This window comes from Miniopterus schreibersii (assembly GCF_964146895.1).
Source record: "Miniopterus schreibersii genome assembly, chromosome: 3".
In the NCBI taxonomy this organism is placed as follows: domain Eukaryota; kingdom Metazoa; phylum Chordata; class Mammalia; order Chiroptera; family Miniopteridae; genus Miniopterus; species Miniopterus schreibersii.
In genome coordinates this window covers 12,213,468-12,501,825 of record NC_138103.1, presented here as the reverse complement: position 1 = coordinate 12,501,825, position 288,358 = coordinate 12,213,468, and the positions used below count along the sequence as shown (strand labels likewise).

Here is a 288,358-nt window from a genome sequence, read left to right as displayed (position 1 = left end):
GGACTCAATATTCTCCCATCACCATCTTGCAATTCTTAATCTTTTTGTTGTTGTTAATCTTCACCCTGAAGATATTTTTTCCATTGATTTTGAGAGAAAGTGGAAGTGGGGGGAGGAGGGGTGTAGAGAGACTAAAACATCCACGTGAGAGACACATCGATTGGCTGCCTCCCACATACACCCCAACCAGGCTGGGATTGAACCTGCAACCCAGGGACGTACCCTTGAGCGGGAATCCTACCTAGGACCCTTTAGTGCTTGGGCAGATGTTCTAACCACTGAGCCACACCAGCCAGGGCTCTTGATCATTTTTCAACACAGGGCCCCTCTGTTTTCCTTTTGCACTGGGTCCAGCCAAAGGTCCAGCCTGTCCAGCCTTCATGCTTTCGTTTCCCCTAGTATGTAACTCGTGCCTCCAGTGGGGCATTCAGACGCACCCCTCAGCCACACCCAGCCACCCAGCAGTGCCCAGATAAGCCCATTTTGGGGGGCAAGCACCTCCGGAAAAGCCCAAGACCTGCTGTGTAAATAAATGGTGGGTACCTCACTCAACTTTTCTGAGCTTCTGGATGACAATATTGTACTTACCTCAAGTGGACTGTTGGGAGGATTAAGAGAAAAGTTCATATAAAGGGCACGGTGCCTAATACAAAATAGGAGCTTAATAAATTAGGACTATTACATTTTAAAAATGAGTATTATTACAGGCGCTATCTTGGAAGGAGGGAAAGAGGGAGCGGCTAGCCCCGGATCCCCACGGACCTGCCCCAGGAAGGAGGAGCCGCCCCTCCTGCCTTCCCAGGGAAGAGACCCCCCCCCAACCGAGGGCAGGGACGAGGGGGCGGAGGAGCGGGAGCGACACATTTTTGAGTCGTGACCAAGTGGAAACTCCCTCCCCGAGGCGGAAGCCGGGGGCGCCCCACTGGGGCCGGAGCCTCCAAGGGGGCGGGACACGCGGCCAGGGGGCGGGGCGCCGCTGGGGACCGGGTCCCGCCCTTCACCCTCCTCATGAATATGAATGAGCCGGCCGGGGTGAGCGGAAATGTGAGGCGGGCCGGGCCCCGCAGGCCCCGCCTCCGCATTGGGCCCGCGGCCGGAGGGGCGTGGCGTGGCAGCGAACGTCCCGCCCCTCCTGCCCCTCGCCGGGCCTTTTTCCGGCTGGCACGCCCCGGACGTGACCTCGCGGGTGCGCGCCGAAGCCGCCCGCGGGGAGGTGCCTGCGCCCCCAGCACAGGTAGGGCAGTCCTTTGTCCCCGGCGCCGCCCCCCGAAACCGCGGTCCTGCCGCTAGCCCGGGCCCGCGGTCCCCGCGCGCGCCGTCGTGCTCTGGCCCAGGGCGGGGTCCGGCCCCTGTGCCAGGCTCCGAGGCGTGCCCGCAGCCCCGGAGACGTGATAGGAATACTTCACTCACCCCGGCGGGCGCGGGCGCCGGATGGAGACTGGCACAGAAGCCCTGCCCTCAGAGGGCTTACGGGCCGGGCGCATCAGTAGCATGTCCAGTGTGTCAGATGAGTGTCAGGGTGAGGACAAAAGCGGGGAAGGGCATCACCCGGGCGGCTAGGGAAGGCTCTCGGAATGGTGACGTTTGAGTCAAGACCTGGAGGAAGCCAGGGAACCAGCCGGCGCCTGGGGGATTTGAGGAGCAGCCCGGCAATGCCCGTGGGGCAGGCTGGAGCGAGGAGAAAGAAAGGATGGAATAATAATAATGGCTCACGTGTTGAGCAGGTGCCTGGCCAAGTGCTAGGTGCCTTATGCATATTATTTCCTTTAATCATCAGGACAATCGACCTGGGCGCTACTGTTAGCTGAGAGGAAATTGGGTTCAGGGAGCCCAAGGAGGTTGACGTCATTGCCTGAAACACACCCAAGAGACCCAGGGTGGGGTGACCTTGACCAAGATAGGTTCTCCACTCTACCCCTCATTTTCCTCCCAACGTGCTAGAGGGAGGGGGTGGTGAGTGACTTGAAGGGAAGGATGGGCTGTCAGGGTCCTTTTTGCTGACAGTATTCCCAAAAAAACAGTTTGCTGTAATGCACACCCAGCAGTTGGGGCCCTGAAACCCAGCCTAAAATTAGTGTACAGAACAAGAGTGTAGCAGGAGTTTTCCTGGAGGGAAGTCTCTTCTCTCTGTTCTGGGAGAGGCTTTTGTTGTCTGGGAAGATCTTGTCACCCCTCTCAGGCTTTGCAGCAGGTACAAGTGGCTTTGGGGAGGGAAGGCAGAAGACCTAGAACTGGAAAGAGGCTGCTGCTGGGAGTGGGTTGAGGGGGAAGCCTGCTATGGCTGAGTGCTCTGGAACAGTAACAAAGAAGGTGTCAGCCAGGCAGGCTACGTGTACCCACCAGCAACTGCAGGACAAGAAGCGTCACCCAAACATCCCTGCAAGCCTGGAGAGATTAAAGCACATCCACTAGCTCTGGCTGGTGTGGCTCAGTGATTAGAGCACTGGCTGGTGCACCAAAAGGTCACGGGTTCGATTCCCAGTCAAGGGCACATACCCTGGTTGGTTTGCGGGTTCGCTCCCCGCCATTCGGGGTGTGTGGGAGGCAACCAGTCGATGTGTCTCTCCCACATTGATGTTTCTCTCTCTCCCCCTCCTTTCCTCCCTTCCACTCTGAAAAAAGCAATGGGAAAAATACCCTCAGGTGAGGATTAACCAAAAATTCACACACACAAAAAACCAAAAAAAGCACACCCATGAAACCCACCCAAGTCTGTGCCTGCAAGCAGGCTCTCTGATCGCCGACCAGATGTGGTAGAAAGGGCCTCAGAGTTGCCGATTTGGTCTCTGCTGGCTGTGCCCATCGTTTCTCTGCTGTGGAAAGTGGGGGGAGATAATTTTATGCTCCTGTGAAGACTGCCTGTGATCAGGTCCCAACGCACTGAAGGCCTGTGGGTTTCTCATGGAGACCTCTTTCCCAGCCTGTCACAGTTTTACTCTTGGCCTTTGGGTTATGGTATGAAATGTGACCCCAAGAGGATTAGGAGTGGAACTCAGCCTTTTGTGTTTGAACCTTAAGATACCAGTGAGTCTGAGGTCCTAGTGGTATAGGACCACAGGGTAACTTACAGTTAGGTCATTTAATAGACAGGAGGGAGGCTCAGAGATGTTAAGTGGTTCACCTGAGAGCCCACAGCTATGGGATCCAAGTGCAAAAAACCCCAAACCATTGGAGTCCAAAGCCCAAGCCCTGCCCCTCAGAGAGTGGATTCACCCCAACAGAAGGGATGTATTTTATATGTGGCCATGTGTTTGCTATAGTGGGTACCTTGGAGACCCACCCACCACACACACACACACACACACACACATACACACACACACACACACACTGTGGGGGCACAGGGATGGGGAGGTGATGATGACCAAAGGGGACAGAGACACTTCCTATTCTTCTGAGCTATGCAATCCCCTGGCCTAATCCCCAGGCTTTTACAACTGAGCTGAATCAATCAGTCAGTCTATTTTCAGGGTGAGACTGGTATAGGAGGGGCCAGTGGCACCATATGGGACACCTGCCAGTGTCTTCAGCCAGGGGCTTCCTCATGAAATCTCAGGCTTTAGTCTTGGGCCCTGGCCCAAGGACTGAATGATTCTGCCTGGGCACTTGGAACCTACTTGCACTCCCTGGCCTTGAACTAAGGGCACAGCTGAAGCTATGGCCACTGACTGAGTGTGAGGGTACAGGATGGAGGGGGAGAGGTCTGAGGTGGCACATGTGAGTCATGAGACTTGAGTGAATAGAAGGCCAGAAGGAGATGGGAGCTGGTCCCCTCAAATGACCCCTGTGGGCCAGGGCTTGTTAACAGTCACTCTGCACATTGCTTCCTGTTGATCTGGTCCCTCCTACCCTCTTTGGCTCCCTGGAGATATTCTGAGTCTTAGAGCCCCAATGGGTTCTCAAACTCAGCATGCTCACCAGTAAGTCTGGGACAAGGTCTAGGGATCTGTATTTTTAACAAGCTCAAGTGATTTGTGATGCATGTGGTCTTCTGACTAGACCCGGCAAACCACTGTCCCAGGCCTCCCAGCCAGGCAGCTGTGAGAAACCCCTTCCAAGCCTTCTGGCAGATAAGAGACTGGTGTGCCTAATGGTTTTCCACAACTGAATTTAAACACATTCTCAGTTGGAATGCTGTCATCAGTTGAGCTTCTCCCCTGTTTAAAATAAATGATGGAGCCCAGCTGGAGTGGCTCAGTTGGTTGAGCATTGTTTTGTGCACCAAAGGGCACATACGTGGGTTTTGTGTTCCATCCCTGATCCAGGTACATATGGGAGGCAAATTATCTGTGTTTCTATCATTGATGTTTCTCTCTCTTCCTCCCTCTCTCAGTATCTCCTCGGGTAAGGATTAAAAATAATAAATAAATAAATAAATAAATAAATAAATAAATAAATAAATAAATAAAAAGAATGATGGAGTCTCAAGCAATATCCCCGTCTCCAACCCTCCCCTGCCAAGTATCCCCAAAGATCTGGCTGCCCTAGATCACCCACTCACTCCTGAGCTTCTTACTCTGTCCTGAGCTCTCCCCTCACAGCACTTTGCACCAGGTTCTGCTTATGTCCTAAAGCTCTCAGGGTCTGCCTATGGTCCCAGAAGTAGGTGTTCCCTAAGGTTTCATCTTTGCACCTCTTGTACTTGATGGGTTTCCTCAATTCAAGAGCAAAAGTGAGGGGAAAGAAACCCCACCTCTACTCAAGAAAGCTCCCAATATTTATACCCAGCCTCTAGGGGGCACCAACCCCACTTTTTTAGGGGCTAGTTTGATGTCTCCCCTAGGCCAAGATAGGCTCTTTGATTTGAGAACAATCTAGCCACACCTGTCACTTAGGGTGGTCCAACTGGGTGAATGCTGTGTGGCTCCTTCCTGAGGCTGCACACCCTGAGAGGAGGCCTGCCATCTTTATGGGAGCCCTTCTTAGTAGCCAGGCTTCCCTGTTGGACACTTCTGAGTTCTTTTTGCTTTCCCTGATAAAACTATTAGTACCATCTTATCTTCCTGACCTCTGACCCCTGAGCCTCCCACCCCCATTGGTGTCTGTTCTAGTGCCCCAGACTTGCAGTCCCAGGATCTCTTTGTACCCTCCCAGCCCCCGCCAAAGCACTACAGTCCCTTGTTTGGGGTCTTTGAAACTTACCAGTGTCCTGCTCACTTTGCTCAGAGCCAGACACTGAGCCCACGGGTATATGATGAGCACTTTGGACTAATTTGTCATCTATCCAGAGATTGCCCAGCTCTCCTCCATTTGTGTTAGGCCACAGGGCATTCGTCCACACTGCCCTTGCCTAGAGGTAGGGGTCTTGGTTTAGATCCTGGTTTTGTCTTAACCAGCCTCATGACCCGACAGATTCCTTGAGCCCTCAGAGTTCCTATTTCCTCTATAATGTGGAAGCTGGTAATAATAGTCCCATCTCACAAGACTCTTGTGAGGATTGACATTATGTGATCTCATCTCTAAGGGTCCTTGGCACGTAATATTGCCTGATCTGTATTACGTTATTTAATTCTCAAAACTACCGTGTCAGGTAGATTGTTGTTATCAGGCCCATTTTGTAGATGAGAGGGACTCAGAGAAGCCAAGTGTTTCGCCCAAGGGCACACAGCTATCAAGTAGCAGAGGTGGGATTATTCTAGTACAAATCATTTCACTCCAGAGCCTAAGCTTCTAACCACTAACAACCCCCTTGTATTTTTGGCATATCTACTATCTAGGGATATAGCAAAGAATGAATAAAGAAGCTCTGCACTCATGGAGCTTACATTTTGGTCGGGACACAGGAAGAGATGTATAGGAACTCCTGTAGATACTTGCACGAGGCCCCTGTTCCTCACTGTCTGTCCTGGGGGCACAGACCTGGACCCCCTATCTCGCCTCCTTAGTATTTCTTGTACCTGAAGGCCTCAGGCAGTAGGCATTGGCTGAATTGGACTGGATGTGTGTTTGACCCTTGTGAGGGAGGAAATGGATCACAGCAAGACCTGGTATAGGGTTTAAATGCATTGGAATCCTCAAGGGATGGGGGCAGTGGAGTGCTGGCATGGAAGGAATGTGAGAACAGTTGGGTACCACCATCCAAAGCCAGACTGAGGATAGACTTTATTAGGGAACTACAAATCAAAACCACATTGAGATATTGCTTTACACCCACCAGGACAACTATAACAAAAAAAGAGAGACAATAGTAAGTGTCAGGAGGATAGGGAGGAATTGGAACCCTCACACACTGCTGGTGGCAATGTCAAATGGTACAGCCGTTTTGAAATGGTCTGGCAGTTCCTCAACATACAGTCACCATTAGACCCAGCACTTCCACTCCCAGGTATATACCCAAGAGAAATGAAAACATATGTCTAGGCAAAAACTTGTACAGGGTTGTTCACAGCAGCGTTATTCACAACAGGCAAAAGGAGGAAACCACCCAAATGTTCATCAACTGGTGAGTGGTTGAATAGAATGTGGTTTAGCCATACGATGGAATATTATTTAGCCACGAAGAGGATGAGGTTCTGATATATACTACAACATGGGTAAACCTTGATAGCATGCTGAGCAAAGAAGCCAGACACAAAAGACCACCCACATGCGGTATGGTTCCATTTATATGAAATGTCCAGAATAAGCATCCATAGAGATGGAAAATAGACTACTGGTTGCCAGGGGCAGTGGGCACAGGGGTTGGAGACTAACTGTTCATGGATGCAGGGTTTCTTTTGGGAGTGATGAAAATGTTCTAAAATTGATTGTGGTGATGGTTGCACAACATGGCGAATATACTGAAAACATTGAAGTGTATACTTGAAAATGGTAAATGGTATGGTATCTGAATTATATCTCACTAAAGGTCTTATTAAAAAAAATATTAGCCAGACTTTCCTGCATTAATGCTGACAGAAGGCACCAGGAAGTGGACTCAAGAACTTGAGTGATTGAGGGAGATTCTCTGTGGTTATGTTGCTGTAGTTCTCATGAAGTGTTTACGGAGAAGTGACTCTCTAGAGGAGGCTTTGATTCATCCTTCAGGCCTCGCTTATGTGTTCCCCCTGAGCAGGCCCCCCTGCCCCCACCTCATAACCTTCCCTCTGTCATTTGCCATCAGCCTCAGCCCCTTCTTCCTTCTTTCCTCTAGCTCTTCCCATACTTGGAATTATTTTCTGATTTTGTCTGAGTCTTGATGGGTCAGGGGCTTTTCTGTATCTGGTTTGCCGCACAGTAGGTGCTCAATAAATACCTGTTGAGTGGATGAACCCATACAGGGTAGGGAAAAAGTAGTTTATAGTTGTGAGTATTCGAAACACAGAGCTTATTCTTGTTTTATTATTTATTAATTATTGTATTATTTTCCATACAAACTACTGTAAACCCACTTTTTTTTTCTTTAATCTGAGGATTTTTTCCCACTGCTTTTCAGAGAGAGTAGAAGGGAGAGAGAGAAACATCGATGTGAGAAAGACAACACATTGATTGGCTGCATTGACTGGGGGTGAGGATTGAACCTGCAACCTAGGTACATGACCCTCAGGTGCACAGGCCTACCCTTTAACCCCTGAGCCATGCAGGCTTGAGCTATAAATTCACTTTTGCCCCACCTTGTATATTACTGATAACTGGGGGAGATCTGGGCTAGGGTCTGTGCTTGCTGCAGGGGAGGGAGTGAACAATGGATCAGGGTGTCTCCTGGTCCCAGTGGCTTTCTTTTTCTCTCTGTTTCAGTTCCAGGAGAATGTCTCTGGAAAGGAAGCCCAAAGCCTGGTCTGGCTGGGAAGAGGGGAGAGGGGTGGGGAGCAGGAATGGGGGCTGGGCGGGCCCGGGGAGGAAGTCTGCAGCCCCAGGCTGCTGAGGGCGTGGTGTCTGTGTTTGCACCTTTGGAATGTGGCTGATTCACTCTGGGGAGAGCCATGTGCAGCCACCGCTGCTGCCTTGGATCTGACATCTGGAGGCTGAATTCCCCGAGGAGACAGATTCTTGCAAGCAGATGCCAACTTTGAAGGTCAAACTGAGTGATGGAGCTGCTTTATGAGGAGGTCCAGAGGCCCCCCCCAGGATTCTGGGAGAGAGGTGAGGCCCCATCCCCAGCCATGTTCTAGCCCCTAAGCTACCAGAGCTCTGCAGTCAGGCCTGTGTTCAAAGATCAGTTAACAACTCATATAACTGCAAAGGCCCAGGGCCTGGCTGGTCAAGTGCTCAGCAATGGTGCTGGGACATGGCTTGCATCTCTCCATCCAGTAGGCTCTGTGTTGCCCAGCTTGGCTCTCCCAGATCTCCAGCAAGACCCCACCCAGGCTTGCCTCTTGTTGGGTCCCAGCTCATCCCTGTTGCTGATTGTACAGGTCTGTGTCAGGAGTTTGCCCCAGTCCAGGGCAGACACCCCTAGAGCCACATGGAGAAAGTGGGAGTGAGGGGTCCCCCAAAGGAGCAGTGCCACTGGGTGGGCAGAAATAGCACACAACCCCACTCTGTTCAGCTGCCCCCATAGGACTGGCTTCTGGGGCGCGTGCCAGGCACTGTGCTTGGCTTTATGGCTCTTACTTACTGTGTGTCCCGCTGGCTAAATTCCTTAAGCTCTTGGAATCTCATTTTCTTCATCTATGAAATCTCATAGGATTCTTTTAAGTACGGAATTAGACAATGCTTGCAAATCCCTTGGTACCTGCCTGGCCCAGAGGAGGCAAGATGCTAACATGTCTAGTTCCCTTTCTCTTCCTTTTATCTAGGTGTTATGTGATCTGCTCTGTGACAGTATGGGCATGTGTGTGCACATGAGTGTATGTGTGTGCATGTGTGCACACACACGCAGCAGGCCCCTTTCTCTTCTCCAAGAGAGGATTCTCCCCAGAGGGTTAGGGACTACACAGGACAGAGGGTAGAGGCAGGAGGGAAAGGGAAGGGGTTGAAGGAGAAGTGTATGGGCCTCCCTTGTTGGTCTACAGGCTCAGGCCTGCCCCTGGGAGTGGCCTTCCTGTTCCCTCAGTTCCACCTTGGACTGGAGGATGGGCCCAGGCTGTGAGGAGTGGTTGCATCTGTCCCTCTCACGCCACATTAAAAGCCTATCTGGTCATCTGACATTGGGGAACAGGCCTGAACCAGGCTTGCTGACCTTGTGTATTTTCTTCTCTGGAACCCTGGAACCTGGGGGTGAGTCAGAGAGGAACCCAGGCCTGGAGCTTCTCAGAAGAAGAAACTGGTACCCCAAGTAGTCTGAGCCTCTGGGATGCCTCAGATAAACCAGGGGCTTCTGGGAGGGCAGAGGGCAGAGGACAGGCTTGCTGTAAACTTTTTCCAGCCAATTGTCATTCTGCTTGGGGCCATGGAGCACTATAATAAGAGTGTTCCACCCCCTGGGTTCAGTGTTTTCCCCTCCTGCCAGCCCTGCTTGGTGCCACATCTCTGAGTTGCCACAGGTCTGTGGGTGCCAGCTCATCCCCACCCAACCACCCAAGTCCTCCAACTCTTATCCCAAATGCCACCACATGCACCTGTGGTTATTCTCATTCCATGGCAGTGGGTTCAGTACCTGTGTGCAGAGCTTAATCTGGATGCTCCATCAGTCACGGTGACAGGTCATGGCTCCTGCTTGCCGGCCACTTGTTCACGTCTGTGTGTACCAGGTATGACTCTGTGACAGTTGTCCCAGGATGCCAGGACCATGCTGCTTGTCTCTTGTCTGGATGTTGAGCATTTTTAAATGTGTTCATATGGCCTCTTCCATTTTATAACAGACTCTCTGAAGTTGAAGGATATAGTAATGAGAGCTGTATTTTCTGAATTCTTACTAAGTGCTTTTTAAAAATTGAGATATAATTCACACACCATAAAATTCACCCTTCTAAAGTACACATTCACTGGGTTTCAGTAGTCACAGAGTTGCACATCCATCACCACCATCTAATTCAGAACATTTTCATCACCCCAGAAAGAAACCCCAGTAGGCCCTTCAATTGTAAAAAAATGTACCACTCACACGTGGGGTATTGATAATGGGGGAGGTTGTGATGTGTGTGTTGAGGTCCGGGGCTATATAGGAAATCTCTTTACCTTCTGCTCAATATTGCTGTGAACTTAAAACAGCTCCAAAAAATAAATTGATTAAGAACAAAAACAAAACAGAAAAGAAACCCTGAACCCATTAGCACTCAGTCTCCATTCCTCCATCCCCCCAGGCCCTGGCTATCACCAGTCTGTTTTCCATCTCTATGGATTTGTCCGTTCTGGACATTTCACATAATGGAATCATGCAATATGTGACCTTTTGTGTCTGGCTTCTTTCACTGGGTATATTTTCAAAGTCCATCCATGTTGTAATATCTGTCAGTATTTCATTCTTTTTGATGGTCAAGTAATATTCCATTTTGTGGATAGATCAGAATTTGTATATCCATTCATCTATCAGTGGATGTTTGTGTTGTTTCTACCTTTTCTGAATAATGCTGCTATTCATGTACAATTTTGTGTGTGAAGATGAAGGTTTTCAATATGTGCTTTTTTTTTTTTTAATCCTCATCTGAGGACATGCTTAGAGAGAGGGAAGGAGGGGAGAGAGAGAGAAACATTGATCAGTTGCCTTCTGTATGTGCCCTGACCTGACCGGGGATCAAACCTGCAAGCCAAGTATATGCCCTGACCAAAAATCGAACCTGCAACCTTTCAGTGCATGGGACCATGCTCCAACCAACCGAGCCACTCCAGCTGGGCTCAATATAAGTGTTTTTTGACAAACACTTTATTTAATTCTCACAGCAACTCTATGTGTCATTCCTGGCAAACACCACTCCTGCATATGAGGAAATTGAGGTTCAGAGAGGTGAATCAAGGTCACACAGCTGAAAGCACTGGGATTCTCTAGCTCCTCGCCCCCAGGCCCTCTGATGCCTACTGAGGTGTTTCTGTTCATTTTTAGCAGAGCTTTGCCGAGTGCTGTCCCACAGTAAATGTTGATTCTTCCATCAAGGGCCATGCAGACCTCAAGCCCCAGATGTGCTCCATGGTCTATCAAGGTGAGTACCAGTCATTTGCTCAGTGGTAATCCTGTGGCCTCAGGGAAGTATACCTCTTCCAGCAGATTCGTTCACAGATCTGGGACCAGGCATTTAGCTGTTGCGTCTGAATACATTCTCAGCCTGTACCACCTTGCTTTCCTGGGGGACCCAAAGCTGCCTTTCATCTCTTGCCTTGGATTTGACACACAGACCTGTGTTTACCTGCTGGTGAACTTTGCTTCTTCCACCTTCCTTCCCCCGTGGCATGGTGGGTAGGTTTGCAAGTCCTGCTGTCATATAGCCTTGGTTCAAGCCAGATCTGCCACTGGCTGTGTGGCTTCAGGCAAGTTTGTGAATCTCTCCGGGCCTCTATTTGCTCATCTGTAGTGGAGGCGGGGAGGTCATAATAATACTACCTATTAATACACTGATTAGGTGGTTGTGGAACTAAGAAAAGGGAGATGTGCCCATTCAGTACCCAGCACCTCACACACACTTGGGAAGCCACCCGTCTCTGGTCATTCCTCACTGCAAAGGTAGGCTGGCAGGCTGGCACCTGGCCCAGGGAGGGGGTAGGAGCTTTGTGTGTCTCCCTGACTCTGGAGTAGTAGGAGGTTCCCATGACTTAGTTCTGCCCAAGGGGGGGGAAGTCAAGGCCAGGCCTCTGAGGTAGGGGACCCCAGGGACCTCTCTGTACCCCTACTCACTGTATCCTCTGCCCATCTCCCCATTTCCCCATCCAGTGCTTCTGGCAAAGCTGGGCAGGGTCCAATGCATTCTCTGCTGGTTGCCTTGGCCCGGGGCTCCATCCCTTCCCCAGATCTGCAGCACAGACCTGCTGCCCTATGGACCACCCTGAGTGGGTGCCACAGCCCACAGCCTGAGGCTGGAGGGGCAGTCATTTGGAGGGGATGTGGGTCAAGGATGGGAAGACCTTTGGCCGCCACAGTGGAGCCTCCAGCTCCTTCCAGGAAAACCCTCCCGGCTGCTGCTGCTGCTGCTGCAGCAGCAGCCTCTTCCCAGCCCTGCCCCTCTCATGCTTCTCACATTTCAGCTTCTGAGTTACTGGCACCACCTTGTGCTGCTGCTGCTGTGCTGCTGAGGCTACTACACCAGACAGATGTTAACCCCCCATGTGCTGGCAACGGCTCACTGCTGGAAATAGCAGCAGGGGGTCAGAGTCCACAGGGGCTGAGAGAGGAGAAAGCCATCCTGAAAGCAGTCCCTTCGCTCTAGCCTGGCTCCCCTCCTGGACTTTATCTTGCCTCCTTCCTCCCTGTCTGCCCAAACTTGAAGCCAAAGCCTCCCTGACCCCTAGGAGTTGTTCATTCCTTCGGCTGCCTGGACACTGACAATTGATAGAACGTTGTTTCTCTATCACTGAGTACTTGACCTTGTCCTTTCACGTAGACTGTGTTTTCTCTCTCCATATTCCTCACCACACCCAAATGGGCTCCCCTCTTGCCCTTGGCTTTATTTGGTCAGGGCTGGCCCCTAGTCCCAGGTGAGTCTTGAGGCCACAAAAAATTGTGAGGAGCCTGCAAGGAGCCAGGTGCTGGCACTGACTAGCTGGGATAATCTTGGGCAAGTCCTTGGGGTATGATAACTGAATGGTTAAAGTCGGTGGTCCGAGGGGAGGCTAAATAGCCATCTCAGATAGTGAATACAGAAAAATTAAATTTATTTAAAGAAAAGGGGATGGAGGATGGGGATATCCAAAGGGAATGGCTACTTAGTGCTGAGCCAAAGGGTATTGGGTCCATGATGGCAGCAAAAATATTCTTGGGACAGTGAAACAAGGAAGGTGCACAGAAGAAGCAACAGGAGAGCTGAGGCTGGGCTGCTCTGGCTCACTGGGAAGTCAGAGAGAAAAGGGGGCCTTGGAGACAGGTTCAGGGGTAAGCCCAGGAGGAGCTGCTGCTGCCCTTTGCTCCCCTGGTTGCAAGTCTCATGGGATCCCTTTGGAGGGAAGAAGGGGGAAGGAATGGAGCTGGCCTGGTCCTCTGGTGGGGAGCACACACTGGGTCTTGTCCTGAGCTTACTTATCTTTCTCTTGCAGGTGGAAATCTTGGGGGAGGTCTCAGAGGAGTGTCTCAATAGAATATTCATCAGCTTTCCAGGTGTACTCTTTCACTCTTTCAGGGTCGTGGTCTCCACTGAATGGTCAGTGCCAGGGCAGGGGGTCATTAGCCAATGTAGCTGGTCCTGAGGCAGCCAAGGCATCACTTGTCTGGTTTTGCTGCTTTTCTGGGCCTGGAGCTGAAGTACAACTGAGGTCTAGATGTTATCTTTAGGGAGGAACTGCTCAGGGGGTCTAAAGGCATGACCAGGAATATGCTAGGGGAGGACAGGTTACCCTGGGGACAAGGTTCTTGTTTTCCCAGTTTTGTCCCTTGCTAGGCATCTGGGGTTTCCTGCCCTGGTGCGTTTCTGTACCTGGCCCACCATCCTTGCTCTGCTCATATCTGTCTAACAATAACAGACTTGGGTGCTATAATGAGGACAGAATAGAGAATCTGAGTAAAGCCACCAGAGCATCAGTTGGCACTTAGTGGCTGGCTGGCACTCGACCACTGGTTCCCACATACACATGTTCTTCCCGCCATCACACACACATGCTGGAGTTTTGAGTCCCCTCCCCCTGTCCCCCAGGGAGAGAGACTCCTGTTTCCTAGCTGCCAACGTCCCCACAGCCAATCAGGTCTGCTTTCTCATCAGGGCAGACCTCTGGCCCTCCCCTGGCCTGGCCATTCCCAGCCCCAAGCCCATCCTTTTCCATTCTTAGGTGGGACTGGACCTCCGGCCTTCTCTCGCTCACCTCTCTCCATTCCTCTGAGGAGCTTCAGCTGTCCAGAGAGACACTGGACACCTCTGGGCTCAGCAGCAACCTTAGTATTCCTCTTTCCCTATATCTGATTTGGACCTTTCTCCTGAACCCCAGATGCTCCCTCCTGGTTTTTTGTGGCACCTCTGCTGACCTCCCCCCTCCCTGCTACACCTCCTTGGCCCCTGGGCTGATTTTCTCTCCTTTTATATTGACCGCAGGCCCCAGCTCTGTCCTCCCCTTCCCCTGCACTCTCCCGTGGGAAGGGCCCAGTCTGGGTGCCTGTTCCCAGCTCTCAGCTGTGCCATCCACAGGCTCCTGGTCTGCTGTGTGGTATTGTCACAGCCGAATTGTGTGCCTACTGAGATCAGCTGAGGAACTGGTCACCCATTCTGTTTAAAACTGAAATAGTCCCGCCCAGCTGGGTGTGGCTCAGCGGTTGAGCATCGACCTAGGATCTAGGAGATCGCAGTTCAATTCCTGGTCAGGGCACATGCCTGGGTTTTGGGCTCAGTCCCCAGTCGGGGACGTGCAGGAGGCAGCCAATCAACGACTCTCTCATCATTGATGTTTCTATCTCACTCCCTTCCTCTCTCTGAAATCAATAAAGATATATTAAAAAAACAAAAACAACTAGATACAAAAGAATGCATTATTTAAAAACAAAACAAAACTGAAATAGTCCAGCCAGGTGGCCATATGTTGAGTTTTTACAAGGAATGCACCTGAGGCAGGACATACCTGGTTCCTCCTTGCTGACATGGTGAAAAGGAGAGGTATTTCCCTGGGGGAAATACCCACACAGAGGGAGGTAAAACTTTACCAGGGAGTGTGAGGGGAGGAGGGGAGTGCTGACCGTGGAGGGGAGAAGAGGGATGAGGGCCGGAGCCCACCCCAGTGGCCTGTAGTATCAGACCTGGAAGCAGGGAGTAGAACCAGAGGAGGAACAGAGGACATGCCACAGGTGGACTCCAGCCCCCTCCCTTTTTAAAAATCCTCACCTGAGGACATGTTCATTGATTTTAGAGAGAGAGGAAGGGGGAAAGAGAGAAAAAAAACCCACATTGATGTGAGAGAGAAACATTGATCCTTTTTTTGCCTCCCGTTCGCACCTGAACCTGGGATTGGACCCGCAACCTAGGTATGTGCCTTGACCTGGAACCCAACCTGCAGCCTTTTGGTGTATGTGTGGGACAGTGCTCCATCCAATTAAGCCACCTGGCCAGGGCTATAACCCTCTTTTTAAGAGCTTGCTTATGAGCAGAGTGAATCATATGGGGCTGGACAAAGGAAGCCAGCATTTGGAGGTCAGGACCTTTTGGGGCTTCTGGACAAGCCCAGTGTCTCCAAGATCTGTAAGGCCTTGGGGGTGCTGGAGGCCAGAGCTCAGCCACTCCACCCCAATCCCTGCCTTGGGTTCTCCAAGGATGTTCACTCTGCTTGCCCTCAGAGCATCGTTTGTGCCAGGCGCCCTCTAGTGGTTGGGGAACCCCAGCCTTGTTGGCCCAGAAATCTGTGTCAGGGAATTGGGGGATATTGGGATTTGCTCCAAACCCCTGCGTGGGCATCTGCCCCCCATTCTGTCTTCCTGGAAGTATTTTCTCTCCGAAGCAGGGGCTTTTTGCTTCTATGGGGCCTCCATTCCTGATCCAAGAACTTGTATTCTCCCCCATCGCCTAAACAGGCTGATGTTCCTCACATGTACCAGAACATGCTGGGGCCCAAAAGGCCATCTGTCCACTCCCCCATCCCTCCCGCAACTCATGGCGTATTTGCTTAGAGGAAAAGCCTCAAATTAGGATTGGGGCCCTAGATTCCTGTGCAGGTTCCATCTCCAGTTTTCTGTCCTTAGTGTGGTCCTTTAACTTTCTCTGTACCTCCTTTATGTTCCCCTCATCTGTGGTAGCCGAATTCTTCTAAGGTCCCCAATGACTTTTGCCCTCATATACTGCCCTCTCATTGAGTGTGGGCAGAACCCGTGTATAGGGTATCATTCTCATGGTTAAGTTAGGCTATATATGCACAGTTGACCTTGAGATAGAGATATTATCCTGATCATGTCAGGCTAACAATATCCATTAGTCTGACCTAATCACATGAGTTCCTTAAAAGTAGGGAGTTTTCTCCCACTGCTTCTGGAAGAGGAAATTGGAGAGATTTGAATTAAGAGAGGGACCCATGTGTGGGACATTCTCTTGCTCAGATGGAGGGGCCCAAGGCACAAGGACCTGAAAATGGCTTCTAGGAGCTGAGAGCGGACCCCAGCCAGTAGCCAGCAAGTCAATGGGACTCAGTACTACAGCCGAAAGGAACTGAATTTTGCCAACATCCACTGAGCTTGGAAGAGGATCAGATACACAGATGAAATCGCAGCCACAGCTTACACCTTGATTTCAGCTGGTGAGACCCTGAACAGAGAACCCAGCCATGCCATGCCTGGCCTTCTGACCCCCTGAATTGTGGGATGATAAACAGGTACTGTTTTAGCCAATACATTTGTGGAAATTTATTACACGGCAACTGGAAACGAATACATCATTTGTCCAAAGAGAAGAATAGTATTCTAGACACATGTAAGATAAAAATGAGAAAAATCTATATCCCTCACCTCCCAACGGGTGTTGTGTAGAGTCAAAACCTGCAGCAGCTGCTGTGTTTACAGTCCCCTCTCCTGGCTGCAGTTAAAGCCACATTCTTAGGGTTCATATCTTTCACTTGAGCTTCCATCTCTTCTGGGTGAGGGCAGGTTTGTTCTGAGAAGGGCTGTGCTAATGGCACCATCAGAGCAGCCAGATCCCACTGTGGCTGAAGATAGGAGCTCTGGAACCCTCTGCTTTGGGGATCCCTGGACTTTGGTCATCTTTAGGGTCAATAAAACCGTTTTTAAAATAACAGCGTTATTAGATATAATTCACCCATCTAAAGGGTAAAATTGAGTGGTTTTAGTGTATTCAGAATTGTGTAACCATCACCACAATCAATTTTAGAACAAATTCATTGCCTTACAAGAACCGCTCCCCACAATAGTTGTTGCCCCTCATTTCCTCCTAATTCTCTCTCATTCCCTGGCAACCACTAATCTTTCTGTCTCTATAGACTCACTTATTCTTGACATCCATGTAAATGGAGTCATGCAGTATGTGACCTGTGTCTGGCTTCTTTCACTGAGTATCATGTTTCCAGGGTCATCCATGTTGTGGCATGTGTCAGTACTTCATTTCTTTTTATGACTGAACAATATTCCATTGTATAGGTGGACCACATTTTGTGTATTCATTCATCATTAAAACCTATTGATGGCTCTTATTCACTCCTCCTACATGGAATTTGGGGGTGGGGCTGTGAGAAGGGGAGCAGAAGGGAGGGAAGGGTGCTGGGCACCAGCTCAGTAGATGATCTGCATTTCTAACTGGGATCATCCATGGGCAGTTATTTGATTACACTCTTTATAGAGATCTAGTTTTTAAAGGGCAAGCAGTCTGCAGGCTGATTTTCACACCACTTGTTCTATGTGCAGTTGTCTCTACTGTAAAGCAGGTGAGCCCCATATTCAATGTCAACCTTACAATATGTCTGTTCCATTTCACCTGCAAGTTGTAACAGGGAAGTGGGGGCAGGGGGTTAGCTTCTCCTCTGTCCCTCCCTGCACATCACCAAACTGTCATTCTCCCTGGGCAAGCTCAGACACCTCTGGCCACCACCACCCATGGCAACCTGGTAATAGTGATATATCAACTACCGATTATTTTTTTAAAATATATCTTTATTGATTTCAGAGAGAGGAAAGGAGAGGGAGAGAGGTAGAAACATCAATGATGAGAGAGTCATGGATCGGCTACCTCCTGCACGCCCCTGACTGGGGATCAAGCCTGCAACCTGGGCATGTGCCCTGACCGGGAATCGAACCCTGACCACCTGGATCCTAGGTCGATGCTCAACCGCTGAGCCACGCCTGGCCTGGCTCAACTACTGCTTATTGATGCCAGGCATGCCACTAACTTCTCGTTACGGCCTGCAAGCTAGGTGCGGTAGGGCCTCTGTCTTACAGATGAGGAAACTGAGTAGCCTTGAGGAACTCGCCTGGGGTCACTCTGGAGCTGGGGTTCAGGCAAAGTCTGGATTCTGAACCACACCACACTGCACGGCTTCTAGTCCTTTCTAGAACTGTTGTCCAAAAAGCAGGGAGTGTATGTGGACAAATGAGGTCCCAGGACTGTGGCCCCAGGGGATGGTGTCCCAGATGCCAAGAAAATAAGAATTTCACGAAAGTCAGATATGGTGACGACAGAAAACAGAGCCCTTCGGAGGTCACCAGTGACTTCAGAAAGTTTTAGCAGTTTTTATGGAGTCCTGGGAGACAGGTGGAGTGAGCAGGAGAGAAGGGGACAGTGAGCACAAGCACCCACTTCAGGGTTTTTTTGTGGGAAGGGAAACGGACGAGAGTGGTAACTGGAAGGGAATGTAGGGCCATTGGGTTTGTTTGTTCGTTTGTTTTTAAAAATGGCAATGAGACCAGCTTGTCCTTGGCGTGGAGTCATCTAATGGAGGCTCACACGGAGGATGCATGAGAGTGGACAGCTACTGGAGAGACACATTGGAATAATACACAGGAGAGCTGTCTATGCCCGGACATTCATCCAGACGCATTACAGGTACAGGTGGGGAAGCAGAGGTGTTGATGGATTGTGTGGAGCTTCTTTCTTTTTTAAAAATTTCAAATATTTATTTTTATTGGGTACTACATTTACGTGGTCTAAAATTTAACACACTATAAAAGTGATACGCCCAGAGGAATCTTGTACTCACTCCTGCATTCCTACCCCAACCCCCTAATGTTCCCTTCTAGGGTTTTTAAGCAAGCGTATACAAATATATCTCCCACCTTATTACACACAAGGTAGCCTACCGTGTACACTGTTGTTTTTTTTAAATTAAATGTACTGGGGTGAGATTGGTTAATAGGATCATAAAGGTTTCAGGTGTAGATTTCTATGATACCAGACCTGTATATTGCACTGTGTGCCCACCACCCAAAGTCAAATCACCCTCGATCATAATATATTAGGCTCCCTTCACCCCCACTCCTCCATCCCCTTCCCTCTGGCAACCACCATACTGCTGTTTGTGTCCACGAGTTTCAGTTTTATATCCCATATGTGAGTGAAATCATATGGTTCTTAGCTTTTTCTGACAGACATTTCACTTAGCATAATATTCTCAAGGTCCATTCATATTGTCGCAAATGGCAGTATTTCTTCTTTTCTTATGGCTGAGTAGTGTTCCATAGTACATATGTACCACATCTTTATCCAGGACATGTTGGTTTTCTCCATGTCTTGGCCACTGTGAACAATGCTGCAATGAACATAGGAGTGCATATAGCTTTGTGAATATGTTTTCAAGTTTTTTGGGTGTATATCCAGGAGAGGGATTGCTGGGTCATATGGTAACTCTATTCTTAATTTTTTTAAAATATGTTTTTATTGATTTCAGAGTGAGGAAGGGAGAGGGAGAGAGAGATAGAAACATCAATGATGAGAGAGAATCATCGATCGGTGGCCTCCTGCACGACCCCCCCACCCCCGCCACTGGGGACGGAGCCCGAAACCCCAGCATATTCCCTGACTGGGAATCAAACTGTGACCTCCTGGTTCATGGGTCAACGCTCAACCACTGAGCCACACCAGCTGGGCTATTCTTAACTTTTTGAGGAATCACCAGACTGTTCCATAGTGGCTGTACCAGTCTACATTCCAACCAGTGGTGAACGAGGGTTCCCCTTTCTCCACAACCTCTCCAGCACTTGCTATTACTTGTCTTGTTGATAATAGCCACTCCAACAGGTGTGAGGTGGTATCTCATTATAGTTTTGATTTGTATTTCCCTAATTGCTAGTGAAATTGAACATCTTTTCATAGTGACTGTTGAGAGTTTGTATGTCTTCTTGGGAGAGGTGTCTGTTCAGGTCCTCTGCCCACTTTTTAATTGGGTTGTTTGTTTTTTTGGTGTTGAGTTTTATGAGTTTTTTATATATTTTGGATATTAAACCTACATTGGAGCTGTTGTTTGCAAATATCTCCCATTTGTTCGGCTGGCTCTTTGTTTTGTTGTCAGTTTCTTTTCCTGTGCAGAAGCTTTTTAGTGTGATATAGTCCCCTTCATTTATTTTTGCCTTTACTTCTCTTGCCTTTGGGGTCAAGTTCCTAAAATGTTCTCTACAACCAAGGCCCATAAGTTTAGTACTTAGTTTTCTTTTATGTAATTTGTTGTTTCAGATCTTATATTTAGGTCTTTGATCCATTTTGAATTAATTTTTGTACATGAGGACAAACTGCAATCTAGTTTCATTCTTTTGCATATGGCTTTCCAATTTTCCCAACACTATTTATTGAAGAGGCTTCCTTTACTTTGTTGTGTGTTTCTGGCTCCTTTGTAGAAATTTATCTGCCCATATCCATGTGGTTTTATATCTGGGCTCTCTATTCTGTTCCACTGATCTGTGTGTGTTTCTGTGCCAATACCATACTGTTTTGATTATCATAGCTCTGTAGTATAATTTGAAGTCAGCTAGCGTGATACCTCCAGCTTTGTTCTTTTTTCTCAGGATTGCTTTGGCTATTCCGGGCCTTTGGTGGTTCCATACAAATCTGTTCAATTTCTTTGAAAAATGACATTGGTATTTTGATGTGAATTGCATTAAATCTGTATATTGCCTTCAGTAATATGGTCATTTTAACTATATTGATTCTTTAATCCATGAACACAGGATATTTTTCCATTTTGTTGTGTCTTTTCCAATCTCTTTTAATAATGCTTTGTAGTTTTCAGTATATAGGTCTTTCACGTCCTTTGTTAATTATTTTTCCTAAGTATTTTATTATTTTGGTTGCAATTGCAGAAGGAATTTTTTTTCCATTTCTTGTTCTGACGTCTTGTTGTTAGTATACAGGGAGGCAGTAGATTTTTAATCCTGATTTTGTATCCTGCAACTTTGTTTATTGTTTCTAATAGCTTTTTGGTGGAGTCTTTAGGGTTTTCTATGTACAGAATCATGTCATCTGCAAAAAGTGACAGTTTTACTTCCTCCTTCCCTATTTGGATGCCTTTTATTTCTTTCTCTTGCCTGATTGCTCTGGCTAGGACTTCCAGAACTATGTTGAATAAGAGTGGTGAGAGTGGACATCCTTGTCTTGTTTCCGATCTTAGAGGAAATACTTTCAGTTTTTCAGCATTGAGTATGATATTAGCTGAGGTTTTTTCATATATGGCCTTTATTATGTTGAGGCACTTTCCTTCTATTCCTATTTTGAGTGTTTTAATCATAAATGGAGGTCGTATCTTATCAAATGTCTTCTGTGCATCTAGTGATAAGATCATACGATTTTTATACTTTCCTTTGTTAATGTGGTGTATTACATTGATTGATTTGCATATGTCGAACTATCCTTGTGAGGTAGGGTTCATCCCTGGAATGAACCCCATTTGAGCGTGATTTATTTATTTTTTATGTATTGTTGTATTTGGTTTGCTAGTATTTTGTTTAGGTTTTTTGCAACTGTATTCATCAGATATACTGGTCTGTAATTTTCTTTTTTTGTGGTGTCCTTGCCAGGTTTGGTATGAGGGTTATGCTGGCCTCATAAAATGTGTTAGGAAGTATTGCCTCTTCTTCAGTTTTTTGGAAGAGTTTGAGAAGGATAGGTTTTTAAATCTTTGAATGTTCAGTAGAATTCACTGGTGAAGCCATCTGGTCCTGGACTTTTATTTTTGGAGAGGTTTTTAATGGTTGTTTCAATTTCCTCACTGCTGATCGGTCTATTTAGATTTTCCATTTCTTCATGATTTGGTCTAGGAAGGTTATATATTTCTAGGGATAAGTTCTCTTCTAATTGCTCCCATTTTCTCAGAGAAACAGGATGTGAGGTCAAGAGCTGAGAGTAAGGAGCAGGAGGAGGTGATGGAGATCTTGTGGAGAGAAGGTGGGAGAGAGAATGGACTGGATAATATGAAGCAACTGCCAGCCACCCAAGGATCCACTCCAGGATCTTGGTCTGGCATTAAAAATATCAGTAAGCCCTGTTCAGCTTGGGGCTGGGGTAGGGGCAGGGCAGTTGGGGTTAGATTGAAAGGGAGAGTGTATGCAAGATGATTATATATATATATTTAAATATATCTTTATTGATTTCAGAGAAAGGAAAGGAGAAAGAGAGAGATAGAAACATCAATGAGAAAGTCATTGATCGAGCCTGCAACCCAGGCATGTGCCCTGACCAGGAATCGAACCCTGATGGCCTGGATCCTAGGTCGACGCTCCACCGCTGAGCCACTCGCGGCCGGGCAAGATGATTATATTGATGGGCTGTGAATTCTAAGCCAGATGAGGAGGGAAGTGAGAGGTTAAGGGGGGAAAATTGATAAAGCCAGCCTACTGACCTTTTTTTGTTTAACTTTTTTTTTTTAATACTCACCCAAGGATATGCTGGGTTTTTTTTTATTGTTTTTTTTAAAAATATATCTTTATTGATTTAATAGAGAGGAAAGGAGAGGGATAGAGAGATAGAAACATCAATGATGAGAGAGTCATTGATCGGCTGCCACCTGCACGCCCCCGACTGGGGATCGAGCCCACCACCCGGGCATGTGCCCTGACCGGGAATCAAACCTCGATCTTCTGGATTCTAGGATGATGCTCAACCGCTGAGCCACGCCTGGCCAGGCCATTTTAACCATTTTAAAGTGTACAATTCAGTGCCATTAATTACATTCACAACGTTGTGCAATCATCACCACTATTTCCAAAACTTTTCATCACCCCAAACAGAAACTCCATACTCATTAAGCAATAACTTCCCATTCACCCATCCCCCCCAACCCTCGGTAACTTTCAGTCTATTTTCTGTTGCAATGAATTTGCCTATTCTAGATATTTCACATGAGTGAAATATCTCATACAATATGTGATCTTCTGTATCTGGCTTTTTTCACTTAGCATTATGTTTTCAAGGTTCATCCATATTGTAGTATGTATCAGAACTTCATTCCTTTTTAAGACTGAATAATATTTCATTGTATGGCTAGGCCACATTTTGTTTATCTGCTCACCAGTTGATGAATGGTGGGTGGTTGGCACCTTTTGGCTATTGTGAATAACGCTGCTGTGAACACCGCTATACAATGATATGTTTGAGTCACTGTTTTCATTCTTTGGATATATATTTAGGACTGAAATTACTTTGGCATATTGTAAACTCTGCGTTGTTTTGTAGGGCTCACAAACTAAGAGTGGTGTTGTAGACAGAATAATGCTCCCCCCAAGATATTTATATCCTAATCCCAGTACCTATGAATGTTACCTTACAAAGAGAACTTTGAATATGACTAAATTAAGGATCTTGAGATTTGGAAATTATTCTGGATTATCCGGGTAGGTCCAAGGTATCATAGAAGGGAGGCAGAAGAGTCAGAGAAGATGTGATGACAGAAGCAGGAGTTGGAATGACACTTTGAAGATGGAGGAAGGGGCCACGAGCCAAGAAATCCAGGCCGCTTCCCAGAATGTGGAAAAGGCAAGGAAATATTGTTCCCTATAGAGCTTTCAGAAGGAACACAGGCCCTTCTGACACCTTGATTTTAGCCAAATATGACCCATTTGGGCTTCTGACCTGGAGAATAAATTTGAGTTGTTTTAAGCTAAATTTATAGTAATTTGTTACAGTAGCAATAGGAAACTAGTACATATAACTTTTACATGCAGTTTGCTGACTCCTAATTTAGAGCAAGAATGTGACCGGTAGAGTCAGGTGTCAAGGATCTAAGGGATTTTGCTGAACACCTGAGGGCTCCAGAAGGCACAGTTAACTTGAGTTTAGGAGCTGGGGAGGGGAGGGGAATGGGGTCAGATTAAGGGATGTACAGAACCTCCTGGGAATGGGGGACGGCCTGGATTTTGGAGGATTTACTGTGCTACTGCTATAGTGATGGGAGAGAGTTGGAGTGTAGGACTGGGGGCAGTGATGGTATTTTAGGTCTTAGGGCAGAAATTGTTGATCCAGCTCAAAGGACTTTGGGTTTGTGCATCTGAGAGAGCTGAGGGCTCTCTGTGAGAAGGTGCCTTTGGCAGAAATGGAGAGGCCAGTCTTAGTGACAGGGCTCATGGGGACCAGGCTGGGTCAAGGCAGTTCCCTAGCAAAAGAAAGAGCAAGGGTGTAGATAAATTTTCCCAGCTGTCATTCATTCATTCATTCATTCATTCATTCATTCATTCATTCATTCATTCATCTAGGCACTGTACATGTTGTTAGGTGTATAGTTATGGGGCTCTGTATCCTGTTGTCCCCCAGGTGTCATCGTTTCCTGAGCACATTCCCTGTCCCCACAATTGAGGCCTTCCAGGGACTGTGATGTTAAGTGGCTTGGTCTCTGCCCTTAGAGAAACTGCCCAAAAGGTTGCTTTAGGGACTGGAAAATATGCATGCAAAACTGCTCAAGATCTACAAGGTGCTCTCACAATCTAATAACAATATTTCCTAATAACTAATCCTTGTTATTAGTAGGAGTATTTCAATTAGGATGTGCAATGTGGGCAGAACCTTGAAGGTGAATGGGATTGAGAAAGGTGGTAGGCAGGAGGCAGGATATTCCAAGGCAGGCGTGGTCTTCCTGAGCCAGGGGCCAACCCTCCAGGAGCTGGGGAGGGCCTGGGGAAGGAAGGTGGGGACCTGGTGGGGGACGGAAGTTGGTTGTTAGCCAGTGTCCCTCCCTCCCTCCCTCCTCCGCCCCAGGCATCACCCCTCCTTGAAAGCGCACCCTGGTGGAGGAGCAAGTCTTGCACTGGCTTCGCCATGAATAAGAAGCTGCAGCTTAGTGCCAGCCCGGGCCAAGACTCCCGCCGTCCTGCCTCCTCGCAGAGGGGGAAAGTGTGTATGTCGAAGGTTAGGACGGGACCGGGCAGCAGCCACCAGACCTCCCAGCCGCGCTGGCAGCCTGCCCCCGGGCCGCTGCCGTCTTGGCCTCCCTCCACGTTTCCCTCCCCGCCAGGGCCCCTGCTTCCTAGGGCAGCCCCAGGATCCGAGGCGCCCGGCGCGCCCCCTTTGCATTCCTCTCCCCGGCTCCGGATTCCCAGGCTTTCGAGCCGGGGTTGGGCGATCAGTGGCGGGCAGCTGGGCATGGAGGGAGGGTGGGAGGCAGTAGGCTGGCGGGCCTCCGAAGTCGGCCCCAAGTTCCATGTGGGAAGCGGTGGCTGTGACGCAAGTTTCCAGGGGGCCCTGAGCTCGGAGGGAGCGCGCCAGAGCGGCTCCACTCTGTGCAGTTACAATCGTTAAAAAGGAAAAGCCCCGAGCAGCACCCCAGGCTGGCTTCACCGGGCCCAGCTGCGCGGCCCCGGCCCCCGCGGGCCTCAGCGCGCAGACCCTGCACTGGGCAGCCCCGCCGGACCCCGGCCGCATGGGCTGGGCTCCCCCGCGGTGGCTGGCTTTTTTTTTTCTCTTCTTCCTAACGCTTGCCAACCTGTCAGCTGATGGACCTCATCACCCATAGTGGCGCATGTAGCTCAGCCGCAGCTCGCTCCATTCACGCCGCGCCCTCCAAGTCAGCCCACGGCCCCCAGCTCGCTGAGCCCCGGGGTAGGCCCGCAAACCCCGGCCGCCCTTCGCCCACTGGGGCCCAAGCCCCTCTCGTCACGGCCTCGCGTCACCCGGGGGGGCGCTGCAAATAGTCCTTTGTTTACATGCAATTCCTTACTCCGCGGAAGGAGGCCGGGGGAGTGCTGAGTTTTCACCAGCTGTTTCCCGCCTTGAAACAGACATCTGATCAGCTGCAAACACACACACACATACACGCGCCCGGGGAGGCAGGCCGGAGAGACCTCCCTCCCGCCCCTCCCGCCCGCCTCCCTCCCCTTGCCGCCGCCGCCGCCGCCGCCAGCATCTGGGACCGGCCGATTCTGCACCTCCGTCCAGCGCTGCCCTTTGATTCGGATTTCCATCTTGCATTCTCCGGCGGACCGCGGGACCGGCTCGTGCAGAGGAGGGGGGCCGATCGCTATGGAGTATTTCATGGTGCCCACTCAGAAGGTGCCCTCTTTGCAACATTTCAGGAAAACAGAGAAAGAAGTGATAGGAGGGCTCTGTAGGTGTGTACTCCTCCCCCCCCCCCCAACCCCTTCCTACAATTGCAGCCCCGGGCCAGCCAGCCCGGGCGGGCGCGCGTGTGCGCACGCATGGCCCGCGCCGCCGAACCCGCTCGCTTTTCTTAGCCGCTGGGACGGTTGCAGCCCCGCACGCTTGTCTCGTGCCGTCCGGGGACCCTCCTTCCTCGGAACGTGGGGGCCCTGAGCGGCCCCGGTCACTTTTGTCCGCTGCAGGCGGGCGAGTCGCGACGTTTGTAATTGCAAACAGACCCACGTGGTTCTGCAGCAATCCCGGCCATGCTTGGTGCTGGTGGCTTCCCTCCCCACCCCGCGCGTCCTCCTCCCCCCTCCCGCGTTGGCTTCCTTCCTTTCCCTCCTTCCTCGCTGTCTCTGGGCGCCCGCTCCAAGGGAGTCTGGGGGTCCCGGGGCGCGCGGGAGGCTGCGGGAGGGCGGCTACAATGCAGCCACGCCGCAGCTCCGGGCGTGGGGGGGGGGCGGGCAGTCGGGTGTGTGTTTGCTGGACGCGGGGCTGCGGCGGGGGCGTGCTCGCGTGGGGGTGTAAGGGTGGGCGGGACCCTAGGGGCCCGCGCGGCTAGCCGGGAGCGCTGCGGACCCGGGCACGTTGCGGCCGTCGCTGCTTGCTAGCCGCCCGCGCCCGGGCGCTGTTTACTAGCGAGGCCTGGACGTGACTCTGCAGCCCTCTTGGAGTAGGCGGACCTCGGCGCGCCGCCTCGCGGGAGCTGTAGTTCTCCGCGACCCTCTGGTGCGGCATTATGGGAGTTGTAGGCGCGCCAGGGCCACGCTTTCCCAGCACAAAGCTCAGCCTCCGCTGGCGGGATAGGCGAGGCGGGCCAGGTGGGGTAGCTTTTGGGGCAGTGGGTACCAGAAGCCGCGCCTAGTCTCACCAGACGCCGCACGTGGGTCTCTACCTCAAACTTTCCCACCCCACGCCCCTCCCCCCAGGCACCAACCGAAAGCGTCAGATCTTACAGCGGGGTGGGAGTGGGGGTGGGGGTGGTCCGAGGTCCGAGGCTCCCCCGCTACTTTACAAATTTGACCCGGGTTGTTCCAGGAGCCACTTTACAAGTGTGACCCGGGTTGCTCCGGATTCACCCTTTTCCAAAGGGTGATGAGTTCGCGCACCACTTCCACCAGAGTCACCCTGGACACTTGCTAAAATGCCGATCCCTGCAACTCCGCTAGAAGGAAGGGCCTGGCCATCTGTGTACTGAACACTACCCGCGAGACTGCAGGGCTTCCCGGGGGGTTCTCCCTAGTGGCCAAGTTTGGGACCTGTGGTCTCTTTGCTGAGGCACTACTCTAGGACCGAAATGGCTCCCCAGGGTTGAGGCCACGTGCTCTGCCGCCAGGGAAGGCCAGGCGTGGATATTGAGGGAGGTGGAGCCCCAGGTGGTGTGGCCCAGGCTGGTGAATACCAGGGGCTACGGAAGCCAGGTTGGGGGATGGTTGCTGCACAAGTATCACCCCCCCCTTTCTCTCCCACCTCAACTCTCAAATACAGGGAGGATGGGCCAGTTGGTGGGTTGCAGCTAGCAGGACCCCCTGAGTGTTGGTCTCCTCTTTAGGGCCACCTGGGGCCCCTAGCCATAAAACATTAAAGAAATTTCTGGAGCTCAGTATATTTTAGGGACTTGTTTTGCTAGATTTTCTCTTGAGTTTTCAGTCTCCTGAGTTAAGTGGCCTGATGGTTCCTGTGTGGGATGAGGACACAGGCTGGGAAAGGGAACAGTTCCAGCAAGTGGTGGGGCTGGGACTTTAACCCTGATCCCAGGGCCCTGCTCTTAGCCACCGCCCCCCAGGGAAAAACCCACAGAACACTGCTAGTTGCTCAGAGGAGGGCTGGGCAGTGGAGGGGAGGGGTTGGGCTGCCCCAGATGCTAGAGAGGACATTGCCAGGCCTCATCCTGGGCAGGCTTGGAGCAGTGGATCCTGGCTACACACTGTCCCTAGCCTCCCTTTAGAGGAGTCCATCTGTTCCCCCAGGGGCCAAGTGCTCAAGGTGGCAGGACCCCCCCCCCCCCCCCCCAGGACTGGGCATGGGGGCATCCTCAGCCTGCCTTGCTGGGAGACACTTGTGAGCCTGTGCACTGGGTGTGGAGTTGGGGCCTCTGGGTTTGTTCATTTTTAGGAGGGGTTGTGAGGCAAGGTCAGAAGCCTGTGGAAGATTGAGGTTTGGGTTGGACAGGACCTTCTGGCCAGATGGACTCACTCTTCAGGCTGGTGGACTTTGTTCCACCCTACAGGCCAGTAGGGTTCCCTGCCTCCCCCCACCCCCACCCCCAACAGCAGGGTCCCCACAAGCTTGTGGTTTTGGACTTGCCACCTAACTGCTCTTAGCCTCCGTAAAATGGAGCACCTGTGAAGTGTGGCTACAGGTATGGGAAGTGCCTGGTAGTTGTTAAAATGGCTCTTAGTCCTGGCTGGGTAGCTCAGTTGGTTAGAGCATTGTCCTGATAAGCTAAGGTTTTGGGTTCAATCCCCTGTCAGGGCACATACAAGAGCCAACCAATGAATGCATAAATAAGTGGGACAACATATCAGTGTTTCGCTCTCTAAAAAAAGCACCCTGGCCAATGTTGCTCAGTGGTTAGAGCCCCCGCCCCCCCCCCCCCAAAGGGTTGCAGGTTCATTTCCTGGTCAAGGACACGTACCTGGGTTGCAGGTTCAATCCCTGACCCCAGTTGGCACACTTGTGGGAGGCAACCAATTGATGTGTCTCTCACATTGATGTCTCTCTTTCTCCCCCCCCATTCCACTCTCTCTAAAAATCAACAGAAATCCTTGGGTGAGGATTAACAACAACAACAAAAAAGGCTCTCAAACTCTGAGAAGCTGGAGTTTAGGGACTGTCTTCAGTGGGGAAAGAGACAAGCTGCTTTAAGAAGGAATTAGAAAACATTTAGGGGCTTTTGAATGTGTGTTGGGTCCCTGATCCAGTATTTACAAGGCAGTTACTTTGTGCCAGGAGTGAGGTCATCACAACAAACCAGAACTGACACCTGCCTTAAGAGTTCCCAGTCTCTTAGAGTTGTCAGCCCTCTAAGACAGATACATGAGTTCTCCTGGAGTCCTGGGTATGAACCCTGGAAAAATAAGGCATCCTGTTTTCCCCAACGTCTCTCTTTTCTCCTTCTCTTTTAAACTTCACCATGGCCCTGTGAAATGAGGCAGTATTTCCCCATATTACAGATCGGGAGACTGAGGCTTTGAGAGAGGGAGTGGCTAAGCTTGGGGTTCTATCGCTAGCAAGTGGCAGGGCTGGAGTTTGCACTTGAACCCATTGAGTGTAGGGCTCCCTCTGAAGGACTGGAGAAGCTATGGGGAGGAGGTGTTTCTGATGGTAACAGCCTGGATGTGGTGTGTTCTGGGACTGAAGGCAGGGGTGGCAGGCTGGTTGGAGTGGGGTCTGTGGATAGAAGCAGCTGGGATGGGTGAAGGCCCCCGGCTGCTTCAGCACCTGCTGCACAGAGAAGAATGAGCACCTCAGGCATTCTTGGTGAGGGTTGTCTTCCACCCTCCTATCCTTTGGATTGTGGAAGAAATCCTGTGTGGCTCTCCCACCTCTGACTGTATAGCTGTTGAGTGGCAGTTGTGTGAGTGATTTTGGGGCAGTGTGAAATGAGAGTTGTTAGTGGCTAATTTGAGGCCAGAGTCCGACAGGGGTGTCTGTGGGGGATGGGAGATACTGTCCTTGGGCTGAGCTCGAGGGACAGGTACAGGTCAGGATCTAGACTTGAAGAGTGTGTTCCCTGCTGAGTCTCTGGTTGGGCTGTTGGTGTGTCCAGGAGGCTTTCTGAAGGTACTCTCGTAGTGGGTTGGCAGCTCTGGTCTTGGCACCTGAGGCAAGGCAGTCCCTGCCAGCCCCAAGAGACTGTTGGAGGGCAATCAGGGAGAGAGAAGCAAGAGATATCTGGTGGTAGTAGACCCAGGCCACCTTTGTTGCTCATCTGGGGGGTCTGAAGTTGATGTGGAAGGGGGACGTGCATAGGACTTTTACAATTACTGTAAACCATGTTTACTTCTGCAAAACTCAGAAAGAAATGCAAAAATACTTTAAGGCATTTGCAGCATCAGCTGGTAATTCCAATTAGTCATCCTTTATAGGAACCTCTGGTTGGCCAGCACTCCACCAGTCAGAATCCCTGGTTAGGCAGCATTCTACCAGTCAGAAATCCTGGTTGGGCAGCAGTCCACCAGTCAGAACCCCTGGTTAGCTGCACCTATTAAAGAAACTGTCAGCTGGTACTTCCAGGGCTATTTAAGTGAGTGAGAGTGGAAAGTTTTGGTGGCAGCCCAGGTCCCCACGAGGAACTAGCTTTGGGGAGAAGTCTCTTCTGGGACTTGCCTGCACTAGGTTAACCAGCAGCTGGTTCCTGCACCAGGAGGCTGGGCTGATGGATATGGTGTTGAAGAGGGAAGGATGGGACATTTGGAAGAGCCACGCTGGCGGCTTCCAATGAGCAGGAGACAGCATAGGCCTGTGCATACTGCCCTGCCCCCCGGCCTGTGGGAACTTCCGTCTGAGACTGTCAGGCCTGGGTCCTGCAGTCGTCTTTGGTCTCCTCAGTTCGTGGGCATCCTGGGGAGAGAGGAGGGCGAGAGGCAGAGGGTTGGCTCCCTAGAGCTGTTTCATGGGCAGATGAGCTGGCTGGGGGGTAGGATTCGGAGCGATTCGGGTTGCTGCCTCTTGCTGCCATACACGGGGCTCTGATAAACGGTGGGCTATGTGTGAGCCATCAGTAGAGGGCGCCATCAGCTGGTGGGGAAGGAGAGTGAGCTTTGGTGCCTGCAGGTGCCTGCTGCTCCCTGGTCTGGCTGCCTGACCTTGGGCATGCCACTTCCCCTCACAGGACCCTGGATTCCTCATTACAAGAGGATGGTGCAGCCACCTTGTTGGGTTTCTGTGAGAGTCAAACAGGGAAACATGTAAAAGGGCTCTGTGAATGGTAATAGGAGTTAACACGAGGGCAGGGCATTCCTGTGCTTGGTCCTTTCTACGGGGGAAACTGTCACCTGTCTGTTGGGATGTGCTGCTCTGGGACATGTAGAGCCCACTCTGCTCTGTGGCAAGACCTCTCGGGGCTAATAGCAGGGCCCTGGGATCCAGGTTCACGTCCTATCCCAACCCTTGCAGAGCTATTCCTTTTCCAATCCTTTGTGTCCTCACCCCACACAGGAATCATAAGGCCGCATAACTCAGGGGAATATTATGACAATTCAATGCGAAAATCCCAGCAACGTGAGTCCTTAGCACATTACAGTAAAAACTTTAAAATGACTTAAAAACAACAACCTATTACTCTGTCGCTAGGCCCTCCAGGTTGGCCTTCTGTAAGGACTAGCACTCAGGGTGGCCCAAGGCTGGATGTGGGGCTCCTTTTTGACCCCTTACTACTTTGGTCTGCTCTGACCTTTGGGCATCACCAGGAGGGACCCAGGGACGGTGAGTGGGGTTCTCTCCCTGTATCTCCTGAGGGGGAGGGTGATGCTGTCAGACAGAGTCACCCGATGGCTTGACTTCCTATGGATGTCTCCGTCTTTTCTTGCCCCAAATATTCCCAACTTTAATCCATCCACCATTGAGCTTCTCGAGGGCACTGCTCAACCCAGGAAGCTGGACTCCGTTCTCCACCCTCCCCTAAAGGGCAGGCACACCTCTGTGTATCAGGTCTCTGACTTGCATCCTCTCCAGCCACCCTGTCACCTCCACTGTAGGGGCAGGGAAACTGGGAGAAGTGAGATGCCCCTGGCCCAGAAGTAGGGGAGCTAGATACTCGGCTGTCTGACTTTAAAACTGTGTTCCTTCCCTCTATGAGCTCTAAACCCCATCTGTAAAGTGGGGGTCATGGACACCCTTTACAGCACTGACATTTTGAGGCCCTGCAATGGACCTGTACCCTGTGGGAGGGGGCCCAGGGAGGCCCTGGGGGAACTGGTGGAGGAGAGGTCTTGTCTTTGGACCCTTAGCAGCAGCCAATGTGGAGCCTGCTCCTGGCTCATCCCCAGCTGCCTACCCTCTGTTGGGAGAGGGAGCTGAGATACAGGAAGGCGCAAGGACAAATCCAGGGTCCTGCAGGGAGCTGAGGTGGCACAGATAGGGTGGGCTGCGGGGCCAGGAAGGGCCTCAGCTGTCTCCAGCTGTTGCAGATGTATTCCTCTCCTGCTTTCATGCAGATTCCTTTCTGCCTGGGCATGGGGGCCTGGCATAGTAGAGGAGCTGAACCAGGTACCTCTTTGAGCCCAGGCTCCCCCATCTATGGAAACAGGGCTGCCCAGAGTCCTTTCCCTATTACCTCAGACCCAAGGGTGTGAGCCCAGGCCTGAACCAGTCACCCTGGGGGGGGGGGGGCCCTTCAGGAAGAAGCCAGGGCTGTGGCTTTGGGTGGGGCCAGTGGCCTCTTCTGGGAGCCCAGCATCTGGAAGCCATCAGGCCAGGGGCGGGGGGTGTTGCAGGAGAGGGCTGGGAAGGGGGACATGCCTTTTTGAGGCCACACACATGCCCACCCCTTGGGAGCAGTGGCTTTGGGCCCACAGGCCCTGTTGCCATCTCTGCCTCCCACTACTGCCTCTTAGCCCGCAGCCTCACCCCCTTCCACTGGCTGCCTTCTCTCTCACCCCACAGGCTGCTGCTCCTGCAAGATGCAATCGCATAATATGCAATAACATTGCCCACTACATGCTGGGAGCCTTGTTTCTCTGGCACAGGGTAGTCTGCCTCTTGGAGTAGTGTGCATGGGGGAGAACTGTCCCTAGGGGTGCTTGGCTTGGCATCCCCCCTCTGGAGTGAGTGCTACCTGTCTTGTCTTTGAAGTCTTAGCATAGGGTGGCTGGGGCTGGGCTGGGGGCTTACGTAGGAGCTTGTGGCTGGAGATGTGTCTGTGGGGATTCGAAGGGAGTAAGGATATCATCTTCAGGCCCCAAGCCTGCGACTCTGAAGGAGGTGGTCCAGGTACATATCAAGATGCTCAGGAGTCCCAGGAGCAGGTGTGTCCATTTGTCACCTGGACCCACCTGCATCAGAATCATAGGGATTCTTGCTAGCCATGTAGGTTTGGGGCTCCACTCAGGCCTGTTGGCCAGACATTGGGGTGGGGACTTGGGGTATGCATGGTGACTTTGATACCCAGGCATCACAGAGCATGCTACTCCATCACCCTCCTGATCCGATAGGGTGTAGGCATCAGGTCTGGTATCCTTTGCAGGGGGAGAATTAGAATTGCAAGATACACCCAGGTCCTTTGGAGATGAACTGTAAAGACAGGGGTGCCTTAGGGGCAGGGCATGGAGGACACTTAGGCTGAACATGTCCCTGCCTTCTCTGGCAGTCTTGCCAACATTCCACTGACCCCTGAGACTCAGAGGGACCAGGAGCGGCGGATTCGGAGGGAGATTGCCAATAGCAACGAGCGGAGGCGCATGCAGAGCATCAATGCGGGCTTCCAGTCCCTCAAGACCCTCATCCCCCACACAGATGGAGAGAAGCTCAGCAAGGTGGGTGAGGGCTGGGAGGGCTTCCTGGAGGAGGTGGTGGGCTCAAGCAGGGAGAAGGAAGTGAGCTTCAGTAGATGTTGTCAGCTAGGGCCCCTGACTTGTCCCTCCTTCCCTTAGGCAGCCATTCTCCAGCAGACGGCGGAGTACATCTTCTCCTTGGAACAGGAGAAGACCAGGCTCCTGCAGCAGAACACACAGCTCAAGCGCTTCATCCAGGTAGCACCTGCAGAGGCCTCCTGTCACCTCAACACCTGTCCTCCTCCTGGCTCCCTCTCCCTGGCATGGGCATGTCTGGGCTCAACCACTGGCCTGGGACTCCGATGAGGCTACAGGTCCCACCTTCCCCACCGACACGCCTACTTCAGGCACTTGCCTACCTGCCTGGGCCTCAGTTTACCCATCCACGCAGTACAGTTGAGCAGCTCTGGGAGGAACTGGGTGACTTGGCCAGCAGGTCCGTTCTGTCCCTCTTCCTGACCTGTGGCTATTGTTGGATTTGTAGAATGGGGCTCCCAGTGCCAGAGCACCTGGGCTGACAGGTTTGGGGGGCTGCGATGGAGCCCTCCAACTTTCCCATTGGTGGTGGTGATACAAGGGTGTCAGGGCACACTCACCAACCCCGTGGGGTCCCCAGGAGCTGAGCGGCTCGTCCCCCAAACGGCGGCGGGCAGAGGACAAGGACGAGGGCATCGGCTCACCGGACATCTGGGAGGACGAGAAGGCGGAAGACCTGCGGCGGGAGATGATTGAGCTGCGGCAGCAGCTGGACAAGGAGCGCTCGGTGCGCATGATGCTGGAGGAGCAGGTGAGGCGGGCGGGTGCGGTGGGGAGCTCTAGTCCCTCCCCCTTCCTTTCCTCCCGCCCCTGCTTCTTGTGCCAGGTCTAGGAATGGGGGAGTCCAGTGGGGAGTAAACCAGACGGGTACATACCCTCGGTCACCGCTGTGTTGGGTGGGAGGGTTAGTCAGAGGATCTTACACTGTAAAAATGCGGTTGTGATAAAGGTCCCGCAGGAAGCATGGGCATTAGGAGGGACATTTGGGCTGGTTCTGGAGGGGCTTCTCTGTCAAAGTCACTTGAGCTGAGGTTGGGAGGTTGGCCGGGGAGTCAAGTCTCACAGTTAACCAGGCAGAGAGGGGAGAAGGGTACTTCAGGCAGAGGGAACAGCATGGGCAAAGGCCCTAAGGCTGGAGGGAGGGAAGGAGTGGGAGCATGGCATGAGGGAGGTGATGGCAGGAGAGGAGATGAGTCAGGGAGGGCCTGGCGGGCTATTGTAGGACTTTGGTCTCTACCCCAGGTCTCTTCCCCTGGATGGCAGGCTCCTGTTAGGGTTTGCAGCAGGAGTGAATGGCTTGCTTTGCAAAGGGTAGAGCATAGGGAGACTGACCTCAACAGCCCTGAGGGCCCCAAACTGGAGGAGGTGCCAGGGTGTGGTCTGGACCCTGCCCCTGAGCCTGCCTCTCTACCCCCAGGTGCGCTCGCTGGAGGCCCACATGTACCCGGAAAAGCTCAAGGTTATTGCACAGCAGGTGCAGCTGCAGCAGCAGCAGGAGCAGGTGCGACTGCTGCACCAGGAGAAGCTGGAGCGGGAACAGCAGCACCTTCGGACCCAGGTGAGCAGGAGGCACCTGGGAGGGGCTGTGTGGACTGTGGTTGGGGCCCTCAGAATCAGCATTGGTACCTCAGGGGTCCTATAGGGCAGACCCAGAGCCTAAATCGTAATAGTGTAGACATTCCTGATTCCAAGTGTCTTACATACATTATTATTATTATTATTATTATTATTATTATTATTAATCCTTACCCGAGGATATTTTTTCCATCAATTTTTAGAGAGAGTGGAAGGGAGAGAGGGAGGGAGGAGAGAGAGAGAAAGAAACATCGATATGAGAGAGACACATAGATTGGTTGCCTTCTACCCATACCCCAACAGGAGCTAGGGATCAAATCTGCAACCCAGGTATGTGCCCTTGACTGGGAATCAAACCTGGGACCCTTCAGTCTGCTGTCTGATGTTCTAACCACTGAGAAAACCGGCCAGGGCTTACATACATTATTACATGAATCCTGTAGCCACACTTTGAGGCTATTCTACTGATCAGGAAAAGAAGCACAGAAAGGCTAAATAACTTGCCCCAAATCCTCAGTGATGGGTCAGGGATTTGAACCCTGGCTGTCAATCTAAAATCTAAATTCCTGACCACCACTGCATTAGATGTTGGAGTGCTTGCTTGGTGCTACACAGTGAAGGGGCCACAGGTTCTTGGATGTCTGAAAGCCCCTTTCCGGGCTGCCTTTTCTTTGCTGCTTATAATAAAAGGGGGTGGGAGGCCCTAAATTGGCTGGCCTCTCATGAATGGTTGGTGGAGACTGTCTCGAGGCAGTGGGCAGAGGGAGATGGTTTTGGAGGGCATCCCATATCCTCTGTGACCCCCAGAAGGGAAGGGGAAGCTCCCTGAAACTTTGGAGAAAGACTGAGGGCCTCTATCTCACAGCTCCTGCCCCCTCCGGCCCCCACCCACCACCCCACGGTGATCGTGCCAGCACCACCACCCCCTCCTTCCCACCACATCAATGTCGTCACCATGGGCCCCTCCTCGGTCATCAACTCTGTTTCCACGTCCCGGCAAAATTTGGACACCATCGTGCAGGTACCTGGGCTTGGGAAGGGGACAGCACTTCAGGGAATGGTCCCTCTGGGAGACATTAGAAAGCTGGGACTGAAGGGGAGCGAGACAGGACTTGAGTGTGGAGAAAGATCAGGAAGCTGGGTGTATGTGTCTCTGTCTCCATCCCTGAATCTCCCTCTCTGTTTGCAGGGGTTGCGGGGAGGGAGCTTTGTGGAGAAGGTGAGAGGTAGAGATGGGGGACAGGATGCCCTGGAAAACCTTGTTTCTTCCCTCCACGTGGGGTTTGTTGAGAGGGTCTTTTGCTCTCAGAGCCCCCGGCTTCCAGAGTTCCTACATCCAGCTCTTGGTTTGGTCCAGAACTTCCTCTCACCTCCATCTCCTAGGACCTGAGATGGGGATGGAGGTGTCAGTGGCTGGGAGGGTGACAGTTAAGTCTCGTACAGAGGAGGAAGAAATGAGATTATAGCTCTGTGGGTCAGGCCCAAAGTCATTGCTGTACTCAGCCTGGAGCAGAGACCTCAGGGGAGTTCAGCAACATCACAAAAGAAAGAAACAACTAAACCAAAAAAACCTCATCAAGCCCTGGGCCTTTAATTACACATAATTCCATCAAATTGAATAGTAAAATTAATAACAAAGACCTTTTATCAGTGAACAGACCAACTTTGAAATATATAAATAAATGAAAGATGCTGAATAAATGAAATATATAAGTAAATGACATGAAAGGTGACCTCCTAGCAGCGCTGCACTGTCATCTCCAAGGGGTTTTTCGGCTCAGCAGAGGGGTTTGCTACCCCTGACTCTGGCAGGCCGCCTGCTGCTCTGCCAGGCTTACGTCTGGACCTTTCTTGTGTGTGTGTGTGTGTGTGTGTGTAGAAATGTTGGCTGTGTGTGTCACTCCAACCATCCTCACTGCAGCCTGTCCCCCCAGGCGATCCAGCACATTGAGGGCACCCAGGAAAGGCAGGAGCAGGAAGAGGAACAGCGGCGAGCTGTAATCGTGAAGCCCGTCCGAAGCTGCCTGGAGGCCCAGGCCTCTGACACTGCCTCCGATTCGGAGGCCTCAGACAGCGACACCATGGACCAGAGCCGGGAGGAGCCGGCTGGGACTGGGGGGCTTCCCTGACCACCCCCCAGCCCTCCTCTCCCTTCTGGGGGCTGGAGGGGGCCGGAGCAGCAACAGGGAATACATTCGGGCCAGCGAGTGAGGAATTTTTACAAAATTACGACGTCATTTGGGTCTCTTTTATGACCTCTTTTTCAATACTGTAAATCAACCTTTGAGCGAAGGCCACCCAACCTGAGGTCCTGGGGGCTGGGGTGGTGGGAGTGTGGGAGCACCGGGACAACTGGGGCTGGGCCTCACCCGCGGGGCTGGGGAAGCTGACACTTGAGGTGCCTGGCCTCTCTCTGCCAAAAAGCATTTTTTTTTTTTTCATTTAAACATGTTTTTAAGAACAGGGAAAATCAAACAAAACCCCAACATATTTCTGCCCTCCCCAGAGCCAGCCCTACGACCATCAGTTTTTAACTCCCCCTTCCCTCCTCTTTTTGGTTTTCTTCTTTCTCTAAGCACTTAATGGGTTGGGGGTCTGGCTGGGTCAGGACTCTCTGGGGGGTCCGGGGTGGAAGTTGCTTTTGGGGTTTGCTGCTGCCCTTTTGCCCTGCCTTCCCTTCCCCACCTCAGCACTAGGATTTGCCACTCTCTACCACCAGCTGGCCTCCACCTCTCCCTCCAGGTTTCCCATCTTTGACCCCCCAAAATGTCTTTGTCTCTCTTTTTGTTTTGTTTGTGGGGTTTTCTTTTGTTTTGTTTTTGTTTTCTTCTTTGTTTGTTTGGTTTTTTGTTTTTGTTTATTTTTTGGGTTGTTTTTTTACAATTTCGAGGTCTTTGTGTTCAAGGAGAGCTATTATATTTTGTTAAGAAAAGGGGGGGGGGAACCAAGAGGCCACCATGCCTTTATAAAGAAACGAAATAAAGTTTGTACTTTGTTTTTTAGATTGTGCTTCCTGGGTGCCCATTGTCCTGAGTTGCTGAGGAAGGTTTCCTGGACTATAGATTATGGGATGCTATTTGGGCCCACCAGAGGGGATTATATGTGGGTGAGCTCATGATGGCTCCCCCAACTTGTGTGTGGTATTGCAATGAGAAATCGGGGTCCTCACATTCGCTGGAATTACTCTTGAGTATTCTGCAAAGATGGGAGATGGTATTAGGGGGTGGGAGGAGTGGCTCCCAACTCTTTGGTGGAGGAGCAAGAAGAGAATGGACAACCAAGCCATAGGTTCCTGTCTCCTAGAGAAAGGACACAGGCTGTTCGGGGTTCCTGGTTGATCTCTAGGCTTTGCTACTTTTTCAACTTGTGTAACCTCCCTGAACATCAGCCTCTTCATCTACAGAAGGGAAGGGAACACTCCCTCATAGTGTGATGTTTTATTTTTTATTTTTATTTATTTTTTAAATATATCTTTATTGATTTCAGAGAGAGGAAAGGCGAGGGAGAGAGAGAGAGATAGAAACATCAATGATGAGAGAGTCATTGATCGAGCCCGCAACCCGGGCATGTGCCCTGACTGGGAATCGAACCCCGATCGCCTGGATCCCAGGTCGACGCTCAACCGCTGAGCCACGCCTGGCCGGCCTGGTGTGATGTTTTAAAAACTCAGGCCCTACCCAGCCGGGCGTGGCTCAGCAGTTGAGCATCGACCTATGATCCAGGAGATTGAGGTTTGATTCCTGGTCAGGGCACATGCCTGAGTTGCAGGCTCGATCCCCAGTGGGAGGTGTGCAGGAGGCAGCCGATCAATGACTCTTCATTGATGTTTCTCTCTCTCTCTCTCTTTCTCTCCCTCTCCCTCTCCCTTTCTCTCTCTGAAATCAATAAAGATATATTTAAATAAAAAAAAAATAAAGATACATTAGAAAAAAAAAAGAACTCAGGTCCTCAAGTTGGTCTGCAGTGGTCAGTTCCACTTTGGGCAAGCTATATGTATATATATATATATATATATATATATATGATTTTTTATGGATTTTTAATTTTTAGAGAGGAAGGGAGAGGGGGAGAGAGAGAGATGGAGAAACAACAATGTGAGAGTGAAACATCAATCTGTCTCCTGCATGGTCCCCTACTGGGGATTGAGCCCACAACTGGGCATATGCCCTGACTGGGAATCGAACCAGCAAACTTTTGGTGCACAGGGCAATGCCCAACCAACTGAGCCACACTGGCCAGGATGCCACTTATATTTGAGCCTGTTTCTTTTTTGAAAGTTGGGAATAATAAAAATAAATAAGGGAGCCTGCCCGGGCATAGCTCAGTGGTTAAACATCGACCTAGGATCCAGGAGATTGGGGTTCGATTCCCGGTCAGGGCACATGTCCGGGTTGCGGGCTTGATCCTCAGTTGGGGGCATGTACAAGGCAGCCAATCAATGACAACTCTCATCATTGATGTTTCTCCCTTCCTCTCTCTGAAACAAAGATATATTTAAAATAAAATAAATACATAAAGGAATAATAATAATTGCACAAGGGCAATGCATGTTATGGGGGGTAGGAGTGGTCCTGTTAAGTCCTTAATCCTCTATGACCAGAGAGCACTTCACAATGTATTCTTGGCCTGCTTTTCCCCATGCTCACACTGTGCCAGGTACAAGGGGACTGGGGCCAGAGTGGGATAACAAGTTCACTTCTCAGCCCACAATGAATGCCTCCAGGCATGAACTTGAATAGAAAGGCAGATGGGAGCCTGCATTTTTAAAAACTTTTATACATTTTTTAAGGTGAAATTCACAAAATCGACCATTTTAAAGGGAATGATTCAGTGGCATTTAGTACATTCACAGTGTTGTTCAACCATCATCTAGTTCCAAAATATTTCCATCACTCCAAAACGGACTAAATCAGTCTCCCCATTCCTTTTTTCCCAGCCTCCTGCAAACCACCAACCTGCTGGGGATTTTTTAGTATTTGTAAAAATTAAAATTAATTTGCATTCGGTAAAATTCACCGAATTTTTGGTTGAGTTTTGACAAATGTGTACACTTGTGTAACCACCACCGCAATCACGATACACATTCCCTCATCCCGCATTCCCCCCAGGTCCCTTTGTGCTCCACCCAGCTCTAGGTAACCATTGATCTAGCCCTACAGGTTTGCCTTTTCCAAAATATAAGTGGAATCATACAATATTTAGCATTTGGAATCTGGATTCTTAGCATTGTATCTAATTTTTGGGGTATATCTGGCTAAATTTACATAAGTTGAATACATGTCTGAGGGGAGGGACTTATCAAGAATCTGTACTTCCCAAGGCCAGTCCAGCGACCCCTTTTGGCCAGGTGCAGGGCGAGCCGCACGGGCTCCGTGCAGTTCCTGAGAGGGTCAACAGAGAGTGCCGGCGACCCAGCACACCTGGTCCTGCCACGGCGGAGGCTCCTCCTTCTTCCGGTGCCGCCCCGGACTCTGCAGTTTCTATAGGCCAAAGGCGGGGCTTAGGGTGGGGCCAAGGAAAGTCCCCTTCCCCGGATCGGCAGCGGCGCGCCAGGAGGCCGTAGGCTGTCACACCAGCAGGCAGCGGAAGTCGGGGGTGCGGCCCCTGGCCCCGCCCTTTTCCGGAGTCCCACCCTCCCGTCCGCCGCTTCGGCGCGCATGCTCTTTGTCACCCCAGGCCGTCTGGCGCGCCGTCCTCTGGCCCCGCCTCCGCTCCCGCGCCGGGAGGCGCGCTCACGTACGCCCCGCGCGCAAGCGCTGCAAACGTGCGGCTCCAGCGTGTCTTCCGCGCGGAGGCGCTCGCCGACTTCCTGCCGCAGCGGCCAGCCCAGCCAGAGGACGCGCAGTGTGGCGCCAGGCGGTGGAGCCCGCGCTGTCGGGAGGAAGTCCGGAGCGGCGCACACGTGACTTACGACGATCTGGAGGCCGCGGTATAAAATGTGGCATTAATTTTAATAACGTTATTAATTTTAACACAGAGTATCCGAAACATTGTTGTGTCAGCACAAATGAGGAATGTAAGAAACCACACGCTAGACGCTGGGTGTGCTCGCCTCCGCCATGGGTCCAGGGCCCGGTCAGTGGCCACTCGTGGAGTAGCGCAGGTCCAGCCCTGGGAGCACATGGTGGTTAGAAAGTGCACAGTGTCCTGCACCAGGGCAGGACTAAGAAGTGGAGAAGATGTGGGAATGTTACGGAACTCATGGGGTTTGCTGCTTGGGTTGCTCTACTCAAAAAGGACGGGGGGTTATCCTGAGGTAGTTTTATTTACTTGCAGCAAGTAAAGGAGATGGGGTTCATATCCAAAGATGTGCCACCTTCAGGGGAGGCTTGGCCATTGCTTGTATACACTATTTGGTCAATTGTATGTTGACTTCTTTGAAGTTGGCTACTTTCATTCCTTGATTTCCTGTTTGCTCATCCAGTTTACAGCTGCAGCTACAAAAGACTGTGCTACATTTTAACATTTAGCAAGAAGTAACATTTAGAACTGGCCAGACCTTGAGACCCTTGTCCTATCTAACAGGAAGGGGTTCATAGAGGATTTCCTATACTAAGAAGCTTGGACTTTATTTTTTGTGAAAGGGAGAGGGGTCTAGGAGAGACATGATGAACCCAACACTTAACAAAACCATTTTTAAAAACCTTTCTTTGCTTAGTTGATGTGGCTCAGTGGTTGAGCATCAACCTATGATCCAGGAGATGGAGGTTCCATTCCCTGTCAGGGCACATGCCGGTGTTGTGGGCTCGATCCCCCAGTAGGGGGCGTGCAGGAGGCACCCGATCAATGATTCTCTCATCATTGATGTTTCTTTTTCTCCCTCTCCCGCTCTCTCTGAAATCCATAAAGACATATTTAAAAAACAAAACAAAAAAACCAACCACCCTTTCTTTGAAGTATTTACTGTATAATGTACATTCAGAAGAGGGAGCATAGTTTGTGTTTAGTTCTGTGAATTTTCACAAACTGAATATACAACCATGTAGCCAACATCCCACCAAACCCTCAAGTAGTTTTGTCACCAGAAAGGGGACCTGGCCCTTGAATTCATGCAGGAAAAATTTCACAGCATGAGTCCAGATGACTATGAGGGAAAGTTTATTAAAGCTGGGGACAGTAAAACAAGAAAGGGCTTAGCATAGAAGAAGCATCAGGAGAGCCTAGGCTGGGCTGCCTTAGCTCTCTGGGAATTCAGAGAAAAGGGGACCTTGGGAACTGTTTCAGGGTTTAGCAGGGGACGAGCTGCCGCTGCCTATTGCTCCCCTGGTTGCAAGCCTCGTGGGATATTTTAGAGTCTGGGAGATGCATGCCTGTGGGGGAAGAAGTGGGGAGAAGAGGGGAAAGGGAATGGTGGGGGCTACTCCCCAGAGGGAGAGCACACACTATGTCCTTTGTCTTGACCATTTTATCTCTTTCAGGCAGGAATCTTAGGGGAGGTCTCTGGGGAAGGTTTTAGCAGAATATTCATAACTTTTCTAGGTATACTTCTTCAGGGTCGTGGTCTTCACTGATTGATCAGTGCCAGGGCAGGGGGTTGTTAGTCACTGCAGCTCATCCTGGTATCTCCTGCCTGGTTTTACTGCTTTTCTGCATCTGGAGCTGAAATATGACTGAGGCCTAGATGTTATCTCTAGGGAGGTAGCCTTCTGTATCTGCTGCAAATTGCTTGGCCAGTTTGTTCAACTATCTGTCTATTTCCCTATTCCATTTGTCCTGCCTTACTGGCCTGTCACAGTTTGTCTTTTAAAACTTTTTTTTAAAATTTGGGAATAAATAGCCTTAGCCACTTTGGCTCAGTGGTTAGAGCATTGGTCTGCGGACTGAAGGTCCCTGGGTTTGATTCTGGCCAAGGGCACATTTGGTTGCAGATTTGATACCCGGCCCTGGTTGGGGTGTGTGCGGGAGGCAATCAATCAATGTGTATCTCTCTCACATCGATGTTTCTTTTTTTTCTCTCTCTCTCCCTTCCACTCTCTCTGAAAAGCAATGGAAAAAATATCCTAAAGTGAGGATTAAAAAAAAAAACACACCTTAAAAAAAAATTGGGAATAAATATAGAAATGTGCCCAGCCAGGCATGGCTCAGGGGTTGAGTGTCGACCTAGGATCCAGGAAATAGGGGTTAGATTCCCAGTCAGGGCACATGCCCGGGTTGCAGGCTCCATCCCCAGCAGGGGGCATGCAGGAGGCAGCTGATCAATGACGACTCTCTCATCTTTGATGTTTCTATCTCTCCCTCTTCCTTCTTCTCTGAAATCAATAAAGATGTATTTATATATATATAGAGAGAAATGTTCTAGGAGGTCCTGTGTACCCTTCACCTAGCCTCTCCCAGTCCTAACATTTTGCATACTTAAAGTACAACTTAAAACCAGGTAATTGCTATTGGTACAGTCCACGAGAGTTATTCAAATTTATACTACTTTTCCATGCTCTCATTTATGTATGTGTGTACATAGTTCTGTACCATACAGTGCACCAGCAATGTATCAGAATTAGAGTTGCTCTGCATCCTCACCAACACTTGATATTGTCAGATTATATTCTTTTTAAAATAGCCATTCTGGTAGATATACAGTGGTTTTAATTTTTATCATCATAGATTAGCTTTGCCTCTTTTAGATGTTTATACAAATCATATAGTATGTAGTTGACCCTTTAACAACATAGGTGGTTAGTAGCGCTGAGCCTCCATGCAGTCAGAATCTGCATACAACTTTGACTCCCAAAAACTTAACTATAGTCATCCCTCAGTATCCATGGGGGATTGATTTTAGGAACTCCCCCAACCCCCTCCATGGATACCAAAATCTGAGGATACTGAAGGCCCTTATATAAAATGGCGTAGAACAATGCATGCAATCAGCCTGCTGCATCTATGGACTCCCAGCCTCAGATCAAATAATGTTTTTGATCCAGTGTTGGTTGAATCAGAGGGTGTGAAGCCCAGGGATATGGAGGGTCAATGGTATATCCATTGAAAAACATCCTCCTATAAGTAGGCCTGCATTGTTCAAACCCATGTTGTTGAAGGGTCAACTCTATATACTCTTTTCGTCTGGCTTCTTTTGCTCAACATAATGTCTCTGAAATTCATTTACATTTTTGTGTATATCAGAAGTTTGTTCTTTTTTTATTGTTAAGTGTATTCCACCGTATGACTGTGCCACTATTTGTTTAGCCATTCACCTGGTGATGGAATTAGATTGTTTCCAACTTATGGCTACTGTGGATGTATTTTAGTGGACACTACCCCCCAAATCAATTGTGGCAATTTGCCCTGTGCCACCAGTGTGTGAGGTGCTAACGTGGACGTAGAGAATAAGATACATCCTAAGCACGTCCCATTGACCGTCTTTGGTGGTGGTTTCTTTGGGAGGGGGTTGGACATTCTTGGTACCCGGTGGCCTCCTTGTGCCATTTTAAGGGTCTCTGTTAGGGATAAGACTCCCGGGAAATGTCTGCCTTCTCCCATGTTCTCGAGGATGGTTACATTATGCTGTGTCGTTTTTCAGAAGAGCCTCAGAAGAAAGTCCTGTAGAGTCTCCATAGCAGAAATCATTTTACTTCTCCCGAGCAGTTGGTTTGTTCTTATTTTAAGGACGCTGTGAATTGGCAAGTGATCAAGTTACACACATGTGAGGGAACTTATGTATGTAGTGCTGTTTGCTTTTGAATCAGCTTTGTGAATGGCTCCATTTTGTGTGCCTGCTCTTGTGTGGTTTTCTTCTGTTACTTCTAATTCTTGCTTTCTTGCTGTACTTTATGAGTACTGGGAAGCCACCTTTATGCTTTTGTGGCACGGGGCTAGGTTATAATAAAAAAATTTTCCGTGGCCTGGCCGGGCGTGGCTCAGCGGGGCCTTCCGGTGACCTTGGCCTCCTTATTGGTTGATTAACTGGCCTCATACAAGTATGTAAAGTACATGCAAATCCTCCAGCTGCCTCTTGGAGCTGGCTGGCCGCATGGTCCTTAGCCTTATATTTTTGTTGGCTCTGGCTCTACCCTGTTCCACTAGAGTCCATCCCACTGTCCCTTCTTTATCCAGCTGCCCCTCTGTGTTTTCCTGGATGCTGCTGTCCCTGTGGCATTTGTCTTTTTCACTCCTCTTTTTTTTTGTGTGTGTTAATCCTCACCTGAGGATATATATATATATATATTTTAATATATCTTTATTGATTTCAGAGAGAGGAAGGGAGATAGAAACATCAATGGTGAGAGAGTCATTGATGGCTGCAGCCCGCAACCTGGGCATGTGCCCTGACTGGGAATCTCCTGGATCCTAGGTCGGCACTCAACCGCTGAGCCACGCCGGGCTGGGCCCGAGGATATTTTTTTCCATTGATTTTTAGAGAGAGTGGAAGGGAGGGAGAAAGAGAGAGACAGAGAAGCATTAGTGTGAGAGAGACACAACAATTGGTTCCCTCCCCCACGCTCCCCAGATGAGGCTGGCCAGGGATGGAACCTGCAAGTGAGGTATGTTCCCTTGACCGGGAATCAAACCTGTGACCCTTAGGTGCAGAGGTTGATGCTCTAACCACTCAGCCATACTGGCCAGGGTGTGTCTTTTTCACTCTTGAGTTCTGCATGCCCTCCTGTGCCCTAAAATCCTGGGCTAGGATAGGGTTAGCACCATCCCCTGCCTTGGTTCCCTCTCTTCTCCTGCCCTGCTGAGCTGCAGGTTTCTTCTGTTGATTGACAAGAGCACATGCTGACCTAGAGAAGGACATAGGACTGGGGGCTGCAGGGCATGACCAGCCCTAAATCTCATAGCTGTATAAAGGAATGAGCTCCCAAGCCTGCTGTCCCCTCCCACACCCCTGGTGTTGAAAAGGACCTAAGAGTTACAGCTGCAGAGTTTCTTTCTTTCTTTTTAAATAAAGTTTTTTTTCATTGATTTCAGAGAGAGGAAGGGAGAGGGAGAGAGAGATAGAAACATCAATGATGAGAGAATCATTGATCAGCTGCCTCCTGCATGTCCCCTGCTGGGGATCAAGCACGAAACCTGGCCATGTGCCCTGACCGGGAATTGAACCGTGATCTCCTGGATCCTAGGGCGATGCTCAACCACTGAGCCACGCCAGCTGCAGAGTTTCTTGACTTAGGGTCCCCAAGTCACATGTCTCCCTGGGTGCAACCCGTCTCAGTGGACAGCCTCAGAATCAAATTAAAGAGGAAACAGGAAAATGATTTGAAAAGACTGCAGATATTGCACATGTACCAGAGATTAGTTTGTTGATACTTGTCTCTCTCACATTGCCTCTTGCCCTGTGAGAGATACAGAGGATGCTCTGAAAATTCCAGTTGCAAAAAGAATTGGTGGAAATCTCCTGTTCCCTTGTAGGTAGACGGAAATATCAGTGGGTCTGGCCAGGCACTGGGGGCGCGTGGGGGGCTGCTTATTTGAGATTAAGGGAGAGATGGTCTCCATTCCCCACAGGATCCTCATAGTGCCTGTTCCTGGCTGTGGGAGAAAGTTGAGGTGGCAGGTGGGGAGATCAGAGCACTGTGGCTGGCTCAAGACTTTACATCGTATTCAAAACAGCAGAGGTGGTGCTCTCTGGTAGTGAGTTCCCAGTCACTGAAGGTATTCAAACAGAGGCTGGATACATATCTGTCAGAGTTATAGTGGAGGAGATTCCTGATGTGGGTGGGAATTTGGGTCCTTCTAAGGTAGGTGACCTATAATTACTAAGATAAATGGGAAAATACACTCCAAAGAGTTACTTGCTGCACTGCGTTAGTGTTGAGTGTAGAGTGGATCCAGACAGAGGCCTGCATTGTCAGGGTCCCACTTGGTTTTCCCAGCCCCTTGAGGAACTGTTTGAGGCATGGATTAATCTAGCAAGTCAGTTGCTAAAAGCAGGACCAAACCATAGGAACTATGTGAGGGTGAGGACCCTTAGGCTGAGGACTCTGGCAGCTTCTGTTTAATTAATTAATTATTTTTAAAGCACGAACACAGTCCCCCACTACCACAAATTATGCATGAGTTTCCCACACTTGGGAAAATCGCAGGGGGCAGCACATCCAGAGTGAAATGGATAAGCCTCGCCCTGGGAAAACCACCTTCGTGATCATGGTATCTCCCTTGCAAGGTACAGCCTCTGTTTATCACTGAGCTGGGGAAAGGGGAGGTCTTTGCCCTGGGAAAGGGGCATGGTGGTGGTGAGTGATGTTGGATGAAACCAGTGTGGAGATTTCATAGGCTAAGTGAGTCTGTTTAAGAATTTATGACCTGAGAGTTTATCTTCAGTTGAGTCTACCCTCATTTTTAATCTCTCTTATTTTCTGAACAGAGCCTTTGTTTATTCATTTAAAAAATTACGGTAAAAATACATATATATATACACATACACAACACACAACACACACACACACATATATATAACATAAAATTTACCATTTTAACCATTTTTCTTTTCTTTTTCTAAAATATGTCCATTGATTTCAGAGAGAGGAAGGGAGAGGGAGAGAGAGAGAAACATCAATGATCAGAGTCATTGATCAGCTGCCTCCTGCACACCCCGTGCTGGGAATCAAGCCTGCAACCTGGACATGTGCCCTGACTGGGAATTGAACCGCTATCTCCTGGATCATAGGTCGATGCTCAGCCACTGAGCCACGCTGGCCGGGCTTAACCTTTTTAATGTACAATTCAGTGTCATTAAGTATATTCACAGTGTGTGCAACCATCACCACTTACATTCATCACCAGAACTTTTTCATCATTCTAAGTAGAAACTTTGTACCCATTAAATAATAATTCCGGTGCCCCTTCCCTTCCCCAGTCCCGGGCAACCACCATTCTACTTTCTATTTCTATGAATTTGCCTATTCTAGGTATCTCATATAAGTGAAATAATATAATACTTGTCTACTGTAGGCTGAATTGTGCTCTCCCCCAATCCATATGTTGAAGTCCTAACCACCAGTACACCAGAATGTGATTGTGTTTGGAGATAGGGTCTTCACAGAGGTAATTAAGGTGAAATGAGGTCATATAGATGGGTCCTAATCTGATATGAATGGTGTCTATGTAAGAAAAGGAGATTAGGACACATAACACAGACTGAGAGATGAACATGTCAGGACACAGTGAGAAGGTGGCCATCTGCAAGCCAAGGAGAACAGCCTCAGTAAAAAAGAAACCTACCCACACCTTAATCTTGGACTTCCAGCCTTTAGAACTGTGAGATGATAAATTTCTGTTGCTTAAGCCCTGCAGTCTGTGGTATTTTGTTATGGCAGCTCAAGCCTGCTAATACCTTGTACTTTTGTAACTGGCTTTTTTTCACTTAGCATAACATTTTCAAGGTTCACCCACGTTGTAGCATGTATTAGAATTTCTTTTTTCTAAATGGCTGAATGATATTCCACAGTATGGGTAGACCACATTCAGTTTATCAGTTCATTTGCAGATGGACACTTGGGTTGTTTCCACCTTTTGGGTATTGTAAATAATGCTGTGTTCACCATGGGTGTACAAGGATCTGTTTGAGCCCAAACAAGATATATTTACTTATTTATTTCTTTTAGAAGTCTATTTTTTTTTAATTGGGAAACCAATGTAACAAACCTAGGCTTATTGAAAAGGAAATCAGTAACTAAGACTCTGCAGTCCCCATCCCGAGCCAGCACTAAGACCTCTGCTTGCCCTGAGCCCAGTTCCTCAAGCCCCAAAAAGGACAAGCATGTGAAGAACCCAGGGTCAACTCAGGCTACTTTCCTACATTGTAACCCCCCTATTCTACCCTCAATTGATACCCCCATCAGCAGGCTGGGTTTAGGCCCAAGGAGGGAACAGTGAGATTCTCAGGGTGGCAAGGAGTCACAGCTACACCCCAACCTGCTCAAAATCCCAAGTTAGCAAAGGAGCCAAAGAGAAAACTGGCTTGCCCATCTACTCCCCTCCCTCTAGCCATTCCAGACAACAGTCTCACATCCATAATCAGTAACACTGTGATTCTGAGGTGCCAGTGGGGCTCTCAGTGGCTTCAACAGCCCCTAGGAGATTACTGCAGAAGGTTCAGAGCCCAGGGGACAGGGCAGGCATTTGCCCCACCACCTGCTCAGTATTAGCCGGCCAAACTGCTTCCCTCAGCTTGTGCCTGGGGTGCATGTGACCCCTCTCCCTTCCAGACCATCCATGGCTGGGAACCAGTCCTCCTGCCAGAGAAATCAGTTCCAGGAGGCCCCTTCTCCCCCAACCTGGGAGGAAGGAAGGCGACACCAGCTTCTTGACTTCAAAGAAGCTCTTGAGATGTTGCATCTGCCAGACACTGATGGCTTCTAGGATGACGGTCTACAGAATGGGCCACAACAGCATCCGCTGGTTGGTGCTCTTGCTGGTCTGTCAGCAGCGCTCCTCTCGCCTCCGCTGGTAGTTCTGTTCTTTCTAGATCTGCTCCACTTGCTCCATCAGCTGTCGCACTTGTAGCTGCAATTCACTCAACTTGTCTTTGGCACTAATTTCTGTAGTCATTGGTGTGTTCACCCACCCAAATGTCCAAATGAACTCTCAACATGCCTCCAGCAAAAAGGGAATACCAGGTGGAATTAGAATGAAGGTAGATCTGATGCTCGCTGGGTTATGGGACATGAAAGTGAACCTGCCTTCAGAGCCACACTGCCAGGCCAGAATGGCCTTGTCTTCTGGGTCCTTCACCTCCACAAACATGCCAAGCCCAGGGGTGGGCGGCTGGTACTCTTCCCGCTGCTTGTTACACAGCTGCGTCTGGTAGTTTTCTATAACCTTGGTCTTGCCTGGAACCTCCTCAATAAAGCACTTCTCTGTCTCCCTGATGTGAAAGTAGAGTGTGCCTCCTGGGCCACCACACCTCAGGGGGAACCAAACAAGTTATTTCTAAATCAAATGCAGTTAACCCTTTCAATAGTGCTGGGCTCACCTTTTCCCTTCCTGCCTGGGTTGGGGTTTTGTGGCTTTTTCTGACCTTTTAGCCTGTGCCCTTTCTTTGTCCCCATTCCTCCTCCACAGCCCTTCACCCCTTTCCCTGACATGCTGCTTCCTCTCTTTGCCTGATGGTGTTCACTTGGACTGATGGGAAACGTCATGGGTTTTGTGAGTCAGGCAGATCTGGGTTCCAATGAAGGCAACTCCGTTCCTTATTGGTGATGTTGCACTGATCACTTCAGCTCTGAGCCTTGATCTTCTCCTCGCAAAGTGGTGATGTGTCCCCACCTCTTGTAGCATGTGAAGTACTCAGCACAGAGAGGATGCTTCATTTACTTGACTTTCTTTTCTCTTTATGACCATGTGCTACCTCCTCCCCTCACATTGGCCTCTCTCCCCAGCTGTGAACGTGGATTGGAAGACTCAACATTGTCATTAGTCAGGATTCTCCCGAGAATCAGAACCAATAGGATGTGTTTCTATAGAGAGAGGTTTGGGGCCTGGAACGTCTGAAATCCACAAGGGAAGCTGGCAGACTGAAAATTCCAGCAAGTGTTGATGTTGCAGTCAGAAGGCACTCTGAAGCAGAATTCCTTCCTACTCATGGAACCTCAGTTCAACTGATTGGATGAGGCCCACCCACGTTAGGGAGGGTGATTTGTTTTACTAAAAGTCAACTGCTTCAAATGTTAATCATGTTTAAAAATGCCTTTACAGCAATATCCGGACTGATGTTTGACCAAACAGCTGGGCACCATAACCTAGTCAAGCTGACATAGAAAATTAACCATCGCAACTGGTAACTTGCCGGTGCTCTTCAAACTGATCTATAGGTTCATTGTAATGCCAATTAAAATTCAAGGAGGCTTTTTATGGACATGCAAAGTAACTAGAGTAGTCAAAACAACTTTGGAAAAGAAGATCAGAGTTGAAGGATTCACATTACCTGATTTCAGGACTAACTAGGAAGCCGTGGTGATCAAGACAGTGTGGTATTAGTGAAAGGATAGACACATAGATCAATGGAACAGAACACAGTCTAGAAATTGATTCACATGCAGTGGTTAATTAATTTTTTAAAAAGATGCAAAGGCAATTTAGAGGAGAAAGGATAGTCGTTTCAACAAGTGGTGCTGGAACAACTGGATGTCCATATGTAAAAATCAAAATTTCTGTATTTTGCAACATTTTTTATATTTAAATATGTTTTATTAATTTGAGAGAGAGAGAGGAAGGGAGAGTGAGAGAGAGAATGAAACATCAATGAGAGAGAAACATCGATCAACTGTCTCCTGCATGCCCTGCCACTGGGGATCAAGCCTGCAACACCGGCATGTGCCCTAACCGGGAATCGAACTGGTGACCTCTCGGTGCATGGAACAATGCTCAACCAACTGGACCACACCAGCCAGGGCTGCAACATATTTTTTTAAATTTCACAAAATGGATCATAGATCTAAATGTAAAACTTAAAACTATTATACTTTTAGAAGAAATCTTGTGACCTTGGGTTAGGAAAATAATTCTTCAGTATGACACCTGGAGCATAATTCATAAAAGAACAAATTGATACATTGGATGTGATAAAAATTAAGAATTTTTGCTCTTTGAAAGACAAGTGAATAAAAAGGCAAGACACATACTGGGAGAAAATATTTACAAAGACATAGCTGAAAAAGGGCTTGTACCCAGCATATATAAAGAACTCTCAAAACTCAATAAAAGAAAACCCATAAAAAATGGGCAAAAGCTTTCAACAGGCATGTCACAAAAGACACACCAAATATGAACATGGAAACAGTCAATAGGAAGATGGAAATTAACACTACAATGAGATATCACTACACACCTATACAAATGACTAAAATTTAAAAGACTGACCATATCAAGTGTTGGCAAGGATGTGGAGGAACTGGTAGTGGGAACATAAAATGGTACAATCGTCTTCAAATAAAGTTAGACACCCATGATGAGACCCAACCATTCCACTCCTAGGTATTCACCCTAATGAAATGAAAGCATATGTTCATACATTTAATTGTAGACAAATGTTTATACCAGCCAATTGGTAATAGCCAAAACTTGGAAACAACCTAAATGACTCTCAACAGGTGAATTGATAACAGATTGTGGTACAGCAAATCCTCACTTAACATCATGAATAGGTTCTGTGACTTTAAGTGAAACAATATAGTCAAACTGGTATTACCATAGGCTATTTTGTGTGTGAACACTGGATATTTTATTAAGAAATTCCCCTAGCTAGTTTGGCTCAGTGGTTAGAGCGTTGGCTTATGGACTGAAGGGTCCTGGGTTCGATTTCGGCCAAAGGCATGTACCTCGGTTGCAGGCTCAGTCCTCAGCCCCAGTTGGGGCGTGTGCTGCCAGCAACCAATCGATGTGTCTCTCTCCTTCCCTCTCTCTCTCTCTCTTTCTCCCTTCCATTCTCTCTGAAAAGCGATGGAAAAAATATCCTCTGTTGAGGATTGAAAAAAATTTAAAAAAAATTAATGAGAGGCCCTGGCCATGGCAGGGAGCCAGCTAGAAACCATGGGCAGCATTTTCTCATGGTCTTGGGACCTGACTTAGGCTGGGATATTGAAGGAGAAGCCCTCTGGTTTGACATATATTACGCCTTTCACCGCTGAGGGTGCTGGTCTTCTGAAGGCCCTGCTTGTGATATGGCAAAGCCAAAGCTCCATCCCAGGACATCTTCTACCACATGGATCAGATTAGAGTACCACAGGCTAATTGATATAAACAAGAGTTCAGTTCCTAGGGCATCTCATCAACATTATAAGGAAATGAAGTTGAACAAAAAATAACATTACTTGAGGATGTGCTGATGTCCACACAACGGAATACCACTCAGAACAAAAATGAATGAAATACTGATACCTGCTACAACATGGATAAAGCTCAGGATAATTATGCTGAGCGAAAGAAGCCAGATATAAAGGGATCATGCGGGCACGATTCCATTTATATAAAAATCCAGGAAATGAAAACCAATGGTAGTGACCGTAGATCACTGGGAAGGGGTAAAGGGAGGCACTGTGAAGGGACCAAAGGAAAATTTGAGAGTGAGGAATTCACTCGTTATTTTGATTGTATCTGATTAGACATCATTAAAGCTGTTTAAAGGTAAAGCACACAGAAGATACCTAATCGATTCTTGTTCCTTTCCAAAGTGCTGATTGCTATCTTCAGAGTTTCACCCTCCCCCAGACAGACTAGCCCGTGTCTGCTTTCCCTCGGCTTTATAGAACTGGCTCTCAGGGGCTGTCACATGCCCTTAGGAAAACTGCATCAAATAGCACATCGAGGAGGCGACAGAAGGTTTTGGAACCCCTGCGCCACTGGAAATGGATCCCTGTCCCTGCACGCTCTGACTTACATCACATCATCAGATGCGCCTCTTAGCTCCCCCTTTTCCCCCTCCCATTGACATTCTGTCTCATCCAGAGGTCTGGGAAGGTAGGCTCCTAGCCACTGATCTCAAAGGTCATACATTGAGGGTTTTCCTTAACCATTAGAGCTTTACTTTCCCGACCTTTGGGGAGGGGCTGAAACAGATGTCTGTGGTTCTCAAACAGGGTCCCTGTTGCTGGGCCCTTCAAACTCACTTGTTCAGAAAACTGAAACATGTCAAGGTCATTGACTTGCCTCAGACTTTGGATCAAGTTAGTGCAAATACTGGGAAGACTCAGGTCCCAGACCTAACTCAAGGGACGTCCCACTTTTTCCTCCTGCTACCCCCTCCCGTGACCCACATCATGTGACCTCAGGGCTGCTAGGGGAGAGCCGGGCTCTGCCTTCTGGGGCCTGGCAGCTGGCACAGCAGTGACAGAGCAAGCCTCCTCTCAGCCTCACAGGGTCAGCGCTGCTTCCCCATCACGCCCGCCCAGTTGCCCTAGTGACTGTGTGACCCTTCTCCCCCGCCCACGCTGCCACCGGCCCTATAAATAGAGGCAAGGAGCAGCTGGGCTCTCTTGGCAGTCACCATGAGGGCGCTGGTTCTGCTCTGTTGCTTTGTGGCGTCGCTCCTGCTCCCAGGACAAGCAGGTATGACCCCACCCCTGTGGGCCAGGCCAGACTTTGCCCCTGCCTGTGGTGTGGGGGGCTTGGGCAGTATTTGGAGAATGAGCCTTCTGTGGCTCCTGGGGCTGATGGCTGGTCTCATCTTGTCCCCATTCTGTCCCCGCCGGGATCCAGGAGAAAGAACTGGATGTGGAGGGAACCTGAGAGAATTCTGGGGGCTCTCAGGGAGGCCAGAGGAAGCAGAAGTAGTGCACTGAGAGGCACAGGAAGGGCGAGGCCTGAGCCAGGGGCCAGAGAGGAGGTCTGGCCAGTAGATGCTGGGAAGAGGACCTCAACATTCAAGACTAGAGGAGCCTCCTAGCCATACAAAATAACCTGATCTTGGAGTGGGAGGGACCCCTGGAGGTCACTGAGTTGATGACCCTCTCTTTTGGTGGAGATCTGGCAGGGGGCCTGGCTTTGCATGATTGAGGACAGGGGACCACGCTGGGCAGAGCCGGGGGTGGATATTCTGGGGAGCAGTGAGATAGAGTGGGGGTCAGTTCGGGATGAGATTGGAGATAGGGTTGGGGATTAGGTTGGAAACTGATTTGGACAGTTCAGAAGAGGAACGGGACTGTTCTGGAGTAGAACTGGGCTTGGCTGGGGCTTCGTTAGAAGCGACTGGGGGCCTGTGTGCCATGGTTTCCCTTTGACATCTCAGCACTATGTGGCAGAAGCGGCTCTGGTTACAGCATGGGGGTTATTTATAGGTGTGGAGGGGATACCAGAGCATTTTGCCACCTCTCTGTTCCCAAGATTCCTGGGGCTGGGTTTCCCTTGGAGATGCTTTGGGGTGCTCCGGGGGCCCCCAGGAATCTGAGACTCTGCTTTGTCTTTTTATGACTCTGTAGTCTTCATCCGCACAGGGGACTGTGGGGGCCAGAGCCCTAACCTTTCTGATCTTTGAGGTTCTGACTTTTGAGGTCCCAGTCCCAGCCAGGAGAGCAGGTGGCAGGGGCAGCAGAAGCCATTACTTTGGGAGTTAGAAACCAAGGTGGGGGGCTCCAGCTTTGCATGTGCTGCTGGGCCCTGCCCTTGTCTGCCCTTGAGTTAATTTGGGCTCCGTGGGGCTGCAGTGGCTGGAGTGTCGAGGATTCCAAGCGGCTGTCAGGTGGCTAAGTATGGAAACAGCTGTGTAATTGGATCCTGAGCCCCGAGCCACTGCCACCCTCTCCCCTTCCCAGCCCCTCCCCTGCTCCGCCCAGCCCCAGCTGCCACCTCTTTGCTTGCACATAACAGGCCCAGGAACTTTTAGCCTTTTAGGGACATCTTTTATCTTTCCTCCTGACAAGGGGACTGGACATCTGGAACATTCCACAGGTCTCACTGGGGGAATCTCGTGGTGGGGAAAGGAGGCAGTCAGGTGTTTCGTGCAAAGATCCTCTCTGCATGCTTCTTCCTTCCTGGACTCTGAGGTGTGTCCTGGCGCAGCTCCCAGGGAGGGGCTGTCCACCAGTGGGCAGGGCTCCCTCCTTCCTCTCCCTGCTCACACTTGGGCTGTGGGTTCTTACCCATGTGGATTTGATCACTACTTCAGTTGTAGGCTGTATACCTGAAAAGAGGCCTTCCTTCTGCACCCACTGGGAGGTTCCAACCATAAGGGTGGCTTCCCGCCACACCCATAATGACAGTCTTTCCTACTGGTTGATTTTCTCCTAGAATTGTGCCACCCAGTAAGTGCCACCCTGCCCACAGACAGCAGCTTTGCTCCTGGACTTCCCCCCCTCACCACTGGCTCCTCATTTCCATGCCCATGTTGCTTGCTCCTCGATGGGTGGCAGGTGTTCTCTCCACCTTCCCATTCCTGCTTCCTGGGGGTGGGGAACCCTACAGAGTTGTCCTTCCTTCTTTTGTCCTCACGTTGCTCCCATGGCCCTCTGGGCGGGAATGATGGCTCTGCAGCGTCCTCTTCTCATTCCCATGTGAGGAACCAAGCTGCCCCCCAGATGCCAGGACATAGATGGAGCCACCAGACCCCCTGACCCCAGTCCTTTGTAACCACCAGGGTCCTCCTCTTCGTCTTGGGGACAGGCTTGCTCAAGGACAGGGGAAAGCAACCTTGAACTGATTTGCTCTGTCTCCTCATTGTCTAGGTAAGGGAGCAACAGCCAGAGGAATGAAGAGATGTGTTCAAGATTAGACAGTGAGTTAGTGACAGGCGCACCCAGCCTAGAGCTAGTCTCATCCTACCTGGGAGTTCCCACCCTCCCTTGGCCTCCCTGAACTACTCTGCCTGTCGGGGCCTGTGAGGGGTGGTGGAGAGGTCGCCCAAGGGTAGCTTCCCTCAGGATGCAGGACAAGACTGATGCCATTGGTCCTTTGACTTCTCGGAGGGTGGAGTCGGGTGGGGGAGCTGAGAAAACATTTCTTTGGGTTTAAGCCATTGGCATTCACCAGGCTGAATTTGGGACATCTTTGCTTCCTGCTGCCTGCTGGAAGCAGAGAGGTTGGGGACAGATGGGTGGGTGTTTGTGCATCCCTTGTCCTCCAGCCCAGTTCTGGTTGCAGGTGTGCAAATCTGCTCTGCCCCCCACCCTAAAATCCCAATGGTGAGAGGTTGGTGCATGCTGGGGCTGACCCACTCCTCCACGACAGATGAGGGTGCGTGGTGACCACCAGGAAGTGTGCTCTCCCAAGACCCCGTCCTCGCCCACCTCAGGCTGGTTATTTCTGGAAAGGGGCCCATTCACGTTCCCTCAACAGGGCCATGCAGCAGCAGTTATGATCCACCATGGGGAGGGCTGCTGAGAGAAAGTCATGAGCTCAGGGGTCCTGGGGAAAGAGCAGACCCCAAAGACTTCCCAGCCTCCTGCAAGCTGTGTACCCAGCAGGCTCCTGATTCCTAGCTCAGTGCAGCTGGGTAAGCCTCCAGGGAGCATCTAGTCTGAGAAGTGCTAGTCTGGGATTTGCTAATGGAAGTGTCCTCCCAGTTGTGGACACCTTGCTTGGTGGCCCGTGAAAGGGCATTTTGGAAATGCTGATTTTGCCCCATGTCTGGATGGGACAGTGAAGGTCACATAGCTAGTTCATGGTAGGGCCGGAGCTGGAATTCAGGTTCCTTCATTTGTCGTCCAGTGTTCTTGGCCATTTACACACTCAGAAGGAGGTCCCCATGAAGCCAGATGCATCCACCTGGCTGTTTGGTGCTCACTTAGGTGTGGTGGTCTGGGACGGAGCCTTATGGACACAGGAGGATGATGGTTGTTCCTCCTTTGTCTCGGTCTGAGGGACTGAGGACAGGGCCTAGGTGCTGTGCCTCCTGACCTGGAAAACAACAGTGGTGGCTGGGGGCATCGGCTGGGGTGGGATCTAACACTGTGGGATGCTGGGCTTAACTCTCTGTCTTGGGCACCTTCCTTGCTCCAAATCCAAATCCAGACCCACTGATGGCACAAAGCCTCCATTTAAATATTACTGGAGTATTTGAAGACTGTTCATTTGAACACCTTGCCACATTTCATCATTCATTCATTTATCCCAAATTTATTATGTACCTACTATTTTTTAGGTGTGGTCCTGGGGGAATTCAGATAGGCATCTTATCCTTGGTGAGCTTACAGTTCAGTAGGGGAAACGGTGTCTTCTGCCTTAGGGCTGTACATGTGAAAATCAGACAAACTGAGATTTTTATTTTTATAATATATTTTTACCAATTTCAGAGAGAGAGGAAGGGAGAGGGGGAGAGAGATAGAAACATCAATGATGAGAGAGAGTCATTGTTCGGCTGCTTCCTGATCGAGCCCTCAACCCGGGCATGTGCCCTGACTGGGAACTGAACCATGCACGATCTCAAGGATCATAGGTCAGTGCTCAACCGCTGAGCCATGCCAGCTGGGTGGGGAGGTTATTTTTAACTGAGAGGATCAGGAAATGTTTTATAGATGAGGGGACGTTTGAGCTGGATCTTGAAGAAAGTAGATTCAGACATGAAAGGATGGAAGGAAGATAATTCCATGTGAGGGAACAGGGTGAGCAAGCTCCTGGAGCCAGGAAAGAATGGAGTTCTGGGGAAAATCAGGAAGGACACATTGTTCTGCCTGGGATGAGGGCAGGCAGAGAGCAGTGGGAGTCATGGGGAATCTCTCTGGAAGGCGAGGTTGGGGCCTTGAGTGTTGGGCTGAGGACAAGGGCTTTGCTCTGTGGGCAGTGGGTGACCACTGAGGGCTTTGGAAGAATACATCTGGCAGTTGTTTGTAGGGAGGAGTGAAACAAAGGGAGACTGATTAGACAACCATGTCAGAAATGCAAGTATGAGGGTGTGAGCTCGGGTGAGGGAGTGGAGAGGAGAGGCAGACCCAACAGAGCTGGGCGAGAGTCACTGCTCAACTTGGAAGCCAGGTAGGAAGGAGTCCTCTTGGGTTTAGTGCAGGTCACGTGATCTCCCCAGAAAAGGAAGCCTGGAACGTAAAAGAACAGATTTTAAAAGTTTAGCTTGGGTCATTTTGAATTTCTGGTGCCAGTTGGAGATATTTAGTTAGAAAAGGGGGATTGGAGCTGAGGGGAGAAACCAGGCCTGGGAATCCAGAAACGAGATTCGTTTGGGTCAAGATGAGGGTGAGGCTGTGAGACTGCTGAGGGGGCTGTAGATTTGCGGAGTGGGAAGAGAAGGAAGATAAATGGATTTCAGGAAGAGACAGCTACCCGGAAGCCCAGGGAAAGGGTGGGAAGTCAGTCCCTGGCAGATTATGAGGGGCCATGTGTGTTTAATGAGCACATGGAGGAAGCAGCATATTCAGAAGGTGAGCCTTTTTGTTGTTGTTAATCATCACCCGAGGATATTTTTTCCATTGCTCTTTAGAGACAGTGGAAGGGAGGGAAAAGAATGGGGGAGGGAGAGAGAGAGAAACATTGATGTGAGAGAGACACATCGATGGGTTGCCTCTCTCATGCGCCCCAACTGGGGCTGGGGATTGAACCTGCAACTGAAGTACATTCCCTTGACCAGGAATCAAACCCTCGACCCTTCATCTGTGGGCTGACTGCCGCTCTAACTACTGAGCCAACTGGCCAGGGCCAGGAGGTGAGACTTTTAACACTGAATTTGGGAGGGATAGAGGACAGTAAGAGTGAGTGGGGGTAGGTGAGTTTGTGGAGGTAGAGAATTTTTTTTTTTTAACACTAGAGAAGATCAAGTGTGTTTGTGGGCCAATGAGGAGGGGGTGAGGAAGTGACTGAGATGCCAGATGCTTGAGGAGGGTGGACGAGATCTGAGATAGTTTTCAGGGACACAGCACTGCGGATCCCTCAGAGGGATACCACAAAGTCGAGGTGAACTCAGTAGCCCTGGTACCAGCTAGGGACCTGAACTAGTAGGGATCCTGGTCTACACAGGGGATTGCTACAGATGGCCTAGGGCCACAGAGGGGAGGGAACCAGACTGATGTTCCCATGAACCTGTGGGTGGAAAGGGAGCCGGTTACTTGGAGTTGTCAGGTACTGAATGTAGGGCCAAGATCAGGGCCTGGTTCCCAGTGCTGGAGAAACACTGGGAAGAGCCTGAAAGACCTGAGGCCCAGGGACAAAGTCGGTGAGTCAGCAGTTTACTCACAGTGAATGTTAGTCTTATGTTGGTGAGCCTGCTCCACAAGCCAGGTGCTGTAGAGAACAGGACAGAAGACACCTAAGGCATTCATTCAGCAAGTGTCCACTGGGTCTAAATGGGTAAAATACTCGGTTTAGACTCCATTGGGATTAGTGACTGTAGTGGAAGCTGGCATGGAGGCATGTGGCCCGAGTTTCCCGGGTGACGACCTCGGTTCTCCTTCCTTGTGGAATGGAAACTGCCCAGGCTCAGGTTCCCTCCTAGGTCTTTTCCTGGCTGTGAGGCCTCCGCTTCCCTCCCCCGCAATCAGCTTGGCTCATTTTGGGATGAGGGGACTGAGCGAGAGGAGCAAGTTGAGTTGATAGGCTGGCTCCTATTCTCTCACCACCTGCTCTGGGGGTTCAGGCCCCTCAAAGCTGCTCACCTGCCTTCTCAAAGGCCTTTCAGGACCTGAAAGCTAGAAGTCTATCTTCAGACTCCCGCATCAGCCCTGTTGGGCCCTTTTCTCCCTCTTAGTGGTTCCCTTCCCTTTCCCCACACTGGCCCTGCTCTGTCCCTCCTCCTAAGACATGCCAGCAGCAAAGTCCCTGAAACTCACTCTAATGAGGGCCAACGGTTCAACACTTAAACTGTCACTTTCCCAAATTACTTTTTCTTTTAAAGGAGTCAGAAGATTTTAGCTCAGGAATGCATATCTGACGTGGAATTTCCCATTGCTTTGGTGGGCAAGGTCTTACCCAAAGCCCCTAATGACAGCATTGAGACAATAAATAGTCCACTCCATCTGAGCACAGAGGAGCTGAGCTATGGAGTGGGGCTTTCTCCACCGGGTCCTGAAAGAGTGAGTGCATAAGTGGCTGCATGAATTGGAGCCACGATGGGCACAGCTGTAGGCCTGCCAAACTGTGCTTGCCCAGTGCTCTGCAGGCCCCAGGCCTCTCTGCTCACCCTCAGCCCTGGTGTCCTCAGCAGGAGGCGAAGGGGGCCGCATAATTTGGCAAATGAGATGGGCCAGATTTAGCTGAGTTTTTGGAGACATTCTCCTGGTCTGCGTCACATGTGCTGTCGTCTTTTCTGGGATCAGGAAGTTCTGTCCCATCATTGGTTTTATCCTCATACCTCTCTAGCCCCAAAGGTGTTTTTTGGCTCAGAATCAAGGTCCCAGGCACCCCTTCGCCCAAGAGACATGCCTGTGCTTGTCACTCCTCCTTCTCCCTCACAGAGGTCTCTGGAGCATCAGCAGCCTCTTAAATTCCCCCACTGTTAGGAATTCAGCCATTCACACCCTCATGAGGGCCTAAGCAGCCTCCTCTCCCCCAGCCTCCAGCTCTTCCCCAGCTGGTGTAAACGGGAGGCTGCCACATGCTGCCCAGGAGGTGCATGTGCCCAGACGCCTGATTCTGAAGAAGGCCTGAGGTGCCCGTGTCAGCTCCTGCCTGGCTGTCTCAGGAGCCTGTTTCCCTTGGGATCATGTCATTGGGACCACAGGAAAGCATAGTCGCTGTGGCTCCATCCAGATCCAAATCCTGGGGCCCAGAAGGATTTCAGGTGGGATGTTGGCCCAGGTGGGGCAGGCTCCCCAGGCTCCTTGCAGGGGTGTGAAGGGACCATAAGAGGCTTTCTCCTCTGACTCTTGGGTGCCCTCCCCCAGGTCCTTGTCCTTCACAACCTTGAGAGCACTTGGTCCTCTAGTCCTCTGTCAACTCAGAGTGACAAAGGGCACAGAATGAGTGTGGGCTGGAAGGAGAGCTCAGTGCAGAGTCCTGGAGAAGTGGGAGATGTGGCCGTCCCTTGGGAGCCCGCCCTGGGTTGGGGAACCAGGATGGGATCATGATTGGGGTGAGGGGTAGTATATGATCAACAAGAGGCAACACAGACTGGGATGCAGCAGGATCTTAGAGGGAGAAGAGTGGGAGGTTGAAAGGGGCAGGAAAGATGAGATGACGCTTCCTTTCTGAAAGGCCCAGCCCTTCAGCCTGAGGCCACACTGTGCCCCTTGTGAGGTCCTGGCCAGCTACACTGTGCAGGTAGGAACGAGCTATGTCTCTGCCTCCAGGAGTTAGCCTTCTATTTGGGGAGATGACACACCCTGAAAAAAATGTAACTAACACCCCAGCAGCTCTGGTTGGAGTTCAGAGGAGGGCTGGAAGGTCAGCCTTGTGGAGGGGCAGAGTTCCCACTGAACTGGGTGGAAGGCGACAATCACTGGACTGCAGCTCCAAGAAGACAGGGGCTGTATATTTTTTTAATTTACTCACTGCTGCATCACCAACACTTAGCACATGCTTGGCTTATTGAAGGATCTTAATGTAGATGAACGAGTAGATGATTTGTGCATGCAGAGCTAGAAGAGCATCTGAAATGGTGATCGAAGCCAGGAATGAGAAAGCTCAGAGCCTTCACTGGCAGGGACAGGATGAGACCAGCTCCTATTGGGGGAGATCAAACTACCCTGATGGGTTGCGCCCTTTGCAAAGGGCCTTGAATGCTGAGCCAAGTGGCTCTCTCCCTAGGACCACAGCATACCTAGCCTGTTCCCCTTGTGGCTAGCTCCTCCCCCTTCTCCTCCCTCTTAGATATTTTTGGATCCTTCTAGAGCAGGACTATATTCTGAGCTCAAACAGGTGCAGGCAAAGCCTGGCCTGGAGTTATGGGCCCATAGGAAGTGAGTTGTGCTGGGAGCTCAGCCCAGAACCATGCCAAGGGAGAGCCCTGGGGTTTGGGAGCCCCCTCCCCACCACCACCTGGTCACTGCCAAAACTGCAGCCCCTGGTCCTCCTCCAAGTGGCCATTCTGTTAGGACCTCAGCCAGCTCTGTTGTCTCCCAGAGACTTTTCCCTAGATGACAATAGGTAGAGACTTGATAAACCTGTTGCCTTGGAAACTGTCTCTGATGTGCACCTGAATCCACAGCTGCCTTCCCTGGGCATCTGTATCTGCCAAAGAGGCTTCTAGTCACTTTGGTGGTTACTAGGGTTTTTTTTGCATTTCCTCCTACCCTTTATTCCAAGTCTTAGATTGTAGAAGATCACTTATTTCTCTAGCTATCCCAGAAGTTCAAGACACCAGGAGTCGCCCTAGCCAGTTTTGCTCAGTGGTTAGAACACTGGTCCTTGGACTGAAGGGTCCCTGGTTCGATTCTGGCCAAGGGCATGTATCTTGACTGCAGGCTTGATCCCCAGCCCCAGTCAGGGCGAGTTTAGGAGGCAACCAATCGATGTGTGTCTCTCACATTGATGTTTCTCTCTCTCTTTCTCCCTTCCACTCTCTCTGAAAAGCAATGGAAAAAATATCCTTGGGTGAGGGGGGGGAAAAAAAGACACCAGGAGTGCTCCCTGGGATCCGGGGAGGCATCTGGAAAAATTAGGGAAGGTTCACAGTGCTCGGCGTTGTGCGGGGGAACGCATCCTGGCCTCAGATGCCCAGCAGAGTGGGCTTGGGTGCAAGCTGTGCCGGTGGTGAATGCGCCTCTTCCTGCCATCTTTTCCTGCCTGGGCTTCCTTTCTGAATTAGTGGTTAGGTTGCAGGCCTCTCTACTCAGACCCCCTCACCCGGCTGCCCACTCAGGAGCAAAGCGACCAGCAGGGCTGGGGTCGGCAGGCATGCTGGGCCTCAAGAACAGAGCAAGTGCTGGCTTTGTCACACATTCGCCACCAAGCCCCTTACCATCTTCACACCTGTTTGTTTGCCTGTGAAACAGGATAATACTTTGCCCTATTTACAGCATAGGGTTGTTATGTGACTAAGATAAGCAAATGGCTGTGGGATGCTTAAAATATTTTCTGATATCAGATACTTTTTAAGGTTAAAAGGACTATGACAGTAATTACAGGCTATCACTGCTGTCAGTACTGCTGTGGCCTGACATCTGCCACCAGTTTCCTCAAATATCATGAAATATGAACAACTGGGGGAATCCATCTACATAGCTGCCCCTTCTCAGGACTATTAAATCCTCGGGTTTCTCTGTCCTCAAGGAGCTTACAAACCAGGAGGGGAGATAGTCCCTGCTCATGATATGAGGAGGGAACCATATAAGGCAGGTGTAATCAGGGGCTAAAAATAAGTAGCCTAAGAGTGCAGAGAAACGGGGAGCCGTGGGGCAGGATGGGGCCTCAGGCTGGTGAAAGCGACACCTGCTTAGTGTGAGGTGGGTCGGGAAGATTTTGTAGATGTTAGTTTCTATATTATTTTCTTGGGTCTGCCATCACAAATGACCACAAGCCAGGGGACTTAAAATAACAGAAATGTATTCTCTTACAGTCTGGAGGCTGGAAGTCTGAAATTAAGGTGTTGGAAGGGTTACGTTCCCTCTGAAGGCTCCAGGGGAGGATACTTCTCGCCTCTTCCATCTTCTGATAGATCCTGGCAGTCCTTGGTTTATAGATGTGTCTCTACAGTCTCAGTCCTCATGTGGCCTCTTCTCTGTGTGTCTCTGTGTCCACTCCTCTTTTTATAAGGATACCAGTCATTGGACTTAGGGCCCACCCTAACCCAGTATGACTTCATTTTAACTAATTACATCTGCATAGAACCTGTTTCCAAATAAGGCCACATCCTGAGGTTCTGGGTGTCCGTGAACCAGATATCTGATATAAAAAAATTGGGGGGACATCCTTCATCATGACAGTTCCTTAGCCTTGGACCCAGATTGTTTGAGCAGTTGTTGGCTCTGAGTATGTAGTTCTCATCTCTCTCCTGGATGGTAGGTAGTCTTCTACTGGGCACAGATGACACCTGTTTCCTTGGTCAGCTCTGGACCCATGGTCCATGCGATTGCCCCAGCAGCTAATTTGGAGCTCTGCTGATACACCCAGGGCAAGTGTGTTGAATGAATGGGTAGACAGCTGGCCAGGGGCAGGGAATTCCAGGAGCAGCCGCCTAGCCTAGTGGTGATGCTGGGGAGAACAGTGGGGAGAATTTTCCAGCTCCCTGTTGGGTGTGTTCAGGTACAAATCGAGTTGGAGTTGGCACGTGCTGAGGGCAGGGGTGTTTGGTTCCCGGCTGGTTGTGTGATAGAGCAGTGGACTGAGAACCCAGAAATTGAGGCTTGGTGTGCTGTGCGACCTTAGGCTCAGCTCTTTCATGTGTGCCCCCCACACCCAGCCCCTCACAGTCTCCTGCCCCAGGAACAGCGCACAGAGGGAGGGTCAGCAGGACACAGGTACCTCATAACACTCTGCAGAAGCCATTTGGAAAAAGATCTTCCAAGTGAATCCTCTGCCGTATCCATGAAAGGTTCGCATCTTGACATCACTACCTTTCTGTGCTCCCCTCTCCAGCAACAGGAGCCCCCGACTGGAAGGGTGGGTGTCTGGGTCTCCTCATGGTGGAATTGGGGGTCCCCAATCTGGAGTCTGGGTTTGGGGGCAGCTGTGGAAGCTGGTGGCTGCGGCTCTGTTGCACACTCTGTGGTTTGTCCCAGTTCTAGAGGAGAATAGGGGTGAGGGGACAGGTGTCCAGGGCCTTCTAGCCTTTCCAGAAATGCTCAGCAGTGAATCCAGTCCGCACTCCTCAGCCTGGTGTTCCACGCACTCTCCTCTGCCCGGTTCGTCCCCCCTCCTGACCATGGCCACTGCTCCCTACACACACTTGGTTTGGCCTCTGCAGCCTCGGTGCCCTACCCCCCACCCCCACCTCCAGGAGCTCCAACAGTGAAACCCTGGGTCCCATGCTTGAGACTCTGCTCTCTGCTGCCAGGAGTGGTCTCTTCATTCTGCGCCCCTCCCCTCCAGTTAGATGCTAATATCTTTAAGGGGAGGCTCTTAAATGCAGGAATCCCGTTCATGGTCATCGCAGCAACCTTCTGAGCTGGCGAGGCAGCTACTTCTGACCCTTTGATCTCATCCCAAAGAAATAGGCCTGAGCAGGCTAAATGACTTGGCCCAGGATACTTCTCTGGTTCTGAATCCTGGTCTTGAATCTCCTCTCTCCTGGAAGGAGCTCTTTGCTATTAAGTTGAGAGAAGGCCTCATATTTTGCCACCATCATCCAGCCAGCCATCTATCCAATGGTTATTCTAGATGCTGGGAAACCAAATAAGTAAGCTGTATAATTTATTAGATATTTATGGGTGCAATGGAGAAAGAGATGAGAGAAGGGAGATGGGGAAAGCTGGTTGGAAGACAGCATCACCAAGTGGCCGGGAAAGGCCTGGCAGAGGTTTTGGAGAAAGAAAAGAATTAAAGACACTTTGGGTTTTTTTTAAACAGCTTTATTGAGATATAATTCACAGACCAGTAACTCACCCTTTTAAGTTTAATAATATTAAGAATATTGACTATTGTACAATTCAGTAATCTTTATTGTGTTCACAAATATATGCAACCATGAGCAAAGTCCATTTTAGAACATTTACACCATCTCAAAGAGCAACCCTGTGCCCACTTAGCAGCCACTCCCCATCTCCCCCACTCTCACCCCCAGCCCCTGGCAACCACTAATCTCTATCGATTTTCCCATTCTGGACATTTCATATCAATTGAATCATACACGATATGGCCTTTTGTAACTAGCTCCTTTCGCTTAGCGTAACGTCTTACAGGTTCATCCACATTATAGTATGTAACAGAACATTCCTTTTTATGGCTGAATAATATTCTATTGTAGGTATAGACCATGTGTTTGTCCATTTAGCCCTTCATAGACACTTGCATTGTTTCCATCTTTGGCTATGTGAGTGGTGCTGCTCTGAATATCAGTATACCTGTTCTTACGTGCAGATATGCTTTGGGGAGATTTTATCTTAACATTAGAAATACCTTATATTTTTCTAGGACTGACTGTATGCTTTCAGAATTCCATCACATGTTATCTGAACCTCCCACTACCTAGCACATAGTAGGTACTCCATCAATAGCAATGACATGAAGGCACAACAGACCTGGAGGTGGGCAGGGAGGGTCTTTTTCTTTTCTCTTTTATTACTGATGGAACAGAAACAGAAATGCTCAAGGTCCCACTGTTGCTTAGGGGGGTAAACTCAGACTCCTGGCTCTGTTCTCCTCTTCCTTCCCCAGAGTCACAGGTCCTCAGGGCTGCCCCGCCATGGTGCTCCACAGGGCAGCTCTGCCTGACCACCAGTGTTTCCTTCCATGGGCAGGTTGTGCGAGGGCCTCCCACCACTGTCTGCTCCTGCCTCGTTGTACTCTCTTGGAATATCCCCTTGCAGCATAGCAAGGCCAGCTAGACACCAGACCTGTGATGTCCCTAGAGCTGATGGGCTTCAGTCCTTGTTGGCTGCCTATGACTTTGGAGGTGGACCATAGCCTAGGCTGGGGGGCTGAGGCAGGCCTGCTACAGCCTCCTAAGGTGGCCTTTGCAACCAGTAGATCTCTGGGGATGGGTACAATTTGACTCTCATGGTCAAGGCCCAAGGATGGTGTTTCCCAGATACTAGCGTGTGTGAGAATCACCTGAATGCTTGTTAAAAGGACAGACTCCTGGTTGGAGCATCAGTCTGCACACGGAACAGTCGAGGGTTTGATCCCCCATCAAGGGCACAGACCTGGGTTGCAGGTTTGATCCCCGCCCCGGGTTGGGGCCTGTGTGGGAGGCAACAGATTGATGTGTCTCTCTCACATCCATGTCCCTCTCTCTATTTCTCTCTCCCACTCCCTTCCTGTCTTCTACTCTCTCTAAAAATCAATGGAAAATATATCCTCAGATGAGGATTAACAAAAAAAATAATAATAAATTTTTTTTTTTTTAAAAAAGGGCAGACTCCTGAGGCCTCACTCATCCTGGGTGCAATTCCGAGGGTCTGTGGAAGGGACACAGGGATGGAAGATTTTAAACTAAGCTCCTCTGTGATCTTTTTGCACATAGCCTCAAGTGACACCTTGAGCCATACCTTCAGAAGGAATGTCCCAGGGCGGGAGGCTCCTCACTGTTAAGTGCTCTCAGGGTGTCCAGCAGATATTTCCTGTATATGGATATTTGTCAGGCACATGCTGGACACCCACGATCCCACTGGGGACAAGCCACGGCTGCTAGCCTCAGGGACCTTATTATTCATGGAGACACAGGTTAAAAGAAAGGCTGTCATATAGGGTGACAGATGCTGTGGGAATACAGAGCAGAAGCACCTCAGAACTGAGGGGTCAGGAGCAACCTCACTGGGAATGGGCCGAAAAGCTGAGATCTGAAGTGTGAGCCAGAATTAGCCAGGCCCAGGATGTGGGGGAAGAAGAACAAACTGTGTGTGGTTGACTCCCAAGGAGACTGACTGGAAATCCACACGGACTAAAAGGATTTCTAAAAGAATTCTGCAGGTGGTTGTCCTGTGAGTTCTGATGCTCAGAACGTTTTTAGGGACACAAAGAGGCATTGGTCCAACCTCTTGTCTTGAAGGAGATGCCGACCTAGAAGGGAAGCTAGGACACAGGCACACCCCGTGGAAGGTCACAGCCGCACAAGACAGGAGCTGTGTCATTTGGCTCAGTGTGGATGGTCACAGACACTGAGTCAGTTGATGTCAGCAAGGGGACTTGTGTGACCTGGAAGGGTGAGAACCGGAAGGCATCACAAAAGATGAGAGGGAACAGGTGAGGCTGGAGAAGCAGGAAGGCGTCCTAATGTAGGTGGTGGTGTGGGCCATTGGAAGACCTATTAATGGGTTGGATTGTGTCCCCCTAAAAGATATGCCTAAGTCCTAACCCCCAGAACCTCTGAATGTGACCTTATTGAAAATAGGGTTGTCACAGATATAGTGAGTTAATCTGCTGGTGTCCTTATATGAAAAGGAGAAGAGACATAGAACAGAGGCATAGGGAGAGAAGGCCATGTGTGATGGAGGCAGAGACTGGAGACATGCATCCACAAGCCAAGGACTGCTGGGAATGACCAGAAACTGGGAGAGGCAGCAGGGAGTCTCCCCTAGGGCCTTTTGGGGGAATTCGGCTCTGGCTCTATTGACACCTTGATTTTGGACTTGTGGTGCTCAGAACTGTGAGAGAAAATATTTTTATTGCTTTAAGCCACCAGGTTGTGATGCTTTGTTATTGCAGCCACAGGAAACTAATACACGGCCAGGCTCAGGCTTCTTTCTGTTCAGGGATTTGGGGCTCTTGTCTAGCTTGGTGGTGGGGGACCCTTTAGGCATGTGGCCTGCTGGAGTTCCTCAGATACAGCCTGACAGTGGCCTCATAGGGCCCTTGGCATTGACCAGGGAGGCTCACCCTGGGGACAGCAAGTGCAGAATGTACACATGCTCTGGCCCCACTCTCTGCCCTGCCCTTGGCTCTAACCGTCCTCTCCCCAGGGGAGCCCCGTGGGAACCAAGGAGTTGATGTCTGCCCTGGCCACCAGGCTGCCAAAAGGAAAGAAAGTTCCCAGGTATTATGAGCCTCAACTGGTTTCAGTATTGAAGAGATGAGGCAGAGAACCGAGGCCCTAGGTGATATGAAATCCACCCAAGAAGGAAGCTACTCTCAGTTTAGTTGCTTGTAATGATTCTCCCTCGAGGTGGGGATGTCCAGAGAGGGAGCCCTCAGGAGGGACAGGGCTCATTATACACCTAGAAACGGTTGATTGCATACCTGGGGTTCAAGGGTCTAGGCCACTTGGAAATACAAACTGGGAGCAAGTCTGCTTCTAAGGGAGACATGAGATTTCTAGAATGTTGCGTTATAGAGTGGCCTGGTTTTCTAGACGTCTTTGTCTGTGGCATTTCCCAAGCTCTGGAGTGATAACTGAGGGTAATGGATGGATTTGTTGGGAGGCTTTCAGAGGGTGTCCCGTTCACAGAGCAGCAGACAGGGAGGTAATCTTCCCTTCCTCCCATGACCGAGACTCTGGAAGGCTCTTCTGGTCCAGTCTTCCTGTGGCCTCTGCCATCCTCAATTCACATGCTAAGAGCTGATCTCACACAGCACTTAGGAACCAACTGTCCTTTGTCTCCTGGTGACGGAGACAGTGAGCCTCTCCTTGCATTCCTCTCCAGGTGACACCAGGAATACTGCAGACTAATGGCGAACGCAGGGCTGGCTTGGTGCAGCTGACCTCTGGGAATTTAAACCCCACCCCGGTTCTTCCCCAAATCTCTGCAGAAAGCTCTGTTCAGGGACCCAGCTTGACGTCAGGGCCCTCGGCAGGCACATACGGGAGGCCACAGTTTATAGGAACAATGTGGGGAATGGATGGGTGATCCCAGGAATGCTGGGTTCCAAGGATAGGGCAAGATGTGGGCATGAAGGATTAGAAATGTCAGGGAGAGAAGGAAGTCATGGCTGTTTGGAACCCTGCATAAAAGACCAGCGTGAAGGGTCTGGAGACCTTGTGTTTTTGTCTGGTTTTGCCCCCAGCTTGCTAGGTGGCTTCCAGCATGTTCTTTTCCCTCTCCGGGCCTCGGTCTCATCTATGAAATGGAAAAGTTGGTCTAGTTAATTTCTAAGTCTCCCTTCCCCCTAGTTCTAGAAGTCTCTACCAGAAAAATAACTATAAGGCTGAATTAAGTTCCGAGGTTTGGGGTCAGAATGTCTGGACCCAGCAGTGGAACCCCTCCATCGCGAATTCAGTGAGGCCCTCTGGGAGAGAAGGTGGAGAAAGACCTAGTGTCTTGGCGCCTGAACAGCAGTTTTTCTGGAAGGGTTTATGGATGGGATCACACAGGGCGGGATATTTGCTGTTGCTGTCCCAGCCTCTGCCCTTGGCTTGACCTTCTCTGAGCAGACTCTGGTCGTCTTGGCAGTTGGGGGTGAGATTTGCTAAGGACGCTACACCGCCAAGTGGGTGTGGGGGAGGCTTGGTGCTGCCCGGGGGAGGCCTGGGTGTTAGGTGCTTCCAAGCCATGAAAACCTTTGCTCTGATTTCAGCCGAGCAGGACAAGCAGGGCTCCACTTGAACGGGAGCTAGAGCCACTCTGGCTCCGTCTGTGGCACAGTCAATGCTCATTCTCTAGGCCCAAGTCAGTTCTGAAGGGTGTATTGTTTTGCTCCATGTGCTCACTTATCATAAGGACGTGAGGCCACATTGGCACCACGAGTGGCCTCTCTCTGGCTGTGTTGCCATTTCTGAGAGTAGTGAAGGGCCCTCAGTCGCTCTGCCTCCTGCCAGGGTCTCTCATCCATTCTCACAGACCTGCCCCAATGAGTGGGTCCATTTAGATGTCTCCCCGAGTATGCGTTTGCATTTGAGTGAAGTGCAGAGTCACCTCTCTTCAGTAGCCTGATGGAAGGGGCCTAGGAGGTAGAGGAGATAGGGAAAAATACGAGAGGCCTTAGAAGTTTCTGAGTGAGTCAGGGCTGACTGAAACTTGGAGTCAGTGACTGCAGGAGTTAACTCGGGGCTCAGCAGAACAAGATCTGAGCCTGGGAGTGTTGACAGCTAAGGTCCATTTCTGTCCCAGGACAGCTGGAACCTCATGCAGAGAACAGGGCTACCCCCATGGTGCCCACAGCTACTTGTCTGAGCTGCTTCTGGCTGGGAGAAGGGGAGACAGATCCCCAGACAAAAAGACGTCTCTTGGCCTACTAACTGACCCCCCAGAAGCAAGGGTCAAAGGAGTAGAGAGGGGAGCCAGCTCGGCTTCTGTCCAAAGCTGGTTCTGTTTTGGCCCACTCAGTGAACTTGGGATTTGGCCTGAACTCTTTGCTCTTCTAGGAAAGAATTATTATACCCGACATTTGTAGAATGCTTTTAAATATCACTTGCTGTTTAAAATACTCCAAAGGGATTGGCAAAGCAGGCACTATTATCTGCATTTTCTATGGGCGAGTGGAGTTGGGTATAGGAAGAGTGAAGGGCAACTCACGGTCACATTGCTGGTCAGTAAGACAGCAAAGAAGCAGGTCCCAGCTCTCCTGACTTCCGGCTGCATCCAGAGAGGCCAGTTTGGCTCTGTGATGCATGGCAAAGGAAAGTCCAAAGATGTGGTCCTGACCCAGGCTGGGAAGGTGTCAGGTCCATTTCCAAGCCTGAGAATCAAGCAGACTAACTCCAGCTTTCCCAGGTTGGGGACGAAGTCAGTCTGGTCTCATTGCTCCCTCTACCTGCCAAGCCCATGATGGCTCTGACTTGAGGTGTTAGAGACCAAACTTCTTTGGCTCCCAGTTGGGTCTCTCCCTGCCTGGTTCCCCAAAGTTAAACCATCAACCTCCCAGAGGTCATCCTCACAGGACCCAGGGAGATTCTGTTTCTTTGGGTGGGAGGTGGGAGAAAGCCAGCCAGCGGCCTCAGTTTGCCTCAGAATTTAGCTTGCATCTCTCCCTCCTTCCTTTTCTCTCCTGCCCAGCTCAGCTCCTCTGAATGTAGGAAGTATTGTCTAACAACTCCTGTGAGGATTTCTGTTCACTTCATGCTGATCTCCGGGAACACTGAGTGCTCCATTGGATGTCCCTTTAATAACTGAATCACACCGAGTGGTTAGGGCTTCATGTTTTGCTTCTTCCAAAGGTATTTGCCTTTTGAAAGCAATTTTCACGCGCAGTCATGAAGCCCCTGGGCATCAGTGACAAGCCTGTGTATATACAATGGTGGTGGGATTGTGGGCGCTTTCTTGGTACCTCCCAAACCAAGAATTCCCAGGAATTAAGGGTGGGACAGGGAGTGATCTGTCAATTCTCTGGGCTTTGTAGTTTACAATTCTCTTGAAGTCTTAAGCAGTCCTTTTAAAGGGAGTAGGAGAAGGTAGACTAAGGAGTCGCTGTACTTCTGAGGCTTACACACTCCCTCTTGTTTCTGGGGGGCAGTGCCCCATTGCCGGGAAAGCTCACAGGACTTAGAGTTGGTGGTGAGCTGGGTTCTAGAACCAGCCTGCTGGTAATTAACCTAGCTAGCCCTGTGTCTTTGGTACAATCGTTTATCAGGGTTTTAGGATTCTCGTCAGTGAAATCAAACTGGTTAGTCTGTGAGGTGATCCCTTTTGACTCCCAATCCCGTGGTTCTCTCTGATTGGTGCCTTTGTCATTGTATCCTATCCCCTGGGTGAATCATTTTTGGGCTTGAGTCCAGCCAGGGATAAGCTGACCTGGTGGTATTAGCCTTGCCTTTAGGAGCTTGGCCAGGCCAAAGGACCTTCTGAGAGTGGCTGCTTGCTCAGTGCACCTTCCTCCTCTTGTCTGGAGGAGAAGAGTTAAAGCTAACAGAATGGCGAGAGGGACGATTTCAGGGTCCTGGGAAGATGTGGGCAACCGTTGCTTCTTGAAAGTGCTTTCCTTCGAAGGTCCTTTTTGGCATTGGCATCTGCAAAGCTGTCTGAAGGCTCATCCAAGAAGTGAAAGAATAAGGGACCCTGAGTGGTGAGCATTTACTCTGTAAATAAAGTCAAGAAACAGTATGGTGCCAGAAGAGGCCACTGACCATATGCCCAGTCTAGGAGTGTTCAGGGATAAGATCTAGAACATGAGGGTTGGTCTGCTCGCTCCGGCTCTGTGAACACCGTTTCTGAAGTGCTGTCAGCTGCACTTGAGGCACAGCCGATGAGATGTCCAAGTGTGGGCAGAGGACAGCCTGGTGACAAATGTGGGGCTCCCTGGACGGCAAGACTAACTTCATGGGACAGATATGTCCTCGGGTAGAATTGGAAAGTGATCATCCCCCTGGGACTTTATTACTGATGACCCATTTGCACAATTGTATATGAAGAACGGTCAAAGGTACTTTACCTGTGTTTGACTTTGGACTTGATAGTTTCAGTTCAAATGGATGAGAAGTCATGTGGAAGACTAATCTTGGCAGATCCTTAGAAGTACATGCTAAGGAGACTTGGACAGATTGGAATTGAGTTTCTTTTTTTTTTTTAATTTTGTTTTCGTTTAAAATATTACAGATGTCCCTTTTTCTCCCCAATGACCTGTTCCACTCTGTCCCATCCCCCTCCCCAGTCCCTCTCCCCACCACTGTCCGTGTCCTTGGGTTATGCATACATGCCTATAAATTCTTTGGTTACTCTCTCCCTCTCCACCCACCCACCCTCCTCCATCCCTCTGACATTCGTCAGTCTCATCTATGCTTCCATGTCATTGAATCTATTCTGTTCATCAGTTTATTAAGTTCTTTAGCGTCCACGTATAAATGAGATCATGTGATGTTTGTCTTTCCCTGCCTGGCTTATTTCACTTAGCATAATTTTCTCCAGGTCCATCCATACTGTCCCAAAGGGTACGAGATTCTTCTTTACAGTTGCATAGTATTCCATGGTGTAAATGTCCCACAGCTTTTTTATCCACTCAGCTACTGATGGGCACTTGGGCTGTTTCCAGATCTTAGCTATTGTAAACTGCGCTGCTATGAACATAAAAGTACATATATTCTTTCTGATTAGTGTTTCAGAATACTTAGGATACATTCCTAGGAGTGGAATCACTGGGTCAAAAGGCAGCTCCATTTTTAATTTTTTGAGAAACCTCCATACTGTTTTCCATAGTGGTTGCACCAGTCTGCATTCCCACTAGCAGTGCACCAGGGCTCCCCTTTCTCCACACCCTCGCCAGCACATGTCATTTGTTGATTTGTTGATGGAGCCATTTTCACAGGTGTGAAGTGGTACCTCATTGTGGTTTTAATTTGCATCTCTCTGATGATTAGCAATGTCGAGCATTTTCTCATGTGTCTCTTGGTGGAATTGAGTTTATATCTGTTCCACCAAGGTGGAATAAATTCAGCACCTAGAGGTGGACTCAAACAGGTCAACAAAACTCTATTCTGAATAGACCTCACTTCTCCCGATCTCAAGACAAACTCTCTGACACTTGGTACTGAGGGTGACTCAGATTCATGGTTCTCAAATGTTGGTGTTTGTTAGAATTGCTTTGTGAAATACCAGATTCACACTGACCCACACCTAGAGACTGGGCATCTGTGCTTGGAAAGCTCTCGGGTCTCAGATGCCACCTCCACATGGGCCAGGGAGCTTTGTTTTATTTCTTGGCCTGTGTTCTAGTCCATTCCTGGAATGGCTTGTTGAACTAACAGCTTGACTCTCCTGTATCTGCATCCTCATTTCAAGAGAGGTTAATAATCCTTACTTTCTCTGGCTCAGAAGACTGCTAGGAAGATGAAAGAAGAAGAACATGAAATAACTTTGGAAAGCATGAAGTTCTATGTGAAGGCAAGATATCATCTAGCTCAGTGCCTGGCACATGTGGATTAAAGTGAAAAGATGCTATAAGGGGGAGGTTCGTTTGGATGTTGGAGAAAATCATCAAGAGGAGGCTAGAGGAATTTTAGGAAATAGGTGGGGGAGACAGGAGCAGTGGTTGTCATCCACCTACTCCTCCCTTAGGTGGCAAGACAGACAGACCCAAAGAGAGCTGTTGGGCAGGAAGTACAAAGTGGTTGACTGAACCCCAGCTCCTTCATTGTCTCTCACCCCGTAGTCACTTCCATGGACCCCTCTCCCTTTATAGGACATGGTTTGCAAACTACTTGGGAGCAGAAAGAACTATAGACTAAGAGCCGTGAATTTGGGCTTTGTGTCAACTCTACCCCTGACCTTGGGCAAGTCTCTAAAGCTCCCTGGCCAGACCTTCCTCCTCTACGGTTGGACCCACCAAGGCCTTTGGCAACTCCAGAGTTATCTGAGTCCATGTGAAAAGTACTTTGGAAGGAGTTAGAAGCTGGGAAAATAATCAGGTGTTTGGTTGGTAGAGGAGAAAGGAACTGAGTCTGGGGCTACTGCTGAGGCTATGGGTGGGGTGAGCAGCTGAGGCTGACCCCCAAAGAAAGGCTGATGGCAGAGAGGGTGTTGGGAGAGAAAGCAGAACTGGTATATGTTGTGCTATGTCCAGGGCACCAGCTTCTCAGGCACACAGGTCTTCCCATGGTCTCCAGGGCTGAGCTGGGGGCTTGCTATTCACGTACCCTGATGTAAGCACCTAGGCCTGTATGGGGCTGGGGCGGCGGCCTTGGCAGCTGCACATACAGTATGGTACTACATGTCCTGGGATAGACCAAGACTCATCTCACCAGGCTGTTAACCCACCCAGGGTATCCTGAGTCTTCTGTGCCCTCCCCCACCTTCTCCTTCCAGGGGCAATGGGGAGCTTCAGTGAGATGCTAGGGAGGTCAGGGAGGGAGGGAAGACACTGTGTTTGATTTTAAAGAATTGAACTGAGTTTAATCAGAGGTTCTTGAAGCTTCTGACTACCTCTCAGAGGAGAGATTGGGCCCAATGGCACAGCTGCATTCTGGGGGTCAAGCTCTGGGCCCAGTGGCACAGCTTGTTTCATTGAGAGACTTCGTGTCAGAGAAGTTATTTTTAGCCCCAGAAGGAAGGTCACTGGGCATGAAGCCATCACCCTTGGTCTTTTTCATTCCAAATTGCTTAGTAGAAGGTCAGGGCAGCTTGGCACTAAACCATAATCGCCAGGGAAGAAGAGGATGCAAATATGTATACACCGCATGTCTGACGCCTAGTCCTGCCTAGAAATGGAAATACAAAGAGCGTGAGGGTCATGGCAACCCCCAGGGTCTGAGGTCCTCCTTTCCGTTGGGACCGTATAGCCCTCTCACCCCCATCAGGATCAGAGGATGTTTTGAGAATATTAAAAATGCCATAGGTGGTTAGACCCATTCTGTTCTGCCCAATATCACCAACATCACTATCACTGTCACCCTCACCACCATCATCACCATCCCCACCATCATCACCACCACCACCACCATCATCACCACCATCACCATCATCACCACTACCACCATCACCACCATCACCATCATCACCACCATCACCACCACCACCATCATCACCACCACCACCACCGTCATCATCATCACCACCACCATCATCACCACCACCACCACCACCGTCATCATCATCACCACCACCACCACCATCACCACCACCACCACCGTCATCATCATCACCACCACCACCACCATCACCACCACCACCATCATCACCACCATCACCATCATCACCACCACCACCACCATCATCACCACCATCACCATCATCACCATCACCACCACCACCATCATCACCACCACCACCACCATCATCACCACCACCACCATCATAATCATTACCACCACCACCACCATCATCATCACCACCACCACCATCATCATCACCACCACCACCATCATAATCATTACCACCACCACCACCATCATCATCACCACCACCACCATCATCATCATCATCATCATAGGTAGGGGGCAACAGGGACCTGTGGAAAGGGCTTTATTCCCCAGAGGAGAAACCTTAATGACTGCTGTTGGTCACATGCCATGCCCCAGGTGACCCACCCAATTTGGGAGCCCCCAGCACACACATGAGTGGGGGAGAGGCTGGGAGCAGAAGCCTTAGGGTCAGGATTATTTGGCTGAGCAGTGGTTTGCAGCTTTGGCTGCATGTTAGGACTACCCAAGAATTTTTCTGATAAAGTGCTGATGCTCGGGACATATTAACTCAGAACCTTTGAGCAGGGGGAGAGGAATGGGACCAAGAATCTGAAGATTACAGTGCTGAGAACACTTGTTTAGAGGCAGTTTTATCAGATGGTGTAGACCAGAGCTTCTCAAACTGTAATGTGAGAACGGATTGTTAAAATGCACATTCTGGTTCAGTGGGTCTGGGTTGGGACCTGAGAGTTGGCATCTCTACCAGGCTCCCTGGGTGGTGCTGATGCTTAGAATGCAACCCTCTGAGCAGGCAGGTGTAGAACTCCCTCCAGGGCCAGGCAATCTCTTCTGCAACTCTGGAGTTAAATGGCCTCAGCCAGTTGCTTGCTGTGTAATGTTGGGCAAGGCATTCATTGTCTCTGATTCCAGTCCTCTCATCTGTAAAGTGGGGGTAAGAATAAGACTCGTTTTATGGAAGCAAGTAAGACTTAGTAAGTTGACTAAGATCAAGTAAATTAATGTTTTGTATACAAAGTGCTTAAGCACTGCCTGGCACGCTGAATAGTTGTACAAATGTATCTCATTTGATATATATCTTGCTGCTCAGAGAATTTTCAGTCTCCTTGGGTTAAACCAAGTTCCTGCCATAGATTTTTTTTCCAGAGGGTGGTGGTGGTGGGGAAGATATGCATATGAAGGAATCAGGACATATAGGTGTTCAGGTGGTAACAAAAGAAAATTTTAATGAGTGACTTTCAGCCCTTCCTAAAGGGACTACGAATTCTTATTGGACTCGAATCCCACCTCTTCATGGCATTTTTCCTGGGTCAGGCAGAGTCCCAGCCCTGGACTCTGGAGTGTGAGTCTGGAGAGAAGGTGCAAGCAGGGAGGGGCGAGACTTCTGTGGGCAGGGGCATCCCTGGGCTTCCCTCCATACACTTTGGCACGGAAGGCATGGACAAGGAGTGGGCAGTTCTGGGCTCTAGTCACCCACTAGCCAGACATCTGGTATCTTGGGCAAGTCCAAGTCTTTCTCTGGACCTTCAGCTCTGAAATGTGGCTGACAGTAATGAGGACGGTTTGGAGGTGGTCACATGTGTGAAAGTGCTCAGGGAAGTGTTATATCAACATATATGGGGCTTCTTTATAAGAAAGGTGCCCAAACTTCCCATTCTTCTGAATTTGATAGGTTGCATCTATGGGGGACTAATGAGAAAATATTTGTTCTTGGTCCCTGGAGGCTACCCAAGCTTTCAGGGCACAAGGTGTGTGGGTACCCCAAGGCAGAAGGGATACCCCAAGAGCTGGCTTTTCTTTGTTGAGGCAGAGATGGGAAGACCAGGCTGTGGACTGAGAAAGGGGGGGTATCTGTACTCAGCAGAGAGGAGGGAGGCTGTTTCATCAGAAAGAATCCTTGAGAGTCAAGGGAGCCCGGGGACTGCCTTAGCTACCCCAGGGCAGGGCCCTGTGATTCCTCATCCCCATGAGCCAGCAGTGTTCCCCCACCGCAGATCTCGTTAAACAGGCCTCAGTCTGGTTGGGAGGGGGCAGAAGGGATAGGCTCAACCGTCACTCCTGACCCCATTTTCCAAATAAATGAAACTTGTCCCTTGACAGAGGTCTCAGCATAGGCCAAGCCCCTACTTTGCTCTCTCCTGCTTGGTTCTCCCTGGGCCTTTAGCTTCCTGGTAAAGCTCTCAGCCTTTAGAAGGGGATACCCTCAGAAGAGGTTGGCTGAGGCCACTGGGAAGCCCTGGCCCTTCTAGTTTTGGATATCTTTTTCTCCTCAGGCCACGTCCCCTCTAATCTAAGGTAGCAAGGCCAGCAAATGCCTGCCTTTAAGGGGACAGAGTTGGATGTGTGACTTAATAAGGCTGAGAGCCACAAGTAATCCCCTAAGTACTCTGCCGTGTAACCTAAGATGATCTGGCCTGCACCCACCTGTTTGCACTCCTTTGCTGATAGCAGTATAAAAAGCACGCTGGTTAATGACTCTAGGAACTGACAGAGGCATCTGTCCTATCTTGGAAAGATCTCCTGGTGAGCCAGGCTGCACGTGCCTTCGTGCCTGCTGCAAGGTTGAGGAAGGACTGTAAGGGCTCACCCAGTTTCCATCCCTACATAGTCATCGGGACCCAGAGGGAGGCTCAGTCAGGGTCAGAGGAAGAGCTGGGGGGGGGGTGTCATCCACGGAATCCTGCAGTGACAGTGGGTCTGTAACTCCCCCAGCCACGGCCTCTATGGCTGGGAGGGGGGCAGAGTAACACCCCCCCCCCTGTTTGCTGCACAGGGCAGCTGCGAACACCAGGGAGGGAGGTGCCCCTGATACCAGGTCCACACCTCACTCCCGGAAGACAGGAGCTAGGTTGAGTTAGACTCTTTTGAGAAGCAAAGTGAGTGCCAACCCTGTGAAACTGACCAATCGTGTTCTAATCATTTAGAACTGCAAGTTTCTGCTTCGGGTGGCACAGAAGATGTTGGCAATTTGTTGGAGAATCATTTCTCTGCTGGAGATGCAAGTCTAGAGGAGAAGGAAAGGGCGCTTTATGCAGAGGCGGCCCCTCGAGAGAAGAACCTGCTCCTTCACTCCCCAGATGGCAGGGAGGCTGAGAGCTCGGAGAAGACTGCCACAGGGGCCTCCACCGCTGCCCCCAGCCCAGGCTCTGACCCTGAAGCCAGCCTTTCCAATGCCTCAGCCTCAGCTCCCCCCGGGGACCCTGTGGAGCTACCAGGAGCAAGCGCCCTCCCTCCAGAAGGGGAGGGGGGAACTGGGGAAGAAGGGAGGCCAGAGCTCAGTGCGAGAGAGGGCCCAGCAGAGGAGGCGGAAGGACAGGCCGGGAGTGGCGTGGTCACTGAGGAAGCCAAGGAGGCCCTAGGGGACAACCCTGCGCAGGGAGCAGCTGCGGGTGCTGCAGAGCCTGAAGGCACAGGGGCCTCTCCTGTGGTGGTAGAGACAGCAGGGGAGGGCATCCCAGGGCCTGATCAAGGGCCAGAAGGGCAGGATGGAGCCACGGACGTGGACACAAAAGCCAGGGAGGGGCCTGAGGACCAGGGGGACCCCAGCCCAACTGTAGAGGCAGGGGGCGCCCAGGAGGACCGCCCCCTGGAGGGCCAGGCACCAGGGATGTTGGAGGAGGACCTGGAAGCTGCGCCCTCCCAGGAAGAGGGTGGTGGCCTCAGCAGAGGCAAGGAAGGAGGACTTCCATCCCAAGAAGAATCGGAAGAGGACAGCGGCTCTGGGGCTAGTTCAGAGGAAGCGGGGGATACCTCCGAGGAAGCGGGGGGACCCCAGGAAGCAGCAGGAACCCCAAGCCATGGGGACGAGAGGGCCCAGCTGAGCTCGGAGGAACGGAATCCAGGGCCCGAGGGGGCCGAGGCCCCGGAGGCCAAGGCAGAGGAGCCCGTGGAGGGGCCTCAGGGTAGGGGACCCCAGAATTGCTCCGGCACTTGGGCAGCTGCATTCTTCCTGGAAGCCTTGTATGTAGTGGGACAGGCAGGGACAGGGTGGGGCGGGAGAGCCCCAGCCAGCCCGGGTTTGCGGGGTGGAGGCTGGGTCCAGGTTTCCTGGCCCAGGGGGTGCCTTCTGCTGCTTATGAGCCGCTCCTTCCCAGTTTGAAGAGACTCAGTGAGATGCCATGCCATGGAGGGCCCAGAGCAACCTGGTCACTTCTGAGTTAGGCCCTTGGGAGCCTGCCCTTTAGGATCCCTGATAGAGTTTAACACCTACCAGGCCTTAGCCTGGAGAACAAGGGATATGGTGGCAGAATCTGAGAACCTGTGTGGGCTGGTGGAGAGATGTACAGGTGGGGGAGTAGGTTGGCAACCCACCCTCCTGGGGACCACATCAGTGGGCTAACACATGGGGCCTCCCCTTGAAGACTAGGCCATGTCAGGTGGGGTGAACTGGGCTAGGGTAAGGATTGCAATAAGAATTCTTAGGCTGGCTGTGACACTGATGTCCCACAGATGTCCACCTGGAGCAGCAGCAGCTGCCATCTCAGGACCTGGGGGATAGGAAAGGGGGAGGGCAGGGCCAAAGTCATTGGGTGACACTGGGAATGTATTGAATCCTCGGCATGGCCAGGATATCGATGGCCGCGTCCACTGAGGACGCTGGCCTGGACCGAGAGCTAGGCTTTTAGGATGGAGGAACTGAGGTCGATCTTCACCCTCCAGTGTGACTTCCCCACTGTTTCCCTGCAGAATTCAGTTTCCATACCTCTCATCAGCTACTCGCATCCGCTATAGGACCCTGGCAGTCAGCCAGCCCCCCAGTCTTCCCTGTCCTGGCACTGGGCAGGGCTGCCTGGGTCCTGAGATGCTCCACAAGACACATCGATTCTCTGCGTCCATTCCTGGTGGAATCAGTCTCCCTGTGCCCCACAGGCCCAAGTCCATCCCACTTCTAATTACTTAAAATCCTCTGTGCAGCCAGTTGGGTAGAAACGGCCTCCTGGGGACCTGCAGGCAGCTGTGGGCATCTCTTGCTTGGTCAGAGCAACAGTTTAACCCTCTTCACCCAGAGGCTTCTCTTGCTCATGCTTCACGGCAGCCTTGTAGGCCTGATCACATGCTCATTTGATCAGGTCAGTTTGCTGAGAGCCCCACCCTGGCTCCAGTACCCCCAGGACGAAATGCAGACTCCTGCGGTCCTCCAAGACCACGCGTGGCCAGCCCCTGCAGAGCTCTCCCGCACCACGGCACCCCCCCCCCCAGGCCCAGCCACGCTTCCTGCTAAGCCACTTCTGTCTCCTGTCCCTATCGTGACCTAGTAAACTCCTCACACAATGGATCTCAGTTCATGGGTGGCCCCTCTGGGAAGTTTGCTGACACCCCCCCCCAAGACTTCCTAGGCACACTTCTTAGGCCCTCATAGCTTCTGGAATCTTCCTGTCCCTGGCCACATTACCATTTATAATTATTTCATTAATTTCTAGATTATTTCTCCCCTTGCCCGACAGACTGTGTCTGTTTCAGGCGCCTCCGTGTTTCCCACATGACGCGCGGTGCTCAGCACGTCACAGGGGCTCGATCAGTATTTGTTGAATACATAAAATGGACCATGGAGCTTCACAGAAGTTGAGTTGGGGTTTTCAAAGTCCCTCCTAGAGACAGAACTCCATTCAGTTGAGCTTGGCGAGCCCTGTGCCAGCACTTCCTCGAGGCCTGCCTCTGTCCGCGTCTAGAGGCTTAGAGCCCAGCTGGCTCTTAGCTTTCCTAACCCTGCTCTCTGCTTCCCTCCCCAGAAGAGGCAGAGGATGTGAGTGAAGAAGCCCCACTGAGGGACCGCTCCCACATCGAGAAAACTCTGATGCTGGACGAAGACAAGCCAGCCGATGATTACTCTGGTAACCAGAGGAGGAAGGAGCTGGGCCTGGGGCTGGGGTTGGGAGAGCCTTGGGGGCTAGGACTCTGAGGCCAGTGGACACTCCGGGGAGGAAAGGCCCGGAGGGAGGGGGCTTCATGGAGGAGGTTCTGCAAGCAGCGTCCAAGGCCTGCGGGTTCTGGATTGGCAGGGAGGAGGGAAGGCAATACAAGCAGAGGGACCAGCAAAAGGGCAGAAGACAAATCCCAGTGCTGGGTCTGGGGGTGGGGCCAGCTTCCAAACCGTGACCAGGAGGGGTGTTAATAGAGTTAATCACATTTGCTTTGATTTTTTACAGTTTACAGAGCCCTTTCATGCCTGATATTTCATTTCACCCTCATAATAATCCAAAGCCTTCAGCGAAGCTTACTGTCTCCTCTTAGTTGAGTTAGTGCAAGCTCAGAGCAATGCAGAACTTTGCTAAGGTGAACGAACACCTAGAGAGGGGCCATGCAAGGTGTGGGCTCTGACCCTCAGGCCCTCTTCCCCTCTGTGCCTCACACCCTGCTGCACAACCTCGGAGCTCCCAGCCTGGCCCCTGTGAGTCACTTATCCCTGGAGTCATGCTTTTCCTAAGAAGAAGCCTGGGCTGTCTGCATCTGCCCTGGGGCACCAGGGATTGTGACTAGGGGCTAGGGTGGCATTCTGCGGGTCTGCTTAGTGCCATACCTCCTTGCCCTCTGAGCCTAAGGTAAACACAACAGAGGTGGGGGCAGAGAGAAGGAGGTGGGGTTCTTCTCTGCCACAGAAAGTGGTGCCTCAGGGCACACTACTGTTGAGGGACGGAGGAGAGGGTTAGATTAAAAAAATAGCTCAGGAGGCTTTAGGGGATGGGGAGGGAATGCCTCAGGTTTAAAGATTTCTCAGGGTTGGGATGTAGACCAACTCTCTCCTTGAATGCTAATATACGAACAGTTGTTGGGCTGTAGATGGTCCCTGCTCCCCACTAGGCAGGGCTGGAGCTGCCTGGGAAGTGACCTGGTCCACAGCAGTCAGCAGTCTGGAGTGTGCCCTTCCTGATGTTCCCCCTCCTTCAACCTTCTCTGTCCCCAGCGGTACTGCAGCGGCTTCGAAAGATCTACCATTCGTCCATCAAGCCCCTGGAGCAGTCTTACAAATACAACGAACTTCGGCAGCATGAGATCACAGGTACAGCTCGCATCCCAGTGTTGGGCCTGTTCCTCCAACCTGTCCACGCTCCCGATGCCCACGAGGTTCCCGAGGTCTGTGTGTGGTGGGCTCGAGGACACTGGAGCTGAGCTCTCCTAAGTTCTTGGAGACCTCAGTCATGTGACTCATCCTTTCACTGCTAGTATATCCCATAATTTGCACAGGGTTTTCCGGAGAGCGTTTCATTTGTAAGCACTCATGCTTCAGGAGTGCAGTTTTGGTTTCCAAGGGTAGTGATGCCAGCTTCTACTGTCACGTGCTCAAGGGCCCACCAAGCTCCCTATTCACTCATTGATCATTTCTGAAGTCCCCTGACTGGCCTGGAATCCTTCCCCCCTCCTGGTTGATTTCCCTCAGGTCTGGATTCCTTAAAAATTGATTTTAAAAATAATAAAATATGGTATACTTGTTGCCACCACCCCCACAAACCCAAATTTAAATAGTGTAAAATAGTACACATGGAAAAATAACCCCCCTTTCTTGATTCTCAACTCCTCGAATTCCACTCCTGAGACTGTCATTGTCACAGTTCCTCGTGCACGTCGCTCCTCTGTGCACATGAGCCTCCACAAGCGCGTCTTTCCCTGTTTGTTTTGTGAGATGGGGTCACATCACAGAATTCTGGGTGTGCAGCTCCTTTTGCCTTTCTCATCCTTGTGTGGATGCGCTGCACTAGGAAACCGCCACCCTGCTGATGGAAAATTGGGTGTTTGCCATCTTCCATTTTTTAAAATATTACAAGCACTGCTATGATTGTTACATATTTCATGCAACTATATTTGCACGATAAATTTTTAGAAGTGGGACACTGGAAATTAAACATTTTTATAGTTGTTGCCAAATTGCCTTAGGTTGTACCAATTTGTACCCACAATGACAGGATGTGAGAGCTCTTATTCCCCCACAGAGATGTCTTTTTAAAGTGCTAATCATCTTTGAAAGCTTTAATAATGGCACCTACTTGTTGTTTGAATGGTGAGTGCTATTACACATCTTCCTGTGTTAATTGGCTACTTCTGTATTATCTCATGGGATGCTCTTGATGGTTGTAAAGTGGGTAGGCTATTAGAGGGCCTACCTTGTTCCTGCTTTCCAGAGGAGGGACCAGATGTCCAGAAAATGCCGGGCTCCCCAGGATCACATAGCTGGAATTTGGGGCCGTAGCTCTCTCCTTCTCCGAGAGAATGCCCTGTCTCACTATTATCTCTAGTGCTTCTTGCAAGCCTAAGAGCCAACGACCGTCTTTGGCTTCACAGAGAAAGTGCGGGTGTTGGTGTGAGGTCTCAGTCTCCCAGTTGCTCTCCTGCCCTCCAATCTTGCCTTCTCCGGCAGCCCTCAGAGCTGGCAGTTTGGCCGGGTGGCTGTGGGCTGCCCCAGGAATAGTGTGCTCTGCAGGGAGGGCATCCTGACTCCTGAGCTCACTTTCCAGGCTTGGCTCCTCTGCCCTCCTCTCCCACCAGTGCTGGGACTCCTCTGTGCCCTTGGGCAGTGCATAACCTCTGCTCCTCGGTGTCTCGCTTGCAGCCTTCTGTATGTGCCAGTAACGCCCCCTGCTGCAGAGGGCTGAAACAGCTTCCGGGGAAGGCCCTGGTAGGGGTTGGCCTCAGCTGCCCACTGAGTGTTCGGTTCCCCTTGGCGTCCTTGGCCTGGGTCAGGGTAAAATAGATTTTTTGTAGGATCTTAGTGTTATCACTGGGGATTCCTGCCACCCCCCACCCTGTCCCTGAGCCAGGGGTTGATACACACAGAGATGCCAGCAACTCATGGGGTAGGGCCATGGTGTTGCTTTCAGGCAATATCTATGTGCCTGCCACTTACAAGATACCATCTTGGTCTTCTAGGACTTGGTTTCACCTTACAGAAAACCGGTGCATCAAGAAGTGAGGTGCAGCCCTGGCCGTGTGGCTCAGTTAGTTGGAGCATCGTTCTGAGCACCAAAAGGTTGCAGATTCCCCTCTGGTCAGGGCACATACCTAGGTTGCGGGTTCCATCCCCTGTCAGGTGCCTATGGGGAGGCGACGGAATGATGTTTCTCTCTCTCTCTCTAAAAATCAATGGCAGTATATCCTCGAGTGAGGATTTAAAAAAGCAGCAGCAGCAGCAGCAAGGTGCAGAAAAAGAATATAATACTCCTCCTCTTTCTATAAAAAAAAGATGGGGACTATGCTGTCTGCTAGTGTTGCTTATATATGCATGGAAACATCTGAAAGAATATGTAGGGGGCGTTATGGTCTGGGCAGACTGGGGACAGGGATGTGAGACTTCTCACTTGTGTACCGTTTTATACTTTGATTTATTTTTTTCAAAATCTTCACCCGAGGACATGCTTAGTGAGAGAAAGGGGAGGGGGAGAGAGAGAGAAACATCAATGTGAGAGAGAAATATTGCCTTCCACATGTGCCCTCACAAGGGATCGAACCTTCAACTTTTCAGTGCACAGGACGGTGCTCAACCAATTGAGCCACTCCAGCTGGCCGTAATACTTTGGTTTTTGAACCAGTAAATTAAATAAATTAAAACAGAAAAAAAATAAATGGAGTGCCTGCTGTTTTGAGGCCTATCTACTTGCCAAGCTCAGGGAGACAAAGAAGTTCAGAGAATTTTAGGCACTAAATTATGCAAGGTTGACCCTATGTGGTTCAGAGAAGGGTTGAAGGAGCTAGGACCTGAAAGCCAGCACCAGGGTGCCTAATCCCATGTCAAAAGTCTCTCCCCCTCCCCTTCCCACTCCCTGGTTTTGAAAGCACTGGAGAATTCTGCTTTTTCTTCTAGGGACCCCAACTGGAGTGGCCCGTGCAGAGTGTTCTCTCCAACGTCGGACACAGGGCCCAAGAACCCAAGAATTGCCTAGTCAGTGCTTGGTCTTGGGACCTGGCAAATATGTCATGGACTTTGGAGGCTAATATTTGAGATTGGCCCTAGAGCCCAGGGTTGGGCTGAGTCTGAGATGGGATTTCAAGAGGTGCAGCTAGGGGAGGGAAGCTGGGGATAGGCAACGTCAGAATCCAGGTCGCCTAAGATTGTATAAGCCTCTCTCATGCCCTTTCTCCTGCTACCAATCCAGACAGCAGAGTTTTCACCACTCGCCACGTGGCAGCTCTCTGCTCTCCTTTTATGAACCCTTCTCTCCCAGATCTAAACAGGAAGGGCTCATTCAGAGTAAGCTCTGCATCAGTGTCTGTTGACCTTCACTTACTGCCTCCTTCTGGTGCTAGTGTGCCAACCATCTGGGCAAGGCCCAAACGGTATCTTCTGATGTCTTTTAACTGGGTGATTGCACTTATGGAGCAAGAGATGTGCCACCGATTGCTACATGCTGTCTGGTCCAATGTAGAATTCCACAACCCAATTAGGTGGACTGTGTGGGATACAGCGTGAAGAACTGTGTTGCTTCTGTAGTGAGAAACTTGTTAGTTCACTGCTACCTCTAACTTCTGCTGCCTACAGATGGAGAAATCACATCCAAGCCAATGGTACTGTTCCTGGGACCTTGGAGCGTTGGCAAATCCACCATGATAAACTACCTCCTCGGGTTGGAAGACACTCGCTACCAGCTTTATACAGGTGAGAGTGAGACTTTCTTGTGTGATTCTTGGTATTTCAATGTCATATGTAGAATCACTATGAAAAAAAATCAATAAATCAATAATATATATTCATATATCTTCAGTATGTTAATGAAAATCACATGCAAGAAACCAGCAGCTACACTTATGTTGGTAGCAGCATAATTGACAACACACAACCCAAATATCCATCAATGTATGAATGGATAAACAAAACACGGTCCATCCATATAGTGAAATATTATCCAGCCTTAACAAGTAATACATTTCTGATACATACTACCACGTGGGTGAATGTTGGGGACATTATGCTAAGTGAAATAAACCATTTAAAAAATATATATCTTTATTGATTTCAGAGAGAGGACAGGAGAGGGAGAGAGAGAGAGAGAAACATCAGTGATGAGAGTCATTGATTGAGCCGCAACCCTGTCATGTGCCCTGACCAGAAATCGAACCCGGATCGCCTGGATCCTAGGTCGATGCTCAACCGCTGAGCCATGCCCGGCCGGGCAATAAACCATTTTTAAAGTGTTTTTATTGATTTTAGAGACAGAAGGAGGGAGAGAGAGAGAGAAACATCTATGTGAGAGAAAACATCAATCAGTTGCCTCCCTGACTGGGGATTGAACCCATGACCTTAAAGTGCATGGGATGACACACTCTAACCAACTGGGCAACACCAGCCAGAGAAAAATAAACCAATTTGTCACATGGTTCCACTTATTTGAGGTGCCTAGAGTCATCAAATTCATAGAGACAGAAAACAGAATGTTTATTGCCAGGGCTGGGAAGGTAAGAATGGGGACTTAGCGTTTAAGGGATACAGTTCAGTTTGGGGTGATGAAAAAGTTCTGGAGATGGACGGTGGTCATGGGTGAATGTGAATATACTTAATGCTATTGAACTGTACATGTGAAATGGTTAAAATGGTAAATTTCATGTTATATATATCATCACAGTTAAAAAAAAAAGAGGTCACTAGCTTAGCGAACATAGTATCCGATTCTTGCAGCAAACCCTCCCTGAAATACCTCGCTTACCCGCCTTCGTTACAGTAGGTCTCTTCCCCAGAGACGACTGTGTTCCTACTAACCTTGTGCCTACGTGCGCAGGTGCTGAGCCTACCACCTCTGAGTTCACGGTCCTCATGCATGGGCCCAAGCTAAAAACCATCGAGGGTATTGTCATGGCTGCTGACAGCACCCGGTCCTTCTCACCCCTCGAGAAGTTTGGACAGAATTTCCTGGAAAAGCTGATTGGCATCGAGGTTCCCCACAAACTTCTAGAGCGGGTCACTTTTGTGGATACCCCAGGCATCATCGAGAACCGCAAGCAGCAAGAAAGAGGTAATTTAGCACTCATTTCTGACATAGGGTGAGATCTGTCTTAGAAAACTGTTTTCGACAGTGAGTGATAGGCAGGCAGGGGAGAGAAATGTGGCCAGCATTGGCCAACACCAGGGGATGTGTTCTCTGCTTCCAGCCCCTTCTTGTTGTCACTATGGTGCCACTTAGGTGTGGAGCACCTTGTCCTTTTACCTCCCCAACGACTGATCTGGTTTGGAGGTGATCATTATTTTCCCAAGAGGAAGCTGACCTTTTCTGTAAGTAGCTCCTCAAGGTCCACACTGGGGCTGAGCTGTCTTTAGGATACCAGGTTGTCCTGGCTGATCAAGGGCCTGGACTAATTGGATCTCAGTCTAGGTATACTTAACCTCTGGCTAACCTGGGGCTGGGTTGAACCTGACCTTTAATTCTTCCTGCTTTACCAGGCCTGCTTGAACATAAGCTTGTATTAAAAGCCCTACTTGCCTTCAGGTGACAGGGGAGTGCCACTTTGGGCCTAGCAGGCACTAGGCGGTAACAAAGGCCACTGAGTATCGCCCGTGACTCAGGGTTATCTGCAGAGATGAGTCATAACAGGGCATTTGTAGGATATACAACCAGATGATAGACCTCAGTTTATGACTATCACTCCCATTTTGCTTATAACTGGACCCTGTTTTATGACTAGTAATAATATTATCACTAATAATTATAATAGTAAATTAACCTTTATTGTACTCCTAGCATATATCAGATAATTTTATGCTTTATTGGTTGATTGTTGTAAAAAATTCCCAAGACATGTATTCTAGTCTCCTCATACTGGAAATAAGATTTTGAAGAAATGAAAATATATTGAGCACCTACCATGTGACTGGCAGTTTTAGTTAGGTGCTTTCCTATATTTGTAGCAACAAAGGAATCTTTATATCAACTTAGGCTTCATAGTTCTTGTCATTTTGTAGCCAAAACGCTAGAACTTAGAAGCATTTACTATTCAGCTGGCCAGTGACAAAGCCCCAATTCTAGCCCGGGTCTTATGCCAAGTTCCCATTTTTTCCCCTAAATGATGGATCCACTCTCGTCTTTTTAATTTTTATTAAAATTAAAATATTTTCTACTACAGTTGACATACAATATGATACTAGTTTCAGGTGTACAACATAGTGATTAGACATTTATATAACATGAAGTGATCACTCCCATGAATCTAGTACCGATAAATCCTTTTTCACATCCTTCTAATTCCCCGATTTCTTTTTTTTCAAACATTGGAGAGTTTCATTTTTTTTTTTTAAACTCCCAACCCTGAAACTTTTTTTATTCCAACATAAGATTTTCGAAACTTTTAAGTATTTATTGCTTTGTCCAGAGCACATTACCTTTATGAGGCCCAGCTCTGCATATAGGTGAGAAACATACGGTACAAAAATAATTCTACCCAGACAATGACTCAGGGTCAGTATCCCAAATGCTTCTGTGAGCTACACCTCTCACGGGGCATAGGGCAGCTGCCCTGGGAAGGCAGAAATACAGTGGCCTGAGCTTCCAGAGTTCCCAGTGACATGGCGGCACTTTAAGATCTGGCTATCAGCGCAGCTTATCAGAAATCTAGCATCTATTAAGTGCCTGCCATGGCCTGACATTCTTATATTGAAACCAGCTGAAAACCCTGTCAAGACAGGTGTTTTTCTATGAGAGAACTGAGGGTCAGGGAGCCTTTAGAACCTGCGCTCATTCCACCTGGCCAGCCCTACAAATGAACCCAGTGGAGGCTCTGCATTTGAGGGCTGAAGGGAAATGTAATTATTTATAAGGAATTTGGTTACAAGCTTTAGACTGTCCCTAAAGAGTCAGGGTTTTGAATCCAGGGCCCAGAGAGCCTAGAACTGAGCAGCAGGATTAAGTAAATGGGTGGCAGGGAAGCAGGTGCTGGTCAGGCTTCTGGGCTTCCCTTTAAGAAATGAAGGTATTTGGAAGATTAGGGTCCATCCTTTAAAAAAGGAGGATAGGGGGATAGGCAGCTGAGAAACCTTTTCTAATAACTCAGAAAAGGATAGATGTAGTCAAGCCATGGATGGGATCAGCCAGTGGAAAGAACTGGCAACAATACACAGGGCTCCAAACTGGAAGCAGGTTTAAGATCTCTTTAACCGCTTCAACATGAGTCCTCAACTATCTCCAGCAGTTAAGAAAAGAGAGAAACTGCCCTCACTGGCCTCAGGACCTTAAGCAGCCAAGTGTTTCTCTCAGGGCCTATTCCCTCACCTGTAAAATGAGAGGTTGAGCTAAGACATCTAGAACCTTTCTGGCTCTCAGGCTTGTGCCTTTGTGGCTAAATTTGTAGTGCTTTCCTAGAGTAGAAAGGACTCAGATGGGACTGGGTTCTTCAGTCCCTCCTTTTTTGGCCAGTCAGATCAACCCCAGAGAAGATGGCCCTCAGACGTTGAGCTCTTAGCCTAACAAAGCCTTTGTTGACACTGAGGAGGTTGGTTATCCTGAATGGGCCAGGCCTCACATGCTTAGCATGTTAATTGTTCCTCCTCTGACTGGCCATTCATGTGGGAATCACAAAGACCTGGACTCATCTTTAACGAGAGTTTCATTTAAAAAAAATATTTTTTATTGATTTTAGAAAGAGAGGAAGGGAGGAAAGATAGAAACATTGATCTGCTGCCTCCTGCACACCCCCTACTGAGGATGGAGCCAACAACCCAGGCCTGTGCCCTGACTGGGCATCGAACTGGTGGCCTCTTGGTTCATAGGTTGATGCTCAGCCACTGAGCCACACCGGCTGGGCATTCCCTGACTTATTTCCTTCAATATCTACACCACTGCCAGAGATCTTTTTAGACAGTAGGAAAATTTCCATTTCAAAACAGCATTTTGCTTCCCTGGAGCCTTGGATTCCACTTAGAGTAAAGTGAGATCAGGTTGAAAGTTGACAATGGGCAGGAGATATGCAATGAATTGTTTAAAAGTCTTCAGAAGGCTAGAAAATCCTTAACGCTGTTATTTCCTTCAACCTGTGGAATGGTTTGGTTCTAGCAAGAGGCTTGAGGGGCTCGGGCTAATGCTTGCACAGCCTGACTTCTCACTCCCTCTCCCAAAGGTTACCCCTTCAACGATGTGTGCCAATGGTTCATTGACAGAGCCGACCTCATCTTTGTCGTCTTTGACCCAACCAAGCTGGACGTTGGCCTGGAGCTGGAGATGCTGTTTCGCCAGCTGAAGGGGCGTGAATCCCAGATAAGGATCATCCTGAACAAGGCCGACAACCTGGCCACGCAGATGCTCATGCGGGTCTACGGGGCTCTCTTCTGGAGCTTGGCCCCGCTCATCAATGTCACTGAGCCCCCAAGGGTCTATGTCAGCTCCTTCTGGCCACAAGACTACAAGCCTGAGACCCACCGGGACCTGTTTCTCAAGGAAGAGATCTCCCTCCTGGAAGACCTGAACCAGGTGATCGAGAACAGGCTGGAGAACAAGATTGCCTTCATCCGCCAGCACGCCATCCGGGTTCGCATCCATGCCCTCTTGGTCGACCGCTATCTGCAGACATACAAAGACAAAATGACCTTCTTCAGTGACGGAGAGCTGGTCTTTAAGGACATTGTGGAAGATCCTGATAAATTCTATATTTTCAAGACCATCCTGGCAAAGACCAATGTCAGCAAATTTGACCTTCCCAACCGCGAGGCTTATAAGGACTTCTTTGGGATCAACCCCATTTCCAGTTTCAAGCTCCTGTCCCAGCAGTGCTCCTACATGGGGGGCTGCTTTCTGGAGAAGATTGAGCGGGCCATCACCCATGAGCTCCCCGGCCTCCTGGGAAGCCTGGGGCTGGGGAAGAATCCGGGTGCTCTCAACTGTGACAAAACAGGGTGTGGTGAAACCCCAAAGAATCGCTATAAGAAACACTAGGTTGCTGTGTGGCTGTTCTCGGGTTCCTGTTGGTGAATGAGCTTGTGTCCTAACTGTCTGAGAAGTCCTGGTTTATTAGCCCTTTGAGCCACACTGGCAAGAATCATTACACATTGGAGATTTGGGAGTAAATTGAGGCCAGTGGTGGGGGAAGGTGTGGATCGAGGAAGGAGAGTGGAAACTGTGAATTATAGTGTGCTTGTCTCATTGCTTCAATTAGGGGGCCTGATTGAGACAAGTCAGGCCATACCTGCTTTTCCGGGTCCTTTCTTGAAGGGACAGAGAGCAGCTAAATTCTAGTGTATACTGAATTTATGAGCATTAAATAAGCTAAAAGCAGCTGAAATCCCCTTTCCCCCTATAAGCTGGGAAAAGAGAAGACTTGAGTTCTGTAGGGCTGCCCAGGTCCATTGTGGCTGCCTTCCACACAGTCTTCTGTCTGCCTCAGCTGTCTCCTAAACCTGGATTGACTTCAACAGGGGACAATCTCGTGGGCCTGAATCAACCTGGGTTTCGAGCCTACCCCCAGGCTGTCTTCCCTGTTTCCTCAAGGGATGGGAGGGATGGTTTAGGATACTGGAACAGTGAGAACAGGTGTCCCCAGGCTAAGAGAAGCATTGCCTCCCCCATGCCCTTTCTCTGACGTGGTGTTCTAAGCCAGCTGGGAAGTAGAGTCCCTTTATTGGCCCCAAGAGGAGGGTCAGATAATTCACTGGAAGTGACTTCAGTGAAAGTACTGGAAGGGCTCAGAGGGTTAATTGGTTTGCAGTGTGTCTTTGTTTATTGCATGTCTTGGAAAACTCGGACCCCAAAGTCATTGGGTTTCAGAGGGGACAAAGGAGATCTTGTTCTTTTTCACTGGGGACTTCTCTGGGCAGCCCACCTCTTCCAAATTTAAGAGGAGGCTGTTTTCACAACTCTGTGGAGACACTCAGCAGAAGAGCCGTTCCTTCCTGGTTTTCATCACCATGCCTTTTTCTTTCCCTTCTTCTCCATTCCCTGATGTGCCAACACTCCAAACTCACAGGAGTCAGAACCGGCACCAGCCATCAGTGTCAGTGGCAACTAAGGCTTACCCTTTAGTTTCCCACTTGAACTTGATGCTGATACCCACTGGACGCACCGCAGGAAAGCCTGGGCCTTCAAATACCGATAAGTGTGGCTATGTGTGTATTATGTTGTCCAAGAGAGATTAGGGAGGTAATAGATGCCAGAGGGTGTAGCGAAAGAGCCTGCTGCGAGAGTCCTGCCTGGCTGGTGTGCCACCCAGGAGGACAGCGAGGGACAGAGGATAGGGGAAGGACCCTGGAGGGAAGAAGCCATTTGACAAAAAGTGGGTGAGTGAACAGTCTGTACAAATCCTGGAGACCTGGCCCAGGGCTGCCCTGAGGGGCTCCTGCCTAGTGAGCCAGCCTCTCTTGGGAGCTTTACCAGGAGGCATGGGTCAGGACCTGCCAGCACCAGGAAGTCATCCTGGTGCAGAGGGAAAGCGAAGATGAAGGCAGAGGGAGAGGCTCTAAGGATTAGGCAGTGGAAGTAGATTGGCAATCAGATTAGGTCCATGCAGAGAACTGCGACTTCGGAATTCCTGTTTCTCAGAATTAGTAGCACTCCTGTGCGGCTGCAACAGAGGCTGCTGCTTTTGGCTTTGTGGAGGACCTGGAACCTCCCACAAGACAGCCAGAGGCCCCACAGCCTCCAGGACATTGTTTCTAAGGACAGAACCAACCAGAGAAGAAAAAGGGTCTTCTAGAGGTATCCAAGGAGCCTGGTAACGGCCTGACGAGCTGCTTTTCTTCTCATCAAGAACCAACCCTTGCCTCATCCCTGTCATGTGCTCTCTCTCGAGTCTGCCCCCCACCTTGCTCCTTAAAGCCCCTTCACGCCCTTGAGCTCCTCTTGGCATATCTGTGTTTCTCAATGCAGTAGGGGAAGGAAAATGTGCAGAACTATATGGGCATTGTCATAGCTGCTGTCATCATTGCTTTGGGGAAGAAGGAAATGAGGTTAATACATTCATACAGTATTTATATTTTTAGGGGGGTACCATTGTTAGTGTGATCCCCCCTTTTTCTTTTCTCCACCAATTTTCCTTTTCTTACTCCTGCTCCTCTATTCACTGCTTAACTTACCTTTTCTCTAATTGCCTGCAGGCTTGTCCATCAGTCAGCTTGGACTTTAAGAACTGTTTTGTGCCCCACTCTGTGGAGGTGGATTTTAAGCAGAATTCTGACTTTTTTGGGGTGGGTGGGTTGAGAGCTGGGGGAAATTTAGGATCTAGAGATCCCTCAAGAGGAGTATCTGTAAGTATTTGTGCCTGAACAGTTGCTGTTTCTCTCCAAAATGGAACCTTTCCAGTGTTCTTTCCATTCTGATTTCATCAGGTAGAAAGTCTCAATAAAGTTCCAATCTCTCTTTAACACCTTGTACTTTGATTGTATCCAACCAGTTCAATCTCTTTATCTTCTTTTATATCTAGTAGTGTACTGATTTTTAAAAAATGTTTTTATTGATTTCAGAGAGAGGAAGAGAGAGAGAGATAGAAACATCAATGATGAGAGAGAGTCATTGATCATCTGCCTTCTGCATGCCCCCTACTGGGGATCGAGCCCACAACCTGGTCATGTGCCCTGACCGGGAATCGAACCATGACCTGGTTCATAGGTTGACGCTCAATCACTGATCCATGCCGGCCAAGCTAGAGTGTACTGATTTTTATTTTTTCTTTACTTATTTTATTTTTAAATTTTTAATATTTTTAATATATTTTTTATTTTTATTTTTAAAATAGATCTTTATTGATTTCACAGAGAGGAAAGGAGAGGGAGAGAGAGAAACATCAATGATGAGAGAGTCATCATTGATTGGCTGCCTCCTGCACACCCCCGACTGAGGATCGGGCCCACAACCCGGGCATGTGCCCTGACCGGGAATCGAACCTCGACCTCCTGGATCCTAATTTTTATTAACACTGTTTTTTAGGGGAGTTTTAGGTTCACAGCAAAATTGAGAGGAAGGCAGAGATTTCCTATATACTCCTCCCCTCCATATGCATAGCCTCCCCACTATCAACACCCCCACAGAGCAGTACATTTGTTAACAATTGATGAACCTACATTGACCCATCGTAGTCACCCAAAGTCCATAGTTTACATTAGGGTTCACTCTTGGTGTTGTACATTCTGTGTATAATAGACAAATGTATGATAACATGTATCCACCATCAGAGTGTCATACAGAATAGTTTCACTGTCCTGAAAATCCACGTGCTCCACCTATTCGTTCTGTCTGCTCCCACCCTCATATACCAATTTTTAAGTTTTGGGGGGATAGATTGAAAATAATTGCTTCCCCTTGCCCCTCCCTGCCTTCTTTTCAGGCTTCCTCCTTCTAGCCTCCCGGTGTCAAAGATGGCACATTCCCCTAGTTAGCTGTGAAACTAACGCCTGCTGTCGGACGATGGTGAACTTGAAGAAACGCTCTCCTGAAATTGTCATCCTCCCAGGCCTCCGTGGCAGTAGCCCGTTAATAGGAGTTACTGAAATCTATTGCAAATCTCTCACAGAGGCAGCTCAGGCTGTCACACCATTTGGCCTACAGCCTCAACTACACAGCTGCCCACTTGGTGCCTGAAGCCGGTGGCTGGAGCCCAAAGGTCTGCCCTGAATGTGAGGATGGTGCCTCCCCTTGGCCTCTCTAGGAGGCGGTGGCCCCATAGCATAACCTGGGCCTCCTGCCTGTTCTTGTCTTTAAAGAAATCTGAACCTGTCCTTGTCTCTCCAAGTCTGGGCCCTTCAGAGTGGAGATCCCCCTTCCCCCACACACTTGAGAGCATGTTTCTGAAAAAAGAACTGGGCCCTGGGAGTTGGTGGGAGGTTGGACCACCATGCCAGAGAAATGCCAGATTCAGCGGCGTGGCCACCTGCTCTGGGTTTTCCTGTCAGAAGGGGCTGATCTTAGGGCCTGCTGAGCAGGGCAGTGCAGTTCATTTCCTCCCTCTCCCTTGATCTCCTCTCGAGTAGTGGTCTACAGTCCACAGTCTGAGCAAGCGAGCAAGCTGACCTAAGACCACTGCTGCCCACCCATCCCTGCCCCAGGTCACCTCTCCCACCCAGGACTGCAACCAGTATTTTCCCACGGCCGGGAGAAATATGGAGCTTCTCCTTGGAAAAGGGATGGTAGGTGAGATCTGTTTTGAAGATAAGTACAACATGTTGGAACCTGCTGGCGTGATCAAAATTGGGCTATTTCACAAGCCTCATACCCTACCACGTTTAGGTTAAGTCTGCCATTAAGATGACAGAGAAATAGAAACACAAAGTGGAGGAAGCAATATCAAAGACCATTCTAAACACCGGCCAATGATGTGAGGGGCTGAATGGAGAGTGTCTTTACGGGTATGTATATGTACCCTCTGCATATATGAGGGTTATATGTGCTGATATGTATAAGGGGTGTGCAGATGCTTTCATGTAATGTCTGTGTGTGGGGAAACAGATGCATATGTGAGTTTTTGGAGCCAAATGATGTCCAGGTACCTAGCACAGTGCCTGGCACGTAAGACTCATCACCTATGTGGAAGCAGAAGGAAAGAGAGTAAGTGGGTTTTGGGGGGGCGGGGTGAAGATGGGGTCTGTGCCTTGTATGTTGTGTGGAGAGGGTCCAGAGGAACAGGTATGTCTGTGGCGGGGGCCTGGGCATAGCTGTGAAAAAGTAATTGTATGAATGATGTGGGAACAGTTTAGGGGGGCATGTGTGTAGGCAGGTGTGTGAGTGGAGTGAACCTGAAGCCCAGTCCAGTGTGGGGACCCAGGAAGATTTCAGCCATAGGAGGACATCCTGCCAGACCCTGGGCTTTTGCAGGAGTTGGATCCTACCCCAGGCAACTGAGGTGAAAGAGCCTTCAGAAACTCAAAAGTCCTGGCAACATTTCATGCCAATTCCACCTCCTGTGACATTAGACTGAGGCTTTTCCCAATCCAGGGAAACCGTAATTTTTCTTTAGAAGAACATGGAAGCAATAAAAAAAGAAGTATAAGAAAAAAAGTGAGAGTAGAAACGCAAGTTTGCCTGTACCAGTTGTATTCAACAGATTCTGAGGAATTCCCTGTGCCCACCTCTCATCCGATGGATAAAACAACATGCATAAATGAGCATTTTTTATGTCTGCTTGCACTGTGGAACATGCCTTCTGTTTTTGCATAATGTCAGTGGGGAAGGGAACCAACTTCTAGAGTACTCTTTTGTGCCAGAAACTGGGCTGCAGGCCTATGGACATTACCACACTTATACCTTAAGATAATGGGATAATTTTAATAGCTGTGCCCCAGGCCACAAGCTGAGTGCTTTCTGTGTATTAATTCATTTAAACCTCTCAAGAACCCCTCAGGAAGGGATCCGTCCAGTCCAGCACTGACAAGAGCACAGACCCTGGAATCACATTGCTTGGGATTCATCCTGGGCTCCACCACTTACTAGCTGGGAAGCCTTAGACAAATGGCTTAACTCCTCTGTGTTTCAGTTTCCTTATCCATAAAATGGAGATGTTAATGGTCCTCTCATGGGGTTGTTGTCAGAATTAAATGACTTAATATATGTCACATGCTTGAAATAGTACACAGCCTACAGAATGCATTCAGTAAGTGTTATTACTATTATTCACATTTTACTGATGAGAAGACTGATGGTCAGAGTGGCTGAGATGATGGCCTGTGTAAGTGGGAGGGTCAAAATTCTAGCTGCTGCCTGACTCACCCTACAGGTCATGCTAGGTCACTCACCTAGGGCCACATTAGGTGACACTGGACTCCTTGATCCCAAAGCCTTTCCTTCCTCTTCACAAACCTGCAAAAATTCAGAACTGTCTGATTTTTTACATAGTCCCTCAGCACCTTGAAGCTTGTTAGTAATAAAATTTAAACCATTTAGAAGTAATTTTCTTTAGAAATGTTATTGAGGATTATTTTCTGAACAAAAAAAATACTTAAAATTAAAAAAACAAAACAAAACCACTTAATTCCATTTCACATTTGATTATCACCACAATCATCTTTTCTTTCTTTTTTAAATCCTCACCTGAGGATATTTTTTCCATTGCTTTTCAGAGAGAGTGCAAGGAAGAGGGAGAGAGAGAGAGAGAAACATCATGTCCCATTGATTGGTTGCCTCCCACACGCCCCTCCCCCGGGGCTGAACCTACAACTGAGGTACGTGTCCTTGACAGGAATCGAACCTAGGACCCTTCAGTCCACAGGCTGACGCTCCACAATCACCTTATAAAATAGATGGGTATATATATTATGCCAAAATTCAAAATTCAAATGCAACAGGAGGAAAGAAGGTCTCCAGAGAAATTGTTCAAGTTCATTCAGCTGGTCCATGACAAATCAAACTAAAAGACCAATTTTCTGCCCAGCCCGGTGTGGCTTGGCGGTTGAGCATCGACCTAGGATCCAGGAGATCCTAGTTCAATTCCGGGTCAGGGCACATGCCTGGGCTGCCAGCTGGTCCCCAGGCAGGGGCATGTAAGAGGCAGCCGATCAATGACTCTCTCTCATCATTGATGTTTCTATCTCTCTCTCTCTCTCTCTCCCTCTCCCTTCCTCTCTGAAATCAATAAAGATATATTTTTAAAAAAATAAAATAAATAAAAGGCCAATTTTCTACCCATCTCACTATTTCTGCTATATTCAATCACGTTGATCTGTGTTAATCTGGAGCCTAGACCAGTACATTTTTCCGACACACTGAAAAGAGTGATTTTATATTTGTGAAGAGTGAAAAAATATGTTTTGGATATATTTCCATTTTCTCCAAACTTCTGGATTTTTTCCCCAGCGCCACCTCAAAAGATTTGGGATTTTTACAAATTTATTTAGGCATAGTCTCTGCCCTAAGGGAGCTAACCATGGAGTTAGGGATACAAGGCCTGGAGCTGGAATGACCAGCGAAGCCCTCATGGGTAAAGCGACCGCAATTTCCAAATCATAAATCCAGATACATGGTCTGGCAGGGGATTTTCTTCCTCGTTGGCAAATGTAATTGAAAAGTCTGACCGATGCATATAGACTATTAAATTTATCTAGACATTTAATAGATTCTCTCTATTGAGGAGAATCCACTTACATAACGTCAGGACTCTTCTGAGAATACTGAGATAGGGGTTTACCAAGCTTGGGAAAGGAGTGGAATTCTAGCTACACTTTGGAGGATGGGCAGGAAGGTCAGGGACCGAGGGGATGGCTCCTGGGGGAAGAGCAAAGGCCCAGACTCGGAGAACGTTGATAGTGCCCCTTGGGCAGTGCCCCTCAGCTGCATGATCCCCGGCCTGCTGGGCAGGGGGCACTGGATTTCTGTCCTGCCCACTCCTAGGAGCTGGGGACCAACAGCCGGAGCCCCTTAAGGAGGCGGCGGGAAGAAGCCCACGCTATTAGTCTGGCCCCCCCACCAGCCCTGGGCAGACGCAAATCTGTGTCTCTTCTCTGGACCCCTGTGACATTTCCGTCACTCCACCCCGGATGACCAGGGCCGGCGGACACGCGGACACGCAGGCCTGCGCGCCCAGGGCCAGACGAGGGCGCGGGGCTGCTCCTGGGCCCCGACCCAGGGGAAACTGAGGCTCAGTGCAGGGCAGTTCTCTGCCAAAGTCGTGAGAGGGGGCGGAGCGGGAGCCTGGACGACTTTGGACTGGTTCCTCAACCCCGCCTCCTCACGCACAAATGGCTAGTTCTGAGAGAGGCTCAAGAGCGCGATCCTGCGGACCCACGCAGGCGCCCAGTCCCCGCGGGTCTGGCCTGCGGGCCGGAGCCCCCTCTGCGCATGCGCCTCCGCTCGCGGCGACGGGCGGGCCCCAGCCCCCTCCAGGGCCGCGGGCTTCCGAGTCACGCGCCCGCGCTCGCGCCTGCGCACGCTCGCGGCGGCGCTTCCTGCGCGCGCCGGTCGGCGGAGCCGGGCCCGCGGTGACTCAGCGCTGGGGGCAGGGGGGGCAGGGCTGGCTGGGCAGAGGGGTTCCCTTCCCGTGGGGCCCGCGAGCCCCGCCCCCCTCGGCCTCCGTCGGATCCCCCCGGACTCCGGCCCGGGCGGGGGACTGGGCTCGCCGCTCCAGTCCCGCCGTGTGCGCTGTTCGCTGCTGGACGCCCGGAGGGGGTCGGAAGTTTAGATTTGGGGCAGGGCGAGGCCTTGAACTTGCTCACTGTTGTGGTGTGAGGTCACAGATTTCTGGAGGCATTTGAGGAACGTGAAGAATGCCAAAGACAAATCAGGGCTGGTGGTTATTATGTTGTGGTTTTCTCCTGCGGCCAGCCCTCAGGTAAAACAGGAACTGAGAATTTTAAGAGGTTTCTCATCATCTCTCTTAACCCTTCAGAAACTCAGAGAAGCTGGACTCCAAGCTGCCCTCCCCTCCTGCTCTTTCTTGCCCACTTTCCCCTACTTCTGGGTGCCAGTAGGTGGGAAAGCTCTTAGAGCAGCTGAAACTCCAGACAAAGGGGACAGGGCGGGTGATATTCTCATTAGACTTTTTTTTTCTGTGGCTCCTGGAGTTGCCTGAGTCACTAATTTCAGGAGCTAAAAAGAACTTCAGAGATTCTGTAATATCTCAAGTGGTTCTTAGCCTTCATTTGAAGCATATCCTGTGACAGGGATCTCAGTCCAGGGCATTTGATGTCTTCTGACAGGATGCTGGTTTCAGTGGCTCCCTCTGCCCTTCTTACCACCTGTGAGATGGCATCATTTCCCCTTGCAGTTTTGTGGAAGAAGCACTGGCATCAAGTACTTGTATACCTGTTTCCCTGCTTGGACACCGCCCCCCCATCCCAATACTAGAACCCAGGAAGGGGCCTTTGTGGCTAAACCAGGGTTAATCAGTTGGTTACTGAAAGTAACAGGAATTTACTTTTAATCTCCTGGTTTTTCTTGGCTGTTGCTTTGGAGTAGAGATCATGAGGGCATCTGGTACCCTGATGGCCTCAGGAAAAGAAAAGTCCTTTGGAAGAAGTTTGGTGATTCCTGGGAAAGAATGAGCTGATGTGGGGCTTGGGGAAAGTTGCTTAGCTGGCTAACCTGCTCTCTGCACTAGGAAGCTTTATTCCCTTATAAGCATCCCTTTCCTGGGTTTGACTTCACTGCACACCCCGTAGTGGCAGGGAATTGTAGCACAAAAGAGCCATGTGGTTCAAATCATTCTTTTTACATAAGAGGAAGCTGAGGCTTAGAAAAGGAAAGTGATTGGCCCAGGGTCACAGAGCCAGCTAGAGATGGGACTTGAATTCAGGTCTCCTGATTCCCAGGCCTGTTGTTATTCTCTTACACCAAGTATATTAGGGGCCAGTAAAAAACAGATGGCACATTTCAATTGGGTAATTTGAAGCAGGGTGTAGGGAAACAATATGGATAGTGAAATATTCTGGCACTAGTAACAGGGACCTTACCATCTCTGTGTCTGGAGGCAGAGAGACTGTGTGGAGGGTCATCTTCTTAGAGCTGGGACTTTAGGTCAGAGGGCTCAGGAATGCAGTTGAGGCTATAAAAACCTTTTCACTTTCTCCCTACTGATCTGTCAAGGCTCCCCAGGGACCAAACCCAGTGGGAAGTCAGAGGACTGGGGAGCCTTGATTAGTACATATAGGTCAATTCTAGAGCACAGCACAGGATGGAAAATGAAGAATGTACTTGGCGGGACAAGTGAACGATATCCAGCATAACATGCAATCTTACTTCTAGTATAATAACGGTTTACATTTCTTGAGTACTTAATAAATGTCTGGTATGTCCATTATCTTATTGCATCTTCCCATAAATTGGTTTTCTCCATTTAACAGATAAAGAAATGGACTAGTCAAACCACTTGAGAATGGAGGTATGAACAACTGAGCTGCCATCTGCTTCTCTGGGATCTTGTATATAGTTATTCCTTTGTGGATGTTTGTGGAATGAATGAATGAAGAACAAACACAAATAGGATTTGATATTAAATCTCCCAGAAAATCCTTAGCTGAGAGGCCCAGCTGTAGAGTGTGGAGGCTGTCTGCAGAGGTGAGTCCCATGCCTGTTGGTATCTCTCCTGCTTATTTGTAATCACGTTATTCAGGTTAAAAGAGTGGGTATATAGATGTGATTTTTAAAAAACCTTGGACGTCTTGGCTTTCCTAGTGAAGGAATAGCTTTTAGAATTAAAATTTTTCTATGTCAGCCTGCAGACTAAAGGGTCCTGGGTTCCATTCTAGCCAAGGGCACTACCTCAGTTGCATGCTTGATCCCTGGTCCTGGTTGGGGAACTCTTGGGAGGCAACCAATCGATGTGTCACTCTGACATTGATGTTTCTCTCTTTCTCTCCCTTCCACTCTCTCTCTGAAAAGCAATGGAAAAAATATCCTCAGGTGAGGATTGAAAAATTCTCTCTAAAGCCACCCCCTGATTTCTGATGCCCCCACAATCTGGGCAGGGGTCCAGGGTGTTGTCTCTCTTCCCTGCTAAACTCCTCTCTGCTCCACCCACAAGCTCAGTTCTGCTAATTGCATCGCTGGTGGGGCTCCTGGAACACAGTGTTCTTCAGGGATGAACCAATGACTGGTATGGTGGAGAGGTTTACCAGCACTCCTAGAATGGCCTGCTGTGCAGCAGAAGCCTCAACTTAAAGGCACTGGGCTCTTTCCTCCATGCTTCCTCTTCCTTCACCATCTCCTCTCTTCAGAATCCCCTTTTATTGGCCTCTTCCTTCCTAGAGGGTCCCACAGAATCTTTCATTTGTTGTTTATCATCCAAGCCTCTCAAGCATGGACAAGGAACCTAGTGATCACATGCTATTTTCCCAACAATACCAGATGCTTCATATTCGTTATTTCGTTTCATAGTGATCTACTAGGTAGGGACCCTACTAGGTAGATGAAAAAACCAAGACTTCCGGTTAGGCAATTTGTCCACCACTGCACATTACATTTAAAAATATATATATATCTTTATTGATTTCAGAGAGAGGAAGGGAGAGGGAAAGAGAAAGAGAGAAACATCAGTGATGAGAGAGTCATCATTGATCAGCTGCCTCCTGCACGCCCCCGACTGGGGATCCAGCCGGTAACCCAGGCATGTGCCCTAACCTGGAATAGAACAGCAATCTCCTGGATCCTAGGTTGATGCTCAACTGCTGAGCCATGCCCGGCCAGGCCTTTTTTTTTTTTTTTTTTTTAAATATTAAAACTATGTTTATTTTATAGCATTGGGTTTTTTAAATTATTATTTTTATTGTTACAAAATATTACAGATGTCCTTTTTTCTCTCCATTGACCCATTCCACCCCACCTGCACATTACATTATTAAGAGTAGAGCTGGTATTTGAACTCTGATCTAACTCCAAGACCCATCCTGGCATACTTTTCACCTAGAATAAACCCTGCTCCTTTAGTCTTTGCATTCCTCTTGTCCTTTTGCTATTCAGAGCCTTTTCCTTGTGTACTTTACTATGTCCCTGGGGCTTGGGCATGTCAAATATGACTGTTTCAGCCCACCCTTGTGGATCTGCCTAACATTTGATGCCATCCATAGTCTGTGTAGTTCTTTGCTGATGTCTCCTCCATTGGGAAGAACCATTTTACCTATTTCTGAATGGCCACAGCCAACCCATTCTCTAAAGCCCAGCTCATATTCCACCTTCCTCATGATGTCCCTCTAAACTCACCCACCTCCAGATTCTTAGACTCACCTTTGTGGGCCTTCCCTAAAGGATTTATCACATTATCTCCTGTATTTACAGTCATTTGGAAATACAACTTATTTTCTTTGTTGAGGCAGGGATTATACTGTAATAGTATTTGTATCTTCTCTTTTTTTAAAATATATTTTTATTGATTTCAGAGAGAGGAAAGGAGAGAGAGAGATAGAAACATCAATGAGAGAGTCGTCATTGATTGGCTGCCTCTTGCACGCCCCCGACTGGGGATGGAGCCTGCAACCTGGGTATGTGCTCTGACCAGGAATCAAACCGAGATCTCCTGGATCCTAGGTCGATGCTCAACCACTGAGCCACGCCTGGCTGGGCTATCTCTTCAGTTCTTAACAGAGGACCTTACACACTAAGCCACCAGTGAATGAATGCATCAGGGGAGTTCTTTGTGGTGAAAAGAGTTTGTAAAGTGAAGATTTATCGCTTAACTTCACATGTTGACTTTGTTTAAAACAAGATTCAGCTGTGAGATAAATGTCCTAGTTAAGTCTGGGGGATGGGTGGTGGAGGGCATCTTGTGGTTTGCTTGAGGTGCTTTGAATTTGGGGAAATGAAGAGACACCAAGGAGGGCAGGCAGTGGGGAAACAGGCTGCTTAGGTGGAAGGCCCTGCACACCTGTCCATATGAGGCCCAAATAGTGATGGGCTGTGTCTCTTGACCTTTATCATGGGCTGCAGCTTTTCTGAGGCCATTTCCTGTGCTCCCTGAGTCCCTTTATGCTTGCTCTGATAGACAAAGACCATCACTTCTGCTTTCACCATCAGTGGTAAGGGAGACTTTGGCCACAATGTCAGCCCTCCCTCCCTGGGACCTCGGTCGGCTCAGAGCACACTTTTCCCAAATCACTCAAGACAGACAGATGCTGGGGCCCTTCTGCAGAGAACGGGTGTGGGCTGAGATGATGACTCACCTGCTCTGTCACCGCCTACAGCTTGCTTCAAAGCCCTTCAGAATCAAAACACTTTCCTAGGAGAGGCACAGAAGGCTGTCTCTACAGATAGCAGCTTGGTTCCTGCTTCTGCAAAAGTCTGTTATTGCCTCAAAGTTTCAAAGTCTAGGCCTGTGAGCACCCATCTAACTGCATGGTTATGGAAAACAGGTAGAAGAAGCAACCCAGAAAGAAATACCCTGATTTGGGCATCAGACAACCGAGACTTTAATTGGGCTCAGCTAGGAGCTCCTTGTGTGTCTATACAGGTAAGGGGTTCATTCTTTAAATAAACCTATCCTACTGTGCTAAGATCAAGGAGAGCTACAAGAAGTCAAAACCTATTTCTACCCTGGATGGTCTCTCAGTCTCTATAAATCAATGCAAGTCATGGTTAATAAATGCTCTACAGAAGTGTGTTTGGGGCATGGAAGAGAAACTAACTCATCTTTCTAGGGAAAATGAACGAACAAGGGGAAATTTAACTGAAGAATTAATACTTGAGCTGGACCTTGAAATTGGAATTCTCCTGGCAGTTGAGAGTAAGCCTATTGCATCTTTGGAGAATATTGTCAGTCGAATAAAGTCAGTGGAATGTAGAGAGGGGATTAGACTTGAAGGTCTATCTGGGTCTAGCATGAGGGGCCTTCATAGATCATGTGAACTTTGAACCCTATCCTGAAGGTAGAGGGGAGACTTTGGACCAATCTCTGTTGTAGAAAGATTACTCTGGCAGCAACGTGGAGGATGAGTTGGAAGGGTCAAAGATGAAGAGACACTGGGTAGAAGAGGGTTGGACTATAACAGGCAAGGATATTTGAGGACTTCAACTATGGGATTAGAGAAGGTTAGGCTAGATAATCCCTCAAACTAAAGTTCTTTGTCCCTTAACCCACCTGGGCCTTTGGTCCTTTTTGTACCTGCCCCCTCCCATCCAATCCCAGTTTATTACCTTTATTGCTTGCTCGTGCGCCTTCTGGGGGGGGGGGGATGTGACCTGTTTGGGTTTATCCCTATCTGTTTTCCCTGTTTGTCCGTTCTGTTCACCTAGCACTTCAGATGAGACCTCAGCTTCTTGGAGACCAACTGGTAGGAAGATGTACTCTGCTTCAGGATCCTTCCCACTACCCCCTTTGGCCCTGACTTTGCCCTCTCCTCTGGTATTGGACCTTGGGTCTCATATGGGCAATGGCAACTATGCCATCCTTCTTGTTACTCTTTCCAAGAGAAAGGATGAGATACCATGTTTATTGGAAGATGTTGACAAGCAGGAACTAGAAAAACGAATTAAAGGGTACTTGAGATCTTGGTGTAAGAGAGATCCAAAGGTGAAATACAAGGCAGTCCCACAGAGTGACCCAGCAAGTCTGAGCCTCGATTTAGATTTATATCAGTTCTGTAAAATGTAATCCTGAAATCAGAAGAATGTGTCTGCTCCTGATGCCTTCACTGTTATCCCAGGCTAGGGCTACAAGTATTGCCCCTTCTTGCTATACTTGTTTGTAATATGATGCTTGGGCCTATAGACTTTAGCAACCAGTCAACAAGCGGGTTGTTGGTACCTACAGTGTACCGAGCCTCATGCTGGCTGGGCTGGCATATAGATGCTCCCTGGCTGTGTCTCAAGGAAGGAATCAGGAGCTGGCATTTTGGTTTAGTTAGGAAAGCAAAACACTTGTGAGAACCAACTAGAGAACAGAAAAGATGAATAGTTAAGAGGGCAGTTAAGATTTGGTGTGGGTCATGCTACAAGTACCATAGAACCTGAGCAAAAAGGTCTAAGTCTCTTGGTTTCCCTCACGTTGGCCTAGATTTAGCTGAAGTTCTCAGCTGGATCCCAACCAGCCTCGGTATGAAGTTGGGGCCAAGCCAGCGTTGCGCTGCCCTCATATGGGGCTGTGTCCCTATTCCCCACATGCTCATGCTGCTGCCTCAGTCTGCATCTCCCTGTTTGTCAAGATTCTCCATTCATTCTTCAAGGCCCAGCCCAAATACCTCTTTTTTTAATGAAGACTCTTCCCTTCCACCAGTCAGAAATGTCACAGATCCTTCACAGCCCTTTGCTTATAACTCAGTTGTGACATTTATTCCATCGTGTAATCTGTCTGTGAATGTCATGGATCTTGTCATATATTTGTGTTTCCATCAGTTCCACTACATTGTGAGCTTCTTGTTAACAGGGAATGTCTGATTTATTTCTCTTAACTCCCAGTGACTAGCCTAGAGTGGTACTCTGCTCAGAAAATGTCTGCTAAATGAATGAAAAATGTTTTAACAGGTTCCATTCTCCCTGGAGTATCAGTTATGTAGATCCACTTCTGTAAAAGTAACCCTAAAACCAGAAGGGGGAGGTGCCTGTTTTCTGAGGCCAATTTCTGGCAGGGGAAACCACAGTTGGATGAAAGGTCATTATATGTTGGACTTGTGGGACACATAAGAGAAGGGTATCAAATCATCTGTTGCTCTTGACCTTTAGAATCAAAGGTACAAATATAGGGTATAAGTGGCAAGGTTGCCCTCCCCTAGCTTATGGAAAGAGTCCTGGAATCAGAAGAATTGGGAACCAGTTCTGATCCAATCTCTGGTGACAATTTACTTGCCTCATTAACTTTATAGGATTCTTTTGTGGACCAGATGAAAGAAATATGTGAGTTCTTGGGAAAGAATATAGTGTGACTAGATATTAAGCATCCATGTATTTTCCTCTTATTCCTAATCTCTACTTTTTCATTCTTTCAAGAAATAAACTCTCAAATCACCAGCCACTAAGGCCAGCTTGGCAGAGCTTAGCCAGTCTTTGCTTGGGTTCACATTTAGGCCCAAAGACTAGATCCAAGGTGGCAGAGAGGGAAGAACATGGTTTTTTGCTTCTAAACCAGGTGACTCTGGGTAAATAACTTCAACTCTCTGAGCCTCAGTTTTCTCATCTGTAAAATGGAGACAATAGCCTTCACCCCATCCACCTCCTAGGGCTCTTGGGAGGAGTAAATGAGACGATGAATATGACAGTGCCTTGTAAACTATAAAAGTCTGTTCAAACGTTATGGATTTACTTTTTAATCTGTGCTTGAGGGCCCTGGATGAAATTTGCCAAGACTGTTGCGCATCTAGACAGTGACATCATATACATGTTATTGGAGTCTAGGGTGGGGCAGAGGCAGCAGGCCCAGAGTCACGGGGACCGGGTAGAATTCAGGAGGGAACCTCACCCACTCCCTGCCTGTGGAAGACCTGATTCTGTGCTCACTCATTTTTCTGACCTGAAGAAATTCAATCTTCTTGTTTTCAAACTGTCAAAGACTCTGCCATGACCTCTGTGCTCAAGGTCAGGGCCTCTCTTAGTTCTCTGTCTCCTGGGCCTCTTATCCTGGACATGGTAGACATTCAGAATGAGTTTGTTATTGAACAAAATACAGGTAGTGCATTTCATGAGATCTCTCATCATCATCATCATTCTCACTTCCTTTGTGTTTGCAAACTCCAGTTTTAGATAAACATTAAAAAACAACACACCAGGCTATGATTCAGAGAAATGGTAGCCCGACTCATGCTTGAAAACATGACTGAAAGGTCAAGCTTTGGAAATGGGGTATCCCCACCTGGGTGCTTTGTAAATTCAAAGAGGCCATGGAGCCAGAGTCAAATGGGAAAGGCTCCCTGTGAGCTTGTGGCCAGATGGATTTTGGATTCCTTCAGTGGCCCTGCTGGTCACTGGAGCTGAAAGAAAATGGCTTAACCTACAAATACTTGTATTTATTGTGTGCTTAGCCCTGTCCTGGGTGCTTTGGGGAATATGAAAAAGGTCAAGTTACGGCTTCTCGTGTTGGAGTACTTAGACCAGAGCTGAGAAGACAAGCTCACTATGGAGGAGCAGAGGATCCCACTGGTAGATGGTGTGTGTGCAGGGCCAAGGGAGTGGTAGATAATTACTGACATAAGAAGGCAGAGGCAGAGGATCCTCGAAAGCCCAAGCGGGTGGGTATGGCTTTCTAGAGGAGGTGGAAATATGTGAAGAAGACGAAGTCAATCTTTGAGGCTCATTTTGATCTTCAAAATGACTTCTTTTCTGTCCCCAATTAGAAGATTGTATTAGTTTTCTATTGCTGCCTAACAAAAGACCATTCATTACCACACTGTTCTGTAAGTCATATGTTTAGGCAGGACGTGCTGGCTGTCAGCTGGGGGTTGCTCTCAGCTTCTAGAGGCCACTCCCTTACTTTTCCATGTAACCCTGCCCATCTTCACTCTAGCAACTTCCTCAAATACCCCTGTGTTTTGAATCTCTGACTTCCTCTTCTGTTACCAGCTGGAGAAAACCTCTGTTTTTAAAGGACTCTTGTGATTAGGTCAGGCCCACCCAGATAATCTCCTTTTCCTTAGCTTAGAGTCAACTGATTAGCAACCTTAATTGCATCTGCAAAATTCCCTTTGCCATATGCTAACATAATCATAGTCCTGGGGATTCCTGTGGGAAATCTTGGGTGGGGGGGTTGTTAAGATTCTGCCTACCATTGGTATATTAGTAGAAGGGAAGTAATGAGGGGCTAACCTCAGGCATTGTTGGGAGGGATGGAATAGAGAAAGGAACTTGTGGCAAGAACTTGTCATGTGGTAAGCACTGTACCAGGCATTTTCAGAACTGTCATCTCCACCCTCACATCAAAGCTATAAAGTAGGTATTGTTATCATTATCCTCATTTTATTAGTGGGAACACTGAGTCTCAAAGAAAAACAAGTCACAGCTACTGAATGGCAGCTCTGATTCCAAGCTTCCTCTTTCTACTCCACCATCTTGGGACGGAGGAGGCGGGCGATACGACAGATGCTGGGGAGACAGAGTGCACAGCTCTTGGCAGCTGATGTGCTGTGAAGAAAGGGAAGAGGAATCTAAGATGATCTAAACACTTAGTCTAGAGGAGGGGGGCAGAGGGGGGTGTCATTAATAAATATAAACCTAGGGGCTAATTCAGCAGTGCATGGAAAGGACACTGAACTTCTGTGTGGATTTCAAATATTCAGTATCCCCATGCTCTGTTAATCCATACCTTTTACCTTCAGAGGATCTGGTTCTCTCAGCAAGAAGAGGCCAGGGCCCCCAGTCTTGATGCCTGGTGACTGTTTTAAGGCCTAGGCATAGCTGAGAACCCTACAGTTGCTATGTTCAAGTGGGGGGGGTGAGGAGGTTGGGGTCATCACTAGTCATTGGCAGCATCAGAGCTGAATACAGAAACCCCTTTGCCAAGTGTCTGGGCAGCACTTGGTGTTCACGTGCCTTGACTTTTTTGGACTTTGACATCAAGAGTGCACAGATGGGTCCGACTGTGATGTTGGTATGCAGATCAGGAAGTTTTGGCGCCTGCCCCTGGTACTCCTCTGGACAACCATTTCTGGTAAATTAGATCACTGGCAACTCACATTTCACTGTTCCTATCTCTCTCCCCATCCTGTTTCCGATGATTACAAAGGCGCTTTGATGGACAACATGTGATCTCTGTAAGAGTCAGACCCCTTTCTGCAAAAGAGGCTGGTGGATTAGGTAATGCACAAGTCAGTGTGCCTCGGAGTAGCTTCTTCACCTCAGTTTCTCTGCACTATGGGACTTCAGCACTCACAGGAGGAGGGAACTTCTCGGTGGCCTTGTCCTTGCCCAGTTTTTGAAGACCTACACTCTCAACGATACTAACACACTTGTAGAAATTGTTGTAATTAAAAGCTTCAAAGGAGGTATAATTAAGTTGGATGTTTTCTCTAAGGGCCATTCCAACTGTGATTCTCTGTGCTTTGGGAATTTAATTGAAAGGGGAGGGGTATCTGGAAAATCTAGGACTGACAAGGCCGATGACAGGGAGGAGGGCCCCCTTCCGGGGACATGAACGGATTTCTGGGGTTGAGGTGGTTGACAGGGGAAGGGAAGACCTTCCAAGCTGTGGGGAGAACTGAACAGAGACCTGCAGGTTTGAATGTATGAGAAGGTATGCTACCTTAATCTGAGGAAATGACTCTCTGCCCCCTCCTTCCCCCTTTCATTAAGACTTGGGACTTTTTAGCTTCCTCCCCTGCCCTAGGTGTACAGATGGATTGATGGGGAGTTATTCTCTCTGGCCCAGTCTCAAGGGCGTGTCTGTAGAATACTATTTTCTCTTCAGGTTCACTCCTGCCTCCCAGTCAATATCCTTCCCTTGGTCCCACCCTATTTTCTTTTAAAAGTCCTATTTTAACCAAGGAACTTTACATGCTTCATTTTCATTTTTGCAGACACTGTAGTATTAAAGTTGAATGCATTTAAATGTCGTTATAAGCCTATCTAACATTATTTTACCCTCTATGGCCACCATGACTCTATTTCATGCTTTATTATTGTACATTTTCTAGAGGCACGCAAGAAGAGGGGCCTGTTTTGGGTTCTAATGGTGCGGAGAGCTTTCCTCTTCAGTCAGATGGGTAGCACTTGGCTGGAGGTCCCGTTCTCTTCTTTGAATCTGACCACAGTAGGAATAAACAACTCCAGTGATCATACAAATTGTGAGGAAATGAGTTTACTACAGTATTAGTTAGGATTGTGTTATTACATGCCCAGAAATCAGCTGGAGTTAGTTTAAGCCAGAGTAGAATCTACTGAAAAGACTCAGATACATATCATGAGATCAAAGGACAGGGATACCCGTGATGCTCAGGAGGGGACATGAACTAGGAGCTGGAGAGCCATGAAGAAGCAACATCTGGGCAATGCCCAGGTGTGCTTGCTGCAACGTGTGCTGTGGCAGATTCGCTGTCCTGCTTACCGTCCACGCATGAGGCAGAAAAGGACTATCTGCCCAAATTGTAATTCCCTCCATTCAAGAGATCAGCCAAGACTAAATGAGGACCTGTTAGTTCAGATTCCAGATACGCTCTGGAGACCAGCGTGGGGGTCACAGAACACAAGACCTGGCTGTTGGACGCCTGGCCTGTGGGAGGGGCCTACTTCATCAGAAGGGGCTTATGCCAAGCGTCCCTCTGCTAAACCAGACGGATGGTCAACAGCTCATTGTTATCGGAATGATTGTCTTGTTTCACAGTGAACAAGAGGCATTGTAGAGAGAGTGGTGGCCATGGAGATTGAGTGATGGGAGGAGCTAAATAAAGGACCCGAATCTGCCTTGTTTCTGGTCCTCCGTTCTTCACGGTTTTTCCAATTTTACAGTAAAAGCCTTGAAAGATGTAGAACTTGGCTAAGAAATCATCATATGCATTGCTCCCAAACCACATTCTATTTTTTAAAAAGTGCTTAACTGACTCATTTGAAGGTTTTTGTTTTAAGGGATGCAGGCTTTAAAAAAAATGACTCTTGGAAGGCAATTGGTGAGCTATCAGTAGATAATTGCTAAGAAAATATTTTTTCTGTGGATTTGTTGCAACAGGGCTCTAACTGATGGACTAATACATTTTCCTGTTTCTTGAGAACTATTGTTCTTTAATAGAAATGGTACTTAATACTGATCTTGGGTACAGAAGACTGGATTGGGTGTCTGGGCAAATTATTGAGTATCTCTGGGCCTCAGCTCTGTTTCTGTGAAATGGGATCAGTGACAGGATCTACTTCTTAGTGTCAGGAAGATTACATGAATTAATGCATGTTTTGTGCTTGGTATCCTTCTTTGCATATAAGCATTCAGTAAATGCCATCTTACAAAAATAATTGATTAAGCCTGTTTGCTAATAGTTAAGGGTTAATGAGAAAATAACAAATTATGCTTGTTTATTTTTTTAAACCATACTCTGTGAATAACATTTTAAAAATATTTGCTAAGTAGCCCATGTTTAGCTTTTAATAAAGAGTTATATTTATATTTTATTTTTAAAAGTAAGGAAAGTAGACTTTTTGTGTGTCATAAGAAAGGCACCCCTAGCCTAAGGCTTTTGGCATGGGTCATGAGATCTTTTTATTTTTTAATTGTAAAATGCACATAACATAAAATTTATCATCTTAACCATTTTTTAAGTGTATAGTTCATTGGTAGTAAGTACATTCATATTGTGCAGCCATCAACAGCATCCTCTCCAGAACTCTTATCATCTGGCAAAACTGAAACTCTGTACCAATTAACCACCAACTCCCTGTTCCCTCTCCCCCAGCCCCTGGTAACCACCCTTCTTTCTGCCTCTGAACTTGACTATTCTTGGTACCTCATATAAGTGGAATCATATACAACATATTTGTCTTTTTGTGATTGGCTTATTTCACTTAGCGTAATATCTTCAAGGTTCATCCATGTTGTAGCATGCGCCAGAATTTCATTCCTTTTTAAGGCTGTATAATACTACACTGTATGGATAGGCCAAATTTTTATTTATTCTGGAATGTAAAGATCTTTTTAATTAAAGTATAGTTGACATACAATATTATATTAGCTTCAGGTATACAACATAGTGATTTGACATTTATACCTTACAAAGTGACCACCACGAGAAATCTAGTAAGCGTCTGTCACTGAGATCAGCCAAGTTAGGATTCCGTTACTGATTGTATTCCCTATGCTGTACTTTGCATCCTTGTGTCTTATTTATTTTATAACTGGAAATCTGCACCTCTTAATTCTCCTCACCTTTTAGCCTATGCCCCCATTACCCTATCCTCTCGCAACTATCAGTTTGTTTTCTGTATCTATGAGTCTGTTTGCTGGTTCATTTGTTTAGCTTTTTAGGTTCCACGTAAAAGTGAAGTGATACAGTATTTTCTTTCTATGACTTATTTTACTTACCGTAATAAGACTGACTACATTTTATCCATTCATCAGTCACTTGGACACTTGGGTTGCTTTCATCTTTTGGCAATTGAGAATAATTGTGCTATGAACATATGTGTGCAAATATCTTTCTGAAACCCTTCTTTCAATTCTTTTGGATTTATATCCAGAAGTGAAATGGCTAGTAAGTTCTGTTTTTAAGTTTTTGAGGAACTACCATACCGCTTTTCACAACAGCTGTACCATTTTCATTCCCACTAACAATACACAAGGGTTCCAATTTTTTCACATCCTCGTCGACACTTTGTTATTTATTTTATAGTAGCCAACCTAGTGAGGTGATATCTCATCATGGCTTTGATTTTCATTTCCCTAATGATCAAGGATGTTGAGCATCTTTTCTTGTGCTTGTTGGACATTTGTATGTGGGTCATGAGATCTTGATTAAGAAGATATCAATGCCATCTGATGTATGCCATGCCCTAGTTGCAGGAAAAGTACCTAAAGGGGCAAACTGTAATCTTTTAACTCTGTGGAGACAGAAGGTAGATTAGTGGTTGCCTAGGGCTAGGAGCAGGCAAGGGCAGAATGGGGAGTGACTGCTAATAGCTATGGGGTTTCTATTTGGGGTAATGAAATATTCTAAAATTAGGTAATGGTGATGGTGTCACAACTCTATGAACATACTAGAAACCATTAAATTGTGCAATTTAAATGGGTGAAACTTATGCTTGTATAATATATTTCAATAAAGCTGTTATAAAATGCTGCCTTTTGAAAGAACTAAAACAGTAATAGTGATAATAGCAAATGTTACTACTTATTGGCCAATTCTACTGAGTAGGAGTGAATGTTAGAAATTTTTGGTGACTTTACATTTCTACTCAGAATTTCAGTCACCATCTCTCTCCCTTTGCTTTCCCAAATAGTTCTTATTCCTTCAGTCTGAGTCTGTCTTATGTAAATATACCTTAGGTTTTTCTAACCCAGGAAACCTCTTTATTTCATCTGAGGGGGCAAGCAAACCTCCTTTGGCAGAAAAAGGAAGTTAGACAGGGATGAGTCAGCCGGCCTGGGGTATCTCTGGGCCTCCCCTCCTCCAGATTTGCAGAGGCTGACTAGAGAGAGAATATCATGATTGATGCGTCTCCCTAGGAACGGGGTAAGCAATTGCCTAAACTGTGTCCCGTGGGGCCTTAAAAGGTGCCCTCCCAATTTCCACACCTAAGTTATTCCCCTTCATTTGATGGCCTGAAGTCACACCATTAGTTCCATAGCCCTGGATGTGTCACCATGGCATAAGGCCAGCCCCTAGACAGCCAGGAAACCTCCCTGGACCCAGGGCTTTCTCAGGCTGAGAGCCTTTGGGCTTAAGTGACAGACTCGCATGTGTAGGAAGAGCTTTCCTGAGGCTTTGCTCTGCATGTATCCAATTTAGCAGGTTTCTCCTTGGTGAATCTGGAGGGGTGCCCCCTTGCAAGCTTATTGGCCTGGTAAGAAAGGTAAGTGGCAAAGTAAGCTAGAGAAAAGATGGCAAATAGTTTAAGGTTGGAGGTGCTAGAGACATATTTGGATACAATTTGGTAGAGGGTTGTTAAGCCCCTCTCTTCCAACAATGATACTTCTATAGGCTTAAAGACATTACCAAAAAAGTGTGCCACCCCTTCACCCACCATCCTTTTCAAGATGAGGAAATGGATCGAGAGAGAGGAAATGACTGACTCAGGACTGCATGGCCAACTAGTAGTAGAGACAGAGCTTCCCGCTCTCCTGCTGGTGCACAGTCTGCTCAAGCTCCACACATCTGATCTAGCCCAGCCAACAGCCTCTGGTTCCAGAGCCTCCATTGCAAAGGAGGAGCCAGGACAATGGACACGGATGCAGCCCTCTCCGGAGGGCCTCCTGAGCTGCAAATGTGCACCCTTCCACACATGTTGCTCTGGTGGCTTTCTTTGGAGTGGGCTTCTCTCCTGGTTTGCCTTCTGCCTTCACTGCTGCAGCCCCCTCAGTCTCCACACCAGTACCATCTGGAATTGTAACTCCACTGAGGATCTCTGTAACTTTGCCCACCCCCTCTGCTATGTTCTGCCGTGTGGGCCCACACCAACGCAGATTTACCAAGTACAAAGCATTTTCTTTTATTTATTTCTGATTGCTTAGGGAGGAAAATGCTGCTTCTCAGACTTCAGAGTCTTAGCACTTAAGTAGTGACAATGAAAAGAAATGATTTGTAAAATCTTCTATTTACTGTTTGCATCATGGAAGTGGTCTGTGGCTTAAGCAGGTGAGACCCAAGCCAGGAGGAGCTGTTGCATCCCCTCAGCCTCACAGCCTGCTCCTCTGTTGTGACACAGACCTTGTTCTCTGAGGTCAGGAGGCCTAGAAAGCTCCCCATGTCTTGGAAACTCTGGCCTGCACTCCTTGTGCAAAGGGAGATGCCCTTTCCTCCTCCTCTCGAGCTCTTTCTCCCTTTCTCTCTTCTTCCTCCTTGATCCTGCCCTCCTTCCTTCTTCTCTGCTTTGCCCTCTCCATTTCCACATTTACTTGCCCTTGTGACCAAAGGTCATCCGGTTACTACCCGTCTCGTGTCATGTCAGCAATGTGGCTATTTTTTGTGTGCAGACATGATGATACAGTTGGCTCACTCCTTGTTGTTTGTGATACCAACCATCTGCGAACGACTCCGGCCAGAACCTAGCTTGCAAGGCCAGACACTCCCAGGGTGGGAGAGATTCCCATCCTTATTTTACTCAAGAAGGTAAGCAGTGGGAAGCTCCTGTTGCCTCTTGACACAGGGTGTGACAGGGGAGCCATGCACCCTGAGGTCTGTGCTTGTTTCCAGCATTGTGCCTTGCCCCCAGTTCACTCTCAGGCAGAAGTCCTAGATTGGCAGAACTGAGACACCCCTCCCTTGTAATGACTCCCACAGAGCATTCTGATTCTTTGTTTGCAACTTAGCCTGCACCCCTAGATGGGAGGGAGCATTTGGAGCTCGTGGCTGCACCTGATTAATCATTGCATCCATTGTGCCATTGCATTGGCACATAGCACGTGAAAGGTATAAAGCGGCCTCTCTGCTGTTTGGGCTTTCATGGCATTTCTGTGTAGCCTGCACTTGTGCAGTACGTGGTGTCTCTCGCCTACTATTATTAGTTTGTTTTTTTTCCCTGCAGGTGCCCTACTGCCCACACCCTCTCCCCCTCAAATACAGTTAGGACAGAGATCTCCAGTCCTGCACACAAAATCTTACAACCACTAGATGGTCAACAGTGTTGAGCCAAATGAAAATGCTGCTGTTTGACTGTTTTTAACCTGCAGAATACGAAGTATCTTTTGACAAGGAGACAAAGTATTCATTGCTCAGGGAGTTTTGATGCAATTGATGGCGGGGTCCTCAGGCTTCCTTCCCAGTGTGGAAGGTTCTTCCCTTCTTTCTGTGGACATGACCTCCCTTCAGGTGTAAAAAAACCCCCAAAACTTTAATAATATCACCCCCCACGTCAGTTTATTGATTTTCATCAAAAGATAGAACTGTCAGGCTAACCAGCTATCACCTCCCTCCTGCAGCAGGAAAATCTCCCCATAAGGACAACTTGGCATCACAAAGTTGCTTGGTGGACCGGAGTAAGATGATCTCAGAGGGCGTGTGCTCAGACGCAGGGGTCTATGTGGGGATGACCAGCCTGAAGTAGACTGCCCCAGCCCAGCTGAGTGCCATCTCAAGCAAGCCCATTGCAAAAAGGCAGGTTTTCTCCGCAGGACAGAATGTGCCCTAAGAAGGTGATGAGAATTGGTCAGAGAGCATGCTCAGATAATCACAGGGTCCTGAGCACAGTTTGATCCCCACTGAGAGAAATTTGCTACAGCCCATGGGGTTGACTCGAGTGACCTTCCACCCCTCAAATAACCCACGATGGCCATGGCTAAAACAAGGAGGAATCATCTCCCAGAATATACTCCTCCCTCCCTCCCTCCCTCCCTCCCTCCCCCTCCCCTCCCCTCCCCTCCCCTCCCCTCCCCTCCCCTCCCCTCCCCTCCCCTCCCCTCCCCTCCCCTCCCCTCCCCTCCCCTCCCCTCCCCTCCCCTCCCCTCCCCTCCCCTCCCCTCCCCTCCCCTCCCTCCCCTCCCTTCGTCTCTCTATCTTTATTTTTTTTTTCTGGTGTCACTTAAAAAATTATAGATTATTTTTAATAAAATGCACATATTTTAACTGTACTGTTCAATACATTTTGAGAAATATATACATTCATATAGCTACTATGTTGATCACCCCAGAAAGTTCCCTTGTGCCTTTTCTAGTCAAGTCCCTCCACAAATGTCCATCAACTGAAATGGTTAATGAATGCCTAAACAAAATGTGGTCTTTCTGTACGACAGTGATATCCAGACACAAAAAGGAATGAAGTACCGACACATGCTACAACATGGATTAAGCTTGAAAACATTATGCTGAGTGAACCAGACACAAAAGACCACACGTTGTATGGTTCCATTTATATGAAATGTCCAGGCAAATCTGTAGAGACAGAAAATAGATTAGTTGTTGCCAGGGGCTGGGTGGGGACTGAGTGCTAATGGGAATCAGGTTTCTTCTGGAATTAAATAGTGGTGATAGTAGCATAACTCTGGACATACTAAAAATTATCACACTGTACACTCTAAAAGGGTGAACTTCATGGCACATAAAATATATCTCAATAAAGCTGTTACTTACTTTGTAAAGTATATGATTGTCTAACACCTGAAACGAATACAAAATAGTATTGAATGTAAACTCTAATTGAAAAATAAAACAAAAATAAAAAGGAAAAAAAATTAGGAACATGGCCCACAATAAGAGTTATCACCAGAAATGACTTCTTACCTAACTGTATGGCAGGACAGGCTAATAATTATTGAACGTGTGCTCCCCCTGCAGCGACCTTCTGAAGCCCTAAGGTGCGTTACCTCATCCCTGCCTCAGGAGGTCTTCTGTACCTGTTTCCCTTTCTGCCTCTGAACCTCTCATGTCTGTGAGGTCCTGACTCTCTCACGTACACAGGGTTCCCATACATATGGATGTAATTAAATTCAGTCATTTTCTCCTGTTAAAAAAAAGTAAAGCTGTTATTCTAAAAAAAGATACGGAGCATTCCCATCACCCCAAAGTGCCTTCACACCATTTCCCGGTCAGTGCCCACCCTACGTGCCCTAGACGCAGCCACAGTTCTGTTTTTTTCCAACACAGATTATTTGTGTCTGTCTGTCCTAGAACTTTACATAATTGGAATCGTATATTTGTGTAAGGCCCCTCCCGCTCAGCATACTGTTTTTGACGTTTGCCCATGTTGTGGCAGTAGTTTGTGCCTTTTTTCCCTTTTTTCTGAGTGGTAAGACTTTTACTACAATTTCTTGATCTATTTTCTTGTAGATGGTTTTGGCTATTATGAATAAAACTACTATGGATATCCTTTAAAAAAAACATTCTTGTACAGGGATTTTTGTGGACATACGTTTACCTTTCGCTTTGGTAAATACCTAGAAATGGAATTGCTCGGTCATACAGTTTTATTTTTAGTTTTATAAGAAATTGATAAACCTTTTTTCAAAGTGGTTTTGGCATTTTACACTCTCATCAGCAGTGTATGGAGTTTTGATTGTCCCACATCCTCGCCAACATTTGGTATTTGTTAGTCTTTTTAATTGTAGCCATTCGGGTTGGTGTGTTGGAAATTCTAAATTTTGATGAATTCCAGTTTATTAATTTTGTTAATGGTTAGTGCTTTTTGTGTTTTGCTGAAAAAATATTTGCCACCTCAAGGTCATGAAGATAATCTCCTATGTTTTCTTTTAGATGCTGTCTGGTTTTAATTTTTCATTTTGGTGTAGAATCCATTTCGATTAAAAAAAAAATTTTTTTTTAATTGATTTTAGAGAGAGGAATGGAGAGGGAGAGGGAGAGAGAGAGAGAAACATCAATGTGAGAGAGAAACATTGACTAGTTGCTTCCTGCGCACACCCCGCAGCCTGGATATGTGTCCTGACCAGGAATCAAACCCGCAACCTTTCAGTGCATGGAATGGTACCCAACCAACTGAGCCACATTGGCCAGGGAGGATCCATTTCAATTTAATTTTTTGTTATGATGTAAGGAACTGTGGTTCAATTTTTTCCTTTTGGATAGGCAATTATTCCAGCCCATTTGTTGAAAATAATTTTCCCTCATTGAATTACCTTGGTATCTTTGTTGAAAATCAATTGACCATATATATATGTAGGTCTATTTATGGACTCTGTTTTCTGTTCCACTGATCTATTTGTGTATGCTAGTGCTAATACCAAACTCTCTTGAAATCAAGAGAGTAAGTCTTAAAATCAGCTAGGGTAAGTATTCCAACTTTGTTCTTTTGTAAAATTATTTTGGCTATCCTAAGTCTTTTCATTTCCACTTAAATTTTATTTAATTAATTTATTTTTTAAAATATATCTTTATTGATTTCAGAGAGAGGAAAGGAGAGGGAGAGAGAGAGAGAGAGAAACATCAATGATGAGAGAGTCATTGATCGAGCCCGCAACCCGGGCATGTGCCCTGACCGGGAATCGAACCCTGATCACCTGGATCCTAGGTGGACGCTCAACCCCTGAGCCATGCCTGGCCGGGCTCCACTTAAATTTTAGAATCTTCTTGCCAATTCCTAAAAAAAAAAAAGTCTTCTAAAATTTTTATTGTGATTACATTGCATCTATAGATTAATTTGGGGAGAACTGACATCTTAACAATATTGAGTCTTCCAATCCATGAACATGGCACATCTCTTCATTTATTTAGGTTTTCTTTAATTTCTCTCAGTAATGTTTGGTAGTCTTCAGTGTAGAAGCCTTAAATTTATTCCTAAGTAGCATTTTTATTTTGATAGAGGAACCCAGAAGCCACAGAGGGGCGAATGTGAAGCAGTAGACAGATGATGGGCTGATGCTTGGCTGGGGACCCTATTAGGCATCCCAAATCATCACCAACAAGAAGCAGCTGGGCACATGGGTGATTCTCACTGAGTCCCTCCGTCTGGGTCTCAGAATCAAGCCAGCTCTCTGCTTGCGGACAGGATAGCCAAGAAGTCTGCGTTTGCTTGTTTCCTCCGTGCACTGAAACGAACGTCTTCTTAGTTCTTCTGGACACTGGGCATACTATGCCGAGGCACAGGCTGGTCCTGCTTCCTGTCCCCTCGAGAGAAACTGCACTGCTTTCCACTCTGGCTGAGACTCCTCAAGCTGTTCCCTGAGCAGCAGTGGCCAGCAACCTCCACAGTGACCTGGCTTGAAGAGCTGTGCTTGAGTGAGCTGGGAAATGTAGCCGAATCAACCCCACACTTGGTAGAGGAGGAGTGAAAGAGATGAGAAGAGACAGAGCGCGAGAGGGGAGCTGAAAGACTTCATTGGCGGAGCACCGAAGTAGGGGCCATGAACGCTTGAAGGCTGATCAGATGGCCTGCTTTCCCATGCTGCTTTGGATTCCCAGTGGCTTTCCAGTTCCAGTGCCTGGGGCGCGTTGCTCTCCAGGGATTTCTGCTCTTCCCACAAGGCTCAGATGTTGGATTTTTCAGGGTTCCTTGAGTGCTGGCTCTGTGACTAAGGTTCCTCTGTTTCTTGTTTCTACAAGTATCCTAATCGTATTGCCTGTCCTCGTGCCTGAATTAACGATGGAACTGCTGCTTTCTACTTCCAGGAGTGTCCAACACACATCTGAGAATCCCTTTGGGTCTATTGTGTTACCTCAGTTTGGAGCCTTTTGTTTTCCCCTCGGTTGTGTAAGTGAGTGTATGTGAACACAAATAACTAGGGCTCTACACTTTTTCTTTGCCACACACAGGCAAAGGTCTTATTGATAATTTGGAGCGAGCCCATTGAAGGCATCTTGGACAGGGGTGGGGGGAGTCTGAAAGGTGTGCCTCGGACCTGAGAGAACTGGTGTTCTCAGGAGATGCTTGGGGACTTGCATGACTGCCTGGAAGGAGCACAGCCCAGCTGGGAGTGGCTCAGCGGTTGAGCATCGACCTAGGATCCAGGAGATCGGGGTTCGATTCCTGGTCAGGGCACATGCCCGGGTTGCAGGCTGCAGCCGATCGATGACTCTCTCATCATTGATGTTTCTATCTCTCTCTCTCCCTTCCTCTCTCTGAAATCAATAAAGATATATTTAAAAAAAAATAAGGAAGGAGCACATTTGTTCCTGATGCCGTGTGGGGAGGAGAAGAAGCTATAGGGAAAGCACTTTGGCTCAATGTAAAGAACTTCGTAGGAGCTGTACAACCGCGGAACAGGCTCCCTTACCGGACTGTGATTCCCACAGCCCTGGAATAAACTAGGAGATGCTGTCAGAGATTCATTCCTGTGCTGGTCAGGATAATGTGACCTTCAAGATCCATTTGATCCTGTGTCTGACACTTTACCAGGAGCTGATGAATGTTCTCCTCCCAAGAAGACATCTCCTGGGGAGAGGAATCCACAGAGACATTTTGGAAGGTGAAAGCTCGGGGCACGCATCAATGTGGAGAGGTGGTTTGGGCTGGGGACTTGCCATTGTCCCTCAACTTAGATTGTAGCTGGTAAACAAGACCAGCAGTGATCCATTTCACCACGTGGAAATGCCCTCCGATAAACATTCTCACCAATCATTTGTTGAAAGCGAGCTCTCAAACCAGTCAGGCTAGGCTTCCTGCTGCTTTGCAGCTTCTCTCGGTGAAAAAGTGCCAGAAGGTGTGGCATCAGGGCTGGAGGAGAGAGGGGGATGCTGCTGCAGGAGACACCTACTCAGGCATTTTATGGAAGGCACCCTTCTCTCAGCATCAGCTTGGAGCCAGCTTTTCTTTCTTTTTATGACTCAGTCATCATTAGAAAAGCCGGCTGAGTTTTCTTCATTTCAGTCAGAAACCCTGCCATGTTTAAGCTGTTGGGGCCAAAGGAATTTACTTCTTTCTCATTTAAGGTCACATAGGAGACTTGTCCTTTCCAGATGGTCCTCTTTGTAGGGACCCGAGCCCCCTTCATGGTTTCTGTGAGTGGAAGATAACACCCTTTCCAAGCTTTCGGGTGGTTTGGCCATAGATTTGTCTTCTCAAGATGCAGGTCTGGGGTCCTAAGTGGGGGAGCAGTGTGGGGCTAGAGATGAGGAATGCATCACTTCCTATCATGGAATGAGAAGCATCATGCGTTAAAGAAAAGGGCCTTGAGGTTGGACAAGCCTGAATTTGTTTGAATTAGTTCCCACACTAATTAGCTGTGTGGACTTGGGTAGCTTATTAACTCTTCTAAGACACAGTTTCTGCACCTATAAACATGAGGCGATGGCATCTCTTGTGCTTGGTTGTTCTGTGAAAGCACCTAGTGTGGTACTTGGATTTGAGTAGGAGCTCAATGAATGCCACCTCCCTTTCTTTGCTTTTCCTCACTGCCTGGAACTCTGATCTTCATTCCATCCAAGGCCTTCCTGGCAGCCATCCAGCAGCACACTGGTGGTCCTGGGTGCCAAGGGAGCAGTCTTGTTGGATAGAAAGTCTTGGTGCCTTTTAGAACTTGCACAGAGATTCATAGAGTAAGTGGCCACTTTATGCTATTCCGAGCATAACCTGAGGAGTCGATACTTGACAGCATCTGTTACTTACTTACTACCCTGAGGTGGCCTGAAATTCCTCCCATTAGTCATTTTCATTCTTAAATTATCTTCTGGAATCAATAGATTCACATGGGGAAATAGTCTACAGACTGGAATATAGAAAGCCATTTTCAAGGGTGGAGAGGAAGGCCACGTTTGTTGTCTGTCTTTCATCCAGTAGCACATTGGAGCCTTTAAAAATAAAGTTAGTTGGCTGACACCTTGAGGTGGAGACTCTGTCATTTACGTTTTCTAAAAATCTGGAGTCTTGAGTGAAGGCCTTGCCTACAACAGGCGATCATCAACATTTTTTGATGATCCAGTGAATGTCTTTTTAAAATTATATGATTCTGACACATGCTACAACATGGTTTGACCTTAAGGACATTATACTAAATGAAATAAGCCAGTCACAAAAAGATAAATACTATATGATTCCATTTATATGAGGTACTTAGAGTTATCAAATTCACAGACACTGAAAGTAAAAGGGTGGGTGCCAGGGGCTGTGGGAAGGGGAAATAGGGAAGGGAAAATATGGTATGGAGGTTCAGTTTGGGAAGATGAAATGTTCTGGAGATGGATGGTGGTGATAGTTGCACAACAATATAAAGGAACTTAATGCTACTGATCTGTATATTTAAAATGGTTAAAATGGTAAATTTTGTGTTATTGATTTTTTAGCACATTAAAAGTTATGTGGTCCTGACCGGTGTGGCTCAGTTGGTTGGAGTGTCATCCTGGACACCAAAAGGTGGTGGGTTTGATTCCTGGTCAGGGCACATACCCAGATGGCGGGCTCAATCCCTAGTCAGGGTGCTTATGGGAGGCAACTGACCGATGTTTCTCTCTCACATTGATGTTTCTCTCTCTCTCTTTCTTCTCCCTCCCTATCTCTAAAATTAAAAAAATAATTGTGTGGCCCAGCTGGTGTGGCTCAGCGGGTGTGCATGGACCTAGGATCCAGGAGATCGTGGTTCGATTCCCGGTCAGGGCACATGCCCGGGTTGCAGGCTCCATCCCCAGTGGGGGACGGGCAGGAGGCAGCTGATCAATGACTTTTTCATCATTGGTGTTTCTCCCTCTCTCTCTCCCTTCCTCTCTCTGAAATAAACAAAGATATATTAAAAAATAATAATAATTGTGTGTGTGTGATCTAATTTATGTCTTAAATTTTAAAAACTGTGGTATAAGCAGTTATTTCTCAAAGATAATGTTGTGAATTAACATTTGCGGGATGTGAAAAGATTGCTGGGTTTGCTCGCTTATTCAACCAACACTCCTCAGCATCCAGCTCCCTCCAAGCCCCTGAGCTCAGTGTGAGGATCAAAGACTAAGTTCCAGGCTTACTCTTCCAGACCTAAATTTTGAGGGTAAAGCTGAAGACCTGGTCCATGAACCCCTGATTCAATGAGTGAAGGTTGCACTCTGTCAGAGGAGACCAAGGAAGAACTGATTAACTTACCCTGGTGTTGAATGCAGGTTTGGGAGTGTGGTGTTAGTGGGTTAGCCAGAGCCTGTTGCATAAGGAGGGTCTCAGAAAGAGGGACGGGGCCCTGGGCACAGACACAGGGCTGTGATCTTGTCAGGTGAGTCTGAGAAATGGCAGAAAGTCCGGTGGGGCTCGAGTGGGGCCCTCAGTGTTCAGTGAAAATGAGATGGAAGGAGTACATCACAGTGACTTCAGAGTCCTTAATTCTGGTGCCAGACTCACTCCAGTCTCCCGTCAGCTGAGTTAAAATACATCTGTAAATCTCAGTTTTCTCATCAATAAAATACTTCTTACCAAGTTGACAGAATCAAATGAGAAAATGTGTGTATTTAACTGAGATACATCTATACCATCTATATCTACATTTATATTTGTGTCTGCATATCATCTATAGATCTATATCTATATCTATGTCTATAACACACACAGAAATAGGCGAAGGTGGGAGGACTCTGAAGGTCTGGGCACAAGCCTTGATTATTTATAGGTTTTGCTTCTCTGTTTTCAATCAGGGCCTTTAGGCTCTGGTGAATGAAGAGAACATCCTGGGTGTCTGGTGCCCTTGGTCTCCCCAGCCAGTCTCTTTGTCAGAGTATGGCTGAGGGCTTGGGACCCAGAGCAGAGAATCTTCGTGGAGCCTGGGGGTGTTGGCAAGGGTGATTGTTGAGGTTGTGGGAGCCTACGGCTGGCTATTTTGTTGGTTACTGTTTTGGGGTCCAGATCAGAAGTCCAGTCCCTTGGGTGAACGAGTTTGCTTTGTTGCCATGGAGACCACACTGTCCTTGCTCAGATTCATCGTCCCACTTTCTAGAGAAATAGTTTGGGAGGCAATAAGGTCATTTTCATCAATGAAAAATGATGCATTCACATACCCACATGAGTGGCAAGTTATGAATGACTTTGTTGTGATACAGCCCTCAAAAATGATTTGTCCAAGAACAGTGGAGGGTAGGGAAGGGAAGGAGCACTATGAGGCTCCATTAGCCATTGATAACGCAGCTTGAGTCAGTTTATCAGATCTTATACAGTCATCTATTAGGACTATGGGATGTTAACTAGGGGAAGCCAAATACTGGGATCTTGAGATGAAGAAGAGGAAGTCAACACAGAGGGAGTGATGGGGGGAGAGGCTCTGAATTCTATACACATTCACTGGCAGTCCAGTAATAATTCTAGCTAACATTTATTGAGCACCTACTATATGCCCCAAACGGCACAAGGTATATCCATTTTTATGGGCTTTTTTTTTTTTATGGGAAAAATTATGATTTTATTTTTGTTCATTCCTAATAGATATTTCCTTCAGTTATGAGTCTAGGCAACAGACCACAATATTATTATCAGGGCTGTGCCTTGTCACCTTGGAAATCACAGCTATTAAATAAGAGAGGACTGACACTGCCAATCGATGAAAGGATCTAGGCTATTTTCTGGAATCTGGGGGTGTCTCAAGATATGTGGATGCAATTGGCATTCTGTCCCCCCCTCCCCATTGCTTTATGAGCCATGTCAATATAACCACTGAGAGAAGATGCCTGGAATGCTGCCAAGGAGGAGGCACTATGAGCAAAATGTTTGGATTATCATTGGTAGAAATTTTCACCATGTGTCTTCAGGCTAAGAGGCCAATTTGTTGGATGCATATGGAAGCCCCAAAAGGGCTCTGATTAGCTAGTCAGTCTCACTTACTTTTTTGTTTGCTGGTTTATCTTTTCTTCTCTTCATTCCCTCTTGTTGTTGAGACATAATTCACACCTCATGAAATTCACCCTTGTAAAGTGTACAATTCAGTGGTGCTTGGTATTCTTACAGAGGTGTACAATCATGACTACTGCCTAGTTCCAACATTTTCATCACCCCCAAAAGAGACTTCCACCTCCTAGCATTAATTCCCCCTACCCCAGTCCCTGGCCCAGGAACCACTAATCTAATTAATGGTTTATGATGTTTTGTAATTTTCATAGTACAAATCTTGCACTTCTTTTGTTATATTTATTTACTTTTAAGGGAAGTATTTGCCAAAGGGCCTTTTCAGTGAGGAACATTTTGGTTTTTGGTTTTTGTTTTAAAAATGTATCTTTATTGATTTCAGAGAGAGGAAGGGAGAGGGAGAGAGAGAAACATCAGTGATGAGAGTCATTGATCGGCTGCCTCCTGCACGCCCCCGACTGGGGATCAAGCCCGCAACCCGGGCATGTGCACCAACCTGGAATTCAACCGTGATCTCCTGGATCCTAGGCCGATGCTCAACCGCTGAGCCACACCTGGCCGGGCAATGAGAAACATTTTGACTGGTAACCTTTTCTGTTTTAATAATAACACTGTGATTTTCATCACCTATGAAACGTATGAGGATTCTCAAATTACTCATAGTTTCCATGATTTTCATCCAATTCTCAAACTTTAATTATACTCCAGTAATTTTGTCCAATGTAGTAAAAGCCATATGCCAAGGTCATATCCTATAGCTGTGCTTTCTAGGGTCCAGAGTTAAGGTCAATTAACACAGTGTATCAGTTTGGAATGCATATGGATGCAAGTAATAAAAAACCTTACTTTAGAGGCTGATACCAATAAAGAATTCTTTTTTCCTGTATAGGAGAAAGTTGATAGGTAGACACTCTGGGGCTGGATGATCACGAACCCAGGCTCCTTTCCATTTTCTGTTCTGTTGTTATCATAGGCCTTCATTCTCAAGCCTCTTGTTTCGTGGTTGCAAGATGACTGCTGTGCCTCCAGGCCTCACATTTATGTTCCAGGCAGGAAGATGGAAGAAGGGTGAAAGGATGAAGGACTTTCTCAGCAATTTCTTACCTTCTTATTTAGGAGGAGGAGCCCTTCCCGGGTCTTGGGAAAGCCAACGGTGTCTGCTTTATATTAACTTTTTTACTTAATTCCTATTTTAATTGTCCTAGATAGGTAATCCTTTCTGTTTCACAGATGTGGAAACTTAGACTTAAAAATCTTATATAATTTATCCAAGGTCACAGTGTCAGTGGCAGAGCTAAGATGAACAAAAGTAACACTTTCTCATTCAGTTTTTTCATTTGGGCTTCACCAAGCTCTTTGAGATGGGCAATGCGGGTATTAGAATATCTTCATTTCTCAGAAGAGGAATATGAGACCCAGAGAGGTAAATAATGACTTACCCAAGGCAATTAGCAACTTTCAGAGCTGTTGTGTGTGTGTTTTTTAACATATCTTTATTGATTTCAGAGAGAGGAAAGGAGGGGGAGAGAGAGATAGAAACATCAATGAGAGAGTCATTGATGGGCTGCCTAGCCCGCAACCCGGGCATGTGCCCTGACCGGGAATCAAACCCCGATCTCCTGGATCCTAGGTTGATGCTCAACCGCTGAGCCACGCCCGCCCAGGCCAGATCTGTTTTTTTAAAAAAATATTTTAATTTATTTTATTGTTGAAAGTATTACAAATGTCCTCCTTTCCCCCAATTGACCCTTTCCCCTCTGCATGCCCCCCGCCACTCTAAGCCTTCACCACACTGTTGTCTGTCCATGGGCTATGCGTATATGCTTATAAGTTCTTAGGTTAATCTCTCCTTGTACCCCGCCCCCCCCCCCCAATGCCTTCCCTCTGAGATTCGGCAGTCTGTTCCACAGAGCTGGGGTTTTAACCCCTGGCCTGATGTCTTGTATTCTGGACACACTGGCTGAGTGCAATTGAAAAGGAACCAACTGACCTCATATGCTTCAGTTCTGTCTAAGCCCAGCTTTTTGTGGCTTTTCTGGACTTTCCCTTGCAGGGGGAGGGTGTGTCTGGGACTGTGAGGTGATGAGTCCACATTTTGTCTCGGAATAAACCATGCATTGCCTTTCTCTACCAATGGTTTCATTCTTTTTGTGTGTTTCCAGCCTTGCTTCCAGACATGTATTTGCTGCCTAAAGGGGAGTTTTCTAGACTGAAAAGTCAGATTTTACCTCAAGTATTATATTCCTCTCCTTGAGCACAGGTAACTCACAGGAGTGGATGTTTCTGACAACCCAATCTCATTACATGGTAAAAGGGAAGACAAGAAAATGGAAGTCCAAGTAAGTTTTCTGTTGGCCTTGCCAGAATGAAATATGGTTAAAAAAAAACCACCCCCCAAAACCCCCAGCTCATCCATTTTCTTAAAGCCTGTGTGTATCATGACAAATGTGACCTTGGGTCATGGGTCTTTGAGAAAAATCTGTAAGTGATTTATAGTAGAGCAGACATGAAAGCCCCAGCTATAGCAAATAGATGAGCACAGTGGATTGAATGCAGCATTTGGATATAAATAGGCCCATTTAAAAATAAAAGTATGATTTTCAATGTTGTGTTAATAACATGTTGATAATCACACAGTAAGCAGATTGGTATCATGATGAGACCTTAACTTGGTCCACAATATCGAGGCCCATAGTAGCTACTCAATAAAATAGTCATTGATTAGCTCTGGGAGTCAAGCCAAGTGAATGAATTGATCACTGGACTTTTGACACCACAATCAGATAAACTTTTTAAAAAAAATTTTACTGATTTTAGAGAGAGAAACATCGATATTTGTTATTCCACTTATTTATGCATTCCTTGGTTGGTTTTTAAATTAATATGTTTTTATTGATTTCCGGGAGAGGGAGAGAGATAAAAATATCAATGATGAGAGAATCATCGATCTGCTGCCTCCTGCATGCTCCCTACTGGGGATCGAGCCCCACAACCCGAGCATGTGCCCTGATCCAGAATTGTACGGTGACCTCCAGGTTCATGGGTCGATGGTCAACCACTGAGCTACACTGGCAGGGCCCTTGGTTGATTCTTGTATGTGCCCTGACCGGGGACTGAACCTGTAACCCCAGCATATTGGGATGATGTTCTAACCAACTGAGGCACCTGGCTAGGGCAAGATAAACAATTTAAAAGTGCCGTGTAGTCTGTGGTTATTCCATGACTCAAAATGATCTTTTAAAATAAATCGCTGTCAAAATAGCATTGCGAATTAGGGGAGAAAAGCCTGAATTTAAATCTGCTTTCATCAAGGAAACCTCATGTGGTAATCATTTCTTTCCCACTTTCCCTAGTGGTCTGAAATGTGAACAGCATTTGCTGCTGACATAAGCAAGCAGGCTCCCTGCTGCGTCCCACTCAGCTTTTAATCAAGGCAAATTCAAGGGGCTGCCCTGGGAGTTAATTGCACAGCCACGTGATGTGGTGTGGCCAGCAGATCACTGCTGGATGTGAATTGAGAGGGTGAGTTTTTAAGTGTTCCTAGCTACACTTTCATGGGTGCAATGGAAGCAACCAGGATAGAATCCCCTTTTTAGGAATGCCTTCTCCACCCTCCCTCATTCCAGTTGGCAGGCTAATAATAAACTTGGAGTCATCTTGACTCCCCTTTTTTTAATATTCCTTACCAGATCCACGAGCAAATCCTGTTGGCTCTACTTTGAGCATATATGTATAATCTCACTACTTTGAACCACCCACTACACTGGTACTATGCTAGACCAAGCTACCATCATTTCACACCTGGGCTATTGAACTAGCCTCCTAGCTGGGTGTCCTGCTTTTGCCCTTCCCTTCCTGTAAGCTATGCTCAACACAGTGAGCAGAGGTATTCTTTTTGAAAATTCAACACAAATCATGTAACTCTTCTCAATTCTTCTCAAAGATTTCCAGATCCCCATCATGCTCAGAGTAAATCCTCAAGTCCTCATGGGGACATTTTCACCCATGGCCTCTCTGACTTCATCTGCCACTCTCTCCCTGGTTTATTCAACTTTAGTCACACTGGCTTCTTTTCTGTTCCTGGATCACAGCAGGTGGCCTCCCATCTCCATGGTGGTCCTACTCCCTGATTCTTTGCTCTGCCTAGAACATGGTTCTCCAAATAGCCACCTGATTCCCTTTCTCACATCTTTTAAATCTTTGCCCAAATGTTTTCTTCTCAGCGAGACCCATCCTGATCACCCTCCTTAGCAATTCTCTCTTCCTGTGACCAGCACTCCTTCTGTACAATTTCAGGGTTGCCTTTCCCACAGATTAGGAAGTGAATGGTGTTTCTTGAGCTTGTACAACTTGTGGCCCTGCTATTGGCATTATTTTTCTCCATAGAAGACTACACAGTTTTCTTTCTCATTAATTTTGTTTATTGTTTGACTTTTCCCCACCTATGACTTGAATGTAAGTTCCATAATGGTAGGAATTTTGTCTTTTTTCCCCCACTACTAATGTCATCAGTGTCTAGGACAGTGTCCAGCACATAGTAGGTACTGAATACAGATTTGTGAATAAATAACTGATAAAGCTGTTTCCTCCTTTTCAATCTTATATGTTTTATTTTCTTAATTGTATTTTTATACTGACTGGAACAGCCTGGATAATGTGGAATAGAAGCAATGAAAGCTGTTTTCTTTTGTCCTTCCCAATTTTCAAGAGACTGCTTTTGATGTTTTAGCATTATGTATTAGGTTTGCTATAGGTATTTTTTGTATGTACTTTTTTTTATTAGGTTAAGGAAGTCTCTTTCTATTCCTAATTTGCTGAAAGATTAAAAAATTATTGATAGTTGTTGAATTTGATTGAATGATTTTTCTGCATCTGTCTACTGAGATTATCATGTGTCTCCTTTAATATGTTAATGTAATAACATTAATAGATTTTCTAATATCAAACCAACCTTACATTTCTAAAGTACCCAAACTGGCTATTGGGAAGAATAAATATAGTCTCACCAAGCTGGGAAGACAAACATAGGCATTTGGAGGGGCTAAAGCAATTTGAATTTGCATAGCAGAGCCCCAGAGTGGACCGTCGCTATGTAGAGAAAGAGTTCCAGAAATCTGGAGACTGTTACTGAATACTAAGCCACATATACGTGGGGTGAAACTCCATGAGATTAGTCAAAGGACAGCCGGAGAACTGTAAACTGAACAACTCCTAGAGTTCATATAGGTCTCGGAAATATCCTAGTTCCAACCAGCTACAGGAGAGAGTCCTCACTGAACTCATTGACTACAGACGGCATTCATAGAGACCCCAGAGGGTAGTCAGGCTAAACTATTTCTAGCGTAAAGGCTTTAAAGACCTGTCCAAACAAAGCATAAGACTATACCTTGAAAGAGTTAACTTAATCTGCACGTAACCTAACTGCCTGTTAGAACAAAGCCTAGTCCTCTGGAAGAGAAGGCAGCAAAACCTAGCACTCAACAGTGTAGAATTCACATGTGTGTTACAGACTCAGAAATGACAGAGATGATATGATTAAAGGACAAGGGCTTTAAAACACCTATTGTAAATATGCTCAGTGATTTATAGGAAATCGCTTAAGAAATGAGAAGTGGAAGAAAAAAATAACCAAGTGGACCTGAAGAGCTGAAAAAATTATGTGAAGTGAAAATGTTACCAGATGAGATTAATAGCAGATTAGACTCTACAGAAGAACAGGTCAGTAAACTTACATGCATAGTAATGGATACGATCCACACTAAAGCACAGAAAGAAAAAGAAACCCCCCCACTAGATCCTCTCTGACCTATGGGAAAATATTAAGCAGCATGTGTAACTATGTGTATGTGTAATTGTATGATTGAAGTCTCAGAAGGAGGAGGGTCAGGAAAGAAATATATTTGAGGAGATACTGGCCAGAGTTCTTTCAAATTTGATGGAAACTATGAACCCACTGATTCAAGACACTCAAAGAATCAGAAGCAGAATAAACATAAAAGAAAACCAAACCCAGACACATCATCACCAAATTGCTGAAACCAGTGATAATGAAAAAAATCATTTAAAATTTCAGAAGGCTGGGTAGTGCTCCATTCTACAAGAACCGGTTATTCACTCACTGACAGGGACATTTGGGTTGTTTTCACTTTTTGGCCAGTATTAATAAAGCTCCTATAAACATTCTCATACAGGTAAAAAAGTTCAGAGAAAAAAAGATACATTAAATGTAGAAGAACAAAGGTTAGAATTACCATAGATTTCTTGTCGGAAACAAAATAAGCTAGAAGACATCAGAACATCTTTAAAGCCTAAAGAAAAAAACGCTGTCAGTCTAGACTTTAAATATCTAGTGAAAATATTCTTCAAAAAAACCAAGTTTTTTCAAATACTCTAAAGCTGAGAGAATTTGTTTCCTGCAGATACGCACTATAAGAAATATTAGAGAATGTTCTTCAGGTAGAAAGAAAATGATACCAGATGGAACCTTGGATGTATACATAGAAATGAAGACCACTGGAAAGGGAAAATAGAAAATAATTTTTCTTATTTAAAATTTTTTTAAAAAGGTAATTGTTTAAAAGCAAAATAAACCTTGTATTGTGAAACTTATATCTAGATATAAAAAGTAGGGCAGCAATAGCATGAGGTTTGGAGAGGAGAAAACAAAAAACCAACACTTTCTTGATTCTTTTGCAAGTTGATTGGATATATGACTGTGTTCTGGTTAATGTGATTTGAGCAGAAGTGGAGCGTGCAGTTCTCAGGAGATAGAAAGAGAGAAGGCATGCCTTTTTTCTCTCTCTTCCTTCTTCCTGCCTGGAATTCTGGCTGGAGCTCCAGAAACTATCTTGGACAAAAGGGTGACCTTTGGATATTGGACAGTGATTTTGTTGTTGTTGTTGTTGGATAATGAAAGAGCAACAAGATCTATGGAGCCTGCTTCTCTGACACCATGAATTGCCAGATCAAACAAGGATTGAGCCTTCTGGATATTTTTCAGTGAGAAAAAGAATTTATCTTGTTAAGCTACTGTTATTTGGAGGTTTTCTTTAACCCAGAGCTGAGTGCAATTCTAACTAATATGGTTAGCTATTTGAAAGAGTAATGCAGTTGGTAAATCTGTGACAATATGATCTAAAAAAAATAAGAGAAGCCCTGGCCAGGTAGCTTAGTTGGTTAGAGTATTCTCCCGATACACCCAACCAACTGAGCCACACTGGCCAGGGCTGGCTCTGACATTCTAAAACATCTAGGTCGATGACTTCTGCTCTGTTCTTGTTCTCTCTTGGCATTTATAACATTGGAAGAAGGAAAGGGTGCACATATATAATTTTATAGCAACCAGCCATTAGGAAGGGCAGGCATAACTTCTGTTCCCAGCAGGAAGCCTGTTAATAAAGAAGAGAGAAGCCTCTGGAACGAAATGACTCCACTTTGCCAGGAAGCAAGCCCTGACCATTTTCTCATGTGAGCTGGCAAGTGAAGTCTTCTCAGGCTTATTAACCAAGGTCAGCTTTTAGAGCTTCTGGTGGGGATGACATCCATTTGCCACCAGGCTGTGAGCAGGGCTCCTGGGTGAAACCAGCTCCTACTGCCCACCTTTCAGAGTCTGTCTACAGAATGCTGTTATTTCCTGATGGCCCCTGCCTTCAGAATCACCTGAGCCTCAGAAATGCACCAGGAATCCACTTTGCAACATAGCACATTCCAGATTCCTGAGTAGGGTGGCTGCACCCAGATTCCGCACGAGAGCCTCAGCAGACCCAGCTCTTTCTGTATATGCTCCCCACCTTTTTGAGTGTTACTGCCTCATGACTGAACCATGTATCTGCATTTGTGTGTGACATCATTGATCCCATATGAGAGGTGGGTTTCTTCTTTTTATTATTTTTAAATTAAAATTTTTTTAATCTTTTATTTTTTTCTTCTTTAATTTATCTTTATTGTTGAAAGTATTACAGTTGTCCCCTTCTTCCCCCATTGATGCCTCCACCCCACCCCACCCCTCCAGGCCTTCACCACACCATTGTCTGTGTCCATGGGTTATGCATATATACATATAAGTTCTTAGGTTATTCTCCCCCCCCACTCTGCCCCCCCCCCCCCACACCTTCCCTTTGAGATTTGTCAGTCTGTTCCATGCTTCTAGTCTCTGGACCTATTTCGTTCATCAGTTTATTTTGTTCATTGGATTCCACATATGAGTGAGATCATGTGACACTTGTCTTTCTCTGACTGGCTTATTTTACTTAGCATAATACTCCCCAGGTCTCACTATGCTGTCTCAAAGGGTAAAGGATCCTTCTTTTGTACAGCTGCATAGTATTCCATGGTGTAAATGTCCAAGAAAACGCTTGATATGATTTCAATCTTTTTGAACTTGTAGAGACTTGTTTTGTGTCCTAAGATTTGGTCTATCTTTGAGAATGTCCCATGTACACTTGAGGAGAATGTATATTCTGCAGCTTTGGGGTGAAATGTTCTGTAAATGTCAATTAAATCCATCTGATCTAGTGTGTCATTTAGAGTCACTGCTTCCTTGTTGATTTTTTGTCTGGAAGATCTATCCAGTAAAGTCAGTGTGGGTATTAAAGTCCCCTACTAGACTGTCCCCTACTAGACTGTATTGCTGTTGATTTCTCCCTTACAGTTCTCCAGAAGATTTTTTTTTCAGCCTGTGTGAATCTTTTGTTCTGAGGTGGGTCCCTTGTAGAGAGCATATGTTTTCTTATCCATTCAGCTATCCTATGTCTTTTGATTGGGCATTTAATCCATTTATATTTAAGGTTAATATTGATAGGTACTTATCTGTTGCCATTTTATTTCTTTATGCCCATGTTTCTCATTTTCTCTATTTTAACTTTTTATTACAGCATCCCTTTAACATTTCTTGCAATGCTGGTTTGGTGGTGATAAACTCCTTTAGCCTTTTTTTGTCTGTGAAGCTCTTTATTTCACCATCTATTTTGAATGATAGCCTTGCTGGGTAGAGTATTTTTGGTTTCAGATCCTTGCTTTTCATCACCTTGAATACTTCATGCCATTCCCTTCTGGCCTGTAGAGTTTCTGATGAGCAATCATCTGACAGCCTTCTGGGAGCTCCTTTGTAGGTAACAGCTTGCTTTTCTCTTGTTGCCTTTACAATTCTCTCTTGTCTTGAATTTTTGGCACTTTAATTATGATGTGTTTGAGTGTGGGCCTCTTTGGGTTCTTCTTGTTTGGGACTCTCTGTGCCTTCTGAACTTGTGTGACTTTGACCTTGACCAGGTTAGGGAATTTTTCTCCCATTATTTCTTCAAACAAGTTCTCTAATCCTTGCTTACTTTCTACATCTTCTGGTAGTCCTATGATGCAAATATTGTTACATTTCATGTTGTCCCACAGCTCCCTTAAACTGTGCTCCTGTTTTTTAATTGCTTTGTCTTTGTGAATCTCTGATTGAGTGATTTTTTTCTACCTGGTCTTCTAATTCGCTGATTAGATCCTCAGCGTCCCCTAATCTGCTATTTATTCCTTGCAGTGTTTTTAAATTTTATTTATACTATGTCACTCTTAATTTCCTTCATAGTTTCCATATCTTTTCTCATGCTGTTGAGCATCCTTGTGATCAGTATTCTGAATTCTATATCTGATAGATTGCTTATCTCCATTTCATTTAGCTCTTCTTCTGGAGAATTCTTTTGTTCTTTCACTTGGGTCTTGTTTGTTTTTGTCTCCCCACTTTCACTGCCTGTTTCGATTTCTGTCTATGTATTAGGTAGACCTGCTAGGACTCCCAGTCTTTTGGATGGTCTCTGGTGCAGGCCAATGTCAGATACTTTTTGTGACTGGCTTTGAGTATCTTGTTAGAAGCTTTCTGCACTTCACAGCTTGTTGTTCCCTCTGCTGAGGTGCATTTGGAAAGGAGCAAGATGTGCACCAAGGTCTGCTTTTCCAAGCCCTGGGTCCAGAAGCAAATCAGGCAAAGACTCAAAGTGCCCAGAGGCTGATTGTTATGCAGTTTCTTAATGAGCTCAGGCTGTAGAAACTCCACAGGTTGGGGTGAGAGGTTTTCAATGGGTGGGGCAATTGCTCCCCCCCCCCCGCCCCCCCAGGCAGAAGCTGCTTGGATGGTAAATGTCTGCCTGAGAAAGATGTCCTCTGCCTTATGGGGGAGTGACTCAGCACAAGAATCCAGATAGCTGCCCTCTGAGCTCTATCCTCCACATCAGCACCCCTGGATCCTCCTCACACAGCTCTAGTCCACTCTGCCCTCCGTCTGCTGGAGCCCAAGGTGAGTGGCTGCACACAAAACTTTGTGTGTTGGCCCTTTAAGAGGGTGCCTGCATTTCCAGCCGTCTCTCCCTGGCAGACAGAAACCTTGCTGTTTTTCACAGCCAGATGTTATGTGGACACCTTTTTCAGTTCTGATGGTCTGGGCTGGGGAGCACAGCTTGGGGTTTAGGCCTCAAAGTTCTCAGTGGGAAACCCCCACAACTGAGATATCTCTCGGGAACTTCAGCTGCTGCCTGTGGGAGCCCAGCCAGCCCTCTTATGCCTTCACAGTTCCTACTAGTCTCTATGTGGTCCTCCACTTTATGTCCTTGGTTAGGAGGGTGCTCTCCAGCTAATCTTCAATTCATTATTCAGGATGGTTTTTCTATATTTTAGTTGTAATTCCAGTTTGGTCCTGGGAGAGTGTCAGTGTAGCTTCCACTCCATCTGTCGCCATCTTGGAATCTCTTTTCCTTTTCTTTTAAAAACTTTTTTATTTACTTACTCATTTTCAGGGTGGGAGGAGAGAGAGAGAGATATTTGTTGTTCTACTCATTTATTCATTCACTGCTTGATTCTTGTATGTGCCCTGAACTGGGATAGCACCCACAACCTTGGTGTATTGGGACGATGCTCTAACCAACTGAGCTACCCAGCCAGGGCCAAGGTAGGTTTCTTCATCTCAAGCACATTTCTGCAGTGAGCCTGGTTCCACCTTTAGAAGTAGATACAATGATGGGAGTCTGCCAGTGTGCTCTGTGCAGTGCCTCTTCTGCAAGGGCAGCTCCAGGCACCCACACTTCACTTCATGAATCTTCCCAAGGCTTCTTAGGCTCCTCTCCACAATGCCCAACCTGCCTGACCTGCTCAATTGCCTCATATTCCCTCTGCATTGCAGCCCAGCTGGCCTGCTCGACCTCCTCAGCACAGCCCACCCCCTAGGGCCTCTGTCTGGGATGTTTGTTCTTGTGGGTCCTGGCCACAGTCTAATGCCCTCTCTGTGTTAGAGTTGTCCAAAGAAACAGAACTAATAGGATGTGTATATAGTAGATAGATGGATAGATGTACCTAGATCTATCATCTATCTACATCTATCTATCTAGCATCTATCTATAGGGAGATTTATTTTAAGGAATTGGCACACATAATCATCAGGGCTGGCAAGTCTAAAATCTGCAGGGCAGGTGGGGGTTGGAGATCCAGGGAAGAACTGATGTTGAGTCCAAAAGATATCTTTTAATCAAATACAGTTAACCCTTTAAATGGTGCTGGGCTCAACCTTTCCCATCCTACTGTGGCTTTCTCTGACCCTTAAGCCTGTTACCTTTCTTGTCCCCATGACTCCCACAGAGCCCTCCAGCCCTTTCCCTGACATGCTGATTATTCTCTTCCCCTGATGGTGTTCACTTGGACTGATGGGAAAAGTCATGGGTTTTTGAGTCAGGTCTGGGTTCTAGTGTATACAGCTCCTTTACTCATTGGTGATATTGAAAAGGTCACTTCTGCTCTCTGAGCCTTAGTCTTCTCTTTGTGAAATGGTGATGTGTGCCCACCTCTTTTAAAAATTTTTATTAAATTTATTGGGGTGACATTGGTTAATAAAATTATGTAGGTTTCAAGTGTATAATCCTGTAATACATTATCTGTATTTTATGTTCACCACCCAAAGTCAATTCTCCTTCTGTCACCATTTTTCTCCCCTTTACCCTCTTCTAAAAAATATGGAATGCTTCATGAATTTGCATGTCATCCTTGTGCAGAGGCCATGCTAATCTTCTCTGTATCATTTAAATCTAGTACATGTGCTGCCAAAGCAAGCATGTGTGCACACCTCTTATCACATGTGAAATACCTGGCACAGAGAGGATGCTTCATTTACTTTACTTCTTTCGTGACCAGGTACTACCTCTTCCCCTCGCATTGGCCTCTCTCCCCAGCTGTGAACGTGGATTGGAAGACTCAACATTGTTATGTTAGGATTCTCCTGAGAAACAGAACCAACTGAATGTGTATTTGTAGAGAGAGGTTTGGGGCCTGGAAAGTCTGAAATCCACAGGGGGCCCGGCTGGGCGTGGCTCAGCGGTTGAGCACTGACCTAGGATCCAGGCGATCAAGGTTCGATTCCTGGTCAGGGCACATGCCCCGGTTGTGAGCTCGATTCCCCGTTGGGGGCATGCAGGAGGTGGCACATCAATGACTCTATCATCATTGATGTTTCTATCTCTCTTTCCCCCCTCTCCTTTCCTCTCTCTGAAATCAATAAAGATATATTAAAAAAAAAAAAAAAAAAAAAGAAATCCACAGGGGAAGCTGGCAGACTGGAAATTCCAGCAAGAATTGATATTGCAGTCAGAAGGCAGTCTGCGGCAGAATTCCTTCCAACTCATGGAACCTTAGTTTTTTTCTTCAACTTATTGGATGAGACCCACCCACGTTATGGAGGGTAATCTGTTCTACTCAATTCTACTGACTTAAATGTTAATCACATCTAAAAATACCTTCACAGCAACATCCAGACTGATGTTTGATCAAACAACTGAGTACCGTAGCCTGGCCAAACTGACAAATAAAATGAATCTTCACAGGTGCCTTCAAGGTTCATCTTTGATGTTAATGGCTTATAATGGCTGGCATTAGTGAGTATTTACTGCAGACCAGGTACTGTGCTAAGTGCTTTCTTTGACTTTTTTGATTTAATCATAACAGCCACATGAAGTAGGTTCTATTTTGATTCTCAGTTTATATAGAAGAGAGCTTAGATTGAGAGAAGTTAAGTAACTAGCCGAAGGTTGCACAGCAAGCTGAGGAGCTAGGGTTTGAAGCCAGGCAGTCCCACTGCAGAGCCCACTGATTTAGCCTCACACAATCCTGGTGCCTCTTCAGAATCTTTAAGAGATTCTGCCCCCTTCCCTGGGCTCTACTGGGACCTTAGGCGCCTTTTCTCTTCTGCCCATGTCTTATCCCCATCCCTGTTGGGAGCAGGTAGAGGGTTTGTTGAATAACTGAAGTCCAGAATTGCATGTGGCCCAGCATCTCTGACTTCCACTTTGAGCCAGTGAAGAAGACTGGCCAGCTCCTTGCCATGTTCCTATCCTAGCAGCCAGGGCACTCCTGCATGGCCACCTTTCCTGGCTGAGCACTGGTGGGGCCATAACTCCTGCAAATGGCCAAATGGCACTGTGACCACAGGTTCAGCTGATAAGGAGTCAGGAGGAAGCTCAGCTCTGGGCTCTGGAGTCAAATGAGGATAGTCCCTTGCAGGGCATGGAGGCCTGACTGCAACAGAGGCACTTAATACAACTTCCGCCTTCTTGGGATACTTGAGCAGCCCAGGAATGCGATTTTAGGCTGTCTTGGCAACATTGCCTTGGCCCTTTAGGATTAGTGTTCTTTCTCAACCTCCCTGAATCTCAGGAACCACTGATTCTGCCTGCCCAGCTCAGTGCTCTGCTCACTAGCTGCCATGGGAACCAGCAGGCTGGCCCTGTTTCCTGATTCCTGGATGATGGCTTGCCTGGCCTTGGCCTTACCACCTGCCTGCTCAAGGCCTGTCCTGTGCTAGGGTTGTTGCAGGAGCAGCAACTACCACACCCCTGGCCCCACTGAAGAACAGGGTGACACTGTAAGCCTAAACCTGCCTCCTTCCTATAGTGGGTTGAATAGTGTCCCCTTAAAAGATATTCCAACTCCTGATCCCTGGTACCTGTGAATGTGACCTTATGTGATAAAGGGGTCTTTGTAGACATCATTAACCTAAGGATCTTGAGATGAGATCATCCTGGATTGCCTGGGTGGACCCTAAATCCAATGACAGCTGTCCTTATAAGCATGGAGAAGAGGGAGATTAGAGATCCTGAGACAGAGGAGGCCATGTGAGGATAGAGGCAGAGATTGGAGCCATGCAGCCCCCTAGCCAAGGACTGCCAGGAGCCCCCAGAAGCTGAAAGAGATAAGGAAGGATCCTCCCCTAGAGCCTTCAGAGGGAGGATGGCCCTGCTGACACCCTGACCTTGGACTTCTGGACTCCAGAACTGTGAGACAATAAATTGCTGTTGTCTTAAGCCACAAAATTTGTGATAACTTTTATAGCAGCAACAGCAAACTAACACATCTCCTAATTATGGGTGTGGGATTCAGGATGCAAGACTGGCCCTACCCTGGATTGAGAGACTGACTCTGGCCAGCCTGTGGCCTGGCTGCACGACCGCTTGTATGTACCGGGGACCCAATGCCAGTGAGGGAGGGACTGGATGGAACAGGAGTAAACTGAGTGCAGCTAAGTTAAAAGGTGGCATTCAGGAACTCACCTGAGTTCAAATCCTCCCTATAGTATTTGTTAGCTAAACTTTGGTTTCCTCAAAAGATAGAGACCATAGTGGTAGTTATTACTGTCAGGGTGGAACAGAGAGAATAGCAGGCTGGGAAACTGGAGAGTCTCAAGTACTTCTGTCATGGACTGGCTCTGTGACCTGTGATTCCTGCCTTTGTTCGAGGGGGCCAATGTGCCCTGTCCCTGCACTTCATAGCACTGTTGTGAGAATCAAAGGAAGGAGTATAGGTGTAAACCTCTTGCAAACTGTAAAGTATTTCATAAATCCAAGATATTTGTATTATGATTTATATGGTGATTATCTGAGTCCCAATGCATTTATACTTTAGCCCATTTAAATGTGCCTTTGTGTTACTCTTTGAGGGGGTTGGGGGGTTGGAGGTGGTTTCCAAGCTATTTATCTCAAAGGGAGTCATGGTTGTGACCCCGTGTAACTTCTCACAGCCCAGGCCCTCACCGATGGATTGGTTGATGGGTGAATCTTCATGTGAGGGAGGGTGAAGAAGAGATGATGAGGCCAGTGATGCTTTTTGAGAGCTTTTGCTGAGTTTGTATGGATACATTATGATTTATGCTGCATCTGGTGGAAGTGCTGCGCACATCACAGATGGAGAGGAAACTCTGTAGATCTGGCAGCAGCCTGGGTTGGATGGTTGGAGAAAGCTGTTATATCTGTCCCGTATCTGGCACCTTTATGCTTCCTGGGGGTGGAGGAGAAAGGACCGGGGAATCTCCAGTGACTCCCTTCCAGGTCTTGGCATTGTGAGAACGCAGTTATTTTCCTTTGTAGGACTGTCACCAAGCCTAACTGATTCCATTTTCTCTACCCATCCCTTTCCCATGGCATCTTTCCCAGCTACTATACGCCCCTTAAAGACAGAGATGGTGTATGATTGTGCACCCACGGCCTAACGCACAGTGCCAGGCACATGGTCCCCAATTTCAGGGTTTATGGAATGACTCACGCTCTAACCTGGAGATGAAGGAGGCTCTGGCAGTTTATAGGTTTCAACAGCTGGGAATGCAGCCCAACTGCTTCCAGAAAACATACAAGAGAGAAGGGAGTGGGATGTATCATTACCCATGTCTAAAAATCTGATTACTAATTAATATGTAAGTGCTAAGTCACCACAAATGACAGGTGGTCTGATGAATTGGGGAGGGGAGGAAAAGTGCAGACAGGCCATCTCTCAGATTATTGAGGGAAAGCAGGAAGTGGGGTGTGCAGGGTTGCTTTAAGTGGGGGAATGTAAATGGTGAGAGCTGCCTCCAAGGGCTTCCTGTCCAACTCCATGGGGGAGTAGAAGACAGTGGGATACATGAAGGGCCGCCACAAGGCTTACAAAGGGTGGTGCCAGGGCCATTAGAGTGTCATGACCATAGGAGTCTGGCCAGGTTTTGAATCTGAGCTCTCTCCCTAGCCTTTATGTGACTTTGGGCACGTCGGGCTTCAACCTCCAGTTTCACATCTCTAAAACAGGGACAATAATATCTACCTCAGAGGGTTGTGGTGAGGACCAACTAGATCACAAGTGAAAGCATCCAGTGGTTTCTGGCACTTGCAACACGTTCAGTCAGTGTAAGTTTACTATTATAATCTCTCTAGCTTGGGCAATGTACTCTTCTGAACCTCAGTTTCGTCATCAGTAAAGACAGAATACATGAAGGTGCCTGGCACACAGTTGATATTCAATAAAGGAGTGTCTTTATTTTTAACTTTTAAAAATATTTGGAAACAATTTTATACTTAGTTGCAAAAACACTAGAGAGTTTCCCTTATATCTTATACCCAAGCTTCCCCTAATGTTAACATCGTACATAATCATAGTACAATGATCAAAACCAGGAAATTAACACTGGAAATTAACAATGTGATGCTATTAACTAAGCTTATTCCTTTGTCTTTTTCCGTTCCAGGTCCCAAATCAGGATCCTGTGTTTCATTTAGTTGTTGTAGCCCTTAATTTTCTCCGATTTGTGACAGTTCCTCAGTCTTTGTCTTTCATGACCTTGACATTCTTGGTGAGTACTGGTCAATTACTTAGAAGAAATATTTCTCAATTTTGGTTCGCCTGATGTTATGATAGGATTGAGGTTATGCACGTTAGGCAGAAATGCCACAGCAGTGTTATTTTTGTTTGCTTCCTCTTTATTGCAATCATGTTTTCAAGGTTCATCCCGGTTGTAGCAGGAATCAGTACTATATTCATTTTTATGTATCAATAATATTCAATTATTTGGACAGACCACATTTTACTTTATTTTCTAATTCAACAGTGAAAACTGGGGTGGGCTCAGCCTGCGGAGTGAGGAAAGGAGGGAGGAGACCCCTGTGACTGGCAGGAGGTACTATGAGGTGTGGGGAGAAGGGCCAGGATTAGTACACTGGGGAATATAGGACTGCATTTGCATGGTGCAGACAATGCTATGGAGGCTACTGTAGGCTGTCGACTGGGTAGCAGATTGCTTTGAAAGTTTCATTTGTGGATAAGGAAAAACAATTGTTCATGAGGAGGGGGAGATGATCCAAGGATGAGAATGGAAACGATCTCTGGGGGTGGAAGAGCAGGTTCTCAGTGGCACCAGCTTTCTAGGGGTAATCGCGGCTCCTGGAGGCCTGCCCATCGGGCCACCAGAGGCTGGGGCCCAGACGGTGGTAGTCTCCCGGGGAGCAAGCTCAGGGAGGGGTTAGTGCTCCGGGGAGCACGTGCTCATTGCTTATAGAGAAAGGGGCGCCTCCCTTTAGGTAAATACAGTAGTTGCAAACTTCTATTTATAAAAAAGGTGTGCCGAGGGGGAGGGCAAACATTTTCATTTCCTCAACGTCGCACCCCAGCTGTTCCTTAACTAGCAGGCCTCCTAGATTTCCCGGAGCGGATGTGAAAACCGAATCGCGGGGAGAAGTAGTCTCCCAGTCAGCCCCCACCGCCCGGGTCAGCCCCAACAGCACCGCAGGGTTCGCCGCCCGCGGCCCGGGGCGCGGCGCTGCCCGGGGCGGAGGGCGGAGCCGCTGCGCCCGCCCGCCCCCGCCCCGGCCCTCTCCCCGGCCCTCGCCCCGGTCCTCGCCCCGGCCCTCGCCCCCGCCCCTGCCCTCTCCTCGTAGCCCCGCCAGCCCCGCCAGCCCCGCCAGCCCCGCCAGCCCCGTCAACCTGGCGCGCGCACCGTGCGCGTGTTCGAGGCTGGCGGCGGCGGCGGCGGCGGCGTGCGCGGGCCGCGCGTGCGCGCTGCGGCGGGGCGAGGGGCGGCGCGGGCGGGAGTCTGTCAGTGACAGCGGGAGGGGGAGGGGGCCGGAGATGGTGGCGGCGGCGGCGGCTCTTCCGACATGAGGCAGCGGCACCGTGGGGCTCGGCGGTGGCCGCGGCCGCGGCGGCATCTCTAGCTTGGGAGGCTGCCCCAGGCGGGCGTCCCGAGCCGGCGTCGCGGGAGCGGCTCTGCGGCAGTGCCGCGCACGGGCCGCCGGCTGAGGGGCCCGCTCCCTGCCCTCGGTGCCGGGCGGCTCCCGGGCCCTGGGCATCCCCGACCGTAGGGTCGGCCCCGGCGGCCTGGAGCAGGCGGGCGGGGCTGGGAACAGCCCCCTCCAGACGGGTCGCGCCGACGGGGGTGGCCGCAGAGCCTCGGGCTCCGCAAACTCGCTGCCCGCCTCCCGCGGGGCCGCCAAGCGCGGGGCGGGACGGAGGGGTCCGGCCGGCGGCCTGACGCAGTGGAGGCGCCACGCTTTGCGCAGCATGAGGGGCCCGCAGCCACCGCCGGGAGAGCGGCGTTCGCCAGAGTGGCCGGCGGCGTGAGAGTGCTCGGGGCTGGACTCCCCTCCGCCGCCGCGGCGGGCGCAGCAGGCGAGTGTGAGCGAGGGGACGGGCCGCGGGCTCGGGCGGCGCCGCGGACTCGGTGGCCGCCGCCTCGCGGACCCTGGGCGCTCCGGGCCCGTCCTGGGTGCCTGGGGTTGGCCTCGAGGCGGGATCCCGGTGGTAGCGCCGATTAGACATTACCGCAGTTCTGTGAGTATATGGTGCCTTTGCAAGCAGACAGCTGGCGCCGCCACTTAGGAAATGGGTAGAGCTCGTGGCCTTCAGGTGCGTGTACCTGGATGGGAATAAACACCAGCTTAACTCTGCTTGTCTCGCTGACAGGTAGCGGTGACCCCGGTCGGGGGTGGCTGCGAGCGCAAGGCAACATGGCTTCCCCGCCCCACCAGCAGCTGCTGCAGCACCACAGCACCGAGGTGAGTTGTGATTCCAGCGGAGACAGCAACAGCGTGAGGGTCAAAATCAACCCCAAGCAGCTGTCGTCCAACAGCCACCCTAAACACTGCAAGTACAGCATCTCCTCCAGTTGTAGCAGCTCTGGGGACTCAGGGGGCGTCCCCCGGAGAGTGGGCGCCGGAGGCCGCCTGCGCAGGCAGAAGAAGCTGCCCCAGCTGTTCGAGAGGGCCTCCAGTCGGTGGTGGGACCCCAAGTTCGACTCGGTGAACCTGGAGGAGGCTTGCCTGGAGCGCTGCTTCCCGCAAACCCAGCGCCGCTTCCGGTATGCGCTTTTCTACATAGGTTTCGCCTGCTTACTCTGGAGCATCTATTTTGGGGTCCACATGAGATCCAAAATGATTGTCATGGCAGCTCCTGCTCTGTGCTTCCTCGTGGTGTGTGTGGGCTTTTTCCTGTTTACCTTCACCAAGCTGTATGCCCGACATTATGTGTGGACCTCGCTGGTTTTCACCCTCCTGGTGTTCAGCCTGACTCTGGCTGCCCAGTTTCAGGTTCTGACGCCTCTCTCGGGACCTGTTGACAGTTCCAATCATACTCCCGCAGCTAAGTCCACAGACACTTGCTTATCTCAAGTGGGGAGCTTTTCCATGTGCATTGAAGTTCTCTTTTTGCTCTACACCGTCATGCACTTACCTTTGTACTTGAGCTTGTTTTTGGGAGTGGCATACTCTGTACTTTTTGAGACCTTTGGCTATCATTTCCAAGATGAAGACTGCTTCCCCTCACCTGAAGCAGGGCCCCGGCACTGGGAGCTGCTGAGCCGAGCCCTGCTCCATGTCTGCATTCACGCCATTGGGATCCACCTATTCATCATGTCCCAGGTGAGATCCAGAAGCACCTTCCTCAAGGTGGGACAGTCAATTATGCATGGGAAGGATCTGGAAGTGGAAAAAGCCCTGAAAGAGAGGATGATTCATTCTGTGATGCCAAGAATCATTGCTGATGACTTGATGAAACAGGGGGACGAGGAGAGTGAGAATTCTATGAAAAGGCATGCCACCTCCAGCCCCAAGAACAGGAAGAAAAAGTCTTCCATACAGAAAGCCCCTATAGCATTCCGCCCATTTAAGATGCAGCAGATTGAAGAGGTCAGTATTTTATTTGCAGACATCGTAGGCTTCACCAAGATGAGTGCCAACAAGTCTGCTCACGCCCTGGTAGGTCTCCTCAATGATCTGTTTGGTCGCTTTGACCGGTTGTGTGAAGAGACCAAGTGTGAGAAAATCAGCACCCTGGGAGACTGCTACTACTGTGTGGCAGGGTGCCCCGAACCCCGGGCTGACCATGCCTATTGCTGCATTGAAATGGGCTTGGGCATGATAAGAGCCATCGAGCACTTCTGCCAGGAGAAGAAAGAAATGGTGAACATGCGTGTTGGGGTTCACACGGGGACTGTTTTGTGTGGCATCTTGGGCATGAGGAGGTTTAAATTTGACGTGTGGTCCAATGACGTGAACCTGGCCAATCTCATGGAGCAGCTGGGAGTGGCTGGCAAGGTTCACATTTCTGAGGCCACTGCAAAATACCTTGATGATCGGTACGAAATGGAGGATGGGAGAGTTACTGAACGCCTCGGCCAGAGTGTTGTTGTTGACCAGTTGAAAGGTATGTGTATTTCTGTGCCTAGTCATTTCCCTCCCCAATCCTGTTTGTGTTGGAGAAACAAAACAATCTTTCCAGCGTCAGTATCTGGAGTTGTTGTCTCCGGATACCTTACTGTGGGGGCATCTCAGAGCCAGTGGAACTTTTCCTCCAATTAGTCAAATATCACAGATCTGTTCACACTGTGGCAGTGCTGACCTAGATGAGACCTTTAGAAGGAAGGAGAACTTTGAAAATGCATCTCCTTGCCAGTTGGCTGTTAATGTTTCTGAAATTCTGGGTGCAGATCTGATGAATGTCAGGGTACTGAAGCCCTGCAGTCAGAACTTTGAAGCTCTTTAAAAATTGCCTTTGCATTTCATTTGGTCACCCTTAAGTCCCATCAAAACATTTCCCTGTGCCCTTTTCCAACAATGTGAAGAATAAAACCTTTCTCCTCTCAGGCCTCCCTTTGCTGGGACAAGGAAGTCTGCTCAGCCCTGTAGGACTCTGAGAATTAGATAGAGTCATAAGTGCACACTGCCTTTGGCTAGGTGTCTTTTTAAGAAATGTTTGCATTTTCAGCTTTCAACTTTATTTAATGATGCTTTCTTATCATGGTATTTGTATTATCATATAGACTGCAGCATTTTAGAATGAACTTCTCAAGCCACCAGGTGATTTGAAAGTAAGCATTGCATCCAGAGCGGTGTTTAACCCCCCCTACCCCCAGCCGCTCAGATTAGTATCTGGTCTCTTGTCCCAGTCTTAAGCTCCTTACTGCTATTCTTGATGTTTTCACTGGGCTTTTTAAATTTTATTTTTTGTATTTTCATATAGGGCAAAAATATTTGAGGTCTAGTAAGTGGGACCAAGAGTAAGGATTCTAAATAGCACTTTTTAAAAACAGTACTTATGTTTTACTAAAATCTTCCAGATTGAGGGGAACATCTATTTAGGAAGTATGTAGAGAAAAATCACGTTGATTTTAAAAGCCTAAATTTGTAAAGCTATATTATATGTTTTATGGTGCCCACATGTTGCATAATTACACAGTGAAAAGCCCCAGGAAAGGGAATCCTCAGAAGAAGTAACAGCTCAAATCAGAGATGGGAGAAGTAATAGTGTAAATCAGAGGCAGTACGTGATTGATTTTGAGGGCCTGAATAGATTGTCAGCCTTGACACAATCCTATATGCTCAGTTGATATTTTCTTTATCTGCCTTTGATTGGAGTTCCCCATGTCATTTATTTATTGGTTATCTGGCGAGGGTTCTTTGTCCTTCTGATTTTTCTTTATTATATTAATTTTGGTATTAATTGAATAATTTGGATGTAGTAGAAAAATATTTTCACCTGATAATTACCTCTATCTAGAGAGATTTAAATGCTACATTGATGAGGTCAGAAACTACACTTCACAGTTCACATGAGAGATTCTGCTGTGACAAGTGTCTTTCCCTGTAGGAGAATGGCTCTTGCTCTCAACTCTGAAAGTGCCAGTGGAGTGGAGTGCAGATGTAATTACTGCTAGACAATTTGGCATCTTTAGGGTCCAAGTGTTGCAGGCTCTGTCCTCAGAGATAGTGGGACAGATTCCAGAGAATGGAGCTGTGCTGTACTACGTAAAATTAAGTATAACAATGATAGCAATTCTGTAAGTGGTATTTTGAACAGGGTATTACTTGAACTTCAAAAATAAAAACACATGTAATCATTAAGTATGTCTGGAAATTGCCAAGTTTTTGACTCTTTGGCAGTATCCATTTTTGTTAATTCATGGTTAATTTTATTTTCAATTTACAGATCAAGGGACTAAAGATGCAGGCAAAAAAAAATCTAGAACGGGTTTGTTGATTTTTTTAAACCTCAAATAGTGTATGTAAACTTGGTAAATTCACTTTTTCTCTAAATTGTGTACACTGCGTATTTATAAGGAAAAGTCTTAGTACTAGATGGAAGGTAGGGAAAGACAAAGCTTAGCTAAACCGGTGATTACTTTATATTGGTATTCCCTCCTTTAACTGTTTCCCTGAGACCATGAATTTTGCTGTATTAAGCTTATTTTGAAAACCTTTGTGGACAGGACCCTACTAATAGAGGATGCCTACACAATTTCCTGCCCCTTTTTGAAATTGCACAGTTCGATTCTCCAGACATTGTACAAATCTGCAAAATTGAGATGATCACATGGTGTGTAGAAGAACGTTTTCATACATGGGGTTAAGGTTATATATGTAAGATTTCTTTTAGTCTGTCTTTGGGTTTGTGGTAGATATTTTCTGTATATTACGTTGGACATTAGTCTTTCCCTCTCATCCCCTTTTCTGATGATGGGGTTAAAATACCCAGTAGAGGGCTCTGTAGAAATGAACTGGGGATTCCATAACTAGCCCAGCAGCATGAAATGAAGCTACTCTAATTTATCCGAACAGGCTTTGTGGAAGGGTAGACTTTCATCATTTATGCACATTTACTCACTCTTTGGAAATCTTTATTGTGCTCTTTCAACGTGCCTGGCACTGAGGATGCACAGATGGAGTCATGGCAGTTCCTGACCTCTGCAAGCTCACAGCTGTAAATGCTGTAGAGTATGTAGAGTCAGGAACGCTTTAGAGCCGTGCATGAACTTGGGGTGGGTAGATGGGAGCAAAACATTTGGTATAGTGGGAATAACATGGGCAAAGGCTTGGGGTTGTGTTCCTTGGTGGGCTGGGCAATTGTAAGTAGTTCATTAGGACAAGGAAAGTTGTGGGTCACATGGGAAGGAGTTTGGATTCAATCCTGTAGGTAATGGGGAGCCACTGATAGATTTTATGCAGAAGGCTTAAATGATCTGATTTGCAGTTTTAGAAAACTCACTGTTTCAGTTCCAGGGACTATGTTGGAACGGTATGAGACTAGAAATTAGGGAGTTGTTTCAGTAAATCCCAGGCAGGATTGATGGTAGCCTGAACCAAGGTAACAGCAGTGGTGAAGGAGGTGATGGGACAGATATAAGAGTAGTAAGATCAACTTGATAGGACTTAGCACCTGATTTAAACAGATAACTGGGGGAGGCAAGGAGCTTGATGGTTTGAATGGGAAATGGCATTTCAAGTTTCTGGAACTGACCTGGGGACAGTTTGGAGTCAGGAATGGGTGAGGGGCCTTCAGAGTTTCTGTGGTATGGATGGAGAATGCAGGATTGAGTTGCAGAATATGACAGGCCAGAACCCCCTGGCTTGTTCATTCATTTAGTCAACAAATAATTTAGTGCTGGGCACAATTCTAGGTGTTGGAGATATAGCAGTGAACAAAACAGATAAAAATTTCTGCCTTTCTTTTGGTGCTTCTGTTCTAATACTACAGTCAAATAGTAAACGAATAAGTAAAATATAAAGTTTGTGCTAAGTTCTAAGGAGAAAGTGTAAAGCAGGAAGAAGGATATGTGTTTCTGTGTGTGTGTGTGTGTGAAATTTTAGATAGGATCACCAATCACTTAGAAGGTAGAAATAATTTTCAGTTTAGGACTAGGATTTTGGAAATTATCCAAAAAGTGAGGGGTAATTATTATTAAAGATAGGGAGAAATAGATTTGAATGTTGGGAAGAAGGGTCCTTTCACACCATTTGGGATGAACCACTGCACCCTGTTCTGTTCTGCCTTGGGCCACAAGCAAAAAGATGATGTGTATTGTTTAGAACTGTTTTTTTTCCCCTATTATAGGTAGAGTCACAAAGACAGAAGGTAAAATTGTCAGAGAATACTTACAGACATCTTATTTCCCCCCTCTTAAATATTAGGACTATAAAACAAAGGTGCTCAGTTACTCCACTCACAATCATGTTTTTATAGAAGAGGTAAGAGTTTTTGAAAACAGGAAGGGAACTGCTTAGCATGCTCTGCTAAGGTTAGAGAGGCTATTCCCTTGGAATAGGCTGGAACGTCATGCCCTCCTCCCCCCAAGGCTGATGGTGGTGGCAGCAATAGCAGAACCAGAGGATGGAAGCTGGGACAGAACAGATTTGAGAAGGTGTTGGAATTCTGGGACTGGGATGATCAGGAATAGCCCTGACTGGCTTTATGAGCCTTTTTCCACAAGCCAGTGGTTCTCAAACTTTTTGGTCTCAGGACCCCTTTATTCTTCTAAAAATTATTATGGAAGCTAAAGAACTTGTGTTTATGTAAGTTTTCTATTGATATTTACCTTACTAGAAATTGAAACAGACTGAGAAGTTTCAAAAATCTTTCCTTGATTCATTTAAAAATAATAAGCCCATTGTACCCATTGCATGTTAATATAAATAACATTTTTATAAAAATAACCACATTAAAAATATTTTCATAAAGAGATTTAGTGAGAAGAGTGGCACTATTTTACATTTCTGAAAATCTCTTTAATGCCTGGATTAATCAAAGACTGGATTTTTAAAAAGTTGTGGTAAAATACACATACAAATTTATCATTTTAGCCATTTTAAAGTGTGTAAACTAGATTTTCTTAAGTGTTTTGGCATTATTGCAGGATGCTGATGAAAATATAGAAAAATTGGCTTAACTTTGATGTAGAGGTAGTTGAAAAATGGAGGAGCATTTTAATAGCCTTTTTAGGTAATTGCAGATTTTTTTTGACACTGAACTAACACCCAACAGACAAGTGGTAGTTTCTTAAGGGTTACTTGCAATATGAATCTGAAATCCTATTAATCAGTTTCTTTATATGCTATTAAAAGCCCATTGAATTCTTGCATGAATCTTTACCCAGGTGTGACTTTGTAACATCATGCATTGGTCATTTGGAAAATATTGGTGTTTTGTTATATAGATCTTCCCAGTGTTGACATAAGCAAAGTCTTTAATATTGGGACAATGTCAGCTTCACAGTGGCAGATAAGAGTTTTCCAGAATTCTAGTTTTCACTTGAAAGTTTGAATTTTATCATTGGCAACAAATACTGTCAGTTGTTTTCCTTGAAGTGGCAGACTCATATTGCTCATTTTTCAGGAAGAGTCTACCAAATACTCAAGTCTGAATGACTGTAGTTTGTCTGTAGGTTAAGTATAAATGATATTCTATCAAAAAAGTAGCTAGTTCAGCCTATAACCCAAACAGTTGGACTGATGCTTTTCTTGACAACCATGGTACTTCGGAGTGCAGTGGAAGTGCTATAGACACGTTTTCCATTTTGTCACACAGCGTATGAAAAAGACATGCACTCAAGGTTGGGATTTAACACTATTATTCATTTTTACTGCTTCCTCAAAGGACATTCTTTGTTTTTTTAATTTCTCTTTCTCTAGGATTCTATTCTAGTAACACTTTTTTTTTTTTTTTTTTTTTAAATATATCTTTATTGATTTCAGAGAGAGGAAAGGAGAGGGAGAGAGAGATAGAAACATCAATGATAAGAGAGTCATTGATCAAGCCCGCAACCGGGCATGTGCCCTGACCTGGAATTGAACCCCAGTCACCTGGATCCTAGGTCGATGCTCAACTGCTGAGCCATGCTTGGCCGGGCTCAAAGGACATTCTTAAATGAAACTGACTTTTTTTCTTTCTGCAAGTGTGTGGTGGTAAAGAACACCTTGATGACTAGAACAGTTTGGTGCCACTGCTCTGATTCAAGCATCAGCAGTTTTACCCATGATTACTTTTGTACCATCAATGCCAGTGTCAACACTGCAAAAGGCAATAACGTCATAGCATTATTATGGAAAAAATTTTGACCTCACAGATGCCTTGCATAGGGCTCAGGGACATCTAGGGGTCTGTAGACCACACCTTGAGAACTACTACCCAAACACACATCCCCATGTAGATGAAACAACTCAAACTGGAACTATGATAGACATATCACATTTATTGTAGAAGTAGCAAGTGACTTTAGTTCATACATTTACTTTTTCTCAAAAAATTCCTTTGTGATTCTCCCAAATATTTGTTGCTGGTGTTTAGGGTTCATGATGAAGACCATCAACTTGGTTCTTTTAATTTATTTTTGCAGGGCTCACCCTTTGGCAGTATAGTTTGGCAGCAGGGTGTATTGAATTTGGTTTCTGATACATTTGGATTTAATTCTGAGTTCTGTGATTTCTGAGCCATGGAACGAACCATGGACAAACTACATAGAGACTCTCCAATTTATAGGAATGACAGTACCTCTGTCAGAGGGTTATTGGGAGAATTAAATGAGGTGATGATTCAAGTAAAGCACTTATTAGCATAGTGACTCGATCACAACAGCTGTTCAAGAAATAAAACCAACTCTTGTAGCTGGTGAGTCACATTTTGTACTACACTCAAGGGTGTTTCTTTTTTCCTACATTCTATTTGTTGCACATCTTGTATAATTTGGGACTGAAACTCAGAACACACCAGGGACTGTGATTGTGTCAGTTTCTCAAATTAAAAGGGGCAAGTGTCCAAAATACAAAACATTGATAGCTTGCCCTGGATAAGTTGTAGTTGCCAAGTTTGGCAGCTTTTTTATTGAAAACACCAGGGAGTTCAGGCAGTATTGTTCTTGGGCTGCTTCTGGTCCCCAGGGCTTAGAGGTACTTAACATGATGTGGCCCCCTTGATAGTTGAGTAATTATAAGGAAATCTTCAGCTTTGAAATTCTGGAGATATAGGCTGAGTTTTGAACTAGAGCAGTTATTCAGCTCTGCTGTATTCTGTAAATTCATTTATTTATTCAACAAATATCAAATGAATTTCTACTATTTGCAAGGCCTGGACTAGCTTCTGGAGGTAGAGCCCTCTGGCCTCTTGGCGCTTATAGCCTGGAAGAGGAAAGGCATTAGTCAAATAATCACCTAAACAAATATGTACTAGACTTGCTTATCGTATTACAAATAGGGATGGGAGGTAAGGAGACTTTCATCTGCATTTTATACACTAGGGAACTTAAGCACAGAGAAGTTAAGTAATTTGGGATGGTCTCACAGCTAGAAAGAGCTGCTAAGTGGTGGAGCCAGTACAGTAGTCCCCCATTATCTATGGTTTTGCTTTCCACGGTTTCAGTTATCTATGGTCAACTTCAGTCCAAAAATATTAAATGGAAAATTCCAGAAATAAATAATTCATAAGTTTTAAATTGTGCGCTGTTCTGAATAGCATGATGAAATCTCGCAACATCCCACTCCTTCCCTCTGAGGATGTGAATCATCCCTTTGTCCATCGTATTCATGCTATATAACTACAACCTGTTAGTCACTTAGTAGCTCTACTGTCTTGGTTATCAGATTAGATGTGACCGTATCACAATGCTTTGTGTTCAAGTAACCCTTATTTTACTTAATGGCACCCAAGCTATTCACATAATTTTTGTTACAGTATATTGTAATTGTTCTATTTTATTATTAGTTATTGTTAATCTCTTACTGTGTCCAATTTATAAATTAATTATTATAGGTTTAAAATGTATAGGAAAAACCATATAGATAGTGCAGCAGATAATGTCATTTTGTTCAATGTCTTTTATGCCATAGGAACTTGACTTGCTTATATCAGTTAGCCTATGGTAAAATTGATTTTGACATATATCATTTTGCCTAAAGTCCCAGAACTTATCCATGACATTAAATGAGGACTTATTATATATAGTTGACCCTTGAACAACTTGGGGGAGTTAGAAGCTCCCTTGCAGTCGAAAATCCGTGAATAACTACAGATGGCCCTCTGCTTACGTGGATTCTGAACTGTAAAGTTGACCTTTGAATGTGGGTTTGAACTTCAAGGATCAGTTGAAAAAAATCATGTAAGTGGACCCATGCAGTTCCAACCTGTGTTGTTCAAAGGTCAACTGTATGTAAGGTCTGGTACTACATGAGGTTTTAGGTATCCACTGAGGTCTTGGAACATATTTGAGGTCTTGGAACGTATTTCCTGAAGATAAGGGGAGACTACTATATTTAAACTCAAAGGGCTGTATGAAGAAAGCACTATATCCCATTGCATAGAATTGTTATAAGGGTTAAAGGAGAAAATGATGTTAGATACTTAGAAAAGTATTTGGCACATAGTCACTCTTGAGGTAAGATTCATGAACTAGTGTTATTGAAAGTGGGGACAGTTTTCTTAGCAGCAATAGCAGAAACAACTATCCCTTTGTTTAGCTCTTCCTAGTTCAGAGTGTTTTCATGCACATTGTAATCTCAGCCATTGTGAAATCTTAGGATCATGGGAACTGCATGTTCAGAAGTTTATATTTTATTTGCTTGGTTCTTTCCCTTTAAATACCAGTTGTCAGGTTGAGTCTGTTTCGTAACATCATCTGAAGGTGACCAGTGACTTTTTTCAAGACTCAATATAAACTTTTGGATTTTAGCTTTTTGATATATCCCATTATTACAGATATCTTTTTTTTTTTAAACGATCAAACTGTTCCATCTTGGCCCTGGCTGGTGTGGCTCAGCAGTTAGAGTGTCGGCTAGTGCACCGAAAGGCTTCGGGTTTGATTCTCCGTCAAGGGCATGTACCTGGGTTGCAGGTTTGATCCCTGGTGGGTTGGGGCATGTGTGGGAGGCAACCAATCGATGTGTCTCACATCAATGTTCCTCTGTCTCTCCTCTTTCTTTCTCTTTCTCCTCCTTTCCCCTCCCTTCCACTCTCTCTCAAAATCATTGGAAAAAATATCCTTGGGTGAGGATTAAAAAAAAAAAAAAAAAAAAATTTGTTCCATCTTGGGCCTGTGGGAACCCCTAGGTTGGTCCCTGAGTCCTTTTCATTCAGCCTGGTAGTCTTTGATAGCTTTCTTACTCATTTAGTAACATTTTTAAGGAGTTGAGAAATTATAGGTGTTAAAATCTCATTAATTCTGTTTGATATATTTATTCAGAGACTGAGCTAAAGTTTACTCTTCCCTTTTTTTGAAAAGAAAATTAATAGACTATGCGTGTTTATATGAAGATTAGCGCCACAGAAGAAACAGTTTGTGCTTCCTAAGCTCTTTGGAAGGCTTCATTTACATTCTTACAATTGACAGTTATAGAGCAGCGCAGCATTTTCTTCTAGAAATCTTCCCACCAACACCTGTTTAGTGACAAGTGCCTGTGAGTGTTGGTAACTAGGGGTAAAGAACAATAAAATGAAAAAAATCCTAAACTAAGATGTAGATTACCTGTTTGCAGACTGAGTGCCATCAGCCCAGCAAGCCCCATCCCCTAGGACAGCTGTGGAAGGTTCCAGAAAGCCTAACTCCAGGAATTTTCTTGATAGGAATCTTGCTCTGAATAGTGCTTCTTGGAATGATTGCTCTGCCACTCTCCTTCCTATCTTGCATAATGTATATTTGACTTATTTTTTTTATGATCTGTCTCCACTCCACTTAAGAGCAGGAATTTTTGCATGTTTTATTTATGACTGTATTCCTAACGTTGGGAACATGGCCTAGCATATAGTAGATGCTCCGTAATATTTGTGGGATGAATGAATCAATGAATGATATAACTACTTGAGCTCTGCATGTGGGCATTACATTTTGTGTGTAACCACACTCCAGACATCTATACAGAACAAACCAGAAGGTAGAGAGCAGACAACTGGTTTTGTAGGAATGGTCCAGTGGTTTATTAAATAGAGGCTAAAGGCTGGGCCTTGAAAGGATCTAGGGAAGGAGACAGAGCTGCAAATGCAGTGTCTGGAAGTGTGAAATATAGGCCCATGGGTGTGGGAGAGTGGATAGCCTCAGGATCCAGGGTCCTGAGGGCACTGCAGTGAAAGCTGTGGGATAGGGCTGGAATTCAGGTGATTGAAAACCCACCTGTTTGTTTAGGGCCTAGGAAAAACAATTTAAATGGCTTAGTTTAGGTAATCATTTTTAAGTTTTTTTAAAATGGAGATTTCAAGACGTGTATTTATCTTTAATAATACTGTAGATCACTTTAATTCTTGCTTGATTTTCATTTACGCACATGAAAAAACAGCATAACCTTTTTTTTTTAATCCTCACCCGAGGACATTTTCTCTATCGATTTCTAGAGAGTAGAAGGGAGGGAGCAGGGGGGTAGAGAGAGAGAAAGAGAGAGAGAAACATTGATGTGAGAAAGACACATCGATTGATTGCCTCCTGCAACCAAGGTATGTGCCCTTGATGAGGAATCGAACGCAAGACCCTTCAGTGTGCTTGCTGACGCTCTAACCACTGAGCCAAACCGGCCAGGGCAGCATACCCTTTTTGGGGCAAACCTCCTGGATAGTCCTTGTGCATAATTTGCAGAATTTTTATATAATGCTATTAAATTCTGTTCATTTTTTTCCTTCCAAAGAAAAGTGCTAATGAAAGCAGCTTTTGAATAATTTATATTCGTGTTTGAATTGTTTGGGAAATATTAAATTAGGTTTCTTACCATCTAGTTTGTGGAGAGGAAGAAAACCCACATGCATGTGATTTATCTTGTTGTATATGGATATTAAAATACAATATACCATTAAGGCTTTGACATTTTAAGTAGAACTCTATTGCACATTGATTCAGTTAGTTTTGCCCTATTAAGTAGTTAATATTCAAAGTGTGGATTACGTTGCATTCTGTAACTTCATAAATGTGTTCTTTTTCCCTTGAGAAAAAGATTCTTATGGTTTTTAATGTTAATTTTTGTTTTGTGAATGAGCTGTCTAAAACCGGATGGTTTGGTGGTTAGGGGATGTTTCTGAAAGTAAAGCACTTTTATAGAATTATCTTATTATTTGTATAAATGATTTTTGTTCAGTACATTAGCTTTTCATCTTAAGATGTTTTCTTTACTAACTAGTTAAGCACTTTTGGGAAAATAATTTAATCTATTTAATCTCTCTGGTTCTCAGTTTCTTCATATTTTTAAAATATAAAATTTGAATTAAATGTGCTTTAAATTCCCCATCATTCTCTAAGAATAGCTCGGCTTCTCAGATAATTGGGAAATAGTACAGGTTCTTAATATGAAGAAGTGTTTTTTTCTTTGTTCATTTGTTTAAACTATGAACCCTCATTTAGTTAAATTTAGCATATGGAAAATCAGATTTACAGAACCGCTGTTGCAGGGCATGTGTGAGATTCTTAACTTGCCAAAGGATTTTTACCTCCTTTAAATATAAATTAATAAGATTGAGTTAAAGAAGTGTACTTGACACATGATTCTTTTTGGATCACGTTTGTTGTATAAAGCAAGGTGTTGTTAGAGGAACCCCATCTGATTTGGGAAGTTTGAGAAATATTTTTGAATTGGCTTAGAGAAAATGCAAAGTGATTAATTTTTTTAAAGAAAAATGTGCTTCAGTTCTTGTTTGAACATTATTTTGGAGAGAGATTGGAAGGTTAGTTGCCAATAAAATGAATTTTATTGTGTTGTCAAGTTTTTCAGTAGTAGAACAGAGCAAATATTAGATTAATAATGTTCTTACTGATTATTCCATTAATAAAAGACTCACTTGCTCCTGATGGTGGGTTCTTGGATCCGCTGATTATGTATTTGGTGTGCCAGGGTACTATATATTTACTGTATATTTAGTATGACTCTAGTAGTTTAAAAATTAATGTACTTGCAAAGTGTCTACCTTAGATTTTGTAATTAGAAATTAGAAGTCACCAATGATAAACAGAAACTCTTGGATTTAATTATAAAGGATTTATAAAAGATTTGAATGGTTTTCTTATCCTTTCTTATGAATAGCAAAGCAGCTCATGGAAAGTAATATAACATTTTCTGTGATTTGCATGGCTAGTGAAACCAAGTAGAAAAGGGAAAACACTCTACTTTGTTCTGAAAGGCATTGCTGTCATTGGGTACATAGGTTATCTGACCTGAGAGAGAATTTCACCTCAACAAAGACCCAACTTGTGAAACTGTAGCTTCCCTTAGAGAAACTGTTATTCACAGTCTGTTGGAGTCATGTTTTCTAAGGACTAAAGTGCCTGACTCAGTGTGTAAGTAATTGCAGGTTAAAAACTTTTAGAACTACCATGCAAACAAAAAAAATATCGAAGAACCTTTAACACTCATTTTATAGAGAATTTCTTAGCTGTAATAAATTAATTTACTTTGTTCTTTCTGGCTCCTGAAAGAAATTGTGATAATGAACATTTTCAGAGCTGGTGATTCTAAGATATCAACTTTGTCCCTCTGCCATTTGAAGTTCAGATGGAAATGTTTGCTTTTATAGCTCTAGTCATGATGTTACTTTATTTAGTAGCTATTAAATTACCGATTCCATATACTCCTCTGGAGGTGTTCCAGTTTGCACTAAGGTTTCTGTTCCTTTAGCAGCATTGCTTATGGTGTATGGAACTTTCCTGAACAAGAAATATGAACAAGGTTCTTAGAGTGGATGACTTTAAGCTTTTCTTTTATATTTTAATAACAGCTTTTTTGAGATATAATTCACATACCACACAGTTCACTTATTCCAAGTATGCAATTCAGTGATTTTTACTATGTTCTCAGGTATGTGCAGCCATTATACAATCAATTATAGAACATTTTTATCATCCTAAAAAGAACCCTATACTCATTAATAGTCACTTCCCATTTCTCTCTAAACCTCCTAGCCCCTGGCAAACACTAATCTACTTTCTGTCTCTATAGATTTGCCTATTCTGTACATTTTGTATAAATGGAATCACACAATATGCAGCCTGTTATGGCTGGCTTCTTTCACTTAGCATATTGTCTTCAAGGTTCATCCACATTGTAGCATGTGTCAGTACCTCATCCCTTTTTATGGTTGCATAATATTCCATTATATGGATAGACCATACTTTATTTATTCATTCATCAGTTAATGGAAAAGCGATTCTTTTTGAAATTAACAATCAAGCTGATTGTTAGAAAACAAGTTGAAATGATAGAAAATCTTTTATTATTTAATAATATACTTTGACTAAAATTTAGCATTTTATTTTCACCAGTGTTTAGAAGTTTTCCTGAAAGGCCTGATTAAATGAGACTTAATATTGACTTGTAATTGAAATAACATAATCAGTTTAGTTATTTTTTAAACAGCTATCCTCTTTTCTAAGCTTGATCCAGGTTGATTAAATATTAAATTCTCTGATCCTTTCCCTTTCTCTTAGTTCCTTAATAGACAGCTTTAGGGGCAGTATATGGGTGAATAGGAAACCAGCCTCATTTGATATGTTGTTAGATATAAATATCAATTATAGTAAGTCTTTCTGGATGGCTGAGTTTTCTGAAGAGGTGAGGATTTTCCTTTTTTGCCAGTCAAACATTTTCCTGTTTTTAACCAGTTTAAACATTTGGTTTTATATTTCTGAAATGTATAAAAACACATTCTTACCTTCATAAAAATGAAATATGCCAAATACAATTTAATTTTCTTGATGACCCATTTATATTGCCTGTTATTTGGCTTTTACTGGTATAGCAACTACCCTATAAAGAAATGAATTTTTGCTTTATTTTAAATGAACTGAAATTGCTCTGTTTTTTTAGTACTTGTGTTTTAAAATATTTTTTTTTGCTTGCTCTCTTGATATCAGCTTATGTAGCTATTAGTATGCTTTCCTGTAATAGCTTTGTTCCTGGTTTTCAATTTATTACAAAACACAAACAAACACATAATCAAACTTGTTAACTCTGTGAAGGTATTTGATTAAAAGAACTATGAATTTGGTCTTTGTGCAATTTTTGATTGTCAGCTATATTCTGAATAAGTGAGGTTGCTAGGTAGTGGTTTCAGGATGGGTAAAAGATTATTACAGTTACTTTTAATATATTTTTAAAGGAGAGGAGAAAGGGAAATTTGAATCAAATTGGTGTCTTGGGAAACAGAACATGCTTTCCAAAAGACTAAAGTAGATTTCTTTTGGGTATGTAAAAATAGAAAATGGGAATTATAGATTACTAATGAAGAGTTAATTAGCATTAATAATTCTATAACTAGTTATATTACAAAGCTACAATGTTAATGATAAATTGGGGATGTACTGATTATTGTTGAAATTTACCAGAATTTTGGGAAAGAACTTCGTAGAATTTTTTTCCCAAGAAAAATCTGGTAAGAGTAACTGTGTAGAAAGTTTGTGTTTTGTGTGTTCTCTAATATACTTCCAAGGCAGAACAGGCCACATTTCTTCCTCTTTGTAAGTTTAAACTGAAGATGTGCTTGAATTTTCATCCTAGAAATTTATTAGTCGGGCATTCAGTAGCACTGAAACAGTGCAAATTGGTATTGTTGTTTGTTTTTGGAAGGTTTGTTCTTTCTGAAGGGCCTGGCCAGGTGCCAGACTGCCTAGTACATGCTGGGCAGGTTTGTAAGTTACATGATCTTCCCACTGCCCCTCACTCCACAGGTTATGTCTGTATGCCTGCCAAGTATACCAAGACATCAGTCATCCTTCCTCTTTGTGAGGTTGTTCTCTTCAACTAAAAATTAAAATAGATTCAATTCTTAGGAGTGTGGGTTGTCAACATCTTAATTTTCAAAGTGGTCAATATGTAGTTTGCTCAAAACTGGCAGTCTGAATGTTGGTTTCTGTTAGGGGAAGTTAGTGTTAGGATTAAATGAGATAATGCACATAAGAGCACCTGGTACATGGTAGGTGTTCAAAAATATTTTGGTTTTCACCCTACTCCCCTCTCCCCCAATCTGTTTTCATCAGTGTTAAAATCCATGTAATTGATGGTACCCCAGGAGCAACTCTGAGGAAAGGGGGGCACAAAGGGAGTATGAGCTCTGTAATGCTGAAACCTCATGCCAGACACAAGCTAGCAGCAGGGAGCTCACACTTAGATTTAAGGAAGGAGTCTGGTGCAGGCTTCCCTAATATCCAGCAGAACTTGCCTTTTTGTCATTGTTTCTCGCCTGCCCTTTTGTGCTTCCCTCAGCTCTGATCTCACCCTCCTGGGACTGTGAGCACCAGGCACAGCATGATTGCTTTAAGGGAGACCATGAAAAACAGATACACAGAAGGTGGACACAGCATCCTGCAGCTGTGGGGCTGTACAGAAAAATAAAGCAGGGTGAGAACACAGACACTGATATCAGTGACTTTATATCTGGTGGGCGAAAGGTGCATTAATATCTCATAATAACTGTTGATTAATATTATGGCTGACTTAAGACCATGAATGCAGCACTCGAATTCCCACTTCTCCACTTTTATAGATAAAGAAAAATATATTTTTGCACGTCAAGTGCTCAGTTCATGCTTCTCCACAGGCTATCACAGGCTGCTCATCCAGTGCCTGGGTTCAGGGGGTTGACATTTCTTATGATAGTTTTTGTAAGATTGACATGAAAAATCCTTGGGTAAGGATTTAGGATTTATCTAAACCTAACTTGCCTCCCAGTCTAAACTGTAGGCCTGGTGGTACTGTCCCGATTGTTTTCGTAAACTTTCTCTGATACTGACCCACTGATGTCAGGTTTCTTGTATCATATCTAGAACTTTCTAAGGGCTTATACTCTGCCACTTTTCCCCCACTTGTTATCCTACAGTGTCTTGATGCTCTGTTCACCTTTTAAAAATTGACATGACATTTACATAACAGAATATTAGCCATTTTAAAGTTAATTCGGTTCATTTACAGTGTTGTACAACTGTCACTTCTAATTCTAAAACATTTTCATCACCCCAAAAGAAAACCTCTTACCTGTTAAGCAGTCAATCCCTATTCCTCCCTCCTCCCAGCTCCTGACAACCACCAATCTGCTTTCTGTCTCTGTGGATTTGCCTATGTTGGATATTTCATATGAATGAATCATACAGTATGTGGCCTTTTGTGTTTGGTTTCTCTTACTGAATATCATGTTTTCAAGATTCATCCATGTTAGAGCATGTATCAGTGCTTCATTCCTTTTTATGGCTGAATAATATTCCATTGTTTATCTGTTCATCTGTTGAAGGAACCCAAATGTGACTATTGTGAATAATGCTGCTGTGAATATTTGTGTTCAGGTTTTTGAGCACAGGTTTTCAGTTATTTTGGGTATATGCCTGAGTGGAATTGCTGGGTCATATGGTAACTGTGTTTAACTATTTGATATACCTATGCCACTTTTAATTTTATTTATTTTTTATTTATTTTTTTGACTTAATAGATTTTTATTTTTCAATTACAGTTACTGTACAATATTACATTTGTTTCAGGCGTAAAACCTACTGATTAGACATTTATATAGCTTAGGAAGTGATTTCCTTATAAGTCTAGCACCATACATAGTTAATACAGTATTATTGACTATATCCCCTGTACTGTGTACTTTACATGCCCCTGGCTATTCTTTAACTGCCAATTTGTGCTTCTTAATCCCTTCACCTTTTTCACCCAACCCCCCATCCCCTTCCCATCTAGCAACTGTCAAAATGTTGGTGAAGCCTATCTTGTGGCTAGATACAGGGCCTTCTGTTTTTTTCCCCAATTTGTTCTGAAAAGCTTTGAGACTTTATAGACATAATATCTATGGCAACACAACAGATTAATCTAAAATGTAGTGACTTAACCAACATCTAATGTTTACTATTAATTTTGCAACCTCCAACCTGCCAGTGTAGCCTTTCCCTACCTACTTCATTCATTTCAACAGCCTGTGCCAGTTGTTAGAATGAGAGACTTATAAAAAGTCACATCTGGCAGTGAGATATTTCAGAAAACACCCTTCAAGTTGAGAATCAAGTTGGTAACAGGTAATGTGAATTATGTATCTTTTTTGAAATGACTTTGTTCATGAATATTGAAATGATGTGATTAGGATAAAATTATAATGTAGATATGATATGTTTAGAGACCTTTTCTTTTTGATAAACATGGGTTTTGGCTGTCTCCTTCAGGCTGGCATTGGATTTGGCAACTTTGGAATCATGTGTTAGATAAATAGTCACTATCTAAGGCAAGCTTTAAAAAAAGTACTATTTAAATATTGACAGAAAAAAAGCCCAAAACAACTCTAGGAACTTTCTTGTTCAAATGAATTCAAACTGTCTAAATACAGCATGGTAAAATTAGGTTTTTCCCTTTGGTTTCCGTGGGGCCGCGTGAGCCCATGGGCCTCTTGTGCCTGTCTGGGACACTCTCTGCTTGTTAGCTATCCTTAGAGTGCGGGAATGTGGGATACTGTCCACAGAGAGCAGTGTTCCCACAATGCTGCCTTAATATAGACCGTTTTTCCAAAAAAAAAATGCTGGCTGCTGAAAGAGTTCCACTCCCAAATACGGTGATCGGTTCAGAGTTCATTTTTATTTGTTTTTATGTAGTTAAAGTAAGAAAAAGTATGTAAACTTGTCAGTGTTAGCAAGTATCAGAATTGCTTAGGGTAGAGGAGAAGAAAACTGAATTTCTAATAAAAAAACACTGTTCCTCCTTTAGGGCAAAGGAAGACAGTGGTTCTTATGTGACCACATGGGGGAGGTTGGACGTTGGCCAGGCTCAGGCTGCTGTTTGCTGAGAAGGTGAGTGGGTGGGAAATGCTCATTGGTACAAGGGGGACAACCTCAGCGCTCCCCTCTGGTGAGTTATATCACCCCCAACTTTGTTTATCAATCCCCCTGAAAAGTTGGGGATCTTGGAATGCCCCACAGGGCAGCTGGATTACAATGGCCACAAGTGGATGGCCACGAAAAACTGTAGGCAGCCCTTAGGCCCACGGAGTCCCAGAAAATGTTGTTTGCCTTTTGTTAGGATATTTTTCAAGCCAGGATGAGTGTGGTACCTTCTCCAGGAGACAAAAGGAGCATGTTGTGTATGCCAGGATCCCTTCAGGGAGGAAACCGTTCCTTGAAAGTGCCCTGTTACTCTGCTGTTGAGCTACATTTTGCTTTCTCTTTTTAAAGCCAACTTTTCTGACATCCATTTGTTGAACAAAGTTTTTGAGGATATGAGGATGAACATAACTCTAGTCCTCTAGTCCTTGCCTCAAAAATCTCCTAGTCTACCCCCATCATGCTGGTAGGAATGTGAAGTGGAGCATTCTCTGGCAGTGGGAAAGAACCTGGCCACTCCTCAAAAGGTTAAGCACAGTGTTACCATGTGACTCAGCAGTTCCACTCCTAGGTGTACACCCAAAAGAATGGAAAACATACATTCACACAAAAACATGTAGGCAGCAGCATTATTTGTAATAGCCAAAAAGTGGAAACAACCCAAATGTCCATCTAGTGAGGAACAGCTAAAATGTGGTCCATCCATAAGATGGAATATTCAGTCACAAAAAGGAATGAAGTACTGATACATGCTACAACCTGGATAAACCTTGAAAACTTATACTCAGTGAAAGAAACCAGTCACAAAAGGCCATGTATTAAATGATTCCATTTCAAGTGTCGAGAACAGGTAAATCTATCAAAACAAAGTAAATTAGTGGTTGCCTAGGGTTGGGGGGTTGAGGGGAAATGGAGAGTGACTGCTAATGGGAACAGGGTTCCATTTTGAGGTGATGAAAATGTTTTGAAATTGATTTGGTGATGATTGTACAGCTTTGTTAATATACTAAAATTTACTGAATCGTATGGTATGTGAATCATATCTCAATAAAGCTGTTAAAGAAAACAAATAAGCCTCCCAGACTAACATTAACTAACATTGACAATTAGTTAGAGTTATGTTTTAGTAGAAGGTAATAAGATTGGAGATAGAGGTTTTGTAGTTCATCTATATAGAGCAGAGGGGGATGAGATGGACGTGTTGTTTTGGCCTCTTGGGAGAGATAGAGGTCATTGGGTAATCAGTGAGCTTTGGAGATCTGGTTCAGAATCTTCATTTCCATCATTGTTCAGAGTTGTACAAATTGAGGAGGATTTGTTCATGCTAACCATGAAACTGGTGTATAAACTAGGTGCCAGTATATTAGTGTACATTAGGAATAGGGTGTGCTTTTCCAGTGGCTAGAGTATTCATATCTACTGCCCAGGGCACTTCCTCCATGATATTAAGATCGCTTAAGGAGTGTAGTATTCAAGCAAAGAATCTTAAAACATGTGTTATATTATTTAACTATGGGGAAATCACAGTGAGTATATCTTACCAGGGCTGGAGTACAGATTGAGTGCCTTCCCTGAACTGTTTAAACACTGCCAAAGCTTTCCTTAGAGAAGATGCTACAAAACAAAACAAAACCTTGCTATAAAATAGAAAATTCCCTGCCCAGCTGGTGTGGCTCAGCGGCTGGGCATCTACCTATCATCCAGGAGATAGGTGTTCAGTTCCTGGTCAGGGCACATGACTGGGTTGCAGGCTCTATCTCCAGTAGGAAGCATGCAGGAGGCAGCCAATCAATGACTCATTATTGATGTTTCTATCTCTCTCTCTCCCTCTGAAATCAATAAAGATATATTTAAAAAAAAAATAGAAAACTCCCTACTTAAGGGATGCAGACATATGTAGAAATGCTTACAGATAAAGCCAAGTAATTTCAAATTAATAGTGTGTGAGTTAATGAAGACCTAAGTAAAAGTTGCTTAAAGAAGGTAATTTATTACCTCACATGACGAGAAGTATGGCATTTCCAGGGTTGAGTCAGAGGTTTGATGACATTTTCAAGTACTCAGGTGTTTTCTGTCTTTGCTTTCTGCCATCCTTCCTATGTGGGAGATGTCTTTCCTTGTGGCACAGGGTGACTGCAGCCATTCCAGTAACATGATGATATCCAGTGGAGAAGACTTTTCCTCTCATGCATATCTTATTTTATTAGCAAGGAAACTTTTCCTAGACGTTCCTGAGCACACCTCCTTTAGGTATCTTTAGCCAGGGTAGGATCATGTGCCATGCCCTCACCAGTCACCAGCAAGGGGAGGGAGGCCCCCTTGGCTTAGATTTACTTTGCGTTATACATTGGAGCCAGGCAGGGTAGGGTGGGCTTCCTGAGCAGGTGAAAAGGAGTTTCCCCAAAGAGAATCAGGATTATACTATTGAGGAAGATTGGCAGCTGGGGAATGAAGAGAGAAAATGGCCCTGAGGGATGCAAAGCATTAAGACTGTGACTTTAGTTAAAACATGCAGTGTTTTTATTATTATCCTCACCCAGGGATATGTTTATTTTATTAAAAAAAAAAATTTCCTTATTGATTTCAGAGAGAGGAAGGGAGAGGGAGAGAGAGAGAGAAGCACCAATGATGAAAGTCATTGATTGGCTGCCTCCTGCACGCCTCGTACTGGGGATGGAGCCTGCAGTCTGGGCATGTGCCCTGAGTGAGAATTGAACCGCAGTCCCCTGGATCATAGGTCAGTGTTCAACTGCTGAGCCACGCTGGCCAGGCTGTTTATTGTTTTTGTTTCTGTTTTTGTTTCGAGAGAGAGAGAGAGAAACATTGATGTGAGGGAGAACCATGGGTCGGTTGCCTCCCATACGTGCCCCGACCAGGGATCGAACCTGCAACCCTTTGGTATACAGGATGACATGACAACCAATTGAGTTACATTGCCAGGGCAAAACATTCAGTGTTTTTAAAATGAAAATGTAGGTACTTGTTCTTAGGAGAAACTTGTGAACTTGGATCATGCAACCAACCCAGTCTTTGCATTTCCCTCCTCCATTTCTCTAAGATGGTCCTAGCCCCTTATACCTTGCACATGCTACTCTTTCCAGCTAGAGACCACACCCCCACCAGCTGAGTTTGTTCAAAGAGCAACGCCTCTCTGCATCCCTCCCCTTCTCCTAACCCTCCATAGTGGACTGACTTGCACTTTCCCCCGTTCCTCTTAGCCCCTTCCATTAGCTCTAGCATCCCCCCCACATCCACTGGACTGGGGAATTACTGCAGGTGCTCTGATGGTGACTGTGTGGGTATGTACGCATGAAAGGAAGACATTTAGACTTAATGTGAGAGGTAAAGCACTCTTAAAGGTTTTTGAACAATGCTATGAATGTCAAGATGAATGTGATTTTAATGTGTTTAAGAGATTTATTTCTTAATAATCACCTGTTAAGTGTCTTAGATTTCACTACTGTACCTTTACAAAAACATTATTAACACTCAAATTTCTTAAGCTTTCATCTGGAGCTCTGAGAAGTATTGGTTGTCCTGTAGGGCTGATGAAGAGTCTAGAGCATAGCCAGTTCTTCCAGAGTTGGGGAGCACTCCAGTCCTAAGGCTGGCGATAGAAGGAGGTAGAGATGGTCTCATGGTCTGGTGTGAGCTATTTACAGCATTTTCTTTAATGTTAAGTGAATAGTGTTCTCAAATACCTGATAATTATTGGTTCTCATTTGTTTTTCATGAGAGAAAATATGTGAAGTGCCAGTGGTTCCTGGAATATAAACACAGTGAGAGTATTTTCTCTCCCCAGGTCTCCTGTCCCTGCCCCAGGCTGTTCTATCGACATACATTAGCATGTCTGTCTTCCTTTTCCATAAAGCGCAGGCCTATAAATATTTCTCAGTTCAAAAATAGTGTTTTCTCTACTGTGAGTCAAGGTTCAGTTCTCGTCTATCTAATTTTAGTTCCTTGTTTTTATGAACTTGAAAATGTTTTCCTTAACCAGAAAATAGAAAAAAGTGCAAACAGAGATGGAAGAAACTTCTTGCCACCTTTCCCTGTAGCACAGACATTTCTACATGAGGTTTTCTTTTTTGTCGAACAAGTTATTGAAAAACAAAATTGTGGAGACAGGAGTTTACAGAAGGTACAAGCAGAACAGAGTGCTATCTATTGGCCATTTGCTGCTCTGTGGAATGGATGTTTTTGGAGAGTAATGTTACAGACCTTATAGAGCGTTCTAGTTCTGAAAGTGTGTATTTTTTTTTACTGTCTCCATTAAATTAATTATATATGAAAAATTAATGAAACATTAAACAAATAATTATATGGAATCTATTACCACAAATGACCTCTATTTATGATAGACTGTAATTTCTTTATATTCTTAAGTACAAATGGTATTTTTTTTCTTGGTTAAAATTTATGTCAACCAATTTGTATTTTCATTTTCTGATCCTATTTTATATAGATTGTTCTTTGCATCTACATAATTCACATATTTTTATTTGTAAGGAGAATATAATATTCCTTTGAGTTAATGTACTACAGTTTGTTTAACCATTTCCTGTCTGAGCTTTTAGATTGCTTCAAGTTTTTTGATATAAAGCTTTTAGGCTTTTTCAATGCAGATATAATTATCTTTTAACAAAAATCGTGTCTGCCCTGACCAGTGTGGCTCAGTGGCTAGATCGTCGGCCTTTGCACCGGAGGGTTGTGGGTTCGATTCCCAGTCAAGGCACATACCTGGGTTGGGGATTCGCTCCCCACCTCTGATTGAGGGGAAGTTCAGGAGGCAGCCGATCAATGTGTCTCTTTCACATCGATATTTTTCTCTCCCTCCGTCTCCCTCCCTCCCTTTCACTCTCTCCCTGAAAAGCAATGGAAAAAATGTCCTCAGATGAGGATTAATAACAACAACAAATGGTGTCATACTAAGCATATTGTTTTAGAACCTCCTTTTTCACCTAATAGATCATAAACGTCCTTCCACTGTTCACCTGTTTATACATCTATATTATTTTAAATGACTATAACATTTTATTATAGGGATGCAGTATAATTTATTTGGGAAATATCCCTTGTTGGAGTGAGATAGTTTCCAGTTTGGTATGACTACATATCATGATACTAAGATGTACGTTTTCCAGACATCCATCTCTTAAATCAGGATGCATCATACAATATATGTATGCCATAGTTTAGTTGCAGCACTTGATTTTATTTCAATGATACATCTTACAATCACTGGCATCTTGGCTTTTTTATAATGATGTGGCAAACATCCTTACTAGTATCTTAATTGTCTTTGCCCCTATGAATTACTAGTGATGCCTCTTTTTTTCATATGTGTATTGATTACTCACTTGTATTTCTTCTTTTATGAGTTGCCTGTGAATTGAGGTGTTTGTCTTTTCCTTATTAATTTGTAAATTCTATTTGTATAAGTATCTTTGATTTTTGTCTTTCATATATATTGTAAAATTTCCCCCAGTGTGTAATTTGTCTTTTAATCATGATATTTTTTGACATGTGGAAAATTAAAATTTATATTGGGCATATCTATCACAGTTTTCTTTTATGGTTTCTAACTTTGGTGACATGATTAGAAAAGTCTTCCCCACTACATGATTATGTAAAAAAGGAACCTATATTTTTCTCTAATGCTTTTATGTTTTTTCTTTTCTCTTTTAATTGATTTTAGAAAGGGTGACGAGGAGAGAGAGAGAGGGAGAGGGAGAGAGAAGGAGAGAGAAATACCAACGTGAGAGAGCTATATCAGTTAGTTGCCAGCTAGGTATGTGGCCTGACCAGGAATTGAACCCACAACCTTTAGGTTCATGGGACGATGTTCTAACCAATTGAGCCACACTGGCCAGGGCTATTTTTCCTTTATTATACTGATATCTTTAATTTATCTAACATTTATTTTAGTGTGGCGTGTGGGTGGTCCAGCGGGTTAGGCAGTTATTTTTTTTACCATTTATTGATATATACAGCTTATATATGACATATTGATATATGCCATTTATAAATGGTATATATAGAATACTGATTTATATGTGAGTCTGTTCGTGTAGGTTTTTTTGTTTTTCTCTTTTTATACTTTTATTCTTCCAGATCAAGATTAGACTTAAGTTACTTCCTCGCAAACTGCCGTTGGCATTTTGATTCAGGCTCTTTCAGGCTACAGATTAATTTGATGTCTACAATTCTGAGTATTCTCATCCAGCAAGTTGATATATATATCTCTCCATTTATACAAGTCCCTTTTATGTCGCTTATTAAAGTTTCATAGTTTTTCATTAGGTTGCACATGTTTTTAAAATTTATTCTTGTTTTACTATTTTTCATTACTACTATGAATAGGATCTTTTTTGTTTATATTTTCTAGCTAGCTATTCTGTTGGTATGTAGGAAAGCTGCCAATTTTTATAATTTGCATAACAGTAAAACCCACCCATTTTAAGTGCATAGTTCACTGAGTTTTAACAAATGTTTGCAGTTGTGTAACCATTACCACACTTGATATATAGCGTATTTCCATCACCCCTAAAAATTCTTTTGAGCCCCACTGCAGTCAGTCCCTCTCCTGTCCCCAGCTCATGGTGACCAGTGACCTGCTTTCTGTCAGTATACTTTTGCTTTCTGCAGAATGTTACAGAAGTGGAATCACAAAGTATGTAGTCTTTGGTGACTAGTTTCTTTCACTTAAAATAATGCTTTTGAGATTTATCGATGTTGTTGGGTGTATTAATAGCTTATTACTTTTTATTGCTAAGTAGTATTCATTTGGAGGTAAAGGGGGGATAAATGGTGATGGAAGGAGACTTGACTTGGGGTGGTAAACACACAGTATACAGATGATGTATTGTAGAATTATATACCTGAAACTTACATAATTTTATTAACCAGTGTCATTTTCAATAAATTCAATAAAATAAATAGTTTTCCTTTGTATAGATGTACCACAGTTTTTACAAATGTATTTATCTGTTGAGGGATGTTTGGGTTGCTTCCAGTTCTTGTCTATGATGAACATTCACAAGTCTTTTGTGGACATATGTTTTCATTTCTCTTGGTTAAATACGTAGGAGTAGAATTACTGTGTTGTATGGTGAGTGTGTGTTTAACTTTATACAAAACTATAAAGCTGAAAATGTTATTTTTCTGTTTAACTAGATACTTAATCGAATGCTTATTATTATTATTTTAAAATATATCTTTATTGATTTCAGAGAGAGGAAGGGAAAGGGAGAGAGAGAGCGAAACATCAGTGATGAGAGAGTCATTAATTGGCTGTCTCCTGCACGCCCCCGACTGGGGATCGAGCCCGCAACCCGGGCATGTGCCCTGACCGGGAATTGAACCCTGATCGCCTGGATCCTAGGTCGATGCTCAACCGCTTAGCCACGCCTGCCCAGGCTGAATGCTTATTTTTAAAAATCAGATCGTCTTAGATTTTCTTGGTAGAAAATCATATAAATTTAAAACCGTTTCCTTTTCAGTCTTTATATATCTCTTATTTCTTTTTATTGAGCTGAGAAGTGAAAGTCAAAAAGTTTCTCCACTTAGAGTTACAGTAACAATGACTATAATTTGTGTTTTCTCTCCTTAAGAAAAGAAAGGGTGATGTAAAGTACAGGAAGTAATCATAATAAAGGAAATGCTGGCCTATTTTTTAAGTGTTCATTGCCACTAAACTGGTCATTTAATTCCTAAAGGACTTTGGTGAAGGCTGTTTCATGTCCCCACAACCAAAAAGACCTCATAAGCAGGCCAGAAATAAAATCTGTCCTTCTGAATGCTCTCCCCTGTACTCACGTGGCACTAGGAATTGGACTCTGTGCAGTTTTTGTAGATCAGAATGAGGCTCTGCTACACCATTCAGTTGTGATCTTGGACTGTTTCCTGTGTGAATTTTGAACAAAACTATAACTCCCTTGAATTAAGTCTGTGAATTTTTGGCCCCATTTTATACCCCATAATCCAATCAGGTGAGATAGCTTGTTCACATTCTAGCGGTGGTAAGTCTTTATAGAAAGGAGAGTGAGTCTTAATTATCTTTCATTTGGAGCTCTTTGGGATGTTACTAATAGATGTCTCCTTAATTTGTCAACGTGCCTTAGATGAAATGCATTGAAGGCCCATGGCAATTGCAGCTACTGATTGGATGCCCTTCTCATTTTCTTGTAACCATTTCAGGTATATTTTTCTCAAGTCCCCAGTGTGCCGTACTTCTTGGCAATATTCACTAGTTCACAGAAGTGAAGTTTGAACATGTTTCATCTACGCAGATGGATTACTCATCCCTCTGTGTGATTTGGCAGATGATATAAACCAGCGATTTTCAACTGGTGTGCCACGGCATACTGGTGTACTGCAAGAATTTTTAAAACATGCAATACTATTTAGTCAGAGGCACTGACCTCTTTCCCCTTAGATTGTCAAATAAAAAAATGACAACAGCCAACACAACAATAGCTGTCTGGTGTGAATGAATCAAAATTATACCTATTTTATTTGTCAGATTGGCAAAAAAATGTATTTTTTAGTGTGCTGCAGAATTTTAGTAATTAGTTTATGTGTGTCATGAGATGAAAAGGGTTGAAAATTGCTGATATAAACCAATGGAATGGGAGGTAGAAAAAGTGGAACTCTTGCCATTTGGACAGAAAAGATGCAAAATCTAAATATTTTGTTCTGTTGAATTTTTCAATGAAAAAGTTTATAGATTTACCACCTAAATCCTGGATTTGACTTTTGCATTTATCTTTTTAGCTCTGATTAGCTTATCCAGCAGAGACATTATAGATGAACAACTAAACATAAACTCAAGGGACTAGGCTCTAATTCTGTTTTGCTTTTGATTTGTCATCACTTAGTGCTTTTCTCCTCACTAACTCTGTCACTTAAAGAAATAACAGCAAAATAAATTTCTTGTAAATCCATTCAGTTTCCATTGATCACTTCTATAAATTAATAATCCTCTAGGGTTTAAATGTTAATTTAGGCATTAAAACAAGGGATTAAAATCAAGCATTAACAGAACTCAAAATATTATTTTTTGTTTTCTTTAAATTGCATAAATAATAAAAATAAGCGACTGTGTTGCATGCTTCTCAACATTCAAGGTGCAATCTTTTGGCTCACTTTGTCGATATTCTACAAAATGGTTCTTCAAAGTTCAACAGTTTTACTAGGTTTTTGTTACTTTTAAAATAACCTTTTGGGTTTTCCATACAAAGAAATATTTAACTTCTCTTTTTCCTCTCTCATTTTTTAAACTTCCTCTTTGTAGACAATCTGCTAATACATTTTCTTCTCATGTCCCTGGGCAAGAGGGAGGGTGCAGGAGGCTGGGGATCAGTGCCCGCTCCTGGTGGGGAGGGTGCCTCCCTCTGTGTCTGGGAGATGAGTTCTGTAGCAACCATCTGATTGAGGTTGCTAGAGGGAACATCTGATAGAGATCACCCATGTGTGCCTGTGTTAACTGGTCTGTTCCCAGTCTCATGTCTTGTTTGTTCAACTGACAGCTGGGCACCTCATTAGTGTACTGGAGTGTTTGGAAAAGTGCTGATCACACAGGCATCCAATGCCAGTATCAGGGCAAAGAACTGTGTTAAGACCCCTGCCCTGTTTTAGCAAGAGCTAGCTCTTAAATGCATTTGTGACTCAATCCATAACCTCTTCAAATTCAGAATTGTGTTCCATTTAGTGTAGTGACTAAAAGGATGAACTTTAGGGTTTGATCAATTTGGACGTAAATTGCATCCAGATTATAGCTTTACTGCTTGTAAGCTGCGTGATCACCAGCAAAGGACACCTGTATTTGCACACATCATGGGAATTTTGCAATCAGTGAGTAGCCCAGCACTTCTGAAATATAAAATGATTCTGTATATATAGTGAAATAAGTATTGGGTCTTATACTTCTGTTGTGGGGCCAAAATTAATTTATCAAGACAAAGATTCCTTGTTTACTTTTTCTCATTAAAAATAAAAAAGTCAGGCCCAGCCAGGTGGTTCAGTTGCTTGAGCATCATCCCGTTCACCAAAGGATTGTTGGTTCAATTCGTAGTCGGGGCACATGCCTGGGTTGTGGGTGTGATCCCCAGTTGGGCACATGTATGGAGGCAACTGACCGATGTTTCTCTCTCTCTCCACCCCCCTTCCATCTCTCTAAAATTAATTTTTAAAAAATTTAAAAAATAACCCTCACTGGTGTTTCTCAGTGGTTAGAGCATCAGCCTGTGCATGGAAGCATCACGGATTCGATTCCTGGTCAAGGGCACATACCTGTGTTGCAGGTTCTTTCCCTGGCCCTAGTTGGGGCTTGTGGGGGAGGCAACCAATCCATGTGTCTTTCTCACAGCGATGTTTCTCTCTCTTTCTACTGTCCTCTCTCCCTTCCACTCTATCTAAATAAAGCAATGGGAAAATATCCTCGGGTGAGGATTTAAATAAATAAATAAATAAATAAATAAATAAAGAAAGAAAGAAAGAAAGAGAGAAAGAAAGAGAGAAAGAAAGTCAGGTTTAGTGAGGCATAATTTAAATACACTAAAACTCAGCCTTTTATGTGTATAGTCTCGCTGTTGATAACAGGTATTATGCCTGACTCTGTGAACTGTGCCCTTTTTTCCTCTTTTTCTCTATCCTTTTAATTTGAGTATTTTTTTTTTTACTTTATTTTTGTCTCATCTGTTAACTTATTGGTTCTATCTCTTTTCCTAACCTATTTTAGTGATTTCCCAAAGTTTACAATATAAATCTTTAACTTATGACAATCCACCTTCTAATATTAAACTACTTGATCTATTGCGTAAGAATATTGAAAGAATACTTAACACTATTAGTGTCATAATACTATATTTTATGTATGTTATAAACTCTAAAATACATTATTTTAAAAATTTTATTTTTACTTAATTTTTTTTCTATTACAGTTGACATACAATATTATATTAGTTTCAGGTGTACAACCCAGTGAATAGACATTCTATAACTTACTAAGTGATCATCCTAATAAATCTCACACTTATTTGACACCATACAGAGTCACCACAATATTATTGACTACATTCCCTATGCTGTACTTTACATCTCCATGACTGTTTTGTAACTACCAATTTGTACTTCTTAATCCCTTTACCTTTTTCACTCGTCCTCCCAAACCTCCTCCCATCTGGCAACCACCAAAATGTTCTCTGTATCTATGAGTCTGGTTCTGTTCTGCTTGTTTGTTTTTTTAGATTCAATTGTTGATATGTATGTATTGCCTTTTTTTCCCATATTATCCTTTTTTTCTTCTTAAAGTAGACCCTTTAACGTTTCATGTAATACTGGTTTGGTGGTGATGAACTCCTTTAGCTTCTTGTCTGAGAAGCTCTTTATATGTCCTTCGATTCTAAATGATAGCTTTGCTGGGTAGAGTAATCTTGGTTGTAGGTCCTTGCTTTTCATCACTTTGAATATTTCATGCCAATCCCTTCTGGCCTGCGAAGTTTCTGTTGAGAAATCAGCTGACAATCTATGGGAAGCTTCTTTGTAGGTAACAAAATTTAACTGCTTTTCCCTTACTGCTTTTAAGATTCTGTCTTTGTCTTTAATCTTTGGCATTTTAATGATGATGTGTCTTGATGTGGGCCTCTTTGGGTTCATCTTGTTTGGGACTCTCTGCACTTCCTGGACTTATATGTCTGTTTCCTTCACCAAGTTAGGGAAGTTTTCCATCATTATTTTTTCACATAGGTTTTCAATTCCTTGCTTTCTTTTCTTTCTGGCATCCCCATGCTGAGAATATTGGTACACTTGAAGTTGTTCCAGAGGTTCTTTTTTCTATCCTCATTTTTTTAGATTCTTTTTTCTTTCTGCTGTTCTGATTGGGTATTTTTGCTTCCTTCTTTTCTAAATATTGATTTGATCCTCTGCTTCATCTACTCTACTGTTGATTCTCTCTAATGTATTCTTCATTTCAGCTATTAACTTTTTTATTTTTTTATTTTCTATCTCCATTTTTATGTTTTATACCTTTGCTGAAATTCTTTCTCAGTTCATCTACTCTTCCCCTAAGTTCATTGAGCATCCTTATAACCAGTGTTTTGAGCACTGCATCTGGTAGATTTCTTGTGTCCATTTTGTTTACTTCTTTTTTTGGAGTTTTGTTTTGTTTTTTCATTTGGTACACGTTTTTTTGTCTCCTCATTTTGGCTGCCTCCCTGTGTTTGTTTCCATGTATTAGGTAGGCTTGGTAGCAGGTGTCCTGTAGGGTCCAGTGATTCAGCCTCCCCACTCATCTACTCTTGGTGCTTCACTGTGCCACCCCTCCACTGTGTGGACTGTGTACACCCTTCTATTGTAGTTGAGCTTTGATTGCTGTTGGCATATCAGTGGGAGTGATTTACCCCCAGGCCAGTCGTCCACAGAATCCACCCCTTGAGTGTGTTGTATATGGAGGTGATTGTGTGATGTTCTGGCATGTTCTGAAGCTGTCCATCTGGTGCTCTGGCCCTGGGGCCTCCTGGGAGGTACAGGTCAAGATCAGCAGCCACCTGTGCCCTGCCCAGGACACACAGCATGAACTACAGAGTGATCTGCAGATGGCTGCTATTTGTGCTGGGCTTGCAGGTGCCTGGGAGAGGTTAAGCTGTGAACCAAGGCTGCCTGCCACTAGTGCTGGGCCTGGGGTCACTTAAAGACATGGGTTATGCTGAGGCCAGATGCTGCTTGTTTGGAGTTTGTGAACCTTTGAGTGATTTTAGGAAAGTTTGCAGCATGAGCCAAGACAGGTCTTTTGTGTGGAAAAGCCATTGGAAATGGCTTGGGTGGGCCTGAAAGTTGGGTGGGGCGAGGTCTCAGGTAATCATCAGGGTGTGGTTTACAGTGTTAGCCAGGTTGATGGAGACTCAGGTATGGTGCTGGATGGATGGCATATTGTTGTTGTTAGTTCATTTTTTCTAAAGAATAGCCATAGATGACTGTCCTAAAGAAACTGAAGAGCAGTTTGCTGAAAGATAGTAGTACAATTGATAACAGCAAAAATTGAACAGTGCTCAAATTCCCAGCAATGGTGATTGCTGCTGTAACTCTGGTAAGCCTACCCAATAGGTTTCTTTGAATTCACAAACCTTTGCTGAATTCCCACCGTGTGCCAGGCTCCATACTAAGTGTCCTAGATGCCTTACCTCATTAGATCTTCACAACTGGAGGTAGACATCACTCTTATCCCCTTATTACAAACAGGGAAATGAAGGCAGAGAGACTAATTACCTTCTCAGTGTCACATAGCTGGTAACATGGAGAGCTAAATGCATGACCACCCTGATCATCAAAAGTGCAGATTAAAATGAGGATGATCAAAAATGTTTTAATCTCTTTTATTTGCAAAGATGAAAGAGATTGGTGTAATGGTTGGGAGTGGGCAGGGAAATCAGGCATTCTGAAATACTGTTGGTGTTTTGGAATACAAATTGAGAAAACCTTTTTGGAGGGCTTGTGGCAATATCTGTCCAAAATTTTACATGTTTCACCATTTGACCAAGCTATTCTATTCTTAGGAATTTACATTGTGGAAATACTGTGTAAGTGTGCAAAGATGTATTTAGAAGGGTCTTGGTAATCATCTTACTTATAATAATAGAAAACTGGAAATTGCTTGAATATCTATCAAGTGTAAATTACAGTTGGTCTATCCAAATAGTGGAATACTTGTCAATATTTGTAAGAAAGAGGTAGATTTGTGTGTACCAACGTTGGTAAAATAGCCATCATTTTATTGTTAATTGAAAAAAGCGACTATACTGTATATGAAACATTATTTCATTTTCCAGATGTATTGAGAGTTTGTGTACATAGAGGTGATGGTATATGCATTAAAGGATATACACAAGTCTATAAATAGTGGTTGTCATTAGGGTGGGATTAGAGGAACTTCTAATTTTATACATAATACTTTTTGTTTCAGTTTTTTCTACTGCAGACATGTATTACTTTTATTAGCAAAAAAAAACTATTAAAAAAATTTTAAAACAACATTGCATGAATTATCCTAATCAGCAGAAATGCGTGTTTAAGTCATTTAAAGGAGTGAATGCAAAACAAATCCTCGTTCCACCTGGGTGTAGACGGGATGCAGACTTGTCTTGCTGTTAGAGTACCACATTCTATACATACTTCATTTATTAAGCTTAAATTATAGGTCATAATATTAAAACACTTTATTTTTCCCACAAGGAGAAAAACTCTTACTTAAAGACCTTCAAATCCCAAAAGTAAAAGAGGAAAAAGGTGCTTCTGCTATTTTTCCCCCTAGTGTATTTAAGAAGGAACCAGTTTTTCATAAAAAAAGGCATCTACAGAATTAGTTCAATTGTGGAAAAAAGGTTCAGAGATATGATTCTGCTGATCTAGTAAAGATACACAAATTCACAAACTATCAGCTTACAGTGGGAGAGTATGTTTAGGGAGATGACATTGTACCTGCTAGTAATGGAGAGCCCATCCTTTTGGTCAATTGAGGCCCTGACTTAACCTGCTTCTGAGGGTCACTTGGAGGCAATGTTGGTTTTGGAACTTCTCAGGTGGTCCATTTCAGTTTAAGACAGATCATAAAATACAGCTGTGTGGGATGTACAGGGTTATCCCAGAGCAGGCATTTAGCCTTGAAATTGACTCAGCTGCTATTGCAGGATGACTCAGTTGAGCCAGAGCTATCTTAATTTGATAACTATCCTAATTTGAACCAGAAGTTGTGGGTTTGACCCAGAACCATCTTGGTCTGCAGTGGAGTTTTGATGTGTATAATGCTGTCAGATTATGTTCATTGTTAGAAGCCTGGGGAAAGGAAGTGACTTGCTTGGCTAACACAAAAATAGCCATAGAACAAGAGGAAGGATTTAAAAATTGGTCTTTTACTATGCTTATGAAGTAATGTTGGTTATAAATGTTATTTCAATCTGTTTCATAAATCTATTTTTTTAAAAAACCTGCACTTTGAGCAAGAGTTCATGTTTCTAACTTGGGATGCATTTTTTCTCATCCCCCCCCCATCTGTTTATTCTAATGGTTTTTTAAAGGTTGTCATTTCAGTTCTTAAAACTCGGTTATAAGAGCTGGGCATCAGCAGCAGTTTTCTCTGGTTCTGTCTCAGATGATGATTTCCAGTTTAATTGTGTAACAGAATAGTAAAGTTGCATTTGCTTTGTTGTAATAAAGAATCTTTCCAAAAGTCTTTTCTTTGAGCTGTATGTAAATAAGAAATTTGGGATGAACAATTTTATGTCTAATGGGGCATTTTGAAATATTGGTTTTTCCTACAAGTGGGAATCTTCTAAAGCTAAGTGTTTTGATATGAATTATTTGTTATTCTAAAGAGTAATATTCAGCTTTTCATGGGTCTTATGGAAATGATATTAGACACTTGTCTGTCTCATTCAAAAGTAAAATTATTGCTCTAGATTAGAGAGAGAAGAGAGAAAATGAAATACAGTCAAGGAGTAGAAGGGAATTTGCAGTAGTAGATCAAAATGAGAAAACCAAGTGTGTGTTTTTCTAGATAAAAGATTTATGGGATATTACATATTAGAACTATTTAATACTTCTTAAAACTTCAGGATTATATGTTTTTATATATTTGGGGGGAGGGTTCCATGATGACATGTAGATGGAACTTCCCAGTTGCCCATCACAGACTTTTCAGGCAAATTCTTACCCATTCCCAGAATAGGGTCTCTTATCTGTTGCTAGGAAGTGCCTCTGTGCCGTGAGAGGCAGTGGTAGAAAATGGAAAATGCACCCCACTTAAAATCAGCCTGGACAGGAGGCTACATGTTGCTATGTGACATTGGATTTCTCCCATTATTTCAGATTGGACACCTGTCTTACTTATGTCTTGGTGGTGGTATAAGGATCTTAAGAGGAGATGAATGATGCTTTACGAATGTAAAGTATTAGTCCATTAGAGAAGAAAGGAATAAAACTGGAATGTACCAAATATTTGGAAGGAAACTAAACTAGGGTTTACTTTTTCTTTCAGCCAGGGCTTTATAGTGTGCACTTGGGAATAGAAAGTGAAAGGAATGTGCAGGTGTTCCAGTCCGGATGGGAAGGGGTGGGGCAGTGAGGATGGCAACTATAAAGACCTAGATGCTTTGATCTTAAAGCACCACTAATTTGTACTTAGCTCACATCCAAGTAAATTACTGTGTAATTGATGTAACAATAGAGGGGTGTTTTCTGACAGTACTCTGGTAGCTTTTAGTCTGGCAGTGGGCCATTAGAGATTGATACGTGGAGTTGTGGAGTTGCTATAAACTGCCAAAATTTTAAGCCTGGTAGTGGATTAGACTACAGGAAAGGCTCTGGCTAATGCTTATGATCATTCACTTATTTGTTTGTCACTCATTCAGTAGTCGTGTGTACTAAGAGTGGATTCTGAGCAAAGATCAACCTGTAGGTGAGTGATGTAAGTAGAAGGATGAAGAGTGAGAAGTATTAAGGCAGCCCTTGAAATAGTTGTTAATTTTTTTCTTTCATCCAGTACTTAAAAAAGCCACACAAAAACAAACAGAAAGCACTTTATTCTGGATAACTTCAAAGGTACAAAAGTGAAGAGAATAGTAGAATGAACTGTTGAGTGCCCATAACCCAGCTTCAAATAATTATCTACTCATGGCCATTCTTGTCAATTAAAAAAACAAAACACCTTACTGGATTGTGTTGATTTTGTAGCTCTATTTGGGGAGAAATACCATCTTAAAAATATTGAGTCCTCCAATCCAAGAACATAGTATCTGTCTCCTTCCAGTTATTTGTATATTATTTGCTATCTCAACAATGTTATATCTTTTTCAGTACAATCATTTTGCACTTCTTTTGTTAAGCTTATTCCTAAATAGTTATTAATTTTGATGCTGTGTAAATGCAATTGTTTCTTAGTTTCATTTTTGGATTGTTCATTGCTGATAAATAGAAATAAAGTTGATTTTTGGATATTGATCTTTTGTCTTGTGAACTTGATAAATTCACTTATTCTACTAGTTTATTTTGTAGACTTAATAGGATTTTTCCGTATACAGGATTATGTCTTCTAGGAATATGGGCAGTTTTACTTCTTCCGTTGCAATCTGTATGTTTAAAGTTTTCATTTCTTGCTACACCGCACTAGCTAGAATCTCCAGTACAGTGCTGACTAGAAGTGGTGTTCATACACACAGACCCAGGGAAAGTCCCTGAGACTAAAAAACTACTTCTGTAATTGAAGGGCAGGGAAGGACAGAAGAAAGAGGCTGGCCATTGCAGTTTGGTAATCAATAGGAAGCTTACAGTGGCAGGTCTTGGGTGGATGGAAAACACAGTGGATATTCTCCACCCTGCTTGGCAGGTACCAAAGAATTATATAGGGTAAAAAGTGGGGTGGGATAGTCACAGGTACTAGTACGTGAATGCTACCAGGTATAGGAAATTTACATGCTTGACCAGGTCAGGACAATAACCTGTTCCAGGAACCAACATATAATGGGGGGCAGGGGGGGGTGCTGATTTATGTCAGAATGACCATCAATTACTATCAGACAGTCTCTAAGTGGGGTTTTGGGGAAGGAATCTCCCCCTTCTGGCCCAAGTCCAGCTCACAGGTCAGATAGCAGTCAATTCATAGAACAGTCTTTCCTTCACAGTGGTCAGAATGGACTTCTTGCCTTGATGCTGCTCAGAGAATGAACTTTTTGTTTTATTTCTTTCCTCTGTTTTTTCCTAATTGATTGATTTTTACTCTGGTGTTATTGCCTTCCTTCTGTTTGGGCTTCGTTTACTTTTCTTTTTCTAATTTCTCAAGGTAGAAGTTTAGGTTATTGACTTGAGACTTTTTCCCCCTATAGACTTTTTTAAGTTATAAATTTTCCTCTAAGCGCTTTCCATAGCTATATCCCATAATTTTGATCTGCTGTGTTTATTTTCATTCAGTTTGAAATATTTTTCCAACTTCTCTTGTGATTTCTACTTTGACTCTTGAATTATTTAGACATGTTTTCTAATAACCAAATACTTGGGGATTCCCAATTTTTTTTCTGTTCTTGATTTCCAATTTAATACCATTGTGGTCGATTTTAATCTTTTAAAATTTATTACACTTGCTTTTGGCTTAGCCTATTGTCTGTCCTGGAGAATGTTACATGTCTGTTCACAAATAATGTGTAGTTGGCTGTTGTTGGCTGGAAGTGTTCTGTAGATGTCAGTTAGGTCAGGTTGGTTGACAGTGTTGTTTAAGCCTTGTATAGCATTGCTGATTTTCTGTTTAGTTATATCAGTTCTTGAAAGTGAGATAGTGAAGTCTCCAAATATTATTTTGAGTTATCTATTTTCCCCTTCAATTCTCTCCATTTTTGCTTCATGTATTTTGGGGGTTCTGTTAACTGCTTATATGTATATAATTGTTATATCTTCCTGATAAATTGACCCGTTTGTCATTATAAAAAATTCTCCCTTTTTTTGGTCTTGAAGTTTATTTTGTTTGATATTTGTATAGCTACTGCAGTTTTCTTATGGTTTTGTTTGATATATATATATATGTGTGTGTATATATATGTGTGTGTGTGTGTGTGTGTGTGTATATATATATATATATAATATTTAATCCTCAAGCAAGCATATTTTTTTCATTGCTTTTCAGAGAGAGTGGGGAAGAGAGAGAGAGAGAGAAGGAGAGAGAAACATTAATGAGAGAGAGACACATTGGTTGGTTGCTTCCCGCATGTACCCCGACTGGGGTGGGGGATTGAGCCTGCAACTGAGGTACATGCCCTTAACCGAAATAGAATCCACAACCCTTCAGTCCATGGGCCAGTGCTCTAACCACAGAGGCAAACTGACTAGGTCCGCATAGTATATTTTCTTCCATCCTTTACTCTTTAGTATTTCTAGTAAGGCAGATCTGCTAGCAACAAATTCTCAGTCTCAGTTTATCTAGGGATGTCTTTATTTATTTTGGGGGATATGTTTATTTTTACTTCATATTTGACATACAGTTTTGTAGGATATAGGATTCTTGGTTGACAAGTGTTTTTTTTAAAGCACTTTGAACGTGTCATGTCACTGCCATCTGGTTGCCATAATTTCTAACATGAAATCAGCTGTTAATCTTATTTTGGTTCCCCTTTATATGATGAGAGAGTTTTCTTTTGATGCATTCAAGATTCTCTCTTTGTGTTTGGCTTTCAACATTTTGACTGTGCTGTCACAGTGGGATGGGTCTCATTATGTTTATCTTACTTGGATTTCGTTGAACTTTGAGTTTGTTGAAGATTAATTTTTTAAAATCCAGTTTGAGAAGTTTTGGCCATAGTTTTTCAGATATTTTTTCTGCTCCTTTCTCTCCTTCTTTTCCTTTTGGGCCTTCTTTTATATGTATGTTGGTATTCCTGATGGTATCCTTTGTGTCTCCTGAGACTCTTTGCCTCTCTATTCTCATTATTCTTTTTTTATTTCTTTATCTGATTTGATAATTTCAAGTTTACTGATTCTTTTGCCATCTCAGATCTGCTGTTGAGTACATCTAGTGAATTTTCATTAATTGCTGTATTTTTGAACTCCAGAATTTTCATTTTTTAATAATTTCTATCTTTTAATTGGTATTTTCTGTTTGATGACTCATTGTCACCATACTTTCCTTTTATTCTTTAAACATGGATTCCTTAAGTTCTTTGAACTATTTATAATAGCTACTTTGAATCTTTGTTAAGTCCAGTATCTGGACCCTCTGAGAGTTTCTATTGATGGCTCTTTTTCTTGAGTATAGTTTCATGTGGATGGTTCACAATACTTTCATGTTTCTTTGCATGTCTCATATTTTATTTTTTAAACTGGGTATTTTAGCTTGTATATTGTACCAATACTGGATTCTGATCACCCTTGGCAAAATCCAGGTTTTTTGTTGTTGCTTTTTGTTTGTAACTTGCCTGGATTAATTTTAAGGGTCTGTCTCCCCAGCAGTGTACAGCTGCTGATGACCCTGCTTTTTTTTCTTCTTGCTTTTATATTTAAGCCTGGTGTCCAAAGGATCACACCTGGGTCAGCGTAGCTTAGTGATTAGCCAGTGATTGTTCAGACGTATGCTTAAATACCTTAACTCAGTCAAGCCTCATCATTTTGCAGTGGATCTGTGTATGGGTCAAGGAACACATTAAAGTTCAGGCTATTTACAGGTCTGCTTTGGCTTTTATTTTCTGCCAGCCCTTCCTTCTTCTGCTGCTTCTTTGCATTTGCTAGGCCTCACTTCAGCCAGAATGAGTAGATAACTTGGGCCCTCTCCAGTCTCTCCTGTAAACATACATCCTTCAGGACACCAGGGACATGTGGGAGTTTATCACTATGGCTTTCTTGTTCTTTGCATCTGCGTGTTAAATTTTTGACTAGTCTGCTGGTCTGTTGCTTGCCCCAATTAGTATTGCTACCTAAGGCTATCTGAGATGTTGGCTGTAATTTTTTATTAACATTGTTATATATGACAGCATCCTTGGAAATGTGCTCTACTCCACATCAAGTCAAACTCTTCAGCAGCAGAACCACCAGTTTTCACAGCTTGTCCTTGGTGGATCTACCACCATGATGGAGCTAGGGTGAGGGGTGGGAGGACCCCAAGCTAAAATGCTGCAGACTATAACTGTTCTAACTTGAGGTTCTGTAGTTCTCTTGAATAAATACTTCTCAATTTGTCATAAGCCTTTGGTTGATTTTCAGTCCTGAAGTGGTTGTTTTTGACAAATTTGTTTCATTTTACCATTGCTTTTTTGAGAGTTATCTTTATGTTTTTTCCACGTTGAAAGTAGTATAAGCTTGTGGTAAAAAATTTAGCAGTATAGAAATGTATAAAATGGAAATGAAAAGTACTTATTACTCCCATCTCTTAAAGATAGCCACTGCTAATACATTAGTGAATTGCTTTTCAGCCTAAAACCTTACTTTAATTATTGTACTTTTGGTTATATCTCCTCACCGCACAATTCCCTCACCCTTTACCCCACAGATTCTAATTCAGAGACTTCTTTTAGCTCCTTGAGTCAAGGAGATAAATGTAATTAGCAATAATTAGTTTGACTAACAGGAGACAAGGATAAAATATTAATACTGGTATGATTTATATACTTTAAGTAGACTTGATTCTGCCCACACCTTTCACAGCATCACTCTTGTCTTGTCTCCTCTACAGTTTTCTCATTCCCCTGCCCTTTATGCTACTGATAGTTTATTCCTTTCAAGTTCTCTGGGAAAGTGCCTGCTTAGTCATTTTCCCTGTGATGTCATTCTGGCATGGCTACATTTTAGAGAGTTCTCTGAAGGATGAGGCAGTGTAGTATAGGGTTAATGGCCTGAGCTCTGGTGTCACATTGCTTGGTGTTCAAATTTCAGCTTTCTTCCTTTTAAGCTTTTGTGGGCTTGGTTTCTTTGGGCCTTGGCTTTCTCATCTCTACAGCGGGGCCAGTAATAGCCCTTGCTGTATTGAGTTGTGATAATGATGTAACAGGACACTCTATGTAATGTGCTTTAGAACAAACAGTACTTAATACATTGGGAGCACACAGTAAATGCTTTCTCTGTTCCTCCTCCTGTCATCATTGTTGTCATCATAATTATTATTAACATGGACTCATCCCTTCATGATGATGTTTGAGGTAGGAGAGAAAATTTTGAGTGGAACCTCTTCTTTGCTAACAGAGCTTTGGTATTAGTTAATCCACTGAGCAGGGTCAGGACTCTCCTACAGTGTGTGGGAAGTGGTGCAAGCTGGGAAATGGTAGGTTGATAAGAGGGGCTGGTGTTGGAAGAAAACAGAGCAGTACAGTGACTATCCAGTACTCCAGGCACGGAAGAACACAAGCTGAGATGATAGAGTGGTAATGAGTGTGGAGTTTCTTTTTAGGGTGGTGAAACGTTCTAAATTGATTATGCTGATAGTGGCACAACTCTGAATATACTAAAAACCACTGAATTGTATACTTTGAATGGGTAAATAGTATGGTATGTGAATTATAGCTTAATAAAGCCATTATTAAAAAATGGTGGAAAGGAAATAAAGAAGTTAGAGTAATTAATCTCTCCAGTTGGGGTTATTGCTCATCTTTATTCTTCCATTAAACTATACTTTTGGCTCTTTTTAGATATCTCCAGCAAAAAATACTGCTTTTAAGATGAGAAAACAAACATAAGTTTAAAAAAAAGCATGTTATTGTATCTCTCAAAACCCATTATAGACATAAAACAGTAGCTGAATAAGACTGAGGTTGGTTCCATCAGTGCAGGTTGCCTGAAAGAACTGGGTTCTTAGGTAGATGTCTGTTGGGACCAGCCACGTGTCAGCACCAGGCTTGGCCCTTAGAGGAGAGCTTCAGTGATTTGCACTCACCAGATCCCAGGGCCCGCAAGTGAGTGATGTTGCTGTGGAGAGGCAGCTTCAGAAATCACAGCCATAGAGGACAGGCACACTGGGTGTGGCCAACTTGTGAGTGGGAGCTGGTAATAAAAAGGCACATATAAAACTCAGCATGTCTCTGGCCTTCATCATGTTTGACTATAACAACAAAGCATATTTCTTGAGGACCTACACTCTGCCAGGCGTGGTGCTGTGCTGTTGATGTAGAGGTGATTTGGAATGTTTGTTGGCCAGCCTCTGAATATCATATGTTGCCTTCCAGTGTTCCCAGGAGACCAATTTTGAGGTCAGAATTCTGCTTTTTAACAGTGAGGGCTGGTTCTGACTCCTGAGAGGATTAATGCCCCTTTTACATTTGCTTTGAGGTAACAGAATTTTTGTATAGGTATGAAAAGTCTGTGCATGAATCAGATGTCCTCTGAACGTTTTGAGATCTGATAATAAGGATATTATTATTATTTTTCAAATCCTCACCCGAGGACATGCTTAGAAAGAGGAAGGGAGAGAGAGAGAAAGAGAGAGAGAGAAAAACACTGATCGTTTGCCTTCCATATATGTGCCCCAACCAGGGATCGAACCCGCAACCCAGGTATGTGCACCAGGAATCAAACTGGCAACCTTTCAGTGCTCAACCAACTGAGCCACTCCAGCCAGGCAGGTAATTATTCGAGAATCTAGGATGCCACATATTTTTCTGAAGAACCTCTAAGAGGGGGAGAAACTTGACCTGCTCCCTCTTAGTTGCAGACTTTCATATTTTGAATCCCCGACTGAGAGCTCCCAGTCTCACTCGTTTCAAACATTGCTTGCGAGTGGGGGTTAAGAAAGTGCCTTCAAAACCATTTCCCAGAAGTCCTCAGTAAACCAGTCATCTCCCTGTTGTACCTGCAGGGACTTTATTGCTCACTAAGGCATCTTTGATAAGGAGTTACTCATATTTAGGAAGTGACACCTTTATTCTGTTAGTGAATTGTTCCAAAAAAGCATTTCTAAGGCTTCTTCACTTGTGAATCCTGCTGAATAGATCCAGTTTTCTGAGCCTGGTTGCCCCTTTACTGTGTGTAAGGAAGGCTTTGCAGAGTTTACCTGGACAGCCCCTGACATTGTCCCCACTTGCTCTCCTGCCTCTCTCTGTTCTGTGCCTCCTTCCCTTTTATTGGGGTCCTGCTCTCTGCCTCTTTCTGACCTTCCAGAATTTCTAAGTGGTGTGTGTATCATTGAATTTTATTTACCTAAGATAATTAGTTGGGGTTCATTATATACTGATGTAAAACCCTGAAAAAACCCAAAACTAAACTAAAATCTCAAAAATTGTTGTACACATTCAGTATTTTTTTAGCAACTTGATGATTTTTCATTAACATAGGTGCTTCCCCCATCTAATCTCCAGCAACTTTTGTTGGCTGCACAAACAGTGACCAAAACAGTTTTAGAGATACAATTAGAATTAATATTATTTCAGAATTGAGTCCTGTGAAATCTTAGTCCTTGCATTCTACCACAGTTTGAGAAAGTCAGGTATTTTATTAAGTTCATTTCTGTTTTTACATGCCCTAAATATGTGAATAAAACTCGAATCTTTGTATGTGGTGGGCGAAAGGGTGACAGAATTCTGGAATCTGATACTAGCCATCAGTATTCTCATGTGTTCCCTGAAACCATTGTCTCTGCTATTTAAATTAAGTAATTCCACAAGTATGCGCTCAGTAAATTCTATGTCCCAGGCACGAGTCTCGGTTCTGGGATACATTAGTTAACAAAACAGACACAGAGCCCTGCTTTTGTGGACTATATATAATAAAGTGGGAGAGTCAAAAATCTATAGTAAGTATTAGAAAACTCTATAGTAAGTGTGTCTGTGGTAAGTGCTTTGAGAAAATTCAGCATGAAAGGGCAGGGGTTGAGGGGTGCTGTGGGATGAAGGCAGTGGAAGGGTCTGGTGTTGGTGCTTAAAATTGTAAATAAGATGGTCAGGGAAATCCTTGTCTCCTTAGCTATTCCTTATGAGGGAGACCCTCTGCAAATTTATAAAACATGGTTTTATTACCAGGAAGGAGTAGTTTGTGAGCTCTCCGAAGCAAATAACTTTTGAAGTTGGCATTGGCAGGATGTTGTGCAATCAAGCTTGTTGGCTGAGTTTCAGACCCCCACATCTGAAATGAACCACAAGTTTGCAATCATTCTCCGTGTAATCCAAAAATATTTTGTGACCTTGCTGGTTGGCAGTTTTTAAAATGTTATTTTAAATCTCTCCAAAAGGGAAACATCAAAGTGCAGGCTGTCCATGGCTGCCTTTCTCGATACACACAAACAGCTGCACAATACAATCAACCATTGTAGTGACATGTGCCCAACCATTATAAATAGACACAAGGCTTGAACGTGAAACGCTCCAGAGGAAGGGCAAGTGTCTTCTTGATGAATGAGCTCTGCTGTTCCCATCAGAAGCCCTTCTCAGACAACATTATTTTATGTTTCACTGACTAAATTAAAAAACAACTATGTTTTCTGCAGAGGCACTGCATAATTTAACTATTTCCAATATTCTGAGCCAAAAGTATTTTCTCTTTTTGCTATTAATCATAGATATTTCTTGTGCTTAGTTAATAATGATTGCCTGATGGCCCACTTCACTGCATTTTAAATTTTTATATGCTCCAATTAAGTGATAGATTTATGTATAACTGTGCTGTATATATGGTATGACTTATGGCTGGAAAGGCATGCCTGTTTAATATCCTGTTCATTTCTATATTTTTAACCTCTATTCTAATAAATTTACATTGTAGTTTATTTGTGACATGTCAGAACATCTACAGCTATGCCATTCATATAGTAGGTTGTCAGTAATTTAAAAATCAGTTTTCCTCTTAAGGAAAAAAAATACAGTGTGCACCTCATGTTAGTCTCTGACAGTTTGCACAGTTCCAGTGCAGATTAAGAGCAGCTTAACATCATAAACTATGGTCTATGTAGCGTGTGCCTTAAGACGCTAGGTCACATTCTTTTAGCTGAAATATGAATATGTTAAAGTGATTTGCCTTAATTAAGCCAACATGTTAAGTGAGATTATAGTGTTATTTAAAAGCCATTTTAAATATTCTTTGAGTAGTATATTCATTTCCTAGGGTTACTGTAATAAAGCATCACAAACTGGGTGACTTCAAACAATAGGAATTAATTGTCTCACAATTCTGGAGGCCCTAAGTCCAAAATCAAGGTGTGGGTAGAGTTGGTTCCTTCTGGAAGCTCTGAGTGAGAATCCATCCCATGCCTCTCTCCCAGCTTCTGGTGGCTGCCGGCAATCCTTAATGTTAACTTGGCTTGTAGACATTTCACTCCATTCTTTGCCTCCATCTTTTACACTGCTTTCTCTGGGTCTCTGTATGTCTCTTTCTATCTCTTGTAAGGACACTCTCATTGGAATTAGGACCCACCCTAATCCAGTATGATCTCATCTCAGTCCTTAACTAATTATATCTGCAAAGACCCTATTTCCAAATAAGCCACATTCTGAAGTTCTGGTGCACATGAATTTTGAGGGGACACTATTCAACCGACTATAATTGGCTTACATTCAACATGTATTTATTGAGTACCCTTTTGAGCACTTAAAAGCACTAAATGTGGTGTGGGGGTAGGGATACAGAGATAAATGACATAGCCTTTGCCTCAAGGAGTTTATGGTGTCCTATTCTCACTTGGCATTGATGATCAAGCACTATTTAGTATTTCAAGTAAGAGAGGCACCACCAACATTCCTTTCTGTCTAGTCGTCCAGACCAAGCAGATTGTCTTAAGAGCTGCCTCCTGGTGGGTATCACCAGAACTGTGTAGTTGGGGTGTCTGGGGTACCCACTAATCCTGTGCCAACCCTTCACCCAGATTCCCTTAATTGTTAACATTCTACCACATTTGTCTCTTTTTCTCTACAATACACACACACATACACTTTTTTTTTTTGAACTATTCAAGAATAGATTGTAGACAGTGTCCCTAAATACTTCTGTGTATTTTTATTTTATTTTATTTTATTTTATTTTATTTTATTTTATTTTATTTTATTATTTATTTTATTTTATTATTTTATTTTATTTATTTTATTTTAATCTTTATTGTTGAAAGTATTACATATGTCCTCCATTCCCCCCCTTGATCCCCTCCACCCTGTATCCCTCTCCCCAGCCCTTCACCACACTATTGTCTGTGTTCATGGGTTATGCATATATGCATATAAGTTCTTATGTTAATCTCTCTCCACCCACCCACACACCTTCCTTCTGAGATTCTTTAGTCTGTTCCACACTTCTATGTCTGGATCTATTTTGTTCATTAGATTCCACATATGAATGAGATCATATGACACTTGTCTTTCTCTGACTGGCCTATTTTGCTTAGCATGGTACTTTTCAGGTCCCACCATGCTATCTTATAGGGTAAGGGATCCTTCTTTTGTACAGCTGCATAGTATCCCATTGTGCGAATGTCCCAGAGGATGCTTGATATGATTTCAGTCTTCTTGAACTTGTAGAGACTTGTTTTGTGTCCTAACATGTGGTCTATCTTTGAGAATGTCCCATGTACACTTGAGGAGAATGCATATTCTGCAGCTTTGGAATGGAATGTTTTATAAATGTCAGTTAAATCCATCTGATCTAGTGTGTCATGTAGAGTCATTGTTTCCTTGTTGATTTTTTGTCTGGAAGATCAATCCAGTAAAGTCAGTGGGATGTTAAAATCCCCTACTATGACTGTATAACTGTTGATCTGTCCTTTAAAGTCCTCCAGAAGCCGTGTTTTTCCCCCCAGCCTTTGTGAGTCTTTTGTTCTGAGGTGGGTCTCTTGTAAACAGCATATATTTGGGTCTTGTTTTCTTATCGATTCAGCTACCCCATGTGTTTTGATTGGAACATTTAATCCATTTATATTTAAGGTTATTATTGATAGGTATTTACCTATTGCCTATGTTTCTCATTCTCTCTATTTCAACTTCTTATTACAGCAGTCCCTTTAACATTTTTTGAAATGCTGCTGGTTTGGTGGTAATAAATTCCTTTAGCCTTTTTTTTTGTCTGGAACAAGGACATGTTCCTGTGTAGCCACTATATACCCACTCAAATCAGGATATTAACATTTTCACCATACATCTAATCCTTAGGCCATCTTTATATTTTGCCAGTTGTCTCTGTAATGTCCTTTACAGTCCCAGGAACCAATCCAGGATCACACTTTGCATTAGTTTTCATGGCTGTTTAGTCTCCTTAAATCTGTAATAGTTCCTTAGTCTTCATGTTTCATGACCGTCACATTTTGAAGAGAACAGGTCAGTTACTTTGTAGAATGTCCATCAGTTAGGGCTTGTCTGATGTTCCCTCACAATTAGATTTAGGTTATACATTTTTGGCAGGAGGACTGAAGAAGTGGTGCTGTGCCCTTCCAGGTGCATCATATCAGGAAAGCGCACAGTTTTGATTTGTCCTGTTTCCAGAGATGTTAACTTTTATCATTGGTTGAGAAAGTATTTACCAGGTTTCTTCACTGTAAAATTAGTTAACATTTTCTAGTTATTAAGTATTTTGAAACTGTGTAAATATCTTGCTTCTCATTAAACTTTCACCTACTAGTTTTAGCACCTTTGATGATTTTTACCGGAATTAATGCATGTGATGGCTGCCAGACAGTGGTTTGCTAATTGCATCATTTACTTTACATTTACTAGTTGGTACCCCACTGTAAGGTAGCACTTTCTCTGTCTTTCCCCTCCTTCTTCTCTTCCTAGCAATAGCCTCATACATTCCTATTGTATTCATTGGGTTATAATCTATTGCTGTCATTCTCTACTTTGATGCTCAGATTGTCCCAGATTTTGCCATCAGGAGCCATTTCAAGCTGGCTCTTGTGTCCTTTTGACATGTCTACATCATTCTTTCAGCACTTCCTTACTTTTTGGCACAACACACTCAGGATTATCTTGAACTTTTCTTGCCCATGCCCTGGAATCAGTCATTTCTCCAATAAGTCCTGGTTCCTTTTAGTGGAGAATGATTTTTAGAAACTAAGACCTGAGTGCGAGGTGTGCCCATTGTTATTTGGACATCTTGGCTACTAGGCCTTCTCAGTGGACATAGTTATGAAACTAAATATATGTATGTACTCTTCTATACACATGTGCAGGCACACACAAGCATTACACATGTGCAAGTGTGCACACATACATTTATATTCTCTATCCACCCAGTGAGCTATAAAAGCTGTGATGTGTCCAGTTGCAGTCAGATCACATGGTTCATCCTAGCTTTCCCCCTTTCCCTGGTCATACCTCTCTTCTCCAACAATACGACTGTCACATGGCTCCATCATCTGTGATATTTATCTGGTCATTCCCCTTGTATGTAACCAATTTTCCCACCCACGGGCCCTCTAGGCCTTGGCACTTTCCTCAGCCCCAGGAGCATTCCCTACCCCTACTGGTGCCCCAGTGGTGGGCAGACTCCTTTCAGCCTGTGCCAGTGAATAATACATAAACTTTTGAATCTACACTTTTGCCTTAAAAAGGCATTTAGTTAGTCTAGAGATAGTTCTTTATAGTAATAGCCTAAATGGAACAACGTATCCAGGCAGAAAATGTTCAGTGTTTTCTTAGTGGATAACCTTGGTCTTGGTTTGGGTCTAATGGAGTCCAGGAACGCCAGGGGTCAGGGCAAGGAGGGTTGTGTTCAGCATCAGCAGGGCAGCTGCACCTGGTTGTCAGGGCCGGCTAGACCTTGTCTTCTTTGGACTGTCCCTTAATCACAGCGAAAGCCTGCATCTGTATTTCCCCAGCCTTTCTTGTATGGCCCCAGGTTAGGTTCTGCTCAGCTGTGGAAGGCAGGGAGAAGTTGCTGTGTGGTCCATGGCATTTGAGGCAGACACACCACATGTGCTATGCAGTGGCTCTCCTGGAAGTTCCTCTTGTAATGCCTTCTGTTGAGTGCTCTGAGCTACTTGCTTCAGTCATGGTTTCCTGACCTGTGCTTCCCTAGCCCTCTGCTTCCTTGTTTTTAAAACCTATCTGATCTGGGATTATTATTTCCTTATTGGAGTTGTTACTGATATAGGACCCTTGGTCATTGCAAGTCCTGATGACCCCAGAAACTTTCTGGTCACTTGCTTGGGCTTTGAGTTATGATTTGGAGACTGGGATTTCATTTGTTGGGTACATTATTGGGTTTTCTTCAATGAATGGCCAGAGGCCCTGCCTGGGTGACTCCTTGAGAGCCCACACTTCCTAGTATTCTGGGAACTGGAGTGGTCCTACTAGAAGATTGTCCGTGGGAACACTTAGTAATGTTGACATTACTGAACACCAGCTCTGTGCAAGACACTAAATCAGTCGTCAGTCTCTGTGAAAGAGAGGGGTGAATAATGACCCATGTTCCTAACTTCAATAAATTTCCACTTAATCTAGAGAGGGCAGAAATGGGCAACTCTTAGGAAAATAGAGAATTGGATGTGGTTGTGTTCTCTGTCGTTACCCTTTGATATTCCTTTAGAGGTGGACCAAGGCACCAGTCTAAGCGGTTCTTGAGGATGTACTGATTTTTCTTTCTACCTCACCCATGCCCTTTTCAAATAGTGGAGTTGTAGAGTCTTATTATTTTTAGGTAGGCTTTAATGGATCCATTTTCATAATAAACTCCATCTTGACATTATACTGCCATTTGTTGAACAAAGAGAAGTTATATAAGCTGCAGAAGGGAGAAAACGTGACAAAGGGATGAACTGCTCTGTTTCACAGTAAGTGTGTGTAACTAATTGAGGATGATTTTTCATTGTCGAACAAAGAAGTAATCAGCATTTGAACAATATGCAGTCACTGTCTTTTAACGGAGACTTCATCTTAATGTTATTAGTGTTATCCACTTTCAAAATGGCTGTGCAAATACAACTTCAAAATACTATTTATGATTAATTAAATCTCTTTTACATCTGCCTGACAATTTCTGATGGTTGAGTGTTTTCTTTTCCCCACAAAATGACAGGGAACAGAAACCAATGAAAAGATCTCTCTTGGCAGCCTTCCCAGCCTCAGACCTGTTTCCGCCTAGGACGAGTGCAGTGGAGAACTGGGTCCTCTCCTGGGGCTGAAGGGAGGATGGCATTACAAGTCCAAGTGGGTCAGGGTGGGGCCCCAGTAAGAACAGAAGTGCAGCTCCAGAGCCACTCTCATCGAGAGGCTTTGTTGCTCCCTGGGTAAGATAGGTTCAGGGGAAAGTTAGGGCATATCTGCAATTTAAACAATAGCAGACATTTGAGGGGATGCGAGGTCATCCCAAAACAAACATCATTCCTCTTGTGTTCTTGGAATACACTGCAGTTTTCAGGCACTGTCAGCAAAGTCTGTGGGTAACCTTGGACCGGTCCTACAGCTTACTGTTCAGGAAAACATGCTGTGTGTAGTCCTTGACCAGCTGTATGCACAGTGTTGGAAGCAAAGAATGAAAGATATCCAAAATTCTGTTTGTTTAAAAAAGGAGTGTGCATTGGAGTGGTTAGAACTGTGATCATTTTGCTGCCATCACAGTGAAACACTTCAACCAGAAGCAGCTTCCTGGTGACACATAGGCAGAGTTTTAAAAACTATCTTTGTAGGCATCCATGCTATGTTGCTTCCCATCCTGAATTAACACCAGCAGGTGTCTTAAGGTCCATACATAAGTGAATTGGTTGCAAAAGAAGCCTCTTTGTCAATTCCAATACCCTCCACCCAAAATAACTGAAGATTTTTTTACATAATGACTTTGTAACAATTATATAAATCCTCACTCATTAACTGTAGAGAAATGTTACCTTGATAAGGGAAAAAATGTTGGTTTAAGATGATCTACATTGAGGTTCCTGTCACATGGTGGTGTAAGTAAATGCAGTACTCGTAACCTCCCACAACCACATCAAAATTACAAGTAAATTCAGAACAACCATTATACATAAGCACCTGAAATCTAGCTGAATAGAAGTTCTACCACTAAGGATATAAAGGAGAAGCCACATTGAGACTGGTAGGAGGGGCAGAGATGAGGAAAATCTAAAAATCAGGAGGGGTATCTCAGCTGTGGAGTGAGGGTTCCAGCTCCACATCAGAACCCCCAGCCCAGGGTCCCAGTGCCAGGAATAGAAGTCCCCATAACTTCTGTGGAAACCAGTGTGGATTGTGCCTGAGATGGAGGACTGCTGGAGTCCTAGGCATTCCTCTTAAAGGAACCATGTACCGACTTATTCTTATTTACTTACTCTGAGCTTCAGCCCTGGGACAGCAGCTCAAAAGGCGCCAGGGACATAAGGGGAGGAACTTATTTGTCTGCTTTAGGGGGAAGACTGGAGGAGCATCTTTCTCCCAGACAAGTGCTGGCAGGGGCCATTGTTTCTTTGCTGAACCATTCCCCACAGAGCTGGTAGGTGGGCACCATATCTTTGTCTTATCCAACTTGTGGGTACACCGAAGCTGTTTTCAGTGACTTTTCCATACAAATGGCCTATCTTGACTCAGGCTTCATACCTTCTTAAAATCTCTCAAGCAAGCAGGATCTGGCCTCTGTGTACCCCAGTACCTTGTACCTCAGGCTAATTGGCCCTAGGCCCAGCGCTAGCAGCAGCTGGCCTTTCTTGGCAGCTTGGCCTCTTCTGGGCACCTCCAAGCCCAGCACAAGTAGCAGCCATCTGCAGATTGCTCTATAGCTCATATTGGGTGGTCCCAGGCAGGGCACAGGCACCTCCTGGGAGGCCCCAGAGCAAGTTCACCCAATGGATGGCTGTAGACCATGGTAATCATTCCAGATTACCACCCTATCACCTTCACGAGCTATACACTCAAGTGATGCACTCAGTGGGCACCAAACCCCACTGAAGCTAGTCCTGCTCTTTAGGGTCAGCCCCTGCACAGCAGCTCCTCTGTAGTTGCAGCTGGTTCTTACAGCCAATTGGCCTGGGGGTCAGCCCCTCTTAGTGATATGCCAACAGGAATCAAGGCTCAACTACAACAGGAGGGTGTACACAGCCCACACAAGGGGCACGCCTGGAGTGTCCAGCTTGGGTCACTGGGGAGGCTGTGCCACTGGGCCCTACAGGACACCTACTACATAAGGCCACTCTACCAACTTTGGGAGACATAGCAGCTCTACCTCATTCATAGAAACAAACACAGCGAATCAGCCAAAATGAAACAAAGAAACGTCACAAAGGAAAGAACAGGAGAAATCTCCAGAAAAAGAACTAAATGAAATGGAGGCAAGCACACTAACAGATACAGTTGAAAACAATGGTTATAAGGATGCTCAAGGAACTTAGAACTTCAACAGCATAAAAAATGACATGGAAACTATAAAAAAGAACCAGTCAAAAATGAAGGATGCACTAACTGAAATAAATAATAAATTACAGGGAATCAATGTAAAGTAGATGAAGCTGAGAATCAAATCAGTGATTTGGAATATAAGGGAGCAAAAAACACCCAATCAGAACAGCAAAAAGAAAAAAGAATCCAAAAAAATGAGGGTATTAGAAGGATATTCTGGGACAACTTCAAGCATACCAACATTCACATCATGGGGGTGACAGAAGGAGAAGAGAGCAAGAAATTGAAACCTATTTGATAAAATGATGACAGAAAACTTCCCTAACCTGGTGAAGGAAATAGACACACAAGTCCAGGAAGTGCAGAGTACCAAACAAGATGAACCCAAAGAGGCCTACACCAAAACACATCATAATTAAAATGCCAAAGGTTAAAGACAGAATCTTAACAAGATTCTGCAAGAGAAAAGCAGTTAGTTACCTATAAAGGAGCTCCCATAGGACTGTGAGCTGATTTCTCAACAGAAACTTTGCAGGCCTGAAGGAATTGGCAACAAATATTCAAAGTGATGAAACACAAGGCTCTACAACCACGATTACCCAGCAAAGCTATCATTTAGAATTGAAGGACATATAAGAGCTTCCCAGACAAGAAAAAACTAAATCATAAGGAGTCTTTTTTTAAGGAGAAGAAGAAAGAAAAAACGATCAAAAATATGAATAATAAGCAGCCATAAAAATGAATGAAATCTTACCTTTTGTGACAGCAGGGATGGACCTAAAGGGTATGATGCTAAGTGAAATTAGCCAGAGAAGGAGAAATTCCATAGGATTTCACTTATGTATGGAATATAGAGAACCATATAAATGAATAAACAAAACAGACACAGACTCATAGATTCAGAGAACAGACTGATGGTTGGCAGATGGGAGAGGGGTTGGGAGATGGGTAAAAAAGGTGAACAGATTGAGAAGTACAGATTGGTAGTTACAAAATAGTCATGGGGATATGAAGTACAGCATAGGAAATACGGTCAATAATATTGTAATAACTATGTATGGTGCCAGGTGGGTATGGAAATATCAGGCGGAATACTTAGTAAAGTGTTGCTGTATACCTGAAACTAATATAAAATAATATTGAATATTAACTGTAATTTAAAATTTTCTTTTAAAGTTTAAAAAAAGGCTAAAGTTTTTTAGCATAAACTACATCACATTTATATATTCACATCACATTTATATATTCAAATAAAACATTTTACATGTCTAAAAAAGAGAAGGATTATTGCCCTGGCCTGTTTGGCTCAGTGTGGTAAGAACATCGGCCTATAGACCAAAGGGTCTTGGGTTCAATTCCTGGTCAAGGGCATGTACCTAGGCTGCAGGTTTGATTCCCCAGCCCTGGGGGGGGGGGACGGGACGACACATGTGAGAGGCAACCAGTCAATGTATCTCTCTCACATCAGTGTTTCTCTCTCTCCCCTTCTGCTCTCTCTAAAACTCAATGGAGAAAATATCCTTGGGGAAGGATTAACAACAACAACAACAAAAAAGATTATCTACATTGATGACAAGCCTAGAAACTTTTTTTTAATCCTCACCCAAGGATATGTTTTTATTGATTTTAGAGAGGAAGGGAGAGAGGAAAAAAACACACACCAAAACATCGATGTAAGAGAGAAACATCAATTGGTTGCCTCCCCTACATACCCCCGACTGGAGATTGAACCTGAAACCTAGGTATGTGCCCTGACTGGGAACTGAATCTGCAACCTTTTGGTGTATGGAACGACGCTCCAACCGACTGAGCCATCCAGCCGGCGTGACATGCCTAGAATTTTTAGAGAATCTTATTTTCTTTAGAGCTCTCCAAGAGAGGCACACTTTCTAGATTTAAATGAAAGAGCAGTAAAACAGTTAATCTCAATATATTCTTTTCCTTGAAGTTTATGCGTTTTACCTTGCCTTGAAAATAACTACTAGCCTACTCATTTGGAATTTATGATTCCTTCTAGGTGAGTGGAAATGTTGATTTCTTCATCTGTATCCTTAGTGCTTAAACACACAAACGACAAAGTTTCCTGGCTGATAAAAAAATTTTCTTATTTCCAAAGGTAATATTAGAATTGCAGCTGTGCTCAAATGTGAATCTATACAAAATATATCGAATAATATAAATTTTGGAAATGTTGGGAAATGCATGTGCTGTGGTTCAAGCTTAGCCCTTCCACTTACTACTGAGGTCACCTTGGACACTTACTTAAAGCTTAGCCCCAGATTCATCATTAAAATGAATTACAAATTCATAAGGATTTTCAAAATTCATTATTATCTGAGATCTTTTCTCCCTCTTGGATGAATCAAGAAAATTGGGAAGCAGAATTGTTTAGCTTCTCCTTAATTACAAGAGATCAAACTGCTTTTTCTTACCTAGGTTTTATTTTTTTCTTGGTAGCCACATACTTCCATCCTTAACTTCCTCTCAAATAGAGTCAAAGGGTCTAAATATGGAACCAGGCTCTTTAATTCAGGACTTGATACAGAGTCACTTATAATGATTTTGTAATTTGTAGTTATGTTCATAAATTAAGAAGATTATATTAATTTATATGAGTTTATTTTAACAAATATTTATTACATGCTTGCTTCATGAACAATGCAGAGCCAGCACAGTGTCAGAGAATTTACAGTCAGTTAGGGGAGCTGGGAGCCAATCACTGTGATGCCAGGAAGTGGAATGTTTGTCTGGGGAAAGATTTATTGTCTAGGGGGTGACAGAAGCAGGATGAAGAGAGTTCATCTGCCTGTCCAGAGTGCTGGAGCGGCCTCTGAGCTGAATCCTAGAAAATTGGTAGGATTTAGATGCAGGCTGTCAACCTAGAGACGTTATTTTACATGCATTAAAGTTCAAAAGTGATATTCTCTTGCTGTTTCTCTTAAACTAGATTCTCCTTCTAAACTGGGGTTTATGACTATCCAGAGTCAAAGCCAATTTACATGGAAAACAGCTGTACACCTCTGTTTTCAAGATTAAATGCAATATGTTTGTTGATGTTGACCTGCATTGCCACTGGTATCTGGATTTTAAACCATTTGATTCCATAGGTTTATGAATAAGAAGTTTGAGCCTCTAAAACATGTCATACTATTCAGGAACCCCTTTTTAGATTTCCTTTTCCAGGCATTGCTAAACATCTTGGACAAAACTGCTCCATGAAATCATGTAATTCTATTTATTTTATAAAGCCTATATTTTAGAACTAATAAAAGGCACTTTGTTGTTGATTCTTAAAGCAACCCTGTAGGTTAGAGTTTTGATATCCTTAGTTTTATTTAAAATTTTTATTTGATTGATTTTTAGAGAGAGCGAGGAAGGGAGAGAGAGAGAGAAACATAGATTTGCTGTTCCTCCCATTCATGTATTCGTTGGTTGATTCCTATATGTGCCCTGACCAGGAATTGAACCCATAACCTTGACATATCAGGAGAATTCTAGTTCAACAATCTTATTATTTTAATTTATTTATTGATTTTAGAGAGAGGAAGGGAGAGAGAGATCTACTTGTTTTTCCATTTATTTATGCATTTATTGGTTGATTCTTGTATGTGCCCTGACTAGGGATCAAACCCACAACCTTGGTATATCAGGATGATGCTCTGGCCAACTGAACTACCCAGCTAGAGCCCAATCTCATTTTTTAAAAAGGAAGAAACGGAGATGCCGGGAACTTGAGTGCTCTGCCCAAGCTCACAAAGATATTTGGTGACTTTGTTATATGAACTTATTAATGTACTCATAGAAAATTCTAGGCAAAGAATGAAAGACTCTACATTATTAGAAAACGAGGGATTTTTCTTTTGATTTTGTTCCATTGTCTTAAAATGAAGTTTTATATTTATATATAAGAAATCATATGATTATTAAAGCAACCCTGTGGGTTAGAGTTTTCATATTCTTAATTGTATTTAAAATTTTTATTTATTGATTGATTTTTAGAGAGAGTGAGCAAGGAGGAGAGAGAGAAAAAAATACCGATTTGCTGTTCCACCCATTCATGCATTCATTGGTTGATTCCTATATGTGCCCTGACCAGGGATGGAACCCACAACCTTGGTGTATCAGGTGGATGCTCTAACCAACTGATACAGCCAGGGCTCTCAGTTCTATTTTATTTTTTTAATTTAAATTTTTTTTTAAAGTTTCTTTATCTTTATTGTTGAAAATTTTACAAATGTCCCCTTTTTCCGCCATTGATCCCCTCTACCCCGCTTCCATCCCACCCCCAGACTTCCCCCATACCAATGTCTGTGTCCATGGGTTATGCCTATAAACATATAAGTTCTTTGATTAATCTCTCCTCACCCCCTCCCCCCTCTCCACCTTCCCTCTGAGATCCCTCAGTCTGTTCCATGCTTCTATGTCTCTGGGTCCATTTTGTTCATCAGTTTATTTTGTTTATTATATTCCACATATAAGTGAGATCATGTGGTATTTGTCCTTCTCTGACTGGCTTATTTCACCTTGCATAGTATTTTCTAGTTCCCTCCATGCTGTGCCAAAGGATAAAAGATCCTTCTTTTTTATAGCTGCACAGTATTCCATGGTATAAATGTCCCACAGCTTTTTTATCCACTCATCTACTGATGGGCTCTTGAGCTGTTTCCACATCTTAGCTATTGTAAGTTGCGCTGCTATGAACATAGGGGTGTACAAGTTCTTTGTAATTGGTGTTTCGGGTTCCTTAGGATATATTCCTAGAAGTGGGATCACTGGGTCAAATGGCAGGTCAATTTTTAATCTTTTGAGGAACCTCCATACTGTTTTCCATAGCGGCTGCACCAGTCTGCATTCCTACCAGCACTGTACAAGGGCTCCCTTTTCTCCACACCCTCGTCAGCACTTGTAGTTTGTTGATTCCTTGATGATGGCCATTCTGACAGGTGTGAAGTGATACCTCATTGTGGTTTTAATTTGCATTTCTCTGATGATTAGCGACGTTGAGCCTTTTTTCGTATGCCTCTTAGCCATTTGTATGTCCTTTTTGGAGAAGTGTCTATTTAGGTCCTTTGCCCATTTTTTAATTGGATTGTTAGTCTTCCTTTTGTTAAATTGAATGAGTTCCTTATATATTTTGGATATTAACCCTTTATCCGATGTGTCGTTGGCAAATATTTTCTCCCATACAGTGGACTCCCTTTTCATTTTGTAATTAACTTCTCTTAGTTCTGTTCTAGAACTAAGAGGTTAGTTTTTGAGAATGAACTTCTCTTAGTTCTATTTTATGAAAGAGAGTGCAGAGATATTAAATAACTTGCTGAAGTCATATATAGTTGATAAGTTAGCAGACTCAAACTATATTTGTCCAAAACAATTTATGCAAATTGTGTTGTGTCCAGAAAGCCAAGAAAAGGCAGGTATCATAGGTGAAGAAGTCACATCCTGTACGACGAAAAGGCCTTTGTAGCATAGAGTTCACTAGGTGATTATGGCTTTTGTCTCAGCACTGGTCTGGTCCAGTTTTCCAGGATTCTTTGGGTATTACATTATACTCTAAAAATATATATATGTTCATTCTCACTCTTTCAGAAAATTAAATATTTATAGATTCCAGTAACTAGGAAATTCATTTAAACCAACCATTGAATGTAGGTCTTCTGGGTACTTATCTAAAATTAAATTTTGTTTTAGCAGACTCAGCTAGATTAAGGTTCTGGTGTCAAAATGGAATTTTTGGAAAGAAACAGCCAAAGTATCCCAAGAATTCAGCTTATAAAATAGTCAAATCAAATAATAATGGGGTGAGTTATACATAAATATATGTTTTCCTTTTTTTTTTTCAATGAATACATAAATAAAAACAAAAATAAACTTAAAATGTAAACACATGAATTATTTTTTTACACATTTCTCTTTTTTGGTACTAGCGTGGCATTAAAATGGTAGTATGTCAAGGTGGAATTTGCTAGTACTTTGTGATTTCAGGATTATATGCTATTGCAGCGATTTTCAACCAGTGTGCCACAAGAATTTTTTATACATGTAGTACCTGACTGTTTAGTCAGAGGCACTGACTTCTTTTCCCTTAGATTGTTAAATGAAAAAATGACAGCAGCCAACACAACAATAGCCATCTGGTGTGAATGAATCAAAATTATACCTATTTTTTTGTCAGATCGCCAAAAAAATACATATTTTTTGGTATGCCCCAGAATTTTAGTAATTCGTTTATGTGTGCTATGAGATGAACAAGGTTTAAAATTGCTGTGCTATTGCAATCAAGTGTTCCTTGAGTTTGGCAATAAATCTCAAAATTTAGAAAGGAGTCTAGCTCTTTAGAAAGAAAAAGTAAGGGTAGAAACACAGAATTATGAGTGGGGGGCAGCTCCTCTACTGAGAGTGAGCTCCTACCCCATCTTAGCTTTGTTCTAGAACCTCCTGCTTCTCAGGAGGTCTTATGACACTACTGGTCTTTAACATTCCATATATGATTTTCCTCTCCGAGCTTTGGTTTTTCTGCCTTATTTCGTGTGATCTTTTTCATCCTGAAGTTTGGGATGGATATTTACCGCTTACTTAAAACTGAACCTTGTGGTTAAGTGCTGCCTCTGCCACTTCCCTGTACCCATCACTATTGGAGGCAGGATTATTTCACCTATCTCATCGGAAAATGAAATGAGGCAATGGAAATGAAAAGTACTACACAATTGCAATTATTAACACCAGTTCAATCAGCAGCCAAATAAATAAATAAATAAATAAATAAATAAATACTTTATTTAACCTGGAATCAAGTCTTACTTTCAGTAGACACTCCTTAAATGTTTAATTGAATGTCATTTTAATGAGCAATTCCTTTTTAAAATAACGAAGAAATCAGGAAGTATGATAGTGTCAGCAACTTCATCAAGTGTTTGTCTTAAAAGCAGCAATACACAGAACCAAAGAGTTCCAGAGGATATTACTTTCAACTTCTTTGCTTCTACCGAGGCTTTCTTGATTAAGTAAAAATGAAAAAATGAAAGAAAAAAAGCCTCAACAACACACAACAAACCATTATAGTTTGAGTTAATTGCATAGCTTAATGTCCTAAAGCCTAGATTTTTTTCAAACACTTTCAGTTTCAGGAGCTCTATCTGCCTTAGAGCATAAAAGACCGTTTAATTATTAGTAAAATGCTGTGTTCGCATGAAGCAAAATTTTAGACTAGATTATAATTGTAATTGGAGTTAGTTGTATGACAGAACGTAGTAAGTTCAGTTAGTTCATTTAGTAAAAGTTTTAATTTTCAAGCATGAAATCTTGCACTCAAATTATTTTCAAGTGTAATTGGAACACTTAAAAAGACAAGATTTAGAACATTAGTGGAACACCTGAAAAGGCAAGAAGACAGCACAAGGGCATGTAAATGTGACAATGTGTGGGATGTTTGAGAAATTGTGCTGGAAGTACATGGGAAAGAGGTGAAGGTAGTAGACATGGGCGATAGGGTTGGGATGGCGATCTGTGCTGCATTGGAGCATATCCTGTATTGTTACCAGTAATTTGTAATAGTACCTTCTTCACAGGAATGGTGTGGGTTACATGTGATAATGTATATAAAGTGCTTAGTGCAGTATTTGACACACAACAAGTGTTCTCCAAATGTTAGTTGTAGTTGCTATTGTTATTTTTATGAGGACAACAACTATTGGGGGTTTGGGAGCAAGGTATGTTGGGTGACAGTGTAGGGGATGAGTTGGAAGAAGAGAAACTGGAAGGCAGTAAGACTGCTTAGGAAGCTATTTGCCAGTATCCAAGAGGAACGAAGGTTCACCTGGATGGGGCTAAGGTGATAGACTCAGCAGGGAGACTTGATAGGGCTTGATGGTAGGGAGAAGAAAGAACAAAGTTACATGGGGTTCTCTGGTCTGGGTGACTGAGAAATGTCCCGGAGAACAGGGGAGGAAAGCAGCTCTGTGGATAAGACCTTTCCAAAATCATACTATGGAGACTTCATACTGTAAAGATTGTATAGTTATGTAGGTTTTTAAAGTGAGGAAAAACTTTGCACTGATTGTTTCCTTTCTAGTGCCAGTTGATAGTCCTGATGTCTATTCTCCTGCATTCTGATACATACTCCTCTCCCTCCTCTTCAGTGTTGTGTGAGTCCCCTATAGTACAGGTCTCTGCTTGAAGACAGTTGATAGATGTGCCTCGGTTAGTCAAAAGCATTATGCACAAAACTTGAAAAGACTTGTGGCATATTTGTGAGTTCTCAGAGAAGCTGGAGAGGACCAGAGTTTACTATGAGGTGATCATGAGAAATACCATCTCCTGGGTTACGTTCCAAGGTGGTCTGTTCATCTGAGGATGAAAACCAACCTACTGGGAGATGTGGAAGATACAGGATCCTCATCCTGTGTACTGAGCAGAGGTCAAAGCTCTAATCCTGACATCATGGTTTATGAGGAGCTATCTTGTATTTGGTGAAAACCAAGAGGGCTGGGGTTTCTTGGGATCTTTAAGGCTGAGACTGGGAAGTTGGAGATCTAGTGAGGCAATCATGAAATGAAGTCTGAAGAAAGCCAGGAGCCGTGAGTCTCCCTGAGAAGAAAGAAAGAAATGAGGATTCCGTGAGAGAATGAAGCTGCTCAGTGTTTCTTTCTTTCCTCATGCATGTGCCTGGCTTCTCATGCACATAGGCTTCACAGGGTAATCTGAGAATGTATACATGTATGTTTTACGTTTTTATGTGTAATGAATGAGTATGGCCAACTTTTGAATGAGTATGCATAATCAGGTATTCAGTATTACACTTACATCAACTTACTGTCATCAATTTCAGAGTAATTACTAATATATATTATTTAATATCCATATGTTATTGCATATTGTATATTAAGTAATTATTAAGATACTATCACCTATCCTGGGGTTCTTTCTCTAGTTCTAGAATACATTGCTGAAATATACATACTCAGCAACTTATAGAGTTCTGACATTGGTTCCCTGGAGTGGCAGCTGTTATGGTATGAAAGGCCAAGTGGAAGCTACTAGAACTGTCTCTCCCTATCAAGGTAGTACACCAAAAACAATATCATATTCCTGGAAGGATGGCAGAGATTAGTTCCCCCATCTAGGACTTGAAAGATGGAAGGGCAGTGATTCCTACCACATCTCCATTGGACTGCGTAGAAAATGGATAGATCTTGGAGAATGACAGTGGGTTATTATAAACTTAACTAGGTGGTGGCTCCTGTTGGAGCTGCTGTGCCAGAGGTGGTTTTGTTGCTGGAACAAATCAACATACTTCCTGGTACTTGGTGTGCTGGTGGATGTTTTTTTCTTCTGTACCTGGCAGGGTCTGCAGTGTTCCTTCATAGTCATACCTTAGGGTTCTATCAGCTCTCCAGTCTTATGGCAGAACACTGATCACACTTTTTTTTTTTTTTTAACAATATTGATTCAGAGAGAGGAAGGGAGAGGGAGAGAGAGAGAGAGAGAGAAACATCAATGATGAGAGAGTCATTGATAGGCTGCCTCCTGCACTCCTCCGACTCGGGAATCAAGTCCCCAACCTGGACAGGTGCCCTGGCCGGGTATCAAACCACGATCTCCTGGATCCTAGGTCAATTCTCAACCACTGAGCCATGCCTGGCTGGGCCACTGATCACATTTTTCATTCCACAGGATATCAAAGGGGAAATGACTCAGAGGAGAAAGGAGCATACAGGGACTTTGGATCCTCTTTTGGAGAGTTAGCATGTTTTTGGTTGTAAGAGGGATAGTTGCATTACATTAGGCAGTAGCTTGATTTTATGATTGACTTTATTTGGAAGTTAAGCATGTCTAAAGTGAGGTGTATGTATGTGCCAAGTGGACAGGACTGAACTGTGGTGGATTCATATTGTGTCAGCTTGGCTAAATGGGAACTCTGTAGCTTGAGCCACAGGTGACAGTTGACACAAGATATAGGAGGCAGAAGTAGCAGCCACACTCTTCACACTCAGAAAGTTGGTGCAGGGACATTAGGAACTACTGTAGCTTGAGCACACTGTCTCTGATCTGCTGGCTTACCTTGTTGGCACAGGGAAGCTATCAGGTCTGCAGCTCCTTCCAACACCTTTGCTGCATTTGTGACAAACAGCTTTTCTATGTCTTCATCTAAACTATTGCCCAAATGATGATAAAATATTTGAACAGTCCAGAATCAGGTACACAGCCCTATTTATTTTTTAGGGCAGCATACACAAATATACTGGTATAGTACTGAACGTTTATTGAGTACTTCCTATGTTCCAGGCATTTTTCCTGTACTGTTTAGTTATCACAACAATCCTGTAAGCTGGGAATTTTCATTGCTCCAATTTTACAAACAAGTAAACTTAGGACAGAGAGGGTATTAAATAATAGGTAATCTTAAGGTGGTAAAATTGGTACCTAAAGCCAGACTGCCTGACACTAGAATCTGTGTTCTTAAGTTCTAGAGTAGTTCGTTTCTCTCTCAAGAGCCCATTCCTTTCAAGTAGTCTTTGATCCTTGCAACCACATTCTCTGAGTATGCTTGTTCAGCCAGATTATTTCCATGTACCACCACTTCCCTCATCCATTTGAATATTGACTTGTAAGAAATACTTAGAGAATGCTTGTATATGCCAGGCACAGTTCCAAGCACTTTATGAATATTCACTCATATAATCCTGATAATAACCCTATCAGGTAGGTGTTGTTAATCATGTTCTTTCAGATTAAGCAACTGAGCCATAAAGGGGGTAAGTAATTTTCTTAACGTTATACAGGCTAAGTGTAGAAGAATTGGGGTCTGAACGCTGGCAGTTTGGCTCTGGAGTCCATGAGTTGACTATTGTCAGCTTGTCAAGAATGACTTCAATGAGAGGCTGTTAAGGGTTCCTCCATCCTGTATATGCAGAGAATTTGTCCTCAACTTGGAATCTTGCATATTTAGTTCTGCAATAAATGAGTCTACTACTGACCAAGTCCTTTGGAATTAAATTCCAAGCAGCTGTAAACAATAAATATTTTGTTTCCGTTACCTTTGTAGCAATAGCAGGAGAAAAGAAAAAGGTCCAAAACCTATGGGAGTTTTAAATATTTTTTGGTAAGTGTTTATATGTGACTTACGGGAAAATAACTTTTTGGAAAACAACTTTGTTTCATTAAAAAAACCCATCTTGCAACACCTTTAATCAATCAATCTGCAGTATAAGTTAGGTGTGTTTTTGTAGCAACCAAATTGTGAGAACATCCGGCAGCTAAGAGGCAGCAGCCCTGTCATGATTGTGTAATCATGCCAGAAGCTACGCAGTGGGGCTGGCAGAGTGTGGTGGCAAACCTGTGGCAGCCTGACGCTCAGTGGCTGGGCTGCTGCTCTCTTTCTCCTGCAGCACTGCACACGCAACTGTACTTTGTACAGTCTGTTTGTTCTTTTGTAAAACCACAATTTTGTAAAAATTGTGAAATATACAGATGCAGAATGCCACATAAACAAATGTACAGCCTGATAGTTATATAAAGTGTACATCCCTGTACCTGCCTGCCAGTTTAAAAAAGAGGACACGGCCAGCCACTCAGATGCCCCCTCCCTTGGTCTTGCTTTTTACCTGGGGTCACATCCTTCTCTTATGGTTTTCTTACCAAAGTGTGTTTCTTCAAACACTTGCTTAGATTGTTTGGTTTTGCCAGAGTTTTAGTTTGCTTTTGCTTTTTCCCCCAAATTTTTATTTTGAAAAATTTCAGACCTATAGAAAGGTTGAAAGCATAGTGTAATGAGCACTAGTGTGTGAGTGTGTGTGTGTGTGTGTGTGTGTGTGTGTGTGTGTATCTCCTCTTTTTTCTTTCCTGAGCCATTGAATCAAGCATCGTGACCTTGCACCCTTAAATTCTTCAGCATGTTTCTCCTAAGAACAAGGACATTCTCCTATATAGACAAAATAAATAATCACACTCAAGAAATTTAACATTAATAAAATACTCTTATCAAATATATAGTTCATATTCAAATTTCCCCCATTGTCCAGTAGTATTCTTTAGACCTTTTCTTCTTTTCCTCCATGCTCTAATCAGGGATTGTTTATTGCATTTAGTTATCACATCTGTGTCATCTCCTTTGATCTAGAACTATTCCCCAGCCTTTTTTGTCTTTAATGATGTTGGCATTATAAGTGTACATTTGAAGAATTGTCACAAAATGAACACATCTACATAACGAGGACCCAGATGAAATAGAACATTGCCAGCATCCCAGAAGCTCCCCCTTGTGTACCTCTCAATACTACTCACCTACTCCCTCCTTCAGGTAGCCACATCCTCACTTCTGGCCCCATCAATTAGTTTTGCCTGTGTTGGGATTTCATATCAATGGACTCTGCAATATGTATGTATTTGGGGCTGCTTCTGTTACTCAGTATTGTGCTTGTGGGATTCATCCGTGTTGCTTACAGTTGGAGTTTGTTCATTTTCATTGCTGTAACCAACTCTCTGTATGACTGTTTGGCCATCTGTTTATCCATCCTACTGTTGATGGACATGTGGCTTGTTCCCATCTTGGCTTCTGCAGAATTCCTATGAATATGTATGTACTGTATCCTGGTACATACTTGCATGCAATTCTGTTGAGTAAATGGTTAGAAGTAGAATTGTTGGGTCATAGAGTATGAGTATCTTCAATATTAATAGATAATACTGACCTGTTTACCATTGGCTGTACCAGTTTTTCCTTTCACCAGCAGTGTATGAATAGAGTTCTTGTTGTTCTACATCCTCAGCAGCACTTGTCAGTCTGTCTGACCTTAGCCACTCCGGTGGGTGGGTGGCTATCTGTTTATCCATCCTACTGTTACTTGCATTTCCCTAATTTTACTTGCATTTCCCTGGTTGAGTGCCTTTCCTTAATCTGTTGGCCATCTGAATTTGTTCTTTTGTGAAGTGCCTATTCAAGTTCTTGCACATTTTTCTACTGAGTGATCTGTTTTTGTTTTGTTTTGCCTTCTTACTGATTTTTAGGAGCTCTTTATAATCAAGCTACCAGCCTTGTCAGTTATATGTCAGGCAAATACCTTTCCCCTCTCTGATCTTGCCTTCTAACTATGAAATTGCCATTTTTGTAGAGCAGAATGGTCAAATACTGGAAATTTCATATGGTTCAACTTAGTATGTAATAATCTTTTCCTTTGAAAGTTTAATGCTTTTTGTGTCAGGACACCTTCCTCTGCCTCTGAGGTCATGAAATTATTTTGTATTATTTCCTAAATACATTATTGTTTAGCTTTTCAAATTTATGGGGGGTTTTTTGGTTTGTTTTTTAAAACCTAGCCTGCTCCGCTACCCAGCAACAGCCCCACAGCCCAGCAATTAATTTAAAAAAAAAAATCTTTATTGATTTAATAGAGAGGACGGGAGAGGGGGAGAGAGAGAAACATCAGTAATGGGAGAGTCATTGATTGGCTGCCTCCTGCACAACCCCTACATGGGATCAAGCCTGCAACCCGGGCATGTGCCCCAACCAGGAATTGAACCCCAATCTCCTGGATCATAGGTCAATGCTCAACTGCTGAGCCACGCCCAGCCAGGCCTCAAATTTATGTTTATAATCCATGTGGAATTTTTGTGTGTGTGTATCTGTGAGCTCGGTAAAGCTTTTGTTTAAAAAATTCATGTATCTGATCGTCTAAGCACTGTTTTGTTTTTGTTATTTTTAAAGGTGAGTTCAGAGTATAACTTTTTTAGAAATAGGTTTTTATTTATTTTAGAGAGAGAGAGGAAGGGAGAGGGGGAGAGAGAGAGAAAGAGAGAGAGAGAGAGAGAGAGAGAGAGAGAGAGAGAAAGAGAGAAACATCTGTGTGAAAGAGAAACATTGATTGGCTGTCTCCTGTATGCACCCCAGCTGGGGACCAAACCCCCAACCTGGGCTGTGCCCTGACCGGGAATTGAACTGGTAAATAGTTGCATTAAGCTATAGTTTATACACCATAAAATCACCTCTTAAAAGTGTACAATTCACTTATTTTTAGGAAATTTATGAGACATAAGCATCACCATAATTTGGTTTTAGAACATTTCTATCACCCCCCCACCCCTCAAAGTTCGTTATGCTCACTTGTAGGCAATACCCGCTCCCAGACCAACAACTGGGAATCTACTTTCTGTCCTTACAGATTTGTCTTATCTATACATTTCATATAGTTGGAATTATACAATATGTGGACTTTTGTCTCTGGCTTCTTTCACTTAGTATGTTGTTTTCAAGTTTCATACATCTTGTAGCATGGATCAGCATTCAGTCCCTTTGTATTGATGAGTGAAATTGCATTGTATAGCTAGACCATAGTTGGTTTCTCCATTCACCAACTGATACCCATTTGGATTATTTCCACATCTAGGCTATAACAAATAAAGCTGCTCTGGACACTTGTGTGCAAGTCTTGGTGTGGATAGATGTTTTCATTTCTCCTGAGTAGAGACTTGGATTGGAATTGCAAGGTTGTATGGTAATTCCTTTTTGTATAATTTTATTTTTCAAATTACCATTTGTAAATTGACTTTATTCTTTTGATGTGTAGTTCTATGAATTTTTTTAACAAATGTATAGATTTTGTAGCCAGTACAATCAGGATACAGAACAGATCCCACTCTACCCTCCGGACCCTGCCCACAAATCTTTTACATGTGTTCACCCCTTTATAGACTCACCTGTCCCCTCCCATCCCCCTTGCAACAACTAATCTGTTACTTATTCTTCCAGTTCTGCCTTTGGGAGCACGGAGTATGGAATCGTGGAGTACGTAAACTTTTAAGACTGGTTCCTTTCACTTAGTGTAAGTGAAAGATTGAGATTCATCCTAGTTGTGTATCTGTAGTTCATCCTTGTAATGCTGAGCAGTATTTCATCTGTTTGTTTACTCACCTACTGAAGGATATTTAGGTTGTTTCCAGGTTTTGGCAATTATGAATATGATTGCTGCAAATATTTGTGTATGGCATTTTGTGTGAAAATAAGGCTTAATTTCTCCATGGTAAATATCCAGGATCGTAGTTGCTGGGGCATATAGTCAGTGTATGTTTAGCTTTATAAGTAACTTGTTGAAGATTTTTCCAGAGCAGTTTATGCCATTTTGAATTGCCATCAGCAATGTATAAACGTTCCAGTTGTTCCTCATCCTTATCAGCACTTGATATTGTCTGTATTCTTCATTTTAGCCATACTGCTAGGTATGTAGTGACATCTTGTGGTTTTAATTTGCATTTTCTAAATAGCTAATGATGTTGAATATTTTCTCATATGCATATTTACCAGTACAGTTCCTTGGGAGTGGCTGCAAAGGAAGCATCAGACATCCACTTTGAGCTGAACACAAGTTTTGAAAAGACCTTTTTCCTATGCTCTGTAGTGTTGCTTTTGTCATAAATTGTGTCCATATGTGTGAGTCTATTTCTGAACTCTTCGCTCTTTATTTGTCTGCCCTTCCTTATGTCAGTACTCCACTGGCTTAACCACTATAGCTTTGTAAGGGTGTTGGAATCTTGTAACACAAGTCTTCCTGCTTTTCTTCAGGATATTTCATAGAAATGGAATTATACAGTATGTGATCTTTTGTGACTGGCTTTTTTCATTTAGCATAAGGTTCAAGGTTTATCCATGTTTTAGCATGAATTGAAACTACATTTGTTTCCATAGATACTCCCCTTATTAAATGCCTGATTGCACACACCATTGTTAAAAAAGAAACAGACCCCAAATGGAGTCACTTATGCTAATAAGCCCATGTCACCACACCAAGACTTAATACCTAACCTAACTATAGTTTCAGCCTCTCCCAGGAATGTAATCTTAACCAGTCTGGAATTACCTGGTTAGCACTAGTAAGGTAATCTGCCAGATAGACACCCACCTTCCTCCAAAGGAAGATGACCTTGCCTGAAACAATTTACTCTTTGCTAGAATAACTTCCTTGCCCTGCCTTGTGCTCACTATAAACTCTTTCATTTTGTACAGCCCTTCAGAGTTCCTTTCTATTTGGTAGATGGGATGCTGCTCAATTCATGAATCACTGAATAAAATCTAATTAGATCTTCAAAAAAAAACTTCATTCATTTTTATTGCTAAATACTATTTTATTGTATGGATAGACCATCAGTTGATGGACCTTTGTGGTGTTTCCACTTTTTGGCTGTTGTGAATAATACTGTTTTGAATATCAGTGTACAAATTTTTGTGTGGACATATGTTTTCATTTCTCGTGGATATATACCTAGGAGTAGAATCATTGGTAACCCATATTATAACTCTGTGTTTAACATTTTGAAGAACTGCCAGAGTGTTTTCTATACTGGCTGCACCGTTTTACATTCCCACCAGCAGTGTATGAAGATTGTATTTCTCTTCATCCCTGCTAACACTTGTTATTGTCTGTCTTTTTAATTATAGCCATCTCAGTGGATGTGAAGTAGTATCTCATTGTGGTTTTGATTTTCATTTCCCTGATAGCAAAGGATGTTAAGTATCTTTTCATGTGCTTTATTGGCCATTTGTATATCTTCTTGGGAGAAATATCTATTTATACCCTTTGCCTTTTTAAAAATTCGGTTATTTGATGTTTTATTGGTCACCATAAGCATTCTCTATATATTTCATCTCCAGGCATTCACAGCATACCACATTACTCTACTCTTATGTCTCCTCTTGCTTTACTACCTTCATAATAGGCTTTAATTTGTGAGTTGATTAATTGGTGCATCCACTCACCTGTTCATTCATTTATATACATTTATATATTTATTCAACAGATATTTGATTGCCTTAGTTATGCCTTTGCCATTTCTTTGCCTTCTTAGTGCTATTCCAGAAGAACTAGTTCCCATTGCCATTTGTCTAGCTACTAGCACCATCTTCTTCTTTTTTTTTTTTTTAAATAAATCTTTATTGATTTCAGAGAGAGGAAGGGAGAGGGAGAGAGAAAGATAGAAACATCAATGATGAGAGAGTCATCATCGATCGGCTGCCTCCTGCACTCCCCCTACTGGGGATCGAGCCTGCAACCCAGGCACGTGCCCTGACCAGGAATCGAACCTAGATCTTCAGGATCCTACGTCGATGCTCAACCACTGAGCCATATCCAGCTGGACGTAGCACCATCTTCTTGAAGACTCTAGATACTTTCCCTTGAGAGCGTCTATACCAGCCTGAACCTCACATCACCTGATATGACACCCTCTCAGTGACAGCCATACCTCAAGAGTCCCATGTTTCTACCCTCACTCCCACAAAACCAAATAGACCCCCTTACCCCAAAGTCTATAAGTAGGTGTATCTATTTTTTCTTCTTTATAGAAGTTTGCCTCCTTCTGGTAATGTCCAGTCCCTTCACTTGAGTTATGGGTTTTCTCTTCTCTCTTTAGCAACTTTGGTCCTTTAGCTACCTTCCTTTTCTCACATTTTAAAATTTATTTATTCTCACCTGAGGATATATTTTTATTGATTTTAGAGAGAGGTGAAAGGAGAGAGAGAGAAACATCAATCAGTTGCCCACAACCTAGGTATGTGCCCTGACCAGGAGTCAAACCCACAACCTTTTGGTGTATGGGATGACACTCCAACCAACTGAGCCACCTGGCCCCGGCTTCCTGTATCTTTAATCTCTTGTCTCTTCTTGACCAGTCCATCAGCCCACAACATTCTCTAGCATCTCTGCCCTGCAGAAATCCTCTCAGGTGCCACATTACCCCATTTGTCTGCCATACTTCATGTCTAGTCTTCTCTAAAGGATTGACCACACGTGTTTTCTTGACTTCCCCACTCACACGTCAGCCCACCCAGGGTGGCCTGTGTCGCCACCACCCCAGTGTATCACTACTTGGCATTGTACTTACGGTCTTCATTCTGTTTGTATGACTTTCGTCTGACCCCTCTTGTCCTTGCACTTTGCTGGATCCCCTCCCGCACTATTTCTTGACATTGAAGGTCCCCAGGCTTATTTCCTGGCCCTCTCCCTTGTCATTCTCTCTGTGGTTGGTAGTAGTGACATCCCATCTCTAGGCTAGATCTCCTCTCTGAGTGGGATGATGTGGCTGCCTCACTGACATCTTCACTCACAGGCATCTTAACTTAAAGGGTCCAAAACTGAGCTTCCCATTTTGCCCCCCAAATCTTTACCTCTCCCAGTCTTGCCCCATAAATGTATCATCATCCATTCATTTATTGAAGGCAGAACCCGGGGAGTTATCCTTGTTCTCTTGTCTCACCCCCACATCCGGTCTGTGGGAATGTCCTGTCAGTTCTGCCCCTATCCTGAATCTGTCTCCTTTTAGGCTGTCACCCTAGGCTGTACCACTCTTACCCTTGGCCTGGACCACAGCAACAACCTTGGAATGAGTCCCTGCTACTACTCTTCAAGCTTCCCAAGCCATTTACGAGCTACAACTGAGGGTTTTTTTTAAAAAAAGCCAGCCAGCCATTTGGGACCCTTGGTAGGACCTTGGAACTGAAATCAGACAAAAAATTGGTGACATTTGAATAAAGTATATAGTTGAGTTAATAATATTGTACTGATGCGAATGTCCAGTTCTTGATTATTTTTCTGTGCTTGACATAGTACAGTAAGACATTAGCATTAGACATGTTGGGCCCAGCGGGCATGGCTCAGCAGTTGAACATCGACCTAGGATCCAGGAAATCAGGGTTCGATCCTCGGTCAGGGTACATGCCTGGGTTGCTTGATCCCTGGCTGGGGCATTCAGGAAGCAGCAGATCAGTGACGATTCTCACGTCATTGATGTTTCTCTCTCTCTCCCTCTCCCTTCTCTCTGAAATTAATAAAGACATATTTAAAAAAAAAAACCACATACAAAAAAAAAACATTAGGACATGCTGGGTGAGGTATATAAAGGAATTCCTTGCACAATATTTGCAACTTTTCTGTATGTCTAAAATTAGTTCAAATTAAAAGTTCTTAAAAGTTAAAATGCAAAGAAAATAGGATTGTGTGTGCTGCCGTGCTTAAAACATTGCTGAGGCCTTCCACAGGCCTAGCACGTAACTCAGAATGTTCTTGATGTCAAATGCCTTACTTCCTCACTTTGCTTCAGCAATGGTGGCCCTCTTTCAGCAGGTGAAGACATGATAATCTTTTTCACACATGCCGATCCCTCCATCCAGTGTTGTCCTCCTCAGGCCCACAACTGTGATCAGCTCCTTCTCACACTGAGGTCTCCACCTCAATACTGTTTCTTCTTTGAGGTCTTCCCTGACTCCCATATCCAAATTAGCCCCCCATTGACTACTGTTCTCTGTTGCACAAACCTCTAGTTTTCTTTATGGTCCTTATTCAAAGCTGGTGATTAGTGTAGTTTATGCTAGTTTCATGAGGTCAGGGATGGTGAATATCATGCTCATAGTTTTATCTTAGTGTCTAGCCTGGCATATAGCTGGTGTTCAGACAGAATCAGTAAACAGTTCCGTGTTCCTTATTGTGTAAGGAAAGTTTGCTGTATAATTCAGTCTCCAGAGAAATTCCAGGACTTGCATGTTTCATTCTGCCCTTCCTTGATGTTCATGATGACCACTGCTGCAGAGATGTGAGTCAGTTCTTCACATAGTTGAGTGCCCTTTGTGCTTGGTCTTCATCTAGGTACTGTAGGTAATAAAATTAACAAGGCGTAGTCAAATGTAAGGTATTATTGGCATTTATAATAGGCCTACCCTCAATCTAAGTAGATTTCAGGAGCTCATTATCTGTTGAAAGAATGAATAGAATAAATAAGAAATATTTTTCTTTTAAATTGCTGCAGATATATATACACATACTCATATATATACAATTACATCATATATACACACATACAGCATTGCGGAATCTTTAATCTTTCAGATATCCTTCAAACTGTTTCTCTCTTGTGAAGGCAAAGGATGGGCAGAGGACCATGGGTCTTACAGCTGCTCTTAGAGCATGGGGCTCTGCCACTGCCCCGCCTTTCCCAGACACCCACTGGAGTATCTTAAGGCGGCTTGATGAAAGGCTATGGGGGGAAATTGTTAGAAGTGGGGTTTTTTTTGTTTCACCCGAGGCTATTTTTTCCATTGATTTTTAGAGAGAATGGAAGATGGGGAGAGAGGAGAGAAACAAACATTGATGTGAAAGAGACACAACTATTGGTTGCCTCCAGCACGCACCCCGACCAAGGCCCTACCTGCAACCCAAGTACGTGCCCTTGGCTGGGAATCGAACCTGAGACCCCCTGGTGTGCAGGCCTATGCTCTAACCATGGAGCCATGCCGGCCAGGGTGTTAGAGGTGTTTTTGATGGTCTCAGTGATTAAAGGTTATATATTGTCCATGAATTTAATTTTATTCAGGATGGTAAAGAAGACATTACAAATTAAGTATATAATAAAAATGCAATAAAAAGGAACCCATTGGGTCTGATCTGGTTGAGAACTTGTGGTTCACTCTCTGGTTTCCAGAAGGTGTTATTATGGTTCCTCAGGGGATTTAAAGGAATTAAAAAGAATCAACAGGCATATCATGATTCATGATGGTCCCCAGATGAGGCAGAGCTTGCCGCTGAGACCTGCCACTTCGGCATGGAGGCACCATCACACAGTGTCTGGCAGAAACTTTGTGTTGGTGATACAGGAATTTCTGGGATATGAGTGGGAGACCAGATGTTGTCACCTGTATTTATGTTAGGAAGGCAAAATATGCAAATCAGTCAACTGCAGGGGTGAATTCCTTGACCACAGGTAGCTTATAGAGCAGTGGGCAAGGTGTGGTCCCTGGTGTTCTCAGCAACACATCACATGTGATTTCACAGTGCTCACAAGACCAGAGATCACATGGACTACTGTGGACATTCAGACATAAGTTGGCAGGAGAGAGGGGACCCTGGAGGCAGTGGGATCCTTGAAGGGCAGAAGGAGAGAAGAAGTTGGCCGAGGTGACTAGAGTGAGTTTACCTGCTTCTCGAATTTGCCCATGGCTGAACCTCAGTGGAAGGGGCACTACAGTAACACTGCTTCTGAAACACCTTTGTAGGTTTGTGCCAAATCCTATTAGCATTGTGGCTGTGTGCCTAGTTAAACATTCAAGCCCCAAAGAGTCAGAGAGAACCCCCCACGAAATGGTAATTTGTTCAGTCATGTGTTTTACTACATGTGTTTCTTTTAATGGGTGTGAAAGATCAGAGAGTTTGGTGTCCGGTTGACAAACTCCTTTTAAGTATCATGTAGTAAAATCATATAAAGGGTATTAAAAAGTAGAAAATATGTCATATCTTATAAATATTCACATTAAAAGCATTTTTAGGAATATATGTCAAACAAAGTTGATCTTTATATGGTTGGGCTCTGAATTAGATTTTTGAACCAATTTTTCAACCCACTTTAAGTATTTTTTGAAAATATTCAATGTTTCCAAGCTCTCCTGTTTTCTTATTTTTTTACCATATTCTTTGGTAGAGTATTTCTTTTTTTAATTTTAATTTTTAAATTATAGTTTACTTTCAGTATTATTTTGTATTGGTTTCAGATGTATAGCATAGTGGTTAAGCTATCATATGATTTACAAAGTGTTTCATCTGATATTTTCAGTACCCACCAAGCACAATACATAGTTATTGCAACATTGTTGACTATATTCCCTATGCTGTACTTTACATCCTTGTGACTATTTTGTAACTACCAATTTGTATTTCTTAATCCCTTCACCTTTTCCACCTAGTCTCCTAACCCCTCTTCCCTCTGGCAACCACCAGTCTACTCTCTGTGTCTATGAGTATGTTTTAATTTTGTTTATTCATTTATTTTGTTCTTTAGATTCCACATATAAAAGTCATTTGGTGAAATCATTTGGTATTTATCTTTCTCTGACTGACTTATTACCCTCTAGGTCCATCCATGCTTTTGCATATGGTAAGATTTCATTCGTTTTTATGGCCGAATAATATTCCATTGTATATATGTAGCACAGCTTTTTATATCCACTCATTTATTAATGGGCACTTGGGCTGCTTCCAAATCTTGGCCTTTATTTTTTTTAAATATGTTTTTATTGATTTCAGACAGAGGGAGAGAGAGAGAGAAACATCAATGATGAGAGAATCATTGATCAGCTGCCTCCTGCAGGCCCCCTACTGGGGATCAAGTCTGCAACCTGGGCATGTGCCCTGACCAGGAATCGAACCCGTGACCTCCTGGTTCATAGGTCGACACTCAACCACTGAACCACGCTGGCCAGGCCAGCCTATTTCTTACATGTTTCTGTGTCTAAAGTATTTTGTCATTGCTTCAAAAATTTATGCTTATTTTAAACATAAAGTAAATAAGACTAATATAGGAAGTGAAAATAAATGAGAAACATTTCTAATATAGAAAGTGAATGTTTTCCATAATCCTATTATCCTGTTAATATTTTGGTGTATTTTTTTTTTTAAGTTAATGGTATTTTTATTGAAAAAGTAAAAAGACTACATTTACAACTTGGAATGGATATAAATAGTAATTTTTTGAACAGCAAGCTGATGGTTGTGCTGAAGTCCACAGCCACAGCCTACCTCTGCCGGCTCCAAGTCATGGTTCAGAAGGTTTTAAAAATGGAGTCCAAAGATGCTCCCTTTGTAAAAGTTTCTTTTAAAAAATTTGTGTGAATGGTGACAGCCTGGTACCCATTTCACTCTAGTACAATGCAGACAACACTAAACCAACACATGTGGGCATGCCATCAGGGTGTGTCACATGGTTGGGGCACAGAGAAGTGCAAGAGGACCACCCTGCTCAGACGGTTTTTCCTTCACATTTTTCTACACATATCCTGAGCTAAACTAATTTTAAACGAGTTTGCTTTCAATAAACCAGCTATAACAATTTATACTAACAAACTGAACTAGAACCCGTTTGAATAGGTTTTGAATTTGTTTTTTCATTTTTTGTTTTTAATATAAATGCCTAACTGTGCTCAGTTGTCAAGCTGCATGCATGAAAAACTGGCCATGCATGAAAAACAAACAGTGTATTAATCATTAGCAAATGGAGCTGCAAGGAGTCCACTAAGTGCGTCCTTATAATTAAGGTAGTACAAGTATTTATATTGTAAGACTGATGTGTAGGGGCCATGACCACCAACCAATACATGCAGATATTTTTATGTGTGTGAACAGAAGGTACTTTTGACATTCAGTTTTGCTGTATAGAAACAATGAGTAAATGACTTTTTTTTTGCAAGAGGTAAGTAAAAGATTCAATTCGGTTCTTCTCGGAGTGGGGAGGAGTTGAAAGTAGGTCTTCATTTTGCCGTTGTCATCTGTACAAAGTCTTCATAGTTGATTTGTCCATCTCCATCAAAATCTCCTCTGATCATTTCATCTACTTCTTCATCTGTTAGTTTTTCTCCTAAGTTTGTCATAACACGATGTAGTTCTGACGCACGGATGTAACCATTGCCATCCTTGTCAAATACTCGGAATGCCTTGTGGATTTCTTCTTCACTATCTGTATCTTTCATTTTTCTAGCCATCATAGTAAAAAATTCTGGGAAGTCAGTGATGTCATTACCATTAGCATCCACTTCATTGATCATATCCTGCAGTTCAGCTTCTGTTGGGTTCTGACCAGTAACCTCATGACAGTGCCAAGTTTCTATGTTGTGATGGTACCATTGCCACCTTTGTCAAATAGGGAGAAAGTTTTCTTGAATTCAGCAGTCTGTTCTTCGGTCAGCTGATCTGCCATGGTGCCAGCGAAGGGAGGAAGGGCAGAGAGATGGAGGTGGCTGCACAAGCACAGGGGCTGTGAGTGGGGGTGCCTCTGCTGCTGCTGCTAAGGCATGGTGTGTGCTGAGCACTGTGCCACTTCTGCTGCCACCACCGCCTGCACCACTGTCTGCGAGACTCCCAGCACAAATGCCCTGGTGTATTTCTATATGTTTATTTTTTAAATTAAATTTTCAACTTAATATATTGAGGTATAATTGACAAATAAAAGTATAAGATATTTAAAGTGTTCATTGTGATTTGATATACGTGTACACTGTGAAAGGATTCTCCCATCTAGTTAACACATGCAAAACACTCATCAAAAGAGAAAACCTTGATGTGAGTTGAAAACTGATTGACTTGAAAAGTGAGGAAATTCACATCCATCACCTCACATCACACCTCTTTTGTGTGTGTATGTATGTGTGTGTGTGTGTGAGAGAGAGAGAGAGAGAGAGAGAGAGAGAGAGAGAACGTTTAAGCTCTTTTAGCAAATTTTAATTATATGATATTGTGTTATCAACTGTAGTCATCATATCTTACATTAGATCCTTAGACCTTGTGTTTCGGTGTTCTTAATGTAGCCTAGTGTCGTTCAGAATAACACTTTGTTTCTTTCCTATATGTTAGCTGCTCTTTGTGTCTTCTTTTCTCATCTGCCTGGTTTGGGGCCAGCACCTCTAGTGAGCAGGGGCCTGCTTGCTGGAGGGTTTGGAATCTTCCTTCCCAGGGAGTCTGAATGCATGGACCTTCTCCCCACTTCCATCTATCCTTCAGAGTCTGTAGCAGGGCCCTACTTTCCATTCTAAGACAAGGGAGCTTCTGAAGACTCATCCCCGCTTTCTATGAGAGGCTGTAAACTGCAGCTCCAGGTCATGTTTTTGAACAAGTTGCACCTCTGCATGTCAGTGCCCCAAGACCCCCCTCCCTCGTCCTCTCCTCATATATGGGCACTTACTACTCACTGCCTTAGTTTTGCTTTCAGTTTTGCTTCTTTGAGGGTCTACAACATATTTGTGATTTTCTTGAGGCATGAATTACAGCCACGTGCCATGCAATGTGAGGCTAGTGTGGGAGAGCGAATCACCCAGCCAGTGACATCTAGAGTGGCAGAGTGGCCCTCCTCTCAGCTTCTCATCTAATGCCCAGCAACACTTTTAAGGTTTTTAAAAATATACCACACAAGCAGAACTTTGATTCTTCTGAGAAAGGTCTAAAATAGGGAGACCACCTCTAATGCTGAAGTGAAATTAAAGAAATTGGAGATACCTAAGATGATATTGTTTCTTTCTTTTTTTTTTTTTTAATCCTCAATCAATATTTTTTCCATTGCTTTTTCAAAGAGTGGAAGGGGGGGGGGAGAGAGAGAGAGAGAAACATCGATGTGAGAGGGACATCGATTGGTTGCCTCCCACATGCGCCTCGATCAGAGCCAGGGATTGAGCCTGCAACTGAGGTACATGCCCTTGGCTGGAATTGAACCCAAGACCCTTCAGTCTGCAGGCTGATGTTCTACTCACTGAACCAAACTGGCTAGGGCTGTTTCTTTTTAACAATTTTTTTTTTTTTTTAATCCTCACTCAGGGATATGTTTATTGATTTTAGAGAGAGAAAGAGAAGCATCAATTGGTTGCCTCCTGTATGTGCCCTGACTGGACATTGAACCCACAACCTTTTGGTGTACAGGACAATGCTCCAACCAACTGAGCCACCTGGCCAGAGAAGAAGATATTGTTTCTTGATTAGAAAACAGAGGTTTTAGGTTTCTTGATGATTTCACTTGAGCAAGTCCGCCATGTGCTCTGTGGGAACAAGAAAATGCAGATTGGGGAACTGTTCCAGTCAGTGCTCCAACCAGTGTCAAAACACTCATCAAAAGAGAGAAAGCCTAAATTTGAGTTGAAAACTAGTTGACTTGAAAAGTGAAATTCACAGTAAGCATGTGACTGTGCTGGAAATGTGATTTGGGAGCAAGCCAGAAGCCAGGATAAACATTTCCACAAAGTAACAGGTGGTGAGGGTGCTGATGTGGCTACACTCCCAGGAAAAGCCAGTCAAGAATTACAAGAATTGTGTATTTTGCTTTGCATAATATGGAGTTTCCAGGTGAGGGAGGATGAGGTTGGCTATGTTGCCTTTCCTTCCAGCTGAAGGTGCTCACAGGAGGTGTCAGTGTAGGTAGCACTTCCCCTGCATCAGAAGAAGCAGCAAATGTCATGAATGAAAAGGAAACAGCGGTGTTCAGGGCAGCCAGGGAAAGCCCGCGCCTTCTGTTTTATGGAGGTCAACGCAGGCATGACCAGCCTGGCCATGCTGTGCGGTGAACTCTTGCCGTCATGGGGAATCGGGTTGGCAATCTAAGAAGACGGCTTGGGTGTCAGCCCAGCTCTCTTGGACTAGACTGCAATGCTGAGAGTTGCAAATTTGATGATTCTTGGAGATATCTTGTGAAGGTCAAACTTTTGTTTTGTTTTGTTTAATTTCTCCCAGACTTCTAAACTCTGGTGATGTTAAATTTTTAGTTCTTCAAGGTTATTTAGCCTTATTTATTTGTTTTTCTGTCCTAGCTCTACCACATTATCTATTTCCAGGCATTTATTTTTGATATTTTTCTTTTACCTGCCACTGCCCATTCATTTTCCTTAAATTCCCAAAGATAGTGTATTTCTTACTGGCTTTGTTTTATTTCTTCTCTGAACCTGAGAACTGTTGTTGCATCTTATTGAAGTTCACATAGCTTTATTTTTCTCTCTCTTTCAAAAGAACAGCTTGCCCTAGCTGGTTTGGCTCAGTGGCTAGAGCATTGACCCGTGGACTAAAGGGTCCTGGGTCTGATTACGGCCAAGGGCACGCACCTTGGTTGCAGGCTCTATCCCTGGCCCCAGTTGGGAGGCAACCAATCGATGTGTCTCTCTCACATCGGTGTTTCTCTCCTCCCCCCTTCCACTCTCTCTGAAAAGCAATGGAAAAAATATCCTCAGGTGAGGATTTTAAAAAAAACACAACAGCTTGATTTAGGTATAATTCACCTACTATATAATTCATCCCTCTAAGTAATCAATTCAGTGGTTTTTCGTATATTCACAGTTGTGCAACTATCACTGCAATCTAATTTTAGAACATTTTCATTACCCCAAAAAGACACCCTGTGCACATTAACAGTTGCATCCCACCCCTATCTTCCAAGCCTCTGGCAACTACTAGTCTACTTTCTGTCTCTATGGATTTGCCTATTCTGGACATTTCATATAAATGGAATCATGTAGTATGTGGCCTTTTGTGATTAGCCGTTTTTACTTAGCATCATATAGCTTTATTTCAATTTTCAGTGTATTCCTCTTTTTGGTTTTATTTTTCGATTACTTAGCTGCCACCTAGTCTCAGATTTTAAATTGAGTCTTTCACTTATCCTTTTTATAGAATCTATTTCCTATTGTCTGTATTCCATACTTAAATCTTCAACTCTTAAAATTAATTATTTTTTAAACTATTAGTTTAACTATTAAAATCTTAAAATTAACTATTTTCTGTTCTCTTGCGAAGAGAGTAGGGTCTGTGGCTCTTCTTATACCTGCTTCAGATGTCACCTGACATGCTTCCTTCTGCCCGATGGCATCCCATGCTACAATTGGGTGAATAAGAGTTTATTAGTTGTTCGTCTATTTTAGTTCCCATCCTTCTAGCTCTCTTGTTTCATAGCCTCTTCTGATTATTTAAACTGTTATATTACAGTATTCCAAGGTAGTTATCGTAGACCTTAATTTTTCTTTTGTTTTCTCACCATAAAATGCCTTTTGTCACTTCCGAACATCCTGTCAGCATGTAGAGTTGAATTCATGTAATTATCTCTTCTTGTAGATTTGTGTCATCACCAACTTACTGTCCTCACGTTTACTGCCACCCTTCCGCTCTCTGACTTAATTTTTATGAGCATTGCTTCATGCCCTTTCCTCACTGCTTTGAGTATTCCTGAAGACTCTTGAAGGAAAAACACTGTCTTTCCCTTTTGTATTTCCTTTTTTATGTGCATTAACACATGTAATCCTCACAATGTCCCTCTCATATGATATTGTTACTAGTATTTTCATTTACTAGATGAGAGAACTGAAGTTGGGTGTTTAAATCTCAGTTTTCATCTGCACTCAGTTTCTGAAATCAGAGTACTCTTTTTTCCTTAACCATTTCTTTCAACATTTAGCCCAGTTCCTAACCCTTAGAAAATACTCAGTAAATATTTAATTTGTTGGATAACTGAATGAGTGAATGAGTAAATGAATGAATGATATACTACTTGGTAGGCTGTTCATGGGTATGTCAGATGTTGTCTTTCAAAGATTTTGTTTCTGTAGCTTTTGTGAAGTCCCGCACTATTAAATAGTAGCTCAGGAGTTTTTTAGAGGTGGGGGGAAAGGGTCTCTGAAGTTTGTTAACACTGGATTCTCACAGTGTTAATACTCAGCAGCAAAGCATTTAGCCGGGTAGCATTTATTAATGCCAAGTATGGAAGGTAAGAAGAAGACAGTGCATGGGGACATTGTCATGAAGTGCTTGTCCGGCCACTCATATTTGGCCATGAGGGCAGCATATTTACCCATTACTGGTAGAGAGAGGGAGCTGAGTGCAGAAAGTACCTGTTTCAGTAGCAGGGTGGAGAGAGAGGGAGAGGGAGCGTGTTTTTCTAAAAGTTTGTTTTTTGCCCTGGCCGGGTGGCTCAGTTGGTGGGACATCACGTACACAAAAGGCGGTAGGTTCGATTCTCCGTCAGGGCACATACCTAAGTTGCAGGTTCAGTCCCCCGTCGGGGTGTGTATGGGAGGCAATAGATTGGTGTCTCTCTCTCTCTTTTTTCTTTCTCTCTCCCCCTCCCCCCTTCCCCCTATCCTCCCCTTTCCTCTTTAAAAATCAATAAAAACATATCCTCAGGTGAGGATTAAAAGTTTGATCTGTTCAGTTTAAGTTTGAGTCAAGATCAGGTTAAACAGGCATGGTACCCACCTTTGTTTCTTTTTTTTTTTTTTTTTTTTAAATATATCCTTATTGATTTCAGAGAGAGGAAGGGAGAGGGAGAGGGAGAGATAGAAACATTAATGATGAGAGAGTCACTGATTGTCTGTCCCCTGCACACCCCCGGCTGGGGATCGAGCCCACAACCCGGGCATGTGCCCAGATCGGCAATCAAACCGCAATTTCCTGGATCCTAGGTCGATGCTCAACCACTGAGCCACACCCGGGCGGGCCCACCTTTGTTTCTTTCGCCTGCTTAGATGAATCTGCTTCCTATTTTATTGCTTGGGACTTCATTTTTTAGAGAGAGGTTAAGTTTCACCGCCAGTCATTTGCTGTAGAAACTTGTGATCTTGTGATTAGTTGTTTTATGTAGGATTAGAAAGAACTTCGACCCATACAGAGTATTTTAATGTCAACAAAGTAAAAAATGTTTTGTTTTCACCAAAACTTTTGTTCTTCTTAAGCAGGAGCAATAGATAATTATGAAATGCCCTGTCTATAATTTTGTAGGCCTGGGTTATTTGGTAGATTAATATTATGAGCACTTTTAATCTTTATTTTTCTTACTGACTGACTAGATTTTAGTTTAAATAATCTTCATGCTACTCAGCCATTACAGACCTAGTTATAAAGAAAACTGTGATACAAGGTGAAGTAACTCTTAGCATGAACTAGCCCAATCTGATTGCCTCTCTTATGGATATTGTTTCAAGTCACTGGCGATGCAAGCTCCTTGGAGTTTGTTATATTATGCTGCTAACTCCCAAGGCTGTGTCTTCAAACATTCTTTTCTTCCTGATTATTCTTCTTTTTCTGTTGGGTTGTCAGGTCCTTGATTCTTGGTGATTGAGGATATCTCATTCCAAAGCAGACATCCCACAGTAGAAGACAAGACCATGATACAGGAAGGAGGCCAGAATAGCCTTTCTTTTCCAAACTGGACTATGGCATCCACTCGAATTACTCTCAGTTCACCAAAACTAAGCACCAGTTGTGTGTGCAAGGCACAGTTTTTGTCCTGAAATAATTGATAATATACTTAAGAAGGCTTAAGAATGTTAACCACGTCACTCTCCTCGAAACAAGCAGCCAGAGACAAGCTCCTCTGTCAGACAGGAGCCCAATAGGAATTGTGTAACCCCACCCCTCAGCCTTTGTAAAATTAAGCTGATAAAAAGCATAAATGCTGGTGAGGTTTAAAATCAGTTACCAGGAAAAAAACATAAGAAATCTTGTTATTCTCCTGTTTACATTATACTTAACAAAAATCATTTAGCTGCCTCATTTTGATCCTCTGCTTCTAAAGAACCATTCTTATGAACTTGGACCCCAGGATCCACATGCGTGGTTACTCATTAAATTCTTATCTCTTATAAACTCTCTTGCCTTAGACTTGACAAGGCTGGAACTCAGTCACTCAGACCTAATACATTTCCTGGGTATTTTACATTAGACAGCTAAGCTCTGCCTTACTTTATCATGCTGATGTCCCTCTAGTTTTGGCAAAAGGTTTCATTTTAAATTTAGCTTTGTATCAAAGCATAAATAAAAAGATACTTAATTTGTTCATTAATTTTGCTCGCCATGGATACATATGTACGTTTGACCTTGGGAATACTAGCAGTAGTGTGTCATCACTGCAAGTTGGGGGCTTCCTAAAGAAAAATTCAAATAAGAAACAAATTCAGGGCAATTATTGATTTAACCATTTTGCATATGCTTTTGTCCATAGAAGGAGCATGAAAAAGACTCCAGTGATAAGCAGGTTAAACATCCACATTGATGATAATAGCTTACGTTGCTGAGTTTTACTCTGTACCGGGCACTGTTGTGAAGCCTCCACATGTGTTCATTGTTTAATCCTCATGTGAGCCATGTGGGTGAGTCCTATTCTTAACCTTACCTCACAATGAGGAAACCTAGATGCAGAGTGCTGGGGCATTTTACTCTAGGTCATGCAGTGAGGAGGTGATGGAGCATGAATTTGAGGCTGCTCTGCAGAAGCTGCACCCTTACCCATCTCTCCAGGGCCTGGTGTAGAAGCACTGTGCTGTCACCACCACATTTGGGAGGAGTAGGTTCCTGTTCCCACCATTAACTTCCTGACTCCCATGTTCCCTAACTCCTTCCCACCCACTGTGGCTGGCAGTTCCACAGCTCCCTGGCCTTTCCTAAGCCTTGGGCCTGCTCACCACTCTTCACACCCTCCCTGTTGCCCCCAGCATGAAGACTCTTGGAGCTGATCTATACCTCACATGCATGGCCCCAGATCATCTTTGGTGATTCACCCACACTCATTCTCTGTTCCAGTCTCACTAAACTTACTTCCATCTCTCGACTCTGCCTGTCAAAAGCTCCCTTTTTGGAGGGCCTGTTCATGTACTGATGTAGTGGCACCTGTAGCCTGATGACAGCTGCCTCAGCCCCTGGCCCTGCTGGCTTTAATTGGGCTGACCTCTCTTTGTCTTTCACTTCATCCAGGAGGCCTTCCTTAACCTCCAAGTCTTTGCAAGGTGCTGCCCTCCTGTGCTTTCCAGAGCACCATCACTTTCTCATCCTGCCTGCTGTCTAGATCCCTCTTCAAGTGATAGTCCCATACAGGTAGGAGTCAGAGCTGATTTATTCTAGCTTGTTCTCCCAGCACTCATCACAGTGCATGGTAAATAGGAAGTGCTTAATAAGTGATAAATGAGCAGTGACTCGATGGTCACAATTCACAGTAGTTACAACAAACCTCAGGGATGTGCACCCTAAGGCAGCGTCAGAGCTTGTGACTACAGAGCTGGGTGCTATTGCTTCACCCTCCCTGGTGGTGGGCATCCTCCTGCTTTAAAGTGCTGGCTTCAGCATCATGCATGTCTTGGTGGGACTTAGGCTGCTGCCCTTCACATCTGCTGGTGCAGCCTTTTCTCAGCTTTACCTGTTATACCTCCAGGAAAGGCCTCCTTCAATGGCTCTTGCAGGTCTGGAGCTGCATAGGGAGGGGATAGGCAGTTACCTGACCAAGGACTCTTCCTGGGTCTGAGAGCTGAGAACAGGGCCTCTCTGGCTTCATGCTTCTTGACAGTCCTTACCACAGGGAGCAGCAGCTTCCACCAGGGAAGCCTTGAGCCAGTGGCATCTCTCAGGAAACACTCTTCTGGGGGTCAGGACCAGCTGCAGACAATGGAAAACCTCTCCCTTCAGTGGCAGCTTCTCACCTCCTGCAATAAAAAAAGTGTCTTCCCTCTTCCTGGTCTCCCAGATGTCTCTTTGCAGTGACAGCATATGCTCCCTTGGGAGTCAGGGGAGAGACCATTAGAGCAGCTCCAGGAACCACCCTTTTCGTGCACTTCTATGATGAACTAGGAATAAGCCCTGCTAGCCCAGAGACTCTAAGACAGGCCAGAAATAGGACTTTTCTCTGGTTAGCACACAAAGGTTGTGTTTTTCAACTCTCCCAAGATGAAATGACAAAATCAATTCAGTATTATCTGTGATGAGAGCCTGAGAAATTCATATAAAGTTGCTTTTACTCTTCCATTGTATTCTAGTTCACATTTCTAGTTCAGGATTATGCATGTAATTAGTTAAATTGTGATTGATCCTATACATAAATTGGGATGTGTATATTTGTTGGAGGAAATAAAAAGGAAGTTCAGGACTTTAGTTAACAGTGAGCATGTAACTATCTTCTTTGGGGTAGTAGCATCTAAAATTATTTAAGTCTTCTGTTTCCCACCTGGGGTTTAGCTGTACTCAGGGTTGTCTCTAGGTATCTTAAGGGCTCTTGCCAAATTCTTAGAAGGTTGACCTAAAAACATACACCATATAGTATTATGAGGAGAGAGGAGATGAACAAAGATTAAGTGGTGAATTGATGGTATAATTATAAAATGATTAAGGATTATTGATTAAGTAGTCCCTAGGTTATTTGATTAATTGATTTTAAAACATTTTAAAAATATGTACTGAGTGTAAGAAACTGTACAGTTTGGCAGTGTAGAGACATCACCTCTTGATTGAGTGTTTCCATGACAGCTTTTCATTACCACCTTATGTTGGAGCTTAAACTCTCCAAGACAGGCCCATTTTGTTCTTGATTTTATTCTCTGTGTACAGGGTGGGACAAAAGTAGGTTTACATGTGTTCGTAAATAATACAATAATTAATAAATAATAATACAGTAGTAAACTCTGTTTCCCATACTCACAGCTGTGTTTCCCATACTCACAACTGTAAGCCTACTTTTGCCCCACCCTGTATAACATACACCAGGCCTAAAATAAAGGTTTATTGAGTAAATTACATTGTTACCCCCTTCAATACATTTACAGTCTGCTTAAATTCCAGTGAGGACTAACAATGGATTTACTTAATCAGATTCACTTCTGCCCTGGCCTGCGTGGCTCAGTTGGTTGGAGCGTTGTCCTGTACACCAGAAGGTTGTGGGTTCCATCCCCTGTTGGGGCGAGTATGGGAGGCAATCTATTGATGTTCTCTCTCTCTCCCGTTCTCTCTATAAAAATCAATAAAAACATATCCTCGGGTGAGAATTTTTAAAAAATGTTTTAAATCAGATTTGCTTCTGTTTCGGAAATCCGTTGAGCTCTGCCTGGAAAAGCTCCTCCTCATGTTTCCCCAGAAGATGGTTCTGAACACCCAGAGCAAGGACCTGTGTGCCTGTCACAGCTGCTTCCCAGCGCAGTGCACATTAGTGTGTTATTTCAGCCTTTAACAAGAACGCAAAGATGTAGGTAAATTGTCCATTTAACCAAGTTTTTTAAAAATGAGGACTTTGTGAGAGGATAAGTTCACGTAGCCTGCAGCTGGACAAAATACAGATGTTTATGCTATGGATGTCTGGATTCAACAGAAAATAGATACTCACTAAATTTGAATCAAGGAAGGTTTTAATTACCTGTTGGTGCATAGTATGATCTCACTTTTCATGGTAGTTTTGCAATCCCTGATACAGGTCAAATGGTCCATACTCTAGATTACCCTTACAACTAACTAGACCTACCATTGCATGTGTCAGTGACTGGTATTGTGAGATGAAAATAAACCCAAGAAATGTAGAGGGTCCACCATCATTTGGCTCTGCTGCTGTCACAAAGAGGTCATGTGACCCTTTCAAGGAGGAATTTTTTAATGCTTATTTCAGCCCCCAAAGATAAAATGTGCAGCCATCATTTAGAGAAAACATAATATGAGTAAATGGTGTCTCTTGGAGTCAAATGTTCCCCTGAGGCTGCGCATCTCTGAAAAGATGGAAGTCAGCAATAAAATATGACATATTCACAGTTTCACTTCACTTTCAACTTTTCAGGAGCAGGTCCTGCACAGAGAGCAAGATGGAGCTGCATTTCAACCAACGGTGGTTTCAACTTGTGCTGACTGTAATTTTTATCCATAGGTTTGAAGACATACCTGATAGCGGGTCAGAGAGCGAAGGAGTCTCATTGCGGCTGTTCAGAGGCCTTGCTTTCTGGCTTTGAGGTCATTGACGGCTCACAGGTGTCCTCAGGTCCTAGGGGACAGGGGACAACATCACCAGGGAGTGTCAGTGACTTGGCGCAGACTGTCAAAACCTTTGATAACCTTAAGGTTAGTTTTTTTTTTTCTCCTACTTCTAAAATTTTCTATTAATCTGTAGTACAACATGTGAAATAATATACAGCCTTCAGGTCTGTAGCAGATGACTTGGAATGCCCTCCAATTTGGTTTTGTGATTTTTTTTTCATGTAGTATAAAAGAAGTAGCATTTTGCATTTTTAATATCTTTTCTTTTTGGAAAAATATTCTGCACCTCCATTTTCTTTCTACACTGCAAAAAGATGCTTCTCACTTGAGTTGTTTTCTTTTTCTGCAACCTATGCTGTCTTCTGGGATTTCTAAAAGCTAATGATAAATGACAGTAAAGGTGATTCTCCTCACATCTTACTGGAGAGCTAGTCGGTTTCTTATTTCAGAGACCACTTCCTCAGGTATTTCTGTGTCTCCTGAAATCAAATGTTTTATAATTATTTTAAATTTTGTTAGTGTGGGTGAACCTTATGACATAGCTAACTGGAGGAGTGCAGGCTTGCCAAGAACACTATAGTATTACATTATTGGAACAGAGATGTCCTGGTGGCTGTCAAGAAGTACCCATTTCTGTCATAGCGAGCCACAAAAAATTAATGTGATGGACGTTAGGCACATGAAATCAGTTTAGTTTATGAGCTGGTCCTCAGCTTTCACACTTGACTTAGTTCTCCCACTTGTACCTCTTGTTTATTTTTACAGTTTAAATATTTGCCATTTTTATTTTTTTTAAAGAGAGAGTCAGTTAAAACATATACCCACTTCACTGTTTGGTACTCTCAAATATTTACTTCAATGATATATTTATTGGTCAAGATGATGGCCTATTGTCATGGCTTTAATCCAATATGTTCCTTCTTATCCACATTCATTAACAGATTTGAAAACTAGCTGTATTGGTATTTCAGCCTAACAGGTATAATGTGGCAATCAGCTGGGATATCCAGATTATTTCACTGTGTCAGAATCCATAGGACCGAGCACCAGTTACTCTGTGTCATTACTGCATTCAGGTTTATTGACAGCACTCATTGTTTGCTTTGTTAACAGTGCAGGGTTTCTCAGCCTTGACACTATCAACATTTTGGGCCAGATAACTGTGATGGGGGCCATCCTATACACTGAGATGTTGAGCAGCATTCCTGGCTTCTACCCACTAGGTGCCAGGAGCTCCCCCTCCTCCCATTGTGACAACCAAGACTGTCTCCAGCCATTTCCTAATGTTCCCTGAGGGGGTAAAGGGTAAAATCACCCCAGGTTTAGAACCAGTGGGGTAGGTATTAGACCTTGCCTTCCCTGTACTCTTTGACACATGTGTATCAGCTAGCCTATCTGAAATTTCCTTGATTCCTGCGCACTTTCAAGACAGCCTCTTTGCTGGGCTGATGTTTTGCAGCCTTCAGAAAGGAGCTCTGGGTGCATCAAGCATCACCGAGCATGACAGGGAAGAATTACATCAGGGAGGAGCACAAAAACGTGGCTTTCCAAGTACAGTTTCATTATCTGGGGAGAAACAATTTCCTCCAGTCTTCAAACCGAGCTATATTTAAGTAGAGAAATAGAGCTCAAAGCCAAAAATGATTTGTTGTGTGTGCTGCCATTTAGATTTTGTGTATGTGAGTTTCTATTCATTAGGGAGTACAGTTGCTGACTTCACTTAAAAAAAAAATCTAGGTGGACAAAACTATTAGCGTATTCTATTACCTTGTATAAGTTTTCTAAATAATGATTGAAAGTTTTCTGAAAATCTTGTCATCTATTAAATTGACCCTATTTACCAAGAGGAATTTGAGCAAAAAAGGAATCTTTGGGCCCCTTCCAGAAGGGATAGATGAATTGGATCTTGAAGTATAATTTCTGGGATATTTTGATGGTGTTAGGGACAGGGATCATAGGACATCTTAGACTAGGGCTGTCCCAGAAAGTTAGAATTACAGTGGAGCAGAAGGAGGGAAGAGATAGAAGACCTGGTCTCCATTCCAGGCTTGACTTCGGGAAGTCCTTACCGCACTCTTGCCTTCTCTGCTTCTAGTGCCTATGGTGACCATCAGGTGAGAGCAGGCATCTGTAGAGCACTTTATAAATTATAAGCACTGGGTAACTGAGTGAATCGTTATGAGCTATCACCCTAAGCTTGAAAGGCAGAAAACTGAGATCTGCCTTAAAGATTATATAGATTATAATCTGACATATAAGGTCTTCCCTCAAGAAATAGTTTTTGAGCAATAGGAATGTAGTACCAGTTGCTTGCTCATACAGTTTTTGGGAAGGTTTTTCCTCTAAACTTGTCACTGCCTCATATGTGTGTCATTGGCTTGTTACGTTATATTGTCTGCACTGTGATTAACTCTTCTCATTAGCAGGAATCACAGACTAGCTCCTCCTAATCCTTTATCAGGGTCTCTTGACTCTTCCTGTCTACAAGCTTTAATTTCCTTTGTTGCTGCTGTCACCTCATCCAGTCAGAGTTAGCTCCCATGTAGATTTGTCACAGACCCCCCCACATTTCCCTCCTATCCTGATGTAAAGCAGTGTTTCCTTGATCAGTATTTTCTCTGGATGGAAATAGGTGTCAAGTATAGAAAAAGGGTTCTGTGATCAGGTAAATTTGGAAAGTTCTAGGTTAAACAACACTGAAAAGATTTCTTTACTGCAGGACTTCTCAGAGCCTTTAATATGCTAGTATGTATACTTAGGTCTCCATAGATGGATGTGGTATGCAGCATCCTTAGGCCTCTTTGACCACAGATTTCTTTTTTCAAGCTGCACCTATTGGGGGAATGCTTGTCTAGTGGAAGGAGTTTCATGCAAGAACCAAGAAATTAGCAAAAAGATGTTCAGTAAATATTAATCAAATGAATATATGCATATCTTGGCCCTGTTGCTCCTCTTACCTGCAGTACTCATCGCTTCCCTTTTCCCTAAAAACTCCTCTTTTCCTTTCATGGTTCACCTTCATTACAGATTTCTATGACTTCTCTATTAGTGCTATAACATTATAGCTATACACAATATTCAGTATTTGCCTTATGTTTCTTATGCTCTTTGTGAGCTCTTTGAATGCAGGCAGGGCCCATGTGTTAAAAAAAAAACACAATTTATATTTTCCCCAGGTGTTCAGCGCACCTGTCATATAGTAGATACAACTTCCTTTTGGCTTAAATGTTTCATTCTTAAATGACACACAGAAAGATAGACATCTGCACAGGTAGCCTAAGAAGGACTGAAGTGAGAAGCCTGAGCAGAACTAAATAGAACCAAGGCAATGTCAAGGAGTCATTTGCTTTCTCTCCTAGCACACATGTCCTATGTATCTGTAACTTATTTCTCAGTTCATAGCTGGAGAATTCTTACCTAATATTTCATGAAATAGTCTGTGCTCTATGACAACCTACCAAGAAACTATAGTCATGTCAAAGGACAAGGGCTTTGGTCCTGTGGTCATAGGTTAGAGAGAACCCTCCCACACCCAAGCATTGACTTCTTCAGTGACTGAAAGTGAGAGGTTTTCATCAGGAAGCATAATGGGGGGCTGTGGGGTACACTGCTAGCACCATGGCACTCAGCTCTCTAAGCTTGAACTTCCAAAGATAGCCCTAGGGTTTGGGATGGGGGAAGGAGGAATCAAGAAGGGAGCCCAGGTCCTGTCTGGTATGGCTTAGTTGATTGAGCATTTCCCCAGGCACTGAAAGGTTGCCAGTTCGATTCCCAGTCAGGGCACATTCCCAGGTTGTGGGCTAGATCCCTGGTGGGAGGTGTGCAGGAGGCAGCGATTGATGTTTCGATCTCACATTGATGTTTCCCTCTTTCTCTCTCTCTCATCCCCTCTCTGTTCCTGTGTTAAAAATAAATCAATAAAATCTTTTTTAAAAAGAGAAGGAAGGGAGCCCAGGAAGGAGTCAAGGGCTCTTCATGTCACAGTCACAGGAGGCAGATTTAGTGCCATGGGAAGGGCCAGAACTCAAAATTAAGGATTGTTCTGAAAGCCTTGGCTTTGAGACTGCAAGCAAGTCCCTTAACTTCTCTAAGTTACAGTGATATGGTGATGACAAGGCAGTCTCTTAGGGTTGTTGTGAAGATTAACTGAAGTAATGCCTATGAATGTTAGGTTTTATAGTAGATGCTCAGTTGACACCAGGACATGCATGGAGACATGATCACAGTAGGAGTAAAGAAGTACAGGAGGAGACAGATACTGTGATTTGCCCACAATGAGTCATTCATTATCTGGGGAAGATCTCACCTTCTCAGCTTGTTCTGACTTGAGGGAGGTTCTTCTCTTATTCCCCTTGGTCGTTCCTGTGGGGGATGTAACCACGTCACAAATGTGTAATTGGAGTATGGGCACTTGGCCTGTTCAGTGTGACCTCACCTCTGCAGTGAAGGTCTGCTGCTCGTCTGTCATGAGCTGTGGGTGATAGATCGAAACTACACATGCCAATAACAATAGCTGCTCTATGTCTTTGTGAAGAACCAAGAAATGAAAACCAAAGATGTGGGTGGTTTCTTTTTTATCACATCAATCCTAATCAGTTAACCATGTGAGCTATGACAACATCTTAGCTCATCTCTGAAAGACCTCACTGGAAATGCACCTGCTTGGCTATCATTGTGAGTTTACCTTAATCTATTATTCAGAACCCCAGGGCTGTGTGCTCACAGGGCAAAAGTTTCTACATATTTACAGTCAGTAATGAGGCTGAAGGTATGGATTTGTCCACATGGGGCGATTCAGAGAGGACCTGTCCTATTTTCAAAATGGTTATACTTTTCCCAGGGACCATTTTTCTGTGACAGTTGCCATGCTTTTTTAATGACTCTAAGTAAATGATCACTTCTTTTATCTCCTTGTTATTTGTATTAGTTGTGTGTAAAATCATTATGAATAGGCTCAGTTGGTTTAGTTTGAGGATGCAGAAAGCCTCTACTTTTCATTTTAATTCATTATAGGAATGGAAAGGTAGTAGATCTCTTTCTCTCATTATATATATATATGTGTATATATGTATATATATATACACACACGCACAGACACACATATGCACACACATAGTTTAGAAATTAAATATTTATTATAAACGGTGGTCTGAATTGATAGTGGTGATGGACAACTCTCTGAATATACTTAAAACCATTGAATTACATACTTTAGATGGTGAATTGTATGGTATGTTAATTATATCTCATTAAAGCTGTTATAAAAGTAAATAAACAGTAATTTGACTGCTGACTTTGAAATATGGATGTGTAAAGTAAGTTTTTTTAAAAAGGACTTTTAAAGTTTTATCTGTATTTTTAGTTGTCTGTGCGTGTGTTTCCTTCAATTAGGAGAAAGCACATCACATATAAATTGACAACTCTTCCTTACAGAAGAATTTTATCTGATAGATGTAGAAGGAATGACTGAAAGAGAATCTCCATTAGCACATCATAGTAATAATTGTTGCAGGCAAGATCCATCAGTGAACTCTAAAATTAGTGGGTATAAGTTTAAGGAGAAATGGGATATTTGCATAGCCTCCAAGCATCTCTCCCCCCACCCCCCAGATATTTATTCATTATGAAGGGAAGAATAGTAACTTGCGGTGGAAAACCTGACAGACCCCCACCGTCACTAGATGACGAGTGTAGCATCATAGTTAATAAGACTAGTGGTACCTTGTGCACCCTGATGTAAGGTGCTGAGAAGGGCATATCACCTCTGTGGAGTTCTTCCCCAAATCCTAAACCTCAGTCAACTTGTGTGAAAGCATCGGAAAAATCCAAATTCAAGGGCAGTCTACAAAATACTTGACCAAAAGTAACAAGGCCATCGATGACAAGGAAAGACTGTGTACCTGCCACAGACCCGAGGAGACTAAGGAGAAAGAACTAAATGCAACATGGGGTCCCAGGTCAGAAACAGGACATGGGGGTGGGGGGGACCGAGAACCTTGAATAAAGTCTGTAGTTATGAAATGAAATGGGAAGATAGATAAGTCCAGCATCATTTAATGGGCAGCATCAGGTAGTGAGGTATTGAACATAAATTAAATTTCTCAAAATATGAAATACTTTGCTTTTCTGATGGAATATTTCCACAACATGGTAGCAGCATTCTTGCCTTATCAACCTCAGTGATTAAATGCAGTAGCCACTTAGGACTCAGGAATCTGAGCAGGGTTCTGTGATTCTCAACTCCATGACTTTGAGATCCTGTGCCTGATTTTCACAGGTTTTTGTTTTGTGTGTGGTTTTGCCTCCAGTATTCTCAGGCTGTCCGCTTTCTGTTTTTAAAGCTTCTGGGTTGCCTTTCTTTTTCTGTAACAATTACTGCTTCTATTTTCCTCTAATATTTTGCTTCTATTTTTCTCTGGTATTTTATTAGTAGAAATCATCTATGTGCTGGCCCACCAATGGCATGTAGTAGCCAGGGTGACTTCTGCTCACATTGCAGGTGGTTCCCAGTCACTTGGAGATGTTATATATTCATGGTTGGGGTTGAGGGCGCTGCTACTTGGCCTTAAACTCCTGCTCTCATTTTCTAACTCTGTGACTTTGGGCAACTCCCTTCTCTTCGATGCCTCAGTTTCCTCCGGTATAAAATGGGACTAATTATAGTGTTGGCTTCATAGGTGCTTATGAGGACTATAGAGTGATACAAGCCTCAGTAATCTGTATTTCCTTTACTGTTGCATGTTCCTGTCTGCCATGTTCAACCTGAGTTTTGAGTTTGGGGAGCAAGGAGTGCATTTGGTCACAGGACAGCTTTCCAGATAGCCATATTCAGCAGACTAAACAGGCAAAGCCAGGGCTTTTCTGATGTTTCCTCCTCGTTTCTCAGAAAAGAGGCTTCCCTGCTCCCTCCCTTGACAGTTATGAAAAAGGACAGCTGTTAGCTTAGAAATGATTTATCTTGTGAAGAGAAATAGCCTCGAAGAAAAACTATTTTATAGCTCTGTGCCATATACTCTGAACAGAATGCAGGGTGCATGTATCAAAATGTGTTAAAAACAAATGTAAACACACCCAAGTGTGTTAGAGAAATAGTTATAATCTTCCCTCTGAGCTCACGTCCATACTGGGGGAAAGAACACAGATAATCTGGGAAAATGCAGAGCTTGCTCTTGGGTGTTCTCCAAAGGGATCTTGGGTTTCCCAGGCAATAGCCAGCATACTCTTTGGCCCATGAAGTACTCTGTTTGGGGGACCTTAGCTGCTGTTGATGAAGCTTCCCTTGGTGCCAGTGTGCCAATAGTGCCACTTTAAAGAGCCAGGACATGGTCTGAACTGCCTTGGTCACTTTAGGGAATGAGGCAGAGGAGATCAGAGTGCCAGGATTATTTTTGGGTCCTCCTTGTGCCAGGAAAGGAGGCCAGAAAGAGGCTACATGGTGGTCAGGGGCCAGAAGAGCTGCAATCCAAGCCCGTACTGTTGACAAGCCTTTGTGTCCTCAAAGCAATCGCTTTTGCCTCAGTGTTACGAGGATTAATTGAGATCAAGTACACAAGACTGCAGACATCGCCTGGATAAGGGCCTGATTATCATTCATTGGCATGCCCTCTGCACATTGATGTTTCTAAATCATAGCAGCTGCCATCATTACAACAGTGATCTTTATCTAATGTGCTTGCCACCATTGCTTCCCTGTGAGTCAGTTGCTCAGGCATGCCTCCCAAGGCGCAGGATATCCCAGGTATTTAGTTCCCTTAGTCTGAAGTGCTTCCCAGTGAGGGCTTCTCAGGGATGGAGTTTCTGGCAGTGGTGCAGGGGGAGAGATGGACATTTAATGGGTTGGCAAACATTTTGCAGAGGTGTCTGCATGCTTGGCAGAAAGCAGTTTGTGAGATGTTTTAAACCAATTAAAATGAAGCTGTAATATACTTAAAGGAAAATTGCTGTTGCTGGTCGAGAAAGGATGCAAATCTACCTAACCTTTGCATGGTGGGGAAGAGGCAGAAGAGGCTCTCGCTACAGATGAGAAGGGAATGTTGAAATATGAGAATGTTTCCATCAGGACAGATGGAGTTCTTGAAGATTTTTTGGTTACATTTGTTTTAAAGTTTTAATCAAGCCTCCCCTCCCCCAAGGGAAAGTAGCTGAAGAAGAAATAGAATAATAAAGAGCAACATTTTCAAAGCAAGTCCACAACCAGTTCTCCTGCCCAACCCCATGTGCCCACTTTGTCGACAAAGCTGCTGTGGGAATGCAGAGAGAGCAGTGAGCACTCTTCGGGCCATTTGGAATCCCAGTCCCAGGCCCTACTTTCTACTGCTTCACATGTGACCCCAACAGGCCCCCAGACCCCCCCAAGTGCAGACTCCTAGACCATTTATGAACATTTTGTCTCTGACACTGTATGTCTGTGCCTTTGCTCCCTGAGGTTCTTCTGTGGGCAGCTCTGTGAGACCTTACCTCTGTATTAGAACATTTTATCACAGCAGGGTACAGGCTGAATAGCCTGTCTTTGTCAAAGGGACGTAACTTTGACTTGCCCATCTTTGAAGACCATTGCCCCAGGCTCCCCGGAGTTTAGCTGGTCCCCATGAGCATTCCCAGTCACCACTAGCCTTCCAACCCCTTCGCAGCTGAGACCTCACACAAAGGGTGCAGAGTCTGAGTTGTGAGCCTTGATTCCTATCACAGGGATCCTTGTGGAGGGTGTGTGCCCTCTGCTGTCTGATAGGTTCCATAGTCACTGTTGTGTAAATGCACAAAACATCTTATATATACATAAAACCAGTGTGCTATGGGAATTCCTAAGAAGCAGGTCGCCTGTTTTAAAGTGCATTGGGTGTACTTGAGGAGAGAAAAGTACTTAGATACAACTGATGCCAAGAAATACCTTAAAAAAAAAAAAGGCTACAAAAGAACAGACACCAAGGATAGCTGTTTTGTCTGTGCTCAGGGATATTAAATTACCAGATGAACTATATATCCAGAGAGAATAGTGACTAGAAGTTTTAATATTAAGTACCAGCGTTTATTGAATACTCACTAACACTTCAAGCATTGTGCAGAGCCAAGCTGTGATTAATGCATGCACACCTCCACTTGTCCAGCTTTCACCCACGGCAGACATCACCAGTCAATCACAGTTCTCCTGTTGGGCCAGCATGTGGCCTCATCATCCTCAGTTCGCTATTCTAGGAAGTCAGTATCATGGGATTACAGTCGGTATACAAAAACGAAGCTGATTTAAAATCAGCTGACATGTTTTACTTGTATTAACTCATTTTGCCATTATGATAACTCTTCAAGGTAGGTAACAGTTCCTTTTTACTTAAGGAGGAAAATGAGACTCAGAGAGAATCCCTATTAAGAGTTAGAACCAGGGTTCAGTCCCTGACAGTTTGATTTCAAAGCTAGTGCGTTTAATCACTGTTACACTACTTCTCTGGTCTTAATGTTTAGAAAAGTGGTCAGAGAAATAGCTGTTACTCTTTCATCGTGTCTTTACTAGATTGGTGAAAGCCTCTGGACCTTAAGGGTTTGACTCAAAGTCTCTTGAACCGTTCCCACGCTCCAAGCTGTATCCACTCCACCCCCAGGCGGCTACTTGGCCCCTGAAAAGGCCTGTGCTTCCCTAGAGAGGCCAGCCTGCCACCACTGCCACCGCCAGTCATTTACTTCCATCCCCACTAGGGGGCACCCATAGGATCGTGCTGGGCGTGTCTTGGACACATTACCTTTTTTCCTCCCAGGGGGACTGGGAGGGCCACTCTGTGTGTGTGTGTGTGTGTGTGTGTGTGTGTGTGTGTGTGTGTGTGTGTGAGAGAGAGAGAGAGAGAGAGAGAGAGAGAGAGAGAGAGAGAGAGAGAGAGAGAGAGAGAGAGGGAGGGAGGGAGGGAGGAAGAGGGAGGGGGAAGGAGAGGAAGAGGGAAGGAGAGGAAGGGAGAGAGGGAGATTGGATTTGTTTTGGAGAAGATCAGTGGCCCCATTGCTAAAATGTTTTGAAGTTTAACTTAGTTGATACTGAAACATGCTTTAAAGTAATTGTATTGAATGTGTTGACAATTAGAACATTTTACCCCTGTTAATAATGCCAATTTTTAAAGAGCCATAAGCAGATTTTACCTAGGTGCTACTGTTTGCTCAGGTGCATTAGTTAATGGTTTGGCATGTATGTTTTCATTTTTTGATGAATACAAATGTTCAGACTTAGTTTGTGCATTACTTCAGATTCCCAAATTACACACCTCTTTAGAATCCTTATTTCTTTTATTTAATACACTGTAGGCCTGAAATCTAACTTAGGATGTGATGACACTTATTTTAAATTTCTGAAATAATATCTAGCCTCCTATAATGTATTCCAATGTTTAACAATGCTGTGCAAGGACATTTTTTGAGTCCTAATAAACCTTTATTTAAAAAATGTTTTTATTTGTTTTTAGAGAGAAAGGAAGGGAGAGGGATAGAGAGATAGAAACATTGATGAGGGAGAAACATCATCGATTGGCTGCCTCCTGCACCCCCCCCCTCCCCAGGGGATCAAGCCTGAAACCTGGGCATGTGCCCTGACTGGTAATCCCTGACCTCTTGGTTAATAGGTTGATGTTCAACCACTGAGCCACGCTGGCCCAGCCTAATTAATCTTTGCTGCTACACTTTGTCTTCTCCACTGAAAGCAGTTAGTTGCTATCTCAGTGACAATTCCTAGTTTAATGGATCACATTAATATTAATAGTAAACTTATTAAGAGAGGCAGGAACGATGCTAGGCTATCTACATACATATTTATTTAATCCTTACCACATACCTTCAAGAAAAATATTATCACTCTCTTTTTACAGATGATAGAACTGAGGTGAGTGATTTGAACAGGGCCCTCCAAAACGAGTAAGGATTCAAGGTGGGGTTTGAACCCTGGTTTATGAGAAATGAAAGCCTTTCTGCCCTTTCTACTCTACCTGTCAGTATTAAGTCTTGCCTTTTCTAGGTCGGCTAATTTCTGCAAGCTTTTAAGAATTCCTAGGTCTATAAACAGGTCCCTCTGATTATTCAGCCTATTTTATAGGAATAGCTCACTACCACATGGAGCTTGTAGACCTTGGTTTAGTGCTTTCGTGTAGGGTAACGGCAGGTTGTTTGTTCAATAGCAGCTTTATTGAAATGTGATTCACACACCAAGAAACTTACACATTTGAAGTGTACAAATCTCATGCTTTCTAGTATATTTGCAAAGTTGTACAACCATTTCCACAGTCAAGTTTAGAAATTTTCATCACCCCCCAAAAAGAAACCCCATGTCCATTAGATCACTCCCCATTCCTTTATCCCTCTCCCTTTGGCAACATCTAACCTTCTTTCCATCTCTATGGATTTGCCTTTTCTGGACATTTTATATGGATGGAATCATACAATATGTGGCCTTTTGTGTCTGGCTTCTTTCACTGAGTGTAATGTTTTCAAAGTTCATCATGGTGTAGCCTGAATCAATACTGCATTCCTTTTGATGGCTGAATAATATTCCATTGTATGGCTAGACCACATTTTATTGATCCATTTATCCATTGATGGACATTTGAGTTGTTTGTACATTTTGGCTGTTATGGAATATTTATGTACAGGCCTTTGTGTGGCCGTGTTTCCATTTTCACTTTGCCAGTTTTCTTTAATGCATCGTGGAGTGGTTCAGTAAGTCTTTCGTTTGGTTACAACCGTTCTATGTGATGGCAAATTGCAACAGTAGAGGACCTGTTTGAGTTGCTTATTGTGGTCGTGTTTTCTGGGTGAGTTCCTATAGTCTGTGCTTTTTTTGTAGACCTGCCCTTCATGCAGAATCACGTTTGCTCCCAAATCAGAAGCTGGCGCAGAAGGGGGCGCAGTGCAAAATGGCTGTCAGGAGGAGCATAAAAATAACACCAAGGTAACAAGTTCCTCACTGTCATCCTGTCAGTTCTTCTCCTGGTGCATCCACCTGAGATGACACTACTGTCTTGTCAACTTCTCAGTTCTGAGAATAACTCCTCTTAGGTGACACCGTTCCATACCTTCTAGTCCTTTGGGTTTTGAGCAGACCAGCAAAGAACGGGATGGAGAGTCAGAACTCATCCCTGAGAAGCGATCACACGTGGAACTGGATGGGATCCCTAATGGGCTATAAGGGTTTAAAAACATGTGGATTAGAGTTTTGGAAGGTTTGTGGGGCTGGAAGTTGGATTCAGCATATGGTGGAATGTGGATTAGCGAATAGAAGAGGGGACTTTGGGATATGAGACACATCATGAAGAGTGGCTTGGTGTTAGGGACAGCAGCAAGGAAGCTGCCAGAGAAACGTCACTTGGAACCAGAGCCAGGCCTGGAGTGGAAAGCAGAATAAAGACCAAACCTGAGAGCCTTTCAAGCAGCGAGGAAGGTTGGCCCTCCAGGAGATCTATATCTCTCATCCTACCCTCACGTCATCTGCCCTTGGACTCACCCGACACTGGGTCAGTCTGTGTTGCAGACAGGCAGTCACCCTTTCTTAAGCTACAGCCCATATGGGTTTTCTTTCTCTGGATCCACCTGTGCACTTCTCCCAAGTCCCCCAAACCTTCCCCACAGCCCCTCTGGAACCCTGGTTCTGTGGTCAGCAACTCTGAGAGCCTCAACCTCCCTGGTTGCCTGAATGCCTGGAGGTGCTATTTGGCAAACTAGGGGGATAGGGAGAAGCAGATGGGCAGAGAGTTTGGGAGTTTGGATTGGAACAGATTTGAAGGTGCAGCATGCAGTCCAGTAGGACCCCAGTGTAGCAGAGGGGTTGGGTGGAAGAGCACGTTGCATACCCACGGGTCACCTCTGTGTCTGCTTCCCTCTGTCTTGAGGCAGGTTTCTGGAGGACATAATTCCAAAGCACAAAACGGACTCCTGAGCCCTCCCCAAGAGGAAAAACTCACCAATAGCCAGACCTCCCTGTGTGAAATCTTACAGGAAAAGGGAAAGTGGGCAGGTGTCAGTTTGGACCAGTCTGCTCTCCTCCCGCTGAGGTTCAAGAACATCCGGGAGAAAACAGACGCCCACTTTGTTGATGTTATCAAAGAAGACAGGTAAGAGTGGAGCCATGGGCATTGAAGTAAAGTTGGCGGGTAGGAGCCTCTCCCTTTTTCTGAATTACTGTATCTGACATGTGTTGTCAGTGTATCACTTTACATTGAAGTAATTTGAAATGTAGAAACATGGCTTTAAATAATACAAAGAAGTCCCTTTAAGCCTTTGCCTGATTTTCTAACTTTTAACATTTTACTGTTTGTTTTATTCTCTCTCTCTCCCTCTTTCTCTCTTTCTCTCTGGAATTTATTATTTTCTAAACCGTTTGACTGTAAGTTGAATACATCATTCCCTTTACTCCTTAATACTATATTTCCTTAAAATAAAGATGTTCTTTCACATAATCATAGTTATCAAATTCAGGAAATTTGGCATTGATGTGATATTTTATCTAATCTACAGCCCCTGTTCCAGTTTGTTTGTTTTTAATCCTCACCTGAGAATATGTTTTTATTGATTTTTTAGAGAGAAAAGAAGGGGGAGAGAGAAAGAAACATTGATGTGAGAATGAAACATTGATCTGTTGCCTCCCACACACGCCCCCACCAGGATGGGGATCTAACCTGCAACCCAGGTACATGCCCTTGGCTGGGAATCGTACCCAAGACCCTTTGGTGCTCAGGCCTACGTTCTAACCACTGAGCCACACCAACCAGGGCTGCATAGTAATTTTTTCAAATTTATTTTTATTGTTGAAAGTATTCCAGGTGTCCCCATTCCCCCCCCCCCCATTGATCCCCTCTGCCTTGCATCTGCCCTCCCCTCCCCCTTGTTATTTTGATCAACCAGGCAAGTGTGTTGCAGACTTCTTCAGTCTATAGTTATGATTTTCTTCTTGTGACTAATAGTCTGTGGGATACTTTATGATCATGTAAATATCCCATTCCTCATCAAACTCCCCTAGATTTAATCTGCACGGATGGCTCTTGCCTATAACAGTCTTCACTGTGATGGTTCAGAATGATGATTTTCCTACTCCAGTACCAACTACACAGTTATCATGTGGCATCAACATTCCACTGTAAAGAAAAACCCTTCCCCATTTATTCCTTTATCTACCCCTGTATTACCAGTCTGGACTCACAGAGCTCTGTTACTCTAGTTTGATGCTCTAGTTGTACCAAATCTGGCCACTGGGACCCCCCTTCAGGCTGGCTCCTGTCTTTTTGACATGGCTGCATTGTTTATTTTGAGCAATTTCTTACATTCTGTCTAGTGCAGCAATTTTCAACTGGTGTGCCGTGAGAATTTTTAAAACTTGCAGTACCCAACTACTTAGTATCCTTTTTCTGCAGTAGAAAAAGGATATTAACTATTTGCTGGCAATCCATCTTTTCCCTTAGATTGTCAAATTAAAAAATGACAGCAGCCAACACAACAATAGCCATCTGGTGTGAATGAATCAGAATTACACCTTTTTTTATTTTGTCAGATCAGCAAGAAATATAATGTATTTTTTGGTGTGCCATAGAATTTTGGTAATTAGTTTGTGTGTGCCATGAGATAAGAATAGTTGAAAATCGCTGGTCTAGCACAACAGGATATTCCAGACTTGTTTCGTATCTTCCCTGCCCCAGCTAGTAATCAGACATTTCTCAAAAGAGCCCTCACTACTTTTAGTGAAGAACAGTATTTAGATATGCTAGTCATTAATGCCTAACGTAATGTCATCATGGTCAAAGGCACACCCTGTGTGATTTCAGTCCTTCTACACTTATTGACACTTGGTTTGTGGCCTCACATATGGTCTTTTTTGGGGAACATACCTTTGCACTTGGAAAAAACTATATTCAGCATGTGTAGGATGTGGTGATGGTGGTTCCACATTAGGGGATAGAATTTTCTCTCTTCTGAGTCTGAGATTGTAGTGAGGTGTTGCACACTTAACACAAAAAGAGAGTCCATTCTTTTGCAAGGAAAGGAGAAGGCATGTGTACAGTGAACCCTACTGTGTCAGACATATGCCGGGCACTTTACCTATTCCATCTGATTTAACTCTAGTATTTACTTATGAGGGAGAGAGACTACACCCCATGGCTATATTTGCCTTCTGAAACCATGTTAACGTTCTCTTAAATTTATAGTAATTTTCTGCAGTAGAAAAAGGATATTAACTATTTGCTGGCAATCCGTAAAAGAATGAGTCACGTAAAGCAGGTTTGATTTCTCTGCTATTAAAGTCGTTGAGCGTTATCATTTTTCAGGTTTCATATGCAATCTGCATTTGTGACAGTAGCACCAAAATTACACTAACTGTAAACACAATTTTGTAATAACAATCTGTTAGCTTTCTTTGATGGTGATTACTGTCAGTACTCTGAATGACAGGACAGCCAGGTCTGAATTATGTTTTCACTGGAAGCCTTTAAATATCTGCATAAGTGCGCTCAGTACAGGGATCTGCTGATCCTTCAGAAGGATAGTTTCATAGAACAAAAAAGCTGCCTTTTCTAACTCTGGATTTCAGGAAGATGTTTTCAAAACCAGGGTTCTAATGATGCGTGTTATAATTATGGTGAATGGTCATTCTTTAGTAGAGGGCAAACATAAAATGTGATTATGTTTGGAAACACTTTCCAGATACATGCTCTAAAAGGGGTGGTTGAGCCATGTCTATAATGTGGCGACTTTTAGATACAGCTTTTGTGACATGCTTAATGAATGGAGTTTTGGTAGCTAATTGTGATCTTCTGATAAAATAGATATGATTGTGCTTCATGTTGATCAGTTGCATTTTTAATCTCTTCTAGCCTGATGAAAGATTATTTTTTTAAGCCACCCATTAATCAGTTCAGCTTGAACTTCCTGGATCAGGAGCTAGAGCAAGCCTACAGAACCAGCTATCAAGAAGAGGTGCGTGTTCCTTACAATTTTACTAAAGAAATGTGTTGTTTTTACTGGATAGTTTCCAATTAGTTTTGTGCTTTGGAAACCTTTTTTGTTTTCCTGAGTGACAGAAAAATTAAGGCTAATATTGATTTCCCACAATCTATAAGCCCTAAATTGTATCTTTATGTGAGTTTATCTACACAAGGGAAAAAACTCCAAATCTTTCTGCACCTTTGAGTCTAACAACCTAGGCTTGTCATTTCCCAGTCCTCTTCCTCTGCAGCTGGTGTATCCACCATTAGGCTGCATGCTGCCCCAGGGCCTTGTTTCATATGTACCCCAGTACCCCCACAGAGCCAGGCCCAGAGCAGGCTCCTGCGTGAAGGCGTGGTCATCTCTTACTGTCAGTTGACATGCCTGTATTTTCATCTGCTGCTGCTTCAATCCCCACCTGTTACTTTTGTCATGAAGCTAGCTTTCACACACCTTGAACCTGGGACCCAGATTCAGTGGAAGCTTCCAACGCATGGCTTTTGTGCTACTGACTTAACAGACGTAGAGTCGTTGACTTAACCAGTAGTAACTTGCCTTTCACACTCAGTGTGTAATGTGCCTGTGAGAACTTACTGGTGTGTAATCAGTTGCTGTGTGACCTTGGGCAGGTACCTTAACTTCTCTGTGCCTTAGTTTCCTCATTGTTAACTGGAGAAATAGTAGGGAGATGGCCAACCTAAAGCACTTAGCACCCTGTACCTGGTTGAGGGTAGGCAAATGCTCAACAAATGTTTGGGTTTTTCCACCCAAACTATACTCCGTGACCATCTGTCACAGCATCTGTTCATGTACCTCCTCCACCTTTCTCCTACTCCAAACAGGTTATGAAAAATTCTCCGGTGAAGACTTTTGCTAGTGCCACCTTCAGCTCCCTCCTGGATGTGTTTCTGTCAACAACAGTGTTTCTGATTCTCTCCATCACGTGCTTCCTGAAGTATGGGGCTGCCACCACGCCTCCCCCGCCAGCCACCTTGGTGGTCTTTGGGGTAGCCCTGCTACTGGAGGTGCTGTCCCTCGTGGTCTCTGTCAGGTAAAGGCTCACCTGCAGGGTGGTTCTCCAGCTTTTAGTCTCTGGCTCCCTCTGCTGGCTCAACAGTTTAGGACTGAACAGTCTGCGGCACAACTGACCAGCCGCCTGAAAGCAGGCTGTCTCTGCAAGCTCATTTCAGGTGGTGGGTCCTCTTTTTTTCCCTCCCCCAGCCCCACTTCACAGGTTTCTCCCTTGAAGACCCTCGCCCTCAGTACAAGTGGGCACCCTCTTTACCAGAGGGTCAGTGTCCTTTGCAGTCCTGATGCTACCAGCTAGTCCCCTGGATCTCCCAGATCAGAGACTTTAAAAAAAGAAAAGGTGGGAAGATAGGGAATAAGAAAAGGTAGAGAAAAAAGAAGTGCATAGGGTGCAAATAATAAGGGCTGCCAGCAGGTGAGCAGGTGCCTCTCCTGGATGTAAGAGCGAAACTATAAAACCTTCAGGAGAAATCATAGGTGTAAGTCTCTGTGAGCTTGGATCAAGCAGTATTTCTTAGTTATAACACAAAAAGCACAAGCAACCAAAGAAAAAATAGTTAGACTTCATCAAAATTCAAAATTTTTAAGTTGAAAGAACACCTCAAAAAAGTTAAAAAGAACCTGCAGAATGGGAGAGAATATTTGCAGATCTTATCTATGACCAGGGCCTAAGATCTATAATGTAAACTCAATAATGAAAAGATAACCCATTTAAAAATGGACAGGGGGTCTGAATGGACAGCAGTGGCCCCTCGGGAAGCTGGGCCCTCAGGACCTGCCCAGCTTTGATGTTAGGATTCACTCTAGCACTGAGGAAGCCCACAGCTGCTCTGTACATTTCTGACTAGATGTGAATGCATGGGGTACTCTGTTCACAAACACACAGACTGTCTGTGCCATCTACCTCCTGGGCACAGTGACACTGGGTCCTTGCAGCACAACCACCTCCTCTGTTCAGCCCTGTCATTCCCAACAGGGTAGCCTGTCAGCCTAGTAGGGTCCCACTGGTAATTGCACCCCAAAACTGAGGATAAAACTAGCATAGAGAAGGGCCCTGACCGTAAGTTTCTGTTCCTCTTCCCCAACATCCCAGGACAGGAAGCAGTAGCCTCAGGTCTGGCCCTGAGGCTAGATGCCTGTCCCCCTCCCTTCCACACTCACTGTCTTCCTGCTCCCCAATGAGGCCCCTGTGAGGGGCTTTTTTGCTTAGGGCTGCCAGAGGCCACACCCTCATCTCCTGTCCCTGGTTGAGGTAACTTTGAGGTGCATCCTTGCTGCCTCCCCAAATTCCCCTCCAGGTGGGTGGAGCTTTATTGCCCACAATAAGTGACTCCTCCATTACACAACCCTCCCTGTGGGCCTGCCCCTCTGTGTTCTGGCTCTACACCCCTCACTGAGCTGCCTGGGACTCCCTCACAAATCAGCTCTGCTTCTGGAGAACCCAAACTAAGTCGTCCTCAGGCCCCTAGTTTTTTTTTTTCCTTTTTAAATTTAGTTTTTTTTAAATATAATTCACTGTAATAAATTCATTCATTTCAGTCTGCAATTCAGACATCACAGTATAATTTTAGAATACTTCTATCACCCTAAAGAAAACACAGTAACACAGTACCCATCTGCAGTTACTCCACTCCCCTCCCTGCCCCAGCTCCAGGTTTCTGTCTGGCATGGGGCCTACAGTGAGATAAGGCTCTTGATCTCTCTGAGGTTAGCATTGTCTCCATACATTTTTTTTTAAAAAAACACACCTTTATACTATTGTTTCCTGTTCCTTGGACCCACTTCTACAGAATCTGGGCTAACCCACATTTAGAGACTACAGAGGGCTGCAGGCTAGACAGATGCCAGGTCGGGTTATACCTGGGCCAGGTGGATACAGTAGCTACTGTGCTTCTGAAAGACCCCTGGTGTGACTTTAAACCTTCACTTTACCCAGATTGTCAAAGCCTGGGAGAGGTTGAGACCCTGAAGGATTTCCTCTCGGCCCACTGAGGACATATTTATGTTTAGGATCCCAAACTAATAAGAATCTACACTGAGGAATATGTAGGTGCCCCAGGGAGGCTGGTTCTGTGACTGCTTCAGGGCCGGCCCTGGGCCTGGCATCTCATCTGGAAGGCTACCCAATCTCAGCTTGTGCTCTTGTCCTTCCACTCCAGCCATTTGTGCTGTGCCCAGGCAGGTGTGGAAACAGGGGTCTTGTCCTAGAAATTCTACAGTCCTGGGGACGTTTGTGGAGGGCCTCCCAGTCCTGCCTTCTCCTGACTGAGGCTCAGCTTCCTCTGTCTCCTTGTAGGGCTTATGTGTTCTGCCTTTGAGCATATTTGTGGTTATTTTTGGAAATATTCCAAGGACTCCATTACCCTTTAAGTATCAGGCCAGAATAGTCCAGGACTTAAAAGGGTCAGATGGGGGCTGGCTCCACGTGGGAGATGGCTGAGATTTGGGGTTTCCTCATGGAGCCTGAACATGGCCAGAGCAGTGGCTGCACTGCAGGTGTTCGGGCCTGAAGGTGCAGGTGCCTGGGTGTGTGTGAGAATCCCTGATGGGGTTTTGTGCCCTCGAAGTTTAGCAGTGGCTCCTGGCTCCTTTAGAAGCGAGGACAGTGGGCCTGGCCCACCCTTCCTTGGGAACTGGCTTCAGAGCGGGACTGTGTGTGTGGGTCTCCTTCCTGAGGCAGACCCTCACTGCCCTCTCTTCCATCTCCTGCTGCTGGAGTTCAGGCTGCTCCTGATTCTGGGATCCCTAACTTAGCCAACGCCATTCTCCCTTCAGGATCACAGTCCTCAGCCCCACTCACTCAGCTTTCTTCTTTATGAAAAATATTTCAGTGATGTTATGTCACTATCCTGAAATATAGCCCACCTATACACACAACTTTGAAAAGAATCTGAAATGTCGTCACTCCAATATGAAGGAGAAACAACAAGAATGCCATTTAAAATATGTAATGCTTCAACTCTAATATGCTGGGGCACCACCATCTGGAGTTAGAGTCGTCAGCTGTCTGCCCTCATGCGCATGATTGCTGCGTATATGACAGTCCCAAATGTGGACCATTGGGGTGTGCAGGTTTGGTGGCACAAGCACATGGGGTGGGTTGCAGCCTATGATTTCTAAAATGCTGAACAACTCTTGGTGATGTCCGAAACAAAACAGGGTAATCTTTGCTTTCACAGTAGTTTATTTCTGGAAAAGTGTATGTTAACAACACACAGAAACCATTTTTTGTTTGTAAACAAAATGCAACTAGGCCCTAGGCTGAGGTCATTGTCAGCAGACTTTTCACCTCCATGTGTGTCCAGGGGGCATGTGGCATTGTGTGGGGCATAAGGCAGAGCTTCACTGTGCATTGCAGAATGCCTCTCTAGATGTCAGTAGCACCTCTCAATCATTGTGGCAACCAAAAAGTCCCCACAGAATTCCAAAACACCCCCTGAACCACCCACTCGAGACCTCCTGCCCTAGAGTAGATGACAGTAAGGTGACCACTTTCAAAGGGCCTGTTAATATCTGCGTGCCCGGTTCTTACCTGCTCCGTTAGACCCAGAGAGACTTATGTTTTTTATAAGCACATCTTATCAGAATGCAACAAGTGAACTTAAGGTCTGACGAGCTGAGCAAGTCTAGTGTACTTGCCATCTCCCAATAGTGAGGACTGGGTGTGGGGGGGGCCGGGGGCAGCTCTGCCTGTGGTTCACTCCAGGGGCAGCAGCATGGGTGAGAGTGGGGAGCGGCACTGGCCCTGGATCCTTGGTCCCATCTTCTCTGGCAGGCTGACCCACCCACGGACACACTGTTTCTCCTTTCTCTCCCTCCCTGTTACAGGATGGTGTTTTTCCTGGAGGATGTGATGGCTTGTACCAAGCGCCTGCTGGAGTGGATAGCCGGCTGGCTGCCACGCCATTTCATTGGTGCCATCCTGGTGTCACTTCCCGCTCTCGCAGTCTATTCACACATCACTTCCGAATTTGAGACAAACATACATGTAAGTAAAGGCTTGGCAATTTTATTTCTGTGCTCTCTGGACTCCCTCATTACTTAAAAATAAATAAATAAACCTGATGACTTGGGACACCAATTTAGTATAGGCCCTTAAAGAAGTACAACCTCTTTGTCATTCCATGAGCTTGTCTTTTGAAAAGACTTGCGTGCGACAGAGGAGCAGGCAGGGAGGTTATCACGAAGTCTGTCTAGATGCTCAAGCCTGTTAGACACACTCGTGAATGCTGAGTAAGATGCTGCTCTGCCTTGGGGAGAGTCCCCAGTAGACCTGTGTCCTGTCCACCAAGGTCCAAAATCAGTTATTTTTTTACATGTTTTACAACATAAATGTAAGCAATACCAGATAATGTGCTGGGCTGCAGGATAGGCACAGGTGATTGGCTCACACCTAGATTGGCTGCTAGTGATCAGGGAAGGAGCTTCTGAATAAACCCCATCAAGAATGAATTAATGCTGTTGTGGAAGATTATATTTTGGGTGAAAGTGACTGTAACATGAACTACCAGGGTGGGCTGACTATACCAATTACATTTCTGCTGGCAGGCAGCAGGTACCTGAAGGAAAGGCTTTTTGAAGGTAACTGATTACCCTGTGGTAGTTCTCAGATGGTGCGGCCTACCTTCCCTTTCTTCCAAAATGCGATTTCCCATATCTGGAGAATTTTAGGTCTTCTGTGAACTTATACCCTGAAGCTCTCTGTAATTAACCTCATGATTCATGATGTGTCCTTGAAACCTCTGGATATTTTATGATATCTGCGATATATTTTTATATGACACAGAAACATAAATGAGCAAATCATTTGCTCTCATGGTGCTCAGGTGGAGGGTGGTGAGTGGGCCCACGAGTTGAGGAGGTGGGATGGATTCCTAACTGAGCACCTGCCCATCCTTGCAGTTCACCGTGTTCATGGGCTCAGCCATCCTCATCGCTGTGGTGCACTATTGTAACTTCTGCCAGCTCAGCTCCTGGATGCGCTCCTCCTTAGCCACCATCGTCGGGGCTGGGCCCCTGCTTCTGCTCTACATCTCCCTGTGCCCAGACAGGTACGTGTGCCACCGAGGGTCATGTCTGGCACCATTGACGGCAGGGCCACCTTTGACAACATTGCTTATGTCTCTCTCACCTCAGTTTCACATTAGCACTAACATCGTCTGCTCTAATAGGTAGTCACTGTCACAATGAGATAGCTTTCAACACACATAATATCAACAGTGTGTTGAAATGCCCAAAGAGTAGTGTTTGGAAGAAAAAAAGAAAATAATTTTAATAACATAACGTATTTACATTTGGATTCTCTTGGGTGACTACCCTGGGAGACATAATGCAGTAGTTACATGCTTGAACTTATTTATAATGAAATTAGAATTTAGGAAGGTAGGATCAGGTGCTGTTTCATACAAGACAATCAAGAAAATGAAGGAATAAAGATATAGGTACACAGAAAAATGAAAAGAGGAGGTGGGTTCTAACCTAATTTGAAGTAACATTAGTGTACCAAGATGGATTGCAGACTGTTGAAGTAGAGGAAATGAAGAGGTATGACCGTCTTGCAGGTGACCTGGGTGTTATTCATAAATACTGTGTCCAAACAGGTCCCTGTGTTATCACATGAAGCATTAGAGTCATAACAAACCACTGGAAATATGTTCTTATCTCGATATCTCTCCACATATCGAAGAATACATTCAGTTCCTGGTACTCACATGGCCTTCCAAACCATACCACCGATAAGTGCCGAGAATAGAGTGGGTGGGGTGGGAAAGAAGCAGGAGCTATGTGAGAGATCCCTGGGGACAGGATCCATTCTTACCGCTGTGCTGCAAAAATAAAAAAATAAAAATACATAAGATGGCAATATAGATGCTGTCTTTAAAATATCCCATATTAATGAAATCCAGTAAGATCCCTTTCATGTGTTCTAACAATTGAACAATGTTTGGTTCTTAGTTTGTTAAAATGAGTCTCAAATTGCCTATTGCGTATTTGCAACTGGTTTTGTGGCTTTTAACAGGAATTTATTTAAAAATTTCATGATAAGGTCTCGAACCCATTAAGCTTCCTTTTCTGTAACACACTTCTAACTATTGGACTTTTGGTGTAACTACTTATAAAAACATTTTGCTGTTGGCACATATTGAAGAACCACTTATTTATAATTACAGTGGATTTAGGGCTAGCAGGATATTTCAGAGTTACATGGGATATTTCTTCATTGTGCTTCATAGGGTATTTAACATTCATGGCTCCCCAGATTATTATGATAACCAGAGGGACCCCCCAACATTTCCTAAATGCCCCCTAGAATGGTATTACCATTACCGAGAACCATTGCTTTAGTAAATTCAAAAGCAGGAAATCCAATTTGTCTAGATATCAAATGAAATTGCCATAGTACATCTTTGGGTAAAACCAAAGCTGTGGTTAGTAATGAACAGAGTAAGTATCCTTCCTTAATTTCCTTAAATAAGATAATAACCACATGAAGGATATTCAAGTTCTATGCAAATTAAGATTAATAGGGGAATATATAGTAGAACTGTCATTCAGTATTTAAAATGAAACTTTAATGAGTAGTTAAATTACTTTAAGCAAAACAAAGGCTACTTTTTCTTTTCTGAAGTTGCTGCCATCTGGAATTATGGTCATTATAAAGCTCTTTCTCAAGAGCCTAAAATTCAGCAATCTGCCTTTTAACCTTTTAGATCACAAATGCCTCATCAGTTGTTCACAGTGTCATTCAGTCACTGGTGTGAGGCTTTTCCACTTGGGTCTAGAGAGCCATTGTAATGGGGGACCCCTCATCACCTCTTTGCCCAGAATTTAAATAATGAATCTTGAGGTAGGACTGGCAGTTGGGTCAGTACTTGAGCCAGTACTCCTCCATACACACAAGATCCTTTGAGCCCATTTAACCCATCATCACTGCTAAGTCTCTCCAGGGTAGGGAATGTATGGGGTGGTGAACAAAAACATAAACTCAGCTCCTAAGGGGAAGAAACTCTTTGAGAGCAGTGGACAGCTTCTCGGGGACACAGACACATGGATTACGGTGATGTCACAATCATGTCTGGACAGGGTGAGATGAAGATATGAAGTCTTATAATTCACATCTTGTGATGTAGCTCTAGCTTTCCTTTCCTTGCCTGTGAAGTTATTTAATACCTTATGTGATTGTAAAAGCCACTTTGAGCCCTCACCTGGCCTTTGCTGCCCAGGAGCTGCTCACAGATGCTGTGCCATGTCCTCCTTCGAGGTGAGCGAGGCTCCCAGGGCAGGGAAGTTTGCAGCTGACTGCAGGATTGGGTGGATTCTGGGTGCAGTGCAACTCCAAAAGATGCTGCTAAGAATGTGGGGAAAATAAGGGCTGCATGTATGTACCTTCCCTGACACCGAGAGAGCGCTCTTTAATCATGAATGGTTTCAGTGCCCTAAAACTGGAATGTGATGGCCTTGGGCACTACCAACAGCAGTATGGCCAGAGACGTGCTCTGCCAACACCTCTAGCAGCTCCTTTCAAAATTGATCCTATGTCAGTAGGCATTGCTGTTTGAACGTGACTGAAGTTTCTATTCTATAGGAAACCATGATAAAGTCCTAACAGTAAAATGTATGCCTTTGAGAGTTTTCCTGTTTTATTTTGTTCTTTGGTGATTTGCCTACTTTCCATAGCTGATGTGAATGCTTTTTAGCTATATCATTGCCTTGTATTATTTTTAATCAACATATAGTACCAAATTAGGATAAAAAATTATCTAACTTGATCTCCACATAAAAGAGGAAAATTGTTTATTTAAACTCTCTCAGATTGCTTTATACAATGCGTTTATTGCCTTTTATAATAATATTTTTCTTTATTTTAATTTCAGTTCCATAGTAATGTCACATTTTAATGCAGTACAGAATTTCAGGTAAGCTTTTAACATTGTGCTTAAATCTGAATCAATGAGAGTAACTATATGACTTTTTATTCCTAAACGTCTTAAAAACAATTGTATCTTAAATAAAAAGAACAGTATATATATTCTTAGAAGAATAGATGGAAAGTATTTACTTGTTGAAATATCAGATCATAGTTATCATATTAGGAGAGTGAAATGATAGTTAAGATGTATGTTAGCCCTGACCAAGTAGGTCAGTTGGTTAGAGCATCGTCCTGATAACACCAACTTTGTGGGTTCGATCCCTGGCCAGGGTGTATACAAGAATTCACCAATGAATGCATAAATAGATGTTTCTCTACACAAATAGATGTTTCTCTCTCTTTATCTCTATTTCTCTATTTCTCCCTCCCTCTCTCTCTCCCCCTTCCTCTCTCTCTTCCCCTTCCTCTTTCTCTCTAAAAAAGAAATTTTAAAAAGGCATGTTAGATTTGGTTTAATTTTATATAAGACTTTAGGGAATCTCACCAATTAAAGAAAAGTACTTATTGTATTCTCTAAAATATTTTGAAACAAATAACTAGAAATTTTGAAATAATAAATGTTAGACTCTTGTTTTACTATAAACATCAAACTAAATTCTAAATAAATTGAAGAGTCAAAAATGAAAATTATATGAAACTATATAGAAATCTAAGAAAATTAAATAATTTTCAGGCCTCCAAGACAGGGATAACTTTTCCAATCTTACAAGTAATAGAACCACATGCAAAAAAAAAAAGAAAAGACTTATTGACAGATTGATTGAGGAGAGGTGATCAAAGCAGACTGAGAAGAATATTTGTGGGACTGTTATTTAAAAAAAAAAAAGCTAATGAAGACCTGCATAGATAAAAGAACAAAAAAACCAAAAGATTCACAAGAGGAAATGTATGTAGAAGATAAATATGTTACTGCTAAAGTCATCACACATTTAAATAGCTACAGAATTCCTTTTGGTCTTTTAAATTGGTCCTTTTAAAAGTTACACAAGAAGCCCAGCTTGTGTGGCTTAGTGGTTGAGCATCAACCCACGTACCAAGAGTTCGCTGGTTCAGTTCCCAGTCAGGGTACATGCCTGGGTTGCCAGCTCAAAGTGCGTGCAGGATGCAGCCAGTCAGTGTTCCTCTCATTGCTGTTTCTATTTCTCTCTTCCTTTCCCTTCCTCTCTTTCTAAAATCAATAAATATATATATTTTTAAAAGTTACAACAAAAATATCCAGTGCAGGCAAGGGTGTAGCACATTCAGAAATTGCTGGTGGTGGTTAATTTTGTGTAGCTGCAAGGCACTTATAAAATATAAGCTTACTGCCCGGCTGGGTATGCCTCAGCAATTGAGCATCGACCTAGGATCCAGGAGATCGAGGTTTGATTCCCAGTCAGGGCACATGCCTGGGTTGCGGGTCCGATCTCCAGCCGATCAATGACGAATCTCTCATCATTGATGTTTCAACTCTCCCTCTCCCTTCCTCTCGCTGAAATCAATAAAGATATTTTATATATATATACACATATATATACACACACACACACATATATATGTGTGTATATATATATATTTTATATATATATGTGTGTGTGTGTGTGTATATATATATATGTTTTGTTTTTTTTTTTGCTTATCTATTGAGATAATTCAGTGTATGGTAAAGGCTGCATGCCCCAAAATATCAACCACAATGATTGATAATATTGAAAATTCATCATCAACCTCAGTTGTCAATAAAAAAGAAATAAATTGATTATGACACACATATTCAAATTTTGCAACTGTTAAAATTCAGCAACATGGGAAACATATGGTTTTCATTTTCATTTATTATGTGAAATTACGTGTTCTGTAGCTACAGCTAGGTAATTCATTGTATATGAAAAATGTAAGATGTAATAGTTATGATCTAGTAATGAGTGATGAATGATGATATTTTTCTGTTTCTGAAATTGAAAAATTAAATATCTGTGGGCATTTAGACCTTGGAAGGAGAATTAAAGTAACTATGGAACAAAGGCAGAATGCAAATGTGTTTCTGTGTATGATTACAACTATAGTACTTAAAAGCAAAACACTTAGCAGCTTTTTTAAGTTAAATTTTTATTGATGCATAACATATACAAAGAAAAGTACCCAGGTCATAAGAATACAGCTCAATGAATTTTCACAAGTGTGCATACCGCTTGACTACCACTCAGATCAAGAAAAAGAACATTACCAGGAAGAAGCACCCCTGTCCCCTCCTGGTGACCCCCACCCTGCATCCTAGGCATAGATTTTTTTTTTTTAATTCTCACCGAGGATATTTTTTCCTTTGATTTTTACAGAGAGTGGAAGGGAGGTTGCGGGGGCGGGGAGGGGGGAAGAGAAACATTGATGTGAGAGAGACACATCGATTGGTTGTCTACTGCATGCTCTCCTACTGACCGCTGGGGATCAAGCCTGCAACCCAGGTACTGTGCCCTTGACTGGGAATCAAACCCGTGACCCTTTGGTGCACAGGCCAACGCTCTAACTGTTGGGCAACACCAGCCAGGGCCTAGGCATAGATTTTAAATAGCACTGAAATACCAAAATGTTAACAAACCCTGTGTTTAGCTGGTAGAACCATGACTAACCTTTGTTTTCTATTTTTCTCTATGTTTATTTATATTAAAAAAAATTTTTTTTTATCCTCACCTTAGGATATTTGCTTTTCAGAGAGAGTGGAAGGGAGGGAGGAAGGGAAAGAGAGAGAGAGAAACATCAATATGAGAGAGAGACATCGATTGGTTGCCTCCCGCACGTGCCCTGACCAGGGCCAGGATCAAGCCTGCAACCGAGGTACGTGCCTTGGCCAGAATCATACCTGGGACCCTTCAGTCTGCAGGCCGACGCTCTAACCACTGAGAAAAACCAGCTAGAGCTGTTTTTCTCTATGTTTTAGTCTTTCTTCTCCATGATAATGAATTATACTATATTTTACTCTAATTTTCATTTATGATTTAATGTCCAGCTGTTAATAGTCATAAATTGGCTCTTGCATTTAGTCACATAAAATTCCTCCTTTTGGAACTGGCCTTTGCTATTTGAATTTAGGAATAGGGCCATCACCTTTGTTCCTTCTGTAGTAGAATAAGAAATTCGGGTTATAGATCGGAAGTAATTCTGCCATCTGTGTTACAGATCTCTCCTGTTGCAGGGCAGCCCCGTGGTTACTAACTGTAAATCTGTGTGCTAGGACTCTCCCTTTTAGGCAAAGGTAAAAGCAAACATCACAGGCTGTTCCTCTTTCCTTCCTGTCCTGGCCCACGCTTTGCTGCTCTCCTTCTCCATCCAAAGTGAATTGGTCTTTGCCCATCACTAGAGTTAGGCCACACTTCTGGCTTTGGTCACAGCATGGCAAGAAAAGTGACAAAACCAGTAGAACAGTTAAGGAAATCTAGACACATTGCCCATTTCTACCACAGGGATTTACATGTGTGGTTGAGCTATTAAGATGACATTAAGCCTTGGTGATGTCTACTCATAAAGAAGATCTGTTCTGTGTCACCACTTTGGAGAAACAGAAAGAAAGGTCCTAACCCCATGAGATGGACTCACACACAGAGAGAAGGTTTACTTCTCCTACTCTAAAGCCAACCAGAGGTTGGAGGGGCTAGTCATAAATCTGTTTTAGTTATCTAAAATAAAGTTACTTTGTTTAGTATTTGAGATTCATAATAAGTGAAGTGTGGTGTGTCTTACCACAGAGGCCTTTTTTTGTTCCTGGTTCACAGCATTGAGTCATAGAGCCTGTATCAAGGATCCCACAAACTACCCAGACCTGATAATTCACTAGGACAACTCAGGACTAGGCACATTGTTGTACTTATAACTATGGTTTATCACAGTGAAAGGACGCAAAGCCAAATCAGCAGAGAGAAAAGGCACATGAGATGGAGTCTGGAGGAAACCAGGAGCCAGCTTTGAAGAGTCCTCTCCCAGTGGGGTCGTACAGGACATGCTTAATTCCTCCAGCAATGAGCTGTGACAGTGCATGTGAGATGTTGTCCTCCATTTAGAGACTCAGTGCCCAGGCTTTCATTGGAAGCTGGCAACATAGGCACCCTCTGCCTAGCATGCACCTAAATTGCAGGCTTTCAGAAGGAAGGCAAGTGCTCAGCATAAAGTGAGTTGTTTGTGCAGTCTAGGTGTTGAGCCCCTCTTACCAAGTTCTCTGATGTGAGCCTCAGGCACCTCTGCCAGAGGCCTTTCTACAGATGGCAGCCTCTGATCTGGGTTCACTTTTTTCTTTTCTTTTCTTTTCTTCTTTTTTTTGTTAATCTTTACCTGAGGATATTTTTCCCATTGATTTTTAGAGAGAGTGGAAGGGAGGGAGAAAGACAAGAGAGAGAAACTTCAGTGTTGGTTACCTTGGAGGAAAGACACATATTTTTCATTGTTTATATTGTTTGAGATTCTTACAATGTGTAACTCTTAAAAGTACACATTTTATACTTTTTAAAAATATATTAAATTGTCTTAAGTGACTGGCAAAACAGAACTAACTCAGAATGGAGGGAATGGTATTTTGCCAAACATTTATATAGGCAGAGAGAGGTAGAGAACTTAGAAAAATTCTTCGTAAAATTATTAGTCTTCCAAAACTAAAGTTGGATTAGAAATCTAAAAAGTGAATATAGGGAAGAATGTTAAATTTCTTGGGTATGATAATGGTGTGGTTATGTAGGGAAATGTCCTTATTCATAGGAGGTATGTACTGAAATATTCAAGACTGAAGTGTCAGTGTCTGCAACTTACTTTCAGAATGTTCCTCAGCATGTGTGTGTGTGTGTTGACAGAGGGAAAAAGCAAAGTGGCAAAATGTTAACTGTTGAATCCAGGAGAAGGTTGTATGGAGGTTTGTTTTGCCAGTCTCTTAACTTTTCTATAAGGTTGACATTTTTCAAAATAAAAAGTGGGGGGGGGGGGAGATTTTTTAGAACCAAAGAGCTTCTGAAAAGCAAAGCAATTACAAAGCATTTATTAAAGAAATCAGTTCTGAAAATCAGTCTTTATCTCTCCATGTCTTTAGCCAGCCAACTAAACAGAAACAGGTTGCTTTGCAGCTGCAGGTTGTTGAAGGTTTGAGCTTGACAAAATTTTATGCAGGATGCTGGTTAGCTGGACTGTTTCAGAACCTGGAAATACTGAGAGTAACCTTTTCTTTAAAAGATGCATCTAAGAAGAGACCTCTTTCTCTCCTCTTTCCTCTCTAGTTCCGAGAGGAATCCATGCAATAGTTCATTGCTGCATGACAGCAGGAGACCAGCCAGCCTGATTGGCCAGGAGATGATTCTCGTCTTCTTTCTCTTGCTCTTGTTGGTCTGGTTCCTGAATCGAGAATTTGAAGTCAGCTACCGCCTGCACTACCATGGGGATGTGGAGGCAGACCTTCACCGCACCAAGATCCAGAGCATGAGGGACCAAGCCGACTGGCTGCTGAGGAACATCATCCCCTACCATGTGGCTGAGCAGCTGAAGGTTTCCCAGACCTACTCCAAGAATCACGACAACGGGGGAGTCATCTTTGCCAGCATTGTCAACTTCAGTGAGTTCTATGAGGAGAACTACGAGGGAGGCAAGGAGTGCTACCGGGTCCTCAACGAGCTGATAGGGGACTTCGATGAACTCCTGAGCAAGCCAGACTACAGCAGCATTGAGAAGATTAAAACCATTGGAGCCACATACATGGCCGCATCGGGGCTGAATGCCACACAGTGCCAGGATGGCAGCCATCCACAGGAACACCTACAGATTCTGTTTGAGTTTGCCAAGGAGATGATGCGTGTGGTGGATGACTTCAACAATAACATGCTGTGGTTCAACTTCAAACTCAGAGTTGGCTTCAACCACGGACCCTTGACAGCAGGGGTCATTGGCACTACCAAGCTACTGTATGACATCTGGGGAGACACTGTCAACATTGCCAGCAGGATGGACACCACAGGAGTGGAGTGCCGCATCCAAGTGAGTGAAGAAAGCTACCGGGTCCTCAGCAAGATGGGCTACGACTTTGACTACAGGGGCACAGTGAATGTCAAGGGTAAGGGTCAGATGAAGACCTACCTTTACCCAAAGTGCACAGACAACGGGATCGTGCCACAGCACCAGCTGTCCATTTCCCCAGACATCCGAGTCCAGGTGGACGGCAGTATCGGACGGTCTCCCACAGACGAGATTGCCAACCTGGTGCCTTCTGTACAGAACTTGGACAAGACATGTCTGGGTTCTGAGAACAACACGCAGGCCAAGGACCCTCACCTGTCTTCGAAGAGACCCTGGAAAGAGCCTATCAAAGCCGAAGAAAGGTGTCGATTTGGCAAAGCCATAGAGAAAACTGACTGTGAAGATATGGGGATGGAAGAAGCCAATGAACTCACCAAGCTCAATGTCTCAAAGAGTGTGTGACGCAGCACCTGAATGCTGCCCGCGGTGCTCTGTTCATCGAAACAATAATATTTGTATTTGGCTGTTGTGCGTTCCCAGTGCCACAGTTTCCATCCCCAGATGTGGTGTCATGTGGTCATTGCAGCCCTAACCTCTGTGTAGATCACAGTCATTCAGGGTTCGTTTTCATGCATTTCTTTCCCTTTCTCCTGTTGGAGCCCTCTCCCTTGAGTGTAACCGGTCAGCAGCATGGAGAACAAGTGCCTTTGGGGGCTGGCTGTGGCTCCGGAGTCTAAGGACAGAGGCCACAGGGTGAGGTCATGGCATTGGGTGTTGTTGACTTTTAAGACAAAAGCTGTGGTTGATACATTTTTGTTGCTTTTTCTCATGAGACACTTTTTTTTTTTTTGCTAATTCAAAGTTTTTGAGGGTTTTTTTTTATATACATAGTAGTGTTTTCCAGTGACCTGACCTTTCTGTATAACACATACGCACACACACTTGCATTTATGAATCTGAGATCAAGTGCCAGTAACTCACTGAGGGAACTCAAGGGGGGGGTGGCGTGGGCTGAGAACAGCAGTCAGCGGGCTGGCCTGGCGCCCCTCCCTCCCCACGCCTTCCTTCCAAAGCACCCAGGTCCTTGTGGGCTGTGGATTCCAAAAGCTAACTGGTAACAAAGCTTGGGAACCTAAGCCTCAGGTATTTAAAAGCTGTTTTTATTCTGCCCTCGTGCCGAGGAGTCTTCCAGCCAGGAGTGAAGGAACTTGTCTTTGAGGCTGACTTGTCTGAGAGGGAAGTGAAAATAAATGTCGGAGGGTTGCATTTATTTATTTATTTATTTATCAGGAAACGTGTTTTCAGGGAGGGGACACCAGGTCATTCTGCTGAAGGGAAATAGACTCTGGGATCTGCTGAAGGCACACAGCAGAGGATGAGAAGTTGTCTGTTAGTGCTCTAGCCTATTTGGGCCACCTCCCCCCTGAGGGGGCCAAGCAGGACTGCAGTGGGCATGACCAGCGCTCTGGGTCAGAGAAGCTCTACATCACTGTTTTTTAAAACGAAGGCGCTACTTCTGCCCTGCGTGATGCTGGGCGAATCAGAACCCACTGGGTATGAAGCAGGAGGTCTGGATAGAGCACAAGGGCGGCAGGCAGTGCCAGCGCTGTCTTGGCCTTCGCACGTGCCAGAAGTTCATCCTTCCTGTTCTCAGCCTGCGCAGGGCCTCTCTGTGGCAGGACTGGGCCTGGCGAGTGAAGGCCAGCCTCTCTAGATGGAGTTCTTGCAGTGGATGCTGGGACAGAATCATCTGGATGCAAATGAGGTATTAAACCGGGGACAGTGTAGAAAACCTAGGAAACTCACTTCTGTGCCCTTTGTTGCCAATCCTCCTTATAATTACGTTTTGCCACATGGAGTATGAACTTTGTGTAGAACTGAACTCTGGCTAGAGTTGCCTTGTCACAGTCATAGTTATTTTTAAGGTGACACTAGCATACAGCTCCCAGGATAATTTGAGGACTAGCTCCTTCTCTGTTTAAGGTCTTCACCGACATGCCCTGTGCATTTGCTTTTCACCGGTAAATCTGTGTATAACTTTCACATCTGTGTTAAGTCCCGTTATTATTCCTCCCCAAATTCGTACAGAATCTGCCATCTCTGGCATCATGAAATATTGATTCTGATCAGCCATCTTCCCAGGGGACATGCATGGGATGACCACCGGCTATACAGCCGTAGCCAGGACCCTGATGTCCTGGGGAATTGAGAGCATTCTCAGTGACTAAGATTTTCCTTCAGGTTTTACTATTTTACTATCACTTTGTTCTTCCAATGCCGGAGAAAGAATGGTTCTGACAATACCTCTTGCTTCTAAAGAATGTATTCTTATAAAATATTGCAGAATTTTTATTTTACTTAAAAAAAAAAAAAACACTACCTGATGCTCTCCTTGTCTGTAAGAATTGTGGGCGTGTTCGGGGTTTCTTCCATCAGTATTAAGGCCTGTGTTTGAGTGTGGCTCTGCTCCTCTGCCTTCTCGCTCCAGGCTCTGTAGCTTTGGTGGCACCTAAGGGGCTGGGTGGTTGCCTGTGAGTCACCAGTATATCTGCTGTTCTGCTCAAAACGTGCCCTGCAAAGTTCATCTCTGCACATACTTCCTCCCTGTCAAACTCTTTTTTTCCTTCCCCTCCTACAAAGGTGTTTATGATTCCTGACCCTGGGAATCTGAGAGGCTGTGAACTGCCGGGAGAGAGTCAGACCATCTGGTGGTCTGGTTCAGCATTGTGCAAACTGGAGCCTTTGATGGATGGCTCACCCAGAGTTCAAAATTGTCTTTAAAAAACGCCCTGAGCCTTCCTAAATAACCAGTTCAGCTGTGCTTTCTGGTCCTTCCCAGTTCCCCACTCTGAAGCATACCTCATCGTGGAACCACAGAATCTCTGCAGCGGAAATGCTGTGCATCTCTCCCAGTTGGCATTGAACAGATAGTTGCTGAAGACAGATGGGTTTCTAAGCAGCAGGTTCAAGCACTACCGATACGACGGATGCATTCTTCAGAGTGGCAATACCTCTTCTGAACTTAGGGCAGGAAGCAATACTTCAGAATTGAATGTGTGTAAATAGTTGCTTTGAGTCGCAATTGCTATTTTCTTCTTGGCCCCAGGTCAGATCAAATTATATATATGTATAAACAAGCACATAATTTTGTCCAATGCAAACAAATGTAGAGCGTCATTATTAAACCCTTAAGTAGCTTGAAGAGTCGCACAGATTATGCAACACCTGCACACGACTCCATTAACACTGACTTTGCTTGAGGAGACACCTGCACATTTGCACATGACATTGAGAGCCAAAGGGCCACGTGCTTCCCGTTGCGTGGGCTGTAATAATTTGTAGTTTCCAAAGATACATCTGCGTTTGCATTTCTAGATTTTTGAGGTAAGCATTTTTTGGTTGTTTCGGAAAATCACATCATGCCTAGAATCTGAAATTAGCAAGAATCAACTGTTTGCATTTTCCATCTTTCCTTTGCTCTACTCTTGGTAAATTGTTAATTTTAGTAATTTCAAAATGCATCCACTGAAGAAATGGACATTAAAATATTCTAAAATCTAAATATTTGATGCCTGGTATTTCCTCATTGAAAAGATCAGTACCACTTCAGAGATTGGGGCACCCTTTGTTTCCTGCAATTTGTGGCTAAAATAGGAAGATTTGGGGTTTTTTTGCATCATGACTTTGAAAACAAAGCAACTGAAAAAACACCCCTATGTGTCCTGTGGGATTTTAATGGACATATTTGCTACAGATAACTTTGGTTGAGACGTATTTATTTTTACATAGAACTTAGAAAACAAACGAACAAAAACAGGTTGCAGGACTAGTTTTGCTTGTGATGACATCCCTATTAGGCTTTCTAGATAGTTTTCCTGCATTATCTTAAGGAATTGACTGAGAAAATAAAGTAGGATTTCTGAAAAGATGTGCCCCATAGCCTCTCCCTTGCAGAGTTCCTGGGATGCCCGTATCATGGGAAGGTCACAAACCAATTTTAGAATCTTTGAAGTCACAGAGCTTCTTCCCAGAAAAACACACATGCCATTTATACATATCATAGGGGTTCGCGACACCTCCAAATCTGGAGCCAAACTGAATCTGCTGGAGTTTAGAGCCTTTTCCTATAAAGGATTTTTCCTGGTGGGTCCAGTATTTCTGAGCAATCAGCGCACATAATCGATTCCCTTGTAGACTCAGTGAAGGGAAATCAAGATGCGGCCTGTCTGTCCTTGCTCATCCGCTTGCAGGGCTCAAGGCTCTAGGTGATTCTCTGCTGGAACTTGGTGCCAGTGAGGACACTACTCAATGGGGGCGTTCCTTCCTCCTGAAATTTGCTGCAGGCTTTCCTCAGAACCTTTCCAGAGGGGAGGGAGTAACGGTCTTTGCTGCATGGAAGGTCTTGTGAGAATGTGGGTCTCTCTACTAGAAAGAGCACCCAGGAGCTTAGAGGGTTTCTCAGACAGCCCAGAAAGTCAGCCTCTAATGTTTGCAGTAAGTCTCAGAACTTATCATTTGTGGTTTCTCTTTCGTCTAAGATCTTTCACAGGTGGTTGCTTTGTTCTGCTGTGGTATCTGTCGTTGTGCCCCCCTGGAATAGGCCCCAAGTTCCAGGGTAAGGAGGCTAGCTGGGGGATGAGATGAATGAGAGGAAGTGATTAAGAAAAAGTACACACTTGCACACCATATACGTGTAAATTTAAAATCTCCCCAAGTGTCTATTTTTATACAGTTCCTTTGTAAAAAATTGTTTTCTTCAATAACATGACTCCAAAGTGTTGTTACTGTATATTAGAGTAATTCAAACTTGGGGAATTCTCATATTCCTGCTGAGCCTGAAAGTCGGAAGGGGAAGTGAATTAAGCAATCGTGTATCGAGCAATCTGAGTGCCTCCTGAAATCTGTCATCAACAGTGTCTATTAACCTTTTTCTGGCTCACAAAGCCTTTGATAATTTGATGAAAGTTGTAGCTCCTTTCTCCAGAAAAAAATGCACATAAAAATAAACCCTCTTAATGTTATATACAATTTCAGGAGTTCCTGGATCCAAATAAAATTCCCTTGATTTGCAATTACTAAAGGAATGATGATTTTTAATTAACTGTGGGCAGATCCGGTTTCTACGTATTTCTGGACTCTTCATTGGGAACTTGATTAAAAGTGTTAATGCTGCTTGTTTATATATGTGTTTCAATCAAAATTACATTTTAGCACTTTATGTCTTGAGTTACCCAAATATATTTGAGGAGTCATCAAAGAGCTTTTAAATACATAAAGTTAGTCAAATTCTTTCCAACAGATATGTAACATTCCGCCAGTATTTACTCACAACCTACTATGTTCCAAATAATTGCCAAAGCGCTCTTTATTTAGGTGGTTAAATTTGCTTCAGTACTTGAGAATACTTGAGGAACAAGCTGTGATTAGAAACTGCTTTTCATGATGGCTCCACCATTATGAATTCCACCAGTAAACTGAAGGGAAGGTGAAGACACCTGGGGTCACATAGTGACATCCCTTTCCATATTGACTGTTTAAAATGGTGGCTCCTTAGTATCTTCCGTAACCCATTAGAGATTATTTTTGTGTTTATGGTCTTATGGATTGCCTAGCCTCTCAAGAAGGAGCAAGAGATGAGGCACTTTGAGAGAAAACAACTATACCAATATTGTGTTGGACCCTCAATGAGAGAGGGGCCATTCCACATGCAACTCATAAGATCATACGTTTTATTTTTAAAACGGTCCTCTCCTGATGGCAATTCGTGTCCCAGCACGAGGTCTCTCCGAGCTGGATGGAACAAAGCACTGGCTTGGACTGATTTGGCTGGTGGCAGCTTTTCAGGAATAACCACCCTGCAGAGGGTGTTCCTGCTCTGAGCAGCGTGGTGGTTGTAAGTCTCTGCCAATCCCATCCCCGCCCTATGCCCTGTCGTGAGCGAGGCAGCCCAGCTCCCAGCACTCTCCTGGACTGGGTAGCTCTTTCCCCACCTTCTTCTGACCTTGATCATCTCAGAAAAGAAAAGCCTTGCCTTCTCAGTTGGGAGAGTGAGGAGTGGTATCAGAAAAGAGGAGTTATTTGGAGACTTGTCCGTGTGACCCCGGGAAAAGGAAGCAGAATGGGAAAGGGGGGCGATGTAGACTTGTATATTCTGCTTGGACTCCCTTGGGCGTAGACATCCTGTGGCCGACGCAGACCCCAGTGGCTCACCACCCCTTGCTTCTAGGACCAGCACCTCGCGTTCTCCCCGGCTTCTGTCTCCCAGGTCTCCAGAACTGGCCTCTGGACATCTGACCTGGGACCGGCCCTTCCCAGCTCTGTCTGTTGTCATGGGTGGCCATTCTCCAAGGACACATGTCCTCACCCCCATTCCGCCATTATCTTTGACCTCCCAAGTAGGTTTCAGTACCACGCCATCCTCATTCCCTGACTTCAGGAATATGGGTAAAACTATAGCAATGTGATTAGCAGATACTTTATTTATTCTGAGAAAGTAACTCTTAAGAACCCCTTTTGTGCTCATGATGCCTCATCCAAGTAGGTAGGCAGAGGTGTTTTTTTCTGTACAACAGTCTTCAAAGCTCAGGTTCAGAGCCACTGAGTGGCCTGTCCAGGTTTAGCTCGTCCATGATTTCCAGCTACACAGCCAGAAAACAGAGCATGCTGCAAATCCAGATGATCTAACTTCTTGGCCTCCCCCTTCCTTTGCCAGGAAAGAACAAAGAATCCAGGTGGTGGAATGGGACGCTGCACATTCAAATGGTGAGAGTAGACAGTAGTCAGCAAGTGACCAACAAGGTACAATACCTCTTCCCTTCTCTCCCTCTCCCCTTCTTTTTGTAAGACTGGCTACTTGAATTATGTGTTAGATATTTAAGTTATTACCTAGTGTATGCTTAGAATGGAGAAGTTTTAAAATTATTCAAGTATCCATATGGACTTGTGCCCGTGTGCTAACAAAGACCATCAGGAAAGAGAGGCAGAGTTTGCAACACGCTGGTGCCTTCAGAAAGGTTAGTGTGAAACACAGATTATGTTGGTGTCCTGTACTGCCTTCCAGTTTAACAGCAATAGATCATGTACCTTTAACACAAAATTGTTTTGTTCTAATTATTTGTTACACAATAAACTTTATTATATATAATATTAGGTCATTTTAAAAGCACCCTTATCACATATATATGTACATCTCCAGTATTTCAGGGACATAGTAGAGAGAGGGACAGAAAAAAATGGCATGGCCATTTAACTTGAAATAGCATAGAACATGATTTGTAATTTCCACATCAATTTGGGGACCTTGAGTAAAAAATGGACTGTTGACTATTTACAGAGGACTGAGAAAGCCAAGAGTTTACTTTTTAGAAGCAAGTTTATAATGGGATGTGGTGGTGGAACTTTGGTGATTTCGGTTTGCCAGAATAATATACCTTTCTCAAGAATACAGTCTTCTGATGGTATCAGCTACATTTAGAATATTCGTTTAGCACCGAAGAATATGGCTGAATATTGTCCTTGGTCTCCCTTATATTAATTGCATGACAAGTTGTACTTTCCAAGAATTTCAGTCAATTACTTCCATAGATTTCTCAAGATCCTGATCTACTATGACACTGGGAGAACGTTCAGATTTGTTTGTATGCTTTTTAATATTGAAGAATGTTATTTATATGAACTTTCAGGAACTTAATACAAAAAAGCCTAAGAAAATAAGGTGAAACTATTTTTAAAAAGAGATGTGAAGCAGTTATCCACATAATTTAGGGTAAAAGCATCCTTTTTCCAAAAATATTTCAAATGGGACAAAATTTATTGAATGAGTGTATCGGATGAGTCACATGGATAGTGGTTCTTCAATTCATTTTTCTTACGTAGCCAGGACAGTGGACCACTTCGATCCTTCCAGAATCTTACTTGCAAATTTCCTCATCTCCTTCAATTGTCCATTTTGTTGGTAGAATTACAATAGGCTCAGACCTGCGTGCTTTGAGAGAAAACCTAGTGTGAGCCAGTGAACTAGCCATTCAATCGTTTCCAGAACTCCAAGAGTTTGTGTTCCAAACAGGTGGCTTCTGTCACCACCACAAACACAAGACCTCTGGCATCTATGCCCATAACAACAGCCCCATGGATGACTTGGAGCAGGAGCTCTGCCAGTGCCGCGTGAGTGTCCAGGGTGCGCTGAGACTGTCTCAGTGTGGAGGAGACTGGCTCTTCCCCCAGTTCCTCTGGGGGCGAGGAAGCAGCCTCTGACCCCAACACGGCGCCACCCTCCTGCTGCTGCTCTGGCTTCTTGGTGAATGGGTGACCTCATGTTCTGCTTGTAACACTCTTCTTGGTCTGCACCTCATGCCCTGGCCCAACTTGAAATGCTCCAAGCCCCTTACCATAAACCGCCACCAGGTCCGGGCACCCACCACCCTTAGGAAAATCGTCGGTGCACCCCTGTGGTTTCAGCCCCAAGCACTGCCAGAGTGGCGAGCTGGGCATTCTGGGCCCGATTCAGGCTTAGAAAGGATCTTCATCCCTTGGCTCCTGGGCTGGCCCAGCAGCAGTGATCCAGACTCTCAGGCCAGCATGAAACCCTTAGAGACCCCAGCCAGTCTCACCAATGGTCCTGGGGTCCCCAAGCTATCTTTGGACTTGGGGGAGGGCAGAGAGAGAGCAGAGGACCAGCTGGGAATGCCCAGAAAAGTGGTGTCAAGGAAGTGCAGTTCAACACTCAGCGCAGCAGGGCTGGCGCTGCAGCCCCTAGCCCCTCAGGTGCCATCAGATGGGGTGTGCCAGCAGGGCCTCGAGGTGCACCCTCTTCACGCTGACATTCAACTGAAGCTCCAATAACAGCACACAGATGAGCACCGAGTGAAAAACCCAAAGCCTTAACATCCTCTCGGAAATCCTGTCGGTTGCACGATTTGTAATAGGATTTAACTGTCCCTGAGATGATCCAGTTATTACAAGCAACCTCCACTGTCTCAGTCCACGCAGTCATGGTCGTACCAAAACCGATTCTGTGAGGTCCCGAGCAGCAGCGGCAGTGGAACATGACACGGCCACATCGCCGGCCAGCTTCACCCCACGGTTACCAGAGCAAGCGTCCTTGCTGATGGTGTTGAATCGCCGCGAAGGGGCAACATGGTTTGTTCAAGCAGCCTTTTGACTTGTGGAAGGTCATATATTACATCCTAAAACTGACATTCTTTCACACGGGCTGACAGAGGCTTCCTTTGCATGGGCATCGAAATACAGGAAGAAGTCACAGAACATTTTAATAGTCTTTCCATTCCAAAGTATGGATGGCTTTCTTTTTTAATCATCGTATTTCCTATACGCTGCTTGTGATTGTTTCTTTCCTCCCCTCCAAACCTTCTACTCATCTACACTTTTCCATCTTCTATTTTCCAGAAGATAAAAACACTGCTGAGAGCGGAGCTCTAAGTTTTCTCTCAGTTAAAGGGAAGGAGCCTAATTGTAAATAAAAAATAAGAAACTGCTCATGTTCTGTCAACAACCAAACCCAGGAAGAATTGTATCTGCGAAATACATATCTTTATATGCAGATAAAAGCACATTAACTTTCATTCATTAATACAGACTTGTAATCTATTGTATATTAAAATGTTTTACTGTATCAGAGAAAACTTTATGCTACAGACTGAGAAAAGCTGGGAAAATATTTCAAAAATACAGTATAATTAACTCAAATGCTGTTGTTTGTTTATTCTGGGCTTGGCACAATTTCAAGTAAAAATTGTGCTCAATATAAATTAACCAGAAAATTAATTTATCTGCAAGAAACCAGAAATTTCTTTTTAATGCAACACCGATTCATAGAACCGGTCCGTGTGCGTGCATTGTGCAGTCCAAGGGGGTCACAGGCTGGTGGCTGCATCTTAATCCAGATGCAGGCACTGCAGAGAAGGCGCTGCAGCCCTAGATGAAGCCCATCTTCCCCTGGGCCACCCTCACTTCCCCCTAGCTTGCATAGAAGTGTCCAGAACATGGTGTAGCTGCAAGTTTTCAGGGCCTTGAATGCCTCTCTTGGGATTGGAAGGTTCAATGGACCCCTTTCATCACACAGGAACGTATGCAGACAGGAAAATACAGAGAGCAAAGAAGCGCCCTGTCCTTGGGGGTCTCTGTCCTGGAGCTGAAAGAGAAAATGAAGCCTCTACATTAAGGAACATGGATGGATGCACTGCTGTATCCCAGGTCTGTGCCAGCTTTCACTGTGATTTTACTGGAGTTGGTTCAACACTGAGCTGAGCTTACAGACAGGAGTGAACCAAAACTTGTTTTCTTTGGACTGCTCTAAGCAAAAATAGAAGAAAAGGGGTTCATTTTTTCCAAAGATTTTTTTTGGGGCAATCCAATAGTACAGATCCAAAATAAGTATTTATTCACTGGTTCAGTTTCCCAGTCTTTTAGGATAGAAGTGGGACTGCCAGCTCCCGGGTTGTGAGAATATGCTGACACCGAGCCGACAAGCCTAGGCACTGGGAGTGAGCGCACCCCGCGCGTGATTGGGTGACGTTTCCTGTAAGGACTGTTCCAGGTTTGGTTCTCGGACTTTGACTTTCTTAGCTGGTGTGAGGTAAACAGGTGTGCAGAGCTGGTTGGCAAACACAATATGAAGAGCAGCTCCGCTCCTCGTTGGAGGAGACTGGGCTGTTTTCCTTTTTTAAATTCAGCCCAACTATCAAGAAAGAAGACTTGTTTGCTCTCCTAGCCTTTGAGCGATGTGCAGGGATGGCGAGGAGAAAGGTGAGAAAGGTCGTGAGGTGTGCGTATGAATGAGTGCCCCGATGGCCGCATTTGGTTTTGTCCAGAAAGGAAATATAGTTCTCCTTTTCCCAGTTATCGAGCTTATGTGAAAATCTGAAAGCGTCTCTTCAAATAGGATCATGCCCTGAAAGGGACCCTTTTGCAGGCTGATGGCTCTCCTGAGATTGAATGGTCACCCCAGGTGGCCCTCGGACCTGCCCCATGGTTGGAAAGGCGGTTCTTGTTCTGTACCATCTGGAGAGACTCCTGTTGACACACCAGCTATCACGTTCTTTTGAAAAACGAGAGTATCTTGTATGACAAACTCTTACAGCCAAAGGGCTCTGTGAGCAAACGTTAAAACTTGGGGATATCACTGTACATTTTTAAAAGGGTATTAGTTTCAGTTTTGATTTACCAATTGGTTTCTCTGGAGGGCTTCCCCCCCCCCCCCAATTAAATTAGTCTCTCTGGTACTGTTGTGAGGCAGTCGTTTAATTTCATGGCTTTCATAAGTTTACAGGAACATAAAAATTTGATGCCAATGAAACTCATTACAGTTCCCCATTATCTTGTGGATTTAGTGCCCATCTGCCTTGCATATGTTTCCAGGGGTGGCTGACAATGGTCCTCGCCATGCATTGGCCATATGCCTATTTACTGCACACGTGGGAACGCGCATGCATGGGGCCCGCGATTCTCAACCTCTCTCCTCTCGCGGCACATAAACTAATTACTAAAATTCTGCAGCACACCAGAAGATACAGTGTTTGCCAATCTGCCAAAAAATAGGTATAATTTTGATTCACTCAGACGAAACAGCTATTGTTGTGTTGGCTGCTGTCATTGTTGGACAGTCTAAGGGAAAAGCCACCCGCTGTGGAGCACCGGTTGAAAAACCGCTGATCTAGACCCAAGAGTGATGGTGAACTACGGCGGCCTCTCGCTTGGGTTCTAAACCCCCGTGAAGGAAAGTCCCCCAGCAAAGCGCACAAGCATTGGTGTGCGCCTGAGAATAGGCTCAGAAGCAGCGCTTCCAGCCCAGCAAATGTCAGGTGTCTCTGTCTGCTCACCCTTTCATTTGCAATAAACCTGACAAAAACTTCCAGAATGGAAATGAGAATGCGCATATTTGAAGGAAACGTTGGCAGGCAGCCACAGACTCAAAGGACGCAAACTAATTTTGCTCTTGTTTTCCTGCCAATAACTCCTTGGCCGCAGCACTGCAGAGCCCCGGGGGGGGGATTCTGACGGGTCAGCTGCACAAGGGCCGCGGAAGGAAAACCCTCAATCCACGGAGAAGGTGATAGGTCCTGGTACAGTGACATTCTGTGTTCCTGACGCTGTCTAGCCTCATTGTCCCACCTCAGCCCCACCGTCCCTGGGGCGGTCAACTCGCTCAGCTTGTCTGTTGCACAGAGAGCATGGACCTCATGCGTTACCCCAATGCCCTGAAATCTATTTAAACCTGGTTTTCCTGACCCTCTTCCCCAGTAAGAGGGATCCTTCCCTTTACCAAGGGAGGGAGGGAGGAGCAGGCAGGCAGGCAAAGCCTTTACTACTTTGAAAATGGATTTTATTTTTTTATGTTTTAATTTATTGTTGAAAGTATTATAAATGTCCCCTTTTTCACCCTTTGATCCCCTCCTCCCTGCACACCCCCCCCAGGCCTCCACCACACTATTGTCTATGTCCATGGGTTATGCATACATGCTTAGAAGTTCCTAGGTTAATCTCTCCCAACCCCCTTCCCTCTGAGGTTCCTCAGTCTGTTCCATGCTTTCATGTCACTGAATTTATTTTGTTCATCAGTTTATTTTGTTCATTAGGTTTTTTATTTTAAAATCCATTTCTCGATCGTGTTCTCAGAACATGTCTCCTGCAATAAGCACCCTTTCTCTGGTAACACAGAAGAGCTGAAGTTCTGTACCTTGTCCCCAGGGTGTGGTCTTCCCCACAGAGCTTTTAGCCGAACCATGGAAAGCGTGGCATTTGGTTTGTTCCCTCCATGGCTGGCCAGGTGGCTGGCAAACCACCCTTTCGATTTGGGGCAGCAGTGGGAGTGTCCTGGTTTTTCCGAAATGAGGAACAAGGCTAACTTGGTGCCCAAGGGAGAGTAGAGAAAAAATTCAAGGTTCCCAAAGGGTGCTACCAGCTGCCCCACTGGAAGAGGGGGTGGGGATGAGGGACGAGAGCTTAGCCCCTTGCCAAACCATACTGGGGGGGGCTTGGATTCAGAACCAGAAGCTCCCACAGGGTGGGGTAGGCAGAGGAGTGCCCAAGACCCTGGGGCCTGGCCTGAGTCTGGTGAGAAATTAGCTCTTTCATCTCATCGGGAAGCCCTTCAGAGAGTTGAAGTCACTTCAAGGAGAGTCCTACAGATGAGCCCCAGGAATCAGCTCTGCAGGGCAGGCCCCTCATCACAGAAACACATAGCCCAGCAGTGGGACCTGGAATGTTCCAGAAACATGAAAGCTTGGGGGGTGGGGGAGAAGGGCTCAGGAGCAGGGTCAATTGCAGGAGGAAAGAGCCACTGAATGAGGCTCCTTTCATGCCGAGCCCCAAGGCTATAAATAATCAGGCAGCTGCTCAACAGCTGGAGCAGAGAATGGCCTGGGCAGGGGCAGTGTTGGGGAGGAGTGTGGTAAGAGAGCACCCAACTGGGTGCACCTGTGAGTGGGCAGGAGGACCCTAGACAGCCCTGCAGGGAGCTGGGGTCCTCCCCTTCCTTACAACTGAGATCCACAGCTGGTTTAAGACTGGACAAAAGAGACACAGAGTCGGCCATGTGACCCTTTGTAGCTATGGAGACTGTCAGCTGCCCTGACCATGTTGTTAGCACATTAGTGTTTGCTTTAAAAACAACAAAAACAAAAACCCTTTTTAAAAGAAATTGAGCTATAACATATCAATGAAGCAGACATAGCTCGATGAGTATTCAAGTATTTATACACCTACGTAACTATCACCCAGATGAAGGAACGGGACATTTTGAGAACCTGTCTTGTGCCCAAGTAGTCAATACACACACCTGGCAAGGCTAACCATTGTTTTCATCTCTGTCACCATAGATGTCATCTTCCTTTACCTTCCTAATTAATTCATCTCACTGGAATCCCACAGTGAGTCCTGTTTTGTGTCCGGCTTCTTTCACTCACTGACATGCCTGTGAAGTTACTCCACATTGTGAGGAGCAGAACTTTGTTCTTTTTCATTACTGTGTAGTATTCCATTGGAAGATGAGACCATGCTTTATTTATCCATTCTGCTGTTGCATATCAGTGGGCTGTTTCTAGTTCGGAGCTATTATGAATAATGCTGCAATGAGCAGTCTGGTCAGTGTTGGGATACTTCAGAGGAGGTTTGGAAATAAGTCCTGGCAGGAATCTAAACTCGTACACCCTCAATGGAGGGCAATTTGGCAATAGCTGTCAAAATTAGAAAAGTGCGTGCCCTTCTGAGAATTTATTCTACAGATCTGCTCAAACATGCAAAATGCCTTCTGCACAGGGTTCTTCATTACAGTACTTATTTGTAAAAGCTCAAGTTTTGCCATTTTATTGTTGAGTTGTCAGTGTTCTTTATATATTCTGGATACCAGAGCCTTATCAGATATATAATTTACAAATATTTCCTCCCATTCTGCAGGCTATGTTTTCATTTTCTTGATATGATAACAGAAGTTTTTAATTTTTATGAAGTCCAATTTATCTATTTTTCCTTTTGTTGCTGTGTTTTAGTGTCATATCTAAGATTCTATTGCAAAAACTAATATCATGAAGATTTGCCCTATATATTTTTTAAGAGTTTTATGGAACATAATCTCCACTCCTTAAGTGTGGGCTGCACATCGTAATTTCTCTCCAAAGAGCACAGTGTGGAAAAGGGAAAGAAAGGAATAACTTTACAGTGGAGAAACCTGACAAACACACCTCTGCCAGGTGATCAAGGTCAACATCAATGGTGACAAATTATGTTGATAGCATGGACCCTTGATATGATGAGAATGGAACTCTGATGGGCTGAATCATGCCCCCCCCCCCCAATTTATATGTTGAGTCCTAACTCCCATTGCCTCAGAATGTGACTGTATTTGAAGATAGAATGTTTAAAGAGGTAATTGGGGTTAAATGAGGTCACTGGGTTGGGCCCTAATCCAGTATGACTGGTGTCCTGATAGAAGAGGAGAGTAGGACACAGGCAGGCACAGGGAAAACCATGTGAGGTCACAGAGAAAAGACGGCCGGCCATCTGCAAACCAAGGAGAGAGGCCTTAGGAGAAGCCAGCCCTGCTGACGCCTTGATCTTGGACTTCCAGCCTCCAGATTGTGAGAGAATAGACTTTTGTTGTTTAAGCTGGTGGTCTGTGGCATTCGTTATGGCAGCCCCAAGCAGACTAATACAGGCGCTTTACCTCAGGTCTTCCTCTCAAAAACCCATAACCCCATTCCAATCATGAGAAAAACATCCGACAAATCCCAATAAAGGGACATTCTACAAAATACCTGACCAGTCCTCCTCAAAACTGCTAAGGTTGTCAAAAGTCAAGGTAAAAAAAAATAATGAAGTCTGAGAAACTCTCACAGCCAAGAGGAACCTAAGGAGACATGACAACTAGTAGAAATGTATCCTGGTTGGGATCCTGGAACAGAAAGGGGGCCTCAGGTAAAAACTAAGGATATCGGAACAAAGTATGGACTTCAGTTCATAGTGACAAATGTACCACACTCTTGTCAGATGTAAATGACAGGGGAAACTGGGTAAGAGGGATATGGAGAGTGTATTCTCTTCACATTTTTTTTGTAAATCTGAAACTATAGTAAAATTAAAAGTTTATTTTTTAAAATGAACAAAAGGTTTGAATGGACGTTTCAACAAAGATATACAAATGGCCAATAAGCACAGGAAAGGATGCTCAACATTATCATTCATTAGGAAAATATAAATTAAAACTACAATTAGATGCCACTTCATACCAGTTAGAATGGCTATAATCAAAAAGAAATAAGTGCTGGCAAGGATGTGGAGAAATTAGAATCCTTTTCCTGAGGAAACTGAAAATGGAACAGCTACTTTGGGGGGAAAATTGGCAGTTTCTTAAAATGTTAAGCATAAGCTTACCATAAATCTCAAGTAATTTCACTTCGATATACCTACCAAAGAGATGTGAAAGTGAATATTCATAGACATGATATTCATAATAGCCAAAAAGTGGAAATAACCCTAATGTATCATCAACTAATAACAGATAAATAAAATGTGGTATATTTATACAGTGGAATATTACTCAGCAATAAAAAGGAATGAAGTCCTGATACATGTTCCCATATGGATGAACCTTGAAAACATGCTCAGTGAAAGTGGCCAGATGCAGAAGAGTACATATTATTAATTTCCAGTGATAAGAAATGTCCATAAAAGGCAAATCAGTAGAGACAGAAAGATCAATGGCTGCGTAGAGAATGAAGATCGACTTCAACTAGGCACGGGCAAAATTGGGGGGATAGGAAATGTTCAAAAGTTGGATTGTGGTGATTGCACAACTACAAACTCACTAAAAATCATTGAGTTATACATTTATAGTTGGTGAATTTCATGGTATGTAATTTCACTTTAGCACACTAAAAAAAATAGCCAGCAAGATGGTGAGGCATAGATGAAATGAGATTGGCAAAATGTCAATAACTGTGTAAGTCGGGGGACAAGCAGAGCGGATTCATTATACTATTCCTTTTACTTTTGTTTATATTTGAAATTTCATAATACAAAGTTTAAAAACTTAATGAATCGCCCCCTGAACACACAGGTTTTCATGAAATCCCTGAGCACACAGTGTTGATGTTATTTACATGCCTTCCTTTCTCCCCAATAGATGGTGAGTTTTCTGGGGATAGGGATAGTTTCTTCTTGTTACTATATTATGTTTCCAGGGTCTGACTCAGAGACTGGCAAATAAATGTTAGTTGACAAAATCTTTCAAAGAAAATGGGGAGGGAGAAAAAGAAATCATTGGTAACAATGGTAAGGACCATTTTGCAAAAGCTAACTCAGGTTTCTCAAACGAAAATACTTTAAGTACTCAGAAGTACAAGATGACACCTTACTTCAAAATGCGCTTGGCTGTTGGGCTTTCTGTGCCATTCTGTGCAGCAGGGAGGGCCAACAGTAGCAACCCATCAGGGATGGGGTCCTCGTTCTAAAATTGTTATAAAGTATTTAAAGCACTCTACATGAAATACCGCTGAACACCGATGGGATTTTATAGTGACTTTCCTCACCCATCACATGAGCGTAGAAAATATGTTCTTTGACCTTATTCTGATAAATTTCCTGTTCTTAAAATATGTGATTTTCTTTCCAATCGACTGTCCTCTGAGACACACATTGAGCAAGAAAACTTTGAAGAATCTTCCAGATTTGCTCACGAAGAAATGCAACTCCCCTGGAGAACAGGCCTACCTAGTGAGAGAAGGCAGGAAGAAAGGTTACACACTCTAGGAGCCCGGCAAGGGCTAGGTCTTGAGAAGTTATTGCACTAACACCCCCACCGCCCTGTGAAAGAGGCCACGCAAGGGGCGAGGCTCCGCTACTCTCAGCGGCAGGCCCCCAGGTCCCTCAGCGCCCCCAGCCCCGGGTTCCGGGGAGCGCAGCGGGTCCAGCTCTCGGGCGCCACCTAGCGTCGGCTGCGCGGGGAGTCGGCCCCTCCCGGCGGGGCTCAGCCCCACAGTCTGCAGGCAGGAGCTCAGGTGGCCCGGTCCCGGGATAAAGTAAAGCAGAGAAACACGTGGGGTTCGCCGCCAGCCCCCTGCGCGGAGTCCCGTGGGCAACGAGGCGCGCTCCCTCTGGGGTTTCCCCTGGGGCTGGAAGGACTGGACTGGGAGCAGGGACAGGGTCCTAGTCCCGCCTGGATCTTCCCGCGAGCGTTTTTCCCTTGTGTAACAACAGGTGAGAACAGCCCTGAGTGAGTGGGGGGGGCGGGGGGGACGGACACTTCGGCTCTGAAAGTCCGAGCCCAAGTGCGAGCGTACCTGCAGCCCCTAATGCATCCGTGGAAACCGTCCGGATGCTCCTGCAGCCCCTTAACCTTGGTGGGTGATTAGAATCACAGGGCAACTTCTTACAAATATCTGGGCCGCACCCCAGGCCAATTGAACGGGGGATGGCGGGTGTGGGGGGTGTGGGGGGGTGGGGGATTAGTATTTTCCACTTTTACCCGATGGTTCTATAAATAGTACAGTGCGACAGCAGAGCTTTGAACCAAACTGTGGTTCTACGTGGCTACAGAGGCCCCATGCCCAGGGTTGCTGGCCCTGCCCCAGACCCAGGAATCAGAATCTCCAGGTAAGATATTCAGGAATCTCTACATTTAAAGAATTCCTTGGGAGGTTTTTAACGAGGTCGTTAGGAACAGAAGTTCTAGGTTTCCAAACCTGGCTAATCATTGGATTTCTGGTCCCCTTCTCTACAGACTCAAATTGAGAATTCCTAATGCTGCTCTTCTCCTTCCCCTACCCCATGGAATTCTACTAGGTTTTTGGAACCACCCTGAGTTCACATCTCACTTCTATCATCCATTAGCTGTGTAATTATGAACAAGCTTCTTAACCTCTCTGTAACTCACTGTTCTCATCTGTAAAATGGGGTGGTTGTGAGAATTCAGTAAATTAATATACACCAAGTGCTTAGAATAGTGTCTGCTATAGTGAGGACAATGTAATAGCCCTTATTATTATTATTATCAGTTGTTCTTAGACCTGGGTTGCAGATAAGAAAAACCTTCCTTTGTTTTCAGTTAGTTTTCAAATACCAGTGCCAGGACCTCTCTCTAGAACAATTCAGTTAGAATCCACAGTAGTTCCAAGGCCCACTGATACTGTATTGAAATTTGCTTGGCTAATTCAGTTGTGTATCTTGGAGCTTCTTTATATGCAGATATACAGGTCTACTATATTTGGTAGCAGATAATACAGGTCTGCTATCATTGCTTTAAACTTTCTATTTTGAGATAATTAACCCATCATTTCAACAGCAGTTATTCCCTGGCACAGACAGGGCCTGATCTAGTTAATCCCACGTTAATAGTGTCCATTCACGTGCCCTTCCAGATAACCCTATGAGATAAGACTATATCCCCTTTCAGTGTAGTCAAGTTCAGAGATAAGTGCCACATCCGAGGTCCTGCAGCTATAAAATGGCAAAACAGACAACTGATCTGATCTTTCTATCGATTGTTCTGAGCTGCCTCTCTACTTACTAGTCAAGGAGACAGGCCCTGTTCCTAGACATTCCTATTCAAGATGGATCGAATCTGGATTCAGCCTGTTATGGGCCAAATTGTGTGCCCCCCCTCCCGTCCCAAATTCATATGTTGAAGTCCTAACCCCCAGGACCTCAGAGGGTGGCTGCATTTAGAGATACGGTCTTTAAATAACTGATTAAAGTGAGGCCGTTAGGGTGGGCCCTAATCCAACCTGACTTCAGTCCTCAGAAGAGGGAGGTTGGAGCAGAAGAAAGACCGTGTGAGGACATGGCAAGAGTGAGCCAAGGGAAGAGGCCTTGGGGAAAATCAAACCTACTGGCTCCTTCACCTTGAACTTCCAGCCTCCAGAACTGTGAGAAGATAAATTTCTGTTGTTTTAAGGAACTCAGTCTGCAGTAATTTGTTTTGGCAGCCCTACCAAGCAAATACATTCCCTACCCCACCCCCACTCCTGGAGTTTGAGGGCAAAAAGGAGCCCAGGAGCCCACTGTGCACTTTTCTTCCCATCCGGTTGGGTGCCCTTTTGTGCAAACTCTCACCGCAGCGCCTGGCCCGTAGTCAGCACAGAGCAGTTCTTAAGACACACACAGCACCTGGACACACAGGTGGCCTCCCTCTCAAATCTGAGCTGCATCCCCTTTCTTCAGATGAGGAGACTGGGGTTTAAAAAGGATTTGTAACTTGTCCTACCTAGGTCACGCAGCTTTTAAACAGTGGAGCCAGGACAAAAGATTCAACCCCAGGTAGTTTATTTGCAGATCTCATGCTCTTTTAAATTTGTTTTAAGTTTGCTGAGGTATAACTGATATATATTAAAATGCATAGATTTTTAAGTCTACACTATGATGAGTTTTGACAAATATGTGCCCCCACAGAACCACCATTACAATCAGGACATAGAACATCATCTCTCCAGAAAGTTCCCTCATCTCCTTTATAGTTAATTCCCCAACCCCTACTCCTCCTTCAAGCAACTGCTGATCTGATTTCTGTTGCCTGTTCTAGAACTTTGTATAACTGGAACCATTCATTGCATACCCTTTTGGGTCTGGCTTCTTTTGCTCAACATAATGTATGTGAGATCCAATGATATTTTTTGTGTACCAGCTGTTCTTTCCTTTTTATTGCTGAGTAGAATTCTGTTGTATGGATACATCACAGTTTGTTCACCCATTCTTCAGCTGATGGGCTTTGGGGCTGTTTCTACTTTTTAGCTATTATGAATAATGCTGTTGTGAACATTTGTGTACAAATCTCTTTGTAGGCATATTTTCATTTCTCTTGGGTAAATACCTGGTAGTGGAATTGCTGGTCATGGATAGGTGTGTTTAATATTATAAGAAACTACCCACTGTTGAAGTGGTTTTTATGTTTTCTGGAAACTATTCCTCTGTCAGATATATGTGTTGGAAATATTTTCTCCTAGTTTATGGTTTGCTTTTTCATTTTCATTTTCTTAATGGTGTTTTCAGAAGAGCAGGAGATTTAAATTTTAAGTCTATTTTATCATTTTTTTTCTTTTATGGTGAGTGCTTTTTTGTGTCCTAAGAAATCTTTAGTAACCTCAAGGTCATGAAGATTTTCTCCTACAAGTTGTATAGCTTTAGCTTTTCTGTTTATGTCTATAATCCATTTTGAATTAATTTTTATGTAAACTTTATTTTTTCCATCCTGATATCCAGGTGACCCAGCACTATTTGTTGAAAAGACAAATGAATTGCTCCATTGAATTGCCTTGGTACGTTTGTCAGAAATCAATGTTAGTAACATTACACCAATGTCAGTTTCATGGTTTTTGTATGTTATATAAGCTGTTACCATTGGGGGAAATGGTAAAAGGTATACAGGACCTCTCTGTATAAGCTTAGCAATTCACATTATTTATTTTGCATGCCTATTGTACTGGCCAGGACTTCCAGTGCAGTGTTGACTAAGAGTAAAGTGAATATCCTCACCCTGATCCGAATTGTGGGAAGAAAAGATTCAGTGTTTCACCGTTAAATCTGATGACCATTGTGGATTTATCATTCTGGGGAAGTTCCCTTCTATTCCTAGTTTGTTGAGAGTTTTCCTCGTGAATGGATGTTGAATTTTGTCAAATGCTTTCTCTGCATCTGCAGTATTGAGATGATTGTATTATTTTTCTCTTTAATTCTGTTGTGATGGATTAATTACATTAATCACTTTTCACATGTTGAACTTGCCTTATATTCCTGGGATAAACCCCTCGTGGTCATGATTTTTTGAATATATTTCTAGATTTTTTTGCTATCATTCTCTTGAGGGTTTTTGTATTAGTGTTCATGAGGGATATTAGTCTGCAGATGTCTTTTTTATAATGTCTTTATTACAGAGCCCTGCTTCCTCCTTAAATAAAATGTGAGGCTTAGGGAAGTCCTCCCCACAGAGATTATTTCCAAATCCAAAATTCTCCCCAGGTAGGGCCCTGCTCCCAGATATGCCCTTTGTAATAACCAGCCAGCATTGATGAGATGAGATAAGCTGACTAGGAGTCCCATCTGAGCCTCTCAGTACGTATATTTGATGGGTAAGGCTGGGACTAAGGTCTGAGCTCCTGCTATACAGGTTCAGGAACTCAGTTTTATCACATCACCCAAAGGTGATAATTTCCCAGGGAATTGCATCATACTGTACAAGCTTGTAGAGACTAAATTAGATCAGTGTCATTTTATTAATATATAACCGAAGTATACCTCTCCTGAAATCTGAATATCCATGCCTTTTATTCAAGGAATCCACTCGCTGTGTTGATCTAAGTACTCAAGAAACCAAATGAGTCACGCGAAGGCTTCTTAGCGTGCCCAGAGGCAGGGCACAGGCAGCTGGGTAATTCTGTTCGTTTTGGCCAGGCCGAGGCGGAACAAGGAGTCATCCCTGTTCCTGGCTGGTGATCCTCCAGTCACAGTGTCCCCCTGCCATTAGTGCTGAATAAACAATAGCGAATTCTTAGCCTCCGGCAAGCTTTCTCCTAAACTCAGCCCAGGCCACTACCTTCCCTTATGGCCTTTGTCACATTACAGTCCATTAAACAGCCGCTTATTTTTACATTCTCTTACGCTTTGTCTCTCTGATGAAGACTTCAGACACCCTGATTCTAAGTGTGGGAAAGCAAATATTCTGTACCTTTCAAAAACCATTGTGAAATATGACACCCATACAGAAGAGTGCACAAAACAAAAAAGCACTACCAGTGGTTAATCATGAAGCAAGTATCTGCACAGCCACTACCCAAGTCCAAGCAGCAGAACACTGCTAGCACTGCAGAGCGCACTGTGGGCCCTTTCCTGTCGCAAGGCTCCACTCCCACCCCACTTTTTAATCACTTCCTTGTGTTTACTTATAATTTCTCACCAAAACGTGCATTTCTAAATCCTATGCTGTGTGCGCGTGTGCACGTGTCTGGCTTCTTCTCAAGAGTCACTCATGTACTGTTGCATGTTGTTAACTTATTTTCATTCCAGCCTCTGGATATGCCACAATTTATTTATCCATTCTATTGTTGGTAGACATTCAAATCATTTCTATTTTTTGTATTCAGTTTATCAAGTTCTATTTTTTATTTTTTTTATTTTTAAAAATATATCTTTATTGATTTCAGAGAGAGGAAGGGAGAGGGAGAGAGAGAGATAGAAACATCAATGATGAGAGAGTCATTGATCGGCTGCAGCCCGCAACCCGGGCATGTGCCCTGACCGGGAATCGAACCCCGATCGCCTGGATCCTAGGTCAACGCTCAACTGCTGAGCCACACCCAGCTGGACAAGTTCTATTTTTTAAAAACCTTTGAGATTTTGGTTAGGATTGTGTTGATCTGTAGGTCAAGTTGGTATTTTTTTTAATTGATGTACTTACATTATTAAGCCTTCTTATCCATGGATATATCTCTCTCCATTTATTTAGGTCTTTTTAAAATTTCTTGCAGTAATTTTTTTTGTTTTCTATGTAGAGGTCTTTGCATATCTTTTTCTAATTTTATTCCCGCCCGGCCGGGTGTGGCTCAGTGGTTGAGTGTCGACCTAGGATCCAGGCAATCAGGGTTCGATTCCCGGTCAGGGCACATGCCCGGGTTGGGGGCTCAATCAATGACTCTCTCATCATTGATGTTTCTATCTCTCTCTCTCCCTCTCCTTTCCTCTCTCTGAAATCAATAAAGATATATTAAATATATATATATATATATGCCCCAATACTTTGAAGTTTTTTGGAACTGGTATTTTGGCCTGGCATATAGTCAAATTAAAAATGGATTGTATCTTCAAGCCCTGGGCAGGGAGCTTAGTTGGTTAGAGCATTATCCCTATATGCCAAGGTTGCAAATTTGATCCCCAGTCAGGGCACAACCAATGAATGCATGAATGGGTGGAACAATAAATTGATGTTTCTCTCTCTCTCTCCCCCCTACCTCTCTCTCTCTAAAAGTCAACAAATAAAAAAAATTTTTTTAAATAAAATGGATTGCATCTTCTTGAAAATAATGTACTCTGCAGTTGTAGGGTGCACTAGTCTACATATGTCCATAAATTTGTTCATTATAGTGCTTCAACTCTTATACAGCATTATTGATGTCTGTCTACTTCTTCCACTAATTACTGAAAGAAAGTGCATCATAATATCCCACTATGAATATGAACTTGTCTATTTCTTCATATAATTCTGTCTACATATGCTCTATATATCATGTTATTATGTTCATATAAATTTAGAATTATCTTTTATTATTGAGAATGACCCTCTTTATTCTAGTGAAGCTTTTTATTTTAAAGTATGTTTGTTTGATATTAATATTGCTACACCAGTTGTCCTAATAGTATTATAATGGTATATAATTTTTCATAATTTTCCTTTTGGTCTTTATTTACCCCTATGTTTTAGATGTGTCTCTTGTTCTTAGCATGTATCAGATTTTGTTGCTATTCAGTGTGATAATCTTTGTCTTGTAGCTGGAGCGGTTGACCCTCTTACCTTTAATGTAATTATTGATCTGTGTTACTGTGATGGGCTTTCTATTCATCTCCCTTGCTCTTTGTTTCTTTATTTTTTGCCTTGGTTTAGTTTGGTTGAGTTTCTTTTTTTTTTTCCCAACAAACTGAGTATTTATTGAGTGCCAGGCACTGTTTTGAACACCACTAAAAGAAAAAAAGGCAGAAGATGCAAATTCTGAGGGAGAAAAAAGGGGAAGTTGAGGAAGAAAGCTGAGGGAACTGAGAAGCCTGAGTGACAGGGCGTGGCCTTAGACCTCCTCTTCTGCGGTGGCATCCTGGCGCTGTTGGCCCTTTGAGACGAGGTCATTCATATTGCTCTTAGCCTCAGTGAACTCCATCTCATCCGGGCCCTCACCCATGTACCAGTGGAGGAAGGCCTTCTGGCAGAACATGCAGTGCGCTGCTCTGAGATGTGCTTGAACAGCTCCTGGATGACTGTGCTGTTGCCAGTGAAGGTGACTGCCATCTTTAGGTCATGGGGCGGGATGTCTCAGACAGCTGTCTTGAAATTGTTGGGGATCTATTCCACAAAGTGGCTGCTATTCTTGTTTCGCACATTGAGCATCTGCTCATCCACCTCCTTCCTGGACATCTGCCTACAGAAGACAGCAGCCACAGTGAGGCACCGGCCATGGCAGGGGTCACAGGCAGCCATCATGTTATTGGCATTAAATACCTGCTGGGTGAGTCTGGGTATAGTGAGGGCCCAATACTGCTGGCTCCCACAACTGGTTAGAGGGGCAAAGCCAGGCATGAAGAAGTGGAGGCCTTGGGAGGGCACCATTTTGACTGCTAGTTTGCAGAGGTCAGTACTGAGCTGACTAGGGAAGTGGAGGCAGGTGATGACACCACTCATGGTGGCTGAGTCGAGGTGGTTCAGGTCGCCATAGGTTGGCATGGTCAGCTTCAGGGTGTGGAAGCAGATGTCCTAAAGGGCATCATTATCAATGCATTAGGTCTCAACAGTATTCTCTACCAACTGATGGACAGAGAGGGTGATGTTGTAGGGCTCAACCAGTGTCAGACATTTTGGGTGAAGGTACCACACTCAAGATGTTCGTGATGTGGCCAGGATACTCTTCACAGATCTTGCTGATGAGCAGGGTGCCCATTCCAGAGCCTATGCCCCAGCCCAGCGAGTGGATCAGCTGGAAGCCTGTAGGCAGTCACAGCTCTTAGCCTCCTTCTGCACCATATCCAGGACTGAGTCAACCAGCTTGGCCCACTTTATATAGTGGCCCTTGGCCCAGTTGTTGCCTGCCCTAGACTGACCAAAAACAAAGTTATTTGGTTTAAAGATCTGGCCAAAAGGACCTGAGCAAACAGAGTCCATAGTCCCAGGTTCTAGATCCACCAAGATAGCACGAGGAACATATTTTCAACCTGTGGCTTCATAGTAATACATGGAGATGCAATCCAGCTGCAGGTCGCTGTCTGTGTGGTAGGTGCCAGTGGGGTCAATGCCATGGTCATCTCCCAGAACTTGGAACGAATCTGGTTGCCATACTGGCCAGCCTGGATGTGCACAGTTTCCCTCATGCTTCAAATTAAAATGTGTTGCTTGCCTCAATGTGTGTGCGGGGCAGGAAATACGTAATTTTTTTCTTTGCTGCTGCTCACAGGCTTGTAGAATGAGACATGCCCTGGAGGCTGGAGCAGCTAGGTCCAAACACACAGGAAGCTTCAAGGTTGAGTATTTTATATTTTATTTTGTTCCTCTGTTAGTTTGATAGTTATTTGGGGGATTTTTTTTGGTTTTTTTTTTAGTGACTGTGTTCTAAAATTACAATATGCAACGTTGACTTATCACCATCAAATAGAAATTAATCTTCTCCTAGAAAAATCAAGGAATTTAGAATATTTACATTTCTCCCATATTAGGTGCTTTTATTGTTTTGAATTTTCTTTTTCTATATATCATAAGCCCCAAAAGATATTATTTGGATTTATCCTTGCATTTAACATTTCATTTCTTCTTCTATCCCCAACCTCCTCTCTTGAACAATTTTTCTTCTACTTGAAGAACATCCTAAAATATCCTTTAATGCAAGATTTTTCACTGGGTACAAGTCTAGGTTGGCAAGTTCACTGTTGTCCATGTTGCTTAATTTTTTTCCAACACATCAAAGATATAATTCTACTACTTCTGGCTTCCATTGTTACAGCTGAAAAGTCAGCAAACCTTGCATTTTATAAAGTCAT

At 44.5% G+C, this 288,358-nt stretch overlaps 3 protein-coding genes and 3 pseudogenes across 13 annotated transcripts; 3 read left to right on the top strand and 3 right to left on the bottom strand.

The window, feature by feature from the left end:
- The first annotated feature begins 1,143 nt into the window (after positions 1 to 1,143).
- TFAP4 (transcription factor AP-4) lies at positions 1,144 to 38,073 on the top strand. 6 transcript variants are annotated; one of them, XM_081132509.1, is made up of 9 exons: positions 1,144 to 1,234; positions 10,901 to 10,997; positions 16,007 to 16,278; positions 33,277 to 33,442; positions 33,560 to 33,658; positions 34,077 to 34,247; positions 34,914 to 35,054; positions 35,937 to 36,092; positions 37,006 to 38,073. In XM_081132509.1, exons 3-9 carry the CDS (start codon positions 16,268 to 16,270, stop codon positions 37,198 to 37,200), a joined length of 939 nt encoding a protein of 312 aa, XP_080988635.1. In that variant the 5' UTR covers positions 1,144 to 1,234; positions 10,901 to 10,997; positions 16,007 to 16,267; the 3' UTR covers positions 37,201 to 38,073. The 6 variants fall into 6 exon arrangements, with proteins under 6 accessions (XP_080988635.1, XP_080988638.1, XP_080988636.1 ...); XM_081132510.1 differs by having other exon boundaries at positions 1,163 to 1,234; positions 10,904 to 10,997; XM_081132511.1 differs by lacking the exon at positions 1,144 to 1,234 and adding an exon at positions 7,928 to 8,061.
- A 2,388-nt stretch (positions 38,074 to 40,461) lies between these two features.
- On the bottom strand, positions 40,462 to 52,696 carry LOC308554495 (transmembrane emp24 domain-containing protein 9-like; annotated as a pseudogene). Its single transcript has 4 exons — positions 52,618 to 52,696; positions 49,282 to 49,896; positions 40,812 to 40,942; positions 40,462 to 40,551 (listed from the first exon to the last, which is right to left on the bottom strand). The product of its transcript is annotated as a transmembrane emp24 domain-containing protein 9-like (transcript).
- A 1,074-nt stretch (positions 52,697 to 53,770) lies between these two features.
- Positions 53,771 to 94,668, top strand: SRL (sarcalumenin). 2 transcript variants are annotated; one of them, XM_081132506.1, is made up of 7 exons: positions 53,805 to 54,049; positions 79,337 to 80,314; positions 82,142 to 82,243; positions 83,314 to 83,409; positions 86,878 to 86,994; positions 88,112 to 88,345; positions 91,437 to 94,668. In XM_081132506.1, the coding sequence occupies exons 1-7, from the start codon at positions 53,989 to 53,991 to the stop codon at positions 92,246 to 92,248; spliced, it is 2,400 nt and encodes a 799-aa protein (XP_080988632.1). In that variant the 5' UTR covers positions 53,805 to 53,988; the 3' UTR covers positions 92,249 to 94,668. The 2 variants fall into 2 exon arrangements, with proteins under 2 accessions (XP_080988633.1, XP_080988632.1); XM_081132507.1 differs by lacking the exon at positions 79,337 to 80,314 and having other exon boundaries at positions 53,771 to 54,049.
- A 49,904-nt stretch (positions 94,669 to 144,572) lies between these two features.
- Positions 144,573 to 267,197, top strand: ADCY9 (adenylate cyclase 9). Of its 2 annotated transcripts, XR_013998496.1 has the most exons (12): positions 144,793 to 144,868; positions 145,163 to 146,899; positions 231,170 to 231,360; positions 243,086 to 243,190; positions 244,132 to 244,349; positions 247,101 to 247,203; positions 248,055 to 248,263; positions 252,070 to 252,229; positions 253,144 to 253,292; positions 256,116 to 256,157; positions 261,400 to 263,894; positions 264,969 to 265,687. XR_013998496.1 is itself a non-coding variant. In XM_081133126.1 (11 exons), the coding sequence occupies exons 2-11, from the start codon at positions 145,207 to 145,209 to the stop codon at positions 262,589 to 262,591; spliced, it is 4,062 nt and encodes a 1,353-aa protein (XP_080989252.1). In that variant the 5' UTR covers positions 144,573 to 144,868; positions 145,163 to 145,206; the 3' UTR covers positions 262,592 to 267,197. The 2 variants fall into 2 exon arrangements, 1 of the variants encoding a protein (XP_080989252.1); XM_081133126.1 differs by having other exon boundaries at positions 144,573 to 144,868; positions 261,400 to 267,197.
- LOC308555168 (calmodulin-alpha pseudogene) lies at positions 220,287 to 220,741 on the bottom strand (annotated as a pseudogene). The gene has a single exon. The product of its transcript is annotated as a calmodulin-alpha pseudogene (transcript).
- A 19,207-nt stretch (positions 267,198 to 286,404) lies between the features above and the next one.
- On the bottom strand, positions 286,405 to 287,695 carry LOC308554494 (tubulin beta-5 chain pseudogene; annotated as a pseudogene). The gene is made up of 2 exons: positions 287,540 to 287,695; positions 286,405 to 287,470 (listed from the first exon to the last, which is right to left on the bottom strand). The product of its transcript is annotated as a tubulin beta-5 chain pseudogene (transcript).
- Between the last annotated feature and the right edge of the window lie 663 nt (positions 287,696 to 288,358).

Bases quoted from the DNA above. Each gene is read 5' to 3' on its own strand.
- ADCY9 (XM_081133126.1), top strand. From the start codon at position 145,207: ATGGCTTCCCCGCCCCACCAGCAGCTGCTGCAGCACCACAGCACCGAG. The intron at 244,350-247,100 runs GTAAGAGTGGAG...AATCTCTTCTAG, and splicing joins GATGTTATCAAAGAAGACAG to CCTGATGAAAGATTATTTTT. The intron at 248,264-252,069 runs GTAAAGGCTCAC...TCCCTGTTACAG, and splicing joins TCCCTCGTGGTCTCTGTCAG to GATGGTGTTTTTCCTGGAGG.
- TFAP4 (XM_081132508.1), top strand. From the start codon at position 25,845: ATGGAGTATTTCATGGTGCCCACTCAGAAGGTGCCCTCTTTGCAACAT. The intron at 35,055-35,936 runs GTGAGCAGGAGG...TCTATCTCACAG, and splicing joins AGCAGCACCTTCGGACCCAG to CTCCTGCCCCCTCCGGCCCC. The intron at 36,093-37,005 runs GTACCTGGGCTT...CTGTCCCCCCAG, and splicing joins ATTTGGACACCATCGTGCAG to GCGATCCAGCACATTGAGGG.
- SRL (XM_081132506.1), top strand. From the start codon at position 53,989: ATGAGGGCGCTGGTTCTGCTCTGTTGCTTTGTGGCGTCGCTCCTGCTC. The intron at 83,410-86,877 runs GTACAGCTCGCA...TGCTGCCTACAG, and splicing joins TCGGCAGCATGAGATCACAG to ATGGAGAAATCACATCCAAG. The intron at 88,346-91,436 runs GTAATTTAGCAC...CCTCTCCCAAAG, and splicing joins CCGCAAGCAGCAAGAAAGAG to GTTACCCCTTCAACGATGTG.